Genomic DNA, 256,622 nt, shown 5'->3' on the forward strand with positions numbered 1-256,622 from the left:
ATAATAGTGATGCTTTGCCTCCGGCAAGCACCACTAACTAGAAGTACATTTCCTGAAGAAAATGTGAGTGGTGCTTGCAGTGGCAAAACTCTGCGCCCTGTAGCCACCCATGATGCCTGTGTGATCTTGTGGAGCCTGATATAATATTTATTGCTATGTGGTTGCTAGGGTGCTCTATATCGTGCTATGGTGTGGCTATATAGTTTATGGGGTGATATTTAAAGATTATTTACCAGCCTGAATCCAAAAAGCCCAAGCCAGTCTTTCTACATAGTTATTTTGCTGGGATACAGCTTTAAAAGTAGTTAAACAGTTGCTAGGGTGCTAAAATTGGTTGCTAGGGCGTGGCTATGAAGTAGTTATGACACAACATATGAACTGTTTGATAGGCCGAGTCAAAAGAGCCCACTTTCAGCCTCTATGCCTTCCAGATCCAAAGATATGATGTCAGATAATTTTTCCAATGTTAAGTCTATGGGACATTTTCGCACATTTTTTTCGCCCGCTGTACGATTATCGTAGTCCGAATGCTTAGAAAAGTCATAGCACAACTCTCCTCAATATCTGCACGATTTGACACCTCATTCATGGGTCTGCGACCAAAAAGTGCTGGAGGAGTAGCGTGCCAAATTTTGTCAAGGGAATAGTAATAGTAACACTAGAATGTACATTTCCTGAAGAAAATGTGAGTGGTGCTTGCAGTGGCAAAACTCGCCCCTCTGTTGCTAGGTTGTAGCAATGAGGTCGCTAGGGTGGTTGCTAGGATACCCAGTGTGGTACTAGGGTCCCACGGGTGGTTGCTAGGTTCCCCATGATGGTTGCCAGGGCGGTTGCTAGGGAACCCAGGGTGGTTGCTAGGGTAATCGGGGTGGTTGCTAAGGTGTTGCTATGTGGTTGCTAGGGTACCCGGGGTGGTTGCTAGGGCGGTTGCTAGGGTCCCCCTGATTGTTGCTAGGGCCGTTGCTAGGGTACTCAGGGTGGTTGCTAGGTTAATCGGCGGTTGCTAGGGTGTTGCTATGTGGTTGCTAGGGTACCCGGGGTGGTTGCTAGGGCGGTTGCTAGGGTCCCATGATGGTTGCTAGGGCCGTTGCTAGGGTACCCAGGGTGGTTGCTAGGGTAATCGGGCGGTTGCTAGGGTGTTGCTATGTGGTTGCTAGGGTACCCGGGGTGGTTGCTAGGGCGGTTGCTAGGGTCACCATGATGGTTGCTAGGGCCGTTGCTAAGGTAACTGGGTGGTTGCTAGGGTAATCGGGGCGGTTGCTAGGGTGTTGCTATGTGGTTGCTAGGGTCCCCAGGTGGTTGCTAGGGTGGTTGCTATGGTAACCTGGGTGGTTGCTAGGCAGTTGCTACGGTACTTGGGGTGGTTGCTAAGGTGTTGCTAGGCGGTTGCTAGGGTGTTTTGGCTGGTTGCTAGGCAGTTACTATGGTATCCTGGTAGTTGCTATGATGTTACTAGGTGGTTGGTAGTTGTCACAGATGGTCACTATGTAGTTATTATAGAGTTCTTAGCCCATTTGAGCACTTAGCTAATCACTGATTAGCATGTAGCTAATCACTGCTAGCAATGACTAGCATGTTGGAAGTCCAGTGTGCTAGCATGAGTCAAAAAATCCAACCGCCATGTCTGTACGATGTTCTGATGCAGAGATATAGATCTTGCAAAACGGTTGCTAGGGTACTGTGTTTGGGTTGCTAGGGAGTGGCCTGGCAGCTGCCAATGATGATACTCCAAAGGTTGCTCGCCAATATAAACCAACCCCCATGCCTCCACGATGTACTGATGCTGAGATATAGATCTTGCAAAACGGTTGCTAGGGTACTGTGTTTGGTTGCTAGGGGAGTGGCCTGGCAGCTGCCAATGATGTGGTCCAAAGTCTGCTTGCTAATATAAACCAACCCCATGCCTCTATGGATATTCAGATTTGAAGATATCTCTCTATGCTTTTGGTCGCTAGGGAGCTCCAAATGGTTGCTAGGAGGCGTGGCTATGAAGTGTTGAAGGTGATTCGTGATTGGCCATTCTGCTCCCCCGAGTCAAACGAGCCAACCCTCATGTTTCTATGACACTTCTATCCAAAGCTATTCATTTTATCTTTTTCAATGGAAGTCTATGGAGCTTGTTGCTATGGCGCTTCTCTATGGTTGCTAGGGCGTGGCTTGATAGAGTCACAGTGATCCTGAGAGACTGATTGGTTGCCTGATTCAAATGAGCCCACCCCCTTGTCTCTATGACACTGTGATCCTGAGTATGCACAATACAAAATCCCTATGTAATTTCCATAGTAGGAAAAACACACAGTTTCATGGGCGATCCCTCACCATAGTATGTCAATGGGGGCAACTTTGGGGGTCTCTAGCGCCCCAGGGGTACAACTTGTACCCCTCTGCGAGGTGTCCTCTCGCACAGCCTGATAGCCTCTACAAATGTGGTGATTCACAGTGTTTTGCGAATTTCTCTCTCGGAGCTACGATCCGTCAAAGTTGCCCGTAATGCGTTGTCTATGCGATTTTTCGGCCGATATTTCGCCCGGTGTACGAACATCGTACGCCCGATCGCTTATAAAAGTCATAGCACACCATTCCCGATTAGGCCGCACGATTTGACGCCTGTTTCGTTGGTCTGTGACGAAAAATGCGGGACTAGTTACGCGCCGAAATTTGTACGGAAGATAATAATAAGAACTAGAAGGTACATTTCCTGAAGAAAATGTGAGTGGTGCTTGCAGTGGCAAAACTCGGCACCCTGTAGCCACCCATGATGCCTGTGTGATGTTTTGAAGCAGAGATAGAAGGATTTATATTGCTACATGGTTGCTAGGGTGCTCTATATGGTTGCTATGGGTGTGACTATATAGTTTATGGGGTGATATTTAAAGATTATTTACCAGGCTGAATGCAAAAAGCCCAAGCCAGTGTTTCTATATAGTTATTTTTGCTGAGATACAAGCTTTTAAATGTAGTTAAACAGTTGCTAGGGGGCCTAAAATTGGTGCTAGGGCATGGATATGAAGTTGTTATGTCACTACTTATGGACTGCTTGATAGGCCGAGTCAAAAAGAACCCTCTCCCAAGCCTCTATAACTTTCTAATCCAAAGATATAATGTCAGATAGTTTTTCCAATGTTAAGTCAATGGGATATTTTCACACATTTTCTTCGCACCGCTGTACGATTATCGTAAGTCCGATTGCTTAGAAAAAGTCATAGCACACCTCTCCACAATATCCCGCACGATTTGACACCTCATTCATGGGTCTGTGACAAAAAATGCGGGAGGAGTAGCGTGCCAAAGTTTTGTCAAGGCGAATAGTAATAGTAACACTAGAAGGTACATTTCCTGAAGAAAATGTGAGTGGTGCTTGCAGTGGCAAAACTCGCCCCTCTGTTGCTAGGGTGTTGCAATGAGGTTGCTAGGGTACATGGGGTGGTTGCTAGGGCGGTTGCTAGGGTACCTATGATGGTTGCTAGGAGCCGTTGCTAGGGTACTCAGGGTGGTTGCCTAGGGTAATCGGGGTGGTTGCTAGGGTGTTTGCTATGTGGTTGCTAGGGTACCCGGGGTGGTTGCTAGGGCGGTTGCTAGGGGTCCCCATGATGGTTGCTAGGGCCGTTGCTAGGGTACTCAGGGTGGTTGCTAGGGTAATCGGGGTGGTTGCTAGGGTGTTGCTATGTGGTTGCTAGGGTACCCGGGGTGGTTGCTAGGGGCGGTTGCTAGGGTCCCCATGATGGTTGCTAGGGCCGTTGCTAAGGTACCCAGGGTGGTTGCTAGGGTAATTGGGGCGGTTGCTAGGGTGTTGCTATGTGGTTGCTAGGGTACCCGGGGTGGTTGCTAGGGCGGTTGCTATGGTAACCTGGGTCGTTGCTAGGCAGTTGCTACGGTACTTGGGGTGGTTGCTAAGGTGTTGCTAGGCGGTTGCTAGGGTGTTTTGGCTGGTTGCTAGGCAGTTGCTATGGTCTCCTGGGTGGTTGCTATGATGTTACTAGGTGGTTGGTAGTTGTCACAGATGGTCACTATGTAGTTATTATAGAGTTCTTAGCCCATTTGAGCACTTAGCTAATCACTATTAGCATGTAGCTAATCACTGCTAGCATGACTAGCATGTTGGAAGTCCAGTTTGCTAGCACGAGTCAAAAAATCCAACCGCCATGTCTGTACGATGTTCTGATGCAGAGATATAGGTCGTGCAAAACGGTTGCTAGGGTAATCCGTTTGGTTGCTATGGAATGGCTTGGCAGCTGCCAATGATGATACTCCAAAGGCTACTTGCCAATTTAAACCAACCCCCATGTCTGTACAATGTTCTGATGCAGAGATATTGGCCTTGAAAAATGGTTGCTAGGGTACTCTGGTTGGTTGCTAGGGAGTGGCCTTGCAGCTGCCAATGATGATACTTCAAAGTCTGCTTGACAATATAAACCAACCCCCATGCTTCTATGTCTTTCAGATGTTAAGATATCTATCTTTGGATTTAGGTTGCTAGGTAGCTCTTAATGGTTGCTAGGGCGTGGGCTAGGAAGTCTTGAAGGTGATACGTGATTGGCCGTTTGCTGCTCGAGTCAAAGGAGCCCACCCTCATATTTCTATGACACTTCTATCCAAAGTTATTCATTTGATCTTTTTCAATGGAAGTCTATGGGGCTTGTTGCTATGGTGCTCTATATGGTTGCTAGGGCGTGGCTTGATAGCTTCATAATGATCCTGAGAGTCTGATTGGTTGCTTGATTCAAATGAGCCCACCCCCTTGTCTCTATGACACTGTGATGCCGAGTTATGTTCAATACAATATCCCTATGTAATTTCCCATAGTAGGACAAACACAGTGTTTCATGGGCGATCCCTCACCATAATATGTCTATGGGGCAAATTTGGGGGTCTCTAGCACCCCAGGGGTACAACTTTTACCCCTCTGTGAGGTATGTTCTCGCACAGCCTGATAGCCTCTCCGAATGTGGTGATTTACGTTTTTCTACGAAATTCCCTCTCTGTGCTATAATCCGTCAAAGTTTCAGTAATGCATTTCCTATGGGACGTTTTTCGGCCATTTTTTCGCCCGCTGTACGAACATCGTACGCCCGATCGCTTATAAAAGTCATAGCACACCTCTCCTCAATAGGCCGCACGATTTGACGCCTGTTTCGTTGGTCTGTGACAAAAACTGCGGACGAGTTACGCGCCGAAGTTTTGTACGGAAGAAGTAAGAAGAAGAATAATAAGTATGTGAGATAATAATAGTGATGCTTTGCCTATGGCAAGCACCACTAATAATAAGTATGTGAGATAATAATAGTGATGCTTTGCCTCCGGCAAGCACCACTAATAAGCACGGAGCATAGTAATAGTGATGCCTTGCCTCCGGCAAGCACCACTAATAATAATAAGAATAACTAGAATTAAAAGTTAGTGAACTAACTTTGATGTTGGCTTGGCCATCTTGGCCATGGAGCAAAAGAGCCAAAGTACTTGTGTGCCCAACATTGAGTTGCCCCGCTGCAAAATTAATACACATAATAATGCCATAAAAAAATACACCTGCAACAGTCTTTTTCCATGCTCCCTTGCTGTTTTCTTTTTTTAATAAAAAGCCTGGGCTATGATAACAGCTATGACAGGGTTGTCTAGCTGGATGTGAAATAAGGCATGCCTATTTTTCTCGTGTATGTATTTCACAGTCCTGCCACCGTCGCGTTGTGGGCAACGACACACAAGATTACTGAAACAATGCATTTTAAATCAAGGAGATCATAAGGGGTCCAAGCACAATGGTTTGTATAGATGATGCAGTTACACACTGTTTAAAATTGTTTAATTTGTACTGTATGTTCATTCTATTTATTTATTTGTGCTATTTACATAATGTTTACTTTTTTTAAGTTTGTTTTTGTTAATGTAAAATAGCACTGCATAGTCTTCACTGTAAGATAAAATACACAATCAAACCAAAAATGTATTCAGACACCTTCAACATTTCTCACATAATCACAGTTTATTTGCTGTATTTTAGACACTGGTAATAATATACGACAATAACTCAGAACAAATTCATCTTGATAATTTCGGATAACTTTGATAAAAAGATATGTAATGGAATCAACCAAAACTTCAGACTGTCAGTATGACAATATTTACACAACTATCAATACTTTGTTGAACAGTTACCAAGCAAGAAATGCTTAATTTGGTTCAGTCTGTGGTGTGAAAAGGTTGCATTAACAATTAAAGAAAGAAACACTTAAGCAAAACATGGGCAGGTCCTTAATTATTATTTTTTTAAATCAATTTCACTGGTAGCCTACAGTATGAAGAATTAGTGGGTATAATATTTCACAGATCACTATTTTGCCATACTCCACTTACATAAATGAACTAGTGGCCTGCACCCACTAGTAAAACAATTCTATCTGATTTTTGGATTGACTTTGGATAAATTCTTGTACTACAAGGTAAATCAGTCAAGAGCAGTGAGTGATTTACTTTCATTTTCATACATTAAAGACTCTGACAGCAGAGCTAGTAAATTAGGCGCGGTCCCTTTAAGAAACAAACGCATCCATTATGATGATACACATCCGATTTTTTTTGCAAATCTTTACTTTCACTTAAGACATAACCACATACTTATTCGAACACACTTTCCAACACGGGTATTTCGACATATTTTGTATGTATTTGTTGTCGGTACAAAAGCAAGAAGACTTTGAGACGCGTCTCTGCTTGCTCCCTGAACACCAGAACACCGCGCTGCTGAATTGAGCTCTTTTGCTTTTCGCTCTTTTTTCTGTTTATTTAAACTGCGATTTGAATTTGTTCGTTCAGGTCCAGGAGGAAGTGAACGTCCTGAACTACAGCTCGGTTCATTGTTGCTGTCCCTGTCCGCGATACGCGCGGCTCTCTCTCGTGCACACGCGCCATCAGCTTGCTCAGTTCAGTTTCCCGCAGCGCGGGGCTGAAGCCAACTTGATGTGTTGAATGCTCGGAGCACGTTATAAAACGTATTCTTAAAATACACATTTCTGTTTTAAGAAATGGTCATATTAAATCATAGCATAACACATAAGTAGGTACAAAAATAATCAGTGATGCATGCGACCCTTTTGGTCTCAGTGTAGCTCCCTGCTTTATGCAACGCTGAGAAATCGCTGCGACGTTCAGAGAAATCTCACAAGCACATATAAACACTAATTTTCATGTGTAGGCTATAATATATTCTTCTGATTGTTTTGTGCCGTTTCGCTGCAGTGTTTTAATGTGAAAGGCTGTAAATGTGGACTTCAAGTGTTCAGAGAAATACATCGCCAGCTCGCGAGCAGTTGGCTGCGGCGAATATATCATGTTATTACTTTAAACAGTTCAGAAACATCTCAATTTAGCTCTTGGTCTGTTCTAACGTGTGGATTGCGTGCAATCGCGTTTTTAAAAGGTCTTAGATAAGAATGAATTCGCTTGTTGTCGGCTCCGTGTAGACAGCCTGAGCTGAGCAGCAGCGATTCTTCTCTCGTCTGACTGCTCTCCTCCCCCTAAATCTCATTGCAACTGTAGGGGCGCAATTTTTCTTTTCTTTTTTTACATTTAAAAATTAATTAAAAAAAAACTCTAAGTCTGATCACTCTGAAAAGATATAGCACACACCACCCCTCTATCCCGCAGGTGTCTGCCGAGTTTGGGGCTTGTGGCTTTAAAGCCCTAGGAGGAGTAGCGTTCAGAATTTTTTTCTCAGAAGAATAATAATAAAAAAAATAAAAATAAAAATAAAAATAAGTTTAAATAGCATAACAGTATGTTGGCTTGTTGCCAAGCCAACATAATAAGTATGTGAGATAGTAATAGTGATGCCTTGCCTCCGGCAAGCACCACTAACTAGAAAGTACATTTCCTGAAGAAAATGTGAGTGGTGCTTGCAGTGGCAAAACTCGCCCCTCTGTTGTTGCAATGAGGTTGCTAGGGTACCCGGGGTGGTTGCTAGGACGGTTGCTAGGGAACCAAGGATGGTTGCTAGGGCCGTTGCTAGGGTACCCAGAGTGGTTGCTAGGCAAATCGGGGCGGTTGCTAGGGTGTTGCTATGTGGTTGCTAGGGTATCCAGGGTGGTTGCTAGGGTACATGGGATGGTTGCTAGGGCGGTTGCTAGGGTCCCCATGATGGTTGCTAGGGCCGTTGCTAAGGTACCCAGGGTGGTTGCTAGGGTAATCGGGTTGGTTGCTAGGGTACCCGGGGTGGTTGCTAGGGCGGTTGCTAGGGTCCCCATGATGGTTACTAGGGCCGTTGCTAAGGTACCCAGGGTGGTTGCTAGGGTAATTGGGGCAGTTGCTAGGGTGTTGCTATGCGGTTGCTAGGGTACCCGGGGCGGTTGCTAGGGCGGTTGCTATGGTAACCTGGGTGGTTGCTAGGCAGTTGCTACGGTACTTGGGGTGGTTGCTAAGGTGTTGCTAGGCGGTTGCTAGGGTGTTTTGGCTGGTTGCTAGGCAGTTGCTATGGTCTCCTGGGTGGTTGCTATGATGTTACTAGGTGGTTGGTAGTTGTCACAGATGGTCACTATGCAGTTATTATAGAGTTCTTAGCCCATTTGAGCACTTAGCTAATCACTATTAGCATGTAGCTAATCACTGCTAGCATGACTAGCATGTTGGAAGTCCAGTGTGCTAGCATGAGTCAAAAAATCCAACCGCCATGTCTGTACGATGTTCTGATGCAGAGATATAGGTCGTGCAAAACGGTTGCTAGGGTACTCCATTTGGTTGCTATGGAGTGGCTTGGCAGCTGCCAATGGTGATAGTCCAAAGGCTGCTCGCCAATATGAACCAACCCCCATGCCTCTACGATGTTCTGATGCAGAGATATAGATCTTGCAAAACGGTTGCTAGGGTACTGTGTTTGGTTGCTAGGGAGTGGCCTGGCAGCTGCCAATGATGATACTCCAATGGTTGCTTGTTAATATAAACCAACCCCCATGCTTCTATGTCTTTCAGATGTTAAGATATCTCTCTATACTTTGGGTTGCTAGGTTGCTCTAAATGGTTGCTAGGGCGTGGCTATGAAGTGTTGAAGGAGATACATGATTGGCCGTTTGCTGCCCTGAGTCAAACGAGCCCACCCTCATGTTTCTCTGACACTTCTATCTAAAGTTATTCATTTGATCTTTTTCAATGGAAGTCTATGGAGCTTGTTGCTATGGTGCTCTATATGGTTGCTAAGGCGTGGCTTGATAGATTCACAGTGATCCTGAGAGACTGATTGGTTGCCTGATTCAAATGAGCCCACCCCCTTGTCTCTATGACATTGTGATACGGAGTTATGTTCAATGCAAAATCCCTATGTAATTTCCCATAGTAGGAAAAACACAGTGTTTCATGGGCGATCCCTCACCATAATATGTCTATGGGGCAAATTTGGGGGTCTCTAGCACCCCAGGGGTACTACTTTTACCCCTCTGTGAGGTATGTTCTCGCACAGCCTGATAGCCTCTCCGAATGTGGTGATTTACGTTTTTCTACGAAATTCCCTCTCTGTGCTATAATCCGTCAAAGTTTTCAGTAATGCATTTCCTATGGGACGTTTTTCGGCCATTTTTTCGCCCGCTGTACGAACATCGTACGCCCGATCGCTTATAAAAGTCATAGCACACCATTCCCGAATAGGCCGCACGATTTGACGCCTGTTTCGTAGGTCTGTGACAAAAACTGCGGGACGAGTTACGCGCCGAAGTTTTGTACGGAAGAAGTAAGAAGAAGAATAATAATAAGTATGTGAGATAATAATAGTGATGCTTTGCCTCCGGCAAGCACCACTAATAATAAGTATGTGAGATAATAATAGTGATGCTTTGCCTCCGGCAAGCACCACTAATAAGTATGTGAGATAATAATAGTAGTGCCTTGCCTCCGGCAAGCACCACTAATAATAAAAATATTTTTTTTTAAATTCAAAACACCTGAAATCTGAATTTAAAGGCATCTTGAATTTAAAGGCATCTTGGTATGAGTGATTAGATCAGATTTCATGCTTAAGCCATCACTTAACTGTGGAACTTGCAAATAAATATAACATATTCCACCCGTTCTGAATTTTAATGCTACAGATATGTTCAGATGTGGCTACTGCACTCATGAAAAAGCCTTAGAGAAACATCCATTACTGAAATCTTGTGCATGGTTTTTGTGTTGTTACTTTCACAACCAGTGTGGAGGTACAACGATCATATAAATCTAAAGTTCTGTCAAGAAACTCTAGATGGCACAGTCCGATATGTCTTATTCATAATGACTTTATCAAAAGGTCAGCTGATTGGTTATTCTTACTTGCTGCCCAACATTGAAATACATTGCTAGTGCTTGCTGTAGCAATAGTAGCACGCTTCAGATACCCTCCAACTTCCCCAGCTCCACCTGCTTTTGGGTAATTCATGTATGCTGTATATGGGGGCTAATTTATATAAATTAATTAAATTTATGCATTTAGCAGACGCTTTTATCCAAAGAGACTTACAGTGCATTCAGGCCATCAATTTTTACATAGCATGTGATCTCGGGGAATCGAAACCCCAACCTTGCGCTTGACAGCACAGTGCTCTACCAATTGAGCTACAGGAACACTATATAATTATATATATGTTATATATGCAGCAGCAGTATTTGTTACATGTTTACAGCAACATGTTGTGGATTTATTGGCAGTAGCAAGTTACGGTAATTTTGGTAGTTGTCATGATAGAACTACAGTATATTAGCACTACACGTGTTTACCAAAAAAAGGTTCCTGTAAGTGTCCACCACAATCTCAAGACAATTCATAAGTATTTCAGAATACAATTAATATGAATTCTACAATCTCATTCTTAAGTTTTCATGCAATCTGCTTACATGTCATCGATAATTAGATTTAGAGTTTGGGTTGGGGCAAACCCTCATGCTTTTTTCAAAAGTGTACATTATTGTACAGATCACATTATACAGATTCAGATATAATTGCCACCTTGTTAAAATTTTTAACTGTTCTGTGAGATCGGATTGTCTGAGCACTTAGTGGTTAGAGAATTAATAAATGGCTAATTGTGAGCGAGAAAACACCATGTAAATGTTATATGCTTTGTGTTTTTTGAAGTGCTACTTTATTTAAAAAAGTATAAACTTGACCCGACATTTTATGAATAGTCATTTTGATATAAAAACATTACAATCTTTTGCACATTAGTACTTAATTACACAGCTTTAATACACACCACCCTGTTGTTTGAGAAGCAAACGCACGACATTAGCTGCCACACTAAACTCAACTGGTCTTTGAGATACACAGTATAGCTAAAATGATGTGGACAACAAAAAAATCCCAAAGCACATAATCAAAACTCACAGAGATACTGCTGAGATCATTTTTCACCAGAGAAAAATCATTCCAAAAGGACAACCAGAAAGAAACAAATACTGTCAGGAACACCAAGAGCACATTCCCTCCCCCCATTTTCTGTTGTGATTCTTCTTGTAACATATTTACAACATTGCACCAACATTTGATAGCAACGAGGGCTTAGACAAGCAGTTTGATTATATTTAGTTGACCTGAGCCCCTTTTTTTGTGTTCCAGCCATTTGGGATAATTTAATCCAGATCACATTAGCATCAGAATCAAAGACACCAAGAGACAGCGGCTTTAGTCCACATATCATAAATATTTTGACATTGTCCACTGGCGAAACTTGTCAATATCTGGCCATAAAATCCCAAACCCCCCTCCCATAGATTTACAGGGCGACATACACAATTTTAAATTGCTTAGTCATTGGACCCCCCCCTTTTTTTCTCCTTTTTTTTTTTAAATCTCCCGTTATTTTCACGTAACATACAGGAGATTTTGCAACACTCTAATGCATGTGATTCCATTCAATCTGATCTGGACATACATAGACATCCTGACTGCTTCTGAAATGATGGGGGAAAGGGGTTGTCTATAATACATTTATTCTGACCAATTGGGTTATATTCCTAACTGTCCAGTATTTTTTAAGAGAGTCCTCCTCGAGTCCTCATTGGTCTCCCTCAGTCCTGATGCGATTCACTTTGTGCTTTTTCTCATATGAAGAAAAAGGCATATAAATCAAACAATCCACCGACAACAGCAAGAAATAAACCATTCTCTGACACCACAGGACAGTGCTAGTTTTACTTTTCTTTCTTTTCTTTTTTTTATCCCTTTACAAGGGTATTTTTTCTTGAAAGCATGCATCTTTTTTTAATCAGGCAAAGTGCATAAACAGTATTGACAAAGAAAAACACTTACTCTACCGCATTGAAGTGCTGTGGTGACATATGTGACAGTTTGAAATTATGTATGACCAAAACAAGAAAATAACATTAAAAGACATTTGGGGTCTCTTGTGAGATATGTCATAATGTTTTGTGTGCAATTATTTAATATTGTTGTTCACTGTCCCTGAGCTTTTGCTAATTCTCTCCATGATCTTGATTTATTGACAATTGCAATTTACCATCTAATATTTTAACAGATTTTTAAAAATCTAGTACTCTTCAATTTCAGAAGGGCACTGTCTCAGATAGACAACATGCTACGCATGAGATATTTGTGCTTAATAAGAAAATACTTCCTTGGCGTACAGGATCTGTTTGACCAATCAAATTAGAATCTTTATTTTAGCTCTAAAATTATGATTCATTTTTTTTACTTAAATAGAGGCTTTGACTTTACAAAAATAGGACCATGTGTTTCCTAAAGCTTTTGGGCAATAGATAGCGTTTAGCCATTTTAAAATAGGATCAACTCTTCTATGAACAGATTAAATAAAGGCTTTTGTCAATATATTCTATTTTGATTGGCTTTCTATTAATGTTCACTTTCTGTATATTAATTTTTTTTAAACTTGTACTTTGCTGAGGGCATCTACCAAATTATAATTTTTCTTCTTTTCAGAGGGCCACGGGAACACAATTAAACTGTGCTTCTTAACAAGTAACATTTGTAATAGACTTGTGCTCTATTTTATTCTACTTTGGGATTTTCTAGGCACAAGTTTGACCTGCAATTCCAATGGTCACTTTGTCCTTAAAGGGTAACTCCTCCCCAAAATGACAATTTTGTAATTTATCACTTATCCCCATGTTGTTCCAAACCCATTAAAGCACTGTGATTCTTCAGTATTTAAGATATTTTGGATGAAAACCTATCCCTTAGACTGCCTAGTAAATAACAGTGTCAAGGTCTATAAAAGGTATAAAAAGTAGTCGTCAATATACTTCATCTGCCATCAGACGTGCAATCTTGGTTATATGAAATGGGAACACTTTTTGTAAGTGAGGAAAAAAGAAAAATAATTATTTTATTTATTCAGCTTTGATTTTAAACAAAACAGCACATCCTTTTGGCGCAGAGGACACAGAAGAGCACACACAGCACAGTGATATGGAGTGACACAGAAGAGACCATTGACAAAGGAATTATTGAATAAAGTCATTATTTTTGTTTTCTTCGCTTACAAAAAGGGTTCCCGTCACTTCATATTACCCAGATTGCTCGTCTGATGGCAGATGGAGTATTCTGACAACAACTTTTTATACCTTTTATGGACCTATTGGCACTGTTATTTACTTGGCAGTCTATGGAACAGTCTCAAGCCTTCAGGTTTTCATCCAAAATATCTTCAATTGTGTTCCGAAGACGAACTGAGATTTTACGGGTTTGGAACGGCATGTGGGGGAAGTGATTAATGACAAAATGTTCATTTTAGGGGGGATTATCCCTTTAACTACAGCATGTAATGACATAAAACAAGAATTTCCTCTATAGGAATGCTACTGTCGGGTGTGATATGTTGTGTCTGTTGTGATATGTCGTGGCTGGTGATTATTTTTCTTCTTCGCTATGGAGCCATATGACTAGGTTGGATTTTCACATAAGCATTCTATCGTTTTGTGCTGCGAGAATACTGACCTTTAACTAGACTTACAAAACTGAATAAATGCACAACTAAAATATATAGCAGTGGCACAATGTGCGTATCCCATTGGGTTAAGACACGCTTACGTGTCCCCATTCAAGATTCAAGACCCAAGAGAGGAAAGTTCCCTTCCCCAGAGCACCCTCTACAGGCCAGTGACATACATCTCCATACCGTCATTAAAAGTAAAGATGGTGGTTGTGCTGGAGTTGGCCGAGCTCTGCTTCAGGTCAGGGATGCTTTCGTACAGGCTCTCCCCGGGAATCAGCATTGTTTTGGCTGGGGGATGCTGCAGTTTAGGGGTCTGCTGGGGGGGTGGAGGAGGTGGCGGTGGTTGTTGCAAAGGTTGCTGGGGTCGCTTCCGTTTGGGCCGCAAGGTGGCACTGGCATTGGGTGGAGGCCTGTCACGCCTCCAGCCTCCCCCACCCTCCATGGTATCGTAAGCCAGTTCTGTTTCCTCAGTGCTGATGGCTTCGTAGCAGTGGTCTTCCATACAGCCAGGTGGCGCTCTCGTGCCTTTGCCCTCCTGCGGGGCCCAAGTTTGGGGTTTGACTACCACACTGAAACCCCCATCACGATCACCGCGGTCACCCCGAGCTAAGGTCCTAAAGCCGCTGATGTCCCTCGTGGCAGTGGGCGAGCCAGGCATGCCTCGCTTCTTTTTGCCCGGTTTGCAGACTTTCGAATACATCTCTGTGATCTACATGATAATAGAGAGATAAACCATAGTAAACATATTCATGAGTGGAAAATCTGTGTATATATCTGATACTCCAAAAGTTTGCTTTTCCAGTTCCCGCTGTCTGATATGCAACAAAAACAATCCGGCCTATTAAGAATACACATTTGTGGGTTTACAGCTGCTTCTGGTTAACTAGTGTTTATAGGTAAGGAAGAACTCTGGGATCATTCACAGATTATGTTTTAAGAATGTAGAAGACATTTTGACTGCATAGAATGAGAAATAGAGGATGTGTCTCAGGACTGTGGAAAACGAAATGCACACTCACCCCTGCTGCAGATGCTGCCATATTCTCTCCTGCATGAGAGCTCAGAATACCCATCTGCTTGTGCTGGAAGATGATCTCATCCTCTTCCGGAGGTTTCCATATGTACTGTTCTCCATTTCCCATAAACACTGCCTCCTGATATATTAAAAAACAATTGACTGGAATAAATATTAAATTACCTTTTAAGGGTCCATCTTAAACAATATACACTGGAGAATAGAGCTGTGTAGAACAGCATCAACAATGCACTCCCAGGGCACTCCAACGAATGGTTTACCCATAAAATTAATTCTGTCATCATTTACTCACCCTCATGTTGTTTAAAATCAGTAAGACTAAAGGAGCGTTCGAAATGGAAGCTTCAAAAGTGCAAAAGCAGCATGAAAATACCATAAAATTTTCAGTCAACAATATTCAGTCTTCTTGGTTGTCTTTGTGTGAGAAACAAATTGAAGTATTAGTCACTCATAAATGTCACATCAAAGAACTGGATGAGTTCGATTTGTAAAGAAAGAATTCAGACTGGTTTTGTAAATCAACCGATTCAATAATTTACTTTTATTATATTGAAAAAATTCACCTTTGATTATGGATTAATAGAAAGTTAGATGATAGTTTGATAAAATATTACACAGACTTACAGAATTCTTTTTAACAGTCAGTTAAAAATTCATCTCCCTGAAAATAAGACTATGTAGCACAATCAGGCTACTGTCCACCCTCTTAATGCCTGCCCTCATGTCTAACCATCTTCTGCATCTAGTGATATTGAGCTTAATGTGTTTCCTGTACTCGGGTGTAAGGGAACAGGCTGATGCTTGCTGTGCATTTTCTTCTCATTGTTATGCAGGAGAAACGGAAGGTGGGCAGTGGGGTGTGTCACAGTGCCATTTTTAAGGCAGGGATTAGCATATTGTTGTAGCTTCTTTCGTTCACCATAGCAATTCACTGTGTCTTCCATTAGGACTGGCCCATTTTCTGGGTCTCGCTGTTTGCCTGGGTTTTTGAGAGGTTTTACTCCGTGTTTCCGTTGGTTGCATCATCCTCATAGTAAAGCGCCCGTGAGTGTGCAACACCCTGAATGCTGTGGACGGACTACTAAACGCTCGCAAGTATCATTGATTTGGACAGTGTTCTCACTGAGAAAATAATGAAGTACACTTGCAATGTACTTAATTGCAGATCCGCTTTAGTTGCAAGTCCACACTAGTGCTGAAGCACACAAAAATAGGGGAAGCCATTTCCAGCATGCTTCTATTTATAATATGTTCCATTTTAAGACTCAATATAAAAGCACAATTGCAAATTACAGTGAGTCGGAGGCTTTTAGTAGTCATGAAAGGACAAATAGTTTCCATCAGCCACAATGTTCTCAAGCACCACAGTAGTGCTTTTTACATTTGTAGCCTCAGATAAATCCCTGCTGTTGCTATGAAATACTGAATTACACAAACGCTGAATGTATGGAAAGAAGTGCGCCATTCAGAATTGAATTGAAAATACACTTTAAATTACTGTTTAGGAATTACAGAATTTGAATTAAATTTTAATTGAGGCACCAAAGAGGATACAAATTTACATCCAAATTGTAAAGCTCCATGAGCCGGGACTTGAACTTGGGTAGCTCGAAGTGCAATGGCATTATATATCAGTGCACTGCCCAGGATGCTATAGGTGCTGACTATAAGATTGTAATTTTTAACAAAAATGTTTATAAATAATAATCTTTGAATGTCAATCTTGTTTGAAGGTTTTGAAAAAAGTTTTGAAAGCTTTATAGGTCTTACAGATGATAGATAGATCGATTCCACTGGGTACAGTACCTGGTACCTGGAACTTTTTTCAGTACCACCTCGGTTGAGGTTTCAATCGAACCGTACCATTACCAAAACGTGACATGTAAACTCTGCTGATCACGGATTGGCCTGGAGAGAATCGTCACTACCTGCGTCACTGAACTTGTGACACAAACACAACAGAACCGCTAGATTTAAATCAAGAACAGCCAGCAAAGGATCGAACGCAACTATTTTGAATAAGCGCAACTTTATTTAACAACCAAAAAACTGACATTTTCAAATTTCATTGTCTGTTGAGGAAGTACAGACTTTCCTCTCATTAATAGCAGAGGAGCGGGTCCAGTGAGAGCTTGCTGGTGCGACGCGAAATGAAAAAGTTTTTCAGGAGTCGCGGCAGTAGAGGTTGCGCAACTATAACGACGTGAATAATTCCACCCACTCTAAAGCGATACTAAGCTGCAGGGGAAAAGCAAGCTGAGTCAAACTGAGTCTTACAACGCAGTGGAAAAGCATAGATAGATAGATAGATAGATACCTTAGGGAAAGATGGAAGATTGAAGGCCTCCATGTTTTTCCGAGGTATCTTCTGACTGTGTGGATGTGTTGGAGGTTGGGCTGGGTGAGTGGGCGGGGCATGTCGAATGTCCCCACTGCTGTGTCGTTGTTGTCCGAGCCCCTCCTCAGTGTCTGTCCCATTGTCCCTCTTCTGTGCTGCTTTGTCCACTTTCCGGACCTTTCTAATGCAGGCATACTCCACTGTTTCCTGCGGTTGAGGGGGCGTGTTTACCACTTGGGGGAGGGTCTCTGGCTCTGGAATCCCACTATCCAAGCAGTCCCCATCAGGATCTGGTGGAGCAGGGGTATTAGCAGGGACCGCCGGTGGGGCGGGTGTGTCCGTCTCTCCAGCTCGACCTCCAACACCATAGCGGGTATCCTCAGAACCGCGTGTGGGAGAAGAGCGGCGGCCCACCTCGGCATACGTGTGTTCCCCATCTTCACCAGGGGGGATCTGAGGCAGCTGGCGGCCCTGAGAACGCAGGTCGGAGTTTGAGCGACGGCTAGGAAGTAGGAGTAGATCCATGCTGGCCGGCCGGTTCTTCTTAGAAGATTCTACAGAGAGCAACATGATATAAACTAAAATCTGAGAAGCAAAACCATTGTTTTTTTTTTTCAAAGAGACAATATTTGCTCGAAACTGCAGAGGCAAAGGGCAGCAGACACATGCCAATCACTGTAGATATAGATAGATATCTACTAATATCCCCTATGGAACATAGCTGGTACCATGCTCAGACCTTCCCTCCAAACTGCAGGTATATGTGAGGAACTAGAGACTATGCTTTAAGAGATGTGATTGTACAGTACATACTCTTGCCATTGCAGTTGAGTCTGTTCATCTCATGAAGCTTGGTGTCTGACTTACTGATGGAGGTCAGCTTGGACTGTCGCAGTATACTCTGAAAACAGATGCACAGATAAATGTGTTAAAATGTATTCAAATAAAACAGCATAAACAATACAACAACTAAAATTTAAATTTTCCTATCCAGCCTACATTGGGCATATTGTTGGGTCAAGCGAGTACATGGCAATATTAATGGATTAATGTCTGAAATAATTACTTCTTATTGTTGTATGTTATTTCTATTCTCACTCTCACTGCTTGATATCCAAGGTAAATCATGGTAAAACATCTACGATAAAGTGTCAAGGGATGCTAAAATCGGGATGCTGAAATCGGCCAAATCCTTTTGTTTTAGATTCAAAGCTTAAGAGATATATTCAAAGTTTAGGTCAGATCTATTTCCAATGAGCCGATTAAGAAGATTAATTAAATTCAGGAGGAGCCTTCAATTTGTTACTTGAAAACTAGTGTTAGGGAAGAATTTAAATCCTGAAACAAAACCATGAACTGCTTGAACTGACATGGAACTGAGCCCACACCTGGGTTCCTTAAAAAATACAGAGAAAAAGATTTAGAAGAATAAGAATGGGTTTCACTCACTAGCAATGAGTACACAAGTAATTGTGCATAAAAACCTATGTGTGAATGTTTTCATGCAGAAATTGTGATTTATCAATAAGGTTTCTCTCTGAAGATTACTTTAGGTTATCCTTTTTCTCTGCTTATATAAATACAAAAGTTTGGGTTCAGTAGGATTTTGTTTTTTTAAGAAATGAATACTTTTAGTCACCAAGGACATGCTAAATTGCTCAAAAGTGACACCGTAAAGAAATTTAGAATGTTACAGAAGAGTTCTATTTAAAACAAATGTTGTACTTTCCATCCTATTCAAAGGATCCTGAAAAATCTAACATATGTGAAACGTCTGTTTTGAACATTTAGAATAAGAAATTTTCCAGAGCACCAAATCAGCATGTTAAATGATCATGTGGCACTGAAGACTGCAGTAATGACTGCTGAAAATGTGGATTTAAATAAATCAAAACAAGTTGAGAGTCTTGTTGAGAATGAAAGGCATTTTTGAGAGGCAAACACCAACTGACAGAACTAAACCCAAACTAAACAGAAATAGGTTATATATAGTGTGTGTACATACTAACAGATAATTTGTAACTTATTGGCTGAAGATATGTCTGAGAAATGGCTGTGCCGTGTGCAATTATTAGTGAATGACACCCAATGAGAAAATGGCAAAAAAATACAGCAGAAGAGAAGAGACGTAAAAATGCTCACCATGTCCATGAGCCTGTGCTTCCTCTCCTCTCCAGGGCCATTGTGCGTCTTCCCCTTCCTGCAAGACACAATCAGCGAGATTTAAACCAGGCTGTTCCAAATCAAACATTTTAAAACATTAGGTTCAAACTTCAAATGCTCCGTTTATTCAGTGATTTATGAAGACTGAATGCGCTGACTCATTTGAGCCCCTGATTCAATTTACTCTAGTAGCTCCAACTGTTTATCTTGTGCAGAAAGAAAATGCACATTTCAATTCAATTAGGCTACTCGAAGGATTCAAGGCAGCTGATTTTTTATAAACTGTTTCAGTGAAGTCATTTGATCAGAAGTAACCGTGCAAGTGCTTTCAAGATGCACTGTCCTCGAAATGAGTCCAGATTGGCATTTGAAACAACAGACGGCTTTCACTGGATGATTAACAGGCCTTAGTAACTGCGGCGCAACAGTGTTGCCACAAAGAAAATCAATCAAATAATCAACATAATACAATTCAAACACCACTAAAATAGATAAATGGATGCTGAGGATTATTTTCTTCACGAGAAGACAAGTACACAGTCATGTCTCTTAGTGTTTTAAGAATTTAAACTTGCCTCTCTCACACATACACAGGGCACTGATCCAGACCCACTGCCTGGAATGTTCGGCCAAATTTGACCAGACATCTGTTTATTCTTGAAAAAAACATGTCAGTCGTTCCCTTCTGATTGCTTGCATTTCTTTGATAAGATTACAGGAACAGTGTACGTATCTGAAATCTGCCATCTAGCAGAGTGAAATGGATACAAAGTAGATTTTGTAAAGTACTAAAGCTGTTTCTGAGATTCTCATGAATCACTGATATTAGTTTTTTAAGACATAACCGAATAAAAAACATTAGTATAATATCACACAAGAACATCTAGCCTTCTGAATTTAAATAAATAAATAAATATATAGCATACACGAATGGCTTCTTAAACCAATTAGTAAATATACTATGCTGTATATTTCAGATCTAATTAATTTGATAAATGATGTGGAAGGTCAGTGAGGAAGATTGACCATATAAGCATGAATTTAGCCTTGAAAGGAACAGTTCAACCAAATAAAAATTCTGATTTACTATGTAGTTACAATAAATGGGAGATTTCAAGCTTCAGAAATGATGCAAAAGCATCATAAAAGTGGCCCTTAGTACTACTAACACACTATATTTCATTGCTTTGCATGACAAAGCACAATTTATAATCTTCCCCATCAGTGGTCTGTTTACAGTTGTGCTTCAGGTGTCCCAAGTTTGAATCGACCTTAACCAATCCCATCTCTCTCTCCCCCACCCGCTTCCTGTTAGATTGCCACTGTCAAGAAGAATTGCAAAAAAATAGTTTCTAGATGTGCTTTCGTTACCCTACAAATTCCACAAATTGAAAGTGTGTATTGAAAATATGGCCAATGGAAATGTCAATTTTGCAAAAACTCTCATATATCATAAAAAAAGTTTTCATGCTCGCATAAAGTGGGTTTTTAAGGAAGTTGATATTTCTTTATTAATTGTTTTTTCTCTGCATTTACAGGTCATCTGGCATACGTCAAAATCACATGGTCATTCTTTAATGCAGTGGTCTCAAACTCAATTCCTGGAGCGCTACAGCTCTGCAGAGTTTAGCTCCAACCAGCCCAAAATCACAGCTACTTGGAAGTTTCTAGTGATACTGAAGATCTTGATTAGTTGGATCAGGTGTGTTTGATTAGGGTTGGAGCTAAACTGTGCAGAGCTGTGGCGCTCCAGTAATTGAGTCTGAGACAAGAGCTTTAATGTATTATAACCTCCAAAAAACACCTCATACGTGGCCACTCTCAAATTTAGGGGCTATCCCTGCCATTAATGCTTGGATAAGCCCTTATTTACGCAACATAGGTCTGCAGTGCATTACGGCGGAGCTGACTGTGGCCATTCTAGTCAATTCTGGTTTTTATACCAGCCTGGCCGAGGCACATTTCAGAAGCAGCTTTCCACACTGCTTTGCTAAAGATAGACACCTATGACTCCTTTCTATTAAAGATCGTGGCTAGTGGCTGCAATAAATGTAAACCTCCCAATATACGTTACTATGACTTATCACAAGGAAAAAAAAACTTGTATTTGCATAACATCGGCTAATGGAAACGTCATCATTTCACAAGTTTTTTAACAAACCATTTACCGTATTTTTCGGACTATAATTCGCACCTGAGTGAAGTCGCATCAGTCCAATAATACGTCATGATGAGGAAAAAAACATATATAAGTCGCACTGGACTATAAGTCGCTTATTTAGAACCAAGAGAAAACATTACCGTCTACAGCCGCGAGAGAGCACTCTGTGTTTTCAGTGTAGACTACAGGAGCACTGAGCCGCATAGAGCGCCCTCTCGCGGCTGTATACGGTAATGTTTTCTATTGGTTCATTTCTCTTGGTTCATTTCTCTCGGTTCATGTCAAATTAACTGATAAATAAGTCGCACCTGACTATAAGTCGCAGAACCAGCCAAACTATGAAAAAAAGTGCGACGTATAGTCCGGAAAATACGTTACATAATCTCGCACAAGTTTGCAATCTGTAATGGAAACGCACCTTCTGAGAACTGATTCGTCAACTAATCATTCCAACTGGTTTTGTGAACTGTATCAGCTTTATTAATTTATTAGTGAACTATTGAGTTTACCTTTGACTGTAGTGTTTAGTATTCATTTGCAAGCTATAAATATTTTTTCCAGTAAGTTTGACCTTTAATACCTTTATTAGTATTAATATCTAGTAGGAAAACTGACAATACCTCCAGCATCTTCTCTAATTGTTCCATTAATTTTTTCCCTGAAATGTATTTCTTTTACTATATTTCCTTCAACCCTTGTTCTTGTCTTTCTTCACCTCCATCTCTCATTCCTCTAATACCTTTTCTGTCCTCCCACTACCAGATGCATCATGTGCTTTGACAAAATGAGACATTAGCATTCACACAGTGTGCTCTGTGCTATCATCAGTGGAACAAGAGAGACAGAGATGGAAAAGAAAAGAAAAACAGCCACTTCCTGTTTAAACATCACTGGCATGTCAAAATGACGTCCCCACCATTACGCAGTAAGCATGAAAGTGGCGTGGGTGAACTTCAATGACATTTTTGAATAAGCTCTATTAAAGGCCTTAGTGACAGTGACGGGTGAAGACAGGTGATCTCTGGCTTTCATCCTGGAACACACACACGGCAGCAGTGGGATATGAAGCTTCATATTAATGCAATGTTAACAATATGAAGATTTACAGTGCAAAGCACACTGTTACAAGTATGGGAATACTAGCTCAGTGTGAACATGCTAATCAAAATCTCTGCTAATAGATGAACATTTTTTTTTTCATTGAGAAATACTGTACTAAAGTAAAGCCTGTCTCAGAAGTTAAGATCTACAAATTGTATAATTTATTGAATGAAATGGGCTGGGAGAAAAAACGTCTTTAGCACAGAATGAAAATACATAAAATATTGTCAACTGTATACAGAATTCCAAGAAAACCTCAGTGGTGTTTGCCTGTGCAAAACTCATAGAGTGTTATGGGAGTTTTTCAGGGTGTTCCTATGCGTTTGCGATGGTGTTCTGAGAGTTTAGCACTTTTTTGTGCAGTTGTTAGTGTTCTGAGAGAATGCCTATTAAAAAAAGACTTCTGCATATTAACTTAAAATATTGATAAAATATATGTCATATTTTATCCTAGGTATTATCCTCAATTTGAGTGTTATTTGTGTATGTACACTACTGTTTAAAAGTTTATAGTCAGTAAGATTAGTTTTTTTTAAAGACAAACTACATTTGTTTTTCAAATCAATTATGTTCTTTTGAATTTCTATTCATCAAAGAATCCTGAAAAACACAGTGTCCACAAAAAAATATATATAAAAATTTTTTTTTTGTATTGAAAATAAGAACTGATCCTTAAGCTCCAGATCAGCATATTAGAATGGTTTCTGAAAGATCATTACTGAAGACTGGAGTAATGATTTGTCAAAATTCATCTTTGCCATATAGATGATGAATTACATTTTAAAATACATAAAAATTTAAAAATTTAATAATACTTAACAATATAATTTACTGTACTTTACAGTGAACATAAGAGACTTCTTTCAGAAACATTCAAAAAACAAAACAAAAAAACAGACCATAAACTTCTGAATGGTAGTGTATGAAACAGCAAAATTATCAATATTATATTTATGAGTTTACCGGAGTGTTGGTATATTGTTGATTTCTGTGGTGTTGTTGTTGGAGGGGGGGGGGGTGAATACTAAAGCATTTTTAGATGATTTCTATTAATATTGGGGTTAATCCTTCAGGGTAAGTCTATGGAAGTCTTTCGCCAATTTGACCTGTTTCGTATTTTTTGTACACCAGGAAAAATCGTAAGCCTCTCATCAATGAGCTGCATGATTAAGGTTTTTATGTCTCCAACACAAAAGCAGGATGAGTTATGCATTTTAGGTTTGGGGTTTAAACAAGAAGAATATGAATCTAAATAAATTAACCATCAAAGAAACTCCAACCAACCAAAGAGGGCAAGCAGTATAAATGAGCAAATGTGCTTGTGTTTGCAACTCACCTCTGGCAGCCCACACATAGCACGACGATGAGGATGGTGACAACGAAGGCTGAGGCGGCGGCGATGGCCCCCAGCAGCAGTACTTTGCCGTAGGGATGAGCAGAGAAGTTCACCCCGTCCTGCATGGAGGCCATGTGGAAGTGCCAACACACACACTTTCACGCTCGCCCTCACACACGCACACACATATGCACGCACACTCTCAAACACCGTCCACAAGATCTGAAAGAGAAAAGTGAAGGTGCTAGAATTAGTTCCTTTGCTTTGTTAAACGAGCCTTTTCACCCATCAGATGGATAACAAAAGCGAATCATACTTCCATTCCTCCCTGCAGCCATTCTCTAAAGTGTGAATGAATGACAGAGAAAGAGAGTCTCCCCTACACTTTCTCTTGTTCTCTCTCTGTCCCACTCTTGTACATTTAGTTTGTCTTTCTCCTTATGTGTGTCTCCTGCAGGTCTCTCTCTCTTCTCTCCCACAGTGTGTCATTTTCTGCCCACTGACTGTCACTCAGCGTTTGTGTGGAATCATTTGTCTCCGACTGGGGGGCATTTTTCACTTTTCATGCAAAGATTCATAAGCATCAGGTACCTCACCTGTCTGTCGCTGCGAACAAAATGACAGTAAATGCAGTTGCTGAAAGGCAGAGCTTTCACACTTCACTTTAAAGCCCCTTTCTAAACAGTTGCACTGCTAGGAAAAAACACTATATTTTGCTTTCTATTGTATATGACAGTACACTCATGGCCAACTGTTAAATAGCATTGTTTTTGAGAACACTTGATTTAGTAGACTAACATTAGATGACTAAAATATTAGCAGGGTGCCATTATAGTAAGCTCACACTGAAAATGTTGTGGGGCCCAGGGGTCAAAGTGTTCAGCTACTGCTAAATGCGCCATGGGTCCCAGGGGCCAATGTGGTCAGCTTGTGCCCGATTGTTAAACTTCATCTGACAGAGTCAGGACACACAGCTTGAGGCTTTGGAGGCCTCTGGCAATCCTTGATGAACATGTAGAAACTAATGGCAACAATGTCCAACCTCCTACTGTGCATCTTAATGTGCCAAGCTTGAATTAGCAGAGAAATTAACATGAACACACATTTGCTATATTGCAATAAAGTAAAAGTTCTATAAATGTTTTACACATTACATATACAAACATTTATATATATATATATATATATATATATATATATATATATATATATATGCATGCACACACACACACACACATTATGTACCTTTAATACTGAATAGATTAGAATAAATCATTTCGAATTTTTTTATACATACAAACACATACATATGCTCTTCTTGTTTCTATAAGGGACATCGCTGATGACTGTGCAGGAAAACAGCTGCATTGAATTGAACCCATGTGAAGCAAATGTAGTACAGTCTATACACTTGATTACATTATTGCGTACACTTCTCCGATTGTCCAATGTTCTCCATTACATCAGAAATCTTCTGAATGGGCCAATGCATTTGAATGGAGAACAAGTAAATGGTAAATGGACTGCATTTATATAGCGCTTTCAACAGACCACATGGTCATCCAAGTACTGAATTGTTCAGTCACCTTTTGTTTGCACACACAATCCAGCCTTTATTTTTCAACGTGAAGACTTGTACAGCTAGTGGCGGTACAAGGAATTCTATGGCTTTTTCTGTCTTACACCTTGCAGGCGTCATGCATGAGATGAAGTATGTGGATTTTGTCAGATAAGGAATTAGCCCTGTTTTAATTGTTTGGGCTCTTGGTTTAGAACTATCAAAGGGAAGTGAGTCATGATAAGAGCTAAAAATACTTCACAAGCAAACAACAGCAAGTGTTGAAATACCAGGACAATGCTAGGGGAAAAATCTCTTCTATTGTGTCTTGCTCTTTGTCTGAAACACGGTCTTTTTACTACAATGGTTGTCAGAAGAATAGTGCGCATGCATACTTGCCCTGAGTTGCACTTGAATTCCCGGTGACCCCTTTTAAACTGTATACGGGTCTCTTGAGTATGCATCAATGAAAGAACATGCCTGAAGATTAATGAATGGATCCATCATGCACTGACTCCCTGTTTATACACAGAAAACAGAGACTGTGTTTGTCAAATGCTGCCAGCTCAATAAGGAAAACTGCTGTGCTAGGCTAAGGCATGTATCCAGACATTCCAGATATTTTGGAATATTATAATAGGATCCCAACTGGAGCCAAATAAATCCTAATTTAATCACTCTGACCAGAACAAACTAGTCATAATTGTTTGTGCTTATTTATTTAATTGCTTTAAATAAATAAACACTGGGTTATAATAAAACCTCCATAAATGTGCACATATGCATGCTTATAGTAACCTAATGTAGTGTTGTTGGTATATGCAGGCACCATATCTCCCAACATTTTTGTGTATTTAGTGTTAATGAAGCTATCGCTGTCTCTCACCTTCACTTTCTCAGTCTTTCCATCCCAACTCTTGTGGTGCATCGTGGTTTTAATGATCTGTTTAAACAGGATCTCCTCAGTGGGTGAGCAGGGACACAGTTTTAGGTGTTTGCAGCTTGGTTTCTGAACAGCTTGAGTCCTTCATGTGGTTCCTTTTGAATTCTCACGCACATTTTAACCGACTAAAGGTGTGATCACATTTACCGGTCTGCAAATTAATTCAGTCTTTTCAACAGACTTTAGTCAGTGTAGTGCCATATTGAATTTTTGACAGGATGAAAACAAGGCAATGAGGGATAAAAGTACACTCACAGTGTGTTCAGTGGATTATACTGTTGCCAATTGTTTAGCTGATGAATCATCTGTCCAAAAAAGCTTTCAGAAAAAACCTCCATAAAACAGTATTGACAATTATTTTTACATGATCTAAGACACAGTGCAAGAAAGTCTGAAAGCCTATCCCTCACAGCCTTGTTTACATCCGTTTTCAGTTTAATATGGTGCCTTCCCTGATTTCATGTAAGAATCCACATAGTCTGCAATTTCTTGTGAGGACAAAGATTTCCCAATGCAGATTTGGCAGATTTGCTACACTGGGCTGTTGACCAGCAGAAATCTGCTTGGTTTGAATGTGACTTCTTTAAGAGCTGTGCTTCATACATCATTGCACTACTGACAATAATGAATCTTATTTTGTCAGCAATTTTGCTAAAACATGGCAAATGTGACTGTGCTTTAACTGATTAGTTGGTTGGTTCAAAGGGTCAAGGTTTGGCATTTAAAACAACTAATAATAGGTATTCTGAGGTAATAGAGTTTTTCAAGGAACATATCCATTGCTAATATTCAATCATAGAATAAGAGATGTTTTACTCAAAATTTGTCCCCAAGTGCCCAAGGCATATTTCAAATCTCATTATTGGCAATGACATTCTTCTCATATCTTTAATGCCTACAGACAAATTAAATGCAAAACAACTGAAAGCTTCTCTCTTTCTCTAGATTGCCTGTTTTTAACACAATTTGAATTACTCAAAATAAACAGACATGGATATTGAAACGCTAAATACCGTAATAAATCCAACTGTGATTTTAATAGGAGGTGAATCTAAATTTTGCTCATGAGCTGCTTATTCAGGTTGCAGTGGTATGACAGAATTTGCTGGTGGCAGCCTAACGGCTTATGAATTGAGCTTTCTTGGTTTCTAGTTTCCAAATCACCTTTGAAAGTACCTGATGAACTGCAGAGTTACAAAAATCATCATCTCCATAATGCCCTTCAGCCACAGAGCACTATCCTAACTAGGTCTGATGCAAACAGTTTTCACTGTCTGTCTGCATTGAACATGAAACTGCTGTGCATTGTGAGACAATCAAAATCAATCAGGACAACTGATGTGCAGTAAAGTGTGACAGTGAGCTTAATTTTCTCCATAGGATAATTATTTTATTAACGATAATGTATAAACCTCTAACAGACCTGTTGTGAGCTCTGAGGTTGTTAATTGTTGGCATATGCTTTTGTTGAAGCCATCTGTTTGCATTATTTGCACTTTTTTAGAAAAAAGGGAAAAATTACATTACCCAAGATTCTGTGCAAAACGATTCCACCAATCAATCAGAGAGTTGCAGCCAGCAAACTGACAAACTCCCTACGTCCTCAGAATACTTTAATATTTATATATTTTTTGCATATTTTGTAATAAACTTAATATGTAGCTACTGTTTCTATAGATAAAATTACATTTAAATGAATAGTTTTATATTTCACAAATTTTCATTTTTTTATCTAACTGTTATGCGCAATGCTTCATGGGATTGGTAGTTCTTTCCTTCACTAAACCTGTAGTGTCTTATACTTTTGTGTCCAGTTTTTTTTTGAAAATAAAAGTTTAAATAAAAGTTTGTATTGTTGTAATTGACCCTGGTTCATGGCTTATAATGCTATTACAAAGACTTTTTTAAAACCCTATGGTAAAAATGAATGAAAAAAAAATACTTCTACAGTACCAACCAACGCCGCAGTAAAAGTGGACTGGCGCTTAAAGATCTCTGTATGAGCAGGAAGAATTTGGACCAATGAGATGTCACAGTGGGCGGGGCTTGCCAGCTTGATGCAGCAAAAATACACACCAAACACTCATCAAAATATCCTGTCACACCATGTTTGTAGCTAGGACAAAAAAAAAAAATTATTGAAGAGTTTTGTCATGATTCAGATATAAAGAATTTGCTAAATGTCAGCTATTTACACAAAAGCAAAACAATCCTTCATATTGCAAACTTGTATGTTGTCCTGTGTGATTAGGGGAAAGAAGGGGCGACGACAATGCAGAAACCAGCACTCTATCAGGGATTGTTCTGTCATGAGCACATCATTAGTCTGAGGCCAGATGGAGCTTGATGTAACGGTTTCACCCCACTGAATGGCCGAATCACATGTTACTCCTACTGATTTGTGAAGTCATTCCCTATAATGATGTTTTTCATTCAGAGACCAAGGCAAGCGTGAGCTGGGTGAATAAAATAGTCCCAGTCACTGTCAGCAGGTGCTGTTTAGCACATGTGAATATGTGACTAAACTAGACTGTTACATAAACCCAATCAAAGGTATTATAGATGCTAAAATTTCTGACATATTGCCATATTCTTCACCTACAGAACATGTGCTGAATTTCAGTGTGATTTATGGCTAACTACATTGAGTCTTTCCATTAATAACAGCCATAAATTATTTAAAAAAAATGTTTTCTAGTCTGCAACTAAGACGGCACTATTACTGCGGTTTAATCAATACATGTTGGTTTGCTCCTGTCTTAAGTGGGCGGTTCTTGGCCAGAATAAGCTGCAATGTGGACCAGAGCTAATGTTGTTTATGAGACTCAGGCTCTTTTAGTCATCACAGAAACATATATATGCACACACATATGTGTTCTGTCAAAGTTCAAATTCAACTATCTCTCAAAAATAGTACAGTTAATCTCCCATCACACTTTCTGGACCAAGTCGAACTTGGCAAGTGTGAGGAGTTTGTGGCTAAATCTACATCTTGTCTTCGCTGGACTAATTAAACAGTAAAGAGATTGTTTCCTGTGTAATTACACAGATACTGTTTGGGAAGAAGCAGAGCCTGTCTCTGATACTGAGTCCCTGTCTTTATTCTCAGACTGATTAATTTGCCTTTCTGAAAACCAACTCATTAGAGCAAGACAAAATCCTATTTAATTGGTCAAATCAGCTAATGCTGCGCTATTTTTTAGGATACCCAAGACAATCCCCTTAAAATGATTACCATTTCAGATTTAAATAATGTGACCAAGCAAAACGAAAACATCCTGTTCACTCTTAATTGGAGACTTTCAGTCCACCACACATTTTTTAAATGAAACACTGAAACAACCCCTCTAGACTTGAATGCTACTAACAGAAGTCTTGGTCTATTAGTACAAGAAATTATTACATACAAACAACTTCATGACTAAAGTATAATTGAATTTAGCCAGTAAAAATGTGTAACATGTTTTTAAAAAGTTATAATGAATACAGATTATATATATAATTAGAGATGCAGCAATATTAAAATTCTGGCTGATACTGACCTGTGTAATTTTCAAATCATAAATATTTATTAATTATAGTAGGCCTACATAATCATTTTCATGATATAGCAGACAATTATTGCAGGTACAATGTTGGATTTGTCTCAACGCCTGGAAATTAGATCCAGACTTTGTACAAGATCCCATCAGAAGATATCAGTTTTGTCTGGTATCCAAAACCAGCTTGCAGAGTTTTGGCTGAGACCAAAACCAGCTCACTAAAAGTCTTCTATCTGACTGAGAGGTTGACAGAAGACGCCGTGAAGCCACAGAATGCAGGAGATGAAATGATGAACAGGGTTTATTGATTAAAGTCTGAACTTCTGAACGTAACAGACAGCAATTGTATTATTTTGTCTAAATAAAATAAAAAAACTATTTGATATCTAAAAAAAACTGGTTGTACAAATAATTTTCACTCAGAAATTAGGCCTGCTAGTAAATTTTAAATATACTCATCAATGAATAATAATTAAAAAAATAACTTTAATATTGGTGAATATAAAACATCTATAATGTAATGAATTATTAACAGTATTTATGTTGAGGAAATATCCTTATTGAGACTAGTTTATTTATGATATATATGATATATAGCAGGGGATATGCTAACCAGCCAAACACATCCAACATACTTAAAGGGATAGTTCACCTAAAAATGAAAATGTTGTCATAATTTACTCACCCTCATGTTGTTCTTTTTTAGGAATGGTGGTAATCAAACTTTCATAGTAATTATTTCCCTACACCTGTTTGATTCTTCTAATTATCTTATTTATTGAAATGAAACATATAAAGGTTCGGAACGACATGAGAGTTGAGTAAATGATGACAAAATTATTTTCGGTAAACTGTACCTTTAATACAGTTCTACAAATCCAATGATTAAACTACTGCTCCCTAGCGGTTGTTGAATGCAATTGCAGAAATGCAATATCAAACAACAAAAGCTTACAGGTCTCTCGAGTCCTCCACGAAGCCTCAGCATGTCCAGACTCCAGTCACTTCAGGTCAAAAGCACATGATTAATATTTTTTTATTTAAGGTTCTCTGTATTTCATTTATTTTATGGGTTGCATGTGTGTGAAATGAATCCTGTTTCTTAAGAAAAAGAAAACTATGGCAGGTCTCCATCTCCATGTCAGATACCTGCTTCTTTTTTCCAGTCAATTACTTCCCCAGAGAAATAAAGAGCATGTCAGTTTGTAAGGAACTCAGGAACAGGGTAGAAGAAAGAGTAACAGAGAGAGATTGGGGAATGGCATGTTTTAATTACTCTGAAGCCCTAGATTTCAGTCAGAGAGAAACTGGCACGTCCCCCCAAACCCCCGAGACATGACTCTCTCGCCTCCTCCCCCTCTTGTTTTTCCCCTTTTCACTCTTTTCCTTCTCTTTCTGTCCATTCTACATCAGCAGGAATGGGGAATGGGTATAAGATGAGACGTATAGGCTACACTGCAAAAATTATAACAACAAATTAATATAATTTAACAAAAAAAAAAATTCTAATAGCCGTTCATATGCTGTATTCATAACTGTAGTGGGCAAATTACTATCAGCTCTTTCAATGGTAGTTGTGACCGCATCGCACTCCACTCAACTTCTGTCACTGACGTTCGTGTCATCAGAAATCAACAACTCTCTTTGAAAATGAATGACTTCCTGCTGCTTTGTTGGTGTAAATCTCTGTATGTGTGAACAGCCCTGAAGTCTCCTCTGAGAAGCATGTAAGCGTGAGGGATGTACTGTAAATGATTTATTCGCAAACAAGCAGTAAAACAGGGTGTCCTCTGTCATCTTTTCTTGAGTTTAAAACAAACACATCCTAAAAGCCAAACTCCTCAGCGCTAACTTCACATTACTGCTTTGTTCTAAGATTATAACTTGTTAAAGAAGTAAGAATAATTGACTGTTGATACTATTAGCTAGAGCTGTACTGCTACTATTTCATCCTACAAGAACTCACTTCAGAGAACAGCTGCAGTGTGTTCATATTTACAGCTTCACTGTCCACTGGACTGCCTGTCTTGTATTTGTCTGTTACATGTTTTGATATCTGTTCTGCACTGTGGCTCTAGGGGTCACTGTATTTTGTTTTGTCTCCTACCAAGTTGAAGAGAAATAACACTTACTTTTGGTTAGTAAGAATAAAAATGAAGAAAAATATCCTATTGAGGGAGCCATATATATATAATGACCAAACTTAAGGGTCAGCTGTTTCGACCTGGAGCAGTAAGCAACCTCCTAGCAACCATCTAAAGGTTCCCTAAGAACCACCCAGTACACCCTTTTAACCATATAGCATTTGAAAAAAAAAACACACAAAAAAAACTCATAATATATTAGCAACACGTTAGCAACATACATCTTTCTTCCTTCAGTAGAAAAGAAATTAAGATTTTTCAGGAAAACATTCCAGGATTTTTCTCCATATAGTGGACTTCAATTTTGGCCAATGGGTTGAAGGTCCAAACTGCATTTGTAATGCGGGTTCAAAGGGCTCTACACGGTCCCAGCTGAGGAATAAGGGTCTTATCTAGCAAAACGATTTCATTTTCAAAAAAAAAGCACATTTATATACTTTTCTAGCATTAATTTAAAACCATGCGCATGTGTGTCTTCATGCATTATGTAATCACGTTGGAAAAGTCACACACGGTTAGTTCCGAAACCTTCATTTGTTTTTGACTTAAAAAAGAAAGACAAGAACATCTTGGATGACATAAGGGTGAGTAAATTATCAGGAAATTGTTTTGTTTTTTAACAGTGAACTAATCTTTTAAACCAACATCATATTTAACTCAGTTTAAAAAAATAAAAACAAAACCTCTTCATCCATTCGTTAAATGTAATGGTTCACCAAATTATATTATTTGTTTCTTAAGCATTGTTTTTATAATGTTATTATTTATATAGCCTACTAATAGTATTTGTGATTTAGATTTTTTTTTTTCTTATATGATTTTAAAAACCTGTTCAATTAATTAGAAAAAATGTGCAAAAGCCTCTGAACTGTAAGAGAAACTAAACACAATGACTCAAAATACCACATTTTAAGGTCACCAGAGATTTCCTGGCCTCACGACCTTTGTTTGGAGGAGACAAGGACCTCTTGACCTCTCGCTAAGAGACTGTTGAAATGTAGTTTTGTTAGTAGCTGAATCATACTGGTTTGATCAGAAAGGGTCTCTTCCATAGGACATAACTCTCAAGGCAAGTCAGCAAACATTCACCCTCACAATCTGTAACTATAGGTGATTTAATTGGGGAAAATTATTAGGATTTGGTTTCAAATGCTCTTCTGGAAGATATTGCGGGTCTAAAAGCCCTGCAGACACAGACATGCATATGCACACACACATATGTTCAAGGCCAGATATAGGCTGTATGTTTCCTCCTGTGAGAAGCTATGACCAATCATCTGCTCCACGATAAGGCTGAGAGAAGGAACTCCTCTACAGTTCACAGTATCATCAGGCAGAGCCTCACGTTTAATGGATGTCTGCCTGCAGGGCCTTATCACACCGTCACAGACCTACAGCAAATCTCTGACGCTTCTCTCAAAATTGAAGGCTCTGTTCACTTTGTAGGCCACCCCAGGATAAACAAGAGGTTCAGGAAATTTAGTACAGCAGAACCACATTTCAGATGTGACAAAACAAGGTGTGTGATTCATGTAAGAGGTTCCCAGAACAGAAGAACTGAACATAATGCTTTTCTAAAAGATTACATTTGACAGTTGTCAATTTTAAAGATGAACTTATGTATTACAACCTGTTATAACAGAGATTCAAACCAGTTCAGACTTCTTGCCTCTTTGGACAAAAAATAAATCAATCTAAATATAAAATAGTTCTTTACCCCTCCGGACTCCAAACTCCAAATGCTCATGGTTGGGACATCATATCTGTTCCAGTCTCCACCAATCAACAGGAAGCTCATATTACTGAGCAGTTTGGCCCTGATGGTCTGATTCTCTGCAGCCACTCTCACAAACTCACACACTTGACACACTCTGAACCTTCATCTCTCTTGTATGACAGGTACATTGACAAGCCTTCCCTCTACACAAGAAATGGTGATTTAATTCATTCCAGTGAATAAATTAAATCACCAACACTAAATCACTGGATTTTTCTAAATCCGTTCAAAAAAAAGATTCATTCAGATTTGTAGCCAGCAGGTGTCAACCAGGGGTTTGTGTTATGAGTCAGGCCTAGTTCTACAGGGATTTCAGCTATAGCACCCTCAAACGAAATCAATAGCACCCTCAGTTAAAGCTGTAATAATGGCATTTTATTGCAGATTTGACAAACTATACAGTGCATTATGGTCTGCACTCTGGATACCGATCTCCATTTCAAATTGTTTTTGCTGTGTTGAGCAATGTAGCCAATCACAGACATATCTGTTGATTTTCTTGAATCAGAGGCATTTAAGTTAGAATCCACTCAATGCTCAGATCCTTGGAGATTTTGTTGAGTTATTGTGTTCAGCACGAATCATCTCATTATCACGAATTGTAGACGCAACAGACTATCTTTGTGAGAATGCTATAAACTGAAGATGACTGACAGCGTTTTAGTAAATAATTAACAGACACCACTAATATATATATACAGGTGCTGGTCATATAATTAGAATATCATCAAAAAGTTGATTTATTTCACTAATTCCATTCAAAAAGTGAAACTTGTATATTATATCCATTCATTACACACAGACTGATATATTTCAAATGTTTATTTCTTTTAATTTTGATGATTATAACTGAAAACTAAGGAAAATCCCAAATTCAGTATCTCAGAAAATTAGAATATTGTGAAAATATTGAAGACACCTGGTGCCACACTCTAATCAGCTAATTAACTCAAAACACTTGCAAAGGCCTTTAAATGGTCTCTCAGTCTAGTTCTGTACAATCATGGGGAAGACTGCTGATTTGACAGTTGTCCAAAAGACGACCATTGACACCTTGCACAAGGAGGGCAAGACACAAAAGGTCATTGCAAAAGAGGCTGGCTGTTCACAGAGCTCTGTGTCTAAGCACATTAATAGAGTGGCGAAGGGACGGAAAAGATGTAGTAGAAAAAAAGTGTACAAGCAATAGGGATAACTGCACCCTGGAGAGGATTGTAAAACAAAACCCATTCAAAAATGTGGGGGAGATTCAAAGAGCACAAAGAGTGGACTGCAGCTGGAGTCAGTGCTTCAAGAACCACTACCCCACAGACTTATGCAAGAAATGGGTTTCAGGCTTCATGCTTCCTGCTGCTGACCAACTTTATGGAGATGCAGATTTCATTTTCCAATAGGACTTGGCACCTGCACACAGTGCCAAAGCTACCAGTCCCTGGTTTAAGGACCATGGTATCCCTGTTCTTAATTGGCCAGCAAACGCACCTGACCTTAACCCAATAGAAAATCTATGGGGTATTGCGAAGAAGAAGATGCGATATGCCAGACCCAAGAATGCAGAAGAGCTGAAGGCCACTATCAGAACATCCTTGGCTCTCATAACACCTGAGCAGTGCCACAGACTGATCGACTCCATGCCACGCTGCATTGCTGCAGTAATTCAGACAAAAGGAGCCCCAACGAAGTATTGAGTGCTGTACATGCTCATACTTTTTATGTTGCATACTTTTCAGTCGGCCAAGATTTATAAAAATACTTTCTTTGTATTGGTCTTAAGTAATATTCAAATTTTCTGAGAAACTGAATTTGGGTCAGCCATGACGGCAGCAAATAAATATCAAAGAACAGATCATTTATTTAAAATGACAAAAAAAAAGAGACGACAATGCAAGAGCACAAGATGGCATTTTTTCAATCTCCACAAGGACTTGTAACATACCATGACAGAACAACTATTTGTCACGAACAACAAAGTGATGTCATCATACATTTTATAATAAATGTTAAGACACTTGTTCTTTGCTTAGTTTTACTTTAAATAAGAAGGTTAAAATGTATTAAAGTGCAAAACACACACACAAAACTTAAATACATATAGAGGGAGGGGTACTAGCAGACCAACCACAGCCCTTACGGTAAGTGTAGATTTGACGTGCTGACATTTTTGAAGAGGTGCACGTGAGGCTACGTCATAGCCTGCAAGTACTACAGACAATCTACAATGTAGCTACGGCATAGTTTCGACACAGAAGTATAAATCAGCCTTAAGAAATCAAGTTAAAGGGGTGGTCTAATGCTGCTTCATGCATTCAGAGTTATTCAAACTATTAAACAGTTGGATTCTCATTTTAAGCATGGCCAAAGTTTCAAGATTTTAACATATAACAGAGTATTTTTGTGGCAAACACACAATTCTGGGCTTCTTACAAGTTTCGGAAAGTTTTTTTCAACCGTGTCTCTTCATTGCGTAATGAAGAGTGGAATTCCTTATATGGGCATTTCTCCCAGAAGAGCACGCACATGAACACATGTCGACTCGCCCGGGAAGAATGTCTCCAAAGAAGTTTGTTTTTGTTTGTAAGGGAAAGATAACCTTGTTCAGCTTCCCAAAGAAAATAGCATTACATGAACAGTGGATTCAGTTCGTTTTTTTTCGGGGCAGCAACAGAGTTTCGCAAGTGTGTTTGTTCGAGTTCGAGGCTGGATTTGCACATCGTTTGATAATGATAGTTGCAATGGTCCCAGCTATATAAGATCCCGGTCATGATTCGGAAGTGCAGACAGTAAGTGAAACTGCATCAAATGTCAAGTGCTCGCAACTCTCTAGCTCTGCCCACAGCGCGCCTCCAGAAGCGCCGTCTTTTTTCGACGAGAATCGGCAACCTGTATCTTTCCTTTATAAATAAGATCAAACTAAAGACTTTTGGGAGATATGAAGGATGCAATACTGCTTTATAGATACTCAAGATTAAAATGAGATTGGGTGAAACTGTGTGTGTAAGGTCACCTTTAACAAAATGAATCAGTGGATGGTATATAAGGGTAGCTAAACTAACAGTTCATTCATTTAGAACATTCAAGAAAGAAATACAGGCTATATGAAATGATTCAAAGTCATTAGTGCTCTGTTTAGACTTTTACATTTTATCTAGCAAGAACGACAATAAATCTCTACGTGTGCCGCCCTAACCTGTTCAGTGCGTTTATTGACTCGTCTCGTGCCTAAATTATACATCATCATTGAAGTACTGCGCCTTTTTTTTTTTCAGACAGGAGCTCAATCTGCTTTTACTGCGGCGGTTTAATCAGACATTATGAGACATACAAACAGGTTAGCAGAATAGATTTTGACCCGGCCTGGCCGGTATGAATTTTAAAACGTAAATGAAATGATAGGCTAATGTATTTGTCAAGTATGCCAGTTTAAACACAATTGTTTTCCCGTCTCACATATTTGATGTGTAGCGCGGATGCATGATATGTTATGGCCCGCAGCGGTCGACCTCTTATTTAACACGAGTAATTCGTTGCTCCCGTGGGTATTGTCCCGCCAATCCCCGCTGCACTCTGGAAATAATCTCGCAAGATTAAACTGGAAATGCACGCGCAGTGCAGGCGCGTCCTCGAGGCCAGCTCCCACAGCAGACGGCAAGGTTTCAATCGAAATCCCTTTTAATTGAGGGGAAACAAATAAACGAGAGGCAGTGTCACTGTTCTCTTAATTGATTCCATAATTCACGGTATCAAATGTGATATCGAGGAGTGCTGGTTTCCGCTGAGTGAGAGAGTGTGCCACAACCTGCTTATAAATCGTTTAAGCGTCGAATCACAAAGGGTAATGCGGCTACACTGAAGCGGATGCACACGTGTCGTCTGATTTATATGTTGCGAGTCATTAATCTTATATTACTGGACGCGTAATGCTCCAACATCCAGCAGCAAACGATCATGCTATACATTCTGCTATGCGTTTAATACAGGATTCCGTTGTGTGGTCAGCACGTAGACAGAAGTGCATGCCAATGGGACGCGTATACAGATGCTGCTGAAGATACTCACTCAGTTCAGGGATTCAGGGGGCGCGTCGCCGCCCAGCGTCCACCTCGCTGCACTCTCTCTGCTGCTGCTGAAACGTATGGCTTCTGTTCAGACCCCGTAAGCATAATCAATAACCTGCGTTGAGCCTAGTTTCATATGTTAGGGAGGACATGTGTGCGGTATGGTATCTGGCGTCCTCAGCGCAACCTCTGACCATCCCCATTGTTCCTGTGCATGCCGCGTCGCTCACAAGGCGAAAGGTGCAAACGCACAGCTGGGTTATTCCAAGTCTAGGCTCGTTGTGATATCAAGACCACGTCACGAGACACGACTGCCTCCGTTGAGCCTCTGAGCCTCCTCAAGCCTCAATCCTGTCTCGAACATCGGCGACAGTACCATATGACACCGGTACCCACTCCATTGGCATCTGGAGCTCGCGTTTTGCGCCACTGCGCGGACAGTTTTAGAACGACAGCCAGTGGGTGAACAGTACAGAAAGTACTGGTAGTACTTTGATAATATATATATATAGCATGTTGGCAAAAGGTTTGGAATGATTAAGATTTTTAATGTTTTTGAAGGTCTCACCAAGTCTCAATTAAACAATTAAATGAAGTCTCTCTTGGATACAGGGCATTTATCTAATCAAAATAAAATAAAAAAATATATTAAAAAAACCCAGCAATATTTAATATTACAGCTTCCACAAAAACGCAAAACTGTTTTCAGAATTGCTAATAAAAATAAATATTTTTGAGCACCAAATTCATGATTAATAATGATTTTAAAGGATCATGTGACCCTGAAGACCAGTGATGGCTGACTATCCAGCTGTGCCATCACAGGAATAAATTACATATTAAAATGTATTCAAATGGAAAACAGTTTTTTATATAATAATACTGTTTATACTGTATTCTTTATTAAATAATGAGCATTAGAAAACACTTTAAAAACCTGAATTACTCAAAACTTTTTGCCATCAGTGTATAATGATATCTAATGATCACCATATTACCATAATTTAAAAGTGCTTCATATAAGCTATTTAGTTTAGTTTTCTCTACGGTGTTAATATATACACTCACCTAAAGGATTATTAGGAACACCTGTTCAATTTCTCATCAATGCAATTATCTAATCAACCAATCACATGGCAATTTATTCAGTGCATTTAGGGGTGAATGGTCCTGGTCCAGACAATCTCCTGAACTCCAAACTGAATGTCAGAATGGGAAAGAAAGGTGATTTACGCAATTTTGGGTGATACACATATAATAAAAATATAATCAAAGTAGTCCATGTGACATCAGAGGGCAAGTTAGAATTTGTTGAAGCATCCAAAATACATTTTGGTCCAAAAATAACAAAAATTATGACTTTATTCAGCATTGTCTTCTGACCCTCTGATGTCACATGGACTACTTTGATGATGTTTTTCTTACCTTTCTGGACATGGACAGTATACCGTACATACATAAGTCAGAAAGCTCTCGGACTAAATCTAAAATATCTTAAACTGTGTTCTGAAGATGAACAGAGGTCTTAAGGATTTGTAACGACATGAGGGTTAGTCATTAATGACATAATTTTCATTTTTGGATGAACTATCCCTTTAATGCTACAAACTTCACATAACAAGAATTTGTAGGCCATACAAACACGGGCTCAAAAGAAGAGCAAAGATTCACAAACATGTTTTATATTACCAACACATCAATCACCAACAGCTTTCTCTAAAGATAGAAAATGTGTTTATCAGCACATTTACTGAGACTCACAGACCTAAACCTCTGCACCCTGCTGTTAATCACCCATCTGTGGGACTATGGACCGTGCCAGCAAGCGTATACTCACTGCAGTAGGCAGCTGTGTTCAGGTGGGTGATATGTGCTGAACATGGCTGGGCACTGCAGGGGCTACTCAAATAGGGGGACCAAATGATGAAAAATGCAACCTCAAGGCAGACACGATTGCTTAAAAAAAAGATCACACACAAAATGATATACAAACAAATCCTAAGGAAACCCTTAGGATTAGAACCCTTAGAAATATTGGCCAACTGAAAAGTATGAACATGAAAAGTATGCGCATGTACAGCACTCAATACATAGTTGGGGCTCCTTTTCGATCACTTTGCAGGTGTTTTGAATTTGAGTCGATCAGTCTGTGGCACTGCTCAGGTGTTATGAGAGCTCAGGTTGCTCTGATAGTGGCCTTCAGCTCTTCTGCATTCTTGGGTCTGGCATATCGTATCGTCCTCTTCACAATACCCCATAGATTTTCTATGGGGTTAAGGTCAGGCGAGTTTGCTGGCCAATTAAGAACAGGAATACCATGGTCCTTAAACCAGCCACTGGTAGCTTTGGCACTGTGTGCAGGTGCCACGTCGTGTTGGAAAATGAAATCTGCATCTCCATAAAGTTGGTCAGCAGCAGGAAGCATGAAGTGCTCTAAACCTTCCTTGGTATACGGCTGCGTTGACCTTGGACCTCAGAAAACACAGTGGACCAACACCAGCAGATGACATGGCACCCCAAACCATCACTGACTGTGGAAACTTTACACTGGACCTCAAGCAACGTGGATTGTGTGCCTCTCCTCTCTTCCTCCAGACTCTGGGACCCTGATTTCCAAAGGAAATGCTAAATTTATTTTCATCAGAGAACATACATTTTGACCACTCAGCAGCAGTCCAGTCCTTTTTGAAGCAAGACGCTTCTGACGCTGTCTGTTGTTCAAGAGTGGCTTGACACAACAAATGCGACAGCTGAAACCCATGTCTTGGATAAATCTGTGCATAGTGGTTCTTGAAGCACTGACTGCAGCTGCAGTCCAGTCTTTGTGAATCTCCCCCACATTTTTAAATGGGTTTTGTTTCACAATCCTCTCCCGTGTGCGGTTATCCCTATTGCTCATACACTTTTTTTCTACTTCACCTTTTCCTTCCCTTCACCACTCTATTAATGTGCTTAGACACAGAGCTCTGTGAACAGCCTCTTTTGCAATGACCTTTTGTGTCTTGCCCTCCTTGAGCAAGGTGTTTTTGGTCATCTTTTGGACAACTGTCAAGTCAGCAGTCTTCCCCATGATTGTACAGAACTTGACTGAGAGACCATTTAAAGGCATTTGCAGATGTTTTGAGTTAATTAGCTGATTAGAGTGTGGCACCAGGTGTCTTCAATATTGAACCTTTTCACAATATTCAAAGTTTCTGAGATACTGAATTTGGGTTTTTTCTTAGTTGTCACAGTTCAATATTTGAAATATATCAGTCTGTGTGTAATGAATTAATATAATATACAAGTTTCACTTTTTGAATGGAACTAGTGAAATAAATCAACTTTTTGATAATATTCTAATTATATGACCAGCACCTGTATATGATGTATGACGTTTGTGTTTATGTTGCGGTTTCAGTGTTTGCTCAGGTAAGTAAAGTCAAGGGAGTAGGATACAAAAGTTATTTCATCAGTGTTGTTTCTAACCAATGTGACTTTATTTTGTTATGTGGAATACATCCAGAAGTAGAATGTCCAAGCTCTCTTCCATTCAATGAAAGTGGATGGGGACTAGTGGTTAGGGGGGAAAAGGGCATCAAGAATGAGACTTGTTCATTATAAGTTTTTTTAACTTAACAATTATATAAGGAACAGGTTACAATTTAAGGCACTGCACACATCACGCACACACAAATCTTACTTTGCTTGACAGCCTTACAATTCCCAGTGAATGAAAATGAGCAACTCCGACGTTATGTTATAAATAACTACTAACTATAAACTTCCTGAGTTTTACCCCCAATGGTAATTAACTAGCATGCGATAAGCTTGGGTTTCTACAAAGTCATTCACCTTGAACTTCCCTCTGAAAATATTGTGTATAGGCTAAATAAAATAATGCGGAATTTTCAATATCAGTCAACCCCCTGCTTTAATCCAGCCTTAACCACCCTGTAGCGTTAATGGTAGTCAGATCTTGATTTCTGTGAACAGTAAATCTAATCATTTGGCAGCTCTTCCTGCCAAGTAGCCCAGAGTGCACTCTGGACGATGGGGTTACTCCTTCCAGCCGCTAGTGCTCCACCTGCCGCTCCCTCTCCACAGCGCACCGAGAGGCGGTGGCTGATTTAAGGACCCACCCCATTTTATTTACCCCCGCCTACCGCTTTATATTGTTTTTAACCCTATCTGCTATGTATTTACACCTGATCACACATTGTAAGAGAAGCATAGTTTACTGAAAAATACCGCTAAAAACAGACTACCTCAAAATGAATCTCTTTTATTTACCATTTTGAGTTTTACATTAATACCGGATAGTTAAGATGGGCTGCTGCTCGGGGAGGTGTATGTTGATGTTCTTCTGCGCTCTTCAGCTGGTAAGTGCGTTATAGAATTGTAGTATAAGCAAGCGTCTACTCGCTGCAGTTTTGTATCGCATTTATTAATCTGTCACTTTTTATGAAATGTTGCGTTGTGATATTAACTTCGAGACGAGTTTCTGAACATCTGAACAACAAGTCTTAAAGTCCGCAGTCTTTTATGTAGTCCATTGTTTGAAAGAAGGAAGGTTTTGAGCCAATAACCCCTAGTTTTTTCCATTTATAATTAGTGCAAACAGACTATAATTGTACGTAGACTTTTGGACAGTTATTGGACTATTATTAAAAGGAATTGTCGTGAAGGAGCACTCACAAAACTAGACCACATTTTTGTAATAGAGTACAATGAGAACTGCAGTGAGTGCAAATAATATATTAGTGTATAGTATATTATGTTTATAACTACTTTTTGTTTTTGCACATATTGTATTTATAGCTTTGCTTATGTAAACATTTGATGTTCTTTTCTCTCATTTTTATATTTATATATTTATATTCTGTATTTATGTTTCTCTGTCATATGTATCAGTTCTCACTTGTTTTTCTGCTATTGCACCAAAATTTATCTCAAAGGATTTTTATTAAATATCCATCATCCATTTATTTAGAACTTGCTCATAGAACATAATCTAGGCTACTTATTTATATTGCAGATTTCCTACATAAGAAATGTCAACTGTGCATTGTAATATGGAGAAATGTTTATATAGGTTGCACATGATTTTCCAGTGGTGTGAGATCCTTTTCTCCTCTCACAAAGTGATATTGGATTTTATCATCTCAGTTCAGTAGCTGCACTTCAGTAGTGTTCTCAACAGGAGGAAACCCTCTTGTTTCTGTGCTGAACACCAACAGAGACAGTGACCTATATCCCTGCTGTTATTCTGCTTAACCTTTGTATGGCTTTTAACTTTGGTCTAACCTTATCTTTTCTTTCTTTCCTTTCTATTGACTGTGTAAATGTGCATGAAAAAAATAGAAATTGGAGATGCTTATTCAGTCATATATTTTTAAATCAGCATTTTATATTAGCAATCTAATATGACATCACATTTGGACTATAATCTCAGTGGATTAACTCAGTCTTGCCATTTTTTTTAAATACAGTCCCCTACTAAATAAATGATGAATATTCAGTAAGACAGCGCAGAACAGAAGCATGCAGTTATTAGTCTTTACAGTTGTGTACATTTGATCTCAGGATGGCTCAAAAAGAATATATAGCTGCATGGTTTAACTGGTTTAACAAATTCAATTTACCATTTCACACTGCCAATGATTAGAAAAAGAGAGGTCTGCTGCATGTCTGCCATACCATGTCCAATATTGTGTAACATTTGGCACCAATAAATCTTGGCTTGACATTCCTCTGTCATGTCGACTATCAACAGGTTCAGCACTGTTGCTGTGTTAATGGTGGTTTCATATATCCTTAAAATAAATATTTCAGATGAGTTGAAGACTGTTCATGTTTATGAATTAGATATACCAGGATGGATATATATTGTATAATCTGAGTTTGTAATGCAGATGTCTGTTACCAAAAGCGGATAGCTCATCTGTATCTGCGATTCATCTCATTGTTTTATGTTTGGCTGGTTAAAGTCAATGCACCTCATGCTGGAACACAGCAGAGAGGGACTGTGGTGAAGACATGCTACGAATGGTTGATTTGAGGTGGAACCTCTGGGGACAGCTGGTACACAGCAGCATTGTGGCATACAGATATGGGGGATGGGTGCTTAGTGGGGAGAGAGGGTTTATGACTGCTGCAGTGAAGCTTTATGAGAGGAGCAGCATCCCCCACACCCAGCACCTTCTCTCTGAACCATACATCTCCTCTCCCTGAGCCTCTGACCTCCAAAGAGAGCCCTCGTCTCCTCTCGCTCACCCTTTCTCTCTCCGCCCTCCTTTTCTCTTTCTCCACCTCTCACTCTCTATTTCTCTGTCACATGCTTTGTACCCCATTGGCTCTGTTACCCTGGCAACCCTGAGTAAAAAGCCAGCATGTGGAAAAAACAGAAGTGGGGGTTTTGATTGTGTGTCTCTTGGAAAGAGAGATGGGGTCTCCATCATTATTGTGTTTGGGGCAGCGTGAGGTGTTTTTGTTTGTGTAGATGCAAAGTAGCTGGTGGTTTTACTATTCTATCAATGTAAAGAGATCTTGATCATATCATACTTTCTGTCTTTTTTTTCTAGATCACTGCTGTGGAGAGACAGGTGTTCGACTTTCTAGGTTACCAGTGGGCACCCATCCTTGTCAACTTCCTGCACGTCATTGTGGTGATATTGGGCTTGTTTGGGACAGTCCAGTATAAGCCTCGCTGTATAGTTTTGGTGTGTACTGTATTTAACTCATGACATTTTTTGTAACTTTAGAAATTCATAGGTATGCTAAATAATATTGCATTTAATAAAACTCGTTTTATTAAAACAACAATGTAACAATTTATTATTCATAAAAATAAATGATTTATACTTATTATTTATAAAATACTGATACTAAATATAAAAAGATTACAAAAATACCTAAATGATCAAATGTATTAAATTCAATAATACATTTCCATTGATTAATATTATTATGTGTTTTGATTTCTTTATCAAAACTAACAAATATCATTAATAAATATATATATATATTAGGGATTATCCATTAAACTGATCAAATGTGACAGTAAAGATGTTTATAATGTTAGAAGGGATTGTTACAAATGCTGTTCTTTGGAACTTTTTGTTGATCTCTGAGAGAAAAAAGAACTCTGAGAAAAATATATCACAGTTTTAAGAAAAATATAAATCAGCACAACTGTTTTAAAAAATGATAATAATAAATTTTTCCTGAGCATAAAATCAGCATGATTTCTGAAGGATCATGTGACACTGAAGAAAATTCTGCTTTGCCATCACAGAAATAAATTACATTTTAAAATACATAGAAAGCAAAATTCAGATATTTTAAATTGTCATAAAATTTCACAACTGTTTGTGTATATTTGTATACAGTATTTGTGTAATATTGTATTTTAGATCAAATAAATGCAGCACTGGTGAGCTTAGGAGATACATCATCCATCCAAAACTTTTTCATGGTAGCATATAATCTAATACAGTAATTTGGTTGTTAGCAGATATGGATTTTTGTTTAATGAAGTTAACTTGATGTGGTTCCGACTGAATTTTTACAAACTCTGATGTCTATTATGTTCTTTCATTTTCCTCTAGTATATAGTCTGGAGCGTGTTTTGGGTGACTTGGAATATCTTTATCTGTTGCCTTTATCTTGACCTTGGAGGGCTTTCAAAGGTAAAGAGCCCCATTACTCATTATGTCAGTCTAGTGCTAGACCAAGTTCACATACATTCCTGTTATTGGTATGAAATGATATCATAACTTTGTTATAATCTTGCAAACCACAGATGAACAGGATTAAACAACATTTTAAATTGACAGTACTACAGATCATGTTTACAAAGCCATGAATGTTTACAAATTCAGAATGTTGTGGTCTTGCAGGACAGCAATTACCTGTCATTGGGACTTTCATCTTACCGTTCATGGTGGAAAGACAATGGTCCAGGCTGTGAGAATGGAAACCTCCCAACCACTAGATGGCAGCATATGGAAAGTCCTGCTCTGGTCTCTGAGCTGGGCTGTGTGTTAGAATTTCAGTACATCGAAGTTATGCACAGCGCCCTGCAACTGTTCATTTCTGTAAGACCCTAAAACTGAAGTCATTATCTGTTAAAGCTGAAGTGTGCCGAAATGAATGACTGTTTTCAAACAGGTTTCATGAACATTTCTCACAACAGTGCTGCTGTGTCAGGCATACCAAATTTTTGTAATCTAAATGAATAGTTGCAAAGTTATGCCTACAAACTTCAGTTTTAATATGTGACCATGGACCACAAAACCATTCTTATTTGTCAATTTTTCCAAATTTTGATTTATACATCATCTGAAAGCTGAATAAATATGCCTTCCGTTGATGCATGGTTTATTAGGATCGGACAATATTTGAATATCTATATTTTGAATGTATCGAGATACAACTATTTGAATATCTGCAATCTGAGGGTGCAAAATAATCTAAATACTGGGAAAACCGCCTTTGAAAGTTTTTCAAATGAATTCTTAGCGATGCACATTACTAATCAAAAATTACGTTTTTATATATTTAAGGTAGGAAATTTACTAAATATCTTCATGGAATATGATCTTTACTTAATATCCTTAATATACAAAGTTTTTTTGGCCATTGCTAAAAATATACCCCAGTGAATTAAGAATGGTTTTGTGGTCCAGGGTCACATATGAACTCTTCAGCTTAAAATGTGTTGTCATTCATCCATATGCACCAAGATAGAAATTCATTTAAAAAAAAAAAACTTGTATGTGACTTTACTGAACCTGATGCTTTGTTTGTTTGCATGTAGGCCCTGGGATTTGTATTTGCCTGCTATGTTGTCAACATCTTCAATGAAGAGGAAGACACATGTTTGTAAAATAATTTTTATATTCCATCTTTTAAAAGTGCCTTTAGTAATTATGTGTATATTTTGCTGGTTCTTAATAATCTTCCTAAACAACTGATATTACTTCATGTGAATCTGATTTTGTATCTGCATTGTGTTACTTTTCAGATTTGTATAAGTGACAGTGTCCAGATCTCATCAACCTTTTAAGAGGGAGAACGAACATTGAGAAGGGAAAGAGATGAAAGAAAAGGACATTAACCATTCTCAGAATGGACCAGAGTGGATGGATTCCAAATGATGTATAAACATAACAAAACATGCAAATTAAGACAACAAGAGTGATGTGAATATGAACATGAAAATTCAAAAGTATGTGTGTTTTATTATTTTTATTTTGCCTAATGACACTTTGAACTCAACAAGTGAACAAAAAACAAGACACAAGACATGTTTGGCAACTATTAATCCAAAGCTAAAGGATACAGCAATGGACCTCACATGCTTTTATGAATACATATTTATTTTCCTTTCTGGATATGATTTTTCTGTGAAACAGTTTTGCATACTGTTTTAGTAAGTAGCTTATAATTTTACAGTTCAAATGGTAGACTATATTTTGTACATTTAGCCTACATTTTGTACATTTTAAACATATTGTAAAGATCTCTTTCAGTTCATCTGTTTAATTGTGGAAATTAAAAGAAGAAGAATTAATTGCTTTACATGCACTTGTGTCATTATACAGCAAAATGCTGTTAAATGTTTAATGATCAACATCTGTCTCTTTTACTATCTGTAACACGAGCCGTGTTTGTGAGAGGAGAGAGCAATTACAATACCTGCATGTGCTGGTCTGTGTCTTACAAGCAAAACAGAAACATTGTAAGTTAACACTTTCTGAACATTAAACCTCATTTTGTAAATGTAAATAATGCAGCATTTACTGAACACTGTTGAATGCTGACTGTAGTGAGTCATATCTTTTATTTTGTTAAATTATACATGTAGTGTATATCTTAATAAATATTTGTTAGTAAAACAGCACAGTTTACAGAAAAAAAGGCACTTTATTTCGTTATTATTTTCTGTCTACGAGTTTTGAATGTAGTCGAGGAGTTGCTAAATTGACTCGCAATACACTGACACCTAGTGGATAGAATGAGAAAACGCAAGTTGAAATAAGTGTTGAGGAAACGGTTTGCAGCCTATATACCACATAATAACCATTAAAGCATTAGGATACCAAAAATCTTGATAAATAAACCGGATTATTATGTATGCCATTACTTTGTGCAATGCAGTACAATATTTTATCATCCTAGGACAACATAAGACTCCAAATCCATAAGCATCCAAATCCAACATGGGAAAACATATATTTAAACTTTATGAAATTCAGCAAAAGCATCTCATCATTAAAGCTTTTTCATTATCTGTGAAGTGGGTGTAATGTTGAAACAGAGCTGCTGCTGCTCCCTGCAGGGTTCCAGTCTCCTATAGTTTCCTACTGTAAACTTATAACAGAAAGACCCCCATCCCACCCATCTCTAATGAAGATCAATAGCTAGATCTAAATATCAATTAACTACCCTGAATGCCTTTTATCACCATGAGGTTTAGCTGACACAAGAGTGCTCAGAGCTTGTTAATGACATTCTTTTAACAGTGAAAATGTAAATGATAAATTTGGTGGCACAGCTTGGGTCTGTAATAAAACTAAATTAAAAGCTTTCAAAAAAAGAAGAACATTTTTCATCATCCCAGTCAAATGATTTAATAAAGCTTGAAGAAAAAGACAAGTAATCAAGCTTCAAGTCAATAATATCTGATGTGAAATGAGTTGGCAGTAAGTTATTTAGAAAAGTTTGCACATATTTGTGAATGATGAAAGAATGAAGGAGGAATAATATTTCTAAGATGAAGTAGTGGAGTCATTACATAAAAGCATAATCTATATTATTATTATTTTCTTAACTTATTACAGACATATTCATACTATTAAGATAATGTAAACTATTAAGATGTGTAATTATAGGTAAAACAAAAACAAAATATGTACAGCCCTCATTTAGTAACTTAATATACTACACTTTAAATTTCTTAAGGCAATTGTTAGAATGAAGAACACGTATGAAATAGTTAATTTACTAAGAGAAAGAAGACATTTATGGAGTAAGAACTTTTTTTCCCAATCTTCTCAGGTTGATCACCTCCGCATGGCCACCCGGTCCATGTGGCGTCAGTCCCTCCGCGCAGATCCCGGATGGAGCGGCCATTGGGCGGAAGTGAACAGAGGTGCACAATAACTGCGGGCTGGGAGGAGGAAAAAAATATATATATTTACACTTTGAAATAAATTTACACTCGGCGTGTGACACCATTGGATTACACCCCCAACCCGCAGATCCTCTGATACTCTTGGAAACATCCTCAGGCTGGACTTTTAGTGCGCTCGCGTGGACCGGATCGCCGGAATCAAGTCGTGGAAGTTGCTGAAAAAAAGCGCAGTTTAGCCTGCACGGAGCCGAGAGGAACCCACAGGCTTCGGGTTACGCCGAGCAACCTCGCTGCTGCTGCTTCTTTTTTCTTTGCAAGACTCTTGCTGAATCTCAAGAAGCCCTCTTGATGAATAATGTCTACCACCAGTATTGACCCACAGGTACGTTGGGTTGGAGTGGCACGGCGTTGCTAAGGCCTTTAGGAGGAGCAGGGAATGCGCGTGCAGCCTCCGCCGCTTCTGCGGAGACATTTCGGGCTTCTACCTCGGTTTGCTTAATACATGCGCGATGGCTAACGAGTTAGCATTTTCCCCACTCGTTTCATCGAATACTACATCGCTATTGTTTGGTCAAAACAGACAGTTCAGTTCGACACATCACAAAATGCGTTTTACTCCAGTGGAGCATCAGGATAAAACTTAATTTAGTACACAATCTCTCTCGTCTGCTTCTGAGAGTTATAACCAGTTTTCTCTGGACCTGGGCTGATCTGTGTGGTCTACGAAATCTTTAGCTCTCCGGGTGGACGTGTAATTCCTTGATTGACTAAATAAATATCAACATAAGCCCCCGTTTCTCTTTAATAACGAATGGCGAGCGACTCATGATAGTGCATTGATTTATTGCTGATGCTCTAATGGAGTCGATGTGGATTAAGAGCAGGGAACGTTGTGTAGTATTTACATGTTAAACACGAAGACCTCGTGTTTAAAACTATAATTCAAAGGTGTTAATGTTTTGTCTTGTTGTTTTTATCCATCTCTAATCACCTACTGAATGGGAAGACATCCAAAGGGCAAGACGCTAAAGGTGAGTTTGCTGAACAATATGTATGTCTGTACAGATCTAGAAATGAAACGTCCAGGATAGGCTCATTCATGTAAATTAAGTTCAGCTTTTTCCATTATTAATGCTCTCGGCTGTGGCTAAGTCAAGTCAAATTCGGGCATTCATTTTCTGTCATGGCCTGGTTCTGTGTTGCTCACATCTCACTCAAATAATGTTGTTTGAGAGCTCAATCAATCACCTGATGGAGCCATAGGCTATACCTCCTCTTGGAGGCCAGAACTGCTCCTGTTGGATTAACACCACTCTGACACATCAATTGGCAATGGGAGCTTGGCTTTTGAGCGTATTAAATAGATTATGCTTGATAATTCTGTAGCGTTAACTACTGTAGTTGGAATTTTTGTCCTTTGGCTTGGGTAATTTTTAGATGGTTCTCTTCATTATGACTGTCTGTAGTATCGTGGTAGTCAGACAGAACATGTGGTGAATGACTCACTGAGATCAGTGTGGTGAAGTTCACATTACTGTAGTCGTTTATCAGTTGTTGAAGATCTAAAATGTGAATGGCATAGCTTTGGTCAAGTGATATCTTCTGAGGGGCACAGAAGACTGTTGGATTTAGCATGTGCTTTGATTTTGTTTTCAGATGTAGTGATTTGAGAAGTAACCCTGACGATTAACATCGTCTTTTATTTCAGTGCAAAATGGCTCTCTTCATCAGAAAGAAACAGTCCACGACAATGACTTTGAACCATACCTCACTGGCCAGTCCAATCCGGTGAGAAATGTTTTTTTTTTCTTGGTGTGAAATAGATTTAAAAAATTTTAAATCGACATGTATTCTAATGTTTTTACAGTTTTGCTTCTCAGCATAAGCATGTTTTTGATGTTTTGAAGAGAACAAAATACTGAATATGATTTTTTTTTAAGTGCATTATCCTTGTTGGCTTGTGCATGGAAAAACACAGTATTTTGAATTAAAGTAATTACTTGGCAAAATAAGAGTAATAATAATAATAACTAACTAGATTTTACTCTGGGAAATTTGTCTGTACATTTTTTAAAACTCAGAAGTAACATTTCTGCTTTTGTAATTGCTGGAGGGGGAAATATTATTAACCAACTATGTTTTACTCTGGGATTTTTTTTTTTTTTTTTTGGTAATTTATTTTATTACCAGTACATTACCACAATACATTACTAAAGGGAACTGGTTGTACAAATACTACATCAATGTCTATCAGTTGTTATGTTTAAAACAATTTCCAGTTGAATATGGAATGTCTGCTAAGAATCAGGTCTGATCTGTTTTTTTCTGATCTTTTTTTAAATTAGTATTTTTTGGTTTGCATTCTAACAACTCTATTTCTGATTATCCCTCAGAATAACAGTTACCAATCAATGACCGACCCATACCTGTCTAGCTACTATGCCCCCTCGATTGGGTTCCCATACCCCCTCAGCGAGGCCCCCTGGTCCACCGGTGGGGACCCGCCGATCCCGTACCTCACTCCGTACGCCCCCCTCAGCAATGGAGACCATCACTTCATGCATGACACTGTGTTCGGACAGCCAGGGGGACTGGGTAGTAGCATCTATCCACACCGCTTCAACTTTTTCCCTGAAAACCCAGCGTTTTCCGCCTGGGGTACGAGCGGCTCCCAGGGCCAGCAGACTCAGAGCTCTGCATACGGGGGCAGTTACAGTTACCCGCCCAGTTCTTTAGGTGGCACCCTGGTACCCGACGGGCAAACGGGCTTCCCAAGTGACACCCTGAATAAAGCACCTGGTATGAACAGCTTAGAGCAGGGCATGGTGGGTTTGAAGATCGGCGGTGACGTGACTGGAGGAGGTTCTGGCGTAAAGACGGTGGGCTCTGTGATCGGTGGAGGGCCGGTGGCGGCTGCTGTGGCCACGGGTAACGGCGGGACTCCACTAGGGCTACCGCCTCCCAAACCCACATCCTGGGCAGCCATCGCAAGCAAACCGGCCAAGCCTCAGCAGCTGAAGTTGAAGACCAAGCCGGGGATGCCCATGGCTGGAGGCACCCTTCCCCCACCACCCATCAAACACAACATGGACATTGGCACCTGGGATAATAAGGGGCCTGTGACTAAAGTGGCCTCGCCATTGCCCCACCACCAGCAGCAGCCTCCGCTCCACTCCCAGGGTCACCTACCGCCTCACCATCACGGGCTCCCGCCCCCACCTCAGCCCCCTATCCCGTCTGCCCAATCACTTGCCCATCAGATGGCTATGCAGGGTCCGCCCCCTCCACTGCCTTACCAGAACCACACCCCTGCTCCTCCCCCTCAAACCCGGTGGGTTGCCCCACGTAACCGCAACCCTGGTTACGGTGGGGGTGGCAGCATGGATAGCAGCAGCTCATCGAGTGGTGGAGGGGTCGGCAACGGTGGTGGCGGAGGACCTCCAGGGTCCTGTGCTGTGGAATCCCACCCGGTCCTTGAAAAGCTGTGTGCAGCACACAGCTACAATCCCAAGGAATTTGATTGGAACCTGAAAAATGGCCGGGTTTTCATCATTAAGAGCTATTCGGAGGACGACATTCACCGCTCCATCAAGTACTCCATCTGGTGCAGCACGGAACATGGCAACAAGCGGCTGGATACAGCCTTTCGTGGCATCAACGGCAAGGGTCCTGTCTATCTGCTGTTCAGTGTCAACGGCAGCGGACACTTCTGCGGCGTAGCGGAGATGCGCTCGCCTGTAGACTACGGCACCAGCGCCGGCGTTTGGGCGCAGGACAAGTGGAAGGGCAAATTCGATGTGGACTGGCTGTTTGTTAAAGACGTACCCAACAGCCAGCTCAGGCACATCCGCCTGGAGAACAATGACAACAAGCCCGTGACCAACTCCCGTGACACGCAGGAGGTGCCTCTGGAGAAGGCCAAGCAGGTGCTGAAGATCATCGCCACCTACAAACACACCACCTCCATCTTCGATGACTTCTCACACTACGAGAAACGGCAAGAGGAGGAGGAGGTGGTAAGAAAGGTAATTTGCTTTCTCCAAACCTTTTATTGTTTGTTTGTTTGTTTGTTTGTTTAACAATAACTGCATTGTTTAGCTAATGATTTGGATATAGTGAAAATATTAGATATGTTGAGGTTTAGAGATGCATATACTGAAGGTAAATATTTCTGTTTAGAGGTGAATGACCATAAGCAGCTACAGTGCATCAGTGTCTACCTGTTTTTTTGGAATGGTGATGCTCTTATTAAAGTTTTTTTTTTTATTATTATATTTAATATTTAACTTATTGTATTTTATCCATTAGTAGTTTTTAGTACTGTGGTGATCCAAGTATCAAGCTGATAATACACTTGTATTGTTTTAGATATCTGGTGACAATAAGCAAAAGTACATGTCTTAAACTGGTTCTACTTTGCTCATTTTATATATGGTTTTATGGTTATGAATACATTTGGCAGTCTTATGTTAAATTTAGTTATTGGCATTTTTATGCAACAAAAATTTAAGACCGTGCTGATGTTTTTGATTTGAGTCCAAGGATTATTGATTTTAATCTCTTTCTTTCATCTCCACTGACAGAACCTAGAGCCTGCTCCTCTCCAGAATCGATCCCGACTGGATCAAGTAAGCTCTTCTTTTTTTATGTTTTGTCAGAGCTAACATTGTTGTATTGGATATGTCAGAGAATTTAGAAAATTTAAAACCAGATTAGGTTTGGAATGTTTCGTTTATGCTCAAATCTAAAATATTTAACTTGTTACATTTTTTATCGAAGGTAGCTGCTCCTGGAACACTCATTTGACTTTAATTATATATTCTGTTAAACTGTACTGTTTAATCACATACAACAGTTTTACTTAGAAAATTCCCTGAGGACGGTGTTTAGTAAAATCTCTTAGATTTAGCAATGCACCCAAAATCTTATATAGATTTTCTCTTCCTGTATTCAAATAATTAATGGTTTATTAATGAATTAGTGATTTAATGATATAGTGAAAAAATTATAGTGGAACCGTTTTCACTCAGAAATTGCTAGTAAATGTAACAAATAATTAATTACAAAAAAAAAATAGATTACATTTTTAAGTAGATATAATGAAATAATATTTTCTTGTTAAACACTCCACTTTAAACTTTGAAGGATCATGTACTACCCTGTTCTTGGCATGAAAATTGCTTTAGAAGCTGACGTGACATGAAACAACAGACTAAATAAATCCAAATAAACTCCTAATGAGTGTAAATGTGTTTAAAGGAGTCATATGATGCTTTTTTTTAAAGTGTTTGGTGTAACAGAATATGTTGACATGGTTTAATGTTCAAAAAATACATAATTTTTCAAAGACAGTACATTATTGTAGGTCCCCTATGCTCCGCCTCTCTCAAACGTTTAGTTTTCTACAAAGTCCCTCCGTCTGACAAGCGCAGGCTGCTCTGATTGGCCAACTGTCCCAGTGCATTGTGATTGGCCGAACACCGTAAACACTCGTAGGAATTGTAAAGCCCCTTTCCATAATCTTTCAAAATAAATGTAAAGACAGTTAATTTTGTCCTTAGTTTTACCATCAGTTCAAGCCTGTAAGTGATACAGAGTCGCGTGATGGACACAGTGATGAAACTCATATGAGTTTGAAGTACACAAGCCATGGACCATTAAGACAGCTGATTCCACCATGTCACCGTCTCTCTCTCTCTCTCTCTTGCGATGCGCAAAACTCCGCATTTGAACAGTAAATAGGAAATACTTAAACTAATAACAAAACATACTTCCAGTAGCTGATTCAGAAGCACCAGATTGTCGTAGCAGAATGACCTCCTCTTCTAGGTTCACAAAACGGTCGTCCATAAAATGTGTCGCTTTTCTGTTGTAAGTAATCTACTTTCAGAAGTCCAAATAAAAAGTGCTTTTGCTTTTGCCTAAAAACACACAGCATCTACCTGACATGGCTGCATCAACACTAACTGTGGTTACTGAAACTACGGCTTCTTTCGTTGTGTGATCATTTGGCATTATGCAGATAATTCCACATAGTGACATAGACATGTTGGGGTGTGTTAGAACGAGCCGTTTTTGGGGTCGTGTCAGAGTCTTAACTTTGATAAACAATATCTCTTTGGTTTTGAGACTTTAGTCTTTGCAACTTCAAGGATCATATCTATGCACAGCATCAGCTTGTAAAACTCCAAAGAGAAAGGAAAATGAAATCGCATCATGTGACCCCTTTAAAAATCCAAATTATGAATAACTGTTTTAAGTCAAGGAAATTCAAGGGTGAAAAGTTGTGGTAACCCCAGCTTGTGTGTGAGAATTTAAAAGTAGTACAAAATATTGTTGGAATATTTTTTTTTTTTTTTTTTTTATGAAAAGTTTTTGATTTTTCTGTACATCAAAGTAACCTTCCCTCCACATCTCTCTCTGTCTGTTTCTCTCTCGCAGGAACGCCAGAACCGAAATAAACAATAGAAGGCTGCCCCCTACATATGATGAGCAGTTGTTTTAGGACTGACCATTTGAAAATAAAATTTAAAGAGGACACAAGATGAAATTTAAAAAAATAAACAATCATTATGTTTTTTCTATTTAATTCTGGTGACTTCAGCCAACGTCAGACTCGAACCTCTGCGCCTCCGGCTTCACCTGTGGGGGCTGAAGTCGATTAGCACCTCAACGTCCCGTCATCATTTTGATTTCTTTCTCTTTTTTTTTTATTCTTTGGTATTGTTTTCATACACCCCCCCCCCCCCCCTTTGATCAACCAATATGTGCACAAGTCTTTTATTTCCTCCTATATTTTTGTTTCTTCAGCCCCACTGCTCCCCACTATGCCCTTCAGAGTTGGTTAAATGAGTGGGTAGTGACTTCTGTGATGTATGTGTGTGTGTGTGTGTGTGTATCAGGGAAGGTGGTGGAGTGTTTGTCAGTCATGTGATATGGGACGGGGGTGGGGGTGTGTTCAGACGCCACTCTGGTTGTGGGGGGAGCGGCATCTCCAGCATCAGTAACTGTAACGGGCCAGTTTTACGTTCTGTAGATCAAGATTTGTGGAGAATCATGCAACTGCGTAGAAGGGACAATGACATGTCTTGACATGAGATGATGTTATAAAAAAAAACTATTTTTGAATTATGTAACACTTGACTTTTTTTTTGTTCAGTGACGAGCCACTTATGTCACAGGTTTTTCTTTTTCTTTTTTTTTCTGTTTTTCCTGCTTGGAGCCTTAACATTTTAAAGCTACGGAAACCGTTTAATAATGGCTGTTCTATACCTCAAATGAAACAGCGTTATCAGGGAGACGACATCCCATGCATCCTTAACCAAGGGAAGTCAACATTGTCACTGGCTGTACTAAAAAAAAAAAAAAAACAAGTAAAACTAATGTTTTCATTGCGGTTCAGAGCCCAGTGCTCAGACTCTGTTCCCATACACAATGTTTAAAGAGCGGAGATGTAACTACTTACTGTTCCAACCCCGCCCAGCAGAGGTCGCTGTTTCTTTAAGCCAATCTGAGAGATGTAGCAATTCACTGCTTTTAATTTGAAATCACTTTAGATGCATCACTTCTTTTTTTGTTGTGTTCTTTGTCCTTTCTTAACAGATTTTATTTTATCGCTTTTTCCCCTCCCCATGTCCTCAGTATATTGCTAAGCTTTAACGTAGGATCATATAATTATAACAGTAAAGAAGAACGCCTCAAATGTGTAACCTGAAAATTAATGTTACTGATTTACTGTTAAAGGAAAGAAAAACAAACAAACAAACAAAAAAAGAGTATATGGTTTCTGTGCGTGATTTTTTTTTTAGGACCTGCTTGCTGTTTCGTGTGTTTGTGTGTGGGAGAGCGGAATTGAACCGTGTGAGGGTTTCAGATTTCTATAGTCATATAACTAAAGATTCATGAAAATATATGAAATACTAAAAATATTAAAAAAGAGTTACAAGACAAACATTTAAGTCACCCCTGAAATGAATATGCATTGTATTGGAAGGTCACTATCTATCACGTTCTTAGATTTGATCATGCTCATTATTAAAATAATACTATATGGTGTAATTGGTGTTTGAAGGTGTTCTTTTTACTGCCTTGCTTTGTTGGGAAAATGGTCTGTGTTGTTGCTAATAGTTTTTTTGGCACCTAGATGAGTTCTGTATCACTTTTTAACCTATTCACACCCACCTGGACTGTTTTAATTTTGAGACATCATCTTTGATGAACACATGGGATAAAAAGCTTAATTTTAAGACGTGATGGACATATATTTGTTATTTGTGGGGGGTGGTGGGGTCTCAAAAAATACAGGATACATATTTGTCTCTGTCACTTCTAAAAGCTTTAAAATAAGCTTTGAAACAGAGCTAATTATAACAAATGTGGAAATACTGTAATTTCCTCATCTCAGTTTACGTATCAGTGCTTCATAAATGTTCCTTTTGCTAAAATTTTGAAAGGGTTAAATAGTTCATCTGTAATCCAATTTCTAAAGTTGTGATATTGGTCATTTTTAGAGAGGTTGCAAAGAATATTTTATTCACTCCACCTTAAACATTCATTGTTGAGTTGAAGAGTGTTTATCTACAAGCATTGTGCTATAAGCCTTATATAAGCCTTATCCAGTAATGGTTGAATAGTTTGAAGATGGTAGCTTGCTTTATTAACTACTGTATGTGCACACCTGCCACTGGCTTAGACTGCTAGGATGGACAGTCATTAAAATAAACAGCCAATGAGAGCTAGATCAGCACACTGTGGTCAAACGCAGAGGTCTTTGGCATGTGTCTCGCATATAAATAACAGTATGATTTCCTAGAGGTTATAGAAAAATATTAAAATAGGTGTTGAATCTATGACTGAAACTACTCAAAATATAATGCTATTACTTTTGTATGAGAGTTGAATAAACGAGTACAGGGCCATCTGTATTGATTGGCTGCCATCTTGTTCATCTCATCTAGATAACACAAGTAGAGATCTGGCCAGAAATAAAAACTTGAAGCAAAATTTATAGGCAGGCAACAGATTTGCAGGAAATAAGGGTTTATTGACAGGTAAACAAAGAAAGTGTGGAAGGAAGTGACAGGTCTTGGCAGAGGATGCTATATGCGGATTAAAGATTGAACAGTTTTGATATTTTAAAACCGTAAGTCCTATGTTTTGTATTGTATACATTAATGTCCTCCCGACTTGGCATTTTTGGCAATCTTTTTTTTTTTTTCTAAACAAATCCATACTTTTCAGTTTAATGCTGTATTTAAGTACACTCAATACACATTAGAAATCAAATACAGTTGCCATTGTTTTTACACAATTAGCAATACAGGACCAAACATAATGCAGGTAATGTTTGATTAGCCATTCTTTTCAGGATATACTATTGACCTTCTGTCTTCGGTTTTTCTGAGTCTTCAGTTTTGCAAAGGGGAACTCGATTTCTTTTTTATATCTGACATTTTACATATTTGCTCAGGATTCTTCAAACAGTGTAGTGTCTATATTACCAAATCTCTATCGTATTCTTTGTTGTTTACAGTGCATGGCATGATTAAATTATGGGATTTAAGCATCTAATAGTCTTACATCTTCTCTTAAATCGTATTATTATATGAAAATGACCTCATATACCAGTAGAAATAGACTTAGTTATATTAAGAATAATAATAAGTATATATATTAAATTAGAACAGGAATTTCACATTCCTGTCAGCTCCCGAAATTAATATTCCTGTCATGCGCCTGCAACCCAAGCGGCCTCAGTTCCTGTTCTGCTCTTTGGCTTTACTAGCCTTCACTCCGGATCTTCGCATCTCTGCTGCACATTTGCTAAACGACACAGGTTCGCCGTTGTAAGGCCCCTCTCTTGGCATTCACCGCGTGCCTTAATTGTATAGATATTAAATCAAGGTCCGCCGTGAACACGCAGAGTAGCGGGCCCATGTCACCTCCCTCCATGACGCGCGCACGCCAGAGAAGGCTGCTCTTCAAAGAGAACTGCAAAGAGGGATGTCGTAATGCGTTTTGACACTACGCCGACGACAAAACGTCAAAGTTACAATCACAATAGTGTTTCTACATTGTTTCCTATTTCAATTTCGAGTGAAAGACAGTCAAATACCAACGCATATATTTGCGCAGAGCAGGCCAACCAGTGGCCTATATTAACTCCCTTCAAGAGCTGCTCTGTATATGATTCTGCAGCCTCAATTCAAGCAGCCACAGCTATTGTCCTCCTTATTTTGAGGATCTGGGATTTGTGTGCCTCAGTGGCAGTACGGTTAGGAATTCAAAAAGAATGTCATTGCCCAAATATAGCATATAATTAATTAACCGGTGTCGTATAGATCAATGAATTGCATTACAGGCGACAGAATGAAAGCAATGAAGAAGGTATCCGTCTGAAGGGCGCGCATTGTTATGATTCTCACTCATTTTGCTGACCTCTGCAGTAGTGCATCCCTCAGACTACATCAAGTGTAAACAAAACACTTTTAAAATCTCAAAATGCACGATCAACTATTTTACAAAAAGCTGTCGACCAACCTTAATAATATAATATCACCGCAAAAACAAGCAAAATGACTGAAACACCACTAAAGTCCCCCGTAAACACGATGCTCCATTTTCTCCGTCGAGCATCTTTAGAGCTGCCGCCGTATCCCTCCTGCATCCCGCATCGAGCAATGGGGTCACGCCTGTCGTTTACCGCCTAAACACACCGACTGTATCCCGTTTTTAATCATTATCGTCTTCTGCTGTAGTGTTAAATGGCCTCGTTTGCGTCTTGGTTGCGCTGATCCCTTCTGGAGAGATTATTGCTTCCTCGCGTCCCCGCACGCTCGCCCTCCTCTGCTGATAGGACTCCAGCGCGAGAGGATTACGTCGGGACACGGTGACGTCATGAGCCGCACCGAATGCCCCCTCCCCTCCCGTTAACCAAATCCCCATCAGTGCGGTGCCCTTGAAAACCTTGTGAGACTGACATTCGGAGGACTGAGAGCCATTAGCGCCCTTTACGTTCAGTTGAGTTGATGTAGTAACTTCCCAAAACTCCAGCAAACTCCAGCTGCTGTTAGAAATGTCCCCGAGCACTCTAAACAATGTCTGCCATGGTCAGTTCATGGTTTATCATTTGCTTCACATGTAGCCTACTTTTGGCTTATTTATTTCTAGTCTTTAGAGAGGAAAGCAACAATTATATTCGGTCCCCACCGTCTCAAACCTGCATTTCCTGCAGATTCTGAGCTTTGGGTGGATGTAGAAGGGTACATTTAATCTATAGGACTAATAGCTAAAAATAAATCTGAAATACGTCAGCTAAATATTAAAATCCTTTTCAAAGAAATAAAAAATAAGTAGTAAAATACGCTTATAGGTGCTGTTGCTGAAAGAGATTTGTGAGCGTTTTACAACTTTGCACCTTGTAATCTTAACTACTTTCATAGTTAAACGTTTGAAATCACTTTTTAAAAGTAAAAGCTATACATGCATATTCATTAAGGGTTCAGACTTTAATTTGAAAATGTGTAGGCCCAAGTTGCCAACTACCCTATAGTTGCAGTCCAAATAGGCTACATTTGATGCCCACTACCCCAGATTCTTTGTTTGCACGAGTTTCCATGAATTATCCTAAAAAATGTGATTTGTAAACAAATAGGCCCATCTAATGAGAGCCAGTGGGAGGATAGGTAGTGAAGGGATTAGAATATTTAGGAAGCTTGTAGAAGCCCATAACCCATGTGCGATTTCATGGACCTGACAGCTTGCTGCAGTAGTCTATAATCCATCCACCATATTGAATTCTCCTAATTTCTAATCCCCCTCAGTTAGACTTTAAATGTGTAAAATCCCAGAATATATGCTTAACCGGGAAAACGGTTATTTAGCCTATTCTTCCTCTGAAGCGATATTTTGAGCCTACTTCCTTCTCCATTGTGCAAGGGAGGAGTTTTGTCTTTACATTACAATACCGTCCGGACCATTCATCGTGCGTGCCTGCCCTTCAGCGGCCTGTCCACTCCGCCGTGCGACAGGGCCCTCTCCATCACAAGATGACACCACTAATGAAAGTCTGTGCAAGAGGGAGATTTTTGGTGATGCAGGTGCACGATTTCGAGCTTTGTCATTGATGAGGGGTCAAGATAATGTAGATGAATAAGAGCTGAGGAAGCCCTTTGAGTTTAAGTAGGCTAACTGCCTGCACCTGCTACTACTGTCATGTATAGGCTATCTAACCCTGCTGTAGAGGTCAAAGAAGCCCCGTATTCTTTAAGGGATTATTAAAAGACATTTAAATTTGCTCATTTAAAAAAAATATTGTTAGGCTACTGTACTGCATTGCAACAAGCCAATTTTGCTGACAAAAAATATTTAGTCTATATAAAGCAATAATGAAACAAAATTCAAAGGCTAAAAGGCAACATACAAAAATATCAAACAACTTTGTTTGATGTTTTGGACACATATCATAATTAGAATGATTGCATATATAACATTATGAAAAATAGATGTTGTGAGAAAAGAGCAAACACAATATTTTAATAACGGGATAATTAGGCAAAAAGTGGAATTATTAGGAAATAATAGGCAAAAATGAATATTCTGGACTAAATATATTTATTTTTATTTTATCCAGCTTTTCCCCCTTCACTGTCAGTATCATCCTTATTACTTGAAATAATCCTTATTTCATCCTGTTTGATAATTCCTCTCTTACAGTTCTCTTTTTCTGCACCCATCATTTACTTCCACTGCCCCTCTCTCTTTCTCCCACCCTCCTTCTCTCTTCCTCTCTTCCTCCCACGTGTTTCTACATCACTCTCTTCAGTATGAGATCCACTCTGCCCTACATGTCTCAGCTGATGGGACCAGCTGCTCAACTCATGCTCACCATAGCAACTATTATTCGGTCGCCCAGCAACAGGTTTTACTTTCACCCCACTTCTGACTCAGGGACCCCCATCTCACCACAACCAGCTGTCCAGTGATAAAGTGTGAGTGTTTTAACTAGCCTCTGCAGTTTCACAGAGTAGGTCACATGGGTAGCTAAGATTCATAACAGGAGGGATGTGTTCCAAATCTGACTGATATTCTGATATAGTAATATTGTTGGTACATTTTGTACAAGTTTATATACTGTACACACACACACAGGTGCATAATCTCAATAAATTAGAATGTCATGGAAAAGTTCATTTATTTCAGTAATTCAACTAAAATCGTTAAACTTGTGTATTAAATACATTTAATGCACACAGAATGAAGTAGTTTAAGTGTTCAGCGTGTCATGGAAGTGTTCAGTTTGTGGCACTGCTGAGGTGGTATGGAAGCACAGTTTTCTTTGACTGGCCTTCAGCTCATCTTCATTGTTTGGTCTCTTGTTTCTCATTTTCCTCTCATTTTCCTCTTGACAATACCTCAATAGATTCTCTGGTGAGTTTGCTGGCCAGTCAAGCACACCAACACCATGGTCATTTAACCACCTTTTGGTGCTTTTGGCAGTGTGGGCAGGTGCCAAATCCTGCTGGAAAATGAAATCAGCATCTTCAAAAAGCTGGTCATCAGAAGGAAGCATGAAGTGCTCCAAAATGTCTTGGAAAACGGGTGCAGTGATTTTGGTTTTTCAAAAAACACAATGGACAAACACCAGCAGATGACATTGCACCCCAGATCATCACAAGTGATTTTGAGGTTCACAATTTGAGTTGAATTACTGAAATAAATTAATTTTCCACTACATTCTAATTTATTGAGATGCACCTGTATATACATACATCCATATATAAAACTGGGATAATTAAATACAATGAAATTTTAATATGGAAAAAAATTATATTATTATTACATTACAATATTATTTACCTATGATCTTTATTCAATCAATCCAATCTAATTCAACTTCGGCTATCTAATTTAACACAAAAACAGAATTCATAGAAATTGGCGGGCACCTTCAAGGGAAAATTCATCAGCAATATAGTGATGAGAGGGTGTGCTGTAATTTTAATTTTTGCACAATAAAGGAGATGCAGAGATCACCCAGTGACTGATGCCTGACTGAGTGAAGTCACTGGGATTTCCCTGCATCTCCTTTATTGTGTCATCAGTCCCTCCTCTTAAAATGGGACCCCATAATGATGAGGTCTTGTGATATATTTCTGGTCATGTGTCATTTACTAAAGTGAAGACCAAGCTATGGCTAAAGGCCATGTGCTAATCGATATTTTATTGCAATCTTTTGCAATCACTGAAGAAAAAAATGTGTAGAAACAATTTTCAGACAATTTTACATCAGAAATTAAATAGATAGTTCACCCAAGAATGAAAATCAAGTAATTTATTACTCACCCTCATGTCGTTCCAATCCCGTAAGACTTCCGTTTATCTTCGGAACATAAATGTAGATATTTTTGATGAATCTGAGACGTAAATTTGCATTGAAGACTGACATGGAAGAGAAGAAATTGTTGAATAAAGTCTGTATTTTTGTTTTCTTTGTACACAAAAAAGTTTTCTTGTCGCTTCATAAATTTAAGGTTGAACCACTGATGTCACATGGACTATTTTAACAATGTTCTTACTATGTTTGAATATGCACCCATTTCTGCTTTGAATATGTCAGTTGCATTGCTGTCTATGCAGGGTCAGAAAGCTCTTGAATTTAATAAAAATCTTAATTTGTGTTCCAAAGATGATCAAAGCACACAGAAAACATTATAACCAATGTTTTTTGGTATGAATCTGAAAATTGTCATTTGTTTTTCCAGCAAAACCAATTTAATGAACGTGTGTATATCAATAGCATGATTTTTTTCTATTTAAATTCAGAAATTGACTTTGGTATGCATATGATACACAATAGATGCATATCATATGTTCGCGAAAAGCTGTGTAACAAATGGCATATCATATATGCTGTATTATATGCATGTAAAACATGTGAGTATCATATGTACACCAAAGTCAATATCTGTGTATCAATACCATGATTTTCTGTTTGTATCTGGCCTAATATTTATACACATTTTCATGAGACCAGGCTTATTCAGCACTGCCAATGATGCACAATTTTGTTGTTGTTGTTGTTTTCTCAAAATATTTCATAGATTTTTTCTGAGTCTATCATTATTTTACATGTTTATGGCTAATAGAATCATGTTTGCATTTGAATGATTAGAATAAACAAATTAGGCCATCAGCTCTCATATTGAACAGATGTGTTTCTCCTTATCACAAAATATTGCATTTCTTGGGGTGGGAGGAATATTGTCATTTATATCATTTTTGACTGACATAAAATCTGTTTATACAATGCGGACCAACTGTTTTCCTAAAATAAATCATGTGTTACTGTACAAAAATGTTTTAATTTTTTTTTGCATTTACTATTACCAGAGGTCTACTGTCATTCAGAAATAGTGTTTGTGTGCCCAGTTTCCTTACAACTTTTTGAGCGAGAAAATGTCTCCACTCTCTTGCATGCATACACATGTTAGATTAACACCCATTAGTAACTTGGCAAAAGCAAAGCCAGTCTTTTACATTCCTCACAAAGTCAGTTTATATGACAGAATATCACCAATAAAAATTATAAATCAAATATCAAATTCTCTGGAGCAGATTTTTAACCATTTAGCATACAAATGATAGAAATTACAATAAAAATATTAAGTAAGTGAAATAATTAAATGGCCTATAGCTTTAATTATTTGCTTTCATGTAATCTACAATTCTTTACTGACATTTAAAATTTAACCCCAAAATATTCAGATTGAAAATTATGAACACGTGGGCTAAATGTTTATTAAAGCAAAATGCCATCTTACATCAAGTAAACATATTTTTAATATCATTGTTATTATGACTGTAAAACAATGCGCGTCCTAATAGATCAAAACAGCACCTGTTTGTTGTTTGTGTGACGGGACGCAGATTTGATTGGACAGACTGTTAATCCTTCAAAAGTTTCGACAGGTCAAATAGGCGTTTACTGCAGCAAACTCTAACGACAAGGGACGCGGAAAAATCCTACAGTCATATTTGCTGACAGAATGAACATCAGGAGAATGAATCCACTGCCGGTTGGTGACAAAGACTGTGAACTGCGCTTCCACATCTCCATGAGGAGCTCGCCATACGGTCAGAGCCTCGGTGAAGGAGTTCCCACGCACCCCTACGCTGAATTAACATCGGGTCATCGCATAATCGAAAAGACAGCATCGGAGATGGACAGAAAAAGTTTTCAGTGGTTGGAAAATGGATTTCACGGAGACTCGGTGCCCAGCAGCGGAACAGTCAAGAAGCCCAGAGCGCTGCGGCTGCTTAACAATGCGCGTGAACGGAGACGCATGCACGATCTTAACGACGCGCTGGATGACCTGCGAGCGGTCATACCGTACACACCGAATGAAAACGTGAAAAAACTCTCCAAGATAGCGACGCTGCTCCTGGCCAAAAACCACATCCTGATGCAAGCCCGGGCCTTGAAGGAGATGCGGAGGATAGTTGAGCAGAACATTACACGGAATATCATTATGACACCACATATCTTGTCAGATTGAGTATTTAGCCTATGTAAACAGTGTAACATGAACACTGTAAATAAACTGTGAAAAGGGATTCCTTTTTCGGAAGAATGTGAAATCTGAAGCCTCTTCAATTTTTTTGTAGCTTATGTTTTAGCTATTGTGAGATTGTAATCAAAATAAAAATGACATTTTCAAAAGAAAGGAAAAGTAGCTTGAGTTTTTTTTTTATGCCGGCCTGTTTATTCATTTTATGTTTGAATTTAAAACATGGCAAATCAGAAAAGGCAGCTAATCTATAGAAGAGCTTAAGCAGCTCAACATTAAAATGTATTTGTGGATGTATTTTGAAAAATGCAAAAATAGAGAATAGTTTTTAAAGCAAGAAAACCATATGTTCCACAAAATAATTTTCTATGGTTGTTTTAAAGCAAGGTGTTTCAAAAAACGGAAACCATAAAAAAGAACCATGGAAACTTGTACACTATGGAGATAACGAAAAATATAAAATCTGGGTCCAGTTGCATTTACTTAGGAACTATGGTAAGACTGTTTTGAACTAGTCTGACTAGCTGTTAGTCAAGGGGTAATGTTTATAAATTTTTTAGATCCAAATTAGACAAATATAATTTTTTGTTTTGTAAAAGACTTGAAAAGTTATGACCAGTCTTAAAGAGAAATGTTAATTTAACCATTTATGCAATCACCCAAATATTTTAATGGGGCACAAAGAAACACTACAGCCCCTTTAAGTTGATGGTTTAAAAAATAAATATTCATACACTCAAAATCACTATAGCCTGCTGAATGTCAGTCTATGATTCAAGTGATTTTATTAACAGAATAAATAAATAAAAAATAAAATCACACAATACAAATATGTCACAGACAAAAGTTTTATTGCATCACCTGTTTTGTCTGAGAAATAACATATGGTGTGGTTCAACCTCAGATGACAAAAAAAGAAAAAAAAAATTCATTGGCTCCTGTGGTCATCATCAGCAAAATTTACTGGCTGTTGTCGTTTTAATCTTATGATGAGTGAAAGAAAACAATAGATGTATTGTACTGTACTGTATTATCAAGACATGTAACAACAAAAATGTCCCCCTCCTTCTCCCCCTCCACCAGGGGGATTTCTCATCTGGTCCACATAATAAAGGTGATAGTCTCATTTAATCCCTAAATCTGAGACACAATCAATTATCTTCTTCACCCATATTTTGATGCCCGTTTTGGAATAACATCATTGTTAGATAAGAGGATTAGGCAAATTCGAGCTTGTTTTGGGAAGGTTTTAGAATAACAAGGTAAACCTTTAAAGGTTATTGTTATATCTCTTCATGAACAAAACACTGAAATTGCTGGAGAATTTACAGTCAATATACTTGAAAGATATTTAGTCATTATTGCTAAGGTCGAGTTATTACATTTTGATTAGTCATTAGGTCAATTTGAAGAAAGAAAGAAAGATGCACTGGTTAACTAGTCATAATAAGATCTATAATACATTTATAAAATAGATAAGGTGAATTTTCATTTCAAGCCGACTGTAAGGAAAACACTTACAGTAAAAAAGCTGACAGTTTTCGAATAGGCTTTAAACGCAATCTGCAATTTATATTAGTTCATCTTAAATAATTTCCAAGAAAATTAAATCGAATGAAATAACTAACTAAATAACTAACTAACTAAACACTTGTTCCAGATATTAATGTTCCGTAAATAAAATAAAATAAATCTGACCGATCTGGCAACCTTAGCAGCTTTGCCACAGCAACCGTGACGTCATTATTCTGACCAATCACTTACTTCCCCTCAAGTCTCGTTAAGAGTTCTCCATTGTTATCGCGTTATCTTCGGTGAGGCCCACCGTTATTTATAACCGTAAACAGTGAGTATTTTATCATTATTCTTCCTATTATGCGAGGGGAAAAACAACACGAATAAACAAGTTAAAATTAACATAACTGGCTGTTACTTTGTTTTTATGCGTGGTAATTTGCAAATGTTATTGTTAGAAAATAGCTGAACAAGCCCGTCTGCAAGTCTCGTGCGCTGCTGTGGTTCACTCGGGGCTTGTTTGTTTTCATGCCTCGATAAAAGCAAAACTAATTCACGCGAAATCGCATACCTTAACAGCGAGGGTTTCATCATTTTACATTTTAAACCCGTCAAGTGCATCACGGTCTCCATTCCAATTTTGTTCGTCGCGTGCTCCGTTTACTGGCCATCGAGTCGTTGGCTGAAAGTCTATGTGATGTCTATGAGCAGAAACACCGCGAAAATATGAACGTGCAATAGTGCAGTTCATTCATTTACCATCAAACGCCTACATCAGAACCTTAGACTACATAAAAGCGAAAATAGGCGTCTTTTTTGATAATATGGACCGCAAGAAACATTGTTCACTAAAAGTGAATCAATCTGCTTCTCTGATAATAGCATTTAAAAGTGAGTGCACATGTATTTTTATATTGGATGTGTGCAAAATGTTTTTTTGTTTTGTTTTTACATGTCTTTACGTGTCGTGTTTACCACAGTACATCCATGATGAGTTATTCAGAAAAGACTGAGGATATTACAAAGGAGGAATGGATGGATAAATTGAATAATGTGCACATTCAGAGGGCAGATATGAACAGGCTCATCATGAACTATCTAGTAACAGGTAACGTATGTCAGTATTATCTTACAGTATAGTGCTTAATTAATGTCATATGCACAGATCTGTGTAAATGAAAAGGAATGAAACTTCCCCTCTGATCATGATTGTATTCCACAGAGGGATTTAAAGAGGCTGCAGAGAAGTTTCGTATGGAATCTGGGATTGAGCCAAATGTGGATCTAGACTCTCTGGATGAGAGGATAAGGATCAGGGAAATGGTTTTGAAAGGTCAGATCCAGGAAGCCATTGCTCTCATTAACAGCCTCCACCCTGATCTCCTCGACACCAATCGATACCTTTACTTTCACCTTCAGGTAAACTTCTGACCTCATATAGACATGCTGGGAGGGAGATATCTAAAGTCCTGATCACACCTGGTATTAAGATGTGTTTTAAATGTGTTTCCCCGCTTGGATTTCGTTTACAGTCCATACATGTTTTGTCACGCATAACTTTTGCAAAAGGCCTGAATGTGGCACACAAATACAAATATGAATACAAATCCATTACACTGCTTACATGCATAGGAAAGAGTATGAATGGTAACATAGGATGACCATTTTTCTTCTTTTTACTGAACATTTCCTGGCCTGGATTTCTAAATTGCCTAAAATGTCTGGGTTTTGGCTTTGTTTTCCTGTTGTTTTCACACTTGCTGAAGGTAATTACTGAAAAGTAGTTTGACCAATAATTTGACCAATAATTGATCAACTGTGGCATGCAAGAAGGTGGAATTTACAGAGAACAGTCAAAACAATGCAAATGCAAAAAATGTCACTTGTTAATAAGCACCAGTTTGTCACAGATTTTAGGGATTAATCTGCTATTTTCACAAAACTGTCTGAGAGTGAAAACTGGGAGGTTAAATTCATGATGTGTGAAACCTCCATAAGGTTACTGCAATTTGAATCCCGATCTGTGTGTTTTGGCACAATGTAGCATAATATGAATAAAATACCATGTGTAAACCAGGCCTTACAGGGCATTTTGGAGAGCCATTGTAAACTTGGGGGTGCATCTATCCGATACTCGTGATCAGTATCGGCTCTGATACTGGTATTTTCTGCTGATCGGTATCAGTCAGACAAGCCCCACGAAAGGCACAAAACCATTATAAAGCACCAGAATGTTTTCATGGAGATTTGAAGTGTTCTGAAGCTGTTCCATGTAAGGTACAGATTAATATTGAAGTTATTAAATTCATGTTCACATAAACTCTTCTTTCTGCTGCGGCTGTTTTTCATCCTCCATACAGCAATCAAACAGCCATTAAACTCTCTTCAAGAGCACACAATAACTGAGGTTTAAAACTGTTCAAAGAAAAGGCTCATTTAACTAACGCACAGATCTAATACACTACTTACCCTTTGTACTAGTGATGTCCGATTCACGAATGAATCATTTGATTTAACCGGTTCTTCTTATTGAACTGGTTGAACCAGTTCACCAAATGTGACTGAATCGTTTAAACCGGTTCATGTCTCCAGTAAGCATTAATCCATTAGTTACTTAAGTTATTTACTTTTTTAACGTGGCAAACACTCCCTCTGAGTCAAAATAAAACAATATCCCAGAGTAATTCATTTACTCAAACAGTACAATGACTGAACTGCTGTGAAGAGAGAACTGAAGATGAACACGAGCCGAGCAGCTTGTGTGTTGTACTGACTTCTCTATGTGGACTCGGATGACTGCGCAGCCTGAACACTGTGACTGTGTTGTTTCAAGCTCATCATTCTGTGCCCCTGTGATTTTTCAAGAATCTAGAGTATCTTTTGCTGCTGAATTATCCACTAACCTAGTTCATAATAGTTTTTTTGTCATATATAATGATTATATATCTTTTCATTTGTTATTTTTCATTAAAATGAAGTTGTGTAAATGTAGTAGATTGTGCTTAACTCAAAATAGTGATGATCAGGTCAACACAGAGAAGTACAGAAATTCTATATTGATTTAAAAAAAAAAACCTGTGCTGGTATCGGATTCGATTGGTATCGGATCAGTTCTGAAAAAAAGGTATCATTGAATCCCTAGATGTAAACCATAACAGAATCCATTGGCATGTTGTGTTCTACAGTACACATGCAAATGTAGTAATGAAGGCCTCAACCCCATCCCAGATGACAAAAATTGAAAAGTGCTGAAAAGAAAACAAATCTAATAGTGAAACGTGACCTGACCCTTACTGTGAAACTTTCTTGTAGCAGCAGCATCTGATTGAGCTTATCCGTCTGCGGGAGACCGAGGCTGCACTGGAGTTTGCGCAGTCACAGCTCGCCGAACAGGGAGAGGAGAGCAGAGAATGCCTTACTGAGATGGAGCGAACACTGGCACTGCTTGCCTTCGACAACCCTGAAGAATCACCGTTTGGAGATCTGCTCAACATGGTGCAGAGGCAGAAGGTATGTGTGATTATTTGTGTAGAACATAACAATCATAATGGGTCAGTGATCTTTGTTTCCATGACAGTTGGTTCTCCTGTTTATATAAAGTAAGTATGGTGGATTACTGTACCTGGTGTCAATTCTGGTCTCATTAATCCCTCCTTATTGCTGGTTTCTGTCTCCCTCTGTAGGTGTGGAGCGAGGTGAACCAGGCTGTTCTAGACTTTGAGAACAGAGAATCTACTCCAAAATTAGCAAAGCTGCTGAAGCTTTTACTGTGGGCTCAGAACGAACTGGACCAGAAAAAAGTGAAATACTCCAGAATGACAGACCTCAGCAAGGGCACCATTGAGGACCCCAAGTAGAGACTGTAATCCACATGGACACATTTGAATTGATTGTCTTATTTATGAACAGTCAGTGACTGCATAGCAAATATAAATCTATATCTAATGTTGTTTTTTTCTTGATGCTTCTATAAAAAGAAACTTAAGCAACAATATATGATTTTATTTAAAACAAAACTAAAAACCTAAATTTTTATTGTAATCTACGATTTACTATGCTGGTAGCCTATTTTCTGAAGAACATGTAATATTCCTATGGTACTGTTTTTACTCATTTTCAGTTTGTCACATGGGTTTTGTAACTTTTATTTTATTTATATTTTATGTCAACCTCTTCATTGGTTTCACATACAGTAGTATGTCCTCATGCTTATATTAGGCTGCTTTTATGGGAAATATTAGCTCCTGGATGGAAAGAAAAAGACTGATGTAATATAACTATCTTTTTCATGGATCTGACAAATTCATTTTTTATTTATGAGAAGCTGCAGATGCTGATAATATGTGAGTTAAGTGTTGAGTTTTAGACCATCATTAAATAAGCTATTTTAATTGAAAAACAACAAATATCGTCATTACATACTTAAAGCCTTATGTTTATGATTTTTGTCTTTCGTTTTTGTTCACATTTTGTACTGCCTGTTTGGGATAAAGTTGATTTCACAGTAGATTTTGTTTACTGGAGTTTTTCTGAATCAGGTTCTGAATTTAATACGGTACAATGTTGCATAATTAAACGCACAAGAGTTACTACGTTCCTAGATAATAATCACCGTCAGTACTTAAAAATGAATGCAAACCAGGATGAGTTGCTCTTCAAACATTTAATGTAGGTGTGGCGGCGATCGTTTCCGCCTTCTTTTTGTTTTTGCGAGCGCTATAAATGCAGTAGTAAACTTTCCTGTTCGGAACAGAACCGGCCCTCAGTGTCCGGTTTTTACTCGGTTGGATTTAATGGCTGCTGAACAAGAATCGGACCGCTTCCAAACATCTGTGGACTCTGTGAAAACACCTGTCAGCAATGTGTGTGACACGTCCGGACTAAAGATAACGCAAATAAACCACAAGACAACAGTATGGCCAAGGTATGATACAAATAACCGGTTCATTTAAGGAGATTAGAAACAATGCTAAATGTCATAGTGTATCTGTGCGTCAACTGCACCAACAATAGTTTCTGTTGTGAACTCCACTCTCTGAAGCGCGTTAATCACTCTCGTATCATCAGCGGGAGTTATCACAGTGGACAGTGAAATTCGCATAGCTTTCCTCCAAATACCTCTCTTTAGTTTCGCTTCCTGGCAATAGTTCCATGGAAATCGACTTTGTCTATGCGGTCCCTGATGGTTTCCTAACTTTGTGTGTGTGTGTGTGTTTGTATATAGGTACATCTCAATAAATTAGAATGTCGTGGAAAAGTTTATTTATTTCAGTAATTCACTCAACATAATTTCAGTAATCTCAACAAATGGGAATACTCCATAAGACCAATAAAATACAAAAAAAAAAAAAAAAGTAAATTGTTGGCCTTCTGGAAGGTATGTTCATTTACTGTACATGTACTCAATTCTTGGTAGGGGCTCATTTTGCTTTATTTACTGCCTCAGTTCGGTGTTCAGTTTGTGGCACTGCTGCGGTGGTATGGAAGCACAGTTTTCTTTGACAGTGGCCTTCAGCTCATCTTCATTGTTTGGTCTCTTGTTTCTCATTTTCCTCTTGACAATACCTCATAGATTCTCTATGGGGTTCAGGTCTGGCAAGTTTGCTGGCCAGTCAAGCACACGTCACCATGGTAGTTTTAACCACCTTTTGGTGGTTGTGGCAGGGTGGGCAGGTTCCAAATCCTGCTGGAAAATTAAATCAGCATCTTCAAAAAGCTGGTCAGCAGAAGGAAGCATGAAATGCTCCAAAATGTCTTGGTAAATGGGTGCAGTGACTTTGGTTTTCAAAAAACACAATGGACCAACACTAGCAGATGACATTGCACCCCAAATCATCACAGACTGTGGAAACTTAACACTGGACTTCAAGCACCTTGGGCTATGAGCTTCTCCACCCTTCCTCCAGACTCTAGGACCTTGGTATCCAACCAAAATACAAAACTTGCTCTCATCTGAAAAGAAGACTTTGAACCACTTGGCAACAGTCCAGTTCTTCTTCTCCTTAGCCCAGGTAAAATGCCTATGACATTGTCTGTGGTTCAGGAGTGGCTTAACAAGAGGAATACGCCAACTGTAGTTAACTGAAATTCTTGAATTAATTTTGCTTTACAATCTCGGTTGGTTGTGCATATTTTTCTTCCACACTTTTTCCTTCCACTCAACTTTCTGTTAACATGCTTGGATACAGCACTCTGTGAACTGCCAGATTCTTTGGCAATGAATGTTTGTGGCTTACCCTCATTGTGAAGGGTGTCAATGATTGTCTTCTGGACAACTGTCAGATCAGCAGTCTTCCCCATGATTGTGTAGCCTAGTGAACCAAACTGAGAGACTATTTTGAAGGCTCAGGAAACCTTTGCAGGTGTTTTGAGTTGATTAGCTGATTGGTGTGTTACCATATTTTAATTTGTAGAGATAGTTAATTGGTGGGTTTTTGATAAGTGTGAGCCAAATCACCACAATTAAAAGAACCAAAGACTTAAACTACTTCAGTCTGTGTGCATTGAATTCATTTAATGCACGAGTTTTACAATTTAAGTTGAATTACTGAAATAGATAAAATTTTCCACGACATTCTAATTCATTATGATGCACCTGTGTGTGTGTGTGTATATATATATATATATATATATATATATATATATATATATATATGTGTAAGAGAGAGTTAGGACTATCAAGGACTGAACAGATAAAGTACACGATTTCTATGCACACTACACATCTATGTTTATGTATAAAAATTTGTATGTATACACATACACCATTGCACTGGTAATATGTTACTTTTACCTCTGTTACTGACAGTGTATTTACTGTTTGGTGACTGTAATCAAATTCTGAGGTTCCAGGATGGCTGTTTGAAAACACCGTGCTCAGATACCATGATACATGATGAATATGAGCATTCAACAAACAGTTTAACTTCCTGGAAATTGTTGCAATGTCTACTTTGTCTCTGCAGTCCCCTGGTAAAGTATTTGCTGGATGAGTCCAATCAATCAGTAAATAAAAATGTACCATGGCAGTACCGTAATACTAGTGGAACAAGATTCAATTCTTAGTTTACAGAACGGTTGTTTCTCAAAACTGTGTTGAGATACTATGATATAAATATGGGCTTTCAATAGATATTAAAAGCATGAAAAATTAACACTTTTTATTAAAGAATGTTTACAATTGCTGAGATATGGTTCTGAATGAGTATCATGAAGAAAAAAACAAAAAAAGAAGTAAGAATCAGTGTTCATTTTTGTTTATTAGATATGCAGGATGTTTTACAGTAGGTCTTTTGAAAGGTTACTGATAATTTTGTGTAAGTATCCTATGCAATCAATTTTATATCTGCCTAACTTGTAACTTATTGTTTGCAGAGTGAAGCACCTAAAATGTGCTGTGCCCTTGGCCACCAGATCAATACACTGTTGTAATTATATAATGTCCCACCTGCTGCAGGTCACTGGCCCGGACCTGGACCCTGATGCTTCTGTTAGTCACATGTCTTCTCTACTGGTCACGGATGGCCATGCCAATCTGTGCTGTCACCATGGCAAAAGAATTTGGATGGAGCAAGTCAGAGACTGGCATAGTGCTGGGTGCTTTTTTCTGGGGTTATTGTTTTACTCAGGTACTTGGTGGACATGCAAGTGATAGGTGAGTGTTTTAGTGAAGGGTAAAGGTTGTATATCAATTATGGAAAGTAGCTGATGATGAAGAGCATTGTTTTTACAGGATAGGAGGAGAGAGAGTACTGCTGCTGTCCACCTCCTCCTGGGCCGTGATGACGGCTATCACTCCACTTCTGGCCAATATTGGACTCCGACCTCTTGTTACCATGACAGCGACCAGGTTTCTATTGGGTGTGATGCAAGGTGAGACCACTGTGAGAGACAGCTGGGGAGAAAACTGTAAGAGGAATGAAGGGAATTTAGAGAGAAAATCTCATTAACTCAGAAATGTACAGAAATAGTCTCAGTTATCTATCAACATGTTTGAACTTGAAACCTCCACCAGCAAGTCTGTAAAATCGGTTGCTGGGGCATTGGCTGTACTTAATCAGAATCAGATCAGCCTGACTTATTTCAGTTGTTCATTTTAGACATCACACATTTTTACATTTACTTGTATTTCTTCTGCCACTATTGTAAGCCAACATGTTCACCTTTGGTACTTGATCATTTTGACATAATAAATTGAAATTTTGAAAAACAGTCGAAATGACATACAGTATATGACATAAAAGTTAACATTATTTAACTTCATTATTTCATTAAGTCAAAATTATGACAGAAATTCATAATTATGAGATTAAATAGTCAAAATGACGCCAAAATAAATATGTGTAATGTAATAATTTTGTAATTAATTTGATATAAAACCAACTTTTTATCTCACTTATGACTTAGTAGGTATTTATAATATTTGGTCAAAAGTATTACTTTGTCATAATTCTGGCATAATTTTGATTTCTGAGTCACCCATATAAAATATTATTTAATACTTCTCACCACATAATTATGGCTTAGTATGTCACAATTTAGAATTTTAATCTTATAATTATAGTATCTTATGTGCCTTAGTATTTACTTTATGTCATACTTTTTTTATATATATATATATTGCAGAAATGGGCTTCCAAAGCCCCATAAAGGTAAAAAGCAATTCTCAGTAGAACATGATTGTGAGTTTGTGTTTTTAGGGGTTCACTACCCTTCTCTTGTCAGTATCTGTGCTCAGCGTGTGACGGAGGGAGAGAGAGGTTTACTGATGAGCACTCTGGCCTGTGGGTGCTACCTAGGGTAAGTTATAATTCTAGTTTTCCCAGTCATTCTATTTGAAGTCATGGTTTTATTTATTTGAAGTGTAAAATAAAACTAATTCACTCTTGTATGCAAGCGCCTCTGGATTTACATACCATTACCATTACTCTAGGGGTGTGAATCTTTACTGATTTCACAATTCGATTCACTTAATGTCACGATTCATTGCATCCTCAGCTTTCAATATTACTGCACATGGCTACATTTTCATATATATTTTATATCAGATTTATTTTGCCTGTGTTTACATCAATTTCTAACATAAAAATATTCTATAAGATTCGATATTTCCTCCCACCCCTATTCCACACTATTCATGATTTTGTCATTGAGATGTTGGTCTCTTTTAGGATGATGCTGGTTGGAGGTGTAGGTTCCCTGATGCTGGACTGGTTTGGATGGGGGAGTGTGTTTTATGGAGCTGGTCTCCTTGGTGTTTGCTGGACGTTTTGTGTATGGAAATATCTTCTGCAAGGTACTTAAATTGTACTTAAATTGTAGTTCTTTACAAGCTTTAGTATTGTTCTCGAGATTTTGCACTTGTTCTTGATTGAGTGCTATTTTATTGCTCTGAAGGTCAGAATTTGTATTAATGAAGACTCTTAGAGAAGTCGCAGTGAATCAGGGTAAATCAGTGTTGGATTCAGTATTTGTGTTTGCCATAGAAACTGTGTGGATAGAATAATTGGATCTTTTTTGCCAGTGTTATTTTACAACACCCTGTTTTTAAAAATGGGACTTGCCACTATGCAGCACTACAGAAAAAGAGATTTCTATACCGAGGACCTGTAATATCTTCAGAAATCGTGTTTGTTATGTTTTAAATGTGTCCGTACAGAATTTGTTTGATTGTTTGTTACAGGTCCAAGTCTCTCTCTCGACTCACTGTGGATCAGCAGTAGTTCTACATCTGAATCCTCTAAAGTCAATTGGCTGAATCTCCTTAGAGAGCCTAGTGTCTGGTGAGGTTCAAAACATCAACATATCCCTCATTTTACTCTCTACTTTCACTTAGTTATTATTATTATTATTATTCCAAAGTATTTTGTCATGACTGTTTTGTTTTTAGGAAACTCATTCTCATATAATATGTAAATAAAAACTTCAATCTTTTAAAAGATGTGCAAGGATTAATGCAGAAGATTGCTCACTGCATGTGTTTGTGTTTTAGGGCTATGATCATTGCTCATCTCTGCTTTAGTAGCACGTATTACACACTCATGTCATGGCTACCAACATTCTTCAAAGACATGTTTCCTTATGCCAAGGTATGTCAGCCATCACACATTAGTAATTTTTTTTGGTTCTTTCTCTTTTTATTAGTGTTTACACTCCCAGTGTACTTACCAATAATGTTAATATGCAGTAGTGAAAATATCTAACTATATTACTAAAGGAAATGTTTAATCATAAGATGGTGTTTGAGTTTTTGTGCACCCAGGCTAGAGGAAGCGCATGAGGTTTTGATGTTGCTACCACTGGTCGTTTGATGTTGTCACTTATTAAAGCATATTCTCTATTTTCTTTGACGACAGGATTGGGTGTTTAATGTGATCCCTTGGTTTGTAGCGCTGCCCACTTCACTGTTTGGAGGCTCGATCTCTGATCATCTCGTTAGGCAAGGTGAACAAAACCAACACAATCTCATAGCAAAGTGAATTGGTGTCAAATCTGTATGAATTTCTGCATCTCATTTGTACGTTTTCATACAGTCTGCTTATTCCACACTGTATGTCTTTATCTCAGGCTGCGGGACTGCGACTGTAAGGAAACTGATGCAGGTAATATAACATCAGCTATGAGCTTTAAGGTGTCCTGATATAGAGTAAAATTACATTAACAATTCATGAATTGCATTATGTAATATGTTGTGTTTGTGTGTGTCTGTTCGAAACATGCTTGTGTAGTTCTTTGCAATGGGAGTAGCCAGTGTGTTCATCTTCCTTCTCTGTAAGACAGACAACTTTATCCATGCCGTGGCATGTGTGTCTGTGGCTGTTGGACTGTCCACATTTAATAACAGGTTAGAATGAACTGCCATATCCAAAACATGATCTAAAATACAGCATTGATTAGTCTATTAGATCTTTCATGCGCAAATATAAATGTGTAGAAGATTTTGGCAATCAGCAGCTGATTGTATAGTGAAGAGGTAGTAAAACAAGAGTAACCTGTGTGTGTATTTCCATGTGCAGCGGGGTGTCTGTGAATGTGCATGACCAGGCACCATCATGTGCAGGAGCCCTGTTTGGTGAGTCCACCTCTGCTTGCGAAAAAATAAATAAAAAAGTCCAGGATTATTTATTTTAATTTTATTATCACAATATGTATTAAGCATTGTTCTAAATATGCTGCTCTCTTTCTTACAGGGGTTATGAACACATGTTCTGCTTTTACTGGTGGGTTATAATCCTTTTTCTGTTATATAACCAATTACATGTATACAGTCAATGTAATGTCCTCATATACTTTTTAATAGGTCAGTATACACAATCTAAATTCTATTTGACAATTCGAAAAATGTAAATAATAAAGTAATCTAATACTGACGTAATCTTTAATCTGAAACTGTTGACAATGTAATTATATAAGTTAAAACTATGACAAACATAATTATATAAATTATGATAAAAGAAGTATATGACACTAATTGCCTTTTTATTTCATAATTTTTTGTTATAATTAAAAATTATGTCATAATTGTCAATTTGGACTTCGTATAACAATCATTTTTATCATTATTTAGATTTCGCATCTCATAATTATGACTTATGCCATAATTTCTAAGTTTTGTCTCAATTTAGACACATCTAATCACTTTGAGTGTGTCAAAATTGTAACTTTTTTTTTTCATAATTTAAACTAATCTGCAAAATTTTATAAATTCACATTCAAGCCCTGTGCAATTACTTTTATCTAATATCCTACCTCATTTGTACAGTTAATTCTTCTCTCCCCATCTCTTATTCTCTTTTTACTGTACTTCACAGGTTTGTTGTTGGTGTACATGTCTGGCTACATGATTGAGGTCACAGGTTCCTGGGTGAATGTGTTCTCAGTCCTGGCTGCGGTGAATGTTATTGGTGTCACCGTATTCATAGCGCTGGGTGAAGCAAAACGAGTTGATCAGCCTCAGATGATCTCAACATCATGCTGAAGACAAATACAAAAACAAAACAGAGACATATTGGGGTTTCCTTATTTGTCATTTGTAACAAATGGATTGAAACTCCTCAACACTTGTGTTTTATATGACATTTTAGAGAGTATATATTTATTAAATTAAATGTGTATTAAAATATTTGGCAGGGCTGGTTGAAATGTATGCAGTGAAACACGTTTTATGTTTTGTATAACAAATATTTATCTAAAATTTTAAATAATTTAATCTGAAATATTTGAAACGCTAGGACTGTTTTTTGTCATTCCACTAATATGATTGGAATAATTAAACTGTCTCCGTCTGAAGTGTTTCTTGTGTGGCCTACAAATGATTCGATGAAAGTCCTTTCACTCACCAGAAGGTGGAGACAGAGGACAAATCAGAGCTGCATGATCACAAATCACAAATCAGTGAAACATTAAGGGTCGTTACAAACAGTACCAAAATTGATTGTTTACCGTTCTTTAAAAACACATGGCATTAGGGAATATAAGGGTTACTGTTTTGTTTTCTGAGCCATGTCCTCTCGATGACAGTGTAAGACCCCTGTCATCCAGTGAACCGGGACTAGTTCTACAGGGGGTGATGCGCACGTCGTTGTGGTGATGTCATGGGTGGGCGGAGCCGAGCGAGATTTGCTGCATCTGGTGCGCTACGCTTCCCGGGGATGCAGCCATAAATTTAACATTGGTTTCTTTAACGCACCGAATTTAATCACGACGCCGGGGACGACAAAACGGTAAGCAGTGCATGCGTTAAACCCACGTTACACCTTAAGAAAAAAAAACAAGTTTTGCCTGCTTTCGTGATTTATTAGTGGGCTTGGGTGAATTGGTCTTATGTGGTGTAACGGGAAGAAGAACGGGAAGCTAACAGGCCAGAGAATATGGATGCTTGAGCGCAAATCACCGGGGCCTTTACTGGTGATGCGTGTCAGAGATTAACTGTAAACCGTTTACGTTTGGTCAAGTAATCTAATGCAGTAATCTTTCAACACAGAAGATCGCAATCATTTTTTTATATATATATATATAGAAAATACGGTCTGTCGTTTGTTGCTCAGATTCAGCAAATCGCCCCTCCTCAGCTTTATAATATGAGTTAATCAATCATATGTGTATTGTGTCTCTTGTAAACATTGTATTTGAATAGAGATACATTGATGCGGACACACAGTGCTACATTTGTTGTTATAAAAACGAGCGTTCTTGTTCATGCAGAACCGAATAGCGCAGTTGCGTGTCGATCTGGAAACGGTGGGGATGAGAATCGTGCGGAATTTAACGATTCGATTCAGGTTCCTCTGTTGCCAAGTAATAAAATAATTTAAGATTTCAGTACAACAGTTTAAATCAGAAAGAAGACGTTTACACATTTAATTACACTGAACCACACATATTTTAGAGGCAGACTAAATGCAGTGGAATGATTTTCCATATATATATATATATATATATATATATATATATATATATATATATATATATATATATATATATATATATATATATATAATACCTGCAATGGTATTATAAATATTTTTATTTTATAAAATATTACTTAAATACAAGTTTCTATTTGAGCAGCCAGTTATACCAGAATTACACTAGCTGGTCTCGCAATATGTTTTGAAGTTAATAAAAGAACCGACTCAAAAGAGCCATTCGTCTAGGTTGAGTCATACATCGACTGAGTCGGTTCTTTTAAAGAATCCCTGCTTATTGGCTTTGTCACTAAATCGTGTGAGCTGTCAACCTGGACACCATGTTCAGGATCATGGGTGGGTCTGTTTAAAAAAAAGGCTCATTTCTTCAGCTCCTGAGTCCTCATGATGCTTCTGGATAATGTGGCACCATAACACACAACATTTACAATACTGAGGATTTTTATAATCTTTTTATCCTATAGGGATGCTTATAATTAATATCTATATTAAACACTACTTGCAGTGAACAGCGTATAAGACACAGAACACAGAGTTCACAACAGAATTTGGTGTTTAGGGGTCTATTATAAATAAAGTAAAAAAAAAGCTGTTATTTGATTTTTCTAACTAATCTGACATGCACAATTGCCTAGATATATTCTTTTGAGGAGTCTCCCACTGTTCCTCAGGAACCCTGAATGCTTGTCTGAATTATTAGTGTCTAGCAGTGCTGAGTAAACTATCGGAGGTACTACAGTCAGCTGAGTAAAGCTTATTGTGATTTACAAGATTGATTTGACACAAACCCAAGCCTCTCCAGACAAGGTGAGACAAGCAAGCACACGGAGGGACTGATTACCACTTTGCTTTATTGTTCTACTAATATGAAACTGTGTCAGTCTTTGTGTTTTATGTCCTTCGGTAGCCAACACACCATAATAAGGCTCAGATCTACGGTCTACACATGACAATATGGAAACTGAAACCTGTGATATCCTGTGGTATCGATTTCTCTTTCTGGGGATCAACACAAAATAATTAGCTGGAAAAGTGTGAGTCAGCTGATGAATCATCAGTAATGCTTCTGATCACTAGAGAGTGCTAGTTATGTCATCATCACAGTAGTAATGATAGTTTGTTCAACGTCACTGTATTAGTGTGCAGTTAGGCAGGTTATCATTAGAAAAACAAAACAAAACAAAAAACATCTTTGTGATACTGTTCTTGTGTCAATAGCCTGAACATCATGCTATGACAGAAGCAGCATATTTATTATTGTTTGAGCCCTTTATGCCATCTTTAAAAGATCCAGCTGATCTGTTTAATCTCCAAGTTGAGTATTGATTTGAAATCCATTTAAGCTACTAATTATCTTGAGTGGTTTAAATGTTTAAACCTCAAACTGTGATCTGGGGAATATCAGACATGTTTTCTCTGCATGTCTGATGTTCATCTGATAATGCATTTTCAGTGTCCTCTTGGGTGTTTTAGAGGAAAATTTATAATTTGTACATATTTAGCCACTCCAAGGGTTCATAAACAGTTGATGGACTTTGATGAGAGCAGACATCTGCATGATATTTTGTTGGTTCAATTTAATCAGAACAGCAAAGTGCTTAGGGGTTGGAAAAGATTTCTGCTCCAATCATAAATCTGTGAAATTTGGTTGTTATGAAATAAAACCTCGCTTCAGTTTCACAATATTCCAACTTTATCCAAAATAATAAATACAATTAAAGAACTTAAGTAAAACTTATGACGAGTGCAAGAAAAGACCAATCGATGACCTTAAGCAAATAATGAGGATTCATCATTATTTGGGATTTAAAGTGATGGCGATAAGGTCAGCTGTCATTAGGCCAGTGTCCTCATTTGGAAATATTGCATAATGATGTTCCCTGTGGTTCAAATTAAATGCTTCAGTATTCATGCTTTGTATTTTATAAGAGCTCTGTAATATTAGCATTCAGCATGTTGTGTGTTCAGATTGTTGAGGACCTGATTTGCCATGGCTGAACAGCAGAGGCAGCGCAGTCTCTCCACTTCTGGAGAATCACTCTATCACGTGCTGGGTGTCGACAAACTGGCCACTGTCGATGACATCAAGAAGTCATACAGGTGAGTTTGAGAAGATCAGTTGTTTTCTCAGCATCCCTGTACTGTGTTCTGCTCTGCTTCATTTCACTTTTCCTGGCATCAGTTTTTCATCAGATGTTTATAGGTTAAATGCAGCACACAGCGATGTGGAAGCCTGCAGCTCAATAAAACTAAGTGCATTGAGGGACCGTTTGCCATGCACCGTTTTAGCCTACTGATATATATTCCAGTTTTGTAAACATTGCTTGACTAATTAGAAACAAAGTAATACAAAACAAAATCTTTTTTTGTGATATTGACAGGTATTTTAATATTTTTGTGTCAGTGTTACAGTGTTTTTATCTTTTAAAGGAAATTGGCATTGAAATATCACCCTGACAAGAATCCTGACAACCCTGAGGCAGTTGATAAGTTTAAAGAGATAAACAATGCCCATGCCATCCTTAATGACCCGACGAAGAGAAACATCTATGATAAGTATGGCTCTCTGGGACTTTATGTGGCTGAACAGTTTGGTGAAGAGAACGTCAACACTTACTTTGTCCTATCCAGCTGGTGGGCCAAGGTAAGACTCTAGCTTCCGGCTGATTGTGTAAGGTTTAAAATAATTTGCTCCTGTACTGGCAAATCTGAATTTTCAGCAGTCATTTCTCCAGTCTTCAGTGTCACACGATCCTTGAGAAATCATTATAATATACTGATTTGGTGTTCAAAAAAACCATTTGACATTCATTTCAAATGTTTTTTCACTCTAATTTGTTGTTGATCTCTGTCTCCCCCTACAGGCTCTGTTTATTTTCTGTGGCCTGGCGACAGGCTGCTACTTCTGCTGTTGCCTGTGCTGTTGTTGTAACTGCTGCTGTGGGAGATGTAAACCACGGCCACCTGAGGGACAGGAACAGGAATTATATGTTTCCCCTGAAGACTTAGAGGCCCAACTGCAGTCCGATGAGAGAGGTTAGACGTGTGCTATATACACATAACATGCCACCTTCAAACAGCTACTCCTATGATCCTCCAGATTCTTTGTTTAAACCAATATGTCCTGATGAAATCTTTCTGCAGAGGCAGGTGGAGGTGAGCCCATCGTGCTGCAGCCCTCCTCTGCCACAGAAACCACCCAGCTAACGTCTGACGGTTACCATACTACTTACCACACTGACACCGGCTTAAATTAAATGCCCCGCCTTCCTCATCTTCACACTGTGGATTGTCTCTCACCACTCTGCGCCATCTCTCAGAGGGAAAAAAATGAATGGAAAGAATCCTTCAACTACATCCCAAAAAAAAAGCCTGTTTTTGAGAGGAGGAAAGCCAGAGAGGAGCTGAATTCTGTAACGTATCCTGTCCCTGATTCACGCACCACTTCCATCACCCACACAAGAGTGGCTCTCATCCGCCTCACCGTACCGTACCGTAGCGTAAAAACCAAGCTTAATAAAGATCCTGTCATTTACCCTGATCTGTATGTTGCATTTGATCTCCGATCTTGCCTTCCACTCGTTCCCTTGCTCCTCCAGTCAAATTTACTCGTCGTCCTGTGGCATGCACTGTTCCTCGACTTCATTTAATGAATTTTTCGCAGTTTTCGCTATATTTATTGACATGAAATGTTTGTTCCCATTTATAAGTACTTGAGTGTAGTTTAAAGTTGACTCGAAGACTAGTGTGACTGCGCTTGAGAAACAGCAGGAATATATTTCCTTTTTAAAATCTCAAATATTGAGTTCGCATACCTCACCAATCTTCCTGGTTTACCGCAGAGTTTGAATCTTGAATCGCTTTGTGTCACTAGTTTCTGTTTTTTTTTTTTTTTTTTTTCACAACAGCATTCAACATTAATTGGATTTTCCATACATAATGTTACTTTTTGTTCCAATACAGCTTTTTTTCTTAGGGAGAGAGATACAAATGATGCAATTGACATTTGACAATTGCATTTACATCTGGGTGTTGGTGTTTTTTTTTTTTTTGTCTTATTCTGAGACCCATTTGCAACAAGCTGAGCCAAACTAAGGACTCTTCTCTATATACTGAATGGATTTAACAGTCATCTCTGTGTAGTGTGTAGGTTGTTCGTTGATGTGTGATAACATGTTTGGGCTCTCAGCTTTGGTCTTAGTGTTAAGCTCACTTTGGCCCACTTGTGTCTCTTTTCTCTCATTAAAAGGGAATTGTGAACACAATCTGGTATAAACTCCCATAGTTTCATATCACAGTGAGTGTGTACGTAAGGTGGAAACTATAACCGATGAGACATTCTTTTTATATAGATATACAATCTACACACATCAAGTGTATGTACAATATATGTATATTTTGGTCATTTTTATATTTTAGTTGTGCCACGTATAGTTAAGATAAATCTTTGTGTGTGTGTGTGTGTGTCTGTGGTAATGGCCTCTTGTGGTCACTTGAGACTCCCTAGATATACGGTCTATTGTGAGATATGCTTGTATTTTGAAGACCTTCATTCCTGAGTGGTAGCCATTTATGATGTTTGGTCATCAGATTTATTTATTGAAGTGGCAAAGTTATTTTAACACTACAAGCATCTGGATACACGTTTAAAGTCCAACCTCTCAAAACCTGAAAGGACTTAATGAAAATTATTTTGTCTGGATTTTACAAAGTTTACATTTAATTTGCTAATTGAATTAACTAGCATTTAAGTAACAAAACATTTTAATTACAGTAGTGGTCATGGGATTGTACTTTTGCAGTAATAAGTATAGAGAGATATATTCTTAATAGTCATGAAAATAATGCATAAAATATTAATAGTCCTTTTCACAGTGCAGTACTTTGTGTGAGGCTTTTTTTTCTTTGCATTTGCTCTTTCCTTTCATTTAAGTCTTTCCTTAAGATCATTTGAGCAGCTAAAGCTTAATGCTGTAAGTCTAGCATTTATTTGATAGATTCTCCTCTGAGCTGCCTCAGAGATGTGGCATTATCCCTAAAAATATTCATTAAAGAATTCAACTAATTTGTGTCATATAGCCTAGTTAAGTAATATGATCCTTAAACGTCATGGTGTTGCTCTTCATTATGTTTACGCTTTGTTTTCAGTGAAATTGTGAAAAAGATGGTGTGTGTGTGTGTGTGTGTGTGTGTGTGTGTGTGTGTGTGTGTGTGTGTGTGTGTGTGTGTGTGTGTGTGTGTGTGTGTGTGTGTGTGTGTGTGTGGTGATGTCACCAACAGCTTAAGTCGCCTCGATGCACACAGTCAGTTCCCTCTTCAAGTATAACTGAAAGTGCTTTAAAAAGCTTCTTATACCAAACCTGATTTTCTGAATCTGCAATTACAAACTCTAAAATGACCATCAATGCCATAAGAACCCATGCTTTTTACTCACTGCTTGTTTACGTGGGCAGGTCTGAATTTTATTTGTCATCTGTCTGTTCTTATTTTCCGTGTCAGCTCTAACTGGAGCCGAATACAAATGTCACCAGCCATGTTCATTCACTTTTTCTAGTTACTCTCCAAAGGCCAATGTTTCATTTAACTGTTTACATTTCATTATGGAGTACAATAGTATCTTCAGTCACTATCTGCTTTCTTTCTCCTCTCTCTTGCTGTCTTGCTCATTCTATCGTTCCAATGCTGTAGATGTTTTTTAATGGATGTTAGCCTCTGTGGTCTTTTTTCCTGTGCATTGTCTGTATCAGAACTACACTCATATAAAGAGTATGGCTTTGTCATTAAAATGTTGGATTTTATGTTGAATGAACCTTTCTTAAAGGAGAAAAAATTAAATATACTTCAGAAAAATGGTCAGGAAATTGTTGCATATTATGTCTTCAGAAAGAAGAGAAATTGTTTATTGTAATTATAGTGAAATGGTAATTTTATGCTTTTTTCATTTTATTTATCTTATTTTGTCATGTTTATAATGAACTGTCCTTGTTTCAAATGGTATGTTACATGAATTTGACTCTGAAACTATGCTACTCATAGTTCTATAGTGAAGGTCTCTTGTACATACACTGAATTATTAAAAAGAATAATACTAGACCTTTATGTTGTAGCATGGTCATTGTATGATTAAAAGAAAAACATTTATTTGCTGGTGTAAAATAAATGTTTATGAACATTTGATGTGGTTGAGTGTAGTCTTCTTGAAATAAAAACTACAAAATGAAAAAAAAAAAATAAGTGCGAGAACCCCAGCCAATCTATATAGCCAGTTTTTAAAATTGTATAAACCATATATTTTTAATTTTTACGTTTAGACCTTTGCTTAATTCCTTCGCAAAATGATTTGGTTACTGGTACTTCTAAAATAAAAATAAAAATGATGGTATATGTTTTAAACAATGAATATAATAACCATAATAACGCAGTTCGAATGTTATTCACAGCGCATAGACGTAAACGTAGGGCGTGGTGACGTCATATCCGGCGCTCCGTAAGCTCAAGCTCGTCACTGGTTAAATGTGGAGCCTTTTCGAGGAGGGTGAACTTTCTTTTTCCGTCATCCCAAAATACAGCAGTGACATTTGTTTACACGTAGGTAAACATAATCGAAGATCGTATTCGATACGAAATGGACTCCTCTGAGCACGGTAAGTGTCGTCTGTAGCCGAGGTTTCTTTCTGTGCTTTGAGCAGGTGCAGTAAAGATGCGTGTCAAGTGGGTGGCGCTAATATAAAAATCATATTTAAAGAGTTGTTAAGAGAGTGGGCTATAGGAAAACCGTAAATATTATTGAGAAACTTCTTTTAATAATGTGTTTTGTGGGTTTAATCGTAGTGGCTTTAGTTGGGTGTGCTAAAACTGTCGGCACATTACGTGCCAGGTTCCCTTCGGAATGGCTGATTCCCTTTACGCAACCATACTACAATTCTTGTGTAGTTGCCTAGTTACCATGCGTACGATCAGAACTAGCGCAAGAAGAACAACTGGATGTACGCAAAGTCACATGGTTCAAATATACCGTATTTAAAAAAATCCTTGTGTGTTGTGTGCAAAACATACATTATAATAAATATACAATGGACCATAAATGTTGTGTACAAATCAAAATCAAAATCAAAAAAATTGTTTCATCCATTTTTATGGATACTGATTTTTCTTTTTCTTTCTTCTTTCAGTAAACTACAAACCTTGTTAACAGACTCTGTGCCTTGGTCAGAAAGAATAATCTTTGGTGCCCCAAACTAAACCAACAACTGCTTCAGATTTATTCAGAATAGCATCGGCTATTTAGTGTAACAGTCAACCAAGACACAAATGAACTCATTTCCATTGTCGGTCCTGGTGACTTGCCTCACTAAATCCATGCCCAAGCAGTTCCCGAGGCTTGCACGTCTGTGAACAACAAGCTTACATACATACTTTGGGATGTACTTGGGTTCCTGCTTGATGGACAGTCTGCTAAACTGGCTTCGCAAAACCTGATGTTCAGAAATAAGCACACAAGAAATGCATTCCATAACAAATCAGTGTATATGTCTCACAGCAATGTTGAAAAGGAAAAAAAAAATTGTAGCCTATTCACCCATTTATCAATGTCCACCCTCATTCCAGGCCAGTAGAATCCAGCTGAAATGGCAAGCTTGGTTTTTTCGGTTCAACTATGTTCTAACTCTAAAATAAAAAAATTGTCTGGCCAGCAACCACTTTTCTTCTTAACTTTACATAGTTTTTTGAGGAGATGTGATGAAGTTTGCCATCTACTGAAATGGCTTTATTGTTCAAATCTAAACCATAGGAGATGGAAATGCATTTAAAGTAGAGGAATTATCACTTTCTTACCATCAACTTGGAAACTGGAGGAACATCTGCAAAGACTCAGATATAAGACAAAAACAAAGGAACAATTGTGAGATAAATAAATAACAATCACAGTGTGAGAATCATTTTACTATGCTGCAGTGTTGCAAGAGATTTGTCCCTTTTTGCTTTCCGTACATCCAGTTGTGTTTTGATGTATTTGCATGCTGCATTGTTGCCAAATCCACATTCTTTTTTCCGTGGAATTGGGCTACTTTGGGAAAATGTTTTTGTAACAGTTTGGTCAGGTTTATTACGCAGACCTGGCAACCCGCTAAGCAGACACACTTCATCGAGGGGGAACAGGAATTCCAGAGGGGAACAGAATCGACTGCTACACCAGCCTGACAGCTGAACATGTAGTGTTGACCTAGCTGGAGATACTTAAAACTAGAATTAGAGTAAATACTCTGTTTTAAACAAAGAAACACAGCCGTAGTTCTTCTTGGCATCACTGTCTGAATGTGCACCCCTGAACATGTGGCACTGATGTGAAGACCCACAGTATCAGTATATCAGCTCTTCTGGCCTGAATCCTTCATTTTTTTTATTTGTCTATAGGCTCTTCAAAGTCATCTACAGGTGAAGCCAGTGCAGGGACGCTACCGCCAGGCCTGACAGAGGAGGAGGCAGAAGAGATACAGGTGGAGCTCACCAAGGTACCGCAGGCTTTCTCTTCCTCCCTGAACTATACCTTTACATTTTTAGCACAGACAAGGGTATTTCTTATCAACGAGAGAAATTCTATGAAATAAAGGAGGAGAAGTAAAAGGCTATATAACTTTTTTCAAGTATTTTTATGCTGATAATCTGAGTGACTGTCCAAACCACATCCTAAAAACACACTTGTCAAAGCCACAAGTTTGAACTTGTTCAAGTGGAAGTTTACATGTTCAACTGGTTGAATTGTTTAACAATTTTGATCATAATGCTGTGGTAAACTACTTACTTTCATCTCACCTTTTAACCATTTTAACTGAAGTGTTTTGCTAGAATTCAGCTCAGATGTAAAAGCTGGTTTTCTTGGTGCTGTATAATGTACTGTATTTGAAGTGCAGTTTTTATTAGGTAGTTATTTCACAAATATAAAAAAATACAATATACATTCAGTGCTTTTGTGAATAGAAAATAACAGCTTTGGATATTCTGCAAAATATGAAAAATTACTATTTATATTAAATATATTTATGTTTTATTTATTATTTATTATTTCAGAAAATTATTAAAAATATTCTTTCTGACATATAAAAATACACATTTTGGTGCTTCAGTGCTAAAATATTTGTATTTTATGGTAAAGCCAGTTGTTGAGCCCTGGAAGCTCTAATTAACAATTGATTGTAAATTCTAATCATTTGTTTAGTTTTATCTTGTACTTTTCTGTGTTAGGTGGAGGATGAGATTCAGACACTGAGACAGGTTATCGTGGTGAAGGAGAGGCACGCCGCTGAGCTCAAGCGCAGACTTGGCATCGGTCCCCTCTCCGAAATCAAACAGAACCTCACCAAAGGCTGGCATGAAGTCCAGTGTTCCAATGCGTGAGTACTTCCTGTTTGTTAAACCTGTTCACTCTGACTGAACATCACCTAAACCTTCATCTGTCTTTTCTAATCTCATGCTGTGTTTATATACATGTGCTGTTTGAATCGCTTAAATTGCCCGATGATGGGATATCAATATAAATATATTATATATACCTAATTCATATCCCTATTCTTTTTTTTTTTTATCTAATCTTTGGTGTTCCTTTACTTACGTCTGAGCTAAACTGTTTCTGCTTCTAGTTATATGAGAACCTCACAAACTCTTGGAGACTTGAATCGTAGAGTTTCCTCATCTAATTTGTGAGTTTTCTATTCTTTGGGTGTTGTTGCTTGGTCTTGTGATTCTGTTTGCTAGGTGTGGACGTGCTACCTTCTTGTTTCTTTTTGATTTGTATTCTTTGTGACCCTTCCCATGATCCCACACCTGACTCTGAGTTACTGTGTTCCCTTTCTAAAAATGGGAGTTTGCCAGCTCTCAGTCAATCAGTCAGTCAGTGAAAATAAAATTGTAAGATTGTGTTCTAATTACCAATATATTATGAAAGCATATATCTCAGCCTTAATAGTGATCGACCGATGTATCTGTTTACCGATATTTTTCCCGATATTTAAGCATTTTTCCATAATCGGGTATCGGTTTTGTAATATCGGATTCGCCGATTTACGGCGCCATCTTGTGGCCGTTTTGAGATTTCCGCCATTGCAGCCCGGGTGTCTGAGGAGATCAGTCAACAACAACTCAGTGCACAGGTAAATATATGTTCTACTTGGTTTGCTTTAATTAATCAACTTTATTTAACATAACAGACATGCACAAATGAGATCTGAGACATAAATTCCTGATATAGTTAATTTATGCAGCTTGTTTCTAAACAATTGAGACGAACTCGAGTCACGTAGTGTAATTCATCATGTCCTGCCCCAATAAAGACGTATCTTTACATGAATTAAATAAAACAGACATGAATGAGTGCATGTTGAAAATAAAAGCGTTGAATTTAATTCTCTATCTGTTGTATTTGCTCACCATTAGTCTAGAAGAGAAAGTTTGTTCATATTGCTTAGCAACTGACGGATGATCTGGAGGCTTAAGCACGGCGACTGAATGAAACTTTTGACAAGATTATCTTGTTTAAACACCCTAGATTATATTATCATTTACTACATAACAATTATTTCGCTAATACACATATAAATATAGTCTACCGCTTTGTGGAAATTAATTATTATCTCCATGCGCGATCGCGGTTGATTAAGTTATAGTCAAACAGCACTTTGTCAGTTGGCATTTCATGATTTAACGTTAGATTAAATTTAGATCATAAAATGCCAACTGACAAGTGCTGTTTAACTTTATATAGTCTCGGGAAAAAAAGTTCGTTCATATTGCTCAGCACCTGACTGGGTTGATGATCAGGAAGCCTCAAGCAATGCCACTGAATGAAACTTTTGACAAGATTATCTTGTTTAAACACCCTAGATTATATTATCATTTACTACATAACAATTATTTCGCTAATACACATATAGGCTACATATACCGCTTTGTGGAAATTAATTATTTATTATCTCCATGCGCGATCGCGGTTGATTAAATTATAGTCAAACAGCACTTTGTCAGTTGGCATTTCATGATCTAACGTTAGATTGAATCTAGATCATAAAATGCCAACTGACAAGTGCTGTTTAACTTTATATAGTCTCGGGAAAAAAAGTTCGTTCATATTTCTCAGCACCTGACTGGGTTGATGATCAGGAAGCCTCAAGCACGGCCACTGCATGACATTTTTGAAGGAAGCAGGCTTACTGGGCAGAATGCTGAAAGACTCTGTTTTCTACACTAAAACCTAGTTCTGCTTAGCTGGGAGTAAATGGCTATGCACGCCTAAATAGCCCTCCCGCCCCCACCAATATGTTAGAATCATTTTTGTGCTTTATTTTTTTACCTGTTTTTATTTTTTTACCTCATCAAAGCTTTTATTTTAAAACAAAGACACTTAGTAACAGTGCGCTTAAATTTTTTGGACTCAGACCCCTCTATTTATTTGTGTATAAATATAATGTTTTTTTTTTTTTGTATGCAAGGGGGGAGTGATTGTTATAAATAAAATGTTTTTTTCAGCTCATTTGTGTTGTAATAATTGTCAGAAACAGAAGTATAACAGTAAATAAATATCGGTTCTGCATATCGGTTATCGGGTACATAAACATACAAATAATCGGTATCGGTATCGGTTATAAAAAACCAATATCGGTCGATCACTAATCCTTAATAACGAAGAGGTGTACAGTAATACAGCATCACAGTCCCGCCCACAGCTGGTGCTGGAAGTAAAATTTCAATGCAATTTCTGCATTGACATTTGGGGTATAAGCCATAAAAACGTAACCATACATAGTAGACTTAAAACCAGCTATGGCTGTACTAAGCGATAGTATATGCTCATATAAACGTAAAAGGATCATGGGGTACTAACCTTGTTTTGATATAAATGCCTTTTATTCGTGATGTCTTGGCTAAGTACTTCATTACCCACAATCCTGAACAATCCCACAATCCCACAGTGTTGCATCTGATTGGTGGAGCCATAGACAGTAGGTGGAGCACGTGTAACCGTCTGGTTAAACCCCGAGAAGGTCCGTGATGACTGAAGATCATTAATAAAAAAATAAAATAAAATAAAAACCTGTTGCGTTTTTGCACGGTAGACTTATCAGTGCAATCATGATCTCCTTGGCTGCCATGAGAGTTTTGCAGGGAGGTTGGTAACTTAGCTAGGCTACTGTAGCCTTCATATGGTATGAGTCATATCAAGCATTTTATAATGCCACTGTCAAAACAATTTAGCCTCGGCATACCTTTTTGTGCATTTACTGAACATTTGTGTAACGGCAACGACATGTGTTGACGACTGAGCGGTGATTGCAGTCAGGTACAAAGCACTGCACCATGTTGCTGACGTTATTGTTAACCACTTTCACACACGCACACAATATATAAAATACAAGATGATAAATATAAAAATCAATACACAATACCTATATAAAACACTATTTATTTACATGATTGTAAATTCACTACAGTCACTATATAAAATAAAATTCACTGGAGGAAAAAGTTCGCGCGAGTGGCCGTCATCAAGATTTAGTAGTCGCTCAAAAGGGTCGTTTCGTCGTTCGTGGTTGTGGCTTCAGTCGAATTCAGTGAGGCGCGGTGGTTTATGGGATGAGTAGTTCCTGCGCTCGAAATTAAAATATGTACACAGTCTTGTACCTTTGACTTTTTTTGGATTTTCTCTTAATTTTTTCACTCGAAATGATATGTTATATGCTTATGAGTTCAGCCGTAGCTGGTTATCCTCACACATGCTCTAAAACTCTTTAGATACGGATTTTTCCGAAAGTCAATGGGAGAAATGAATGGGAAATTTACTTCCGGCACCAGAGCCCTCTCGGGCTGTGGGCGGGACTGTGATGCTCTATAAACAGTTTACGTATCAAAGTATATGTTTTATTAGTGTTGATTATATTGGCTTTTGATGCTCTGTGAAGTTTAAGAAAAATAGAATAAACTAAGAACAAAATTTGAGGAAATAAGAATTTTAAGAAAATAAAAATAACAAACTTCAAGTTTATTTTGTCATCTTTGCTTGTAACTTTGAGGAAGGTTTTTGATTCTCTTTAACAGAATATTTTGAGATTAGTGCTCAGTACTCTTGATCTACCTCAAACGCTGCAGAAGTAGAGCTGCAAAAATCATCAAAGACTCCACCCACCCCAGTAATCATATTTTCACTTTGCTGCCATCTGGTAAGCACTACCGTAGCCTGATGGCAAAAACCGAGAGACTCAGGAGGAGTTTCTTACCCCAGGCCATCAGGCTCTTAAACTCTAAACCAGCTTCTTAACATCCTCATGCCTCCACTTAATGTTCACTTTATCTTTTTACTTTATTCACTACCTCACATAGACATACTGACAGTGTCACCCTGTTTTGCACATTTGCTTCTTGTACATTCCTGTGTATCTTAATATTTAAGACTACAGTAAAATGCATATATGCACATTGCACACCCCTGTACATCTTAATATTTAAGACTACAGTTTACATTCATGCACATTATTTTGCGTTCTATATTTAATTCTACAATACACATTTTTTATATTTTATTCTTATATTTGTATTGTTTAATTTTATTTCATTCTTACATAGCTATATTTATGTATAATTTCATCTGTGTTGTTTTCTTTAATAATTGCACTGTCCATGGAGCGGACCTGACTCACATTTCACTGCTGGTTATATATGCTATATATAATTTTGTATGTGACGAATAAAAATCTTGAATCTTGAATCTTGAGTCAGTAATGTGCAGTTGATGCATATACAGAAATAGCTCACATATTAGTGCTAGGCAGGGTTTTATAGAGCTAAGCCATAGTACTTAAAAGAAAAGTCATCCCCAAACCTGTTTTAGGAGTTTTTCAACATCCCTGGGTGGTTGTGTTTGAAGTGATGTGCATTCAGATCAGTATGTTTAAACGCGAGTGTTGTCATCTTTAATGTTTAGGCTTGTGTTCTGGTCCAGCACCATTCCTTTCTAAGCCATTCAAATTATTATTATTACCTTTTTTTTTTCTTTTTACAATTGAAGGTCTGATGTCAAAATGTTTTGACATCCATAAGTTTGTTGCAGCATGCACAGTTCACAAAATTGAAACAGAACTTTTGTATGTTCACTATATGTTAATAATGTGGAAATTTGTGTTTGTAGATACCTTACAGCTTCGGCCACACTTGAAGAAATTGGACGTTCTGATGCGTGAGTTTGATTTTTGTTGGTTTCATTTTAGATTTAATGTTCAAAATGTGCCTGTGTTAGGTGACTGTCATGTGGATTTTGGTTTTTATGTAGGTTTTGTTCAATATTTCAAACTGCCATATAAATATGTATATGTATTTCATTTTATTTTAAGGTGTCCTTGTAACAATGTAATTGTGCAATTAAATACCAAGTAATATTAATTAACAACATGTACTTACTATAGGATTAGTATTAAGGTTTGGTTTAGGGTTAGTTGCTTGTAATTATGCATAATTTACTGTTGTTGTTATTATACTAAGTGCATGTAACATATGTAACAAAGGACACTGTTAAATAAAATGTTACCCAATATATTAAGCTAAATTTATAATTAATATACACATGAAAAATGAATACATTAATGTGATGCTTCAGCGTTGTTATTTTTGTCCAGGCCTATAAAACAGAACTCAGCACTTCATCCCTGAAATAGGTTGCAAACCTTTCTGCTCAGATTGAGAGACTTTAATCTTGTAAGAGCACTGACGTCACTATGGTTGAAGAAACAAAACAACAAGCTTCTCAGTGACACTAACACAAACTTTCCTAAGCGTCATGATGTGACCCATTAGACCCCTCTGGTGTCAAACAGATCAGATCGTAGATCAGAAGACTGTAAGGACACATAGTCTTTACTCTGATACAAAGCCTCTTGATTATTTCCTTTAAATTTAATAAAGAATGATTTTATTGAGGATTATTTTAGGGGCATCAGCTTTATTGGCACAGTGATCTAAATAAATTATGTCAAACGTGTGTGTGTGTGTTACCAACCCAGATCCATAGCTGCTACACTAACCGCCTTGTCAGACATTTCTCTTTCATGCATTTCTGTGATATTGTCTCATCTCAGACCTCAGACTATATAGAAAGGGCAGGATGTGCAGTTTGGGAAGGGTGTAGTTTTTGTGCTTGGGGCGTGTGCTGAGAAAGCTGAATCTGAAAACACATGATGGGATTTTTCCAAAGCAAATTGGCTTAGCCGTACCTAAGGTCATTAGAGGACTGTGTGAGGGATTCTCTGTGGCTGTGTACTTGTTTGCTTCAGAGATTACATTACACCTGAGAGACTGAAAAAACTGTGTGAAAATAATTTTTAAATGAACAGGTGCTTATCTACATGCTTGTGCATCCGATTGTTTTTTTGTGAATAGTGTGCACTTGTATGTATATGGGTCTGCACACTTGTGTTTGACGTGTGTGTCAGGATGATAATGTGTGTTCAATCCAGGTGCAGATTCTGTACAAAGAGATTCAGACAGCAGCATCTGCTGCAAAAAGATGGACACACAGGTGTCTAGATAGTTAGTCCTGTTAGCTTTTAGTTAGCTTATATGATTAATTCACCTGAAAATCCAGATTCTTTCATTTATTTAGCCTTATGTCATCTCAAAACAAATTAATATTTTAAGTCACCAAGGATGCATTAAATTGATCAAAAGTGGATGTGAAGACATTTCTGTTACAGAAGGTTTATATTTTTAATAAATGTAATATTTTTATTTATTATGACTGTAAATTTCAAATGACTGTTTTTACTCTTTGATCAAATAAATGCATCCTTGGTGAGCATAAGATACTTTTTTTCACGTTTTTCAGACCCCAGAACAGTATTTCATACAGTGAACAAATTACAGACTATAATGTAACTCTATAACTTTTAGAAGTTAGTTGAAAATTTTAAATTTGAAGTTTAGTTTAAATCTTTAGCTGCATGGCCATTTTATTCATCTAAAATATTGATAAGTTCTTGATGCATTCACTTCTAGAATGTATTTTCTGTTGCTGTCTTGGTTCTTCGTTGCCTCTCTATCTGAGCTGTCAGCTACAGTAGTTCAATGTCAACTGGTATGTTCAAAATATAACTGACAACTGCTAAAAGAGAAATTCTTCTGTCTCTCTACTCTTTAGCTATAAGAGGACTCAGGAGACTCTGTCTCAGGCAGGTCACATGACATCAGCTGCGTTCTCCTCGGTGGGCTCTGCCATCAGAAACCGATTTGGAGAGATGAGGTGAACTATATATTCCTCCTCTGCATACCTTTACTCCCTTTTTTTTCTTCTTCTTATCTCATGAACGTATTTTCCATTACTCTGTGATTTCTCATATTCCTTGTATGATGCTTGTTTTCCTATGTTCTGATTGTTTGAAGATCTTATGACTTCCTGTTTCAAAGTTGTATTCTAAAAAATATATATGTATAAAAAATAGGGTGCAGATCCTCTTTTTAGTCTGGTCTTGGTAGGATAAAATGGCCCTTATATTTTCAATGATAAAACATAAAGAATACATGAATAAAAGCTTAAAAAATATACCATTCAGCCGTAACATGATAATAATTTATTTAAAATAATATGCACTGCTGAATCATGCTCAATAAGACCATTACAAAAGAAAATGTAGTGAGTTTTGATTTAATATTAAACTGAAATAGGCTGGTCGTACTAATTCAAACGTGAAAAAGCAAGGCATCTGTCTTCAGACTTGGACTAATAGCCAACAGTCTCTGACTGTCAGTAGCTGTATTAATGAGGTACTTGTATGGTGGGAAATCTCCAGACGGCTGTGCTGTTTAGCAGCGAATCAGTTTGTTTTGAACACCATGTCAAGGAACAGAACTTATCAAAATGAGACATTCTGCTCTGGTTTGACGCCAAACAAACAGGTTCTACATTTGCATAGCTTTTCAAATTGTGTGATAATGCTTGCTGTGCATACACTTTTTTGCTCCTCTGACTATCTAAGCTGATACATACACTACTGTTATAAAAAATGGGGTCAGTAAGAATATTTCAGTTTCCTGTTTTAAATGGAATGACAAAGCTGAATTTTCAGCAGCCATTGCTCGTCTTCAGAAATGATTCTAACATGCAGATTTTCGCTCAGGAAACGTTTTTATTATCAGTGTTGAAGACTTTAGTGCTCCATGCATCCTTGGTGAATAAGTGTTAGATTTCTTTGAAATGAACAGAAAAATCTTGCTGACCCCAAACATTTAAACAGTAGTGTAGCGCCAACTAACATCCTGTTTTATAACCTGTATTTGCACAGCTTGTTTCTCCTTTCTGGATATATCATCAAAACTATGTTCTGATAGCGGTTTGAAGTTCTTCTTCTGTTTATTGCTGTGTTTTCCTCCACACTGCTGCGTTCGGGCTGCTCAGGGCTCTGCCGTACTCTAACTCTGGGTAAGAGCTATACGAGAGCCTGCACTGATGGCAGCCTTCTTTTTGAGGTCTCCTGTGAAGATTTCTAGAGCATTCTATGGTACCTGTGAAGCCACTAATGTATCTGAATCTGAATCTACCTTTAATGCTGTCATTGATATCAGAGATTTTCATATTAACTTGAATTGCTAGATGTTAGATACAGTGACCTGTCTAAAGTTGGTTCTGATGCTTTAATGAGTTTTTCATTGTGCTCTGCCATTTTCTCTCTCTCTCTCTCTCTCTCTCTCTCTCTCTCTCTCTCTCTCTCTCTCTCTGCTTTGTGCTCGTCTAATGCTGTCTGCTCGACTAACTCTCCCTGCTCACTCTGTCTCCAACCTGCTCTCTACAGTAGCAACTTTTCCATGCGTCACTCTTTAAGTATGCCAGCTATGAGGTAAAGTACCAGCCCTTCCCATCTGCATATTAATATCTGAACGCTCTGTCTTTCACCTTATGTTCAGATCTCTTTTAGTCAACTTCCATGCTGAGGAAAATTCTAATACTTGTTAATAGTAACGTAATATTATTATAAAACTACCATTTGCAACAAGTCTGTATATACTTTTTGTAGAAAATAGCTCATAGCTTTATATTTGCACAAGAAGCAATAAAGAAGTACAACAGGTACAAAAAAAGTATCAGGTAAAACCGAAGGGATGGTCAGCATTGTGACCTTAAGACTTTAATAGTAGATAGACAGATATTTCAGATGCAGCTCTATTTTTGTTCAAGGAAAGCGAGTGCTTTTTCACTTCTTGTTGACTGGTAGAGCTCTGTCAGCACTGCTTCACCTAAACTGGTAGAAAATCTTTCTTTTTTTCCTTTTTAAGTCTTATAGATGTCTGTTTGCATCAGCTTTTTCCTTTTGCATCTTACTATAGGTTGCATGTAAAAATAAAAATAAAACTCAACCTAGTTTTTTAGTTATTAATAATTTTTTAATATCTCCTCAGGAACTCGCCAAGCTTTAAATCCTTTGAGGACAAGGTGGAGAATATGAAGGTTTGAGCTTTTCATTGTTTTCCCTAAATTGATTAGTTTCTATTTTCGTTCTTGCTAAAACATTTTTTTTTCTTGCACAACTGTTCATTTCTGTTGCTGATAATGACAATAGTGTATGTTCCTCTCAAAGTACAAAGTAATGGGGCGATCAAATGGAGAGAGCGACCATTCGCCAACCAGCAACAACGCTCCTTTCTGAGCAGGAAGCACAACCTCATGACCAAGAACTGATCTCTGCTATCCTTCTGTAACGCTGGCAGCCAAATACACTCCAGTCTCTCCACTGCTAAGTTACCTACAAATGAATGTACAGAAAGAAAACAATGCTTTAAGAAACCAAGATGCCAACATGCAAAGAGATAATGATTATTTAACAAGTCTCACCCTTTCATTATGCATTATAGCCAAAACAAAACCTCTTAAATTAGAATATTAAAACTGGATAACGCTTTTTGGGACTGTTTGATTTTTTTTTCTGTGCATCTAATTACCTTTACATTTATTGTCATATTTTATCTAGTCAAAGTAGGGGCTTCTTTGAAACTTGAGTAGTAAATGGTCTGTTACGATCAGCATGAAGAGGTAAAATTTTTGCACATCTCACAATTAGAATGTCAGAAAACACATCAGGCTTCTTCAGCCTGCTCCGTTGCCACTGTTTATTATTGTTACATGCTTCCTACAATGAATATTGCACTGGTTATTATCACCCTGCTTGTTACTCAGGGGAAAAGGTGCTAAAGCTTTTCTTGTGACAAGACTGAAGCAGCAGGTGTGTACTAAATTATTCACATTTATTTTATTGTCTTTATCTGTTTTGAGTTTTCCCCAGTTTAATAACAAAAAAATACTACAATATGTTCAAGCAGAAATGTTTTGAGATTCGAGCTATTAATACCACTTGTTTATTCTCATTACCTTTAAAAAGTTTAGTGTGAGTTAATTATTTATTCACTCTCCATGCAATGATCTGGAAGAGAATGTTACCATACTGACCTTACTACTGTTTACATGTTTGATGCTTTGTGGCTGTAACATACTACACCGTTCAGGGTTTATTAAAGACAAAGAAATAACGAGAATATTGTGGTTTGATCTGTCCATGCACACACTTACATTCAGAATAAACCTTACATTTCATGCAACTTTACTTCATGGTTTTGACTTACAATTAATGGTCAATAATTCTATCAGACAGCAGGTGGCGACAAACCTCCGTGTTCTTTTGAGCTGTCTGTATTAAAATCGTATCGATAAATAGTTTTCCAACAGGACAGTGAAGGCAGGCATTACCCTACACAGTATACATAGCAAGTTTTTTGTTGTTGTTTGTTTGTTTGTTTGCTTGTTTTGTTTTTAGTATAAAAATAAAACAAGTCAACAGAACAGAAAAATAATATATAATATTTTTAATAAATAAAAAGAAAATAAGTAAAAAGTATTAAAGGCTCTTTTTCTTTTTAAATTAAGCAAGTAGTTAGAATAGAAATAGAATAAAGGGGTGACTTCATTTGTGGTGAACAAACTTTACAACAGTTGAAATTAACTTTAAATACTAAGAAATCATACATTTTTTGTATTATGTAGGGTAAACACAATATCTGCACTGTTAATAGTTCTTTTCTTTTTTTTTAAAAAAAATACATATAAATATTTAATTGAGTTTTAGAGATTGCATTTGTAACAAAATATGAATGTTCCTGCCACCTTAGAGAGGTATCATGTAATTGCAACAATATAACATTTTTAGTAAAGTGGTTATATTGTGAATATAGATTGTATTTAACATTTACAATTTTATTCAATTGTTTTAAAAAATATATGTATTTTGTTATATTTAAGAAAAAAGTTGTGTCCCCCAAATTCATGTCTGTGGTGTTACAACATTTCACCCCTGTTAAGAAAAGGGGGGATTCTATTCTATCCTTCCCGTGTGTAAAGGTCACTGCAGGTGCTGGTTGATCTGAGGGGTGCATGGGGAGTACATTTTTTCTTATTAATTTTCTTAAAGTTAGCTAAATTTCTGACAATTTCATGTGTCACACTTTATTGGTGTCTGTGGTGTTATGTTGATAACTTGCAGATCTGACATATTTTAATCAAAATTTCGATAAATACATACTTCTTAGTATTTCCAAAATGTCCCCTGATCTTGATATCATCATGATGGCAGCCTCCATTTAAAAAAAGTCTGGATTAAGACTGATTTGTCAGTGGTGTTACTGTCTTTTCTGGTAACACCAGAGCATGGTAACTTACAATATAAAGTCTGTGGTGTTATTTCAAAATGACATAGACATAAATGCTGTCACCGCTGTTTGATTGAAATTATTTAAAAATCAAACCGTTCTTAAGCTTTCATTTTAATGGATATAGCACATTTTAAATGCATAACAATAGATTTTATTAGAAAAAAACAAAAAAACAAAAAAAACAAATAAGCATCTTATAAGTGCTTCCTCTGATTTGTCATCCCTATCGAAGAATGACCCAAAGAGTCAGAGATTTAAAAAAAAATTAGAATTAGCATTAGAAAAGAGTTCTAGATTTAAAGAGTAATAGATGTGTTTTCAGTTGTTTCTTGAAAATGATGAAGGACTCCGCTGCTTGGATTGAGTTGGACAGGTCATTTCACCAGGAGGGAACAGTTAATGTATTAAATTAAGTTTTGCAGTATTTCAAACCAATATTTCTTTAACCCACTTTGTAAAATCAACCCATGGCAACAGTTTAAAATTAGCCCAATTCTGTGGAAAAACCCTGCATCCAAGAAGAGCTGCCGGAGTCCGATGACAAGACCATGCTGGAGAAGGCCTTTTTGCTGCTCAACAGATCCTGAGCTCATTGACAAGTGTCTGATCTTGTAAGATGTGCTCCCTTTACACCGAGTTCGTGTGATTACGAAACTGAAAGTGAACAGCACGAACACTCATTGAAAAGACATTTACTGAAAGCAGATCTCTGATGTGCCAACATTATATAGCCAACAAAATTAGACTGTTTAAGGAATGGACATGAAAATCATGGGAGCAAAACACACTGTGGGAACAGGCGGCAGTTGTCAGAAATTCAGTGGGAGCAGGACTAAGAAAACTGCTGAATCCCAGACATTTTGGGATATTAGGAAATCCCAGTCAGATGCATTTTTATTAGGTCCAAAAATAGGACATGTCTGGGGAAAAGATTAGATATGGTCACCCTAATTAACAGTTGTGACAAATTAAACATATTGGGATATGAAGATATTATTATTTTTATTTTTTTTATTTTTGTTTGTTTGTTTTCAGAACTGGTGATTTGCCATCACGCATTTTCTCTTTAGAAAACAAACTTCCAAGGCATGTACTTTTGTTGGATTGATAAATATATCGATTTAAAGGGATACTCCACCCCAAAATGAACATTTTGTCATTAATCACTTACCCCCATGTCATTCCAAACCCATAAAAGCTTTGTTTGTCTTCGGAACGCAATTTAAGATATTCAGCTGTGCCACAAAGAGCTGTTTTCTTTCAAATCAAAGCATAAATACACAGAGAAACAGCATTTGTGTTCCGAATATAAACAAAACTTTTACGCTTTGGAATGACATGATAAGTGATAAATGACAAAATGTTCATTTTGGGGTGGAGTATCCCTTTAAGTTATTTAGTGGCACTTATCTGCTCTTTTTGACAGCTGGACACCCTGTCCTAACTTCAGCGAAACAGTTTTGACCTGTCAATCCCGTGCAAGGGAACAAACCACACCCTCACTGTGTGCCACAGACAAGGAACGCCCCTAACATTGAGTCGGGTGCCAAGCCGCGCCCTCGGGGAGGGACAGGCTTTATCGTCACTCAGGTAATATATAGTCCATGTGCCTGACATGCAGTAGAATTTGGATCAGAGGAGCGAAAGACCTTGGAGGGTCTCACCCAAGAACCAAACTACAAATGGGCCCCATCGCCTAGCGTTTACCCGACCAAGACTTGCTTTTGGTGCACTACCAACATCAGCACTCACCAAAACTAAAAGGTAAGGGAATTAAGAAATAGTTCTTTATCATTATGTTATTATTATTATTATTATGTTGTTGTTGTTTTTATTGGACAGGCAGTTTAGAAAGTAAAAACATTGTTTACTTTTTATTTACAACTAAACAATTAATATCAGTAATTTTGAGGTGATGCAAATGGATCAACTGTTAAAAAAAAAGTAGTTTGAAGTCACCTGGTTGCAACTGATAAAGCCTAAATCTTGACATGTCATTCTTTAAGGCAGTGATCTTAGTATTTTTGCACTTACACTTCTATAACAGATTATTTTTTCTTTCAGTGCATGTCAGCTATTCAAAGCACTAGTGTGACTTAAACGTCTTGTCTGTTATATGTAGCACAGAAGGGTATTATCCAGGTCACGTGGTAAATCCCTCTTCCCTAGCTTCTGGAACCTGACATTGACGTCTTCAGGTTGTTGATGTCAAACTAAAGCTACTCTAACACACTATATCACTGTGTAATTATTATTTATTATTGCTGTACATTGGTAGCTTACATTTATATAAGTTTTTCACTTGCATATATAAGGAGATGCACTTATTTTGTGTGCATGACTTTTTTAGTATAATCTATAGCCTGGAAATATAGTGAAGTCCGTATATTTTTGTTTTTTGAACAGCTGTTGAGTATCATCACATCACACTCTGCAGAATGAGGATAATAGGAAGGGATGGATGTGCAGTTTCAGTGGAACATTCTTGTATCAAATGTCAAAAGGGTTCATATCTGAATGCACTGATTAATATTCACATCTTACCAACGCCGTTAACCTATTGGGAAAAAGTTGCGTGTGATCCAGACATGGTTAAAACCTCACAGCACAGATTGTTCGTGCATCTGCCTACCTGAGATGTTTTCCGAGCTGCCCTAGTATTTTTAAAAGGACGTGTTGTTGTGATCTCATGCAGCTGTCATCCTCAGACAGACTACGTCCTCATTATTGCTGAATGTTCTTTGTAACAGGTCTACCATCTTTCCATCTTTCACACGGTTGACACGTCGAGGACGGGGAAAATGGCAGCAATTCCATCCGGCGGTTCCCTTGTCGCCACCCATGATTACTACCGAAGTCAGTAAATGTTTTATAATTACCAAGTGAATTCAGTATTCTTTTTGGATTTAGGATCCATAAAATGCAACATTAGGGATCATTTTAATATATGCACATATTTATATGTTGTAGGGCGCATAGGATCTACATCCAGCAACAGTTCCTGTGGCAGTTCGGAGTACAGTGGGGAGGTCATTCCACACCCACCAGGTATATCAACTGAAGAGTTCAACATCTTAGTACCATAAAATTCATGCAAAAAGATATAGTGATCAGATATAGTCAGCTTAAATTATGACAGAGTAGTAAAGTTCATTGTCCAATTCCATGGCAGGTCTGGCACGTCAGGACTCTGGCCACTGGTGGTCCAGTTTCTTTTTTGGGAAGCAGAATCAAATGGGGACACTCGCTGGATCTGAATCCCAGCAGAAGTGAGTTTAAGAACCGTTTTGTATTGGATTTGACTCGGCTCTTGAGTTCTGGTTTTCATGCAAGGTGTTCTTGATATTGATTGGCAGGGCTGGCACCTACACAGTGACAAACGGTCAGGTGACCTGCGTTGCTCGAGAGATTGTGATGAAGAGACAAATGAGTGAGAGCAGTGACTCTGGGAAGGAGCCTGGATCCCCTGTCCCATCGTAACCACCCTGACCCAATTCCACACCCTTCGCCCCTCATCCAGGAGTCACCGTGGGCAGAAGCAGGCGACGGAGGCTCCATTTTTATTTTTAGTAAAAACCGGCTGCTTTTTATGTCATGCTACCGGACGTAATGACCAAATAAACATTATTAAACAAAATGGCAAAAATATGCTTTCCATATAAATTATTTTAGTGTAAAGTCACTGTATTACTGGGTGCACTTTGCAATCACTGTATGTTATATTTGCGATACATAAATGAATAACTGCAGCCTAAGGTATGGTGTGATCGTTTCTATTCCTCCTACATGCTGTCATGTTATTTGAAATGATCATATTCAGTTCCATTAGCGTGGATTATATTATGGCAAATCACTATTAGGCTATCAATGTACTTTCTCATACAGGGATTAGCAGTAAACAGTCTCTGTTCAGTGACTCTGCTGTTTTACAGAGAATGAGCTGCTAAACAACAGCCTGTGTGCAAGACGTTTGGAATTAAGCAGGCTTTGGTGTGATTAAAACATGTGCTAAGACAGGACACGCTAATACGGTTTATATAACCTGCTGTCACTGGACGCATCTATTCTACATGTGGCAGCAAGAAACTGATGCTGTTGTTTTTCCATCTGGCTGAATTCATTTTTAGAAACCAACTAACTGCAGCATGTTCATCTACAGAACTTGAAGATGTTGGTGGCAAGTGAAAGAAAGTAAAGGGGATTTTTTACACACTTCTAATGCTTATTCCCCATCTTTGTTGTTAATCATAGAAATGTGGAATAGATTTAAAAGCAGATAACTGGCCAAAATAAAACAGTTTTAGAAACCGTGACCTATATTAAACACAATTGAAACAATTATCTTAAACAATTATGAAGGTCAGTTTGTGCTTCCTAAAGTAGATACATTTTTGTACCTCTGTATTATTCCTACTTCTGAAGACTGAATCTAATATAATGTTACATTGACCAGGCCTCTACGTCACAACATGCTGATGCTTATTGTGTAAACAAGGGAAGGTGTTTTTTTTTTTTTTTTGAGTATCCTTTAATAAAATCCACCACTTTTTCAACGTTTGTTGAAAGCACTTTGCACTCAGAAATGCAATAAAAATCTATCCATAGGTATATTAAGATTAATTTCCAAAGCACAGACATTAATTAATATTAAAATAGAGTATTTAAAAATATGTTGAACACTGAACTAGGAAATTTCCCGGTTTTAGAAATCTGGTCAACTGTATTTTTTTAAGTGACTTTATTAAATTTTACACAACTCGTCTTGCTATGTTGCGGAAGCACAGATATTAAAAAACTACATTAAAAGGTAAGATTTTCACTGAAAACATATCGCTTAAGCAATGTGCGTGGTTGCCACCCCACACATGCTGCCTTTCTCTTAATATTCTTATTTGCATGCATGTTTTACAGTCTATGGTTCCCATTATTGCCTTTCGTCTATAAGAATTACTTTGTTTCTAAAAAGAGACACGCACTAAAAACAGCACACGGTCTCATCAGTCAGCCGTTGCAGCGAGCTTCACGAGCGCTACTCACCCGCGCGTCGCGTCCTGGTCGCGTCAAGGTTACTCTGCACAAAGGTGAACACATGCACACACACGACAAGTTTGTGTGTACAGACTCGTTCCTGGAAGCGTTTCAAGCTGTTCTGTTTGTTTCGGTATTCAATGATTGGAAACGGTAAGACAGGCATTATTAGCATTTCCATACGTCATCCTGTTTATTATTTCAACTTTTTCTTTATTTTTTTTACAGTTCTGTTTATTTGTTAAATATCCTATGTATTTATACTGATAACATGCTATGACTTTTGTCCTTTCTATTATTTTATCTGCTGACATGACTGCTTACTGCCCTTGTTGTTACCTTCATGAATGAACGCACATCTCACATGTGGATAAATATCACCAGGCAAATATTTGGAGAGGCTGTGCTTTAAACAGCCTCTGAATGATTGGGCATAATACTAGTCAGACTGACCCAGTCCCGAGAACCTCTAAACATAAAACCATATGGCTACACTGTAAATCTTTGTTTTCTCTTTGCTATATGTGATTAAAGTCTAGCGAAACATCATGTATCTTGCTCAAGATAATTAAGGTCAATTTCAGTTCACTTTGCTGATCTTTTATATCAATTGGTATTTGTGTATGGGCATGTTTTTACAACTATTTTGTATTGAGAAACATGCTTAATAACAGTAATTTGTAATACAGATTTATGAATCAAAGTAAAATAAATGGCACAACACACACCACTTGTTTGAAGAAATATGGGTTTTGGGCTTAATGTAAGTTCAACAGGGAGTGACTGCTTTGAGAAACATGGCTGTAAGGATGTTTTAACACACACTTAAATCTGAGATAAAAACTGAAAAGCAGATGAATTATTTAAAAGAAACCAGACAGCATTAAACTATACAAGGCCTATAGGTTATAACCCTCTTGAACTCCTTTTTTTAATTTTGTAGCCCCGCTGCTGAAGTCTGAATGATTGGGTGTCTGATTGCAGAGCACAAGAGGTGTTCAAAATTCTCCAGAGATGTCAGTCATCAGGCAGATGTCACCTTCCTGAACATCCAATCAGTTTTCCGATTAGTCTGGCCAGGCAAGTCCAGAGTGTTCTCGATTCTATTTCTGCCCGCCATGCACCCACATCATGAACACTTTGTGGCCACACTTGTGTTACTGAGTTTGTTTACGCAGTAGCAACAATCAGCAGGGTGTGTTGCATATATACTTATGTATGTGTGTGTGTGTGGGTGTTTCTAAGTACAGTATAAATAGTCCAAAGTCATATCTAATCCAGAATGTCACACAATCACTTTTTTGTTATGAAATGCACATTTTCTGGTGTAATGACTAGTATATTTCTGTTGTTTTAAATCATTTGGAGGATCAGTTAGCATCTACTTGTGAACCGACTGCATTGTGCCAACTGAAAACTGCAGTGGAAAGTTTTTAGAGATTGTGCAATGACCTGCGTCCACAGGAACTGGCCAAACTCGTTCTGTTCCGGATCTTGTGTACACTCAAGTTTAAGAGCTCGTTTGCAGTAAAGAGATTTAAACGGGTCATATTATGAGAAATCCTTCATTTCACTGAACTATAAAAACACTGTGACTTTCAAAGCTCCGGGCCCTACTGAAAAAAAGATAATTTATTGAAATTTCTAATGCCAAAACAACAACAATAATAATAATAATTTATATTATATACATCAACATTCAGAATGCAGATCTGCTGAAGGGAAGTTATTTTGTAGTATGAAGGTAAAACCTGTTAATAATGAACATAAAACTGGTTGTATTTATAAGTCCATGTGATCAATTCGGAAACTTATCTTGTCTAAAAATGGTAGTAAAAAAATAATCTTCAGTAACATCCAGGTAGATTTGCGGAATGTTTGATTACATTAAACGTGAATAATTCACAAATGAAATTAGAAAATGAGCACACAAAAAAGTGAAAGTGCGTGAATACTGTAAAAAGGGGTGAAAATGAGGGGAAAGGTGTTTAGATGTACAAACAACTATTGTTGGGACATTTCCACTCATTTGTCTTCGCATGGCCCTGTTAACTGATGCCTTCTGCTGGATCGGATGTGTTATTGCAGCTCTCAGAGCTCCTCTCCATACTGGAGTTCTCCAGGAGCCTTCTCAGTTCATTGAAATCAGGCCTTTCGTGAGCCGAGTCTTTCCAACACATCAGCATTATGTCATAGATGTGCGATGGGCACTTAGTGGGCGAAGGCATTCTGTACCCCGAGGTGATCACCTTGTACACATCTTGGTTTGAGAAAGCTGCAAAAATATACACAAAAAAGATGTACTTTAACCTTTCTTAAACCTGCATGAGAAAAAAAGAGACATAAATGATGTATATACTGTACCTGGATACGGGACTCCACCATATGTGAACATTTCATACAGGAGGACCCCAAATGACCAAACATCAGATTTGTTGGAGAACCTTCCATGGCTGATGGCTTCAGGAGCACACCACTTATATGGAATTGTTTTATCTTCAGATGAGTAAAATGGGTCCTGTGAAACAAATGCCCCACATATTTTATTTTAAGCTCATTTTAAGAGTGAATATTTTACACATGATTTTGATAAGCCACAAGGTAATCCTCACCTTGACGATGCGGGCTAGGCCAAAGTCGGCCACTTTACAGATGTAGTTGAGTCCCACTAGAACATTCCGGGCTGCCAGGTCTCTGTGGATGCTGTTCTGCTCCTCAAGGTACGCCATCCCATCAGCCACCTGGCTTGCCATTTCTATCAGTTCCTGCGGTTCCAGGTTCTGCCCCTCCTCACCTGTGAAGGGAAAACTGAAGGAATCATGTCTGTCTGCTTTAAGATTTTAGAAAAACAAGACTCAATCTGAGGAGAGCTATTATATGTGTATATGTGAGTCCCAGTAATTTGTTTATGAAGAAATGCGATACTAAGCAAAAAATAACAAACAAAACCAAAAACAAAACTTGTTTTTTTTGGACTACTTAGTCTTTTATGTACATTTATTAAGGATATCATTATTATTGTTATCATTATTAAACATGAACGAACATCAGAGAGGAAAAAAAAATTTCTCATGCAGTTGCTCAGTTAATCTGTTTTTATAATTACCGAAATATATTTATAAAACAGCTTGTAAAGATGTCTAAAGCAACATTTACCTCAGGAAAATCATTTATATACTTAGCTCATTATAAATACATTGTAGATTTTGTAGAACTTTGTAGAAGAGCCAACATTTTAAATACACATTAAATATGTGCACTAATATATTATATAAAAGCATAACATTTTTTACCTTATACCGATTTCCCAATAAAAAAAAGTTAATGTATGTTTGAATAAATCTCATAATTCTGAAAAAATTGTTTGGCATCTTTAGAGGCCCTTATCTCAGAAACAAGTTTTTTGTGACATATGACATTTAAATTATTATATCTCAACAACTGTTTGGAGTAGAAACAATGGTATCATTGATTGGTATCAAAGACTTAAAACAAGAATGATTTCAATTATATGAGAATAGGGAGGTCCACCTTACAGCTATAACAATAACAACTACAAAACAACTTGGAAGCACTTTCAAAAAAAATTTTCAGCTGATGAATATTATAAAAAAGCATTAACAGCCAGTCAGAATCTATTCAAGTTAACAGAGCAGGTCACAGAACAGCAGTGCGCACTCACAATAAACAGAGCATTATCACGCGTTGGTGTGGACACTAATATAGTTATAATTATGGTTATCTTCATAGTTATTGTTTTTAGTGTGACTGGGCCTTTAGATTTTATACTTTCACACAGGGGCGGAGCCAGAAGATGTAAACATTCGGGGCTTAGCCCAAACCTAGGGGGCTGCAGGGGTGTATTCCGCAGGGGAGATTTTTTCCCCCCATTTATGTCAGCTAAATGCACTATTTTTCAGGCTGTTTGAGATAACAGAATGCCTAAAAATCTATACACTATCTGGGAAAATGATGGTTACTCAGAAAAAAAAATATTCACCCAGTAGAGCCTACAAACTATTTTGTATTTAATTGTTCTCCAGCTATATTTCTCAATTAATCTATCTTCTTATCCCACTAATGTGCCGAGAACAGTTGTAAAACATGCCCTGAAATAACTTAGCATTTGATACATTGGGATATATTGCTTTTGAATCTCTCTCTGGCCGGTGAGGTTTGCTGTTACGAGTTCCTTTTAAAAAAAATTGTTATGTCCATAATGTTAATTTCAGGCGGTTAGTCAGTGAGCTCGCTGCGACGGCGGTGAAATAAAAAGCCCACCAGCCCCTAATGACAACGACGAAGAAGATGATTTATATTCTTCTTCGTTAGTTTTTATCAGCAGTTGGCAAACAAGCGAAGTGATGCGTGATGCTTTACCGTCCGCCACAACGCACAGTAATAGAGCTTTTGTTTCTTTTTTTTTGCCGCTCCAGTCTGAGAGACTGAGAGGAAATGAAACAAAGTTGAAGTTATTTTAAAAAAGCTAAAAGACTCGGGGCTTTTGACAAAACATTCGGGGCTTAAGCCCCATTAGCCACCCCCCCGCTCCGCCCCTGCTTTCACATTCAGTGCATAAAACTCAAAAAGTGTTTGTGGTCGAAACAGGTCAAAATGATGTACAAGGTCACATATAATTACCCTTATTGACATATTACAGTAAACGTTTAAAGCCGATGTAAAAAAAAACATTCATATTTACTGGGCTGATGTTAGATAATAAAGAGGTTGTGACCTCGGAGGAAACTGAGCAGGTTGCCTTTTTCCATAAGCTCAGTGATGATGTAGAAGGGGGTGGAGCTTGTGCAGACGGCAAAGAGTGTGATGAGATGTCTGTGCCTCAGGTTTTTCAGTATTTGAGTCTCCCACAGGAACTCCTTGTGATCGAGAGACTCTAGAGGAAGAGTAGGAAACAGATAGAGCACCTCAGATAAGCATCAGTACAATAGTGTGCTGGAGCAATAGAGTGTGTATTAATACATCTGTCAAAATACAAAAAATGTATTCGTTCAGGGGAATTTTTCACTAATAGGCTTCAGATGTATTCTTCAAGAGTTTTCTTTGTGCTACGTGCTCTATTGGATATAGGTTATGGGGGGAGTAGACTATGTTCTCATTCCTCCAGCTCTCACATTCACAGAACAAGAAACACAACATTTCTCACATTCACACAGTGTCAGGAACAGTAAACAAGTTGGCAAAGAAAAAGTAACCCATTCTATTTGAAATATCCATTAGACTTCATTTAGCCTTCTTTCCTATTTACATGCATCAACCCTACCATTGTTTTTGAGGATCTTGATGGCCACATTGACCATGCCTTTCCATTTTCCACGATAAACATCAGCAAAGTATCCTTTACCAAGCTCCTCTTCCAGAGTGAATTCCTCTTTAGGTAACTCCCATTCATCTACTGTTTGGTGGGAAAGATCCTGAGGTTTTGGTTCTGGCTGTTAGTAGAAGAAGAAAGAGATAAACTCTGTAATGGAAGTGTGCAGTAATACAGACAAATGCATTCAGTTAAATATACATATTGTACATTCAGTTGTGGTAATAATTCAGTTTGCTGATATACAGGAATCTCTCTCTCTATATATATATAATATATAGGCAGAATATGTAGGGGTTGGATTAAATAATTTGACCATGCAGGCCTTAAAACAGCATCAAACCTTCTTAGAATAGCTTCATACAACTTTTGATTAGTCTTCAGGTGTATGTATCTATAATCAATGCCAGTTGATAAATAAGACAATCTCAGTTTTTTCTGTAGTCTACACAAATTAGATTAACCCCAATAATAATGGGTGTTCACATTGTTTTGTCCAACCCCTGTATGTGTGAAATATTGGGCCTGCGGGTAAATTCAACATGATTAGTTATTTAAAGGGGTCATATGAGGCTTTTTAAAATATCATTATTTTGTGTATTTGGTGTAACAGAATATGTTGACATGCTTTAATGTTCAAAAAACACATTATTTTTCAAACACTGTACATTATTGTAGGTCCTCTATGCTCCGCCTTTCTCAAAGGTGTAGTTTTCTGCAAAGTCCCTCCATCTGACAAGCGCAGTCTGCTCTGATTGACCAATTGACCCAGTGCATTGTGATTGGGCAAACACCGACCCTTTCCATAACCGCGAGCATCATCTTTCAAAATAAATCTAAAGACGATTAATAATGTCTTTAGTTTAACCATCAGTTCAAGCCTGTAATGCATACAGAGTCGTGTGACGGACACAGTGTTTGCAGTACACAAGCCATGGACAGTTAAGGCAGCTGATTCCACTGTGCGACCGTCTCTCTCTCACACACACACAGACACGCACGCCCACAAACACAGGACGTGCAAAACTCTGCATTTGAACAGTAAATAGGAAATACTTAAACTAATAACAAAACATACTTCCAGTAACTGATTCAGAAACACCAGATTGTCGTAGCAAAGTCAGAATTGCCTCTTCTCCTAGGTTCACGAAACAGCCATCCATAAATTGTGTCGTTGGTCTGTTGTAAGTAATCTTAAAGATTCCTAAATGCATCTACTTTCAGAAGGCCAAATATAGCGCTTTTGCTCTCGCCTAGAAACACACAGCATCTCCCTGACATGGCTGCTTCAACACTAACTGTGGTTACTGAAACTACGGCTTCTTTCGTTGTGTGATCATTTGGGCAGCATTATGCAAATATTTCCAAATAGTGACATAGACATGTGGGGGCGTGTTAGAACGAGCTGTTTTAATGGGGATGGCAGAGTCTTAACTTTGATAAAGAATATCTCTTTGGTTTTGAGACGTTAGTCTTTGCAAGCTTCAAAATGGATACAAAAGCATCATAGTGTGAAGGAATCATTGAATCAGATGATTCCTTGATTAGAATGAAAAGAGGGATTTGTTCATGAATTGTATAGAACTGCTCTTATGGACTTGCAAAAGACAGGATTGCCATGAATGTCAAGAATGTAGGGGATAAACTACGTATTTGATGACTTTGGAAGACCTGAAATATTCTACGGAGTTCATGTGGCTCACTTTTATTATACTTTTTAGCTATTTGGAATTTTGACAGTGAAGGAGTGATAATCAGAAAGGAGTATAATCAAAGTTATTCATCAAGTTATTAATATTGAAAGAAGTAATTAGTTACTATATATATTAATAAATAGTAAGACATCAAAATGTATCTACATATCTTTCCACCTTGCAGTTGAGGAGTTGAACTCTGTAACAGTAAGCTCTTTTGCCATGTCTGCCATGTCACAGAGGTCGAGTTTAACATCCATGTGTGGAGATTTTTAAGTTTATCTGTTTCAACCAATCAGAATCCTCCGGACCTGTGCCTTGATGTAATTAGTAACCCATGATAGAATTTAATTGCTGGTGATTTGAACATGTACGCTGAGCTGCCTATGAACTCCATTGAGAGTGTTGAGGCTGACTTCTGCTGAAGAAACTATAAACTATTTAATTCAGTAAACTATACTTCAATTGATTGCATCTCTGACTCCTTGTCGTCATTTCATCAACCGGTCCTTTGGGTTTAACTGTAAATTCCCCTACAACAGCATAAATCCTATTATAACTTTTGTACAAGAGTGGCCAGCGTATTCTTCAAAAATTTACCTTTTGTGTTTAACAGAAGAAAGCAAATTGTTTAAAAAAAAAAAAAAACATGATGTATGTAAACAATGTCAAATTTTACTTGAATGATTTGTCTTTCACTCACCCGTGCACATGGCTGTGTGAGACAGATACCACAGCTCATTATGTTCGTCTTATAGTGCTCCACCAGATTCTCCAGGCTCTGAAACATCAGACTCTGATCCAAATAGAAACTTGCATTCTGATTCCGATGGACCACAATGTGTTTCACTACCCTGTCACTAATTAACACTGATGGAATGATGCACAAAGGGATAGAGATAGTAGAGGAGCACTGTTAACAGATGTTCTGATGAACTGCATCTAACATGAATTAACCCAGTGTTTCCCAACCCTGTTCCTTGAGGCACACCAACAATTTAAATTTTTGAACTTTTCCAAATAAAAGACACTTTAATCAGTGTAATCTACAGGAATAGGGTTGGAAAGAAGAACATGTTTGGACTATAAGCACAGCAGGTCTAATTATAACCTGACTGACCACATTTCCAGTGTAACAAAAAGCGAATGCCTCAAAGATTAATTTACTACATCATAACAATGATGTTGGATATGCAGTGTTACTTTTATAGGCTAATAGCATGGACAGAACTGGATGTAAAACCAAATTCAATAGACACAACAATTACATACCTGATAATACACAACCTATGTGATCTTTTTCACTGTGTCGCAACAAAAAAGCACCAACTCCATTCCCTGGAGCCAGCAGCAAATTCTGGGTCTCAAAGCGGTTCAGCGTCCCAAAATACCAACTAAAGAAGAACACAGTTGTTCAGATGTTGCACAAAGGTCTCAAACCCAAACCACATTGGGACAGGACAGGAGTTGGGGCAGGAAAATATGATAATTAAAAAAAAAAATGGCATTCTGTAGGCTATTCTGAATTGATATTGCTTTTAGTCATAAAGGTGTTAATTTTGTTGTTAGGTAAGTACTGAAAAAAAAGTTTATTTTAATTTTTACATATAATTATTTATCAGATGTTATTTTTAAAGCCAACCTAGAGTGTCTGTGGATTGTTTTTACTGACAGAGTAGATGGTCTAAGAAAAAAAGAATAGAAAAAAAAGTAGCCTACTTACGGTTGCTCTTTCACCGTCTTCCTTCTCGCTAGGTAGTTTTGAGGAACGAAGCCCTTGTTTGTCACCCTTCCGTTGCTGTCCAGTTTAACGGCAGTCCACCAGTCACCCTGACGCTCGCAGATTCGGAACTGCTCTCCTTTCTGGAAGGACAGTTCCTCGTCCGCGCGAGCCTGGAAGGGCCACAGCGCCGTGTAGATTTCACCGGCGGGCTCAGAAGAGGACGGATTCGAAGCAAGTTTGGTGGTATTCGCTGGTTTTTCAACTTCGGTCTTAGATGACCCGAACAGTCTCTCACAAAGCGCCCCCAAACTGAGGCACGAGCGGCTCCCGTCATTGGACATTTCATTTGAATGTGAATCGATGCCTGTAACAGGTTCCGGACTGATGGTACGTGGAAGCTAAGTCTTCTACCGGCAAATGACTAAACACGAGTGAAAGAGCTGGGAGGAGCACACACAGGTGTGCCTCAACCGCCGTCAATCTGGACAGTATTTTTGACAGCGCCTGTAGCCCTGTACCCAAGAAAGCTATTTAATTATGCAGCACAATCAGATTTGAGACACGGCCAAATGTGAAACGCGTTCGAAACTCGGCTAGCTTTACACTTCTTAAAGTTTAGATCCGGAATAGTATGTACTGTTCATATATGACAGAAACAATTAATTTCCTAAATGTAAAATGTGAGCAAGATTAGACTGTTTTTTTATCGATTTTACTTTTTATAGGCCTAATATGTAGAATGAATTTATGTAAATTGGGATACTGTTCCTATTTGCCTTTGAGATGAAATTATCTTTGCCATTATGTAAAACATAGATTTTGTACTCTTGTATACTGTATTGCATAAAAAAGATACTTGAGCCACCATATGGAGTTTCACTGTTTTCAGACGCTGCCAGAACCATTCTAGGCTTTCAGAATTTCTAGGCTCTTTTCAAAAAGGGCAGTTTTCAAAACCGTTAAAAGTTTCTGCAAGAACTCTAATAGAGTGTCCGCAGTTCTTCCAGTAATGCTTTCATAAGGAAAACGTTTTAGGCTCCAATTAAAGCAGTCTAGAGTTTCTCCAAATGGTAGCACTGTGTGTTGTGGGCTGAGGAACTCTTAACAGTGCTTCAATTTTTACATTGCATACTGCTCTGGGAAAACAACAAAGCTACAAAAACACCTGCTCTTCATTCTGGTGACAAAGGACAAGAAAACAGAGATCATGGCTACTGAAAGAAAGGCAGACTGCAATGTGACTTCAGTTCACAGATTTTATTCAGACAGCTCTGGAGGAAAGAGCAACTCGGGTTGCAGGTGCTTTCTCTGACCACAGCGATGACACCACACTGAAAACTTTAAAATGTCTTAGAATGAGTCTCTCGGCAAAGTGATATGTAAAAGGCAGGAAATTCACCCACCTGTGCTTTTTCATTTTTCTTCTTTTCTTTGTTTTTACATTAAACAAACAGAATTGAATTTCACCTGCCATATTCTCCATCTTTTAGGCGGTTCACATATATTTATATATATAATTATGTTTATCAACACTTTTCTAAAGAATTCAAATATTCAGCCACATGTACTGGATTCACTTTGAAATCACAATAAATATATATATAAAAAAAACAAAACACATACATAGCAAATCCAATATAATCGGGTTGATATTGGAGAGAGGGAGGACTCGTCAGCCAAGACGTAGAGACCTGGTTAAAAAAAGTAACACAGATCCAAAGGGTTCCTGAGGTTTGCATGTGTCCCGTACATAAGAACAGTGCAAGGGGAATGGCTTTCTGACTCACTAGGAGGCTTCTGACTGAGGTCAAAGAGCACAGATCAGCTGGTTTATGAGTTGGGTGAATCTGCCCCAACCCAAACACAATGCCCCAGTCTATATTCCCAATAATATAAAAAAATGACATGACATCAAGAGTTTTGTCTTTAGATTTTTCTCTAGAACAAGCATAAATAACTAGGGGACTACTGTAAGGGGGCATTTTACTCCCACATTTGTGGAGAAGAAAATTAGTGGTGCCCTTTGAGCTGATGATAAGTCCCTCCTCTCTCTCGTCCTCGGCATCTACGATCAGTAGTGACAACCACACGTCTAAAGGCCCTTACACAGACAACGTTTTGCACTGGATGTGAAACTGAAGTTGCTTGACAAAGGAAAAAACAAAAGCAATTTACACAATGTTCTTAATCGTCTTTAAAAACCATTTGCATGGATTAAAGCAACTTGAGAAAATAAATATGCAGAGATTGATGCACAAAAGTGTGCAAAGGCCTTTACTGTGGTTTAAGTTAAGCACGTCCATGTTCTCCTCCATTCATATTTGATTTAAAGTAAAAAGCACATTGTGGGATCACGACAGGACGATAGGCAGGGCTTTACTAGGACAAACAAAACCAACAACAACAGAAATTAAAGCAACAACAAAAAAAATCTTAAATTCTGTACATGTAAACATCACACACTTCCACTGAGTCAAAAAACCAGAAAGAAATCATACAAAGCTTCACATTGGTATACAAAGAGAAACTGAGCTTCAGCCTACAGTTTCTAATAAGTACAGGATTAAAAACAAATCAAATACCATAATCATAATAATATTACAAAGCACCACAAAATTAAAATATATCACAGGCAATGGTTGTTACCACATTTGATTGCAGAGTTTAGCTGCACGGTTAAAAATAAAAGTTGTAGAATTTCTTTCCTTTTCCTTTTTCTTTTCATGTGTCATGTGTTCACCAACCTCAGATGTCCAGACAGCTTCCTAAAAATCTTACACTTCTAATGTCATTTAGAAACAAAATGTACAAAACAAAGAGCAAAAAATCAGAGCAAACAAAGATCAATGACCTGGTACAACTTTCAAACTCTCAGTACACCAACACATTTATGGTGTGAGTAAATTCAAATGCTCGCTTTCTTGCAATCACCAAATAATTAGAATAAGCCCAGACACATTTTTCTTTCCTCAACTCAAAGCCCAATGCTTGACGGGTTCACATTCTCCTGCATGGTGTAAGGGAACAAATAATTACAATATAAAGCAAATAAAGACAGAACATTATGGCTTGAGAATGATCAGCTGCATTTCATAATTTAGGATCATTTAGTTGGTTTTAAGGCTCCATCCCATAAACATTTTTCCTTCGCGGATTGTAAAGTGCTACTATGTTAACCAATTTAATCATTTATAAAGTGTAACATCTGAATATAACTTAACTAATGATCCTGCACATATAATTTCATTTGTTTATCAATGAATCTATTTCAATGAGTAACAAGTAAGAGGTAATAAGCAGGCTTTGAGCCATGTATCAACTGTAACTAAGCTGTTGAAGAACTTTTTTCTCTTTAGAAGTTGTGTCATTTGGATGTCGTATTCAGTCATTTGGAGACCAATCTGAGATGCATGTTTTACATTTGGAATATTGAGACTCGCAACATTGATTCCCTTCAGTGTTCTACAACCAGAGTTTTTAAAGAAAAAGTCAACAAGAAATATATTTAATTTACTAAATAAAAAAGTTACACAAAACAACAAATAAAGCACAACTGGAATAGCAAGACAGAAATAAATATATCCAGATAATAAAAAAAAAAGAATGTTTGCAGCTAAACAGGAAAATGCTCTGTTCCGCATAATCATGTTGCAGAGTGAGGACACGGTTCAAGCTATGGCTACAAGACTTGAAGGCCCTGTATTGTCACCACTCCACTAAAGGCTAGAGAGTCAGAGTGAGACCTAACACAACAACGCTATGCCGTTTTCCGAGGGATCAAGTCACAATTGTTCAGGATTGTCTTTTGCTTTTTTTTGAATACAGTTTTTAACAATGGCATTTGTGTACATGAGAAAATGCAGCCAGGAGGAAGAATGAGGCTGGTGTTTGAGGGGCAATGCATCGTCAATGTTCTACACTCGGTTCCTGCGGATGATGCTACCTTAGTCCACCAATCAATGCCTCTTTAAGCTCTTGGGTGTTGCTGACTGAAAGCAAAGGATGTCACTGTTGTTTACCTTCTGCTAATATTAGGTCCTTTCTCTCAAACTCACTATGTATATACAGCATTTGTGCCAATAAGACGTTAAGTCCCTCTGTTTTGATTGGTCCCTGTGAAGATGAAAGTGTCTCAGTCATGAGGTTAGAAAAAAAAGAGCAGCATTCACAACTTAACAGAATGTGTTTTCGACACAGTGCAGCATGGGGACTGCAGTCGTTGTTCTTTTTTTCCTTTTTTTTTTTTTTAACAAGTCAATCTACGGCCCTCTTGTCTGGGAGGTCAATGTCCCTCGTGTTCCTGTGAGAAAATTTTCCTACAGTGCATGGAGGTTTGCCAAGGCAATCGAGCATTTAAGTTCAAAGTGTTCAACTCAGCACAGCTTCATTTGCATAATGTCCAACATTCCCAACCAGTAGAATTTCAGCATCTTCTTATTTTTGCAACCACTAATCACCATTTATTTTCGCAGTCTTTTAAGTGTGCATGTGTAAGCTAGGATGAAATTTCTTAAATTTGAATGAGGAATATATATATATGTACAAAAGACATCTGTTAATGTGTTTCTGAATGAAAACACACTATAACGATTATCATCTACATTGCACCTTCTCCCCAAACCTCATTAGCATTGAACAGAAGAAGAGAGATCTTACAAAAACCCTTTTCTCTTAGATCTGTTCTATATCTAAAATGGCTAAATCTGGAGCAAAGCTGCTGCGTGGATATGTCTATGGTAAAAGAACAACTAATACATCTGAGGAACTTTTCAAATTCTATAAAACAAGATGCCATTGACATATAGGAACCTAATCTATGTATTTTGTGCCATAGCGTAAACTTTAGGCAGGAGATGACATCATTCTGTGTAGGTTTTGGGCATCACTCCTAAATTTACAGCTATTTTTTGTTTTTTTGTGTGCGTGTGTGTGTGTCTCAAAAGTCTGAACTCTCTGTGGTGGACTGATAGCTCTCACTGTGTGATTGTGCTCTGTGCAAGACACTTGCAATGCTGCTGTGAGTACAGACACCTCTTGCTTTGTGTTCTGACCATCTCATCATAAAACCACGTTTAACAAGACATCTCAGCCCTCCGAAAAGGATTAAACCTCGCTGGACTCAAAGGTAAGGAAATTTGATAAAGACACTATCATGGACATAAAGCTGTCATGAGCAATGTGTGATAGGTAGGTTTATAGAAAGAGCATAGGCAGTTTGGGGGATATCGGGGGGATTCGAGTGTCTGAAACTGTTTTATCTTTGATTTTGTAAAGCTTAGAAATAAAGTTATCTTCATAAATACATTAATAATTTATATCAAATCATAAATTATATTAATAAATATATGATATTTGTATTAATTATATTGTTGTGGGCAAAATTCGGCTTTTTCCTGTTCTGTGTCAATACATTTTGTTTGCTGTGCGCAAGAATCAACAAGATACCTCAAGTGCCTTAAACACTGATTCTAGTGACTGCAGTTTGTTCTTCTATGTGCATGGTCATTTTATTTAGAATGGTAACATAATACATGGTTTTTATTTTAACAATTTACTACAGTGCAATAAAAGGTTAAAATTAAATCCATGTATTATGTTGGCATTCCAGATAAAGTTACCAGTTACTCATGGTTACACCTCAAGGTTTTTATCTAACAACCCCGTAATTACTTTAAAGTTTTTATGAGAGGTAGCGTTTCATATAAATATTGGAAACAATGACCTGTGCTTTGCTTTTTACTGAAAATATGCAACAATAATAATAATAAGTAATTTACATTTAAATAAAATGTTGTGTTATGTTTTTAAAAAATTCGCAAATTACAAGTTCATGGCCAGTGAACCATGTTATTAATATTTTACCCTGTATGTGCGTTTCAGACACCGCTTCTTCTGATCCCCCCATTTTGCTCCCCCTAAGTGGTGTCAAACTCCGCCTATGGGCTTTAGGTGTATATGTGTGTAAGTGCACATAGCTACATGTAACTTTCCTGTCATAGTGTGCATTTTTGTGTGTGTTAAAGAGAGACGGGCAGCACCAGCCTGTGTGCAGTTCTCAGTTCTGCTGCAGTATGAGGTTCTCGAGCTCGTCAGCAGAGCGGAGCAGGAAGGCCGCAGACTCACGGTAGCCTGCAATCAGTTGCCGAACCGCCGTGACCTCGGGCGGGCTGAGCTGGGCAGATGCCCCTCCGCCCCCTCCGCCCTGACCATGACTGTTTGAACTGGAGGAGGACGTGCTGTTGGATGCCAAAGATTTTATACTGAGATCAGTGGGACCTAAAAAAAGGAGGGACATTTATGTAAAATAATTATCCAGTAGATTTAAAGAAAATACTGGAATAGGGTTATTACAATATGCGTTTCACCCACCATTGGTTTGTGTTGTGCCATTGTTTTGGAGGCTGTTGCCAATGGTCCCGTATCCACGGAAACTGTAATTAAGTCCACCATTGGTGTAGAGTTGGTCCTGGGAGTAGGCTGAGGCGGCCAGTGTGAAGCCTGAGTTAGCCAGAGCAGCCGGATCTCTGGAGTTAGGCTTGTCTGCTGCAAATGACTCATCCTGTATGGACAAAATGGAAGGACAAAGAGAAGCGATAAGGCAAAGAAAGACACAGATATCTCACCAAGTATTCTAAAAACCAATCAACATTTTCTTGGAATGCATTCAATTTGATTTAATATCTAGAGATCAGTGCCCACATGCACTCACATGGGCCTGATAGATGTCAAGGCGCATCCTCTTCGCAGCATTCCGTGTTTCGCTCTCACATGCAGCAGCAAGGATGTTCTCAGCCATGGCGGAGGTGAGGTGAGGGGGTGTGGGCCGTGTCTGACGCCATCGGAGAGGGCAGAAAGCAAAGGTCACCACCTTATGAATTTCTTACAATGTTCTAATCTTGTAGGATGTTGTTTTTAAGTCATATTATAATTTAAACCGTAGTAAAAATCTGTATTATTTTAGCCTTTCTCTGGAACTGAACTCATTCAAATTGATATTTTATTAAAAAGTTAACGAAAGATCATTTAAAAGGGAAAATAACAGTATAGACATATATCCTTCTTGTTGCAACTACTCATATACATTCAAGTAAAAAAAAACACACAAAAAAAACAGTAATTCTTTGGCTCTATTAGCACAATTGTTTTCCGAAATGCCTGTTTGACAACATTTAATTCAAATGAGATGCAGAAAATAAGTCCAAAATAAGGTCATGGAGCTAATAAGTTGAATCAGAGTTGGTAAATAATAATGTTCAGTGCTGTGGTCCTCAAGTACCAGGGTTAAAAATTCACTGGCTGTAACCGTATCAGCCACTAGAGGTCAGTAGTTTGCTATATGTAGCAGAAAAATAATCAAGCTTGAATTTGATTTTATACATTTTAGGTTTTGTGTGGTATTGTCATAGCACAGATGATTACGGCAGATGTGCGTGTTTGTTTGTCAGCAAATTCCCATGTCTCCCTACCTCAAAGCCACCCTTCTTCATGCGGCGACAGGATTTGAGGTAGGTTCGGATACGTTTGCGAGCACGTTCTTGGAACTCTGGGAACTGGCGGCTGCAGGACTCGATGATAGCCTGGATTTTCTCTTTGGGCTGCTTTGAGATTGGAACCATCCGGTCTAAGTTCTCATCCACAAACAGCCGCACAAACATCTGAAAACAAAGAAATATAAGAGTAGTCCAACAAATGAAATAGAAAAGAATAGAGCATATAACAGGAAAAGAAATGTATTTAATTTAATCTGATGTTTATCATTAAGGTTTAAGCATGAAGAGGGAAGAGAAATGTAACTGGAGAAACTTCTACTTCAGCATTGAGAGGAAAATAATCATTAGGGTTCAGCAGGGCACCGAGTTGTTTCTATTTTTATTCAAATTATTTTTTTCCTCAATGTAATTTATATTACCAGCATAACAATTTGAGAGAAAGGTGGAAATTAAAAAGTCATTGTAAGAATTTCTGTATGTCTTCATACTTGTTTTCTCAAGCTGCATGAACTCCACCAGTCTGTGTAAAACCTGACAATCATATTAATTAGACTAATATAATTTAAGTGCTATATTTCTTTTCCAAATAATACTAATTAGGTTTAAACTAGTTTTTCAGTCTTATTTTAGTTTTTACTTTTTTCCAGTAACTAGTTTTGGAACTTCAACCCAAACCTAGTTACCAAGGCAACATTTACAACTTTTTTAAAAGAGTTTTTGCCAAATATTTCTATTTTATTTCTGCTGTATTTCAATTAACATCAATGTTTTGAATAGTTTTAGCTTTGGTTAACTATTTAACCAAATTGTTCTTCTTCATTTTTCGTAAATTACATTTCTTTGCTTTACATTTTTTAAAAGATTACACTGTTTTTGAATCCCAGTCTGTTAAATGTGTTTTTCAGATTTTTGGACTCCACTGTACCTCCAAACATAAGCAATGTAGGTAACTGAAGCTTAACAGCTAGAAAATACAAAATCTAATGTCCACTATAAGAAATATGAGCAATAAAGTAGTTAAGGGAATCAGTCTCACATTAAAAGCTTTAAGTCGTTCAGGGTCCAGGCCCTCGGCGTCATTTATCTTGTCACTGTCATCATGGTCATCGTGATCGTCGTCATCATCATCTATGACCTGTGAGCGGCCGGGGGTCATGTCCTCCCCGCACGTGCTCAGTTCCGTCTTGACAGAGTCATAGCTTCCTGAGCTGTACTGAGGGGACTGTACAACAAACAGTATGTCAGAATCTGAACACCATTATACATACTATTACTTTACATTTGAACATTACAATTCTTAAGAATAATACGGAAAAATGTTGTCTCATACCTTGTTACTGTACTCAGTTTTGACGGGGAATTTTCTGTTGGGGTCAGATGCGTAGGATCCGATTGTGAGTCTGTCGCTCAGGTTGACAGGCTGCTGTCCCTCCTGCGATGAAGAGGACGATGAAGTGTTGCTGAAGTCCAGTGGCGCTGCGGCACCATTACCGTTCACCTCTCCGTATGGAACCACCCCCTCAGATGCAGGAACTCCTCCTGTCGCCATGGCAGCACCGCCAGGCGGAGTCAGTGCAGGCAGACCGTTCGCTGTGCTGCCATTCTCTGAAGAGGAATCATCTGAGAGACAGACACAGAAAGAAATGTTTGAATGCGTGTTCATAAAGTCACACATGTGGATGTGGGGTCTAGCTGTATGTGCGTCAGTGTGTGTCTCATGGAGGAAGGAGAGTGTGCTGTGTGAAGGTGTTTGTGTGGACATTGGGGTCAACTGTCAAAGCAGTGGAAGGCAGCAGAGGTGAAGAGAGAGACGGCTGGGATGAGATGGGTGTGTGGTTCTGCCAGAGTCTTCTGACTGGACAGGAGGAAGCATTCGGAAAAACAGAGCTTACAGGTCAAGAGGTGAAAGATGAAAAAGAAAGAACCCTTTTTGTCCACTCTTTTAGAATTAGAATCAGAATCAGAAGAGCTTTATTACCAAGGAATCTGACTTGACGAAAGGGGCTTCCAGTGCAGACATACTGCAGACATACACGTACATGATAGTGCTGACACACATAGAAATAACACAGTAGGGATGGAATATAACACTAATATATGATGTTTAAATAAATGTACAGATGTGTTATACGTGTGCAGATATTTGCAAAGTGTGCAGTTTACAAGTGTACATATTTTTGGATTCTGTGTATAAATATGTCCATTGTGATGTATAATTATGAAAGTTTGATTGTTCAGGCTGAATATAGCCAGCGGGAAAAAAACTGTTCTTGTGCCTGACTGTTCTGGTGGTCAGTGCTCTGTAGCTGTGTGTGAGAACAGATGTGACATGCTAAACCCCTGTGGATTATTTACTGTACACAAAAAACTGAGATGTTATGTATTTTTATTGTCTTGTTTCCAGTAAAAATATATACACTGCTGTTCAGTGGTTTGGGGTTGATACGATTTTTTATGTTTATGAAACAAGTCGTTTAAGTTAAGTTAAGTAAACTAGAAATACTATCACAATTTAAAATAACTCTTGTTCTGCATATCTTTGAGAAAACTGTTACCTTTCTTGTCAGGATTTTTTGATGAACAGAAGATTATAACATTATAAAGCCTTTACTGTCACTTTGCATCCTGAATATAAGTATTAATTTATAAAAATTCGTATTCACTCTAAAATTTTGAACAGTAGAATAAACATTCCTTAAAAAAAGGTTAATTTACTTTAGAAACAATAATAAGGTTTTAATAATAACAACATAATTGTTCTTTAACCATTACAAAAAGGTAAATAAATAAATTGCTTCAATATATATATTGAAGATGTTTAAATCAAGAAATATATGTCCTTTATATATGTCCTTTAAAATTACTTTCAATAATGTTATCGTTTTTAATTAGTGATATTTTAGGCTATTCATTAGCTATCCAATGAGACATTGAGGCCCACTACATGGACAAAGAGATTGGTCTAAATGAACAATACAGTACGTCAGGAACTAATGACATAAACAACAAAAAGGACGGCTCCTCTCTGATGATGGGGTGTGGGTTAAATCATCATTCTCTTGCCCTGTGTGGCTCTAAACAGCACACTAGTCTGCTGTGAGTCAAGGGAGGGATCCATTAGTGCATGGTCACATTTATATAAAGTACAGGATGGGGTAAAAGCCTTATTATTTTGCAAAACACAGGCAGCGGATCATAAACACATCCCATAACAGCCACACTAGACACTGCAGACATTGAAATTACAAGGCAGATTTGAGTAATCAAGGGGCAGTACTGGTAGCCCACAAAAGTGTGTCTGATAACAACAAGAGTAAAAGCTATATCTAAACCAGTCCCAGACAGTCTGGATGTGTTTGCTCCACATAAACAGTGTTGTCAAGGTTTTTTTTTTTCACCTCTTGATATTTCCTATTGAAAGTTTGGAAGGGACATATCACTGTATATATAATCACTGTGTATAATATATATATATATATATATATATATATATATATATATATATATATATATATTCACCCTTCTCTACTATATAGTACAAGAAGAACAGTATGTGAAAAGTTTATATCTGAGTTCAATGTATTCCAGTATCCCTCAACAATAGAAGAAAAAAAAGGACTTGGATAAACTAGTAATTATCTGATTCTACAAAAATCTGTGTAGTAACGGATAAACTGGCAGTATTTTTAGTCCCTATTTCAGGAAGAGAAACTTACAAATGTGTATACCTGTTAAAAGTGTGTTTTATTAATATTTATAAGTAAACACACACACACACACACACACAAAAAAAAAACCTTTGGGCTCTGTAAGACTTTTTAATGTTTCTCAAAGAAGTCTCTCATGCTCACCAAGAGTACATTTACTTCAACTAAATACACAACTAAAATGCTTGTGCTACTATTTTTGTGGAAACCATGATATATTTTTTTCAGGATAGTTTGATGCATAGAAAGTTCAAAACAGCATTTTTTATGTATCGACTGTGTCTTTTGATCAATTTGATCCATCCTTGCTGAATAAGTAGTCATTTCTTTCGGGAAAAAAAAGAAAAAAACCTTCCTGACTATTGCTAACTGATTTAATCTTAAAAGACTTTTACTGTTAACTTCATGTCAGGTTGATTCAGTCATTCTAAGTTATATTCGAAGAAAATGTCGTGGAAAAAAACCTGAAAAATCCTATACTTTGTGCTAACATTTTACACCGGACTCGACTGCCTCATAAACGTGGGTCAGTTTAGCGCTGGAGTTGTGCAAGGATTGCTTCTGAAAGAGGGATCGATACCAATGCTTTATGCTCAAATGTCCAGACATAGCATCACGCATCATATTTTGTTTTCCAAAAGAGCTTCTTGGCTCTCTGTAAGGCTAATGTTGCGAAAGCTATCATTGTCTCTACCTTTTTTCACTAATGCTGCCTTCACATGCTACCAGAATGATCGTGAATAGGAATGTGGTAGTTGAAAATTGCGTTTGGAAGCAATTTAACTTGTCACCGTAACATCTGTCTGCCTGCAAGCATAAGCTATTGAAGCTCTGTACTCTTCTGAGAAGGGGACAGGCTAGCCTGGTTTTGGCAACAAAACCCTCCAGTGGACATGAAAAGCAACCAGTGCCAACAGTGTTAAAGTAGCCCAATTCCATGGGAAAACCGTGAACCTGGCAAAACTGTAAGGGAGGCAGGAGCACAAGCTCATTTTCATTTAAAGGGGACATACACATAAACAAGAGCTTTTGGGCTCATACCCTAAATGTGGCAATTTCAAGAAGCTATGAAAAATTAACTGTGGGGTATTTTGAGATAAAACTTTGCATACACACTCTGGGGACATCAAATAAATATTGAAAATATATTTTATTAATGCATTCTATGGCACCTTTAACAATTTTATAAGTGCAATCATAAACAGTATACCTACCTTGGTTCTGAGACAGCGATAAGTCAAACAAGTTAACCCAGACAAGCTTACAAGATCACAGATCTGACCACCATTCCTAAAATACTATCGTCTCTATATAGGATAATTCCCAGAGGAGCCTCTAAAGCTGTCCGTCAAGGGTAAGGTGCGCTGAGCTTGTGCACAGCCCTATAGTCACTTTCTCTCTCTTTATGATGAAGTAAGTGGACACGCGTCAGTGTGTGTGGCCATACCATTCCCTGCAGCCCCCTTAGAGCAAGATTACATGGGATTAGCCCACAAAGAAGTAACCCAGGCTGCTTCCTCCCTTTCTACCACCCAATAAGACCCTTAACTGTCCCAGCAGCCATTTTAAAAAAACATTTCCACGTCCCCCTCCCCCTGCCCTCATATTCTCTCTCCTGCCCCATTCATACACCGTCACAGCCCCCTGCACTCAGCTGAATTATAGACAAGACAGAGGGAGCGAGTGCTGGTGAAAAGAAGGAAGTGTGTTCAATTCAAAATGGGGGCAGGGTCAACAACCCTGAAGCCTTGCAGTTGTTTACCCTCATCTGCCAAATATTACGCCATAAATTCTGCTTTAGAGATTATTATATTATTTATGACAATTTTTATATTATCTATAGATATCGATTAGAATTTGTAAAATTTTGCTTACATAAACAATAACACAGATGATACAGAAGATATGTAGATTTGATTCAGATTACATATAGAATACAGTATGTCCTTAACTTTGTCATGTAATATGTACTTTTGCCTATAATGTTTGCACTTTCTAATTGTTTGTATATATATATATATATATATATATACACACACACACACACACACACACACACACACATATATATATATATATATACACACACTGAGTATACTGTGTTGTCTGTCTATCTGTGTCTATCTGTCTTTCTGTCTATCTATCTATCTATCTATCTATCTATCTATCTATCACAGAAGCCCAGACAATTGTGGACAGCATACCTTATAGAACTTCACACTGAAGATTTTCACATACAGACCAAAATGAAAAAATAAGGCTGTGTTGGCATGGCTCCGCATACCCCAGACATCCATTTAACCGGCATCTGTCCAGAGCATAATGGAAGAGAGCGAGAGAGGCTGGAGTGCCGGGAAAAGGGCTATAATGGGCCTTCAGGCACCTCTTCAACATCAGCTTTACAAGACACTTATCAGACTCTCACAAGCACAAAGTCTTCACTGATAAATGCTGACAAACATCCGTAAAAGGTGGCTGTAATTTCAATGAAATGTACAGCTACGTAAACACAGTGTGAATGAGAAAAAGAGAGAGAGATATCATACCTTCTTCCTCTTTAATGCTGGGCTGTGGCGGTGTAGGCATCCTCTCTGTGTACGGGGCGGTGGGGCTGCTGGGCTCTGCGGCTGGAGCACGCTCAGTAGAGACCCACGCGGGCTCAGCCATGTCCAAATCCTCACTGCTTACCGAACTCTCATCCTGTATGTGTGTGTGAGAGAGAAGAGGGGGGGGGGGGGGGGGGGGGAGTCAGAGAGCTCAGGATATTCTGTGCACAAAACGAAGCTTACCCACCCCACTATCACCTAGACATCACTAGATTCTCCCACATCGCCTCCACAGCATCTAGACAGCCAGAGTCCTCAAACTTGAGTCAAAATAAACATTCTCTTTCCTGCACTTCCTGTTTGGTTCATCCATGCTGCTATATGTTCGATGTAAATTAGGCAACACCTCACTTTACAAACAGTTTTCTTTTTTACATCAGTCCATTATCATCCCAGTGTGTCCTTTCTTGAGGAAACTCCACATTCTGGGATGGGGGTGGAAATGGACAGAAGGAGGAGACTCTTAAATAATTAGTGACTATGAAGGGAGCTATTTTTAACCCTGTTGGAACCAAAACCCAAAAGATGCACACACACCATGAGGAGAGCATAAGATATGTATTGTTTCGTCAGGAATCACACAATGGTTGGGAATTACAGAACAACTTGTAGTACAAACAGTTCACTGCATGCACATTTTTGTCTTTAGAGGTCAGAACTGTGTAAAAATCCACATAGTGTATTTATGCTTTCACAGCAGTGTTCATTTGCCGGTGTTAACTAAAACTACCAACTATTAAAACATTTTTGGTGATTCAAAGAAAGCTTAAAAATAAAATGAAAAATGTAAAATAAAAAGTAACTGAACTGAAATTTGTAATTCAAGTACTAAATTACTAAAACTAAAGTATTTAAATCAATATATATAACTACTAAAAAGCAAATGAAATAAAATGTCAAAAGTATTTATTTTAACAATAATATACAGAAAACACAAATAATGTCAAACCATAACAGGTTGTAGTATTTATTATTATAAAATAGCATGCGAAAACTGCATAGTAAGAGTACATTGAAGTACTGACTGTTTTTTAGAAACTAATTTCATTATGACATGCTGTTACAGCACAACGTATTCTGACTATATCAAGCTACTTACTTCAAGTTCAAATTCTGAAAGCTAAGGAAAAACTGTCAGTTTTACTAGTATTCAGCTCTTACAGCTTAACTCCTTCCTGGATGTTGTTTTTTTCTTCTAATAATATTGGTTCTGCATTGCTTGTGCAAATATTTCTCATCAGTGTGTTCTAATCCAAACTAATTATCATCAAAGACCAAATATTTTTTCAGCATGAATTTATTTTAAATATACTTTCCATCATCTATTCATGCTGACACAGTGTGTATGTCAGAATAAGCGCTTTCCATGTTTAGCAGACTGAAGGCATAGCAAATTACGTCGTGACCCTTGCCTTCACCTACGCTATAGGCGTGAACACACCTCTCTACCTCCGCTGTTGTCATGACAATGAAGCTGAGAGAAAGTTCACCATGATTTGCAGCAGGTTTTAGTGCTTCTGGTAAAGTTAGCATCAACATTTTCTTCATCGCCTCCCCTCCCCAACCAGTCCAGAAAAACCCATAATACACCCTGTGCCACCCATCTGCTCAGATCAAAACCTTACAAAATACAAATGCTAATCTTCTAGCCGCTGTGTTAAAGACTAGCATCCACCCCCACCCATGTGTGCCACTTCCTCATTTTTAGCACAAACAAACCCCTCTTTTCATTATCCAACCATCCCCCTCTGCACTAATACACCCTAAACATGAACATTTCCTTGTTTATCCAAAAGACCCTCAAGCACCTGGGCATTAAATTACTCCATTCTCAGCTGTATTTATTAACATACTTCAGCTTGCCCTGACAATTAAAAGTAATTCCCAACAAGCTCAATTTATTTAGCATCCCATTACCGAGAATCTTTCTCTCCCCACACACACACACAAACAAACAAATCCGGACTCCACGCTACAGGATGTGTCCCTGATTCCGCGTTTATTGTTTCCATGGTATCCTGAAGAGTAGAGCAGGCTGGAAGAATGTAATCATCAGTGGTGCTCTAGAGAAGGTGAGAAATGCAGGTGTGCAGATAGAGACGTGTGTGAGAGAGAAGAAAAGTCGCTATGATTTCATCTCCAAACTGTCACTTCCCGTTTTCAGCAATGCACTGCTAACAGGAAAGAGGTCTGACACAAAACATCCTGGGACCCCACAGAGGAGCTAATGGTCACAAATGAACTGATTTAACACAACAGATTCATCGAGCATGTCAGGTGTTCATTCGTAAATGTGATTTAATGCTCTCCTGTGCAGCTGTGAATCAAAACACTAGCATGTGCAAACATACACACATGTGCATACTGTAAACATGGATACATGTGATTCATAGATTAGTCTTGTGAGAAATTTGGTTCCTCTGAGGTTTGTTTAGAGGGCTGATGTGTGCGCTGCTGACTCCATTAGGTACCAAGTGGAGCATCAGTAACACGAGCAATGAGAAAGAGAGGGGGAAAAAGACAGGGACAAGAAAAGATCAATGCAGACGCAGGTATAAAGGCTCAAAAGAGAAAGGCATAAACTAGCATTCAATCTTTTGGGATCAGTAACTTTTTTTTTTAAATGAGCAATTAATACTTGTATTTAGCAAGGACGCATTAAATTGATCAAAAGTAGGCCTAATAGAAAGATTTTTACATTGTTACATTTTTTTTTATCTCAAATAAATGCTGTTCTTTTGAAATTTCTATTCATCAAAGAATCTTGAAGAACAATTATCATGGCAGCACAACAGAATTATTTTCGAAGGTTCATAGTGAAGAATGTTAGGGCTGGTGAAAATTCAACTTTGCATCATAGGAATAAATAAAATTTTAAAAATAGAATCAAAATAGAAAACAGTTACTTTAAATTGTAATAACATTTTACAATATATATAAAAAATATATATCATATAAATGCAGCATTGGGGATCATATCTTCTTTCAAAAACATAAATAAATCTTACCAACCACAAATGGTACGGCATAGAATGGAATGGTAGTGTTGCTCAGAAAATAAATAATACAATAACATACACTTGTCCTCTATGGGGATATCTAGTTTCGAGTATCTTTTGCAAATGTGACCCTGGACCACAAAACCAGTCTTAAGGTAGAGTAAGAGATTTATACATAAATAAGCTTTCCATTGATGTATGGTTTATTAGGATTGGATATTTGGCATAGATACAACTATTTTAAAATCTGAAATCTGAGGGTGCAAAAAAAAATCGAAATACTGAGAAAAATTGCCTTTGAAGCTGTCCAAATGAATTCTTAGCAATGCATATTACTAAACAAAAATTACGTTTTGATATAAGGTTTTGATCTTCATGGAACATAAACTTTACGTAATATCCTAATGATTTTTGGCATAAAAGGAAAATCGATAATTTTGACCCATTCAGTGATTTTTTTTGGCTATTGCTAAAAATATACCACATCGACTTAAGATTGGTTTTGTGGTCCAGGGTCACAACTTTTATGTGATTAACCTGGCATACTTCGACAAATCCAGTGATTACTGCATCCTCAACAGCATTCATTGTATCAGCACAGCACCTTTGTCTCATGAAGGACTAACAAAAAACAAATAAAATCCTGTTCCCTCACTCCAGAAATTGTGTAAATCCAGCCAATTAAAACTGAGCATGCCAGATGGAGAAAGTGCAATATGCATCAGCCAGTCACTGAACAACAGACAGCCCCGTTGGTGTGCTGTCAGAAGGTAAGACTTTAACCTAATAATCAGAGAGAAATTATTTGTTCATAAGAATGTTGTTTGAGCCCATACTGCAGCCCTAATCCTAACTTTAGCCTTGAAATCTGATTGGTTGATAGGAATGTTGATCCCAGAACACATCCTATAGTTTGGAGAATTACATAAAAATAAAGAAGCAATAAAATAGAATAACACACTTTAAACTATCTTCAATCTGTGCTATCTGATTGATTGCCATACAACATGAAGAGAAAAAACAGTGCCGTCAGTTTTTACATCTTATTTTTACGTATACTCATTTTACTTATTTACATCAAATATTGTCTTTTTTTATATATGGAGGACTGATAGCTTTCAACAAATATAACAATTCTAGATAAAACATGTTGTTCAGTGAACCTCTCAGAAATGTATTTTGTCTTTTTCTGCAGTGGAAAATCATCCAACTCCAAGCAACAAATTGTACAGATTATTTTTATTTCATAGAGATTGGTACAATGGCGCCCCCTACCCACAGGCCTGTAGGATACCTACTAGTATATAACTGTATATTCCTACTTGTATAGGAATGTTTACTGCAGTTATCAGGCTTGGTTCATAAAGAAATATTTAAGAACTGCCTATTCGAACATGTTATATTAAATTAAAATATTCCTAAATGTTAAAATAATAATAATAAATAATAATAAAACTTTAGGTTGTCCTGTTTCTCCAGCACGGCTGATGTCTCTAACCTGAGGTCAGATTCGGTGAAGCTGGACAAGGTTAATGTACAGTAGCATGTCACAGGTACATACTTCTAAAATAAATGCCCTACAGATTAATCTCTGTACATTTCACGCTTTGCATGCAATCTTAGCAAGCTTTTGTAACTGCACTATAATTTATACTATGTTGTGTTATGAGATGCAGACATTAAAGTTAAAGTGATCCTGGAAAAGAAAAATCTTGACAGGGAGCTGTAAATTCATTTGACCCAGTGATGTGCACTGGTATATCTTTAGCTATTCTAAAGATACTCTACATACATGCTTTTTATTTTCAGCTTACAATTACATCCATGTACCTCAGTGTATTTGAGTGCTATAAGGGACTGTCTTTCACAAGGATGGGAGTTGTGTATTTACCATCACCCCATTTATATAGCACAGTGACCCACAGACACATCCAGCTCTTGCTATTCCAGGCATCACATATACTGTTGCTGAGGCAACCATTTCTATAAGAGTTTACCGTGACAACCACACATTGCACCATGAGGTCTTGTCGCAGTTCCTTTGAGCTGGGTGACTTTTACATTAAATTCTTTGCCCAGATACTGAGGCATATTTAGCATCATATATTGTCTCTAAAAGTCAGGTTTAGGAGCTGTCAGCAAACTCACAGAATGGAAACAGTACTTCAAAACAAAATTATTTTAACTTCAATGTTTGTGATTACAAAACCAAAATGACAATTCTTTAAGGATTGTAAAACAAAGCATCTCCATGCTTTTGTACCTGTCACTCACTTGCTTGGCTTGAACCTACCTGCTCATTGGTGTTCATGCACTGTAGTTTCATCTGTTTTAGATAGGTGGCAGTGAGAGGCATGTTGTAATCGATGAGGTCTGGGACCAGAGAGGTGGGCCGGTCATTTTCTGTGGGGGAAAAACAACAAATGAAAGTTCACATTGATTGATTGACTGATTACACTACTCTTCAAAAGAATGAGGACCGTAAGATTTTTTATGCTTTTGAAAGCCGTCTCTTATGCTCACCAAGGCTTCTTTTATTTGATAAAAAAATGCGTATAAAAACAGAAATATTTGTAAATATTATGACAATTTGTAATACCTGTTTTCTGTTTTAAAATTATTTTTTTTCCAGTGATACAACGCTGCATTTACAGCAGCCCTCTCTCAAGTCTGAAATGTCACATGATTCTACAGAAATCATTCTAACATGCTGATATATTGCTAAGGTAACATTTCTTCATATTTCTTCATATTCATGGTTCTTCATATTTTTGTGGAAACCGAGATACATTTTGTTTAAAAGAATATTCTACACATATTCATTGTCACTTCTGATCAATTTAAGTATTCAAGTATTCATTTATATATATATATATATATATATATATATATATATATATATATATATATATATAAAAACTTTGCTAACCCTTAAATTGAATGGTAAAAAAAAATCATATTACTTATGAAGATTTGTGTCTAATTCATAAGACTCCTTTCAAGTCCTTTGTCCCACAAGTAATTGTTTAATTCGAAAGTCAGTATAGTTTCACTCAATCCTATTTTCAGTAGTGTGCATGACTCAGTTTGTTCCTCTAGAAGGCGCTCTTGAGACAAAGCTCCAAAAGACCCCGCTGAAACCCCCTCGGGTCTTTGTTAAAATCAAACACAATAAATGCAGACAGGCTTTTGTTTGGACACACATCTTCTGACTCTACTGGGTTTCCAGCCGCTATATAGCGTGAACAGCTCAATAGCAAATTTTTATTCTATAAACTGCTTTGGAAAGCAGGGATGACGCAACCCTTCAAAACCCCTGAAGGCAGGAGATGATCATCTAATTCCCTATTCAAAGTTTGTTTAACATTCATTCTCTCCAAATGCTCAGTTTTACATTTGCAAATCATATTTTGTAAACATGAATTACATTATAAGTATGTGAATTGCTGTTTGCAAATACGAAAACTTTTTAGTGAATGTGAATTAGCGGACAAATTTGTGAATGATTTTTCCCCCGCTCATTTCAGTTATATTTGTTCATAGAAATCAAGCTCATCTGTGGCAGTGTGAATTAGTCACATCAGCCTGTGACTAATGGCAGACCGATGTCATGTCTGTGCAGATAGCTGATTTACACCATAAAGAGCACAATATCTCAGCTGTAAGAAAATCACCCAATCTCTAAAAATCCCTTCTGATTCATGTTCAAGTAAAGGTGCTTATTGCTGCGCTGTTGATTTAATAAGTCATAAAACACTGACAATAATAAAGCAGTTTCACTTGTAACAGCACTACTGTCTCTGAATTAAATAATGACGCAAATATCCAGACAGATGGCATATTTGAAGGTCATCACATGAGCGTCTGCTATGTCATGTCTTGAAGGATTGCCTATGTTTTTCCTTTAGCATTATTTTTCATTCTTTTTTTGTTAATCTGATGTTTACTGTAGGAAGCGTGTGGGTCGGATTATCCATGCATTAATTATAAGGGGACAGTAGAAGTGCAGAATTATAGTCTTGCCTCTGTGGCTCATCAAAAAGAGTCTGACTTTAATGAAGATTTTGGAAATCTTGTCTTCCTAATTACCGCTAAAGGGCAATGCACTCCCAAAACTTTAATTAATGATAAAATGAACAAAAACAAGCAATTTACTAAGCGGTACATTCGTGTGCACAGTTCAAAACCATTAAAAATAGCAAATTTAAACATGAAATTGCAAGGGTGGTGCGTGACCTTTGAACTCTGCTGTGCTGGGGTTGATGTGCATCCTTTTCTGGCATTCTCCGCAACTCATCAAGAAACGGGTCACCGCCTCACGTGGAAGAAATGCGTAGGTCTCTGCAATCTGACAACAAAAAGAGAGAGTGGAAAGGAGTCAGCAAATATTTTGGGGGAGATTAAACAAACTGAAAAGCTGAAACGAGGGAGCATAATGCCAAAATAATTTATTGTGTCCTGAGCTGCCTACTGAGGATACATTTATATACATAATAAGTGTGCCTGCAACATGAAGGCTGTACACTTAGAAGGCAGCAGCTTTTACGGAGTATAGGGAGCAAGGCAGCACACTCGTTTCAGGAACATTCATTTCCCTACTAGGGACAACATAAATGCTATACAGAAATACACAAACTCATGTCTCTTTTTGCAACGCCTCCATTTTCTTTTCCCTTCCCTTTCTTTTCTGGTCTGTTTCTTTCCCTGTCTTATCTCTCTTTTGCTCTTGCTTTCTTCTCCTGAAGGCTTTCTGTGTGCGACCTTCACACAGAGAGGGTGATGGAGCAGTAGGAATGGCAGGACCACCACCCTCCCCCCCTTAGAGGGAAAAGGCCACATAGGGAAAACCGCACCTCCCAGAATGCCATGCTCCCAGACTGCCCCCTCCTCCCAGGCTGGCAGGGCTGGTCTCTGTGGGCTGCTTGTGCTATGAGACCTGACAGCAGGGCTCTCCGGGGCACTGGCTGAGGAGAGGAGGTGAACATTGCCCCAAGGACATTGTGCAGCCCCTGCCACCCCCGCACACACCCAAAACACACATACATTACACAAACATCTTTTGCATCTTTAGTAATGGAAGTACTTTTTTGTGTGTGTCCAAACCAGTGAATACCCCCCCTCCCCCCAAGCAGAGGTCCAGTATGAAAACACTGTTAATACACAAAAAGGAACACTTCAAAGCCACAGAAATGCATTTAATTTTATCATAAAAAGACAAAAAAGTAATAATGCATATTGTATTATTGAATTTGTTATGCATAACATTTGAGGTAGTTGTCTCAATCTCAACACAACATCATGGCAGTCCTGTGACGGCACCACTAGAGGACAGCATGCAGACAGATGCAGTATGAAACAGTGGCGGGTCAGAACAGGAAGGGTGATCTTGATTTTTTTATTATTATTATTATTTATTTTTGGTCTTTTCTGTAGTCACAATAATTATCTGAAGCTGATTTATATGGATATCTGAAAGTGCATAAAGGTTTACCTACATAAAATTAAATAGTATTATTATTATTACTGTTGTTGTTGATTTTCATAACAACAACAATAATCTGTACTATGGTTTTAGATTATATTACAATATAGAATCAAACTATTTAATTTTTCAGTAATTCCAGTAATTTTCCTTTTAAAATAGTACAATACATTTATTAAATATTATTAATTAATAGTTAATAACATTTTATATTAATTTCGATTATATGGGAATATATAATCAAAATAATTAATATAAATTAATTAATTTATATTTAATTTAATTTAATTTAAAGAATTGCTAATTATTATTATCAATAGTAGTAGTAGAATACCCCTAAAATAATTATTGCAATACATATAAAACATAATTTGTATAATTAATTTAGGTTGTATCATGTTTTATTTAATCAAAATAATTAATAAAAAATATTAATCTGTAATAATTTTGGACAATCTTGCGTATAAGGCATTTGGGACAGGGCCACGGATGTAAAACTGTAAAAAGATTCTGTACAGCACCAATCAGAGTCAGTCGCAGCTGGATACAGCCAATGAAAGCCAGTTCAACCAGAGCAAATCAAGCCAATCACAGCTGATTTCTGAAGGTCACAGCCTATCGGATTAGAACTTAGAGTGCACTGATCTTTACTTGTCTGACAGTCCAGCAGTTTTGGAGAGGTTCGATGTACGCCAAATGTCAAAAACATGGCTATCAGACAGTTAATTGCTTTAATTAGGTGATTAGCACAGAGCTTAGTGGAGGCTGGAACCTGACACCTGCTTTCAGACACCAAGGAATCACAGCACAGGGGAGCATAATCACACTTACACCCATACCTACTTTTGAAGAATATATGTTAAGTCTAGTCTGTGTGTTCTGATTTAATTGTATCAGATTCAAAATTCTAGGTTGTACTTCATGTCAACTTCCTCCTTCCCCCATTATCAAATAATAAACAACACAATAACTCAATAAAACATGCTGAATGTATGTGCTAAGAAATATAATAGCCTGTTTATAATTACACGCTACACAAAAAACTCCAGTGAAACCTCACAGAGAAATTACACTGCACAAGAATGAAGGCATGTGATATGAAATCCCTCTCACAGCGCTGCATGACAGTTCAGTGAGAGTGTATTTGGTGGTCCCCCAGATTCAGTCGTTAACTCATTTATGTTTGTTCATCCTACTTCATTCACCAGTGTCTCAGATAAAGAGGAGGTGAGTCTCACACACACACACACACACACACAATTCCCTTTACAGCTAAGAATAGTGGTTGAGAAAGCACTCATTATTATGGGCACCAGTAGAAATGAAATTGGACAGAGTTGTTTTGAAGTAAACCAAAAATGGTCAGTGCTTTTTCTCCACTAAATATCGTACAAAAGCTCTGTCTGACACTTAAGCATTCGAGACCTCTCAGACTTCTCAGACAGTCAGAGAAAGAAAGTATATGACGGAAAATAAAGAGGTACACTGGAGACAAAAGGTCTGCCAAGGTGATGCACAGGTTGACTCATTCCTGCAGTTTGGGCAGCTTAAAACACAACTGGATATCAGTCCAAAATTAAATCCATTGTGAAATCATCTGGCTATGATCATTTTTAGTCCTACCATAGCCAAGAAAAACCACTAGATCTCTGCAATATTAAATAAATAGCTTTTCCTGTACAGTAAATTAAGGATCTTCTGCCTCTCCTGAAAAAAAAAGATAAAAGTTTCAGAAAATATCTCAAAGTCAGAGATTGTGCACAGATTTCCCAAGTCTGCTATCAAAGATTTCAGTATGAAGAGGATTCAGTACCTCAATATTCATTTTTCCTGATAAAAACTGTGATTTTGGCAAAAAAAAAAAAGTCCTGATTCACGAAAGGGCAAAATCTCAGCAATACAGTTTTCCTCTGGGCTTGGCGGGCCAGGCATCTTTATCTAAGTCCCATGATTCAATACTTGTCACTTGGGTCTTGTCAAGTTTGACAGTTTGAGAGGTAGTGCTGTTGACTTACATTGCTTGGTCAGACAAGTTCAGGATTAAAAAGATTTTAGATTGCATTAGTTTGTTTTTCACATAGGTGGGTGGGTGCGAGTCGGAAAAAACTGGCCAGCATAGCTAGCATACATTAGTGCATTACTGCATTAAAAAACCCAAAGAGTAAATCCACGAAATCGGTTATTTTCTCTAAAGTTTAGACATTGCTGTATAGTCTATAATGGCTCAACAGGTGTTTCAAAAAGGATGCTGTTTCCCCAGCAACAGCCTTCACTCATTATAGTTATTCAGATGTTCTATATTTGAGTTGCTTGTGTGGTCGTAAGAATAAATAGAGGGCAGTTTTGCACATTGCTGCACACGAAGCCTATGCTGCATATACTTTTATACCAAGCGTAAAGCGTTTCGCTTAAGTTTGTCTCGACTCTTTTTTTATGCACTGAATAATTGCTCACCGCCTTATAGGTCTTTTTCTGGCCGGCATGTTTGGGTGCTCGTCCGGGATCTGCCCCCATCTCGACATGCATGGCATAGATGATATCAAAAAAATCCTCCACCACAGCAACCCGCTTCAAAGAGCTGTCCTGGGCCGCCCCTCCATCTGAACACTGCAGAGAGACAGAGAGAAAATGTGATTACAAAAAACAGAAGAAAGGTCACCATTTAAAAAATATGGTTCCATTTAGGCCCTGTTTACACTAGTGCATTTTTGTTTCCATTTTCAAGGGTTTAAAACACCAGAGTAGTGTAAACGATAGGCATAAATCTAGCATAAGTTATGCATTTTAAAATGCATTAGTGTAAACGGGGCCTTAGAATGCAGGCAAAAGTGGCCTTTTGAAGAGTGAAGCAGCAGGCAGTGGTATGGGGAAATATATTCAAGATGCATTTTTTAAAAGTTTAAAACTTAAGCACCATGATGTTAAGTGCAATAGTGAAACATCAGTCTAATGTGTTTACATAGACACACAATGGAAAAGAAGTGCAGAGGAATGGAAAAACGCATTCTGTGTGAATGGCCCCTAAGGCTTGCAGTATGAACATGGCCTATCACTCATACTTTATTAGGCTTTTCACAACCACCGCAAATGGGTATTACTGGGTTTCAATTCTGGTTTCTAGATTTCCCACTGTACATTTATAGACCCTGGGTTAATGTTCCTATTTGCATATTCATGAGTTCAGAAACACTGATTGTTCAAATAACATATTCTCATCTTCCCTCCCGTTGCATTTGTTCGACATTTTCATTTTTCTCTCAAACAAAGCCACTAAACAGCATGTGAAGTTTCTGCGACTATACAAAGCTCATGAATATTTAATGAGGTAAGTGCTTTTTAGTTTATGATTGTTTGTCTCTTGTGAAGCAGCTCGCAATATTAGCCCTGATGTAAAATGACAATAAGTGTAAAAACCTACAATCCTAAACTATAAATTTGCTCCACAAAAATCCGTATTACACCATTCCAGCTGCAAAGCAATTCTGCCGGTGTTTTAGACCAGTAAGCTGTAGTCTGCTTTGGCAGAATGAGACTTAAGGAGTAAGAATGAATCTGACAGGCTCAAAGGCCTCTGACAGCAGTAATGACACAGCAACCAGCTAACCTCTGCCTGCACCAGTCCACAGACTGGCATCTTTATGGGCATAAATGTTTTCAGCTCATACATTATTTGGATTTGTGAGTTGCATTCTCCACGTTTATGCTGATCTCAGTCACTTAAACAGCGCCTGTGCTACAGGGCTTTATGAGTACCGCCCCGAGGTTGTGGTGGCTATGTATAAGGCTAAGAGAGTCTTTTTGTGCAGTGTATTATTCAGACGTTCATTGATTTGAATCTAATATTAAGTCCTCCACAGCTCAAGGGGTTTCTTTCAGAATATCTCCACTGTTTAGATTTGTGTATAAGAGAAATATGGTGTGTTTTTTGAACACTTTCCTGCAGCATTTTTTTTTTTTTTAAACTGCTTTCTTCACCACAGACATACACACAACCAACCCTACCTCCCACCATCACCACCTTCAACCCTGCTTTCTATAAAGCTGACCCTGTCGCTATGGCAACAGGCAGTGCACTCAGGCAGGTGTTAAGGGCAGCAGGTCATGTGACACCTGCTGGAACTCTGCTCGCTGAGACATCCTTCTTATTCCCCCAGTCCCACACAGGCCCAAAGTTACCTGTTCCTTCTTGCTTTCTAACCTTTTTCTCTTATTATTAATTCTTATTTTAAATGTGAAATGTGTAATTGTTGTGCCACTAGCATCAACACAATATAATTGCAAAAGTACTGTTTTCAAACAGGTTTCCAGAACACTCCTCTTCTCTTTCACTGGTCAGGTAGTCCTGCCCAAAAATCACACCATTGGTTCAGCTGCCCTTGCTTTGCCAGGCTAATCTTTATGAAGTCCCACAGAGCTACAGTAGACTTTTCTGGGGGAATGTGTTTCTTTTTATATATACATACTAATAGCCCACCTCTAAATAATAAACTTGGTTATTTTAATATGAAATTTGATTTTATTTTGGCTATTTATTTTAATATTTAAAAATGACACTTTCACAAACATCTTTTCTTTACTTCAGTATTGCTTTGTTTCGTTGTGCTACAGATTCTATACCTGGCACAAATTAAGTATGCTTCTATTGCATGTTTTATTTTTTTTAACACACACAACAGCAGGTGTGGTGTAAAAGAAGGAAGTAGCAGTCACTCTCCTTCCTCTTCACTTAATTTCTTTCCTTCATTCTTTAACTACATGTTGATTCTAAGAGGGCCTTATGTTTTTTTTTTTTCCTGTTTTCACCACTTGTTTCGCTTTCTCTGTCACCTTTTCCGTAAGATATTTCTTCTCTCTTCCTGCTGCTCTCCTTTCCTTTTTTCTCCTGTCCCGCTCCATCATCCCTCTTTCTCTCTTTCTCTCACTCCCCCTTTCCCAAGTGCCAGGTAATGAAAGTTGCCATGGCAACTGAAACCAGCACATAGAGCGGGCTCGCTTTAATCCGGCCCTCTCCAGCCATCCGGCTCATGCATGCGTCCCCTACTCTCATCATAATTATCACTCTTATTATGCCACGATCAGTCAAACATACACCAACCTGGTTTTCATGATCTCAGTCACCAAACCTATGCAGAAACCCTCCTGCTCTTTGTCTACCAGAGAATATTCTAGAAATGGTCACTCTAGGACACCAGACACAGGCTCCAGCAATACCTTTGAGAAGAAAGCCTCGGCTATAGTGGTGGGGGGAGGACTGTGTGTGTTTGACTCTCTCTGTCCTACAAACATCTCCATCTCAGCTCGATTGCTCCATTCCGGTGGCTTTCACACATGCGCTCACAGACACAAATATTCCCCCCCGCTCCTTTCCCCAATCAGAGGGCACATCACAGTCTGGGACACAAGTGTGTGGGTGACTAAAGTAGGCCAGCAGGATCAGGGTGATCAGTACAGCTCTGCTCAAGGCCTAACTTGGGCCAAACCCGACACACGGTGACGCCATACTGCACCCACATAGATCCAAATATGGGCCAGTTCAGTGTAAAGTTCACTGAACTGCAGTGTGTGCAATAGAAACAACATATAACATTTAAATTGGATAGAAAAATAATTCCCAATACAATCTGATATTACCTTAAAGTGGTTTATCTTGCAATAATGACTGACTAACTGTACTGCATATCATCTTTGTTTTGATGTTTTATTACATGGTTACTTTGCAAAAAAATTAATAAATGGATATGAAATATTGTATTTCATTGACTCTGCATTCAGCACAATAACAATAAAGTTTAATCTAATTTTATTATATGAGAAAAAAGACAAACAAATGGCTGACTATTAATTTACTGTGAACAGGAACAGTTCCTCCCCAAAAAGTTTATTTACTCACCCTCATGCCATTTCCAACCCAAATAACTCCAACACAATACTAGGGCTGAATTCCAGTTCACTTTTTTAATGCCCTTCACTTGCTTACTTCCCTCTGTCTCGTTTACTCGGCTGTACGTCATTGGTTACATTGCATGAGTGCCCACTACTGGCAGAACCCTTGGAACGGGCTGAAGTGGAATGTCCTTGATCACTTAGAATCCGCTATAGAGTTGGTTTATAGTTTAAATTTTTCCGCTTACAAATTTGTTTGGTGCAGCATTCTATATCTATATAGGTATGCTTGGGCTGTTATAAATGTAAATCAAAATCATTTATATATTATAGAGTTGTTTGGGGTGGGGATGAATTAAATGTTATCCGCAATGACATCATAGGCGTGTTGTATTGTGGTCTATAGAGCGGCCTGAAGTGTGCATATGAAGCAGACTCACTGCCTCGGTCAAAAGCGAGGGGTCGAGGGTATATCCATGTAAACCTTGTCAATTGTCCACTTGAAAAAGTAGAACACACTTCAAAATGGTGGCGTGGATTCCCCAGAGGTTAAGTGCTTAGGGGAGTTTGTGAGTGAGTGTCTAAAAGTGAACTGGAACGCAGCCGAGAAGATAGAAATGGTCAGTTTGTCTACTGTTTTAATGCAACAGCGTAAAAAGGATGATTTCTTCCACCTAGTGGCCTGGAGTGTGAAGTGCAGAAGAGCAGCATGTCCGCTGTGGTTTTACTGTAAAATCACTGAAATATCTGAATGTTTTGCACTAAAATGGTTCCTCTGAGGAAACAAATTCATACAGTACAATGTGAGTGTCTGAAAATGATGACACAATTGTAATTTTTTTTCTCCTATTTAGGAAATCAATTGACTGTGACGAAGGTGAATAACAGTTTATAGTTTTTAAATATATTTAAAGAATGCAACAATCGACCAATCAGAATCAAGTATTAAAAATATAAAAATAAAAAAAAATTAATTTGAAAGAGGTGGAACATTACTAATACAATAAACAGTAACCGATTGTGACAGCAGAAAGTATGACTCACACAGTGAGTGTTTTAGCTTCAGTTATTAACCCTAATCAGGTGAACACACTTTTCTCACTCTTCCTCAAAACACAAAAGCGCAGTGTTTAGATTCGCAGGTAGAGCTGACTGTTTGTTCCCGACATGGAGCAACAGCGTGTGTGTTTAATCATTAAACCACTGTAGAGCTGAACTGGCATGTGTGAGATGCTGATTTCTGGGCCTGAAAGTGCACGGTTTCATCATCCTCTCATCATTTTAAAGAAGAGCTGTGAATTGTCAGCAGCAGCAATCAGCATTTCCCCTTCTAAAACTCTATCTGTCTCTCTCTCTTCTCGAGACCCCGCAAGCCTTGGCTTTTTCCAGATGTGGCATTTTTTTCAATCCCCTTCTCCTCTTCTCTATCCCTCCTATTCTCTTTCTCTCCGTTTTTCTCTCACCCGTCCCGCTCCAAACAGCTCTGTTGCTAGGAGACTGGAGGGGCTGATTCGGCAAGCGGCCACCCGACCCCCCACCCCCTCTGGCAGTCACACACACACACACACACAGACAGAGAGTCTCTGAACAGTCATACACACACAGGGGCAGTGAAGGGAGGGGGCAAGAGAATGGAGGCAGCTGGGTCACACTCACACACACACTCACGTATGCATGGGCCGATGGAGAATAGAAGCCCCAGCAAATATTTACAGTGAAAAAGGTACAGAAGACCTAATAAACTAGAGCAACGTCACTGAACATAAGCATTATGGAACCAAACAGGGCACGTTAGATAACCATATGTCTAAGATGCTTCCTAAAAAAATAAAACACTCGATAACTTGAATGATCAGTGGAACATTACTGTAATGTAACCACATTGATCCAGACCTTTCCTCACTCCTGCCAAACACATAAGCTTTATCAGAATTTAGATAAACTAAAACAATGATGAACTTAAACAATCTGAATGAACAAACACAAGACGTGTCTCCACTAAACTTTTGCCATATTTTATAAATGTAGATAAAAAACTATTGTAAAATAATAGCATTTCCATTTTGCCATGTTATGTGACTAAAACTTGTTTCTTTCCTCTCGTAATAAGTCACGGGAATGGATGGTGGTAAGTTTACATATATTGCAGTCACCGCACTAGCCATTATTTTTAATCAAAGGAGACGTATTCGTGTATCTTTAGCAAAGCAGCGCAGAGAGCTGCTTCTGGGATTCTTACGCAGCTGGTATGACTAGAGTGGCCGTGTCAGAGCCATAATGTGTTGTAGACCTGTGCAGTGTAAATAAAGGATTATTCATCAAAACATCAATGCCAAGGAAAGCTCCTTATATTTGAGAGTGGCCACATATGAGGTGTTTTTTTTGAGGTTACATTTAAGCCTACTGTGTTTCCAGTAGGCTTATTTTCAATTTGCGATTTTAATTTGTGCAATTTGAAGGTTAATTGAAACGCAGCTACTGTCTTTGCATCACAGTGTCTCGTGGGGTAAAGAATAATTTTTATTATGTTTACTGTAGTAAATTGAGTGGTACTTGCTTTTTCCTGTTCTGAGTGGTTTTTAGTGTGTTGCTAGGAGGTTGCTAGGGTGCTCTTAGAGTTTTTAGTCTTTTAGAGTGGCTCTTAGTGCTATTGCTAGGAAATTGCCTTCAGTGTTAAGTTTACTGGATTTGTTTCTCACCCTTTTTATCCTCTGCCATGGAAAAATTGAAGATTCCTTAAAAAAGTAATATTGCACCTCTTCTGCAAAAACCACAAATTTTGAGTTACCATTCATGACCACAGCACAAACGGTGCAGGGTGACTTACATGCTGAATGTTATTTCTAAACCACCCATATGACGAGAGACAGTGCTGCTAGCCTTAGCAAACATTGCTAATTTTATTAAATTGAGAACAAACTGAGTGTTGTCTGCTATCAGACACCTAGACACTTAATATCCAGCAGTATATTTATGAATTGCTTTGTTTGTTAAAGCTGCCATAACACATTACAGGGATATAGTGCTTGAGGGAAATATTTGTATTACAGTGGAAGAGCCAGAAATGTGTGTGTGTGTGTGTGTGTGTGCATGAGTGTTAGAGAGGAACTGTTTCAACAATGCAGGCGATTCAGATCAGCCTGCTGCAAATCTGATAACAGGTCACCTTTTAAAGTACCATCCCCACCCTCTGAAGCCAGCCGAAGGTACGAACCTACAAATCATTGAGACCCATTCTCTCAGCGGGAGGTGAAGGGTTTTGACGAGAGTTACGGGGCAGGGGAGCTGCATGTGAATCTTTGTGCATGAAGGTCAAGGAAAGATGAAGTGTAATCCCTCCTTTCCTTTACTCTTCTCTTTTCAATCCACGGACCCACTCTCTCCACCTCCACTCTTCCACTAAGTTCACGATGCTCTTCCATTAAATCCTTATTTCGCTTTTCTCTCTCTCCCTTCACTCTTTCCTCATTCCTTACCCTCCCTCTCATTCAGCCACTCATTTTTTCTCCCCTCTCTCTCTCTGACAGGGTGTGACGGACGCTTTCAGCTCCTAGTACGGGCGCAGCTCCATCAGACTCCCTGCACCCACATTACCCAGACACAACTGATCATTAACTGTCATCTGCATTTGTCTGTCACTATAAAGCTCTGGCCTCGATCGTGCTCCCCTAAAAATATTTTTTGAATGTCTGATATGCAGTTTTTTATGTTCGGTTGTCAAGCAATATTGTTGTGTAACTGCAGGCCATGCATGCTACTAGATAATGTCAAGCTACAATATATGCACTATTTTAGAACTTGCATTCATTCTTGCTCTTCACAATCCAATCGATTTCCATCCCTTTTTCTAATGTAAAGGGTTAGTTCACCAAAAACTTTAAATTAGATGTACATGACTTCTTTCAGACAAATCCAATCAGAGTTATATTAAAAAAAATGTTCTTACTCTTCCAAGCTTTATAACGGCAGTGGGAAGGTGTTTTTTTTTTCAACAGTCCAAAAGAAGTCAAATAAAGTGCATCCATCCATAATAAAACGTTCATCACATGGCGAGTTCGAGTCCTGTCTTATTGTCCCGTCCTCCCTCTCTCCCACTATACTTCCTGTCTGCTCTCTGTACTAGCCATGAATGCCAAAGTAAATCTTATAATATAAATAAAAGATAAACAATCAGTCATTCCAAAACCCACATCAATCGACCGTTAATCTGAAGACCTCAAGCTACGGTGGTTACGGCCCTGCATAAGCCCAAATCACAAGAAATAAAACACTTGTTTGCATGTGGGTATAAACGTGCTCTGTTCATGCTCTGAGGTGTCTGCTGGGTCATGTGACCCTGGTGTCATGGTGTAATTGCGTGGTGGGGAGGGGGGTGCAGACAGTGAGACAACCGGACAGGATCACAACGCTAATGAGAGACTGCAGCAGTTAATTACAAAGGAGAGAGAGAGTGAGTGAGAGAGAGAGTGGCATAGAGGGTAGGGAGGGTGAATATGAGGAGGGGGAGATGGAGTGAGACACTCTTTTGTCCCAAAGCTGCATCCTCCCAGAATAGAGATGGAGAAAGCTTTTATTCACTTGCACACATGCTCCCTGATCTGTTCATGGAAGCAGCGTGTACCAGGACCATGTCTGTGTGTGGTTATCTGTGTAGGTGTGCGAGTGTGTGTTTCTAGGAGCTCTCTCTCTTTTTCTCTTTGGTAGGGGGAGGCCCTGGAGCCAGTTAAAAATGGTGTTAATTTCTTCTCCTATGGGAGAGGAGAACGGTCTCTCCATGGCAACAGAGAGAAGGAGCCGAGTGGAGGAACACCAGAGCAGCACCATCCACGACCCTTTCTCATCACACACACACAAGCACATGCTGTACACACAAAAACAAGCACACACACACACACACGTACTGACAATATATACATACACATAGATGTTCATAACTTTGCATATTGTGTTTTTACATTCCTCCAACATTCCTATAGATTCAGACGCAGGGGTTCATTCATGTGGACTGATCCTGCTTGTGAAACACAAAAAGCTCAAAAAGACAATAGGGCAAAAGATGGGAAAGAGAATACTGGATCAGATCACCTACTTCTGAATCAAACATCCATTTCAAGTAGGAGGCTTCTCACTTCTAAGAGACAGACTGAAGTGGGTCAATCAAATGGTGTGTGTGGATGTGTGTGTGGTAGCACAATCAGAACAGTTCTAAATAAATGTAGACAGTAACGTGGTAACATTTTTATCCTGTGATATGATAGCTTGTAGCTTACAATGCAAACTTTTAAACAAAATGAAAAAGAGGTGATACTGGTTTGTTTAAATGCAACAGATGGACTTCATTAAGCAACTTTTAACTTAATACCACTTCATTTACTGGAGTCAATAAGTTTTTTATTAATAGTTTTATTCAGCAAGTATGCATCAGATTAATCAAAAGTAACAGTAAATAAATTTGTCACAAATTATGTGTTATTATGTATAATTATGTATAATTAATAGTTCTTTTGAGGTTTAATAAATCATTTTTAATTCAAATAATCCTTAAAAGTCATGTTTTCCACAAAAACATTAAGCAGCACAACTGTTTTCAACATTGATAATAATAATAAATGTTTATTAAACACTGAATCAGCGAATCACTGGAGTAATGCCAGCTAAAAAATTCACCTTTGCCATCACAGGAATAAGTTACAACTACATTAAAAATAGAATTTTTTTTTACTGTATTTTTGATCTAATAAATGTTGCCTTAGTTAGCATGAGACTTTTAAGTTACTCAGTTTTTGCAAGATAAACTTGAAAAAGAACTGATTTAGGGACATTTTGGTCAGTGTTAATGAAGTATATGCAATAAAGAGAGTCATTGTGTCAGCGGACATTGTGGTTGTCATGTATGTTGCGTGTGGACAACACAGTGCGCTCTGTGGGCTTTTCATGTCGCAACCTGCTATTGCAAATGCATCATGCAAAACTGTTAGCATTCATGCAAATGACTGGTAGATAAAAGGCCACTGTTGTGGCAGAGTGTCTTTGGGTTTGATGGGGTGGGGAGGGGAGGGGAGCCGAGGGAAGGTCTGTTTAGATCCCTTTTTCTCCAAGGCTCTCTGCAGATACGCTCGCTAATTAATCACTTATCATAATGAGATTTTTGCCTGATTTTTTTCTTCACTGATATGCTAATAATGGACTCGAAAAGCGGTTTGCTACAGTTTAAGTCCGTCTCTTCTTCACTCGTTTGAGTGTGGATACGTGTTCTGTTGTCAACAGCAATTTGGGTGGATGTGTGTGTATTTTTGAGATCAGTCGCCAGGAGAAGCAACTCCTTCAGGACAGAGGACAGTGTCTCCTGATCCCTGCAGGCCAGACAACAGCGTCTCTTGAGAGTGTTTCTCTGCACAGATCAGCCTTCTGCTGACCTGGAGTTCTGAGCAAAAGTGGGTAGACAGTAAAAAACACACACAAACATGCTCACACTATGATGAAAATAGCTGACCGCAATGTTGCATTGGACAAAGGGTCAGTTCTTAAGCTGTTTTCCCCCTCACTGTCTCCAATGCAAAGAATTATTAGAGAAAAGCGTATTTATAGGTTGTGACGGCTTGTTTTTACAACAAATCTGTAATGTTAATTCCCCGTTTGCTTTTCTTATAACACATATTTTGCATAAATTATTACCTAGTTATCGTATTACCGTGGGTGCAAGATCATCAACTTCAAACATTTCATATTGGCAGGGCTAAATTTATAATTTTCTCTTTTTCTTTCCATTTTCACTTCTCCTAAAATTCACTCTTCTTCTCAACAGATAAGTCACATTAGTTACAAATATGATGTAAGATGCCAGGGGTTTCTGAAACACCAGCTTTTGTAGAACTTCTCTCTTTCCTCAGTAGATATGATTGAATGAGTGAGTCTCAAACGCTTGACCAGGAGATTTCCCCCAGCTCAGACTCAGAATATGCTCACGGTTGTCTTGCTATAGGCCCATACTGCAGAACACTGACTAAACCTTCCCTCTGCCACACACACATACACAGCAATGAGGATATTTCTGTTTCCGTTGGCATAGCAACAGAAAGCAATCATTTCCCTCACTTAAAATCTTGCAGCATCCTTTCTTCTCCTTTCCCCCCCTTAATAAGAAAAATCTTTCAAAAGTCTCCATCTCGCTGGACTCTTCATCAGTTTTTGAAAATCAATAGATATAGATGAAGGGAAAACACGAGTGTGTGTGTTAGGAGAGCAGTGTGAACTCTTGTGAAGTCTTACAGTGAGCTGTAGTGTGTATGTTATTGTCAACATTTGGTGCAAATGCAGTAGACTGTCGGATGTGTTTTAAAGAATGTTTTAATAAACACTTAATAATAAACCAGGGCTAAAGTGAGACAGTTTCTGAATGGTTGATGGGCTATTATGAGTTATTGGTGACCATATGAGGCTTTATCAAAATTACAATGAACATAAAGCAGTAATGTTTTGTACATGTTTTGTACATGTTTTCAAAAGCATTTATAGCTTGAACAAAGTGACATTAAATAAATAATATATTAGGTTTTAAGCTCACTATTGTGATCAGTCATTGCCTAAACATATATGCATATTTGATAACATTAATTACTTGGTGAGAATAAGCATACCACTCAAATGTTTGGGTTCAGTCAGTTTGAATCTTTTTAAGTCTCTAATTAGCCACTTTTCACTGGCGGGCCAGTGCGAGCCAGGGCTTAAAACAGGCCGCGCGGCGCTAATAGCCTCGGACCTGTAGCACCAAGGCTAAAATAGCACTGCGTTTCCACCGTAGGGCCAGAAGCCCCGCTGCGATTCACTAAAACCCGCCCTTTACACGCCTCTCAGCGTCATACAACGTCATACGTCATACAACCCCATCATTTCACCAACAAAGAAAATAGCGAAAATATGATTATTTTATAAACGGAAAGTTCAAAAGAACAACAAATGAATGTGTTCTTGCTGAAATATTAATTTCTTAAAAAAAGAAAATCTTACTGACACTAAACATTCAAATGATAGTGTATAAAATATGCTTTTAAAAATAAAATTTATACATTTTTGTGATATAGAGCCAGTACAAAGGCCTGTTCCCACCAAGAACAATAATTATAAAGATAATGATGAAGATATAGTTCTAAAAATCGTTCTCAATATTAAAGAATAGCAGGGTCCACACCACAGCTATAATAACAAATGCAGAGAGAAAATTGCTAGAATCCCTTTCAGAATGATATTTTCCAGCTGATGAACGATAAAAACATTAACAGCCAATCATAATCAATCCTGCTATAACGAGCTCAAAAATTTTAAGCGCCAGACAAAAAATGCGCTTAGAATAAACAGATAATATCGTGTGATTAAAACAATGAACAACTGGTGAGTAAAACCATGAACGACTGACCCGATTTTTCTATCATTTTAAACACCTGTGAACTTGTGGTCACAACTAAACATGACATTTCATGTTTGACTGCATGTGAGTATGTTTTTGCTCCAAGTGTTAGCCACAGGACATAACAGGTGATAAATGAAGTTACTCCACCTCACTAGAAAGACAGCAACAAAGAGAAAGAGCAGAAATAGATCAAGAGACAGGGAGAGAGAGAATATTAAAGCTATATAAAGAAAGAATTTGACAGACAGAGAGCAGAGCGAGCTTGTGATGCCCTGCAGCTGAATCGAGCACCACTCTCATGAAACAAAGTCTACAGTGGGCCTGTGACACAACAAATACATATTTAATAGCTTTATGAATGATATGTGCGCTGTGAGCCCAGTCAGCGCTGACAGAATAGCATGGGCTGATCGACTTATATGCTATTAGTGGCTTTTTTGCTTTTCTTTCTCTCTCTTTCTTCCACAATGACATTGTAACACTTTTAAAACCACACAGGATAAAGTGTCCCTGCTCTACCCCCTCCCTCTCACCCACACACACTGAAACTTGGCACACCCATGGTGTTGCTGCACCAGAGAGGCCCACAGCCACTCTTCTGCATCCCACACTGCACTGGGGCTCCGACCCACACCATGGCAGCCTGCAGCCCTGCCACCCAGGGGAAGGTGAAAAGGAAGACACTGTTCTCATCGGGTTACAGACTAGGAAGATGGAGAGGAGAATGTTCAGATAGGAGCTGGCAGGGAGCACCCTGGATGAAGTCAATTTTGTGTTTATTGCTGATGATGAAGAGAAAAGATGGAGAGAGTGTCTAAAAAAATGACAGTGTACACTATCTGTCTTCTGGCACAAAAAAGCAGGAGGAAATAAAAGTAGATGTAGGAATTAAACATGTTAAAAAAGTGTAAAAAAAAACAAAAAAAAAACCACTGACTCCGTAAACATGACAGTTTTATGTTTAAATATCCTCTTCCCAACCTGCTTTTTATTATGAACTTTTACATGATTCAAATGATTAGAATTGTGCTAAGTGGAAGTACATATATATTATGCCACACTTTCTCTGTATCTTATTACTACTACAAGAAAAAAAAAAAAACTGGGTCCCCAGTTGCCTCTGTTCCTCTTTTTATTCTCTGTTTTGTTTGTTCTTTCTTTGTTTGTTGTCTAATTTGCGTAGAGCAGGTTGGGAAGGATCCCCTACTGTTCCAGTCTTTGATGAGATAATAACGCTGATGTGAACATCTCATTCGAGTTTGTGAATGGTTGCACTTCCTTGATCTCGGACACTTTGTGGCATGCTGGTTGGTTAAGAACATGGCAGGGTGGGTATGAAAGAAAGTGACCTCAGCTGCTTGGATTCATTTTAGTCACAACCAGAGGGGAGAGTGTACTAATTATACTTTAACAACAGATACTAAATAGCTTTAACCATGATTAAGCAATGTATTATATATATATATATATATATATATATATATATATATATATATATATATATATATATATATATATATATATATATATATATATATATATATATCATATTTGTTACACTTGAGATCATCAAATTAATTTTATATTACATAAAGATAACCTGAGTAAATACAAAATGCAGTTTTTAAATATTGATTTCATTTAAATCCCACCGGTCACAATAGTGACTGTAAAAAAGGTTTTCAATTCTAAAGCTCTAAAACTCTAAGACTGATATGTTATAATACTTCCTGTAAATATGAAAAAAAATAAAAGGTCTCAATTAAATATGTGCAGTTTCACATGATTAGTGCAAATTGTCACATGAACAGAGCAGTTTTCCTGTTTGCACCTTGAGAAAATGATGGCTGTATCAAAGCTCCAAAACTAAATGCTTGTAAAGATGTTTGGTACACGTGATCTTTAGGGTGTCTAGTGTAAATATATGCATTCACATATATTTAGTTTTGTTGAGTGTGGTCGTAGAATGAGTAAACATATTGACTGTGATAATAGTGATCAGTGGGATAACAGTGAACTTAGATATACAATATAAATGTAATTGCAGTTGCTAGTAAAAATGACAATAAAATGTTTCAGTGACAAAATGTTGCACTAAATTAAAAATGTAAATGTTACAAAAAAATTACAATAATGATGTTGTAATACAAAAAAATTATGTTATATATAAAAAAAAGTGAACTTTTTTTTTTAATCTCAATGTTCCTATCAATGTTGCATAAGTTTTTTTATGCATACTAGTAACCCTAGAATGTGATCAAACAAAAGATAGCTCTAGATATCTAACCATTTTTATGACTACAGAAATATGTTATTTCAGTACACACATTATCCCACCGAACATAAAACACATTTTTTCACACACTTTTCCAAAATAATTAAAAATAATAATTAATGATTATTTCAAAGGGTTACTAATGACACATTATTTGGATATTTTCATGTCTGGGAAAAATTTGGGATTTAATGGGTTAAGGGAAAAAAGCTGTCCAAATCTGCCTGGCCCTATGTGAAAAAGTAATTTCCCCCTAAATCTAATAACTTGTTGTTCCACCCTTTACAGCAACAAGCGTTTGCGATAACTGGCAATGAGTCTTTCACATCGCTATGGAGGAATTTTGGCCACTCTTCTTTGCACAATTGTTTTAATTCAGCGACACTTTGGAGGGTTTTCGAGCATGACTGGGGACTGTTTAAGGTCATGCCACAGCATCTCCATCGGATTTAAGTCTGTACTTTGACTTGGCCACTCCAATACCTTATTTTTTTCTTGAGCCATTCAGAGGTGAACTTGCTGTTGTATTTGGGACATTGTCCTACTACATAACCCAATTGCGTTTGTGCTTGAGATCACAAACTAATGGCCAGAAATTCTTCAGGATTTTCTGACAGAGTGCAGAATTCATGGTTCCATCAATTATGGCAAGTCGTTCAGCCCTAGGCCATCACTACACCATCACCATGTTTAACGGTTGGTATGATGTTTTTTATGAAATGCTGTGTTGGTTTTTACACCAGATGTAACAAGGCACACACCCTCCAAAAAGTCAGAAAAACTTTTGTCTCAGCAGTCCACAGAATATTTGCCAAAAGTCTTGGGGATATTCGTATTGTTGAATCATGAACACTGACCTAAACTGAGGCAAGTGAGCCCATGATTTAACAGAATGCATTTTTCACTAAGGGCCAGGTAGTTTTGGACAGCTTTTCTTCATTAATAAATGAAATCATCATTTCAAAACTGCATTTGTATTTATTTGCATTATCTTTGTGTAATATTATATATATTTTTTTGCTGATCTGAATCCTTTAAGTGACAAATACAAAAAATTTAAATAAAACCAGAAGCGGGCAAAAACCTTTTCAGAGCACTGTACACTATGGCTACAGATCATTTAACCTCTTCCATATGACAGAACTGGTCATCCGTGTGACTGACAGATCGTTTGTGAGATGTAGTGTATCACGTGTATGTGTCATGCAGTGACAGGAGGGTGTATTAGGTCCCACAGAGTCTCTAGAGAGGGACAGAATGACAAATACGGCATTAAGGAGCTGTTAAATAATGATAGTGAATGCCCAGTGTATGAAGACATCGTCAGAGAAAGAGAGAGGAAGCGGCGGGTGGAGAAATGTGCATGTATGCTGAAGGGAAGGCCGTATTCCTAAACGAGTAATACATATGTGTAATCATGAACTTCAGTTTCACATCTTTGACTTGCACATTCAATCCATTACAGGAGCAATTTATGGATAGAGAATCTGTAATTGCCACAGGCTCACTGGATGTCCTTTGGGTAGTTTAACCCATACATCTGTGTGAAGGGTTAACTGGCTGGAGACGTTACTATGTTCAGAGTTCTGCCTCATTTCTTCTTAACAGTCTTTTAAATGAAAAGCACGCTGGGAGATGCCTGTTAGGAGCTGTCAAATGGTTGCATAGCAATTATCTGCTAACGAGGATTAATTGATGTTAATTTAGCTTTGGTTATTTAAAAAAAAAATGTTAAATGATACTTTTTTTGTTCAAAGTGCTTACTTGGTGGCCCCCTTTGGCATGATTACTGATCCTTGTTGTGTTTTTAAATCCATAGTCAAACACCTGGGATTTTATGTCAATAGTGAAATAGATATGAACAGATATTAAAATACTCATTAAAAAACAGTCTTGTCACCATTGTTTCTAATTTGAGGGCTTATTTTTCTCAGGCTGAGGTGTAACAGTCTCAGGGGAGTTGGTCCCTCCTGAATGGCAGACAAAGGTCTGTTGGTGGGACCCCTTGAGGGCAATACTCAAAATGGTGTCTGTTCATGACACCCTGAACGGCATAATGCACCGGTGGTAGTCGAGGACCTCCTAGTGTTCAAGAAAACAGTCACTTGCATGTATATCTCAGCCTTTATAGTAGGCTACATAAAATCTGGTCATTTTACATGCTAAATAAAAAATAAAAATAAACACTCACTGTAATGACAGGTCGTGACAACTATTTCTGTCTAAGGAACTATTATTCAAAACTATTACTGTCCAGACCGGATCTTTAAATAAGCTTCGTGACCAAACGCCTTTATGCGTCGAACAAATTAAACATCGCTCATCCTCGGAGTAGAGAATTTTTGTCCATTCCTTGTTCATCAAACTGATTCTAAATGAGCCCTTGCTTTGGCTGTCTTTCTAATGATGGATTCTGTCATAGTCCTGGGATGTGTGGAAAAAAACGCGAGCATTGTAGAGCAGAACAGGTAGGTTACCAGAGCAACGGGTGCCAACCGTCCGCTCCTCCCTCATCCGGTACAGAACAATGCAAGAGCTTGCTTTCCCTCTCCAGAATAAAAACGTACGAGGCACGATGTTGACATAAGTGAGCATTAACACTTGCTCTGAGCACGCTGTTTTTATTCAGCTTGAATGTTGGTTAAATGACACACTGATCGGCGAGCGCGCGAGTGTCAGTGCCTGAGATGCCCACAGGAGGAGCAGACCCTCAAGTGGTCCACGAGAGCAGCTGAAGTCCCCCAAACACTCACTCCTTTAGAACATACCTATTCGTTTAGAGCTATATAGCTGTATTTTGACGTCCAACATATCGTTAGCCCCTTAGGAAAACTCTCCGTGCGCGCGCCGGTATCCCCAAAAATTGGGTACACAAGCTCACCACACACACGCGCCCCCGCCTTCAAACGTCCAGTGACACAAGGCAAAGTGAATAAAATAACGTTCTCTCAATCAATATTATCATGATTTGCTGGGATTAAAAAACGGGCCACGTTGTAATTTTCTGTGACATCCCGATCCCGTCAGCAGGACAACGTCATACCAATTCGTCAGATACCATTACTACACCGCCGTTATTGCTAAGAGGGACCGGCGTTGCTATGGCAGCCAGCTCTCAGAGTAAGACTGTTCTGCCCGGTTGGGGTGAGGGATGAATAAGCTCGGTCAACCCGAGGTGTAAGATTGAAAAGTTGCGCACAGCAATGTGGGTTGCACGTAGGTGGAATCAAACGAGCTGTCCCGAAACATATTGAGAAAGGGCTCCAGCATCAGCTGAACCATATTGAGAGTTAAAGTCCCACAATCACACACACACACACACACACAATTCACTCACAGATAGTCAACTGTAAAGAAGCACTTTACCGTAGACTTGACAGGGACGTACAGGACGGGCTTCCCCGATGACTCTTTCTTGTTGTGCTCGCCCAAGATGTTGCTGCCGACCTGAAAGCCTTTGGACTTCACCCAGAATTTGAATTTGGCGTTGATGTGGCTGTTGTCGACATAGACACCGTCCGACTCCTCGTTCTGTAGCAGGGTCTGCATGATTTTGTTGTATTTTCGGCGAGTCACGGTCTTTGTTTTACCCGAGTCTCCATAAGTCCGGAGACACCAGTCCTGAAATTCGCTGAACATCTCAGCCTCCAGCACGACGGGACTTCGGCTTCTTTTTGTTAAATCCGCGCATGGTTTCTTAGTTGCCATCCCTTCCTCTTTGTGAGCCGCAAGCCCCTTTTCGAAACGATCAAATGCAACTACAAAGCCTGATAACGACAGTAGACTCCCCCTCCTCTCCCTGTCCCGCTACGAGGATGATCGCTTTGACACCGGTGCTGGAGGTCCACCTCCACTAAACAAGGCGAAAAAAGTCGTACTAAGCGTGTCTGTTTTGGGCAGTCGCACACCTGTTTGCAGAGACGCCTCGCCTACTGTCCCAAACCGCAACGGCAAATGTCACTTGCACACATCATCCGCTGAGGAACTGAGAGAGGGGGCTGTCCTACCAAGCGGGTATCTCCCACCTGTGCGTAAACGGCTCGGGGACCAGAGCAAGTGGGAAAAACCCCGAGGGTCGATGCCGTAAATGTAAAAGACAAAAAACACACACAACCTTTCTGGCTCAAGGAAGGGGTGACAGAGCTCGGCGTGTAACAGATTTTAACGGCCCACTTTTTAAACGACCGGCGCGAGACAGCATTCTAAAACGGGATGTGGCACAATCCTGTTGATGTCATTCGCGCGCGAGACTTTTCAGCAAAAACGACTCGAATTATTTTAATAGCATTGGTTCAAACAAAAAACGCTGTGCGGTTTAAAACAGACCTCCTTCACGAGCCGCCGTCACGCGATAGGACCGTCCCACTATTTCCACCTGTTTGAATCGGACCTGCGCGTGCAATGCTGCCGCCACCACGCTACAGACCGTCCTAAATTGACATTTCTCGTTTAGAATCCTCAAAATTTCGTAGCTACTGTCAGTTTTGTGACAGAAACGTCTTCTGTGGCTTACAATGAAATAAAAAGCAGCTGTAACGAAGTAGTGTTTTCCTTTGTATCTCAAGTCTCTTTATTTTTCAGGAAGTAACGTTAGACAGTGCAGCGCGTGGATGCAGTGGTTACAAAGCGGGTAGGCAGTATCTGGTGTCGCAATAAAGAGAAAATTTCCGATACAAACAAAAGGGGAAAATGACTTTATATTTCTATAAATCAACAAAGTGAAAATATTCCTATTGCGTAGGCTACATACTGAAACAGGTTAGACTGAATGAAATAATCCGCATATACGTCATCAGCATGTTTCAGATGTTTTTTGCGCTCATGTAAAATGACAATGATTACAAAACAACAATAGCAATTGGATTTAAGTCATTATTTTTTAGCAGTATATTGATTTGGGGGAATGCTAAAGTAGGTTACCCCGTTTTAAACAGTTTCACAATAATATACAAAAGGTTAAAATAAAACCAATGTAGGCCATAACAATATTTATACAAGTAAACAAAAGCCACTAATTTATACCATTTATAATCATGCACTTTAATACATTGAATGTAGTGAAACATTACCAGAACAGAAAACATTTCACTATTCTTTACAAAAGATTTTTATTTTTTCTTTATATTTAAAAATGTGTTAACTAAACTATTTTAAAATGATTTGTTTTTCGGTTTATTAACTTACATGAAGGATTCTGGTGTTCCAGCTCTTAAGTGTTCAAGTAAATTGAACTGAGCGCTGTTGTTAAAGTAATATTGTAATTAGCTCAGCAGCACTCTGCCCACTTGTGAATAGATTTTATATTGAGAAAAAGATTATATATTGTTTATAATAACAATAAAATAAGTAGTGAAAATAGTCACTATTAATTTCCAAGCTGATAATTTTCAGAATTACTATAATATATATATATATATATATATATATATATATATATATATATATATATATATATAAATATATGTGTGTGGGTATACTTGTAAAGTTAGCTAACAGATCATTTATGGCATATCTTTATTATGCCTATGTTATTGCTATGTTGTGATATATATAGTGTGTGTTTAAAATGTCCTCTGATGTCAGGTTCTGTGTGTGTATTTGGTGTGTTAATTTTGAAAATGCTCTGTGACAGTGTGCTCGTGTTTGGTGATGTATTAGCTGTGTTGTGTTAGTCCGTTTCCGCATATGTGAGTGCTGGTATGTGAGCATCCTCTCTTTCTCTGTGTAGTGCGAGTGCTCCGGGGCTGTGTCGAGGACCATGCTGGGACTGCTGGTGATGTCGGCTGCTGTTGCTATGACAGCAGCTCAGCTCCAGCAGCTGAAGAAGCAGAACAGGCCGCCTGTATCTGCCCCATCCAGACTGCATTGCCTCACTCCAGAATCTTCTTTCAGTCCTAGAACCTGTTTTGAGTTCTAAAAGGGTTCCCTGGGCCTGGAATCACTTCAGCATTTCGGAAACCTCCCTGAGCTCTGGAATTATGTCGAAAGGTCTGGGATTCGATAGATGGAGCTGACAGGAATGTGTCCCTTTGATGTTCTCAGATTCTTAAAGTTGTATTGCACCTTGTTTAAATACTATGTTCATTTTGCCCAGCAGCTATTGGCTAGTCAGTTCCAATAAAATGTTTGACTGACAGCTCTAAATCCTCTTTGTTTGGCACAGCCCTGCAAATATGTCCCAGATGTGACTCCTTTAGTTAGAAAATATATGAACAAACCAATTACAATCACACAGGAATGCTATATTTAGATGAAATTGATTTTGGACAATGTATTTAAATCAATCACTTTTTTAATCTTAGTAAGAGTTATCTCATTATTTTGAATAATTCATTTCTCAGAAGAAATATTATTTTTAGTGTTTTAAATGGCTATGATACAGAAAATACAGTATTGTGGCGATAATAGAGAAAAATGTGCAGAGGTGTTTGAGAAAATCTTTTTTCATTGGTCTTGCAACTGTATTGCATTAACCTGTGTAAAAGGATAAACAATGTTAGAATATAGCAACGTGTGGGCACATAATACACTAATTACTTGATCTTTCCAACACCTTGAAGTGCCATAAAATATACATAATTTAAAGTTGACTAATTAGTAACTACATCAAGTCAATTATGAACAAGATAGCTAAGTTTGAGTGATTTAGTAAGACAATGGCCCTTGAAAGTAGGTATTTAATTGCTAAAAATACTTCAAGGTATATTTTTATAGTATGGGATTGTATGAATTATAATCATTAGTATAGATTAGTGGAGACATTTGACATAAATCTATAAAATTGTAAAAAGAAAAAAAAAATCGAGTCGAAGTGGCCGACAGGGTGGATAGAATGAACTTTAGTTAGCATATTAGTTTACCACAAACTGTGACTAGCTAAATATTTAGTCTGGTCCTTGAAGAGAATTTGGTATATTTATACGTACTGTACATATTTTGAAAATACAGTATTCGAATCACTTCTGGCATATGCTATGACTACAGGGTGGATATGTAAAAAGCAAGTAATCAAACTCATATGAAGAAAATTTGTCAATTGAAAAGTTACCTACTTACTAACCTCATCCCACAGTTGAAATTCCCAAACAAACAAAAGATAATTAAATAATTAAATAAATAAATAAGCCAGATTTGAGGATCACTGCCCTAATAGGTCAGGGTGGACAACCATTCAAGATACATGGACAAACTCTTCTTTTTTATTAAATAAAAATGTTGTTTTTATTACAAAATGATTTATACACTCAAATTGAGTATTCACTTATTTAACAAAATATTACTAGATTTTTTTATTTTATTATTTGACAATATTCTACTATGATTAATGAGCAGTGCATGGGACACACATAGCAAAATAACATGCATCCTCTTACACACACACACACACACACAAAAAATCTATTTAATGAATATTAAAATTTAGTCTAATATAACACACCCTTTCATAGTCATTTTTATGTTAAGTTATCATGCCAAATGAGTTATGTATACAGGACACCAAAAGGCACACATACTGACCCACATATGGTTGTTCCACAGGTAGACTTATTAAGGCCCATTTAATTTCTTGACAGGCATTATAGCATAGTTTGAGTTTAAGTTTGAAGTCAGTGTAAAACATATAATTTTTCTTTTTATTGTATTTTTATGAGACAAACAGACTAATTAGATTAAATCATTCAGATGTATTGAATATGGGCAGTTATTTTTCCACTTGAAATTAAATTTTGTTATTTCTTTTAAAATAAGCCATAATTAAGCTTACAGAACTGTAACCACACTGGTGTACACCTCTGTACAAACTCTCGCTGTAATATGCTATTCAGGTGTGCATTTCTCTTAGTTTCATCATTTTGACTGAACTCTGGACGGAGATGTGCATATTCCAGGTCCGGCCTGTGATTGGTCTGTTTGAGGCCTGAGCATTCTTTTGGAGTTAGCAGATAAGCTCACATGACTAATAGCTGACAGGCACGGAGGTTAAAAGCAGAGCTTACCCTAACATTTCTACATTCATCATGCCTTCTGGCTATGATTACACGTACTGGCACTGGAGTGAACACTCTTATTTTTGTCCTTTTGCATGTGTTTCTATGAGTTTATGTTCCCGTGTCATTCCCTTTCTATGTTTCTCTCTTCGTTTTGGCCACACGCACAGTGTGCATCATCAGCCTATGGCTTCAGCATGCCAGGTCTCTTTTACAGCAACAAAGGGTGTATCTCACTCCCATTGAGAGTGTGTGTGTGCAGAAGTGAATGGAGAGAAGGGATTACGGTGCCAGTGCAGAGGAGGCAGCCGTTTTGTATGGATGTGTGTGTGTGTGCACTGCTGCTTATATTTGCCGGCTCAGGGTGGGTGTAACTAAAGCTGCGCATTAGCTTAGAACTTAGCTTAGGAGAAAAAAAACAGCCACCCTTTTTCTTTTAATCTCTCCCTCTCTTCTCTTCATTCCTCTCTCTCTTCCATATTTTTTGTCCTCCTTTACCTCAGTTTCTTCTCATCTTTATCTTCCTTTCAGTTGATTACTTTAATTTTCTCTCTGTACATCCACAACATTCTGCACATATATCCAGTCACATCTGCGTGAATATAGATTTACGTGTTAAATAAACTAGCTATGGAAACAGCAATAAAATAAGATATGAGATATGTGATTCCTGGGGTGTCAATTGGCTGTTATATTGACAGCATGTGTAAATCTATTTCCTGTCCCTTATAAGATCATTTGACTTTCTTAACCTTTGCCCCCTTAGATTGGTGCCGGAACACCCCATGGCCCAAATTACATCAGGATCAGCTGGTGGGATGAAAAGAAGGAGGGGGTGTGTGTATTTGCGTAGGAAGGGGATTTATAATTTCACATTGGTAATAAGCCCCTGGTCCATAATTAAACACCCCTTAATACTCTCCCCTTCCCCCTTCACAGGAGGACAATGATGAACCTTCAGCGATCGTCTCCATAACCCTGTCATTTAGAACTGGAGGAGGGAAGGAGGCTTGGGAGAAGCAATCTCTCCTCTTTCAAGTCCCTCAAAGGGTCACATGACTCATCTCAGCCTTACAACAGCAAGCCTTGCTCTCTAACTGTGGTGATTAGTGTCAAGCAGATGTAGTCTCAAACTGGTTCTGAGATGTTTAGTGGGATGCACTCTGACTTTGTGTTTAAATTAAAGAGAAGCCTTGAAGACTTCTGTCATCATTAATTCAGCCTGCCGCTCAATTCTGAACATACCTGTATGAAGATGATGCTGTATTGGACCCCACTGACTTGAATAACAGCAGATACATTCTTCAAAATATCTTTCTTTGTCCTCTGCAGAAGATAGAAGGTTTGCAACAGCATGATAGAATTGTAGTTTTGGGTGAACTGTGCCTTTCAAATAACTTGAAGTCCTTGCTCCATTCATCATATCCCGTGCCTGGGCTGGTTTGGCTCTTTCGCATAAAAATGAACATTTTAACAATCTAAGGGGACCTAAAAGAATTAAAGATTGAGAAAGGAAAGCAGAGTGATTAAGAGAAAATATGCGGGCAGTGCTGAATCAGATGAAGTTTAAATGCTGATGATGAACAATAATATTTCTTACTTGATGCCTGATGAGAAGTTGACTGATGATCTATTCGCTGCTGCCATCTTAAGTTTGGCCAAGGAACTTCACTCACAATGCAGTGTGTTTTTGTCTAAAAGCTGCTGAACTAGATAGATACAAAGAGTTTATTCTGTACGTTTACTTTTAATGGAAACACTTTCAGAAAAATGACCAAGCTGACCATTTTTTATTTATTAAAATGTGTACTAAAGCAGTCCATCAGAACTCTCCTGTGCTCTATTCTGAACAGTTTAGAACATCATCAACAACAAAATCAAACTCAGTAGCATAATTTGACTTTAAATGAGGGATTTATTCATTTCAGGTCATGGAAGACTCCCAGAATTGTACATTTTATTCAGTGCCGGATCAAAATTTGGATAGACTGTTGTAAAGAACTACGAATTGTTGTCCCCATTATGCATCTCACTCAGTCTTTGTCTCCCTCCCATGTCTTTATGCAGATAAGCCATGAATTCTTCAGCAGGTGTTAAATTGCCTGAACAGGGAGGTGGTCGGTCTGTTTGTCGTCCAAACTGAGGAAGAAGTGAGGGGGAGGGAGTTAGCACATGAACACACGCAGACAAACACACACAGACAGCCTCGTGGGACATCAGCGCAGGGTGGGCCAGGGCCTGAGTGCGCAGGCTGGGGGGCAGTGGGGAACGTCAGGACGGGAGAGCCAAGAGGCTGTTGGGAAACGACAGAATGGGCATGGTCACCATGGCAACGGAATTGGCCCAAGCAGTTCGAGGCAACCGGTAACCAAGTAACAGGAAATGAGCAGTGAAAGGGTGAGAAGCAGAGACAGAAGATCGAGAAGGAGGGAGGTCTTCACTAATGGGACAGGTCTGAACTCTTGATGGACAGTGATGTTAACTGACAAAGCAACATGTTTGCAGTTGGGTAAATACTGTATGTATGTTTACATATCTGTGTGCATTTTAAAGCCACAGCAGCTTCGACCCGCCTGTGTGTGGGTGTGTAGAGGGCACCATATGTGAAGACTGGCTGACTGACAGAGTCTCTGGACTTCAGTATCTACAGTTCCTGACACCATTATAACCAACTGTGACAACTGTGACACATGGGGTTAGAAGCACAGAAACAGAGAAAGGTGCAAATCCCACAGGCAATGAGAATAGAATAGATAGATAGATAGATAGATAGATAGATAGATAGATAGATAGATAGATAGATAGATAGATAGATAAATTTAAACAATATACCATTTTGTGGTTCTTTAATCATGTGTCATGATTAGGGCCTCAGTTCGAGCAGCTTGTGAACCGATCATCTCTTCCTCTTTAATATTTATACCATGAAATAAAAATGAACAACAGAAGGTATCTTGTTTTAACTGTGGAAAGACGTCAACACACAAAATTTTTCAACATCAGGTTCACCGACATTAATTTTATTTTAGTTTTTTTTTTGCAGGACATAAATGTCGAATTTGGCCTTATGATTGGTCATACTGCCTGTCACACAACTCTCTGCTAAGACTCAGTTTTTTACTAGAGCATTTTTGTTTTTTACATTTGGAATTACACCGTCATGGTAAGCAGTATTTGTGAAGTATTAAAAACCACTGGCTATAGTCAAAACAGTATTTTATATTAAAAATATTTATTTTGTAGTATAAAAAGTAAGATTTAAAAAAAAATGTAATAAAAACAATGTTTTTAATATAATGTTTTTTTTAATTCTGGGCTTTTTGAAACTTTCATTATTATGCACTTAACTTAAACAGTTATTTAAGGATCAACCTTGTCGTCTTGACAACATGCTTATAAGGGTTTTAGAGGCAAAAATAGTTGCAAACAACAACTCGCTTATGAATCATATCATACAAAGACTTTTGTTAATTAAGACTGACTTCTGTTAATTAGAATGACGCATATAAAAAGGACTCTTTTCTTCTGCAAGAGTAACAAGCTAACACATTTTCCTCACACCAGATATCACATAAACAGCATGGCAGTAGTCTATTGAAATGTGAACAACTAGAACCAACTATAAAAGAATGAAATGCAACAGACTGTAACGTTTCATTTTGTCTCAAATAGCAGAATCACTTTACTCATTTTAAGACTACAGCAGCTTAAAAAGCTTTGCAGCAGAATTATTGATACATACATCAGAAATGTTATCCTGCGGTTCTTATGAAATGATCAGCTAGACTCATTTCAAATCTGCTATCTCAAGATATTTACCTCGCTATTGCAAATCACTGTTTTCTACCTTGCATAAATGTATATTTTTCTCTTTGTGCCACAACTTACTATATTTGGAGTTCATATTGTAGCCTGTTAAATATACTTATACAAAGGTGTAAGTATGTGTATGCATGCCTATTTACTTTAGTACTTGATGCTTCATGTGGAGCAAAGAGGTTGCCATGGCTACTCAAGGTCAGTGCCTTGGTGGTGGTGGTGGTGTGTGTGTATGTGTGTGTGTGTGTGTTTGACTACTGGGGGTGCAGCAGAGTATCGTGGCCGGAGCACAATAGGGATCCTGCAGAGGAAGTGATCAAAGTTACTGCTGAAATGTTTTATTTGTAATGATTTATTGTGATAACAACAACAATAATTATTATTATTATTAATGACAAATACATTAATAATATAGCTAATTATAATTAGTAATATTAATAATAATTATAATTTATTATTATTAATAATAATATTATAATTATTATTACTATTGATATTATTAGACTATAAGGGTTAGGCTGTTTTTTAGTCGTTATATATTGTTATTTAATATTTTATCTATTATTATTTATTTTAAATAAATGGTTATTTCGACTCTACACACTCATACACTCTTGGTATGAAGAACATAAAAAAAGCTTTTTCCACTGAGTAACCTTTTGTGCAGTGGAAAGGTTGCATGAATATTAAAGGTTATTAAAAAAAAAAAAAAAAAAAAAACCTTAAACCCAAAAAAGAACCTTTATTTTTCAGAGTCAACTGAACATTTCGTGAGAAAACAGACGAAAGGCTGCCTGCATGTGAAGTAGGCTTTAAAAACAGATGTTGTAATGAAAATACATATCCAATAGAGGTCGCTCTATGTATATTTTAACCGGGCATTCTATACATTGTGCTTTCGAAGCACATTTTTCACGCAGGTGGAGTTGTTCTGTGAGAGGAAGTAACTGGCTACATAGTGGCCATGTGTTTGCCACATGGTTTTAGAGAAAAATAAATGTCTCTGTTTGGATTTCAAATAATGAAACAGCATAAGGTTAAATAATAATAATAATAATAATAATAAATAGAACACTTGTGAAATGTAGCCGTGTATGTTAAATATTTTTGTCAAACTTAGTTCCTAGAGGGCCACAGCCATGCAGGGTTCAAATTCAACCCTATACGCACCTGATCCGGCTAATCAAGTCCATCAAGCTTTTTCGAAAACTACATCGGCGTGTTGGAAATAAACACTACAGGGCTGCAGACACCAGGAACTAAGTTTGACACCCCTGCTCTAAACGGTATGGTGACCCTACTGAAGAATAACACAATGACCTCAAAGCCAAAGTGTGTTTATGACCCTCTTGGCCCCAGTTTACAACCTTCCGGATGAACAAACTCAGTCACACATTAACAATATTCATGTCTGCTTTAACTAAAAGCTGCACTAGTGTAGTACTGAAAAATACACGTTACAAACACTCATGGGTGTCAGAAATCAACTTTATTTATGCTACCTGGAAACAGTTTTGAGGTGATAGTTGGATCATTTCGGACACATCATCCTCGTATTCATGAATGTTAGGATAAAAAAAAAGTTAAATCCCACATATAAATTATTAAATTAAAAATACAGACAAAGTGATTTTGTCACCTCTCCAGAGCAGTTTACAACACTTGCTCCATTACATGCTTTGCAATTCCTTCCCTCACCTGTCAGTCAAACCCAAAATCAATCAAGATGATTGGCTAGAAAAGTCTAACAGCGAGGAGACACAAACACAGGCAGCGCTCATGCTGTGGTTGTGTCTGATTGGCTGTGACAAGTGCACTGTGACCCCCTGTTGTGGCTGTGAGTTCCCTTATCCTGGGAGCTTGTGATGAGTTTGATCGCATCTGTCAGGACCTGACCTCTAGTATTGTTTTCTGTCTTTTCCCCCTCTCTGTTGCTTACCGCTCTCATTCATATTCCTTGGTCTTTCTTGCAGGGATTTTACCCCATCCTCTCCCTTTAAAAACACAAAATTGCCTAAAGAACATATACTTTTTTCTCAGCTGATATTTTGAAAGCTTCAAAACCTAAAACCGCTCAAAACTCCCATGACTCATTAAGAAGAGTTTAACTGCTTATGCAGTTGGTTGTGCATATTTGCAGAATTGACCAATAGAAAGCTCGGTTAGAAAGTGACTTCTGTGTACCTGTGCTTTATTCATCACTACACTAATGACAATAAACGGGAATCAAGATTCAAGATTCAAGATTTTTATTCGTCACATACAAAATTATATATAGCATATATAACCAGCAGTGAAATGTGAGTAATAAAAATGTGCAAAAACAGGGCGACACTGTCAGTGTGTCTATGTGAGGTAGTGAATATAGTAAAAAGATAAAGTGAACATTAAGTGGAGGCATGAGGATCCCCAAATATTATTTTAGTATTTTGCTTGTGAAATTTAACTAATGTGACTGAAATCAAGAAACGCCAGTCAGCAGCTATTTTTCAAGCAAAATTTCTCTTTCCTGAGGTTAGAACCAGACTCACTCTTTCCTGTCACTCACAGTGTGTTGCTTCTTGATAACACAAAGCCTACCTTGACCCCTCTGACCCTGCTGTGGTCTAGATCAGGCTTGACTAGCACCGAGTAAGATAGGATTTGTCATCTCAATAGCGAGGTCATTGTTGTGATGAGCTGTCTGAGATCTGAGGTTCATTTATAGCTGAGGGTGAGATTGGAGCATTCCTGGTAGATAGCCCTTTTCATTTTGCTGCTATTTTTAAAGCAACTCAGTCTGTAATTTTACAATAATAATTACAAGAGAAAAAGTATGCTTCAAACATACGTTAAATCGTCGTTTTCTCAGGCATGCCAAGAGACATTGTGAAATATGCATTAGAGAGATTTATGTGTGGGTTTAAGGTATGTCGTAGTGAAACCGTTATTTTCAGTTTCAAACAGCACACATCTGGAGGGGACAGGAAGGCGAGAAGATAAAGACCACTGTTGTTTTGTCGAGCAGCGAGCATGATAGGGATCGCTGACTACCTCTTTCACTTCTGATAAGGAACTCAATTCAGTTTATGTTTCCGTATTCCACAGTCAACATTAATAATTTAACATAAACATTAAAACACATGTTGCCTATGTTGCTTTTAAATCCTGTTCCATCTTGTAATAAGCTTTTTCAATTTACTAATATCCAATCTGTTGTTTTACCACAAAGGTTAAAGCTGCAGATTCTCTTCATCGCTAAAGCTGTTTAGAAAGAATATAGAAGTGGTAAGTAAAACCATCTGCAAAACAGTTGTTTTCAAACAGGTTTCCCAAATTCCATTTGTTAGAAAAGGCAGATAGCCTCGCCCCAAACTCTGTGTTTATTGTGTTAATATTGGTTGTAATGCTTAGAGTTTTGACACTGGCACAAAGCGTAGTTGGAAAAATGGACAACAGCACGTCTTCCTAGATCTGTTAGAATAAGAGACTTTGCAAAAAACGGCATCAAAATGTATTTGTGAAAGAGCAAGTAAAAAAATGGTAAAGAGTGAGTGAAAGAAAGAGAGTAAGTGAAAAACAATTAATGTTCTGTTTTTCATGGGTGGAGGCTTACCTGTCCTGTCTGTCCTGCTGCTTTGCCTTTAAACAAATTACCAACCTTGAAACAAAAATACTATTGCGTTTTAAAGGGATCTTCTCCAAACCAAACTAAACTCTGTCAAACTGGATAAATCTTAACTACTTTTCTTACTTCTTGCTTTTTACATTGACATATTGTAAACATTAACATGCTAAAGACTTTGTGTTAAAAGGGGGTTTTGATTTTATTACTTCTGATACATTTAGGCTGTTTCTCTTCAGGCGCCAATATCTATTTTTATTATTAAAAAGCAGTAAATGTCTCTCAGAAAAGAACGGAAAACACTAATTATGTGTGGCTGAATGTGAACAGCTTGGTCGCAGTGGACTAAATTGAGATTTACAAACGTACAGGGTCGCCCGTTGCTTTTGTTTAGCAAATATGGAACCAAATCGCGCTATACAAATATACAAAATCACACATTCGCTACTGTAGACTGCAGAACCAATTGCCCCGCCATTTTAGGCGGTGAAAAACAAGCCCCTTTCCCGAGCCTTTTCTGGCGCCATATCAACACGCGTTCAACTCACGACTCACAGCCCGCCATTTCAGAGGCTTAACCTCTCGTTGTTTGATATTGGAGCCAGTAGTGACGTTATTGGAAAACACTTTAACCGTACGCTTTATGTGTGTTTGACAAAAAAAAATTAAAAAAAAAAATTCTAATGTAGTATGTTAGATCATTGATGCCAAGATACATTCAATTATTAAATACCTTTCAACAACGTTTGTTACTGTCACGTGGCTTTCGTTTGTGATCAATCTATAAATCACTTCCCGTGTTAATTGTATCAACAGTTCATTAAATAAGATTAAGTATAAAGTGAAGCATTAGTTCTGCGTTAAAAAAGTACTTGTAAAACTTCGTTGCATTTATTTATTTATTTTAATTATTTCACATATAAATTGTATAATCGTAGTATAATCGTAATGTTCAAAATAGGATTTATGTGTTTTTAACAGAATACGATGTATTTAATTGATATGGATATTTGTAAACTGTGCGATAAAAAAAAAATCGGGATTTCCGTTCTTGGCATCGGAGTCATCGCTAACGGTTACGAATTAATCAACTGACACACGGTAAGTCAGTTTAACCTTATATTTCACATCTGTATCTGTCTTGACGTGAAAATACCGTTGTCACCAAGAAACGACCCGCTATTTCGTACGTGAGAAATCTTAGCTAGCTAGCTAATGCAGTATAGGACCTCCTACTTTGGATTGTACAGGCCAATCCGTGTAGGACAATGCATATGTTGGGGGAAGGCACTGGCTAGATTGGGGATTACATTGTAGACTGGGGAGTAGCGAGGTCTCTGGACCAAGGTACAAATAAGGTAGGACATATTTGATGTTTTTAAAAGCAAGTTTCGATTTGTCATGTTTTGTGACGAGTTACGATTATACTGAAATAGAAACCATTCTTATGTTTCACGTTCCCATAGTTTATCTGTATGTGATCGACCATTACAGCTACACAAAGACATACTAACAAAGGCAACCGGTCTTAAAAAAAGGAGAACACGCTTAAGGTTTATAAATGAAAAGGGTTTACTCAATTGTCGTTTTTAGCAAACATGATTTGTACTGCATGTTAGCTGATTACATCTGAGTTAGGGACTTACTTAAAACCACACGTCAGTTTCGTTATCGCGAATCCAATTGTTTTGAAAGGGTCCAAAAAAGACAGTAAGGGTCACAGCCAAGGTAAAAAAAAAAATAACCACATGCTAATACAACTATGTCACCCCACCAATAAATCAACCGCTAAATATCCAACGTTAAATGCATCCACCGGTATGTTTCTTATACGTGTTTATTTCGTTGCTTTCATTAGATTAATTTAGCTCATTGTTGTTTGAGATTCTGGGTGTATCTAGTTGTTGTCACCGGCTAAACCTGTTGAAGTGAAAGGTAGATTTAAGCGTGCAGTATTCGCGGCAAAAATTGCCCCGCGAGATTTTCGTGAACTGGGGAGGAGTTGTTGAACTCTGCACACTGACGCAAGAGAGAGGCTGTAGTCTTTTCAGTTTTGAGGAAGTCCAAAATGAACCAGATTAGACTACAAAATATGTATTAAACATTATGCCTTTTAGATTAACCTCAAAACTTATCTCACATGTAACTTTACATGATATAATTCATTATTTTTACATTAAGATTAACTTCACATTATACACCTATCTAAGAGTAACTTAAACTTAAGAATTTTAAAGAGTAACTAAGTAACATCAATATATGTATGTGTACAAAGTTCCCTAGTAACTGGTTTACTATTGCTATTTACCTTTGTTTATGATTTATTGCTTCTAACTGCAGTTTCACATTGTTATTTTGCTTATGAAAGCATAAGATGGCTATGAATGTTAGTCTGGACCCCAATAACCCTGATGACAAGTGCAGTCGCTATGAGGTTTTGTCCTGGATCAATGAAACATTACAGACTCATTTTACTCAAGTGGAGCAATGTCGTTCAGGTACTGCTTAAATTATATTTTGTTACTATCTACACATTGCCAACAGCTTGAAACTGAATTTACACAATCTTTTTATCTTTTCTTTTTATAAAGGTGCTTGTTTTTGCCAGCTTATGGACTTGCTCTTCCCAGGGTCCATAGACATGAGCAAAGTAAAGTTTGAGTCCCAAAAGAGGACTGATTTTAAACAGAACTACAGTCTTCTGCAGGCGGCTTTCCAAAAAAACGGAATAAAACAGGTGAGGTTAACCTGAATCTATTCTTTTAACCTCATGAATCCTCTTGTGTATAAAAATATAAACGTTTAAGTTGATATTTGTAAGTTTGGTTATATTTCTTAGGATGTTGTTGTTCTGTTATTCTACAGACTTGTAGTACTACACTCTAGATATTTAAATGTGAATCTTGTATAATTTGAGAAGGTTGTCAACTCTTCACACTCAATTTTTTTCTAAATTTTTGATGCCTCTTTCAGCAAGTCCCTGTGAAGCAGCTTCTCACAGGAAAGTTTAGACCCAATTTCACCTTTCTGAAATGGTTCAGGAAATTTTTCTTTGCCAATGAGAGACGAGGGAGAGAGTACAACCCAGTTGAAGCTCGTAACGGTCAGGATATTGTACAGGTAGATGAACCTGTTAAATCTCCAAGATCCTGGAAAAATCCACGTGAATCTGGTGAGCCATTGTTGTTTATTCAGTTTTTTTTTTGTTTTTTTTTATGGTGATTTTTACTGTTTTATTTGAATAATTTTCCCCACAATCAGGGAAAATGTTAAAATACGCCCCAATACACCAATAGTACTGGGAAATCAGTTCATCATTGAAATAAATGTAATATTCCATCACATCACCAATGTAACTTGTTTTCCATTTTACACAGGCATAGTAAGAGACGAGTCTGACAAAGACATGGAACTGAATGGAAGGAGAGAACCTTTGAATTACGATTCTAAATGGGAAAGAACCTTCAAGTGGATCAGAGCCAGTAATATGGGAGACAACTGTGCTTATTGCACTTTGTGTGACTCCAATATCATTCTACATGCAGGTTTTTTTGATCTGAAGCGTCACCAGCAGACTCAGAAGCATATGAAGCGTGAGATGGGAGGTTTAAATTCATCTGGCAGAAAAAAGATAGAAAACTCTATTCCCTTTAGTGAAACCATGCTTCTTTTCATTCAAAACCATTGCCTCTCCAGTTTACCCTCAAGGATCAACAAGGTCTCCCAGCGTACTGCAAGCTACGTCCTCGGCCTAAATTATCCAAATGATATTGTTTCTGCTTGTAAGATGAATCCCTACTGTATCTATATATATGGTCAGGTGCCGCTTGATGCAGAAAGCAGAGAAAGAACCTCCTGCCATGTGGTGCTAGTGGGCTTTTTTGAGGAAAAGCGAGCAAGATATTGTATCCGACTCCTTGATGTCTTTCAGGCGGAAGATGGTAGCTCTGTATCTGGATGCTTACACAATGTCCTTCAAAAATTTGAGCTTCCTGCTGGCAACATGGTTGCTTTCTACGTTAATGACCAAGAACAGACCTCAGGAAGTGTTGTGACACACATCCAGGAGCTCAACCCACGGGTGATTGATCTCGGAGGACTTTACAGCATACCTGACTCTGCCTGCAGTGCTGGCCTACGAGCTCACTCCAGTCAGGTTCAGGAACTTATTGCCAACATCTATGAACACTTCTCAACTTGTTCCACCAGCAACGACAACATCAAGGTGCTGTTTGCGGGCATTGAAGGACTAAGAGACACCAGCGCTCCCCTCTCACACAGTTGTGAGGAGTTTTGTGTGCTCGTTCAAAGAATGCTTGAAATGTGGAGTGATTTGGTATCATATTTCACTTCCTGCGATGAAAATAATGATAAAGCTAAGCAAATTTGTTCGCAGTTGGAGAATCCTAAAATTAGGATCACCTTGATGTTCCTGGATCATGCTCTTGGACCACTCCGTGCCTTCGAGCAGCACCTGCAACAAAGCAAAGGCTCTGTTCGTGCCGATCTTGTCCAGATCCTTCGAGAAGCAAGTGGACTCCTACGTTCGTATGCCTCCAGCTTTCTGCGCCCCCAAGCGGTCATACGCTACCTGAAGGAACGAGACCCAGCCATCCTGGAGAACTCCACATTCTGCCTTCCTGCTACTGAGCTCAGTCTGGGAGGTGTGGTAGAAGACTTCATCTCTGCCAGAGAAGAAGAGCTAGCAGATTCCTTTAATGTGTTCCATGATGAGTGTTTAGCTTTCTACAAAACTCTTACAACCTCCATCGCTGACAGTATACCTCTGAGCGATAGTGTCCTGAGAGGCATTTCACAGCTCCTCAGCCCAGCTGGAAGATTGAAGGTCACAGGAAAGAGTATAGTTGACCTTGCTGTACAATTTGGCATATGCTCCAAACCTGAGGATTCTGCTAAACTCACAGATGAGTTCTTGGAATACCAGCTTGTAGAAGATGAAGAAGACACAACCCTTCCTCTGGAGCAATACTGGTGTAATGTGCTAAAGACTTTTCCACCAGAATCCATCTTCAAGAGACTTGTCCTCTGTTTTTTGATTTTGCCCTGTCCATCTCTTGAAGCAGAAAAGATCTTTGCACAGGTATAAAGTACATTCTATCTATCTGTCTGTCTGTCTATCTATCGTATTTAATATTTTCATGTGGTTTAATGAGTTTACTTGCTCGCAGGCTGTTGAAAATGGAGATGTTGCTCATTGGGATGATAGTTCAGAGGATAGTGACACAGATTTTACAAAAGAGCTGGATTCCAATGATGACTCCTCTCTAGACCACACTGAAGTCAAGACATCACCTATGAGAAATGGCCAAATGAAAAAAAACAGAGGTAGCACAGCAGGTAAGTTATCCTAAAGGCCTGCTCGCTTTTATTTTATTTGTATTATTTTTTTTTACATAAAAAATGGCAGCAGCAATCACTGGTAAAATATTTTCACCAAAACGATTCGCATTGACAGCGACAAATATCCTCAGCCTCCAAAAATGGCAAGCCTGAAAAAACATCAACCTACACATCAGAAAAATGCTCGCAGATCCCATAATCATTTATTTATTTATTCATTCTTTTTTTTTTTCTTTTTTTTTTGTGGAATTTAGGATGTACAGGCTTTTTTTTGATAGATTAGTCTATCTGAACACCAAATTGTGCTTTCAAGGAAAGGGCTTCTACAATGAGCACTTGTGAGGAAGAACTAAAAACTTTGACTAATTATTGGACTTCGCAAGGTTAATTACGTTCAGTTTCAAGTTCCATTGCTGAGGAAAATGTTTGGATCAGATCATGTCAGAGCAGGCTGACGATGGCTTTCCCTTTTTCATTGTGAGAAGCAGCTCATTGGTCACTGCCGAGACCATAAGAGGCTTCAATATTTTCATAATTTCTGGGTGTATTGATGATTTGATATATTGCTTATGTAAAATGCCTATGTGGGCGGTTCTTTGCCAGAAATGCTGTAAAGTGATGCCAACTGGCAGATGTCTAGCTCTGCAAGACTAATATCTGGATTAAAGCGCATGAAGATGTAGAAACGTCTTCTGGCTTGCATGTTATTAACATGGGTGCTAAAGGGTTAATTGTCACGGATTAATTTAGTGCTGTCATATACATTACATAGTAAGTTGTAATCTATATAAATTTTTTGCATGGCTGTATAGTGCAGATCAAGTTCTAACCAGTCAGATCCAGCAGAGGCTGGTTAGATTGATGTAAACAATTTGCTGTTTTCCAGAGATGGTTCAACACTCAGTCACAGTGAAGCCGTGTGTGGTGCGACTGGAGAAGATCACCAGTCAGAGAGGTGTGAATGAAATGCTTAAGAAGAGTTTAAGAGGTTCTAGAGCAGCTGCAGAGTAATGCTTCATGATCTCAATCACTTCTGGTGGCAAATGTCTGTTGGTCTGAACTTTCTTCCTTTGCTTCCACCCTATGCTAAAGAAAGTTGATCAATTGGATTGACAATGCAAATGTATATGCACTGTTTGTCTGGGCTCAGAGTAATGTTAATTGTTTGCTATCTGTGCTTTCCTTTTATACACCTCAAAATCGATACATTCATATTTGATTATTACATTGAACTATTTTAAAACATGTTATTTTTCGACAGAAATGGATTTAAGGAAAAATGGAGCCGATGATGATATCTGGACTAGTGGCACGATGCATGAGGTAATAAAAGCTGGAAAACAACTGTGGCATTGTATTGAGATGATGATGCAAACTATGACTGATTAGATCAACTAGTTATCACAGGGGGAAAAAAATCACTGGCACACACAGAGACAAACCAAGCATATCATCACACTAACCTGTCTTGATTTAACATCTTTCTTTCCTTTTCTACATATCTGCGATTTGGCATCCAGATACTGATTACTTCAATGTAGGAGTCATGTGACCCGAGTGACTGCGTATGTGTGTAATTTGTGTGCATATGTATGGGTCTATAGGGCTCCGTTAGGGGGATTTATGGTTGGGAGAGCAGCTTACGGCAGAAACCACAAGAACGTAAAGTCTTTCAGGCTGGTACAGGCACCTGGAGCAAACCGGTGAACCCAGACAAGGACGGCAAACCCGAGGTGGTATGTACCTGCCCAGGTCAAGATTCAGTGGTCTGTCTGGCTTATCGCAGGTGTAGAGGGTCTACCTCAGTATTGTCCCTTTCACGCTCTCTGTATTACATTGAGCAGTTTTCATAAGCCATGGATGCCACTTTATGAATGTGTGCATGAGTCCTGTGGTTTCCTTTCCGGATGATAGATTGCTCTTTAGAGTCTTCATTCTCATCTGATGTTCCACCTGTAGCTATGTGTCCATGTCTGTTTTTCCTCTGTAATTGCATTGCTAACGTTCTATATCTGCTTGTCCATGGTGGTTTTTTTTATTTTTTTTATTATGCTGCTTTAGAGCAATATGTATTGTAAAAAGTGCTTTACAAATAAATAAAGATTTCTTATTTGTTGTCGTGCATGCTGTACTGATACACTAACATACATGATAAAAATGTTTGTGTGACCAAAAAAAAAAAAAAACCCATCTTTTGGTGGTAATATTTACACAAGATTGAAGTGATTCACTTTAAGCTTCAACAAGACTTTCTCAGTAGTTCGCACTGTGAAAGCTAGCAAAAACAGTTCGGCAGGAGACTTCATTTAAATTGGGTGTTATGGGTGTGTGTGCTTTCCACATGAAATGTTTACTGTCTAATTCAAAAGCATTCACTTTAGACTGTTTGTTTGTTTCTCACTAATGTAGGTTAAGAACAATGCTCGTTCATCTGCATCAAATTCGACACCAAGCCCCAGATCTGGAAAGAGAGAACAAGCATACCACGTAAGTTTCTAAACCTCTCTTTCCTCATTTCAAACCTGACCACTTGTGTATGTTTGTCTGTTTCTCACTAATCTAGGACATCCAAAACATCCATGTTATGAATGTAGCATTTAGTATTGACTGCCTCTCTCTGCAGGATGGAAAAGGTTATGCCATTGGAGAGCTTGTTTGGGGAAAAGTAAAAGGCTTCTCTTGGTGGCCTGGACTGGTGGTGGTGTGGAAGGGCCGGGTGCTTCCTGTGTCTATGAGGCGTGTGGAGTGGTTTGGAGATGGCATGTTTTCAGAGGTTAGGAGTTTTTACGTGCTTTCTGTTCCCTGATTCTCATCTGAGAGATACTTTCCCCCTTATTCTTCAAAGGATCTGTTTCATGTTGAAGCATGTTTCTCTTGTTGATCTTAGATTCATACAGAGGGACTGCAGCCCTTCGCTGCGTTTGCAAAGTGCTTTTGTAGTAAGTCCTATGAAGGTCTGCCTACCTACAAGAATGCCATCTATCAAATCCTAGAGGTACAGTGAAAGATACTTGGAAACTAGGGTTGAGAATCAACGACCAGTTCTTATTCTATTCATATTTAAATATTGCATTATATTGTTGTGTAGTTGGCAGCAGAGCGCTGTGGGAAGAATTTCCCCCCCTCGGAGAAGAAAGGGGAAGAGGTGAAGGCCATGCTGGATTGGGCATTTGGAGGCTTCCAGCCCATGGGTCCTGATGGATTTTTGCCTCCTGTGGGTATGTAAAAAAAAAAAAACTGAAGATATCTGTAATTTTAAAAAACAGTTGGATATTGACAACAATTTTGAAGTTCATAATAACAGAGAGTACTAGAGTGACTCCACATTGATCTAAAAATTAGGTCTATACACAGACATGTCAAAAATAGCAAAAGCTCTTCACCATAGTGCCTTCTGCTTTTCTATTTCACAGACAGCTCTGCCAGTAAAACGGAGTCTGATTCTTCAGTGTCTGATTACCAGCCTCCAGCCAAGAGGAAGTATGTCTTCAAGAACAGGCAGTCAGCTCAAGATTACACCAGAGGTGAGATACATTAATCTGCGTAAAGGCCCGAGCTTTGCCGTAAAGATCATAAAACACTGATTATTGATGTTTTAGGTTTTTAATTAAAAAAAAAAATTTTTTGTAAGAAAACAAACCCCTATGTTTTGTCTTCCTCTTTTCAGATCAAATGGTCCATGAAGTCACCGTTAAAGGCAGAAACATTGAAGGTAAGTCACTTAAGATTCATAATTTGAGTTTAATAATGAAATTATTCTAGGGTTTATCAACAATTGAAATTCCTGGTTGTTTTTTCTGCTGGGCCAATCAGAAAACCTGAAGATATTAGGAACTGTTAAAATTGTGCCCTGAATATCCCAGCCTGGAAAAATTAAGGACATTTTTAAAAGGTCATGGTAGAATTGTGGAAATATGGTTATGCTTGGCTCTGAAATATTTAAATAATTAAAAAAATAAAATGATATTGTAGAAAAGAAAAATAGGAAAGGGCATGTCGATTCATTGGTCACACTTCAGATTAAATTATTAAATATTAAAATTAAATATTAAATATTTTCACAGTTGTCACCACATGAAATCACACCTTTTATTTGATTATTTTTAGCTATTTATTTTTGCCTTAAGGGCATTCTCATTGCTCAGTCATGTATTTTAATTCATTACAAGGTAATTATTCTCTTTCCTCAGATTTCTGCCTGTCCTGTGGAACTGCCAACACTGAAATTTTCCATCCACTTTTTGAGGGAAGCCTTTGTTTTAAGTGCAAGGTGTGAATCGATTCTTGTCTGAATCTGTTTAGAGCAAAATCATAAAATTAATATGTTATTTAATATTTGGTGCCCAGAGTGTCATTTTTTTTTTTTTATTTGCATGTTTTGTATTTGTGTAGGAGAACTTTACAGAAACACTGTACAGGTATGATGATGATGGCTATCAGTCATACTGCACCGTGTGCTGCGCCGGACAAGAGGTCATTCTCTGTGGAAATGCCAGCTGCTGCAGGTTTGAACTCAAACTTATGCAAACGTAAACCTTAATGTGATGTTAATCATCATAACAGGTTGTTTTACAGACTTTCTTTCTCCCCCTGTTTAGGTGTTTCTGTAAAGACTGTTTGAATATGCTGGTGGGAGCTGGGACGTTTGATAAGCTGAAGGAGGTTGACCCATGGAGCTGTTACATTTGCCTGCCCTCTAAGTGCTACGGCGTGCTCAAGCTCAGGCCTGACTGGAGTGTTCGTGTCCAGGAGTATTTTGCCAATAACAGTGCCTTTGAATTTGTGAGTGTCATATTCACATTTTTTTCTTATACACTACCATTTAAAAGTTTGGGTTTAGTAGGACCTTTTTATATTATTTAAGTCTGCATTTATTAACTTTTATTATTTTGATTTAATAATGTTGTTGCATTTTTATATAACTATTTTATGTTCGAATATATTTATGTTTTAATATTGAATGTATTCGGTTTGAACTCCTTTGTCAAACCTGTATTTTCATCAGCCATTACTCCAGTTATCTGTGTCACATAATGCTTCAAAAATCAGAAGCTGATTACACAAGTATGGAAAACCAGAATGATGTTTTAATATGAAGAACACTGTTTTTGTCCTTATTTTAGGAGCCACACCGAGTGTATCCTTCTATTCCAGCTCATAAGCGTCGGCCAATCAGAGTCCTCTCTCTGTTTGATGGGATTGCAACAGGTATGTGTTTGTACCTTGAAGTTTGTGCAATAGCAGTGAATTATACCACAGTGATTTTTTTTTTTTTTTTACCTTCATACACACTTCTTTTTTTGTAGGCTATCTGGTCTTAAAAGACTTGGGCTTTAAGGTGGAGCGCTACATTGCCTCTGAGATCTGTGAAGACTCCATTGCTGTTGGGATGATCAAACATGAGGGCCAGATTGAATATGTGAAAGATGTGCGCACCATCACAAGGAAACATGTACGTATTGAGCATTTTCACACAAGATATAGTAATTTATTTCACAGACATTCTTCAAGTAGTTAAAGATTTTAAGTTAACTAGATTTAATTGCTAAACATTGCTATTTTTTATACAGTCTTTCTCATATCTGTAAGAACCATGTTTAAAAAAACCTCATATCCTTGGTTGGGTATGGTTTGAAGCATGACTGCTGGTCTAAGATGGTCCTGAGCAGGAGCGGTTATGCTTCAAAACATACCTAACCAGCATATGCTGGTTTTTTCAACGGGGAACCAAGGCAAGTCACTGTGTAAAAACATTTTTAAGTTTCTTTTTTGTCATACCATTTTGTAGTTGGCCGAGTGGGGTCCATTTGACCTCCTGATTGGTGGAAGTCCATGTAATGACCTGGCCATGGTGAATCCAGCCAGAAAAGGTCTTTTTGGTAAGATGTTTATCATTTTCTTGTACTTTGTTACCTTTTCAATAGAGTTGAATCTGAGCATGGATTTGTGTAACTCTGTTTCAAAAAGTGATATTTCAGAGTTCTCATGTTCTTTCAGAAGGCACAGGTCGGCTGTTCTTTGAGTATTACCGCATGTTAACTATGATGAGGCCAAGAGAGGATGATGATCGCCCCTTTTTCTGGCTCTTTGAGAACGTAGTAGCCATGAGTGCTCATGACAAGGCTGATATCTGTCGTTTCCTGGAGGTAAAAATACTTTTTATTTTTCCCACCAGGTTAGAGGTGTGGTCACATTAGAAACACATCTTACACAGAACAGAAGTCGATTATTATTACACATTATGTTGGACCTGATGCCAACTTTGTATGGGAAAATCTTTTGCCAAAAGTGGACAAAGTACCTTTATACATGCTATTTACCAATGGTGTTCCCATCCCTTCCCATCCCATCATTGTTGTTGTGGTTGTAGATTGTTATGAATTATCATGCATTTATCTGTTTCCAGTGTAATCCTGTGATGATTGATGCTGTGAAAGTAAGCCCAGCCCACAGGGCTCGCTACTTCTGGGGAAATTTACCTGGAATGAACCGGTATAAATGCAGCGGCACACAAACAATCACAATATCTGTAAACATGAAGTGTAACTTCATGGACAGGTATGCATGTTCAGTAATAGATGTATGCACAGATTAATGTGAATTTGTGTTTTTAGACCACTTGCGACTTCACTCACTGATAAAGTAGAACTGCAGGACTGCCTGGAGGTCGGACGAACCGCAATGGTAAATTTATTGTACCTTCTGACAGAAAAGTTGATATTTTGTGAATGAAATAAAAGAATTGCACAAATACACATTTTCATTTGTAGTTTTAGTTTACAGCAGTCCTAGAAAATATACATGAGTGTCAGGACTCTAGGTTTATCTAAGTTATATGATAGAATGTCAAAAACAATTACATCTTATTTCGGTTTCATCAGTTCAGCAAAGTTCGCACTATCACCACCAAGTCCAACTCCATCAAACAAGGGAAGATGGGGCCTCTGCCGGTCACCATGAATGGAAAAGAGGACTATCTTTGGTGCACTGAAATGGAGAGGTCAGATATATTTATATGAACTAAATTTTACTCCGATTTTAGCAATATCAGGTTTGCAATTTGCATATAGTAATTCAATGGGTTTGGTTAAAAAGGCATTTATGTGGCTCTAAACAGTTGTATTTTTTTTTTTTTTTTTTCAGAATATTTGGGTTTCCAAAGCATTACACCGATGTGAACAATATGGGGCGAGGACATAGGCAGAAGCTGCTTGGGCGGTCCTGGAGCGTTCCCGTGATCCGACACCTCTTTGCCCCTTTGAAGGATTACTTTGCTTGCGAGTAAACCACCATCTGGTCCAGGCAGCACTGGCACTGGAGGTCCAAATTAAGTCTCTCAGATAAATGAATTTGATTTTCTTTTTATTTTAGTTTTTCTCCCTGCAGATTCTGACCTCAGAATATTGCCAAATTTTAATGTTGCATTTGTTCTCAAGTTCAGAAAGCATGTTATCCTGATGATTTATTCTTGGAACGCACAGCCACTTTTGGATTGGATTTTCTTAAGTACTGTCATTTTTAACTTGTACATTTTAAAGTGATTTTTATGCTGGAGAGAGCCACACGATACTCCACCCACTACCTCAGTGCCATTCTGTGATTTGTTCATTGTCTGGAGGAATGCCGCTTTATGCCTATTTATAATAAGTTAATATTAGTTTGGTTTGGTTTAGCAGTTTTAAACTTATGTCATCTTTTTAGAGCACATTTTTACATTAAATCCTTTCCGTGTTTTTAATAAACATCCTGTTGTTAAATATTGCATTTTAGAATTTTTAAAATTATAGTAATGTTATCATTCCACTGTGCAGTTTTATAATACAGGATGTTTGGCCATCATGACAACTGTACTAAGTCAACATTTAAATGTTTTCCTATTAAGGAGCATCTATTTAAATGAAATGAATGTTAATATACAGCGTAGATGACTTGGGTTTCAATTAAACTGCGTTTAATTTATAGGAAAACATGCAATCTTATAGTGCTCCATGTATTCAGAAGCACAAATGTTGCCTGTGCTATTCAATTTGACTCAAACCTTGGGCTGTAAGATTTGAGTTGACAGTAGCCTTCCAAAGGTTTTTTTTTTTTTTTTTTTTTTTAATTATCTTTATCATTTCTAATAAATCTGCAGAGCAACACTGCTGTTTTAAGACTATTTTTGAGCATTTTTAAAACCTTGTAGTCCACACTATCTTCATTTTACAAGAACCAGATCATCAAACCTTAACATTCAAGTATTTTGTTTTTCATTTTGCCCCATTTGTTACCTGTATGCACTTCCGATTTTAAACTGTTGGCTGAAACTGTGGTCACTGCAGCATTCGTTTGTTATTTTTGGTGAGGATTTTGCATACTACAAAATCCAAGTGAGAGTTCCTGAAGCCTTTTTGTTGAAATTGAAACAATGTGATCAAGGGCTTAAACTCTGAATAAGTGCCTACAAACTGATAGGCTATTTTTTTATGAGGAAAAAAGAAAAAGTGAACTGATTGTAACTGGCTTGACTTCAGACTACTTTAAATGGGATAATTTTGGCTACTTTGTCTAGTGCAAGTGTCTAAATTATATCTTACCTTTTGAAATGTCTTGATACATTTCGTTATTAATTGTGGTCCACTGTCAGTGTGAAATTAGGTGCTTCAGAATGTGTGTATAAATACATTGTTTTCTTTGTAGTTGTTTAGCATGTGTATTTTTTTTTAGCATTGTGTGGATCATGGTGATTTGTGGTTTGGACTGTCACAGGTCAAAGCTAGTGTGACCATACATCATCTGTTTCCCTGACATTTTCTGGCATGGATTTCTATCAATTGATTATATACTATACCTGCATGCTATCGGTCAGCTTTATTTTCAGTCATTACCTTAAAGTATAAAAACAATAGGGAAGCAAATCCATTTTAGGTCACTCAGAAATCCAACGAATCCAAGCTTATCTTTAAATTTTTGTAGTTTTTTTTTAACAATGTATGCCAACTTACTCAAACTAAGCTTGATTAAACCAGATTTAGTGAGGCATGGGCCAGCCTGAGGGGGTTATGTGTGCTTTTGGTGAAATATCATTTAACTGGATTACATGTCTTGATGCCTTCTGGATATCTATGTCTTGTAGCAAAGCTTTAGAAATTCCCAGTAGGAACTGTGTTGGTGCTGTGTTACATGTGATTTTTGTAAAATGATGGTCCATGTTTAATTTTGGAGGTGCGGTATGGTTATAAAGAATATCTTCCTCAGGTCTTTTCAACACCAGCAGGCCTCAAAGGACTGTGATCTTTAACATCACACTTGATTATTTTTTTCTCAATTCTTTGTGAACAGAATATACAATATATTTGTACTCTTGAAATTGCCCTTAATACCTCTTTTTTTTTTTTTTTTACTTTTGAATGGGTCATTCAAAACCCTGATGTGTTTTGGTGCTAAATGATATGCTAATGATGTATGTAGATCTAGAATGATTTCCCTGGACTGATGATTGACAAGACTGGTTTTATTTTAATCTTTTGATATAGTCTGCTTACCTAGCTTTAATATTCCATGCTTGTACTAACATCAGTGAAGAAAAATAAACTGCCCCAAACTTGTTTGATCGGTCTGTTTTTGTTTTTGTTTGTTTGTTTGTTTGCCAATTAATTGTTTTAGCAATTTACCAAACTAAACATTTGGTCCTTCAGACCAATGTGTCAAATTTCTGCTTGCCTTGGCACAATTTTTTTTTTTTTTTTTAATTAATGCTGTTTTAGTAATGTGCTAAGAAGCATTAGATGAATTACTCAGACATTCAAATTTAGTTCAATAAAAATATTTAATAGATGAGCTAAGTTAATAGAATAGGTAACTTGAAACAACAAATAGGAAATGGAAAATAACATGTACAGGTGTGAGAGTGATTTAGGTTAGTAAAATAAACTTAAATTAAAATAAAATTTATTTTTCATTGTATTTTTATATGATTAAATCTACCAAAGTCGTGGATTTCTTTCAACTTTAGTTTTTGTGTTATGCATTAAATAGTGATTCTTATTTTGTTGATTATTACTTTTACTTTGACAAATGAATATTTTCGAATGGAACTTTTATTTTGACATCTGTGTATAGTTAGTAAGCGTCTGCTGTGGTTTCGGGCTTTAGGCCGTTGGCAGCCTGCTGCAGAAGCGGCACTTTACGAACGACGCGCCGGTGAAACTGCAGCCCGCTTCACTCCCATCCAGAGCCAAATGTAAGATAAAGGCGTTGATTTGATCGTTGACACGCACAACAGAAACACTATACTTTACAGAAAATCAATACTTTATTGATAGTTTTTTTTTTTTCATTTGGACGATATTTGTCATCTAATGTTACGAATTAAATGTTCAGCAGTTAAAAATACAACGGTTGAAACGTAAACATAACGTGGAGTACAAACTGTTTGTATGAATAATGTTAACGTTACCCTATAAAATATTCTGACAGATTAACACCAGTTGAATACTTTGACTGACGTTAAAGCGGAGAGTTAAATGTGAATCCTAAAAAGTTAATATGAGACAAACTTTTTAAAATAAAGATCAGATTTTTATCCCGTAAGAAATGTACTCGATTTAGACCTTTATATGTAAATATGCAGCCGCAGTGAAGTGACATTAAGTAGGAAGTAAAGATGATGATGTAGCTGGGCTGAAGGGTGTGAATGTGTGTTTAAGGAAATGAGGCTTTAACTCTTTTTCCCACAACCTCTCTGTCCTGCAGCTTCAGCGGAAAAGTGTCTCCATCAGCTTCAGATCGTCGGTTTCGTCCCAGCCATGGCTGTGAACGTGTACTCGACTTCAGTGACAAGTGAAAACCTCAGCCGCCATGACATGCTCACATGGATAAACGAGTCTTTACAGATGAGCCATGCCAAGATCGAGCAACTGTGCTCAGGTCAGTGATCAGCTGTCTGGTCCTTTCATTTCACACACACAACCTGAGCATCATGCACATCATTACTGACAGAGTTTGAGATTGACATAAAGCCTAGATTGCATTTTGATCAGAACGATTACATATAATAATGTGTCATAGATTGACAGCCATTTGCATGCTGAATTTGTTGCTGTCTTGAGTCAGCAGTTAGTGAGGAAATGGACAAAGATAGTACAGTGCAGGGGAGGGATGAAAGGGGTTTTTGTTTGGGTTGGGACCTGTATGGCATTTTTTGAAATATTTTATATTATTTACTGGCTATGTCTTTAATAATGTGTTTTAAGGTGCTGCTTACTGTCAATTCATGGACATGCTGTTCCCGTCATGTATTCCACTGAAGAAAGTCAAATTCCAGGCCAAACTTGAGCACGAATACATCCATAACTTCAAACTCCTTCAAGGCAGCTTCAAAAAGATGGGAGTTAGCAAAGTATGTCAACCAGTTAAAATCATTCGCATGCAAATGATGCTACGTTCCATTTTGCTACACAAAATATATTCGTAATGTGCAATATGTGAAGTGCAACTGCTTTGTAACATTTTACGCCTCTGTGCAGATTATTCCTGTTGACAAGCTTGTGAAGGGCAAATTCCAGGATAACTTTGAGTTTGTGCAATGGTTTAAGAAGTTCTTCGATGCAAATTATGATGGGAAGGAATATGATCCGGCGGCAGCTCGACAGGGACAAGAAATGCCCACCAATCAGAGTCCAGCAGCAGCAGCAGCTACAGCCAACAAACCAAAGAAACCCAGCTCAGGTAAGGAGAAAGACCAAACAGGAAGTTCCATTTATTTAGGCTTATCCTAATGGTTAAAATAGCATACATAAATGTCCAACTAATATTCAAGGAATGATTTATCATTTTAATAAATATCAACTTATAATTTTTTTTTTTTTTGGTTCATGTATTCCTTGATCGTATAGAGACTAGCATTATTGTCGGAAGCTAGCTGTCCTAATGCTAACAGGTGCATGACAGCTGCAGCTGTTATGGATTATGAGGCCAAAAAATGTGGGTGTGACCCAGTCACGCACCAGTGAGCCAATCCTACATGCTTTAGCTGCTTTAACATGTGTGAGAATAACTGGAGCCTTACAATGCCTGTGCATGGATTTCTGTTCGCTTCAGACACAGGCATCACACCTGCAGTCAAGCCAATGGCCCCTGTTGGTAAGATATTAAGAACTGTGAGTTTTAGTACAAGCACATTGACAACAAGGTTGCTTCACCTCTGGGCGTTTTTCCTCACATTATGGTGACTCCTACATTTCCAAGTACTGCACATTTTAAAAGAACATTCATGCAGTTCTCTTTTGGGTCAATGGCATTTGTTGGTGGAATTATTCTAGAAGTATATTTTTCCTTTAAGTTTCTTTTTTTTTTCTTTTTTAGCTTCTATATATGAAATGAAATCATTTAATAATTTATTTAATTGGTCAATTTGAGGCTAGAGTTGACCCTTATCCTGGAGTCAGGTTGATGAGTATGTTTAACAAGGTGATGGATGTTCTTGATGTTCAGCTCCACAGCGTTCAGCCACAGCACCTAAATCTGCACCAAAAACAGCTCCAGCTGCAACGCGAGGCACAGGAACAGGCAGCGGGGATGAAGAGAAGGGAGCACTCACTCAGATGGTATGTATGCTTTACAAAAAAACAGTAAATGAGAAGCATACATGCATTTACTTAAGCATAATTTTCACTGTTTTCAGATGCTTTAATTTTAAACTTTATTAAATCAGCTTATATAAAATAGGTTACAGTTGGTAGTTGTTTTTAATAATAATAATAGTTGTTAGTACTGGTAATGATAGTTGGGTCAGTATCACTGTAGGGTGCCTTTTGGTGTCCTGTACATAACTCATTTGCCATGAAAATTGTGTATGTGTGTATATATATATATATATATATATATATATATATATATATATATATATATACATATATATATATATATATATAATTTCATTATTAATTATTTTAATTTTTTTAATAATCCTGTTTAAAAAATGACAACATACCTTTCAGAAAATATCATTTGCATCTTAATTTTGCAATAAAAACATATTTAACAGATGTGGACATATCTTATGGTTTATGCTTCGAATAATGGCCCATAATTATCTAAAAAAATGTGTGGGAGCTCAGCTAATGTTTCTATAGTAATTGAGTGTCTACTATTTATGATATGACATAAACCGATTGGGAAATTGGAACAACATTTTTTGAGTATTGTGAGGGTTGAAATGCACTCTAATGGTGATACTGACCAAGTTAGTAGTAGTAGTTGTTGTTGCTATCATTATTACATTACATTATTCATTTAGCTGACGCTTTTATCCAAAGCGACTTACAGTTGCTATATATGTCAGAGGTCGCACGCCTCTAGAGCAACTAGGGGTTAAGTGTCTTGCTCAGGGACACATTGGTGTCTCACAGTGGATTCGAACCCGGGTCTGTCACATCAAAGGCATGTGTCTTATCCACTGCACCCCTTATTAACAACACCCCTTATTATTATTATTATTATTATTATTATTATATTTTTTATGCTCATCTGTTCAGATAAATGACCTGAAGGCCACTATTGCTGACATGGAAAAGGAAAGGGATTTCTACTTTGGCAAACTGAGAAACATCGAGCTCATCTGCCAAGAGAAAGAGGGGGAGGGTGATCCTACGCTGCAAAGGATTGTGGATATCCTGTACGCCACAGATGTAAGTGTGCGTCGCAGTGTCGAAAGTCTCATACTAAACCGTCTTCAGCCCACTGAGTTCTGTGGTTTTCTGTCTTTCAACAGGAAGGTTTTGTAATTCCAGAAGATGAGGCAGGAGAACCAGAGGAGTTTTGACCAATCCAGGGGTGACTGTTTTTTAAAAAAATGACCCTGCTGGACCCACAAATGTACATTCTGGCTGATTCCTGCTGTTTTGCTGCACTTGCCTTTGGTCCATCATTTTGGACTTTGACTTTTGAATGTCTTTTTATTCAGGGATATTCTAAACCTTGAAATTTCAGCTTTTTATTGACCATCAAAACAAAATTATTTTTGTGAAAGACAAATAAAGTACTTATCAAAGGCTGTTTATATAAAGCGGACCACTGAGTTCTGACTTGCCAGTGACTAAACTTTTATTAAAACATAAGCAAACTATTCTGATCCATTCATTCTGTAGTTAAAAAAAAATAAAAAATACAGCAGTCGGGTATGCTTTATCTAGATTCTGATCAGTACATTTGACTGCTAGTTGACCAGTTGTGAGTGAAGTTCACTTCCTCTAATAAGCTCTGAAGCAGGATGTGTGTCAATCTTTTGCATTTCCCTTTCACAAGCACATGAGATCATGATGAACCACTTGACAGTCATGAGAGGCTTTGGGTTTGTCTTAACTGGCCAAAGCTGTTGAGCTGCAAATACCACCATCTTCAGGCAGCTTTTGATGCAAAATCAGAAAAAGTTAGGCATGCTTTATTTTCCATTCAGCATCCCGCTTTTGCTATGTATTAAAATCATTTATTTAAAAAAAAAAAGTACTTAATTTGTGACTTGAATAAAAGCAAAATGTGTTGTAAATCAGTCCACAATTTAGAATTAGGAAGCAATCATTTTTCCCATGGTTTAGACTTTCTGGGCATTTGAGAAACCGTGGGCTGTACATTACAAGGTTTGATGTCCAGCTTTTGGAGTCCAGGAACCTCCTCTCCTGCTTGAATCATGCGGAACACCTCTGGAAAAGAGAGGGACGGCTGCTCCGCGATCACATCTGCCGCATCTGACTCCCTCTCTCCAGCCGCCTCCACTACATTCTGCTGCTCCATCGCCACAGCTCTGTGGAAGACAATTCAAAGCCATTCATTAAAAGTTAAAGCAATTAAATCACGTCCCTCCTCGGAGATTTAAGTTAGTGATCAAAGGTGATGTACCTGTTACTGAAGAAACTTTTCAGTAGCCTAAATAGTGTTCAGGGTATTGTGCATAAAGAGTTTCACTTCCAAAATTGCAAGATTTAAGCTCTTTGACGCAGCGTCATATTTTATTTAAATAACTAGCACGTGCTTGTTTATTAGATCTAAATAAGTTAATATTATTAGGAAATGCTCAGGTATAAAGCATCCTGCCTTTTGTCGCTCGACTTCCGGATACGTCTCCAACCCGTCCTCCACTGATTTTAATACAAAAGTCCCTCAGTCAAACGCACTACCGGCAAATACTCTTTGATTTTAGATGATATTCTTAGATTTTTATACAGATATAGATTTTAATAGACAAAAAATACTGATAGATTTTTAATCATGGTATTAGGAGGAGACCGGGTATGGTTGCAACATGGGGAGAGTTGTAACAGCACATTTTCTACCTATCAGGGATAATATAATTATTAACCCATCCTCCTCAATCTTATATACATGGTTGTCAAAGCTGTAAATAGATATATGAACTATTAAACTGTTGCAGATTAAATCGTGTAACTTACTTTAAAATACATTGTAGATTCTCAGGGCAAATTGTGATGCATTTTTAAACTGCTAATTTCAAATGGTTATGCTAATAGCCTACAGCAAACAGAACATTAGATGACAGGGTGGGGTAAGTTGTGACACATTTTAGCATTCCTTGCATAGAACTGAGAACTTTCATGTTGCCTGACTATATGGAGCTTTTTTGGCAGCTCAAAGCCAAAGGAAATGTGGGTAAAATGTGCCCTATCCGGTTTCTTTATCCACCAAGCCTGCACTCTAGGTTAAAAACATTGGGTTGACACCATTGTGAATCTGACTGAGAAAAATCATACATAAACACAAATCTCACACACTATTTTATTTTATTATTATTTATTTATTTTTATTATATCTGCATATACTTTATCTCGTTACACTGGACTTGAGTGTTTAGTAAGCATAAATCAATTAATAAGGGTTGTGATATTCTTACATTCTTGAGGTATGAGTTGGTGCCTTTTGAAGTGAACAAATGTGTTTTGTATAAACGTTTGAGAACTCTAGCTCAACAATTCAGCGAGTTACCCTCTCCCTGTAGGGTGATTCGGGAAATCTGGGACACCAAAGCTCCAGTGTGTTTATTTCGTGTTCTAACAAAATCTATCCACAGGACTTTTATTAGTTTTAGCATGGATGGGGGTCATGGGGGCAGGGGCGTACATTTTGTCTAACAATTGGGTGGGACAATAAACATAACATTTCTAAAGAGTGATTTTTGAAGGGGACAAATAATACAGCTAAAATTGTACTTCTATGTATACACAGAGGAAAGCCTTACTGCTATTAGTGCGGCAGGGAGACCGTGCCAAATGTAACCAGATCTCATAAAAGTGCACATAAATAGTATGCCAAATGCACATTTTCATGAGACCTGGCTCACCAAATTAGACAATGAATCGATTGAATAAATGACTCAACGAATCAGTCATTAAAACAGGAGCTTGCTGCCACCTGCTGGCAATTGTAGTCTCATTTTAAAAGCATTTTATGTTTTCTGACATTTCTTTTTTCTGCGTTTAAAGTTTTCTATCAAGACCACTGATCTCATAATATTATTTATTTAGTTTGTAAGTAGGCCTACAAATGATAATTAATTATACTATACTATACATGTCTCTTTAAAAACCTTATGCCACGTAGCCAATGTAATATTTATTTAGTTAAGTGTATCCTGTGTATTCTGACACATACATAAATGTCTCTGGACTAAGCCCCGGATATCCACTCACCCTAGAACTGCCCTGCCAAGTAACATCTAACAATAAAATACTGGGAAATTTTACAATTGCTAAATCTTTTTTTATAGGCAGATAATGGTTTCCTACATATTTTATCATTCCTTCAAAGTTTTTTTTTTTTTAAGTATTAGAAATGTTTACACATTTCCCATGTATTGTTTTCTAAGCATAAAAGAAGAGGTTGTCTGAGATAGTACAGACTGTGGGAGGATGGACTTGGCCCTCTACCTGTCACCCTACCTGTGTTTAAGTCAATCATTAATAAGCGAGCTCAGAAAGACGGTCCTTAGGAAGCCACCTTGGTATAGATTCGTCATAACCCTTTGTACACAATTACCTATTTATCTATGCTACTGGGGTTTGTGTCTAAACTGAGAACAGATACGTGGGTATTCAATTATTTTGATCCTGACATCTAAGGGGCTCCTAATTGAAATTCTTGTGTTTTGTGTGATTTTACTGAAAAATGGGGAAAGCAAACAACTGCACATTCATGGGAGGTGGGATTCCTCTGTCATCTGAGTTCTTTAAAGGTAAGAGATTTAACACACCATGATGAAAGGTGCAGATGTATCGAGCCGAATGATGTCTGCTGTCTGCTGCTTATGGAGCCTGTTACAATACTGAAAGTAATTGTCCCTGGATAATGACAGGAATGACAGTATGTTGCAATGTAAGACATGGATGATTACATGTTGTACAATTTGTATATGCAGTGAAATCTGACAACACAGATTAAACTGCTTATATCAGTCAACAATATCCACAAGCTATTGAGTCAGCTAGCATTATTTCCAAACTTTTACCTTGATTTTCACTTGTTTTCTGGATTATTACCCCAAAAATAGTTTAAAATGTGGCTAGATTGACCAGCTGTCTCATTGTAGATATATGAATTGGAACCAGTTTTGAAAATGGTGTCTGTTTGAGCCCTTTTTGGTACATCAACAAAGGTTCTATATTGGCATTGATGGCTCCATGAAGAACTTTTAACATCCATGGAACCTTTCCATTGTACTAAAAGTTTTATTGTGGTGGAAATAAGTTCTTTAGATTATTAAAGTATTCTTCTAAAAATGATTCTTGTAAGAACTGTTAATTGAAAAATTATTCTGGGAACCAAAATGGTTCTTCTATTGCATTGCTGTTAAAATGCCCCAAAGCTTTATTTTAAAGAGTTCGGTTTTGTTTGTTCTGCTTATAGTGATCAAGAATGATCTCTGGCTGTTCCTCCTTCCTGCTGTGTTTGCTGTGCTTATTCTTGCTCTCTTCATGGAGGAGATTGGCTTTTTTCTGCGGCATGTCCCCTCTCAGCGGCGTAGATGTCTCAGCCTGTGGATCCTGGGAATATATCCAGTAAAGCATTACCTTCTCATTCAATTCATTCATTTCATTCCTTTAGTTGTCCTTTGGTGACATTTTCCATCTTTGACAGGTCTTCGGGATGACGTCTATCATTGCACTATATGTTCCACGCTCCTCATTTCTGTGCAATTTCATTGCATCTCTGTGAGTGACTTTTGACTTCCACTGTTGTAATCACATTGTACATGGCCGGTCCTGTCTTTATGGATTGTTTTGTATTTCTTGGCAGTTATCACTCCATTACACTCTTGAAGTTCATGGGTCTTATCAAAGACTTCTTCGGTGGAAAGACTCGGATGCTGGAAATGTTAGCAGGGGAGCAGGTGTCTCCAAACCCCTTCCCTTGCTGTTGCTGCTGCTGTCTTCCTCTCTTCAACATCAACGAGTACTTCACATACACCTGCATACATTTTTAACTTGAAGTAATGTTATAATAATTGGTGTGTTTCATTATAACAGTGAAATCTATATTTTTGTATTCCATAAGAACGAGCGTGGGCTGGATGATGGCTGCTGTTCTTCAGCTCTCTGTGGTCAGAACAGTCCTGTTCTTCCTCACTCTTGTCCTCTGGACTGATGAGCAATATGATTATGGGGTTGTGAGTACAATACTATTGTTCTATGCTTACTATAGTGCAATATTTTTATGATAGACCTAGAAAGTTAGAAGATTTGATTTAATCGAAAAATTATAACTCTCTTCTTCAAATTCAAATTCATAAAATGTTTCTTGAATAGTTCTATTCATAAGGTTCTCAAGCATTATCTTTTATTTGAAGCATACTACAGGTCAAACGTTTGGAATAAAGTTTTCTTTTAAAGTTTTTTTAAATACAGTAAAACATCTGTTTTTTTGCTCAACATTTTGTGGAAACTGTGATATATTTTATGTACAATGTACAAAATAATTTAACAAAAATGTTTTGTTTTTTTAGATTTGAAAATTACATTGATAATAATAAGAAATATTTCTTGTGTGCCAACTCAGTGTATTAAATTATTTCTGAAAGATTACGTGACACTGAAATCTGAAAAGCTGCAGGAAAATGTTAAATAAATTACATTTTAAAATCTATTATATTACATAAAAAATTAGTGACTGACATGACCAGTGATATTTTAAGAATTGGCCGTGTGGCAGGGTTTTCACCGGTTTAGGTAAAAAAAAAAATCACACACTTTGCAAAGTAGATGTGGTTTATTTTCTGAACTATATTATGTGACTCTTTATAATCTGTTTCTCTTAGGTGAATTCAGGTAATCTCAACATGTATGTCAATGCCATCATTGCCATATCCACGTTTCTGTCTTTCTATGGCTACTTGCTGTTTTATAAAGCCACAAAAAAAGCATTGCCTGGATATGGACTTCGAGCCAAGTTTATTTGCATCATTGTCATCCTGGTCCTTTGTGGACTACAGAGTGGAATTTTGGAGACCATGGGTGCCCTGAATGTCATCCCCTGCACTCCTCCCTTCTCTGATCTGTTTCGGTCTCAATGTAAGATTCATAAAACATAACTATTGATTTCCCAAAAGTTTTTGGATCTGGAATCTGGTAAACATCCAATTTAATTCTTTCATTTGGTCTCTCTTTCCTGTGATCTCTTTAAGTAATTTACCACTATTGTGTACTTGTGGAGATGTTCTGCATCAGCCTCTTTGCACATCACACATTCCGGAAAGTTGAACCCTGTCATGACGAGGCTGAAGAAATAGAAGTTGATGTCCTAAGAGTTCTCAATGAAAAGGCAATTCAGACAGAAGATGAGCTGCCAATCGCTGTGCAGCTCTCCTCTCAAGAAGACGATCCATGCCATTCTAACCTCGGATACAATAGTGACAGTGAAGACAGCCTCTGTAAAATTGAACACGCACCACTGGACCGCTTCCCCTTCCCCTTACAGCACAAAATGCAAACTGTGGCGAACACTGAGAAAGTGTGTACTACACCACCTGAAGACTCCATGAGTGTGGATCGGCCGACAATTACTGTCAGTGCTGAAATTAACCATGTTAACAATGGTGATGTTACTGTTGTGTAAAAGAAAATGAGAGAAAAAAATGTATATGTTTGTATAGATGTGACATTATGCGATTTTATATGATTTTATACTCCACTGTGGCCAGGAAACTAAATTGAGGTATTTAAAAGTGAAGTGTAATGAAATGTAAATCTCACCAGCATAACAAGCATAACAATTTTTTTTCTTTGTAATCTCTAATTCAGTACCTTAAGTTTAATGTTAAATTCACTATTTAAATTTACTGTTTAGCACATTTTTATAAAAAGTACACAGTGATTTATGATATATAGGCTACGTAAAAAAATAAAAAAAAGCTACATACCGCTATTTACAAGTGGTTAAATTGTGGATGCTGTCGAGTTAACATTTGAAACTATAAAACCTAAAGACGAACCAGGGTAGACTCAATACTGAATTTACTCCAGTCAAAAATTAAATATGACACAATCCTGGCGATTTCTTGGCCGATTAATTTTTTTGCAGACACTTCACGATTTGTTGTTTAAAACTGTAATGTTTTTGTTCATCCAAAATACAATAAAAATAAAATTAATACTAAATAATACAAAAACAAATAGTGATTTTTAGTGATACCTAAAGTGACACTCAACAGTGCTGCGGTAAATTGGATTGACCAATAGCGTTAGGTATTCTTCTCCTAGCTACAGCTCGACCAATCATCAACGCGAATGCCGTAAAGCGTTTTTCCGGCATTGGGAATCCACCCTGAATCCACCCAGCCTGCTCGAGGCGACCATGGCGCAAGATTTGAAAGGTAGGCTTTATTTTGTTTTCTTCAAATAGCGAACAGTGCTATTAAGATGCACTCTCCAAACACACTGCAACGAACAAACGTGCGGTTTTAAATACTGTTATACTAGGGAGCTTTTAAATAGTTAATAACATTACTCGTGTAACGTTAGATCCAGCGAGTGACACTAACGTGTTTAAGGTTACAGTAGTTTCTTAAGGAATAAACATTATGGAGCCCCATACGTATGGTTTAAGATTGCAGGGTGTCTTGCAAACTTTCATGGGAGGACCTCCAGTCTTTGTGCCGCAGAAAAAGACTTGTTTGCAAACAGCTGAGTGTGACAAAGAACAACTTTAATGACTATGAAGTGGAGTATCTGTGTAACTACAAAAAACACAAGGTAAGATATTAATTATGCATTCTATGTAAAACTGTGATCTATTTATTTGTGGCTCCCGCTGTTTCTCCTCATGTAATCTTCCAAATTTACATGATTCGTATCACTGTAACCTTTAAAATATGTCTGTTCAGGGTCGAGAGTTCTTCCTGGTCAAGTGGAAAGGCTACACGGAGTCAGAAAACACATGGGAGCCTCTCAAAAATCTTAAATGCTCCAAACTCTTACACCAATTCCGACAAGACATGAAGACGGCTCTGCTTCAGGCCAACGAACCGCTTGATTCAGAGTCTTTAAATGCCCCTATTGTCTCCTTCCTTCTCCAAAGGGCCAAGCAACGTAAGAAGCTTCAGAACTGGGAATACCTCATGAACCAGACCTGCAAGCAGAAAGGCCACATATTCGTCTGCAATGAGGTTGACCTGGACGGGCCTCCAAAGAACTTCACCTACATTAATGAGAATAAGTTAGGGAAAGGAGTGAATGTGAATCCAGTGGTAGTGGGCTGTGAGTGTGATGATTGCTTCTCTCAGCCGGTTGATGGCTGCTGTCCAGGGCTGCTGAAGCATCGGAAGGCATATAATGGCAGCAGACAGGTGAAAGTGATGCCCGGCGTGCCGATCTACGAGTGTAACTCCAAGTGCAGATGTGGGCCAGACTGTGTGAACAGGGTTGTGCAAAAAGGTATTCAGTATGATCTATGCATCTTTAAAACGGCCAATGGCAGAGGTTGGGGAGTGCGGGCGCTGCAGAGGATTTACAAAAACAGCTTTGTTATGGAGTATCTTGGAGAGGTAAGCAAGTTAAAGGGATTGTTCACTAAATAAACGCCATTCCAAACCTGTGTAAACACCAAAAAATATTATATTTAATAAGGGGTCCATGGGTTCAGTGGGGTCCAAAACAGACAAAAAATGGTACAGATATTTTTACACAGAATACTCTCTTTTGTGTTACTCAGAAGTAAGTAAGTCATACAGGTTTGGAATGACATGAGGGTTAGTAAATCATTGCAGATTTAGAATTTGTATTTATTTTATCCCTATAAAATGTTTAATTTTGATGAATCCTGTTCTGTGAATGTTGTTTCCTGACCTGCTGTCAGCTGTGTGTTGCATCAGATCATCTCGACAGAGGAAGCAGAGAGGAGAGGAGTGGTGTACGATAAGCTGGGCGTCACCTACCTGTTTGATCTGGACTATGTGGATGACGTCTACACCATCGACGCGGCTCATTATGGAAACATTTCTCACTTCGTCAACCACAGCGTGAGCACTAACTAGCTGTACACATCATCTGAGCTCTCTGTCAATAATTTGGAACAGATTTTTGTAAAGGAATTTTTATTTATAGAAGGTATGTTGCATGGGTATATGTTTTATTGAAGTTAATTGTTAACGCATTCTGGCATTATAGTAATCTGTACTTGCAATGTTTAGGAAAATAACAGTAATAAAGAAGAAATAATGTATCATTTGAGTATATGAAACAGTAATATGAATAATATGAATATTTCATATGAGTATAACATAACAATAAAAGAATCATAAAAGATAACTCATAAGGAATATAAAAGAAACATAACCACATTGGAATTTCGCATACATCAGGTATTAAACATTAACATTGATGATGATAATAAGAAATGTTTCTTGAGCACCAAATAATGATTTCTGCAGTCTCATGTGACACTGAAGACTGGACCAATGTTTGCTGAAAATTTATTTTTGCCGTGACAAGAATAAATTAAAATCTATTAAATAGAAAATAATTGCTTATCCTGTATATTTTTTTGTATAAATAAAATTAATATATTAACATTTATAACTTAAAACTTCAGAAAGCATGAAATTAATTAGTCTTTCCATTGTTTTTCCAGTGCGATCCAAACCTGCAGGTGTATAATGTTTTTATTGACAACTTGGATGAGCGCCTTCCCAGAATTGCATTCTTTGCCAAACGAGGGATCAAAGCAGGAGAAGAGCTCACCTTTGACTACAAGATGACTGGTAGGACATTTTTTTTATTCTTTTGTTTGTTTGTTTTTCTTACATTTTTAGGTGTGGGACTATTTATAATAAAAAAATAAATAAAATATATATATATATATATATATATATATATATATATATATATATATATATATACACATTATATTATATTATATTTATAGTACATTTAGAGTAAATGCCTAATGAGTACTCCTAATTTTTGCTGCAGTTGAGCCAATAAATGAAGAGAGTTCCAAAATGGACACAGAATTCAGTTGGGCTGGAATTAAAGGATCACCCATCAAACGAATCCATGTGGAGTGCAAGTGTGGAGTAAAGAACTGCCGCAAATATCTGTTTTAATTCAGCTCACACACAATCATGTGTACCATCACAGGCATCAAAACACATGTGAAGATCATATTTCATCAAATTATTATTTTTTTTCGTATAAGTTTATTTATTACTTTACATGTGTGTGTGTGTAAATACACACACACTTTATATAGTTTTAAATTTTTTATGTGTGATGCTTGGTGGCATTTATTAATTCCGTTAATTAATTCAATCCATTTTCAGCACTTTTTTTAATAAAATAACTTTTTACCACAGTTATTATGCCCGTTTTATGTCCTTTTATCAAGTTTATAAAATAAAACTTTTGAAACTACAGTATATGAGGTGATATAGATTCTCACATCGAGGAATGTTGCTTAAAGGGTAAGTTCAGCCAAAAATTATGTCATTAATAACTCACCCTCATGTCGTTCCAAACCTTTAAGACCTCTGTTCATCTCCAGAACACAAATTAAGATATTTTATTCAGCATTGTCTTCTCTTCCGGGTCTGTTGTGAGTGAGTTCATGACGCTGCTGACGTGTTTTCTGGTTCACCCAATAACAAAGATAGCATGTCAGAAGCGTCATACGTCAGCAGCGCCACTTCAGTGTTGTGAACGCACTTACAACTAGGGCGGTCACTTTTGTGAAAAAATCATTTTTCGATTTTTAAGACATAAGTGTTCATTGAATCGATTGTAAAATCGATTTTCCATGTCTAAAAAAAAGACGTTTCCTTTTTCAACATCAAACAACGGACGAACGTAAAGAGAGCGCTGGAAACGCACAAGTCAGCAATATTTTTTATTTATTGGCATGAAGTTTCGTGCAGAATAACATTTTCAGATCAACATTTTCGGGGTCCAGAGCAGAGCGTTTTTTATTCACTATATGTCCAGTTGTTGAGAAGACGCTCCGTTTTCACTCATTCTCCGTCTCCACTGATGTCCCAGGGACACTCAGGTACAGCTTCGCAAGGTGGGGGTATTACTGCCAATTATCCACCACAAAAGCAGGTTGGTGTCAGCTTGCAATGGTATTTTTCATGACTCAGAATCTTCTGTAACTAGATGCGCGAATGAGACGAATTCGCGTCTACTGCGCCGCGAGACCTCCAGACGCGCCTAAATGCGTCTTTGCATTGACTTAACATTGAAATAATTTGCGCCAGACGCTCTATTCGCGTTTGGTATGAACGCAGCATAAGAGGTCGCTTTCGACGTCACTGGCGCATAAAATTGCTGGTATTTTCTGTGTAGCTTTCGTAAGGCTTACTGCACTTTCGGAATTCTTTATTTTCTTTTTCTGCTTGTTTGTGAGATTTGTTATATCTATATTGTTTAATTGTTTAATTATTTTAAAATTAATAGTGTACATATTTGGTTAAAATCGATTCTCTGTTTTCATTTTCGAAACTCTTTTTGGTTGGTCCGATCGATTGTGCAATCGATTTTCGAACTAAAAGTGACAGCCCTACTCACAACTGACCCGGAAGAGAAGACAATGCTGAATAAAGTTGTTATTTTTGGACCAAAATGTATTTTCAATTCTTCAACAAATTCTAACTGACTCTCTGATGTCACATGGACTACTTTGATGATGTTTTTCTTACCTTTCTGGTATACCATGCACACAGTTTCGATGGAGGGACTGAGAGCTCTCGGACTAAATCTAAAATATCTTAAACTGTGTTCCGAAGATGAACAGAGGTCTCATGGGTTTGGAACGACATGAGGGTGAGTTATTAATGACATAATTTTAATATTTGGCTGAACTAACCCTTTGCTTACCTCTATAGATGGTGATATGCCACCAGATGGTGCTATTGTATTCATAACATCTTATGTTTAATGTAAAGCAAATTTATACAGATAAAATGGCAACAAGGGAGTTATACACACCAAAAAAAAAAAAAAACACCTCAGAAGATCTAGTTTGTGAAAATGACAAAGATAACCATGTCAGAGTTGCAGATTATTATAGGTGGAAATCATATGTATATCAATTTATTTTAAAGTTACAGAGGGAATTTGTGAGTGGGATTTTGTATGATTGTTCCAAAAATGTGAACCGTAGACACACAAGGCTTATGTAACACATCTATCCATGTAATATACAATATATATAGATATTGTATGTGTACAATGCTACAAGACAGCAATAATGTGTGCTGTGAATATGGGAGAGGGTGCAGCAGAACCTTACAGATAGAGTCATCTGTCCTCGCTTGATCTGTGGCCTGAATCCCCAGCTTGGGCCAGACAGACAGTCAGCTCAGCTCAGCTTTAACCTCCCATGAGGAGGTGAGATTCCTCTGGGCCAGCGTTTTTTTCTGTTCATTTATCTATCCATACCTCTTTTTACAGTTATCTTCTCCCCTGTAGAACCTGCTTATATGTTATACAGTATAACATCCGGATATTCTCCTCTTTCCTTCTATCATGAGTCAGAGGGCGAGTGGTTGCCTTTATTGGATTGCTGTGGATCAAACCTTACTAAGCGTAGATTGGCAAACATTAATCAGTTGACCTCACACATATGGTCTGACCATCTAACCATGGCCAATCTCACGCCGAGTGGACTAATGTTCACCCACTGCATGCTGCTCTTCACTGGAACTTTTAGATTACAATATCGCCAGCGGCCATAGAAACATCAAGCCTGCTACAATATGACGTTATTAGGTGCTCATGCAAATATTCTGTAATTGGAAAGATCAGAGCAACATTGTGAAGACCTGAATGAACAGATTTGTTTTCTCATGAAAATCTAAATTGTTGATTATCAAGGGGAAATGCCCATCCTGTTTAGTTCACTGTCACTTTTGACACATTTTAGCTGACTCACTCTGGTACTTCTGCTGTGCAGAACATCAGCCATAAGTATCAGGCAGATTAAGGTCAAAGGTCAACTCATAATCCAAGTTCTGTGCCTGTGAAATGGCAAAATTCAGGATACACAAAGTGTTATCAAAACAAGACTCTAAAACTCAATCAAGAATTATTTCTTACTGTGCTGTTAAAAGGTCACATAGCATAAGGAGTCAAAAATGCAACAAAAGTAAACTTTTATTGTCATGTTGGAAAAAAAATCCTGTTGATTTACAGATCAAGATATCTGAAAGCTGACTCACGTCCCCCCCCCACCCCCCGGTTTTTCCTTTGCCCCTTTCATCATGCATTCACAAATAAACAACTCCTGAGTTGCTCAACTAAAAGTTCAGTCTGATGAATTTCCTCCTATGATAGATGGGTGCTGTCTATTGCTCTTTTAATAGTTAGCTGTATGAGTGGAGTGGCTTGTCATATTGAAGCTGTTTTTCATACAGATTTTTTCATTCTTTCAGCAGTTCAGTGAGCCAGCATGATAAAATCACGTACTCATTCATGTTCACATATTATCATTTGGCAATTACAAGAGATTAATCAGACTCATGATTTCATGATCAAGTCAGGCACTATCAATAATTAATATGAAAGGCAAAAAATTAAGACACAGGTATAAGTAAAACTTACCACAAATCATTTATGCAACAGGCTTTGCCTGTAAATTAGCTGCATTGTTTAGAATAATTAAACTCAAACCCATTATTGTCTAATACAGCTTTTCAAAATAGATGTCATGGTTTCACCTCATCATATCCATGCAGTGTTCTTTTATTTTATTTAATTTGTTTACCTAAAAGTATGCAGTTCTTTGTGCACAACCGTTAAGTTTTATCAATTTTGGGGTGAAAACGCAGAATTGACCCCAGAATTGCAGATAAACTAAAAAATTATTAACTTAACACTAAAATGGTCAATTGCTGATTAAAATCCAAGGAACAACTTGAATATCAACATTCATTAGTTGCATATATTTCTAATTTTTATTTTATTTTATTTATATTCAGCAATCATTGTAAGTCTGGAATTGCCAAACAATGACTGATGTCTGTTTTCATGTGGGTGTCAAGATGTGGTAAACAAGATGCATTAATTTTTGATTGCTGGTTATGATCCAAATTCCCTGTTGATTTGAATCAACATTATGTCTTGTTTAAGGCTCAGCTCTTTGTAATCTTTACAGTTGTGTTGTATCAATGAAAACAGAAGTTTTAGTGGATCAACTACAGGAGTGGTTCCTATCAGATGTTTTGTCTCTGACCTTTCACCTTTGCTTTGTTTCTCATGAGTACCCAGTTCCATCCACACACTCATACTCAGCATAAACACGCACACACACATGCGTGGTAAAAAGATGACGATCAAGGGTCGTAACCCCACCCTTCACTCTGCCCCCCATTTGAAGTTAGTGCGTTGTCCATATAATACACATGAAATTACACAGAGGTTCACAGTTATTTTACAAAAGATAAGATGCCTGAAGCAACTAAAAATGTTCTACCAGGCATTTTTGCTCGTTACAAAATCACATCCATTTCACCCAACCCTAACACGGACCCAAGCTATTTCCTATTCACAAGTGAATACAACAATAGCCCAAACCGTCATTCACATACTGTCCCCCATCCCAGTCCCACCCAAAGACAAGAAAAAAAGTCTTAAAGAAATCCTTAAGAATCCAAGAAGTTCCTTTTAATTCCACTGAAAATCAATGTGTCTCTGAGTCACGTTTTTTTTTCTTCGTAAATTCAAGTCTCTCCAGAGAACTGAGCAAAATTGTACACTCCCACGTGTCGCAGTTCACAAATTCAATAATGCAGCCGTTTTTTAACCCGCAACCTGTAGGCTTGTGAAGGGCAGCGAGATGTGTCCTCTGATAATCCACAAATACACAGTGTTGTGTTTTCCCCAGCATATGTTTTAGTATGATTTATTGGTGTCTATAGAAGCATACAGCTTTCAGATCATTCTTGCATTGGTAACATGAAATCTTGGTAATGGAGTAAGGCATAAAATGCAGATAACAGAAAGAATTATTCCTCTTTTTCTGTTCATCATAGATGTTTTTCTGTATTCTCGCAATGACAGGTTTCAGAAAAAGAAAGTCTGATCACTCCTACCAATCCATGCCTACCGACAGAAAGATCTCATTGAACATTCACAGAAATATTACAATCTGTCCTGTCTGCATTGGTCAGCATTCTGATTCAAGTCAAAATATGCCAGAGAAATCATGTGGCTGATCAGTGATTTCTTGAGTTGTGTGCAAAATATTAAAGGAAATTCATTTGACACTGAATGCATTTCGGAATTTAGTTCACTCACTTGTTAGCTCCTAATGAAATGGAATACTTTAAAAAATAAATCTAAACATTCCACTAACAGCTCATGTATTTTCCTTATCTCAAACACATTCATATTTTAATTGATTTTTGCTTAACAGGAGGCCGAATTATGCTGTCAGACTTCAATCCAGCACAAACATTCAACTTTGGGTTCCTTGTTACTACCTGACCAACAACTTCTTTTCAGGAATCCACATATCATGTGTTAGTATGTAACACACAGTAAATGCAAACTAAAATACCTCTAATGCAACCTACTTTTCACTTACATACGATTGAAAGTGTAAAGGCTGAATTCATTAACGTCCAAGATACATGTATGAAAATCACATATAATAAAAACGCTTCGATTTCGTATAGCTCCGTTAGGCTAGCAAACTTTCATTCAAGTAATTCAAGACGCAAAAGACTAAGTAACTTCTCCTCTACAACACCTTCTGTGCAATCGTTCGGAAGGATAAACGATCGGTTGTTTAAATGATATACATCATTAACAGATCAGTATTTTCACTCAATCCCGATCTGTCTCTTCACAAAATGAAACCACTTACAGTAAAATACTTCACCTTTTCTTGGTCTGGATATCGTAAGACTGGTCACATGTTCAGATTCATTATGGAAATTATAAGGGTATGAGTTCCTTTGTGCAATGCTAGAAAATATTTTAAGAATTAATAAGTAAATAGAGTTAAGAGAGAGAAAAAGACAAACAAAAAAATAATAAATTACATGTTGCTCAGAGAAAAAGCACCTACAAACCTGAATACGCCATATTTCACATAGAGTCATATTTTCAGTCAGCTCCTTTCATTTACAATCCCTTTGAATCAGCATTATTTTTTTCTGGAAGTTGCTTTTGTATACACACTGTTTTCATGAGCATCTTAATTCCTCCCTGATGGAGCCACAGGAAGGATTCAGCCAAACCAATTAGCGTAAATTTTAGGAACTTTCTCTTTTTTTTTGTCAGCCTCATTCATTCCTTGAGGCTTATGTTTGGCACTCATTCTTAAAAATAGCTTAATCTCAAGTTTGTTTCCCCTTAAAGATAAGGTAATACACATGCAGATAAGAGTATTTTTGTATTGGTAGTTCAAATAATATAAATTACTCTACCAGGAGTGCAGCTGTTCACAAGGCATGAACAATATTTTTGTAAATCTTTGAATTCAAGGCCCTAAGGATCCTGGTAAAGGGATACAGATACTGAGCCAAACCAAATGGTAATGTTTGCTGAGATCGACCATGAGAAGCCATTTGAAATAGCCTTCATATATTCACCATAAAATAGACCACCAGTTTGGTTGAATTTTACCACCCTAGCGCAAAACATACGGTTCTCCAAACCTGTTTAGAGTTGATTTACCAAACCACACATTAGCGTAGAGCCCATTTCCCCCTTAAAATCATTAAGGTGACAGGAGATGCTTATTCCGTGACATCCACCCTTTTAAAGCATCTTAAACTGAATCAAAGGCCACAACAGCTCATTAAGTTCGTTCGTGTCTCCATCTTTAAAGACTTTTTATTCCCTCCCCCCGGGCTGTCCACTCTCAGACCATCCAGAAGAGAGAGAGAGAAAAAAAACATTATGAATGAACACTCATCTTCACATGACACAGTAAGGCTCACGGGGCAGTTGAGGTGGAGTTCTACAGCAGGGAGGCAGGTGGGCCACCAGGCCCTTCTTCAGGTCCTTGTTGAGGAAAAAGCAGATGATGGGGTTCACGCCAGCTTGGGCAAAACTCATCCACACGGTGGTGGAAAGATACCGGTGCGGGATGGTGCACGCCTTCACAAAGACCCGCCAGTAACAGGCCACAATGTACGGGGACCAGAGCACCAGAAAAAACAAGGTGATGACATAGAACATCCTACCAAGCTGCTTCTCGGCCTTAAACTCCTCCATGCCTAGCAGGCGTCTGTTCTGGTTGTGCAAGTTCTGCCTGATGCCCAATAAAGTGGGGGGCATTGGGCCACGGCCGAACCCTGCTATCCAGTTTGCGGCTGCCTGGCCTGTGGCTCCAGGTCCGTGAAAGGTCCAGTTTTGGCTGATGGCTGGAACCATCTGGACTGGCTTCATCTTTCGGTGCTTATATTCGAACAGCAGGAGCTTCATGTAGACCACATGAGTAGCCAGGATTAGCACAGCAAGCATCAGCATGAAGCCTAGCGTGTCATTGGCCTTGAAGTAGCGATGCTCAAAGATGCACTGGTCCTCCTCGCGGATGAACTTGTAGGTGCCGACGTCAAAGACAGGTGGGAAGGCCATGGCGACTGACAGCGTCCAGACCATGCACACCACCGCAATGCAGGTCCAGAAGGTCATTCGCTTGGAGTAGAAGCGGTGGTGGGCAATGGCCATGTAGCGTGTGACGCTAATGCAGAACAGCATGAAGGCAGCATGGAAGCAAAAAAGGACGGCCATGAAGGCCACCACCTTGCAGCTGAGCACGCTGTAAGTCCAGGCCGAGCCGTTCTTGATAGACACCAGGACAAAGGGAAAGCAGACTGCCGAGCGGATGGTGTCGGCGAGGCAGAGGTCCAGAAGAAAGTAGTAGGGTGCCTTGTGTAGGGCTCTGTCCCGTAACACTAGCAGGGATACCACTAAGTTTCCCACCAGGCTGATGCAGATAATCAAGCCCAGAAGGACAAGTTTCACATAGGTAGATATGGCCGAGGAAGGTGCTCCACCCATTACGCCACCTGTCGTGGACACCACGGCCGCCAAGGGGTTCCCAGGCCCATCGCTGCTTGCGTTTCCGTTTGCCATCCCTTTTGTTGCTCAAATTGCACACCTCCTCCTTCAGCTCCTCCTTTACCCCCGCTTCCTCTACACCCTCCTCCACCTCCACCTCCTCCGGCTGAGCTGTTGTCCGTCCTCGTGGTTGCCTTTCGTTGTTGTCTCAAATGAAAGGAGAGAAGCTTGATCTGCATTGCCCCATTTTTGTACAGTTCTCTTTGGAGCGTCCCTTCAAACTTGCCACCTCTTCTGGCCTCCACACCTATGAATAGAGAACAAAACATTTGTTACCCTTGTTTTCTACCACAAACAAATGCTAGTCTTTAAATGCCATGAACACTACTGATTTTGGGAGAAAGTATAGCATTTTTGTAATTCCTGAGAGAAAGATCTTTAGGTCAAGAAGACAGAACTACTGGTGCTGAATAAAAACAGTAACTCTAGTACTGCTATGACAATTCATAACTAAGCAAAAACTGCAAAGTAGATTTTAAAAAGCATAACAATCAAAGATAACCTAGAGTTATTTACCATATGTGGAAACATACTGGTGCTTTAATCTATATGGGAAATAATGGAAAATTCTGCATTTTTTTTTTTCCTGGAAAAACTGTTATTCACATTAACATTCTGAGAGAATGTTGAGTAGAGCAGAGTCTGGAGAAGTTTTTAAATGTTTAAACATATTTTAACTTGGCACAGTGACATAAAAATGTGTATTATGCATGAGACACTGGAAAAGAAGTGAAACGGTCACAAGACTTCTGTGTAGTGCATGTTTAGATTGAAAAAAAAAAAACGGAGAGAAAAAACAGATCTGATTCAGCGGAAATGGTGGCAAGTCCAAATTCGACCTAGATAATGTGGTTGGCGCTTGGCCTCGACATTGTGCACAATCTCTGTTCGCTACTAAAGAGCGTTAGCGCAATGATTTGGTTTCGCATTGTGTCAGAACGATAAAGAATGTGTCTCAGATACGGAAAAATCTGCTGTAGCTTGATTCTAACTTTGCATGTAAACGACAGATGAGACCGATATGATTTCTCAAGACACCTCTTGGAGTATCTGCTAGGAAATAGCTACAGTTTATGTTGTATAAATAATGATTCTATTAATTATTCACATCTCTAATTGGATTGCATATGACTTTTAAAAAAAATTCAATATGAATTACTTTTTCTAATATCATTGATAAATAAAAACCAAGGAAAGCACATTTTCATGTTTCCATTCTTAATTATTATTATTTCAAATAGATCATGTTACATCATCTAAAATATTATGCTCTTACTTATATAACATAAGTCAGTTCTTTAAACAATAAATATCATCTTCTTTCTAATCATGAGTGTTTACACCAAATGTAAAATACTACGAAAGCGCTAAATAAAAATAGATATAAAGCATACCTTGCACCACAGCAGATATTTTAATTGTGTCCACCATCATTAAACAGGTTAATCAATAGTATGCTGAATGGGATAAGCAGTGCTCCTGTAAGCATCTGCTGTAACATGCTGAGGAACATCTTCTGCTTCCCCCTTAGTGCCGAGCAGATCAGCTGTTTCCAACACATGCTACATGGCATGCCAGCAACTAGTCTTTCATTGTAATTACCTCATTGTTGCTAGGCTACAACACATCACTTTTTATATGTTGAGTCTAGGCGTGGGGGCAAGGGTGGTGGGGGGCCAATGAAAGAGTTAGGGGATGGGAAATCATTGTCAATCTGCACTGAAGGCGACAGCCGAGCTTCAAGAAAAAGCTTTGGTGTACATAGTGATAGTAACGGCTTGAACTATGTAGATACATAGCGTGATTAATTTCAGCCCACTTTTTACCAAATGGAAGACTTTCTCACTTGCACCCACGTACAGAAAAGCCAGTCTCAGCCCCTGGTTGATAGTATTTAGACGAGGGCATGTATATTTGCCAAGCAGACACGTCCCCCGCTGTGGTGTAGAACAGCCCAGCTAGCATTGTCCCACTCTCTCATTTGGAATGAGCATTGATCCATGAATTCAGGTGTATACCTTCACCTGCTGTGGTGCTTTTGGCAGCATTTAAAGAGCCATTTGTGCTAACCCTTTCCGGCTGACAGCCTCTGATAGAGAGAAAGCTAAAAGTAGACGCCAACTGATGACAAAGTCACTGAGTACCTTAGTCCAACAGGAGATAGAACTGCACCGACCCATTGTTTTAGAGCAGAAACACTAATTCACTTGTGTCACAGAAATTACAGCTGCTTGTTGCTAGGCTACAGGGTCCTTCTGCCTTGTGCGGTGTATGTGTCTTTGTAAGCCTGAATGTAACTCAGAACTGTATGCGTTGAGGTGAGCTGAGAAGGAAAGTGTCACTCATGAAGAATAATCAGCCAGAACAGAGTCTGAAGTGAATGTTTCTGTCAGAGAGAAGATAAAATGTTACAGCCTTACCGTGACATCCTGTTGTAACTGGTGTACAAATTGTACCGCTTTACATCAGTAACGGGTGTTAATACCTGAACTGTGATTCAATTTCAGAAAGGTAGCTGAAGTATTGTTATTGTTCAGAAGATGTTTTCAAGTGTAGCAACGCTTAGGAAACAGACCGATGATGACAATGTAATTATAAATATGATAAATATCAAGTCACGTAACGTGCTACATGCGTGTCACCTAAACTTACCTTTATGCAAATAAAAGATGAAAGGCTCAAGGAATATGAAACTTGAACAACTGTTTCCCAAGTGCTTAATGTCACATTTCTCACTTCAAAATCAGCGGTTAAGTGACCTGGTATAGGGGGAATATTAACATTTTTATGGTCCAAAGATGACAATTTGCATACGGACTGTTCCCACAGTAAATGCTAATGTAATCGTGCTTTGTTCTGTGAAATAAAAGGCTGAACAAGAATGTGGCTTATTTGGATGTGTCAGAACTGCTCCTGTCGTTCTTGTCACCTACATGAGTGAAAGTTCACCTCTCTATTTTCTCAGCTCTAGATAGACTCGTGGGAGACATGTACGCATTCCAAAGAGGGCGGATGAAAGTTTCATTTTAGTCAATAAAAGAGAATTTACCCTCCTATCCTCCACAATTCTTTGATAGGTCCTTAACAGTCAGATATTCAGTATGGAATGTAAGCTAGCTATATATTTGAACACTAAGCCTTCATGTGATCTAATTAATTCAAAGGTCCTTTTAATGTTGTTTTCTCACTATATGGCACATCCTTATCACCCATTCATCGCTATTATTCTAGCCCATTTTTTTTCTAACATTTTTTTGTAAATGTTACATATTTGTTGCTATTGTATAGATTTTCAGGCTAATTACTTTATAATATTTTTTTTATAATACCATACAGTTAAGATAAATTGCCAAATGGGCCCAAATCACAAATATTTACTGATTAAATTTAGGCTTACCTGTATTAATATTGTAAGATACCTGTCACTCTATAGAAACAAAATCATATAAGAGTAAATAAAAGAGGCAATGACATGAAGAAAATGAATAAAAAGGAAGTATGTGATGCATGTTGACCCTATGTAAAGCCCTCCTAATGGCATTTTGCATAACGGTTTAATAATATTTTATACTTACAAGATTTTAAATCAAAATAGACTTTTTTTTGTCAGACTAATATTCAGTAAAATAAATATTTTTTCACACACTTAGGAATGAACACACACAGATAGACACACGAACATTAGCTACATTGTACCCCATTACAGTTGTCATCCCCTGGGTTATCATTATGTTCAATTAATTATTCTGAGCCTTTAATATTTCCCTCCAGAGGTTTAGGGTGCTCTTATCTCGCATTAATAGCGAGGAGGCCTTCGATGTCGTTGGGAGGAGTCCGATGTAAAGGGAGTTGGTTGGAGGTAAAAGGCTGGATAGCAACAGCAGAATATCGCTACCGTGGTCTCGGTGGGAGGAGGCGACGCGGAATTCGCCAACCAGACAAGCCTGAATCATTTCGACTCTCCCACACCTATCGTTTTGATATGATACAGAAAGAACAACGTGATCCCGTCGCTCGTGGTTAGCTTTTATAAAACGTTTTTTTCTTTTCGTACCTCCATCATCCTCATTTACGTTGGGCTATAGATGCGCTTTGGTGATGCATCAGACTTACATACCTACATGAAACGTTTATTGAACCGAAGCCTGTTTTACAGCGTGTGCATGTCGATGGTTTTACTTCAAACACACGAAAGAACATAAAAATAATGAATTACCTGGAACTAATGACGTGACCCGCACAGCCAATACGCAAAAGTGGAAATGACCCGTATGGACACTGTCAGAGCGCATATAGCCTACAGTCACAGACAGTGTTATACTGATATTTAGTTATCTAACTCTCCTGGGGGCGATTCCCATATTCGTGGATGTGCTGTGCATTGTTACCTGCATGGTTATCATTAGATATCATGAACAACTACAGCGTCTCTACCTCTCTGTTGTGTGTCTTATTCCGCGCGCGCGCTTTGCGCGTGTTTGCATGAGGGACAAATAACAAATGCATAAAACAGGCCTGCATTAAACTTCAGTAGGCTACATAGTATGCGTCATGAGGAGAGTCACTGATGTATTTTTATTACTATTATTTATTTGTTAGTATTTAAATGCTATAGCATTTGTAGGCTATTCCCCATTTTATAGTCAATTATATGTTAAACATCAAATAGGAGGTTCATAATGTGATAGAGCTCTTACCTATAATTATCGATGTTCCCCCAGACAATGGATCTTGTCTCGATTGTAGGCCTTAACAGGAGCTTGTTGCAAATATATGAAAAAACAAAACACACACAAAAAGGTGCAAAGGTGCGTTTTTTCGACCCGGTACAACGCGTTCAATGAATTGCACATTAATCCAAATTGTAATCCAAGATGAACCACGACATCCTTTATGAACAACAGAGAATAAAAAAAAATGAATTAATTAATTAATACAGGGAATGGTCACGTCTGAAAAACAGAAGAAAAAAAATATCTGTTTCACTGGAAAGTCTTTTGCTGAACAGTTTAAACAATATTATGCCAGAAGCTGGAATATCACACACATACGGGTTTTAAAAAACAAAAAATATCGTTTCCTCTTTTTTCGTGTGCATGTCATGTCTTCGGGTTCTCCATAAAGCTAGGCCAAGCCTTAGCAGTATATTCCCATCACACGGCGACTAAATCAAGCAGAGATTAATAGCACATTTACTCTATTTCTGTTGTGTATTGTGGTACCGTTTAATCCTGAGACACGGCGTCAGTATCGTTATCTTGTGCGCAGATGTAGATATGTAAATAACGACTTGCTCTCTCTATAGGCTACAGGACAGGGTGCTTCTTCCCATCTTCATTTTCTGGCTGGAGCCAAAGACATTTTCTCCCACGCCAAACCGATACACATCTTATATTCGACGTGAATAAATCCGCTTTATATCCATTGGCATCAGCGTTGTCCTCTCACATACTGTAGTCATTCTATGTGGAGACATGTACACAGTACATGCAAACGTCCTATATATTTAAAATGCATAAGCCTGATACGGTCTGTGATGCAAGGCGCAAAAAAGATGGATCACACATGGCACTCAGACCCGATTCTTTACTCGGGAATTCGTCATGACTGTCAGTATCCCGGTTCCATCGCTGAGTTAAGAATGGTAACGAAAAATGAACGAAATGATATGGGTTCTTCTGCGATGGTGAATTGGAAACAGCGGCTCCTGTCTCTGCGCTCTACCTCAGTTTTCTCTGGATCGGATCCTTTCGGAAACGTCTCGGGATTATTCGGCAACCTCATGACGCTGTTCTCTCCAACATAGTCACAGTGGTGCACTGAAGTCACATAGACAACCATAACTTTTAAATGGCCAGTGTAAATATTTAATTTAAAATGATTTTTACAAATAGGCTAGATGGCATTTATATAGCCTAGCTATATCATTAGGTCTCTCTTTTTGTAATTTTGAATTCATTTTTCATATTTGTTTACCCTTTTGAATTAGGTGGGTGATGGAAATTGCCATCAGAATAAGTACATTTATATTAAAAGAACAGCCTTTAACCGTTTTCATAGTTGTCTTGTAATTTAGGGTTAACAATTGAAAATATGTCTGAAAATAAGGTTAATAGGCTTTACTTTTAGCTAAATATGTAATTTTTGTACTTCTATGCTACAATTTAGAGGTAAATAAGGTTTTATGTACCTTAAACTGAGCTGCCACAGACACAGTGACAGCTGTGTCGTAATAAATTCATGCAACATTGTGGAAAATAAATGTATTTATTAATTATTATAGTTGAATAATATAGGAATATATCAGAGTTTAAACAGAATGTGTCTACACCATTCCCGTCTCTCCTCAATGGCTTTTGGGTCTTTGGCACATTTTTGATTGAAGAGAGGAATGTTGCAAGCCAGCTCGCTCAGTAGGCCCTTGGTGTGTGAGCATTTAATCTATCTGTAACTTCCTGGTAAAAGGTGTTTTGTCTCTGCGTGACACAGCGATCCGCTGCGTGCCCTCATGTCTGGCCAAACAGCTGCCTGAACCGCTGGAAGCTGCAAGAACAGATGGCCTTTACCTGACAAAGGAAAAGCTGAGCTGAGGACACACAATCAGTCTGAAAGGAATGAATTTACAAAACAAGCATTGTTGCTAATATTTTTAAAAGTTTATTTAAATGTATTCAGCACAAAAATGTAGATAGACCTATACAATTTCAATATGTTATCAGTGAGACTAATGCTTTCCCTTTCGGCTATTTTTTTGTGATGCAGTCATGGTCTGAGATGTTAAGATGATTTATTGGGCTATAAAGTTAAACATTGTTACCTCATAGCACAAGTCTAAATATTCCCTTAACGTTGTTGAATATTCTTGTATGTGATTATAGCCATCTTTTATTATGATTATTAAAATAATCTGATATATTTTTCGTAATAATCATAACATCTTAAATCACTAAGCATTAGTCTCAAGTGGAAAAAGCTCATTTGCTTTAAATGAATAAGGACACTGAAAGTATAGTGTCCACTATTCGCCCTCTAGTGGACAGAACGATAGATGCTACTGTATAGTTCGATTCAATTCAGTTCTGTTTATATCGGTCCTTACAGACAATTTTTCACAATAAATAAATAAATAAATGAACATAATTTCCGAGAAAGGTTTAGGCAGAATTGGAGAAAGAAGTCAGTTTGTCATCTATTGTGTTCTTAATCATCCCTCACCCATAATGCAGTTCACCTGTTCAATGCAAGGCCTAGCGCAAATAACAGAATAGTCTTTAATGACTGATAAAAGTAAATCAAATATAGTAGTGCAACATGGAATTTCTTCACTGATTCTGAAGAGATTTATTTGCGATAAGTTTTTTTCCGTAATTAGAAAGAGTGTTTGTCACTCGTTCCAGTGAAAGTGTTTATCTGTGCATATTTGATGGCGTGTAAAATCGTGTGAGTGTCGAGTGACGGGCTTTCAGCGGAAATCAGAATGCAGCTTATCAGAAATCAGAACATGTCATGTGTGACATTTGCTAACCACAAAAATAAGAATTCTCATCAAAACAAACTTGTCGTTTGCTCTTGTGAGGACAGTCCCATTTATGTAAATTTTATTTCTTGTGTGTGTGAGTGTCTGTGTGATTGCAACAGCCGTTTTCATAATTGTTTGCTTTAAATGAAGCCAGTTAAGTTTAGTCATATGATTTTAATGCGCTGATCCAGTTTTACTGCAGTGTGCCTTATTAGAATTAAATAGGTCCAAAAAGTTAATACTGAAAGGATCACATCCTGCTATGAAACAGCAAGAGATTCAAATATCTGCACACAACATGTCATAAGCAAAACCCACCTCATAACAGTAGAAAACTTACCTATGAAGATGTCCTCTACTAGAAAGGTCAGTCGCTAACGGTCGCTTTCTGGAGTTTATTACAGTGAAAGCTGAGTTTTTGGCAGCCTTGAAAACAGCAGTTTTGTTGGTGAATGTGTGCCCGCTGTTAGAAATTAAGATCAAAGTTTCACATGGAAAACAAAACACTGTGAGACCCAGTTTTCAAAATTCCAGACAGTTTCAGATTTCAGCTTCAGCGTTTGTTCTTGGTCAGGCTCTGGTTGATACTTTGTGTGATAATTCTCACATATGAATATTGGGTCATGTTGTTTCAGTGGCAGCACTACAATGTAGAATCAGTCTTCTACTCCTACAAACGGATCCGAATCAGCTGAATCAGAGAACACCTACAATAAGAAATACTGAGTCATACTACTTAAAACACAATTGACTCATATTAGTTAAAAAAAAGATGAATATCTACATGAGGCAGATATCCTGATAACCAGAAACATACAGATGCTAGCCAAGAAAATGTCATGCTTTAAAAATAGCAGCCTTACTGCTGAAGAACAAAAGGGTCAAACATGCTGCAGTACTGCCTATTGCGGCTTACAGATTTTAATGGTTGCCAAGTCTGTCAATGCACTTTGTTTAGTTGATCTTCCCCAGGGATTTTCTTCAGCTTGTTTCATTCACTGAGAAAGTGCAACAATATTCTCACTGAGGATATTTTATACTGTGATATATTACACTGTAAAATCTCAAATCGGTTGACAAAAACACATCAATGATATTGAAGTGGTTGTGCAACTCAAACTAAAAAATGTTCTCCTTGCTAACTCACCCTAATGTCGTTCCAAACCTTTGTGATTTTCTGTGTGAAGAGAGTTGGGTTTCAGACAACATTGCTAAATTGATTTTCATTGAATGGGCTGAAGAGTTGTTAGTTTATATCTTTATGTGTGTGTTCCACAGAAGAAAGAAAGTCATACAGGCTTGGAACAACATGAGGGTGAGTAAATGATGACAGAATTTTCATTTCTGGGCTGAATCATTACATGACCATGTCATTATGCAGTTGACTGGCTACATTACTATTCTGATGTTACTGTATACTTTTGCCTGTTGTAACCCTTGTTCTGTGTTGTGACTCTGCGTCTTTTTATACCACATATTGCAGGAGAGAAATTACAATAAAAAGTAACTTTCATTTGAATGGCACAGCGGTACAGGAAACTGTTAATGCATACTTTTCTTCATATGACAGGTTTTTGCCTTCACGGTTCTCACTTATTTTCCTTTTACAGTGGATTTTGCATGTAATGTACATAGAATTACCTGCATAATTTTTTAAGAATGATTCATTGGTTTTTATGTAATAATTTATGTAATTTCCAGGGAGCAATTGCTATTTATATTCTGGTTACATTTTTGAATGCAGAAGAGAAAATTGGAGGGAAAGAGATTTATGGTCAAAACGATGAAGATCATTAAACTCTATGATGATGATGTTGGTAACACTTTAGTATAGGGTCCAGTTCACAATAATAACTAGTTGCTTATTAGCATGTCTATTATTAACATATTTGCTGTTTATTAGTGCTTATAAAGTACATATAATGCATGACATCCATAATCCTACCCAATACCCTAAACTTAACAACTACCTTATAAACTATTAATAAGCAGAAAATAAGGAGTTAATTGAGGCAAAGGTCATAGTTAATGGTTAGTTAATAGTGAGAATTGGACCCTAAAATAAAGTGTGACCATGATGGGTATTATTACTGATAAAATTGTTTTTGTAATGACACAGAAACTTTTTATGCAAATGCCTCCGAACAAGTAAATCATGTAAATCATTTTACTGTATATTTCAAACGATGCACAAAAGATGCTGGAAAATTAAATGGAAACATAAACGTCTCTTAAACGTCACTGATGAAGTTATGTGTGGGATTCTTTTTTTTTTCCTTTAAAAATGATTCTTTTGACATATTCACGGTTTGATGCCGTATATAAGCACCTGGTCGTTGGAGCGTGTTGTTTATGAATACCCTCACTGTGTTGTTTTATGGAACATTTCTTTCTATTTCCTTTGTGATGTCACAGAGTATTTTCTGAGTATAAATAAGTGCTGGATACTGACTACTGGCAATGACACATTCTATGTGGGAAGGTGGCAACTTCAGGTGAGTCTAAAATGCACTACAGCACTGCGGAAACTATTAACTGTCCTTCAACTTAACTGATGTTCTGTGTGATAAAATTATTGCTCATATTTTTTGAAAACCTTTTTTTTCTTTTGTCTCAGTAGGAAAAAATGACCATAGATCATGTAGACATATATATATATATATATATATATACACTACCGGACAAAAGTTTGGGATCAGTAAGACTTGTAATGTTTTTTTTTAAAGAAGTCTCTTCTGCTCATCAAGGCTGCATTTATTTAATCAAAAATAAAGAAAAAAGTCAGTATTCTTGAAAAATGTTATTACAATATAAAATAATGGTTTCTATTTTAAAATCCTTTAAAATATAATTTATTTCTGTGACGCAAAGCTGAATTTCCATCGGCCATTACTCAAAGTCACATGATCTTTAAGAAATTGTACTAATATTCTGATTTATTGCTAGGATTTTCAATGTTGGCAAAAGTTGGGCTGCCAATCTATTTTTTAATCATCATTTTTTTGATGAATAAAAAGTTAAAAAGAACAGTATTTATTCAAAATATAAATCTTTTCTAACAATATAAATCCTTGCTATCACTTGATAACAATTTAACACGTCCTTGCTGAATAAAAGTTTGCATTTCTTTGAAAAAAAGATTGAATAAAAGTTGTAAAAAAAAACAAAAAAAAAAAACCTGTAGTGTTTATTGTTATAAAAGATTTATATTTTAAATAAATGCTCTTCTTCTTATATTTTTATTCATCAAATAATTCGGAAAAAATTATCAAAGATTCCAAAAAAATATCAAGCAGCACAACAGTTTCCAGCACTGATAATAAATCAACATATTAGAATGATTTCTGAAGAATCATGTGACACTGAAGACTGGAGTAATGATGCTGAAACTTCAACTTTGCATCACAGGAATAAATTACATTTGAATGTATATTAAAATAGAAAAGTGTTATTTTACATCATAATGATATTTCACAATATTGCATTTTTTCCCAGTATTTTTCATCAAATAAATGCAGCCTTGATGAGCATGAAACTCCTGTAAAAAAAAAAAAAAAAAAAAAAAACATTAAAAATCGTTCTGGTCCCAAACTTTTGATCGGTACTGTATATTACATAACTTTATATATTATATTATATTATATTATATTATATAGAAAATCTTTACAAATGCTTTTGCTATCAGATCCTATATTATAATTGTGCATTGAACTTTGAATTGTGCTTTTATTTCTATTCTAATAAGACATACCAATTATGTCACAGGCTATAAAGTGGCACAACATTCTATTAAGTTATTTTTATTATTTGTTTTCATATGTCAAAAAAAGCTATGAATAATCTGTAAATAATAGTTTCTATAAATCTCATAATTCTCATAAAACTCATAATTCAAATCTCACAATAACTTTAAAATGTAAAAAGAACATATATTTTTTATCCAGTTAATATTGTGCTACTTATCCCAGAGAAACATTTAAGGGGACCAAAAAACATAACCTTACATGACATAAAGAATTTTTTTAATGGTTGTGCCTTTCATCTTCCACAAGAAAACTTGCGCTCAACCTCTGTAGACTGACGCGTTTGATGGTCTTTTGTTTTAAGTATGTCCTTTGTCATTCACGGAAGAATAATATTGCTGCATGTCATCTGCATGTGATCTTTGACCTTTGATATAAATTGAATAATCTAACACTGCATTCATTCCTTTGATGTGAGATTTTATCTCTCTTTTTTTTCAGATTGTCATTTTTATCCTATAAAGATCCTTTCACTCTCATTTTTAACCAGAACAGCACAGGAAGACAACGACTGACTACAAAGGCGCAAGGTACAGAACGCTGCATCTCGGTATATATTTACTTACAAGTACTTGTTTCTGAAATGTGCTCGATGTCTGTCATTTAATGACAACTTTGATGGCAAAGAATTTCATGCAGGCCTTAGATGAGACAGCTGTGAATTATGATATTTCCAAATGATCAAAAATGTGTACGGATACTCAACTCTGAATTCACTTCAACGGCATGCACAAAAGATGTATGCTGGGACTTTTTCGCTTTTGAAAATGTTAATTTGGTGCAAATGAAAATGCATTTTCCAGGGAACATAAAATATAGGACTATAATAAATTTTTATTTTTATTTGAACACATTTTACATTGCTAAATAATATTTTAACTTTGTTTGAAAGCAAATGATTATTAATTACAATACAATGTATGTTGCATATTAAAACTTGAGAGTGTTATTACTGAAATTACTTACTGTTTATCTTTATTGCATGTACGCCTATACGCAAACTTCGGAAATATAAGAGTGGGAGGATAAAAGAGTTAAATTTATGGTCACTGTGAGTCATTTTGTTTGTTTTTTCTCAAATCTTTGTGGATAACATCCTGATTTTACAAAGACTAACAAAGTTCAGTTTTTCAACTTTCATGTGGTAGAGATGGAATGGAAAGTAGCTGACAAATATTGATGCCTATATGTAGTTTCACTTAGATTCTAATGTCTTGTGAGACATGTAAAAACTGCATGTATGTGAAAAGAGGGAAAATAATCTAGTGTGAGTAATATTCCATCACTGAGTGGTGTGAACCTGAAAGCAAAACTACATACGGAGTGACAGACACTCCATACATTGTCTAAGAAAAAGCGAATGGAATATTAATGAGGACACTGGAATTGTTCTTGTTTTTATTCTTAATAGACAAAAGCCCAATTAAAAACGCTTTTAGAGAAGCTTTTCACTGAACTTTTCACGCTTGCTTGCATTTGATGTTTGTTTAAACTGCAGAGTGCATGAAAACATCCTTTTATTGTTATACTGTAAATGCTCTGATCTCAACTGAGGCTCAATAACATCACAGACCGCATTCTATCGCTGTCTTATATCCCTTATCCTGTTCCTGGGTTGCTTCTTTTGTGCATGTTTTTGCAAAATGCAAAGTGTGTGTCTGTGGTTTCCTGAGAGGTGGGAAAGGTTTGTGTCTCGTATGACAGATAGATGTCACGCATGTTTTGGGTTTGCATTCAAGCAACACTCATGTTGCCCTTTTCTTTGAACTTGATGTGCATTTCTTACATGCATGCCGAATTTCATGTAATTATACCAGCTCCATCCCTTCGGTTCCCTCTTGGTCTTCTGTGAGATTGCCAATAGCCTTCTCTATAGTATACATAAGTGTTTGCCATGTTGGCACACATTTCCATCAAATGTAACTATGTATGTACATTTATGAAGGTAGTGAAAGAGTCTGTGTATATGTGATATATATAACAGAACTATTTTTTAAATTAAAAAATACATGTCAAAATATAGGGTAAGAGGTAGGAAGAGCAATCTGTATTTACTTGTAACATATATAGATATAAGTTTAGCATGTGCAGGATGATGCCAGTGTTGCATTATAGGAAATAAATATAAATATTTGCTAATTTAGTTGTTTTAACACAAAGTGTACAATTATTCAAAAGGGGCATCTTACCCTACTACTGGGGTAAGAAGGGATCAGTTTTACAGAATGTATAAATTACATTTGATATAATTTCTTTAACAGGGCATTAATTTAAAATACTTACTTAAATATTCTACTTAAAATATATATTTTTTACCTTATATTGTGTGTGTATATACATAAACTGAACTCTTCATATATATGTTCAGATGTAAAAAACTCTAAATGCCCTTTTTGAAATTTGCTTCTAAAATTAGCATTTTATCAGGCTCCTGTGTGCAGGAAATAGGTTTCTTTCTTTGGCATTAAAGTGAAATGACTGAACATAAACAAAGGAGCCTGCATTTATTTGATCAAAAATACAGAAAAACGTAATCGTGCGAAATTGTATTTTTCCATCAGCCATTACTTAAAGTGTCAGATGATCCTTAAAGAAATCATGCTAATATGCTGATTTATTATTCGGATTATCAATGTTGGCAGCAGTTGTGCTGTCAAATATTTTTTGGAAACCGCGATACATTTTTTCAGGATTATTTGATGAACAGTATTTATTTAAAATATAAATCTTTTCTAACAATATAAATGTTTGCTATCACTTCTTAACAATTTAACACATCCTTGCTGAATAAAAGTTTTCATTTCTTTCAAAAAAAAGAAGAAAAAAAAGAATAAACATTTACTGACCCCCAACTTTTAAACGGTATTGTATATTGTTAGAAAAGATTTTTATTTTAAATAAATGTTCTTTTTAACTTTTTATTCATCAAAGAATCCTGAAAAAAATATCACAGGTTCCAGAAAAATATTAAGCAGCATGACAGTTTCCAGCACTGATAATAAATCAACATATTAGAATGATTTCTGATGACATTTTATTACAGATGCGCACACTTTATTTTACATATTTTGGACTGTTGACAACCAACACCCGCTTACACCCATTGAAAAGCTTGGAAGGGCCAGGGCAAATTTTAATATAACTCCAATTGGATTTGTCTGAAAGGAGAAAGTCACATACACCTAGGACGCTCTGAGGGTGAGTAAAACACAGGCCACCTCTCATTACAAACAAAAAACAAAAATATATGTTTTACAATATAATCCAATGTTTTTTGATCTAAAAAAAGAGATCAGTTGACCTCAAAACGAAACCTCAAATGCTGACGAAATTGAAAATAGCATGGACATTCATCAAAAGCGTTGAGATTAGATTTTTTAAGCGATCATATTTCCTAAAACAGGAAAATACAATGTTAAGTTAATCTTAAAGATAAAGCTAACGTTCAGGTAAATGTGTCATTGTCTCTCCTACAGTATGCATTATGTAAAATGACAATGTAATGTGTAAATATGTAACTCTGTACATCAATTTGTAGTCTTTTTCAAACTCTTGACTTCAGGAATGCCTCAGTCTGAGAGAGAGAGTGACAAAAGAGTGAGTGGGAGAGAAAATGAACGACAACCACCACTAAAAGAAGAGCGTGACGCATCTCCCCCTCTGTTAAACATATCCTCTTCACCCCAGCACGTGGAACATCTTTCTTCTGGAGTACGTTCTGTAAGTGAGCTTCGTTCTGTGCTACTTTCTAACGATGCCTTTAAAAATGACATCCCTTTGGAAGTTGTTTGCATAAAATATACTGTGACTGTATTTTCGAAGATTCCTTCATCTCTTCCTCTGTGCCAGGTACATTAATAAACTCCTGATGTTTAAAAGCTATAGTACAAATGTGGTGATGGCCTTGTTTCTGTGTGCAGAGAGCTACTGATGAGGAACGGATGCAGTTTCTTCAGCTGGTGTTTCAGAATTCTCCGGCTGGTCCGATCAGGCCGTCTGTACTTCGCTCTACAGCTCTCCTGCTTCAGGGTTTGTGTTCCAATGAATTATTCAAACTCCACATTTTTCCTAGACATGGTCAAAGTGCTGAATTCCTCAGAGATCTCATTATATTCCATACATTTACACGTTGTGATGAGCAAAGTCATTTTAAAACACAAAAATGCTATTATTCAATCTAAGTGTTTCAGTCCAAAAGGCTTCAGAAGAAATAAAACAAAACATAAACTCTGTCTGAAGAATGTGCTGTTTAACAATGCAGATATATTGTGTATAATACTGTTGTGGTTATATGTTTATTTATACAATCTGCAAAATGTTAACAATTTGTATTTTCTTCTAAAAAGAGTGATCATTAAAATTGCAGGGTATTTTTTATTTATTACTGAATAATGCTGACTACACAAATAAATCTGCAAACAAACACAATGGTCATTAATTATTATTCATTCTGAATATTTTGCAGATTCTGCAGGGGGTATGGAAATGTTTAACCACTACTAGCAATATTAATTTTAATGGGCTGACTGCAGTCTTATATTCATAATATAGTTAATTATATACTATATACTATACTTAAAGCCTTTATGTATGATGCATTTTAAAGGGTATAATGCATTATAATTATTCATTATGTGCATTGTAATAGATTATTACTTGTCGTAAAATAATTATAACTGAATTTTAAAGCCATAACTGTGGTTACAATTATTCATGTATAAGATGTATTTCAAAAAGGCATAAATAATGCACTAAAATAAATATATTTTATAATGCATTATACATAAAGGTTTTAAATTTGTGTTACCATACTTTTGTATAGTATATTATATATTTAGATATATACTATATTTACTATCAAATTAATATAATGATTATATATTCAAAAAGATAAAAATAAACACACATACAATTTAATTTGAGATACTTATCTATAGTATACATGTATTTATATAGTGTATTGTAAGTGTAGTACTCACAAGTGGGCACTGTTTTGTTTAGCAAATGAGAGCCACCAAGCAACCATGAACAGAAGAAAAGACACAGGTCACAGTGAAGCTGTTGCTGGATCAAGCCAGCACAGGAAACAATCTCCCAGCTTTCATTCTCACAGGTAATTTTCAATCGATCAATCAAAAAAAAAAAAAAAAAAAAAGTTCATCAATGAGAATCTTGATGTCCCTCATGTGTCCTCGTCAGCCCCGTCGAGTCAGATATCCAGAGATCCAGCTCTCTTTTTGTAAATGGACAATGTCGCTGGCCAGGCTGTGACAGAGTCTTTGAAGGCTATACTCATTTTCTTAGGTAAGTTTTTCGCTATCTAAAGTAACATCAGCGGGCCTTCCTTGTCGAAATCAATCATTTTCAAACTATAGAAAACGCCTTTTGATTCTCAACCTGTCTAGACATCTAAACCGAGACCACAGCACAGATGAGAAAACGATTGCACAGTGGCGAGTTCAGCAAGACCTGGTGTGCCACATGGAGAATCAGGTACAACAGCGATACAATCTCTTACAGAAAGCACACACAAGTCACGCTTTGCATCATTGATCACCATCAGTTATCATGAATGAGGCACAAGAAAGTGAATCATGGTTTCATTGGTTTTGAGTCATTCAGTGTGAACCCAAAAGAATCAAACGTCTTGGTAAAAGTGGTTTGAGAACCCACTGACTCTAACATGCTCTATGTGATGATTTCAGCTTGTTCAGGAGAAGCAGAAACTTCACGCCATGCAGCTTCACCTTCAGCTGTTTGAATGCGTCTCGACACGTACCGTAAGACTTTTCAGGATACTCTTTGACACTGCCAGAAGTTTCGTGAGAGCGTTTAGAAATAACGATTTTCACAGTGAACTTGACATTTCCTTTTTGTGATTTCATAAAATGTCAGTAAATTTATAGAAAGTGCAGATGAAGCCTTCACATCTCGTCAAGATGTCTACGGGAAATCATATCTGTGCTCTCATATGTAGGACTGACTTGTGTGTTTCCATTCAGGGAGCTGCTACAGGCTGGTGTAGGCCGCTGGCACTAAATGGCAGGACAGAGAGAGCTAGTGTAGCGCCGGTACGACAGGAACCCTGGCACACACCCCCACCACACCTGCTGCCAGGTAAAACCTGCTAAAATACAAAATACACATCTTCCTGTGCCTCTAAATACACACAGTCTAGCTGAGAAGTGTCATTAAACTACAAAAATCCGGTCAAGTGGAACTGAAATGCAGATAAAAAAATTATACAGATGAATAAAGGTTACCATCTATACCGCTGTTTACAGTGTGAAGGTCACACTTATCTTATGCTTACTTCCTTTCCCTTCATGTGTTTATGTTGTTGGTCAGACAGTTCAAAGTTGGTGGTCTACCACTATGACTACAGCTGAAGTTGTGAGATTGCTTGCTTCCTGTTGCCACTCTTGGCATGGAGACCACAAAGGAAGCCTGAGATCTGGACCAAATGTAGTTCAGATGCTCTCAGCTGGAGTTTTGCTCATAAGCCGTCTATTATAAAACCTAGATTTTGCATTTGCTAGATGCACTGTGCAAGAATATTTTCGAAAATGACTGACTCATAGGCGTTACCCGGCCGTATGTTTTGCACTTGCAGCAAAACACATAATGCACTATGCACATATGAGTGTTTGCGGTCAATTTACAAGAATCATTGTGCAATGTTTTGTTTAGTAATTTGGCTTTCTGGCAATTACAGATTTTGTTAGCAGTGTTGAATACTACAAATATGCAAACTTGCGGCCTCCATATACATACGCTTTCTTAATCAGATGGGTAAGTAAATAAATTATTTTTGTCATTATTGTATATTTATTCAAATTACACACACACACACACATATATATAAACGTTATTTATTTGTTAATTCAAATATTTTTATATAAATATTCACTCACTCTGAATTTTAAATCAATTTTAATATTATTTTAAATAAAAAAATATATATAAATTATAAATATATATAAAATGTATCATTGATTTCTGCAGTCAATTCTGGAAGCTCCAGACAAACAGCGGACGCTAAACGAAATTTACAACTGGTTCACAAGAATGTTCTTCTATTTCCGTCATAATTCTCCTACATGGAAGGTACTGTATACATGCTGACACTGCCAACTAACCCATCATTTCGAGATCTCAGATAGTCTCATTTCTGTTCAGTTCATACTCAGTTATCAATAATACTTTTAATCATATTGTCTGAGACTGAGAGCTTTGCTTGTGTGTCTGATTTAATGCCATATAAATTGGCTTAATTAAAACAAGGTTTATTTCTGAGGTCCTGAGATTGACTTGACATAAGCGCAAACACTTTGGGACATTATATTAATGTCCACATGGTGCCGCTGTTGGCATAAAATCATGCGGCTCACTGAACGCCATAGGCCTGTTTCATATGAATAGAAATGATATTCTCTGTGTACAACTGTTTCAAACTTTTTCTCAGAACGCTGTGCGACACAATCTTAGTCTCCACAAATGCTTTGTTCGGGTGGACGGGAGGACAGGGGCGGTGTGGACGGTGGACGAGGAAGAGTTTCAGAAGAGAAAAGGGCAGAAAATCCACAGGTCCTCATGTTCTTCCCTCATCTTTAGATCAATTACACACACAATGAGATGTTCAAGATTATACAAATATGAATTAAATTCACAAAATATGCTAATTGTTTTTAAAAACAATCACGTGAGAAAAACGAGTCACGTGACGTCTCATATTTTGGTTTACAGGGACTACACTTTCAAATGGATGACACCCTTCTCCCATTGTCCATCCCATGAAGCCTCAGATTTATCAATCAAAGCCACAAATTTTCAGTAACCCATTTTCCAAGTGTTTAGTGAAGTATGCAGAAAATTGATCTTCGACTATGTAAAGAATGTGAGTTGTATGTGTGTAGAATGTAGAGTTTTAGGTATAATCCTTTAGGATAGGATAGTTTTCATTTTTGCATCTCTATCTGAAAAAAAACAAAGTCTTCCTTAAAATGTGAAGTTACTCTCTTGTTTTGTGTAATGTATGTCTAAAAAAAGTACATAATATTTAGTCTATATAGCCAATGTGAATAAATGTAAACATTTTCAGTTTAATGTGTCGAACTATATACTATACTTTGAAACTGCAACATTAGTTGGTTTAACTGCAGATGAGTGACAGTTAAACTATAGCCTATCCAACGAACAATGAGGCTAGAATTTGCTGCCTGTCTTGACTGGTGGACTTGCACAGGGGATGCTGTATGGTTATGGAGGTCCCTCCTCAAAGCACGAGCCCATAGGCAATCCACAACGTTTCGAAACAAGAGGTTTGAAACATTGTGACGAAACGAAGCCTCGTTTGCTAAAATCACATGACTGTATAAACGTCTTAATGAAGAATCAAGTAACAAACTTAAAATAACTTCTTAATTTTATGAATGGCCTGTCAAATATATGAATAATTTAACATTCTAAAATTCACTACTGGGGTGTTTTATGAAACTAGCGACAAGAATATTCCACTCGTTTTATTATTGCTCATAATTTCCATCTGTCTCACCTGGACTCATCCTTCCGGTTGATATTGGTTCAACACTGATCTGACAAAATATTTCAAAAACCATTTTTTTCTTTTCTTGTTTCCATGGCCTTGATGCCTTCAGATGTATTATGATGAAAAACAGGCAGTTGACAGCCGTAGGCTAGAGTTATCTGGACCGTAATTACACTTTGAGTGTTTTTTTTTTGTATTATCATTATTATTTTTTATTCAGAACACACCTCATTATAATGGCCTCTGGACAGCTTCACTGTTTCTGACAGCTGCATCTCTCTGGGTCAGGTGCTTATTACCTGCTCTTCCTCTTGTGTTGACTTCCAGCGCCAAACAGGTGTCTCAGCCCCTGCGTCTGGTGTGTTATACGACCGCTGTGTTTCATTACCTGAACCTACCATAGATATGGCATGTAAAAGGAAGATGATACTGTATGTCCTCTATGGACTTTCTTCAGAGTTTTACAGCCAGAAAAAAACATTCAGCTTTAATGGACAGTGTCCTTTTAGCATTTTTCCAGACAAGATATTTGAGCATAATCATAGCTCTTTTCTATACACTCAAACGTGTCTTTTGTAGGAAAATAGTCATCTCTAAGATTTTTTACAGGTTCAGATGTTATGAATGCAGAATGCTCTGTAATTTTGATTTAATATAAATCACAGACACACATGAATGAAGATACATAGCAGATGAAAATGGTGTTCTGTGGTTAAACACATTTTGAGGGCTTTTTACACTTGAAATGAACCCCTGGGTTATACTAAACCCCTGGTAAACTGAACCCAGGGATATTTATTTTCATATTAGTCAGTGCCATTGACTGGATGAGTGCAGCATGTGACCTGTTTAAAGGCACAATATAAAGGTCTCTTATTGACTCCAGTTCACGTCTTCAGTCACTGGTGCAGTGAGATCCAGGCAGACAAATAATGATTATGTCAGAGATCAATTTTAGAAGAAGAAAACAAGTTTAAAATTAATTTAAATCAATCATTTATAACAAATTTATAAGTTCAAAGTGTTCCAAAGTATTGTATCTAATAGATGAAGTAGAGAAAGTCAAAAGAAAAGCTCAAAACAAGTAAGATTATCTGTGGAGGAAAGAGTAAAGAGTAAGTGACATCCTCCCAAACTGGTGCTTATATGTCTAATAAGAAAGGGTCAATTTAGACTTATCCATTCTGTCACTCATCCATTATGTCATATGTTGTTTTAACGGTTATAGGTCATGCCAGGCTAGGTCAACATGACCATTCAGATGTTGCAGTGAAAAACAGATCAGTGGTTTTCACACCTTTTGAACAAATACAGCGAAACAAGCACTTTCAAATATCATATCTTTCATTTGTCGAAAAAACAGTTCCTGGAAATGAACACCTGGTACAATTAATGACTAATTCTGAGAAACATTATTACTCAGGCAGTAGATGAAAAATGTCCAATATATATTCTTGAAGAATACTACAGATATCACATCTTGAATTTAAACCAAACAAAAATAAAAGATAAACATAAATAAAAAACATAGACTCGTAGATATTGGCATATGAATCAATCATAAATGTGGATATGCAAATCAAGGAAAATATAACAACATTGATTATTTGGATATGTCAGTCACCACAACTAGACCATTTCCCTGCAAAGGCTGAAATGACATGCAACACACGATTAGGTTTCTCTTGCTAAGCACTTTACACGATTGGCACCGATTAACACATCAGAAACCCATACACCAATCAAATGATATGTACCTTTACCTTTAAATGTACCTGGTTTAGAACCACGGTTAAAAGCTCTATAGTGCACTGCACAAATTCTGATTCTTCAATTTGTCCCCCAGGACAGGAGAGAAACTTGTTCATCTAGGCATACAGCACAAAGGTGAATATCTCACACTTCATTAGCCATCACTCTTTGACAAGAACCACAGACTCAACAGAAAATTGGGCTTGTAGATTTTGTTTCACCTCTGTCTCGTTACTCCCTGACAACTTCCCATCTCTGAGAGACGTGCAAACGCTCGACACGGTGCCAACGGGCTGGTATGTTTGACAGGCCGGGACAGAGATAAGGAATAGCATAAATGACACTCCTTCAACTAAACCACATCACAGAGAAGAGCCATAAATCACTCAGCACCTGTACAACCTGATGCAAGCAGCAGCACTATAAAACTTCATTTTTGGGGTTTGCTGGTTGCATTGAAAAGCATCTCAAAAATGTTCATTCTTTACATTTCCTTCAGTAACGAAACTCCTTTGTGATTTAAAAGAGATGGTAAAATGTTAAGGGTTTTGGGAAACATATGTATATAAAGATATTTGTTAATATCCCATTTACTGTGCCTTTGTTCTCAAGTGTGACTGAGATTGTACTGATGTGGGCCCCACGTGCCGTCGTACCAGCCATCAAGGATTCATATTCTCCGTAGTCTCAGTCTCAGTCTATTTTGCATGATATGACGGAAATGTTATTTTAAGCATTTTGGTAATAAAATAACTGAAACCTTTGTCTTGCTAAGGCAAACAGTTAGCATATTTTCTACTAAATACAATCACATAATATTATTGCATGTTTATTATTTGACAAAGTTACAGCTTGTTGCAAATTACACATTTCTAAGTTTTTTATTTTATTTTACTCTTTATTTTACCCAGTTAGGTTATCATAGTTTTTGTGAGGATAATTTTGCTGTGGCTGCATACCCCTAACAAGAGCACAAGAGTGTTTTTTCCAGTGGTATTTTAATGCCTAAGGAGTCAATCCTAACATTTATTTATTCAAAATGCACCCCCCCCCCCCACTAATTATCAAAGTGAAAATGTTTGTCCATTTCCATTTTATTCAATTCAATTTACTGTAACCAAAATCCCTACTGTTTTCACTCTGCTAAATTTCTTTGTGCATATTTAATACAGTTATAGGCTCTTTTGTTCTTGTTTAAAGATGTCACTGCTCTGTTGTCTGTGAGGTTTGAGCTGTGTCTACACAGTGCGAAGCTTAATTACATGAGTTCACGCTTATCTAAATTGCTGCTACTTGTACGACCTTGAAAGAGGAAAATCATATTTAGCAGAGAGACACATTTTAATAGACTCTGCTAGACCTCATTAATTTCTCATCAGGAAAGGCCCTGGTCATCCATTCAGGTTTGTGAAACTACAAGCTGGGCTTTTCTCCACAAACACAGATGTCAGTATCTAAGTAGACTATCTAAATTCTATACACCAGTCCCCCATGTGTTTGATATGTTCACGCTTTGTTCCTTCCAGCATCCCAGTTGCACAGCAGAATTTCCTGCACAGCATCTGCAATCTCCTTCACCTTGATGTTGTTAGACATGTTACCTTTGAGAGAATGAAAGAGCGCCTTTCTGCAGGAGAGGATAAAAGGGCCCTGGCCTCCATCTTAGCAGCACGGAAAAACAATCTCACCGCAGCTCTCTGATGCCTTCAGACAGCTCAGGACTTTCCTCAACTTTCAAGTCATGATAGATACTGTAGTCAAATAGCTCTGGGGGAGAGAGAAACCATAATGGGAGAGGCGAGAGAAAGGGAACCTTATCTCTTTTTTTCTTTTAAGCTTAACAAGTGCTGGGATCTAATTACCTGGGCAGAGACACCTGGTGATGTGAGAAGATTCTAGAAAGAGGACAAATATGCACTTGAAAATCAGAATGGAAAAATCTCACCTCTTTGTTTTGACTTAGGATGTGTTCACACATGTAGTTCGGTTCTCTTGGTTCTTCTTGTTTTCTTGGTCTGGACCAAAGAAGGAAATTATATTAAGTACTGGTATGCTTAGCATTCACACTGTAATTTTTAACAGCAAACCTCAAGATTACAAAACAAATGGAGCATAATGAAAATCGCAATCTAATTCGACAGCTTTTATGACATATTTTGCAACTGAACTCATGAATGTGTATGTGCACATATAATGGTATTTTAGCAGATAACTCACAAACAATTTGTTACAAAAGGACTCAAAACAGCGCAAAGAAGACATCCATTTTAACAAAACGAAAACCTTCTGCAAGGAGACACTCCGATGAGTAGAGTGTTTTTGGTTTTACTTATTTTTGGTCCATTTTGCATTCATATTTGAGTCATTAAAAAAAACAATAGAGTTTGTTTGGAAGTAGGCTGACACCCACCTTTTCAGGGGGTCCTGGTATACTTGTTTGATGTACTAACAAAGCAATTGCACCAGAGTTAGATTTACCAAACCAAACATGCCAAGTGTAAACCCACTCTTAAAAACAAAGGTTTCAGAAGGGAGAATTGCAGCAATGTTGTAGTAGGAGAACCATCATTGGGTTCCCCAAAAAAACTTTCAATGAACAGTTCTTAAAAGAACCTTTTATTTCTTGTTGTGAAGAACATTTAAATAAAATCCAAACAACTAACTTTTCCACTATTTAGAACCTGAAAAGCTTCTGTGAGTGTTCATGGGAGTGAAGAAGTCAATAATTAAAATTTTTTAGAGAGTTTAATAGCAGATTACCTGGACTATAAGGAACAAACCGATCCGCTGCTGTTAATCGAATGCGTTTGCACGTACAAAGACAGAGAAAGCAGAAGGAAGAGGGTATTTTAAGCCTGTTAGATTGGCGATGTGAACACAGACACAGACATGTCATGCTTATTTCTGGTCCAGGGATTTCCAATGGGGTTGACTCCGGCAGACTGGTGTTTCTCTTGATGGGACTTTAAATGAGACAGTCTTGTAAAGCAGAGATTGTGATACGAACAGCTTCCGTATAAACAATCTTACATGCATGAAGACACACATTCATGTCCAGGCACACACAGTGAAATGTGGGAACACACACATGCATATATGCACATACGGCAAAGTATAAGGAGGGAGGGAGGGAAGGATGGAGACATTAGGATGAAGAGCGAGAAGATAAATAGCAGGATAATTAGCCTCATCTCCCAGGACATGACAGAAATATGCGGTTGAGATGGATGGAGTCCATGGAAAAATAGAGCCTGTAGTCCACCCCCTGCCCCCATTCAACCCCCCCCCTCAATCCTCTTCCCATCCCAGTATTCAAACGGGACTATGGAGAGAGGCAGAGCAAGAGAGAAAGAGTAAGAGCATCCATATTGGGTTGCTAATCAAAAGCCCCTCCATCCTCAGAAATCCTCTCTGAGAAGTCAGCGAGGAGAGTCTGAAAGACAGAAACACAATTTTAAGCCTAGCTGACAAAGAAAGCCACAAAACTGCAGTAAAGAAAACTCACCAGAGAGCCTTAGTACCACTTTCAATCCTACAGTTTGTTTTCAAGTATTTGTTTATTAAATATATATGTATTAGAAAATTAAAGAAATATAATTACATCTAAAAGTTCAACAACATACGAATAAAATAAATTATGTAGCTATATTGAGATCTGGGCCCTGTTAAGAACAGAAGTTGATCCTGGTTCTTTGAGCTTTTCATATAAGTTTGTCTTTCATATAGATATAAGCATCATGGAAAGATAACATTGTTAGGCAGAGAAAATCCTTTAGCTGATTTTCTAAAAAAAAACACAATGCCTTTCTTTCGCAGACAGAAAGCCCTTTGCTAGTTGTGTGTAGTATCTACCTTGCTCATCGTCAGTCTGACTTTCTGTGAAGCAGACTAAAAACATACACTTACACATAACTTCCTTCGTCAGTACTTAAAAAACACTGACTGAGAGCAACACAATCAATGGTTCATGTAGTTGACATGTTGCATGCAAGTAGTGTTGCATCTGATAAATGCAAATAGAATCCATTATAATTAAATATCCATTACAGTTGCTGTCTGCACCTGATGCACTGCATTGCGCAGCACTGACAGATGCCCCATTCTATATCTGACATACTTGCACTACTTCTGACAGCTTGACAAATGACTGAAAGATTCCCCATTGAGGTGATCTTTTTGGAGGTTTTGCTTCGACGTGTTCAGAGTAAACATTATACCAATTCACATGCTCGGTGTAGACAAAAAAAAATTTCACTTAATAACTGGAACAATTACTTGTGTTGTATGTTGCCTCTTTGAGTGGTGTATTTCTCTCCTTCAATATGTGATTGTCATTAATGTATGTTTATTGGATGTTACAGAATGCCTGGCTGAAAATCTTGTTTTAACAAGCATTTTGCATGTTGCAAGATGTCATCTTTTTCCAAGACTACTAGCTCAGACCTTGCTATCAATAACATATTTCTGACCTACAACATGTCAAAAACTATGTCAAATCAACATTAAGCGATGACTGTAACCCAATTTTATCAAGCAGATATGACAAAATGAATTTAGGTTTGTGAAGTCTAGATGTAATGCATTTAGGATTTTGTTTCTTTTTTTTCTTTCTTCTTTCTTTCATGCTTTTCTCATTAAAATACAAAAAAAAAAAAAAAACCGGTATGATTTCCTTAGATTTCTTTACACTGTACACTGGCGACGAAGACTTATGAAATCAGTATGACACATGCTGCTAATGTTCAACAGTATAGAGAGTGTCTGCCAAATCACTTATCCAGAATTATGTTAGATTAGATATGAGGTATTAGTTTAGACTAAGGCATCCGTTATGGATTTGGGGTTTTATTAGAAACAGAAACTCATATCTCTTTGACCTTAGGTCAAATTCTTGTTGCAGTAGTTCAGCCATTTTTTGTACTAGCCCTTTAATCAAATAAAAATGGGTTTTAATTTTTTTTTTTTTTTGCTTTTTCTCACCAAGGACCTTAAATGACTACAGGTGTTTTAGTTGTTTTCAGTTATATAGTTGATACTTTGGCTAACTGTCATAATCTAGAGACTGATGATTGGATTTCACACGTTACCCTCTTTAATGTCTGTACTCTTGATGATCTCAGCAGGACTAGAATTTCTTAGTATGGTTCTCACTGATACAATCATTGGCCAGAGAGAGAATGTAAAGAGGCTTCGGGAAAAGATGACAGTTACAGGTGGGTTCTGTTGACTCTCTCTCTGAGCTTCTTCCTGTTCTCCTGTTGTCTGATGGGAAATTGTTCATTGGAAAAAAACTAACCCTTGCAAAACTCTGTGGGTCATGCATGATGAATAGCCAAAAATGCAGAATATGAAGTTCTTTTAAAACATTTTTGCTTGTGTTTGTCATCACACCATTTTAGAGGAAACCTAACTGCTAAACAAAATAACATTGAGCTTGAGAGTAATAGTGAAGCTCACACATTCTCAGTGGTATTATATGCCTGACTGTGCTTTCCATAATACATTTGCAAGCCAAATGAAGTCAAAATAACACATTCTGACCGTAAAATATTTGTAAGTTCCAGTATGCATCTGTGATTCTAGAGTGAATGTAGTACACAGGTTTTGGATAGGGATATATTTCCATGGTAGCTGCCAAAGCTAAGCAGTTATGTTGGAAAAACCACTGGAAAAGTTTAGAACAAACACTTAGAGTCTCATGAGCAAAACAGGAACTAAATAAGAGTAAGTCTCCAACAATATAATCATTGCAATCTCTCTCTGGAAGGCAAAAGATGAATACCGCAGGTATAAAACCAATCACTCATATTTTACTGGTCTTTTATGGAGTTTTGAATCTAGAAACAACCAAACTATGGACTGAATACATAAAAAATTTAAACACTAAAATTGACAAGAAGATCCTGTGTGCATGCTGCACCTAGCTGTAGTAATTTCCTCTTGTAGAGGAAGCATGTAGGTGTTCCACATGCGTCTGTTGCATGTGATTGTCAGCTACATCAGATTGGGTGTTCAGAGGAAATCCTATTGACAGTGCCCTGGATGGGAAATTACACTTCACTCTTTACTGATACTCTTGTATCCTGTTCAACACCAAAGCAAACAGAAGCACCAAATACTACTGTAGAGCAGAGCTCCATTTCTCCAACTGTCTATACATAAGTATTAATTATTCATTAGTAACAAAAATTTCAATAAAATAGCATTTCTAAAGTCTGTGTGTATATGCATATGGACAGTTGGAAAATGAGAGGACTAAATATGGTCTAGACCTACCTGAAAACTTTTTGGTTTTGACAATTACATTCTTAGATTTACTTGAAATGTTTCGCATATTTTTTCTAAACTTAAAACACATTTTTGCCCCATTTGCATTGTTTTACTACGTATACAATTATGTAAAGTATAAAACATTTTTATTTGCAATACACAGTGTGGTTTTTTTTATCATATTGTTAGGGGGGACAACTCAGATTTCTGCCTATGCTTATATGGACATGATGTGGGCGTGTTTTATGCAAATTACTATCTGCGGACACATGCTCCTTCATTTAAAACAGGGGCGTCCAACTCAATTCCTGGAGGGCCAGAGCCCTATAGAGTTTAGATTCCACCCTAATGAAACACACCTGATCCAACTAATTCCTTCAGGCTTATTTAAACTACATGTGTGTTGGAGCAGGGTCGGAACGAAACTCTGCAGGGCTACGGCCCTCCAGGAAATGAGTTTGACACCACTATTTACACCTGTTCGAAAATTATGCATGAAAACATTTTCTGCCTAAACAAATACTATGAATGAGGCCCAATATTTCTTTCACTTGCTCATGTAAAGCCAATCGACTTGACCTATACATGTGACTTACTGTATGGCATAAATGTCAACCTAAATGTACATCTATTCAATTCGTAATACAATCCATTTCAAAGCAGCTTTACAGAAAATGCATGTTTCAAATCCAAGAAGCTAAGGTGACTGAGTCAAGAAAAAAAAATCAGTGATGAAGGATTGGAGAAAAACCTTGACAGTCTCTGAACTCATCAGTGGAAGCCCATCCTCTGCCAAAAGGTAATATCCAGTGGCAATAATATATGGCTCTAAGGTCATACATGTCATGGTTAGTTAATATAAGCATGCCTAGTGGACAAAAGTTACACACCTCACTGTCTCAGTTTATTTCAAAATGTGGTAACTGACATAATTCAGTCATTTTAAATGTGTAACAAACAATTTGGTCTGAAGACTTGAAACAAATGCCTTTTGGGAAAACTGATTTTTCATTTGCTGGATTGTCAAAGACTGCAAAACTAGATCTGTGTCATTGCTGGAATGACCTCTAATTTCCACAGAGCTGCATTCCCTAAACCCCTTCACCCAGATAGCTGCATACCTCGGTTGGCCGTCCCAAAAAAATTTCTCCTTGTGAAAGCAAATAAGACCGATCGATTCATCCTCCCAGCAGGTAGAGGAGCCCTGCAGCATGCCTGTGAGTAAAATCGTGAGCATCTACAAGAGTGAGGTATTGAATAGTCAGTGTGAGACGTGTAGGCTTACGACATGGGGAGGTGAAGGGTCTTGGGCTCTATTGGAGAACAGGGTGACCCCCACACAAAGGGCCAAACAGAGACATGGGGTTTGTTTTGCAGGCAGACACACACACATACACACGTAAGAGAGGAATTTGAGAATGCCCTGATGAGAATGCTGTCTTTTATCCTTTTTCCTGGTCACCCTACTTTTTTCGTTGTGGGCCACCAAGGCTGGACTCTCAAGAATTCCCAGAGCGCTTTTTACCCTATTCCTGCATGGAGACGTCGGGCACAATGACAGCACTGCCCTGTCTGTGTACAGGGTCAGATCCCCCTCAGGGTCTTTCTCTCTATCTGCCACCTCTTTCCGCTCTTTTACCCCTCATTTGTGATGTGCCAAAAACCTGTTAGCTATAGTGTTGGATATTGTAACAACATACAGAGAATAGCAAAATCACTGATATGGAGGGATAGTGATTACAGTATTGAGGGCAATTCAAATACACATGCAAGAATGTAACCAAATATTTCATAATGAGGGGGACAAAAGATAAAATTTTAGAGACATATCAGTCAACCATTTGAATACTAATGAAGATAAGTCACTTCATATTCATCTCTCAGAAGTGCTAGACTTACAAAAATAAAATGCAAGCAATTTTATTATTGTTCATTGAAACTAAAACTGTAAAATAAATAAAGTTGAAATACAATAAAATATAGATACTAAATGATTAACTTAGAACTAGTGCCTTGGCAATTACCTTTACTTAAGTTGAAGTACTAAAATTACTAAAACTGAAATAAAAATAAATGAAAGCTTTTAAAATGAAACCATATTAAAATGAAAGCTAATTCAAAATATTAATGAATGCAATAATAGTATATCAATAAATGAACATATAATTCAAGGGTTAGAATGACTACAATTTTCAAATACAAATTGTAGAGAACATTTTTCTACCTTTAATTATATATATATATATATATATATATATATACAATTCAGAAGCTATACTATAATAATCTCTTCCATTTTTGTCCTAAAGAGCCACATTTCTGCTCGTTGCAGTGAATAGCGCCCACCCGTTGTTCAATATGATTGGTCTAAAATCCGATAAACGTACATTAAACATGAACTATTTTCTTACTGGCCGAGATTGTATCACTCCGCAATTTCACGTTCACTCTGAACATTCAATTGCTTGAATCACACCAGCACAGCTCAAAATATAATCACAGTCGGAGGTAAAAACCCCAGTAATGCAGCTTTGTCAGGCTATTTTCAGAACAGTCCAAAGCAGTGCACTAATAGAAACAACACAGAATTAATATCGACATAATTACAGAACAATATTACTGGCTAAATGTTAAAATGGTAATCTTTTCCGAGTTATATTTATATAACATATCTGCCCTTAGAAGATAACACTATTATCACCAGTGTCAGAGCCGCTGACAGAAACCCGCGCTGTTTCACATCAGAGAGAATTAAATATGAGGCCTCACCCAGACTAGGAGGTTTATTATAACCCATGCAACCTGACACCAAGAGTAATAACTCTTGAGTTAATAGGACTCGGTATTGGGAACTTCATGTACTATCTTATAATTAATGGTCCCCTCTGTGTAAGATTAACTAAGAGGCCTGGTTTATTAGCTGGATGACAATCCCTCATTCAGTGCCTCAATCAGGCAGCGGGGGCTCTGTGCTGAGGGCTGGCAGGGAGCTGGTTAACACTGACACGGCTGGCTGGTTTTAATAGGGAGGTAGTGGAGAGAGGGCGAGGTACAGCACACAGCACAGCCGACACCTGCAAACACTTGACTGGACTCGGACTCTGGAATACTAACGGGTTTGCTTCTCATGATATTGTGAAAGATGACAGTGCGACTGGAATTGGGAAAGTTTTTCTGAGCTCCGCGTTTATTCTCAAAGGGTAAGCGTTTGATGAACGCAAGATAGTAGTTTAACTGCGCCGACTGAAACTTTGGCAACTGATAAAGAACGAAGAAACAACCTACAGTACAAGCCTACAAACAAATGGACATTGACGCTTTGAGGTGTGTTTTGTGACTGTTTTGTTCGCGTCGGACAGCTGTGCCACGGAATGTAACATCTTCCATCTTAAGTTACCTGGACAAGAAGTAAGTGGCTCTTTAGAGAAAGAAACAAGTTTGATACATTAAGCAGTGTGTTTGTTTCATACGGTTTGCTAATTTGCTCATCTTAGAGTTCTTTGTTTACAATTTCCATGTTATATACAATATGTGTCTCAAACAGTGAGGTGCCTGAATAATGTATGGGAAGCATTTTTAGGCTTCATCATGCGTACATGACCCCCCCAAAAATGCAGCTAAAACGGAAAATGCATATAATGTTCATATTAAAAGCAGTGAATCGTTCTAGAGAACCTATAGAAACCCATTTAAAAGGGTCAGATTACTGGGGAATTAACCAAATGAGTGGGACATATAAGTTTTTAAGTGCCTCAAGTATCTTTTTTTTTTTACACACTCACACACACACACACACATATATATATATATATATATATATATATATATATATATATATATATATATATATAAGACCAAGTCTTGGTGGGTTTCTCACAGCCATTGTCTAAGGCTCAGTGGTCTTCTCAGATACCATGAGGTTCCCACACCAGCCTTCATTGTCCTCTTTACACCCACATGACAAAGTTGCTCAGGAATGATCAGTTTTCTGTTAAAAAAAACAACAACTGAGCAGGCAACTTTAGAGAACCACAAGGTGACATTTCGAAATGCACATTATATGTTCGCTGGACTAATTTATTATTCATTCACAGCTCTACCTGAAAAAGTAATGCATTATGGATCTTAAGTTAAAAGCATAACAGATCAAAAACAATGTCAGATATGGCCCCTAAAATTTGTAGGTTTCTAATCTTAAATTTTGCAAATATGAAGAATAAAAGAGTGCATGAATTAAGTATATAATTTCCAGTAGTGCCTATTTTAATCTGAGCATTTTATTGCAGTTGTGACACAGTTCAAGACCGACCAGTCATCATACAAGAGACTAAAACTGTTGAATTTGTGGTTTATTTGGTCCTTTAATCAGTCCATTGATTGATTTGTAAAGTAAACTTTGTCTGAAACACTGCCCTGGCTCTATAACATTTGGTGGTTTCTGGTATCAAATAGCGATGCTTGGTGTGTGGGACACTCAAAATCTTTGCACAAAACATGAAAAAGCTCTTAGTGGTTATGATTTTAAAGCTGTTTTGAAATTCACGTCCTGTGCTTGTATCAGTTGAAATATAAAAAATGTATTTCATTTACATCCTTGCTCAGTGAACTTGAGGACAAGACAGAGGAGATGAATAAGGAATTGATTAGTAATTCAGTTTAAGTGGCATCTTGGGTGTAAATCCAGGTTAGAATCCTTTAATGCACAACATGAAGGTATTTATGCAATTCTTTGTCTGTTATCTTGATCCTTACTAAATGCCTCTGAAGTGTTGTTACTCTGGGATATTTGTGTGCTGAAATTTCTTTTTTATTTTTTATACTGTATGTCGCTCTAAAAGCTTCTAGCCTTGATATAAAGATGGACTGTTTTAGTGGTGTACAATTTTCACCAACCTATTGAAGTGTTTCAAAACCAACCTGCTGCTTGAAAGACTTGACAGTGGAATTCAGGGATCCATGTGGATCGTATCTCATCAATTATTGAACAGTTATTGAGGCAGACGAGGAAAGAAGGTCTGAAATCGATTGAGAGGCATCTCGCCCTGAGGGGTTCACTGGATCTGCCTTTATTTTGGTATTGTTGACAGGCCTTAGTGAAATATTAATCTTGCCAATCATAGAATACACTATATAGCCTACTGATTAGAAGATGTGCCATCCATACTAAAATCTCTTGCTTGATCCATTTTATTTATTTATTTTAAAAACTGATTTTTTTTTTATATTGTTGACAATTACACAAGTCAGTTAACTGCTTTGTTATTGATGGAATTGTCATTTTTGAAGTTCTGCATAAGTACATTAGTTAACTGTAGAAATACAGTGGTTTAACTGTAACTTCTTATTGCATTAGAAAACAATATTTCAAACCACAGATGCTATTTTCTTTTTCGTGATTTACATTTTCATGGATGTATGAAGTTCTCCTGAAGTTCTCTCAGGTGTCCTAGCAGTTTAACCACATATGCAGTTCATCACATTGTCTTCATTTCAGAACTACAGAGTTTCCAAATTTGAGGCTGCTAGTCTTCAAATGTTTTGCTTCCAAGTTTATCCTTTCTTAATATTTTTTTTTGTTTCCCTTGTCATGAGGATAAAGAAGATGATGATAAAAGACTGAAGTAAATCTTCATAATTGGTCGCTTTGTTTTATTCGGAGCATTATTTGAAGACATTATGAGGTCAGGTTTGGGAAGAGAGTATGTGAGAACTCAGAGCTGATGTCTTTGTGATTAACACACTTTGCACATTATGAAGGGAATCTTTTTATATAAACAGCCCTTGAAAGACACATAAATATTCACACTGATACTCTTCCAGCCATATTTCAAAGAATCCAGAGATGGATAATTAATACCTGTAAAAACCTGTTGACATAATGTTTCGAGCATAATAGGGAGCATTTGTCACGAGAACAAAAAGACTTTTCATCAGCTATAATTTGCAAAAAAATATTGGATGGCAATTATCAATGTTTGGACGTCTGTCTTTCTTACAATATTTTTTTTTTATAGACCAGAAGTTCACACGTCCACACTAGTTTAAATCCCAAACCCCCCACAGTCTTTCTAGAGAAAGAATTTTAATGGATATTTTAATTTCTTTGTTTAACTTTATGAATATTAAAGCTTTTATCCCTCTCCCCGTTTTGTTAATTCAGAGAAACAGTTTTAGCTCAGGTTATTGTTTTTTTTTTGCGCATTTCGACATTCATGTAGCTTTTTTTGTTCAATGCGTAAATGACACACATAAATTCCCATTTGTCACAAGTGCCTCTCTCTCTCTCACACACATGCGCACACACACACACACACACACAGACACACACACACAAACATTGAGAGAGATGCACTCATGTATACAATTCTCACTCTCTACACATACAACAAGACCCTCGAGATGGTTGTCATGACAGCGTCAGTGATGCTGGGGGGGGTCAGAGTGGGGTCAGACCAGACTCTAGGGGTTGGTGGAAGGGGGAATCTGAGGCATAAGTGATAATTTAGTGATGTCATTGTGGATATGGGGAGGCGTCCACCTTACGAACGGTGGGTTTTTGCACATCACATATCACATATTCTTTAACGCATCCATTCAGGCTTCAAGGCAGAAGCACCTGACATGACTTCAGTATGCTGACCACCCCCACAAACAGCCCCCCCATCACCCCCATCCCAGTCCTGGTGCCATATTTACAGAGAAAGGCACAATGCAGGGGCGTCAATAACAGTAAGGAAGAGTGCCTAATCCCTGCAGCTGTCAGCCCTGGGAGTATTAAGCCTCCATTCTGAAGATTCTTGGGTCTTTGCCAATCAAAGACCAACAGTAGTTGCAGCGAGAGTCTGCTGATGACCAAACAATCTATTCTCTGGCTGGGGAGGACAGTGGATACAAAGATAAATGAAGCCATCACATCAGAAGGGCAAGAAAAGAAAAAAAAAGATGCAGGGTGTTCATCAGTCCAGTGATGCTACACTAATGTCACACTGTAGTGTCTGGTTGTTCTCAGACTATCTGGAAAATGTGACGGTATGACAAAACAATAAAATTAAATGTTGAGTCAAGTGTTGTGTGAGGGATGCCAAAGAATGGCAAACTGAAACTTGTTAACCTAGTGATTTTAACCCTTTCTTTTCTTTGACTACTTGCCATTTGTAAGATGTTCTTCACTGTTGATCAGTTGGTCGTATTTTAGGTCTGAATGGGGTTGTGGAACTGTTACCAAGTATATTGTTACGATATGATTATTATTTTTTTATTTTTTTACTTTATCGGTTGATATCAGATATTTAATTGTGCGTGCTTATCTTCATTTTTTTTCATTTAGATGTGTATGTAATGGAATTACGTAATTTAATTACAAAATAATCTCTATCTGAATAATTTTACACATAGATCTGATTGTTATTTATTCATAAATTTAATTGTTATGCTCTAAAATATGAGACACCAATGTTTCAGGAGTTTAGGACACAGAATAGTAATAGTAAGTAGCCTAGTATGCAGAGTTTCGGTTCATTTTTGTGCTGCAAGAAAGGAAACCAGACGGCAGAAAGCAGCATTCCATTTTTCCTTTTTACGCTTGTATTTTAAAAGCACAAAGATTTGTTTTTATTGTAAATGTACACAAATAAAGGCAAACCTTTTACAATTCTGATTATCTTTATGACTAAAAGGAGTAGTTGCTTCCACTGTTAGGAGGAAAAATTTCAAATGATTGCACTGGCGCCTTAAAATTGCATAAACACATTGCATAACACCGAATACACAAAATAATGTTCTTTTTTTAGCAACATCATATGACCCCTTTAAATAGAGTAACTTGTAATCTGTAATCTACTTTTCCAAAGTAACCTTCCCAGTACATCATCATCTAACATTCAATTGAATTACTAATTAATTTAATAATTTAATAATATGACTTAAATGTAATCTTAAACAAAAATTTTAAAATATAAATTGTATACTGTACAGTGTAAAGTTGTAGCATTTAAATAATTAATTTTTTATTTATAAACAAATAGAATTTATTCAATAGAATATTTTATTGGCTTTGTCTGTTTGTGTGCATGTATTTATAAGCCCATAAAATATGCTGAAAAAAGGCAAATATGATATGATATCAAAACTATACTTATACTATAATACTATAAAAACGTTATAATTAAAATGAATAAAAATTGCCTAAATAAAACATTTCAAATGCATTTCCTGTACTGAACACAATTTGTGTTGTGCACAATTTGTTTTTTGGCTGATAAATCTGCATTTTTTTTTTTTTTTTGCTTTTGTGCAATATTAACATTTATAATTTTTGTTTACTTTTGTGTGATGTTTTGGATTATCATTTGATCTCCAGTGTAAAATCTCGGCCCTTAAGCAAAGTCAAATCTAAACAAACCAAAATGCCATTTGAAACCAAGAACTAATGGATTAAATCTCCTTTATTCTTTTGATGTAGTGCATAACAACATTTCATCCTATCATGAGGTCCCCTGATGCTGGAAAACAGCTGTCAGCTATGAATAGCAGAGGCCATGCTGATGGGGTAATTGTAGAGGAATTCAGTGTTTATCATGTAAATAAAAGAAGAAAGGCCATCGAAACAGGTGTTGGTATGCACCGGGAGGGCCATGTGCTGTTCACCCCGCTCTGCGTAAAGTCTCTCTAATGCTCCTGCTCTCAATTTCTAACATTACTACACACAAGAGGGGAGGGGAGCATTGTGGTAGGGATTAGAAAAAGAGATGGGCATGAGTTCATGTGTGCGTATTTATGTGTGCACGTGTGGCTTGAGAATGATGGAGTGCATTAATATTGCATGATGCAAAAGTGCCTTTTTTGTTATTTTTAAATTAGTGCCTCATTATTTCCCCATTCACGATAACCTATCATATGTATCGGGCTGCTCTTTCCTTTTTTATGAGGAAATGGTTGTTGCGTGTTGCTTGATGACTGCACAACACCACTGACGTGTGAAGGTGAAAATGTCCTTGTGGTTTGTGGGTAGCGGTCACTTAAAAGACCCGCTGATAAGATGTTTGGAGCTTAGCGGCCTTTGAAGACAGGAGCTGAATCCTGTCCTTAAGGGTGGTGAAGCTTAGCCAATGACTCCAACGCTGTCTGCTCCGCCCAGCTTAAATGCACAGTCCTGGACCTTCGTGTAGGGGGCAGCCAACATTAGAGCTGGAGAAGGGCCACAATTCCCTCAACAGTGGCACGCACTTAGCTCCCTGACACTAGAGAGCATATGTGCGTTTGTGAAAACCTTCCCTCACTTGATAAGTGCACGACATTAACTTTAAACTTGGCCCTGAAAAAGCCATTCTGTTATGCCGCTTGCCAGTATACTCTGGGACTGGCTGTCAGCCATTTTTGCAAAAACAGGCATCAAAGGCTACAATGGGCAGGTTGGTGTGTGTGTGTGTGTGTGTGTGTGTGTATGTATATTTTTTTTTCCACGGTTTGTCTGAAGATCTGCTTTTGAAAAGTGTGATTGGTAATATAAAAACACAAGATATTTTAAATATAACCTGTGTTTGTCAGTTTTTGCTTCAATTTCAAAAACTTCTTGCACAAATTTGTATATATATTTACATATGTATTCTTATAATTACAAACAAACAGCAAGAAAAGTATCGAATTAAGCATGACATTAAGTAGAAAAACTAATTGTATTCTCTTGTAAAGCGTGTTCCAATAACCTACACTATATAAATGTTTTTTTTAATTATTGTAAATAAATATTGTTTTACAAGGAAATACTGTTTCGGTTTTTCTACTTAAAATGTAATGCTTAACTCAATGTGTTACTTGCCATGTCTTTTTAATTTTGATATTTACTATTAATTTCTGAGTGTACATAACTTCTCTACTAGATTTTTTTCAGTGCGTTGGCCTGATTTGTTAGTTTGAGTGTGTTTTAGACTCTTGACTGACTGGAAGTCAAGCTAGCTGACCAGCTAAACTAGTGAAAACTAGCAGGAAAGGTATAAAGTAAAACTTAACAGCAAAGTCTGAGTTTCTGGTAACTTATTATTGTATTTGCTCTGTGGTGGGTGTTGAAACATGACCCTCTTGACCCCTTTGTACACTTGTTAGTCCCTAGGTGCTGTTTTCCGAGTCAGTGGCAGCTCTATTGCTGAGCTAATGCGTCACGCTAATGAGTGCTAGCATTGACAGCAGACCGCATTAGCCCCACCCAGCCTGCACTCTGAGAGGTGATAGGGTTGACTGCTTCACCTTTTCTTCTCCACCTCAGTGGTTTAATTGCTTGGGCTAAAGCTCTTGTTACTTTTCTATCTTTTTTTCCCCATTTTTCTGTTGTTTACTCAGATTTGCTAACTGAAAAGTGGTCACAAAATCTTCAGGGGCCTTGAGGCAATAAAAGGTTTGGGGGTGCAGAATATGCTTTTGATTCTCACTTTCTTCACAGGAGAGTAAAAATGTAGCCTGAGGATTTAGAGGGGATTTGAAAGATTTTGAGTTTCTTTTTCAACTTGTCATGTAGCCATATATCTTGGGTGGTGTCATGCAGAGTGGTTTATCTACATACATGCTTTACTTTAGATCTATTATGTTGCTTTACCCTGGGACAGTCATTGATTCTTTATTTATTTTTGGCCTAAAAATGAACTTGACTTGGGGAAAGGAGCAAACTGATACTGATTGTCTCATGAAACTGCTCATGCCAGTAATATGGAATATCGACTAAAGTGAACAAAACCTCAGAGAAGATATGCACAACCTCACAAAATTATTATTCTTTGCAGATGCAACTCATTGTCAGACAGTAACCGCTCCAGGCTAAATGCAGGACATCAACAAGTCTCTGATCGTACTCCTCTGATTTCTCCCCATTCCCAATATGCCTCTGGAGATCAGGTGGCCCAAATAACACATGCAATCTGTCACTGCCCACAACTGATAGACAAAACAGTCACCCTCATGCAGTTTTACATCTATTTTGCTGCATCATTTACCAGAAATAAACCATCTAATATCATGTAGAAAACAAGTTTTATGGATGAACAAAATGACTAATGGAAAATTAACCACATCCTTGAAAAAAACAGAGCAAATCAAGTGAACAGCATCTCAGCCCTTGATTTTTGAGAAGCTCATGTTTCTGGTTTTCTTGGCATGCAGGGTTTAGCCTGATCATCCATCTTTAGTGATGCTGGCATTGTGTTTTTTGTGTGTTTTTGGTTAAAGGTTGCTGGCCCCTCTGGTTTAAAAGCACAGTGTGAGTCTCAGTTGAAGCTTTCGGTTAATTGTGACTGTTCTTGTAGTGAGTTATAGGTTTTTTGGCCTCTTCATCACATGAGAAGCCAACAGTAATCCAACCCGCAGAAGCAGGAATGGTTTTCCTGGTTTTGTGCACAAGTCATCCATTGGAGCCCTTAAATCATTTTCGGGTCTCAAACCAAGTAAACAAACATAAATAAAACAAATCAAAGGAAGAATACCAGGTTTTCAAAGCCTTTTAAAATGCTCCAATCGTATGTTTGGTGTACATAAGCGCTAAAAAGATTACATCAAAGGACAACGATGTCAAAGAGGAGACTGGACAGACATGTAAGGACGAGCCTTCTGTCACTGCGGACTGATGAGGACCAACAGGTCTTTGAATTGAGAAATGGCCTGTCTTTTTTGGAGGAATTTATGGCACAGGGTTATCAGCACTAGACGATCCCTCAGAGCTCAGAAATAGCTCCGAAAAAGTTTCTCAGATCCGTTTTACTGGATAGATGAGCTGTTGGAAATGCACCCTTTAAAGTTTGATTTAAAAACAACCGATTCACAGAGATTTAACGTTTTTTTAAATAATGGGGGACACGCAGGGTGTTGGTCATGTGATCAATCATGTCTGGCTTTATTCCTTGGGGCTCCCTTGTTAAAAGTCTTTCTTTGTTGGAGGCCCATTGAAGAGCTCTGTGTATTTTTCTTAAATGAATTTAATGACTTGCAAACTATCTTTTAAAAGTTTTAAATCTAGATTCAAAATGACCTCTAAATATCGTCATGTCCTCGAAAATATGAAGTTCTGTAAATCGCAGTTTGTTATTTGTCAATTAGAGCTGCTCTAAAGGGTTCTGTGAGTGAAAATGCAGACATTGGTTCAGCAGGAGGGAGCCACTGCAGTTGAATCATTGAGGGGAAAGTCTCCCAGAATCCTTTGTGTCAGGTCGCCCCATGACCTACTGTTTCCACATACCCAGGCTCCGTAATGGTAAATGTGCTGCGCTATTGGTTTTCTGTATTCATTCCTGCTGCATGGAAACTAATTTCCACTTGAAGAGGAGCTCAGCTGGAGAGAGAAAAATAGAGTGTTCAAGACCGGGACAGAAACTGGGACAGAGCGCAGAGAGAGAGTCTTTCTCTGATTATATTTGTATTCATTTTATACTTTTTCATTAAAGGAATATTTCACCAGAAATGTCATTATTTAAACTTAAGATTTGTGTATTTTAATTGCATTTAAAATTTCCATCCATTTGGATTACACATTTTTAGCAAACAAACTAATAATCTTTATATGCAGCATATTTGTCAGTCATACATAAATGAAACATGAATGAGATTTTGTAACCGTATTAATGCACTTGCTTAATATGTTTTAAATACACAGTAACGGCTTTATATATTTATCATTAATAAATCCTTTTTTTTTTCATACATTTAACCAACTGAATCTTACATGTTCAACAGGAAGCTATCAAACCATGTCCATACTTTTTAACAGATTAAATGTTTTTGTTTTCACAAGTCATGATTCATTTTTGGGGTGTACTCATTATTACTCGCAATTTACTGTTGATTCATATCTGTATGTTTTAAGTGGCTCACAAAAACTGTTTTGAAAAATCTATTCACACTTTCCCCCATACCACACACATGACACACTATAGAAAAACCACTGACAAATAAAAATGTAATGCATTCTAAATCTTCTGAAACCATGCTTTGTGTTCATTCATTCAAATGTAATTTAAGTTTAATTGAACTTGTTTAAGGTGCGCTTTTATTTCTAGTGTTTTTGTTTCATTTTCCATTTGAAAGAAGTTAATTCAGTAATTTTATGAATAATAATGCTTAATCTTTAACATAAAATTTCCAAAATTTTCATGTATGTGTATATATATATATATATATATGTATATATATATGTATATATGCATGTTTTCAGACCTCGTGCCTTGTTTTTTATTTATCTGCTATTGATCCTCTCTGCTGTCTGTCTTTTATCCTCTGCTGCTCATTTTATTGCCTTAAACTTGTCCTTGACCTCTGTTTATTCACTCCGTTTTCTCTCGATTTTATAAGAACCTCATCATTCTGTTGCTCCGTGTGCAGGTGTGGCTCTCTTACACACACACACACACACGCACACACACACACACACACACACACACACAGTGATAATGACACCCCTGTAGCCACTTGAGGCATATAATTAGAGAGCAGACATGCGCTGACTTTTAACGATAGGTATTCTCCAGGCTTTGGGACTCACCCATGACTGCGCCCTCACATTTACAGTGCATCTCAAAATAAAAGATGCACTCCCTCAGGTTCAGAAATAAAAGGATGATGCAGATTGTTTGGAACTGTACTGCCAGCGGTGTATTATTACAGTTAATCAGTGCTGGTTTACTAAAAGAAGTGGCACTTCTAATTTAACTACAATTTTCAGTCACATGACTAGTTGTTTTCAAAATGTAGCTGTTCATGTAACTGAACATTTTGTTCTAAAGCGAGCTGCACAAGCATTTTTAAAATGTATTTTGTCAAACACTTTTTTTTATGTATATATATTTTATTTTTTTTTGTTGTTGTTGGTCTTTATTGGTGATATAGTGTAATTTCAATTGTTCAAATGATATTTGGTCATTCAAATTGAGATTCATGTATATCTGATTCTTTTTATTAGTACATGTAGTTTGACAAGATTCAGTTTCAAAGTAGCTTTTTCAACACTGGAGTTAGGCCTAATGATTCTGTTATATTTCAGTATTCATTAATGGTCTTCTTTTGTGATGTTTAGGTTATATTTACATGTAAACAAGACAAGTGAGCCAAAAGGAAGCAAATCAGACATAATGTGGGAGCGCTCGGCCTCTCCTGTCTGTTTGGATCTGTAAGATAAATTTGACACGATGACAATAATGTGTTTGTGCCAGGTTTTAATCTTCTGAAATCTTCACAGACTGGTCATTCCCTCTGGTGCCTTTCAAGAGTAGCAGACAGTGGAGAATTCAGCAGCGCTATTGTTTTCTGAATCTCGCATATTAGTTGCCCTAAATGCAGTCTGGAATATCTTTTAAAATTTTGGGCATATTGGTCTGCTTTGACTCCCAAAGCATTTATGGTCTCCAGTTCAAATGAATGATGCTGTAGCAAATTTATCATAGATAAAGAGCGCTGTCTTTTGGCTATTGTTCCTCTGTCATTTTTCATCACTTGGAAGAGTGTCATTTATTCTGGATGAGGGCCAAAGTGCAGCACTTCATAGCGTGTTACAAAATGTCCTCAGCGAAGAGACTGTTAGTGGTAGAACCATAGTAAACCTGTTAAATACCAGCAAAGGGTACTTTTGTGGTGACTAATTATTTTAAACGATTATTTAGGGTTAATTTTTTTTTAACTCACTACTTTTTTTGCCACAAGACATAAACAATATGACAATATGATAGGAAAGTCTCCAGTCTTAAGTGTCACATGATATTTCAGAAATAATTCTAAAAGTGAGTGCTTATGAAATAGTAAGCTTTTTTTTTAGTAAACATTACAATTTTTTGCATTTAAATTCTCCAAAAATTAGTCCCATTGTCTTCCATTGTCTTTCACAGTTAAAGGGATAGTTCACCCTGAAATTAAAATTCTGTCATTAGTTACTCACCCTCATGTAATCCAAACCTGTAAGACCTTCGTTCACAAAAGTTACCGTATTTTTCGGACTATAAGTCGCACCTGAGTATAAGTTGCATCAGTCCAAAAATACATCATGATGAGGAAAAAAACATATATAAGTCGCACTTGACTATAAGTCGCATTTATTTAAAACCAAGAGAAAACATTACCGTCTACAGCCACGAGAGGGCGCTCTATGCTACTCAGTGTAGGCTACAGGAGCACTGAGCAGCATCTCTGGCAGCATAGAGCGCCCTCTGGCGGCTGTAGACGGTAATGTTTTCTCTTGGTTCATTTCTCTCGGTTCATGTCAAATTAATTTTGATAAATAAGTCGCACCTGACTATAAGTCGCAAGACCAGCCAAACTATGAAAAAAAGTGTGACTTATAGTCCGGAAAATACGGTAGTTTCTTTTGCACATACAAATAATTATTGTAGCTTCATAAAATTACAATTGAACCACTAATGTCACATAGTCTATTTTAACGATGTCCTTACCATCTTTCTTGGCCTTGAACTTGGTAGTTCCATTGCTGTCAATGCAGGGTCAGAAAGCTCTTGGATTTCATCAAAAATATCTTAATTTGTGTTCCAAAGATGACCGGAGGTCTTACAGGTTTGGAACGGCATGAGGGTGAGTAATTCATGACAGAATGTTCATTTTTGGGTGAACTAGCCCTTTATCTTTTTTTTATTCATGGTAATCTACATTGCTGTTGATTTGACTTGTATTGAACATGAAATATTCATTTAAAAACTAATCTACTGTGCCTCGCTGTCATATCCACTTTAAATTGAGTTAAAATAACTGACGTATTGTGTATAAATCAGCATTATTCTGAGCTCAACATCTTTGAGCAGTCTCATTATAAAACATGCAACCAAGTGTTTGCGTTCCTGTTACGGTTATCCCTTATTAAGCATGTAAATCTGTGTACACAGCTTGCGTAGATACGTGCCTGCCATGTTTAGCACCTCAGAACAGGGTGATTTGCTGCAGATAGGAGGCTCACAGTAGGTTTGCCGGCAAGGACTAAGAGTTTAAGATTTAAAGCAAGACTGTGTGACATGGATTTGCCGTAGCTGGAAGGATTTGGCAGACGTACTTAAGAAACCATTGCTGTCTGACTGCATAGTTTTCTAATCTCTTTTGGGCGCACATCCCCACTGCAGAAAGACTTGCTGCCCTCTCCCACACAGTCTAACACTGGTTTCAAGGAAAAGGCCAGTTGGCTTCAGATATTTGTCTTTTTTTTTTTGTCTCTAAATAAAAAGCTAAAAGCAAAACTAGTCTGTGTACCTATGGATAAAAAGCTGTTGTGTTTAAATAGCTCAATGTTGTGATTTAACTAGCCGGCCCTTGGGAAGGTGTTTATAGTCCTCACGGTGGATGGCTGCAAATGCCTTGAGACAGAGAAACTTATAGCCCTTTGTTACTGTGTGGAACGATTTAAGTAGTCAAATATTAAAAAGAAAAAGCCACCTTTAGTACTTTGTTTTCTTTTCTCTTCAGGGCCTCTTCTCAGATTTTCAGTGATCTGTTAACAGACATAAATTCGAGGCCGGGCTTTTTAGGGTGGGTGCTTCTATGCTAACAAGACATGAGCATTGCTGTAATCTTGTTTTATGAGCCTCATTATGGAAACAAATTGGAACTGCTCATAAAATGTATACAGCTGCTGTCAGTTACCAGTGAATGAACTTGCTAGTGTTGTAATGCATGAACTGAATGTGTCTGTCCCTCTCACACTTGCAGATCTCGGTGGGTAAACTCCTGCTGTCATTATCACGATCATGATGCAAACCCTGCTCCTCATCCTGAACTTATGTGTCTGGGGTTGTCATTGCAATACCCGCACAACACCTCGAGTGCACCTGTCATATAAAGGTGAGAAATGTGCAATTTTTCTTACATGCACACACACATTTTTATTTGTATGTGTATTCTTTTTTTGAGGTACCAATACATTATTGGTCTGATATGTAACAAAACCGTATTTACTATACATTTTTCCATTGTTGGTAATAAAGTGAGTCACTGAGGTGATCATTATTATTAGACCTCATCTCATTATCACATTAAAATCCATAATAACACCTGAAAATAACTGGGTCTGACAAAGTACAACCATTAAGGCAGAAATGTGAAAATGCAACCGCTTTAGAGTTTTTTTTTCCTTGTATACTCTATATGAAGGAATTTTAAGTGTCATTTCTAGACTTGCAAATGTCAAGGTAATGAAATCATGGAAATAAGAAGTCATGGAAATTTCTATAATGAATATATATATATATTTTTGTCAAGTACTAAAATATTTAATCAAGTAGAAATTGCTGAGGAGTTGGTATTTGTGATGTTTATAAAAATCCAGTAATCACAAACTACTCTATAATTCAGTTCTTGAAATCTCTTTAATTACAGAAATTATTTTTTTTTATTATTTTTAGTTAATGCTACCATTCCTAGTTTCTGTAATTAAAAAATTTTGAAAACAGGCTGCTTTGTTATTATAGCAAAATGGGCTAAAATATGGTTAAAAAGTTGGAAAACTACTGACTAGATTTATTATTTTTTAAATGTTATAATAAAATGGGATGGGAGTTTCTAAAAAGAAAATTCTCATTTTCATGTTTTTCCAAATCTGTATGACTTTCATTTTTCTGTGGAACAGTAAATAAGCAGTTTTGAAGAACTGTTTTGTTAATATAATGAAAGTGAAACAGCATAAAGACAACATTGGACCCCACTGACTTTCATTGTCTGGACACAAAAAAATATATTTTGTGAAGAAAGCAATGCAGGTTTGAAATAGTTCATTTGAAGGGCTCATTTAAGTTTTTTAGAAAGTCTGTGGAACGTAATTATCATGTTTTTTGGAACTTCTAAACACTTTCTGTCATCAGTGGCGTTTTAACGCCTCTCTTTTCTTACTGTTCCTCATGTCAACTCTCTCTCTCTTTCTCACTTTCTCGCTTCCTCTCTTCCTGTGTATGTTTTGAATCTGGCACCAGTATGCCTCATCTCCCAATTAATGCCCCAGAGAGGGGACTACCCATCATCCCCTCTGCAGGGGGATGTGTCACGGCGGGGCACAAAGAGAAGCAAGCAGAGCGAGGCCAATGTTTGAAGTTTAAAAGTCAAATCTCTCCAACACAAAAGCATTAGCATTTTTTTCCCATTCAGCTCGCAAGCGGCGGTCAAATACCAGGCTTGAAAAGATACAGTGGGTTTGTTGAAGAGATATTGTTTTATATAATGAAAAACACTAGGCACAGCTGCATGCAGACACATTTATAATACGATTTTGCCCATGCGTCTGACAGAAGCACAGCAGCAGAACAGGTCAGAGTCTGACATGAATTTGCTCTCAGTTCTCAGAAACTGTCATACACAAAACCCAGCAGGTGCCTCTGCAGTGGAGCCCCATTACTTTGTATAATCCATCAGAAAGTATTCACACACACACACATTTACAGTCTCCTCCTCAATGTATATTTAGTACACAACCTGGTTGTGCCAATTCAGCAAGCTGAGACATGGTTCTTCATGACTCCCTACTGTCAGGATGCTGGGCTTTCCTAACACCGTGTCCTGATCAGACGCAACGCAACAATATTCCAACCACACATTTTCAGGCCACATAAATGAAAATGCTTAGCAATTATTTTGTGTTCACAAAATGTTCAAAAGTGTAAAATAAAGAACACATACATTCATGACCTGGTACTGCTCCACTCAAACATTCTTTTTATGGATATCATTGTAAAAATTTAGTAATTGTTTGTGAATTTACAGAATCAGTCACTGCTTCCCTGGCCTCCTCTGAGAAAATAATAAATGAGTAAATAAATAAATAAATAAAGTTAATTATAAATGTTAATTATAGGCTTGATTATAAGTTTAGAATTGATTGTGCATATAAGACGTCATCTTTTCCCCCTACTTTTTTAATTCCGTGTTTTACTTAAATATCCAGCTATGAGGTTTATGTTAGTCTTTGAAATGTAGTATGTGTGAGTGTCTGAGTGTGTAAGTGTGAATGTCTGTGAGCCCAAATGTCTGTGAGGGTGATTATGACCCTGGGTTGACTGGGGTTATTGTGTGCGTAGGTGACAGTGGGATAGATCCCTGTTCTCAGAAACCGGATTGGCTTGTGGCGTTTGAGGTTTATTATTAGCTTGTGTGGTTGCTGTGTTTACTTCGGCCAAAGCACAGGGAAGCCCCCCCAAAGCATGACAGGGCTCACTGCCAGCAACCTGCTCCAAAATGCCACAGAGACAACAGGAATGTTTGGAGCTTCAGCCTGAAACCATCTCCACCCCTCAGCAGAGCCACTGGCTTAGGCAGGATCAGGTATGAAGTTTGAGTTATGGTCCGGGTTGGGCTTAAAGATTTTGAGAGGCCCATTCAGTGGATCTAAAATGGAAATAATTCAATTTTACACTCTTGAAATCATTGTTTGCTCATTCATAGACTATGGCACGCCCATTCCTTTCTCAAGACCAAGATGAGTGACTTGAGTGCATTAAGAAGGTAACACTCAAGTTCTGTTAGTTCTCCCTGGAACTAGGCCACTTTCCCAGAGTGCCACTTTAAAACGTACAGCAGTGTCTGCTTATAAGTGTGGGAAACTTTTGGAAAGGGTATGTGGATGAACGAAGAGCTAGATGATTTTTCTTCTCTAGCCTGTCTTATGGCTTGACCCCTGATGTCTATGGGAATGAGATCCATCTTCAGAATCACACAGAAATCTTTGCACAGCCCTGAATCTTCAATCATTCATAAAGTTCTCCACCATGAGTGTTTGTTTATTCAGTAATTTTTGATCATTGATTATGCATATGTAGGACTCTGTACATGTAACACCAAATAAATCCATTCTAAAGATTTATTTAGCAAATTTGGCACCTAAACTGAGAGCAAAAATGTCACTTGTTGATAAACCAACAAATTAGCTCCTATGTTGAATCATGTAGCTCTTTTAGTCCAGCTTTGTGGTGTTGATAGCAATAGATATGAAGACATGATATTGTTTAAATCAAAAATAAATGACCTATTTCACTGGAGGATCTACAGAATGGGCGTCTTGTGCAATAATGAGGGTATTTTTGAGACGTCTGTCTGATACAACTGTGTTGTTCAAACTTATCTTGGTTGTTGGATCAAAGCCTGCAAATGAACACAAATGGGTTTCTCTCTCATATCATGACTATCCAGTTTTTTGTGGCAAAGTGTTTTTTTGGCAGATGCATTTATAATAGAGGTCATGTAGAGTTTTGCATTTCATCTACAATCAACATTTCCTTCCCTGGAGAAACTCGGAGGAATTCCTCACCAATGGAGACGCTTTAACTTATGCTCCCCCATTTTTTTCTTTTCTTCTAATTGCCTGGCCTTGAGCTTGTCTGCCCAATTCCAAGTAATGATCTTGGCCCTTTTTTAAAAAAAAGGGGGACGTGGCAAAGGAGAAACTGAATTTTTATAATATTATTAAAAAGCCGGATCTGTGAGGAATTTCATCGATACTCTTTACAACTTTTTTCCAAGTAGTCTGGGCATTCAGGCCTGCAGAGTTTTTGGCTTGTAGCCACAAATTCAAATAGAAATAGATGGTTTGAAAACTTGGAGGTGGTCCACTTGTATAGAAATGAGTTGGATAAATTGTAAGCACAGTGTGGCAGTTTGGTTGAGTACAGTGATAACATTTGATAAATCAAACTGTGAAAGTGGCATACCTGTAGTGGGCAAACGTATAGTTATTTGCAGTCTAGGGAGTAGTTTGTAAAAATAGCATGTCAGTCCTCAGCCAGGCCTACGTGCTTATGATACATGGACGCATGTGAACAATAATGTGATCTGATCCCTCTCCCTTGTTATATGTCAGATTAAAATAGAGCTATGCAGTGAAAAATGTTTGGTGCAGCATAACAGATTTCAATAAAGGTCAGCGGTTCAGCTTGATCCAGAAACTACAGTCAGTTAAAGGGATAGTTCAACCAGAAATGAAACTTCTTGTCATCATTTACTCAGTTGTTCCAAACCTATATGAGTGTTTCTTCTGTTGAACCAATGTTATTCAGAATATCTTCTTTTTGTGTTTAACGGAAGTAAGAAATTCATACTGGTTGGAACAACATGAGGGTGGTGATGACAAAATGTTCAGTTTTTTGGTGTACTTTTCCTGTTAAATAATTCTGAATCCATTACCTGCGCCATTTAGGCATGAGAACTTAAAGGGAATAAGTTCAGTTACAAGTTAAATAGGACAGTTCACTCAAGAATGCAATTCTGTCGTCATTTCCTCACACTCATCCTCGTTCTAAACCTGAAGGCCTCTTACTATTTTTTTTTTTTTCCAGCAAATAAATTTTTAGATGGCATGATGGCAACTGATTGACTTTCACTGTACTGGACAAAAAAAGCACAGAGATATTTTTCAAAATAGTCCATCCAGGTATGGGAATGCACAGGAGGTTGGCAGTACTGATGCAATAATTAGCATTTTGAGTTCACTTTCGTACGTTAATCGTATTGAAAACTGGCAACATTCTTTTAACCAGTTTTCTATGAGTGGTCCACAAGGTCAATTTGAGCTTCCCTAAAGTAACCAGACCATGCCAATAACAAACATATTTCCTTATGGGAAACATTGTGGCATTTAGGTCATGACCTAAAGATTTAGATTTTCTAAAAAAGTCTTTGGCAGAAGGTTATAAAGTCAGTGAGTTAGAGCACCAGCAGCTTTTTGGAGAAGCTGTCAAGGCTGACTCGCAGCAGGAGTCTAGACGAGGCTCAAACTAGAGGAGTCTACAAGAAATATACAGACATGGTAGTTCGCAGTACTTTTTATACAGTCTGAACTGCTGGGACAGCTCCTAATATGCCAGTCTCTTCTAGACTTTTTTTTTTTTTTTTAATGAGATGTCCTTTTTCACAGAGGCAGCAACTCAATTACTCTATTAGATGTGTCTCAGTCAAATCAGTGATGTGTTCATTGTCTTTAGAGTTTTGTTATAATTTAGAGAGGTTTCAGATCATTAAAATATATATAATTTAAGTGAAGTTTTCAGATGAGTGACTTTTTAAGGGATAACATCCAGTTTTCCACTGCACATTAATTGAGGGGTCTGGCGCCTTATACCTACCCACTTTTTCTCTCATTTTTTTTTTTACAGGCAACAGAGGGGTTAATAAATGGGAAGTTATTCCCAACTCCAAATGTTGAGCATGTTTCACGGTAATTAGCTTGTCTTTGTGTATTAAGTAAGAGATTGGTACAAACACAGAGTCTCTCTGCAAAACTGTCTTGAGATCTCTGGACTCAAGTGTTCTTCTTCTCTATTCCTCCGGAACCCTGAGTTATAATGACCCACTAAATTAAATCCAACCTCTCAAACATGTATTGAGATAATCAGATTTGTGGACTGTGTGTCA

At 37.6% G+C, this 256,622-nt stretch overlaps 16 protein-coding genes and 2 long non-coding RNA genes across 34 annotated transcripts; 14 read left to right on the plus strand and 4 right to left on the minus strand.

Annotated features, from left to right (window-relative positions):
- Positions 1–13,654: 13,654 nt before the first annotated feature.
- On the minus strand, positions 13,655–24,276 carry LOC113080150 (uncharacterized). Of its 2 annotated transcripts, none has more exons than XM_026252375.1 (6): positions 24,061–24,276; positions 19,442–19,499; positions 18,167–18,200; positions 17,279–17,853; positions 14,945–15,079; positions 13,655–14,634 (listed from the first exon to the last, which is right to left on the minus strand). In XM_026252375.1, the coding sequence occupies exons 1-6, from the start codon at positions 24,192–24,194 to the stop codon at positions 14,080–14,082; spliced, it is 1,491 nt and encodes a 496-aa protein (XP_026108160.1). In that variant the 5' UTR covers positions 24,195–24,276; the 3' UTR covers positions 13,655–14,079. The 2 variants fall into 2 exon arrangements, with proteins under 2 accessions (XP_026108160.1, XP_026108159.1); XM_026252374.1 differs by having other exon boundaries at positions 18,113–18,200.
- An 18,005-nt stretch (positions 24,277–42,281) lies between these two features.
- LOC113080157 (sodium/potassium-transporting ATPase subunit beta-1-interacting protein 3-like) lies at positions 42,282–47,960 on the plus strand. 2 transcript variants are annotated; one of them, XM_026252396.1, is made up of 6 exons: positions 42,282–42,440; positions 44,643–44,780; positions 45,669–45,749; positions 45,960–46,157; positions 46,880–46,944; positions 47,087–47,960. In XM_026252396.1, exons 1-6 carry the CDS (start codon positions 42,387–42,389, stop codon positions 47,094–47,096), a joined length of 546 nt encoding a protein of 181 aa, XP_026108181.1. In that variant the 5' UTR covers positions 42,282–42,386; the 3' UTR covers positions 47,097–47,960. The 2 variants fall into 2 exon arrangements, with proteins under 2 accessions (XP_026108181.1, XP_026108180.1); XM_026252395.1 differs by having other exon boundaries at positions 46,880–46,940.
- A 1,198-nt stretch (positions 47,961–49,158) lies between these two features.
- On the plus strand, positions 49,159–57,256 carry LOC113080147 (YTH domain-containing family protein 1-like). The gene is made up of 6 exons (XM_026252367.1): positions 49,159–49,580; positions 50,205–50,229; positions 50,907–50,986; positions 51,592–53,223; positions 53,782–53,826; positions 55,640–57,256. The coding sequence occupies exons 1-6, from the start codon at positions 49,554–49,556 to the stop codon at positions 55,664–55,666; spliced, it is 1,836 nt and encodes a 611-aa protein (XP_026108152.1). The 5' UTR covers positions 49,159–49,553; the 3' UTR covers positions 55,667–57,256.
- Positions 57,257–67,523: 10,267 nt separating this feature from the next.
- Positions 67,524–71,788, plus strand: LOC113080148 (glucose-induced degradation protein 8-A homolog). 2 transcript variants are annotated; one of them, XM_026252368.1, is made up of 5 exons: positions 67,524–67,612; positions 68,262–68,389; positions 68,504–68,700; positions 70,594–70,791; positions 70,965–71,788. In XM_026252368.1, the coding sequence occupies exons 2-5, from the start codon at positions 68,269–68,271 to the stop codon at positions 71,136–71,138; spliced, it is 690 nt and encodes a 229-aa protein (XP_026108153.1). In that variant the 5' UTR covers positions 67,524–67,612; positions 68,262–68,268; the 3' UTR covers positions 71,139–71,788. The 2 variants fall into 2 exon arrangements, with proteins under 2 accessions (XP_026108153.1, XP_026108156.1); XM_026252371.1 differs by lacking the exon at positions 67,524–67,612 and adding an exon at positions 67,690–68,172.
- A 286-nt stretch (positions 71,789–72,074) lies between these two features.
- Positions 72,075–79,508, plus strand: LOC113080144 (solute carrier family 17 member 9-like). Its single transcript, XM_026252365.1, has 13 exons — positions 72,075–72,205; positions 74,738–74,935; positions 75,014–75,153; positions 75,981–76,080; positions 76,452–76,576; positions 76,964–77,063; positions 77,273–77,369; positions 77,637–77,724; positions 77,848–77,882; positions 78,009–78,124; positions 78,297–78,352; positions 78,471–78,500; positions 79,092–79,508. Exons 1-13 carry the CDS (start codon positions 72,075–72,077, stop codon positions 79,256–79,258), a joined length of 1,383 nt encoding a protein of 460 aa, XP_026108150.1. The 3' UTR covers positions 79,259–79,508.
- A 381-nt stretch (positions 79,509–79,889) lies between these two features.
- LOC113080149 (dnaJ homolog subfamily C member 5-like) lies at positions 79,890–84,249 on the plus strand. 2 transcript variants are annotated; one of them, XM_026252372.1, is made up of 5 exons: positions 79,890–80,003; positions 82,677–82,808; positions 83,139–83,352; positions 83,573–83,744; positions 83,853–84,249. In XM_026252372.1, the coding sequence occupies exons 2-5, from the start codon at positions 82,699–82,701 to the stop codon at positions 83,963–83,965; spliced, it is 609 nt and encodes a 202-aa protein (XP_026108157.1). In that variant the 5' UTR covers positions 79,890–80,003; positions 82,677–82,698; the 3' UTR covers positions 83,966–84,249. The 2 variants fall into 2 exon arrangements, with proteins under 2 accessions (XP_026108157.1, XP_026108158.1); XM_026252373.1 differs by having other exon boundaries at positions 83,859–84,249.
- A 2,942-nt stretch (positions 84,250–87,191) lies between these two features.
- LOC113080153 (tumor protein D54-like) lies at positions 87,192–99,439 on the plus strand. 8 transcript variants are annotated; one of them, XM_026252381.1, is made up of 10 exons: positions 87,192–87,352; positions 89,124–89,221; positions 89,952–90,100; positions 90,347–90,406; positions 94,882–94,929; positions 96,883–96,984; positions 98,137–98,160; positions 98,531–98,575; positions 99,135–99,183; positions 99,314–99,439. In XM_026252381.1, exons 1-10 carry the CDS (start codon positions 87,334–87,336, stop codon positions 99,380–99,382), a joined length of 663 nt encoding a protein of 220 aa, XP_026108166.1. In that variant the 5' UTR covers positions 87,192–87,333; the 3' UTR covers positions 99,383–99,439. The 8 variants fall into 8 exon arrangements, with proteins under 8 accessions (XP_026108166.1, XP_026108168.1, XP_026108174.1 ...); XM_026252383.1 differs by lacking the exon at positions 98,531–98,575; XM_026252382.1 differs by lacking the exon at positions 98,137–98,160 and having other exon boundaries at positions 87,193–87,352.
- A 3,602-nt stretch (positions 99,440–103,041) lies between these two features.
- LOC113080158 (pancreatic progenitor cell differentiation and proliferation factor A-like) lies at positions 103,042–105,081 on the plus strand. The gene is made up of 5 exons (XM_026252397.1): positions 103,042–103,199; positions 104,186–104,291; positions 104,406–104,483; positions 104,608–104,704; positions 104,792–105,081. The coding sequence occupies exons 2-5, from the start codon at positions 104,237–104,239 to the stop codon at positions 104,913–104,915; spliced, it is 354 nt and encodes a 117-aa protein (XP_026108182.1). The 5' UTR covers positions 103,042–103,199; positions 104,186–104,236; the 3' UTR covers positions 104,916–105,081.
- A 3,313-nt stretch (positions 105,082–108,394) lies between these two features.
- On the minus strand, positions 108,395–115,760 carry LOC113080164 (protein-tyrosine kinase 6-like). The gene is made up of 8 exons (XM_026252400.1): positions 115,210–115,760; positions 114,759–114,880; positions 114,190–114,356; positions 111,745–111,913; positions 111,199–111,357; positions 109,076–109,257; positions 108,828–108,981; positions 108,395–108,738 (listed from the first exon to the last, which is right to left on the minus strand). The coding sequence occupies exons 1-8, from the start codon at positions 115,548–115,550 to the stop codon at positions 108,512–108,514; spliced, it is 1,521 nt and encodes a 506-aa protein (XP_026108185.1). The 5' UTR covers positions 115,551–115,760; the 3' UTR covers positions 108,395–108,511.
- Positions 115,761–120,969: 5,209 nt separating this feature from the next.
- On the minus strand, positions 120,970–158,466 carry LOC113080159 (nucleolar protein 4-like). Its single transcript, XM_026252398.1, has 11 exons — positions 157,425–158,466; positions 139,948–140,100; positions 136,248–136,359; positions 134,305–134,414; positions 128,953–129,106; positions 124,030–124,319; positions 123,736–123,921; positions 122,676–122,864; positions 121,919–122,038; positions 121,579–121,768; positions 120,970–121,485 (listed from the first exon to the last, which is right to left on the minus strand). Exons 1-11 carry the CDS (start codon positions 157,764–157,766, stop codon positions 121,265–121,267), a joined length of 2,067 nt encoding a protein of 688 aa, XP_026108183.1. The 5' UTR covers positions 157,767–158,466; the 3' UTR covers positions 120,970–121,264.
- On the plus strand, positions 134,462–137,121 carry LOC113080160 (uncharacterized). Its single transcript, XR_003281809.1, has 3 exons — positions 134,462–134,492; positions 134,644–134,737; positions 136,757–137,121. It is a non-coding gene; the product is annotated as an uncharacterized LOC113080160 (long non-coding RNA).
- An 11,919-nt stretch (positions 158,467–170,385) lies between the features above and the next one.
- Positions 170,386–182,542, plus strand: LOC113080151 (DNA (cytosine-5)-methyltransferase 3A-like). 5 transcript variants are annotated; one of them, XM_026252377.1, is made up of 26 exons: positions 170,386–170,570; positions 171,838–171,967; positions 172,061–172,206; positions 172,443–172,641; positions 172,847–174,570; positions 174,659–174,827; positions 175,717–175,785; positions 176,092–176,153; positions 176,435–176,566; positions 177,240–177,317; positions 177,454–177,603; positions 177,718–177,825; positions 177,919–178,048; positions 178,244–178,354; positions 178,498–178,542; positions 179,021–179,100; positions 179,223–179,335; positions 179,429–179,612; positions 179,954–180,038; positions 180,137–180,282; positions 180,619–180,709; positions 180,828–180,976; positions 181,237–181,322; positions 181,445–181,514; positions 181,712–181,830; positions 181,974–182,542. In XM_026252377.1, exons 2-26 carry the CDS (start codon positions 171,844–171,846, stop codon positions 182,113–182,115), a joined length of 4,512 nt encoding a protein of 1,503 aa, XP_026108162.1. In that variant the 5' UTR covers positions 170,386–170,570; positions 171,838–171,843; the 3' UTR covers positions 182,116–182,542. The 5 variants fall into 5 exon arrangements, with proteins under 5 accessions (XP_026108162.1, XP_026108161.1, XP_026108163.1 ...); XM_026252376.1 differs by lacking the exon at positions 170,386–170,570 and adding an exon at positions 170,759–170,827; XM_026252378.1 differs by lacking the exons at positions 170,386–170,570; positions 175,717–175,785 and adding an exon at positions 170,759–170,827.
- Positions 182,543–184,943: 2,401 nt separating this feature from the next.
- Positions 184,944–188,937, plus strand: LOC113080154 (microtubule-associated protein RP/EB family member 1-like). Of its 2 annotated transcripts, XM_026252390.1 has the most exons (8): positions 184,944–185,052; positions 185,565–185,738; positions 186,065–186,210; positions 186,338–186,539; positions 186,912–186,953; positions 187,305–187,417; positions 188,348–188,500; positions 188,584–188,937. In XM_026252390.1, exons 2-8 carry the CDS (start codon positions 185,618–185,620, stop codon positions 188,632–188,634), a joined length of 828 nt encoding a protein of 275 aa, XP_026108175.1. In that variant the 5' UTR covers positions 184,944–185,052; positions 185,565–185,617; the 3' UTR covers positions 188,635–188,937. The 2 variants fall into 2 exon arrangements, with proteins under 2 accessions (XP_026108175.1, XP_026108176.1); XM_026252391.1 differs by lacking the exon at positions 186,912–186,953.
- Positions 188,938–191,987: 3,050 nt separating this feature from the next.
- Positions 191,988–194,930, plus strand: LOC113080161 (organic solute transporter subunit alpha-like). Its single transcript, XM_026252399.1, has 7 exons — positions 191,988–192,054; positions 192,726–192,877; positions 192,957–193,030; positions 193,116–193,271; positions 193,374–193,485; positions 194,134–194,386; positions 194,500–194,930. Exons 1-7 carry the CDS (start codon positions 191,988–191,990, stop codon positions 194,928–194,930), a joined length of 1,245 nt encoding a protein of 414 aa, XP_026108184.1.
- A 648-nt stretch (positions 194,931–195,578) lies between these two features.
- On the plus strand, positions 195,579–198,658 carry LOC113080156 (histone-lysine N-methyltransferase SUV39H1-A). Its single transcript, XM_026252394.1, has 6 exons — positions 195,579–195,687; positions 195,921–196,066; positions 196,198–196,857; positions 197,185–197,331; positions 197,943–198,072; positions 198,284–198,658. Exons 1-6 carry the CDS (start codon positions 195,669–195,671, stop codon positions 198,415–198,417), a joined length of 1,236 nt encoding a protein of 411 aa, XP_026108179.1. The 5' UTR covers positions 195,579–195,668; the 3' UTR covers positions 198,418–198,658.
- Positions 198,659–205,204: 6,546 nt separating this feature from the next.
- On the minus strand, positions 205,205–206,395 carry LOC113080155 (probable G-protein coupled receptor 173). The gene has a single exon (XM_026252392.1). The coding sequence runs from the start codon at positions 206,393–206,395 to the stop codon at positions 205,232–205,234; it is 1,164 nt and encodes a 387-aa protein (XP_026108177.1). The 3' UTR covers positions 205,205–205,231.
- Positions 206,396–216,271: 9,876 nt separating this feature from the next.
- LOC113080162 (uncharacterized) lies at positions 216,272–221,370 on the plus strand. Its single transcript, XR_003281810.1, has 3 exons — positions 216,272–216,394; positions 218,144–218,232; positions 221,265–221,370. It is a non-coding gene; the product is annotated as an uncharacterized LOC113080162 (long non-coding RNA).
- Positions 221,371–223,183: 1,813 nt separating this feature from the next.
- On the plus strand, positions 223,184–225,584 carry LOC113080146 (forkhead box protein P3-like). Its single transcript, XM_026252366.1, has 7 exons — positions 223,184–223,195; positions 223,408–223,482; positions 223,705–223,819; positions 224,418–224,494; positions 224,708–224,809; positions 225,168–225,289; positions 225,449–225,584. The coding sequence occupies exons 1-7, from the start codon at positions 223,184–223,186 to the stop codon at positions 225,537–225,539; spliced, it is 594 nt and encodes a 197-aa protein (XP_026108151.1). The 3' UTR covers positions 225,540–225,584.
- The last annotated feature ends 31,038 nt before the right edge of the window (positions 225,585–256,622 follow it).

Source organism: Carassius auratus, unplaced genomic scaffold, assembly GCF_003368295.1.
Source record: "Carassius auratus strain Wakin unplaced genomic scaffold, ASM336829v1 scaf_tig00030296, whole genome shotgun sequence".
Classification (NCBI taxonomy): domain Eukaryota; kingdom Metazoa; phylum Chordata; class Actinopteri; order Cypriniformes; family Cyprinidae; genus Carassius; species Carassius auratus.

What these genes read in the sequence shown, in the direction of transcription:
- LOC113080150 (XM_026252374.1), bottom strand. Translation starts at nt 24,194, where the DNA reads ATGGCCTCCATGCAGGACGGGGTGAACTTCTCTGCTCATCCCTACGGC. An exon ending in CTATGTGTGGGCTGCCAGAG is followed by an intron (nt 19,500 to 24,060) that starts GTGAGTTGCAAA and finishes TGTGTCTTGCAG; the next exon opens with GAAGGGGAAGACGCACAATG. An exon ending in AGCACAGGCTCATGGACATG is followed by an intron (nt 18,201 to 19,441) that starts GTGAGCATTTTT and finishes ATCTGTTTTCAG; the next exon opens with AGTATACTGCGACAGTCCAA.
- LOC113080157 (XM_026252396.1), top strand. Translation starts at nt 42,387, where the DNA reads ATGGGCTGCTGCTCGGGGAGGTGTATGTTGATGTTCTTCTGCGCTCTT. An exon ending in TCTTCTGCGCTCTTCAGCTG is followed by an intron (nt 42,441 to 44,642) that starts GTAAGTGCGTTA and finishes TTTTTTTTCTAG; the next exon opens with ATCACTGCTGTGGAGAGACA. An exon ending in AGCCTCGCTGTATAGTTTTG is followed by an intron (nt 44,781 to 45,668) that starts GTGTGTACTGTA and finishes ATTTTCCTCTAG; the next exon opens with TATATAGTCTGGAGCGTGTT.
- LOC113080147 (XM_026252367.1), top strand. Translation starts at nt 49,554, where the DNA reads ATGTCTACCACCAGTATTGACCCACAG. An exon ending in CCACCAGTATTGACCCACAG is followed by an intron (nt 49,581 to 50,204) that starts GTACGTTGGGTT and finishes CTGAATGGGAAG; the next exon opens with ACATCCAAAGGGCAAGACGC. An exon ending in CAAAGGGCAAGACGCTAAAG is followed by an intron (nt 50,230 to 50,906) that starts GTGAGTTTGCTG and finishes CTTTTATTTCAG; the next exon opens with TGCAAAATGGCTCTCTTCAT.
- LOC113080148 (XM_026252368.1), top strand. Translation starts at nt 68,269, where the DNA reads ATGATGAGTTATTCAGAAAAGACTGAGGATATTACAAAGGAGGAATGG. An exon ending in CATGAACTATCTAGTAACAG is followed by an intron (nt 68,390 to 68,503) that starts GTAACGTATGTC and finishes TGTATTCCACAG; the next exon opens with AGGGATTTAAAGAGGCTGCA. An exon ending in ACATGGTGCAGAGGCAGAAG is followed by an intron (nt 70,792 to 70,964) that starts GTATGTGTGATT and finishes CTCCCTCTGTAG; the next exon opens with GTGTGGAGCGAGGTGAACCA.
- LOC113080144 (XM_026252365.1), top strand. Translation starts at nt 72,075, where the DNA reads ATGGCTGCTGAACAAGAATCGGACCGCTTCCAAACATCTGTGGACTCT. An exon ending in ATGGAAATATCTTCTGCAAG is followed by an intron (nt 76,577 to 76,963) that starts GTACTTAAATTG and finishes TGTTTGTTACAG; the next exon opens with GTCCAAGTCTCTCTCTCGAC. An exon ending in CACATGTTCTGCTTTTACTG is followed by an intron (nt 78,501 to 79,091) that starts GTGGGTTATAAT and finishes TGTACTTCACAG; the next exon opens with GTTTGTTGTTGGTGTACATG.
- LOC113080149 (XM_026252372.1), top strand. Translation starts at nt 82,699, where the DNA reads ATGGCTGAACAGCAGAGGCAGCGCAGTCTCTCCACTTCTGGAGAATCA. An exon ending in TATCCAGCTGGTGGGCCAAG is followed by an intron (nt 83,353 to 83,572) that starts GTAAGACTCTAG and finishes CTCCCCCTACAG; the next exon opens with GCTCTGTTTATTTTCTGTGG. An exon ending in ACTGCAGTCCGATGAGAGAG is followed by an intron (nt 83,745 to 83,852) that starts GTTAGACGTGTG and finishes ATCTTTCTGCAG; the next exon opens with AGGCAGGTGGAGGTGAGCCC.
- LOC113080153 (XM_026252381.1), top strand. An exon ending in CTGCCGTACTCTAACTCTGG is followed by an intron (nt 98,161 to 98,530) that starts GTAAGAGCTATA and finishes TGCTCTCTACAG; the next exon opens with TAGCAACTTTTCCATGCGTC. An exon ending in ACAAGGTGGAGAATATGAAG is followed by an intron (nt 99,184 to 99,313) that starts GTTTGAGCTTTT and finishes TTCCTCTCAAAG; the next exon opens with TACAAAGTAATGGGGCGATC.
- LOC113080158 (XM_026252397.1), top strand. Translation starts at nt 104,237, where the DNA reads ATGGCAGCAATTCCATCCGGCGGTTCCCTTGTCGCCACCCATGATTAC. An exon ending in GGTCATTCCACACCCACCAG is followed by an intron (nt 104,484 to 104,607) that starts GTATATCAACTG and finishes ATTCCATGGCAG; the next exon opens with GTCTGGCACGTCAGGACTCT. An exon ending in GGATCTGAATCCCAGCAGAA is followed by an intron (nt 104,705 to 104,791) that starts GTGAGTTTAAGA and finishes ATTGATTGGCAG; the next exon opens with GGCTGGCACCTACACAGTGA.
- LOC113080164 (XM_026252400.1), bottom strand. Translation starts at nt 115,550, where the DNA reads ATGTCCAATGACGGGAGCCGCTCGTGCCTCAGTTTGGGGGCGCTTTGT. An exon ending in CAAGATCCTCAAAAACAATG is followed by an intron (nt 111,358 to 111,744) that starts GTAGGGTTGATG and finishes CTCTTCCTCTAG; the next exon opens with AGTCTCTCGATCACAAGGAG. An exon ending in TGGTGGAGTCCCGTATCCAG is followed by an intron (nt 108,739 to 108,827) that starts GTACAGTATATA and finishes ATATTTTTGCAG; the next exon opens with CTTTCTCAAACCAAGATGTG.
- LOC113080159 (XM_026252398.1), bottom strand. Translation starts at nt 157,766, where the DNA reads ATGGCAACTAAGAAACCATGCGCGGATTTAACAAAAAGAAGCCGAAGT. An exon ending in CAGCATTAAAGAGGAAGAAG is followed by an intron (nt 124,320 to 128,952) that starts GTATGATATCTC and finishes TCTGTCTCTCAG; the next exon opens with ATGATTCCTCTTCAGAGAAT. An exon ending in TGGCACAACACAAACCAATG is followed by an intron (nt 121,486 to 121,578) that starts GTGGGTGAAACG and finishes TCCTTTTTTTAG; the next exon opens with GTCCCACTGATCTCAGTATA.
- LOC113080151 (XM_026252377.1), top strand. Translation starts at nt 171,844, where the DNA reads ATGGCTATGAATGTTAGTCTGGACCCCAATAACCCTGATGACAAGTGC. An exon ending in GAAGATCACCAGTCAGAGAG is followed by an intron (nt 175,786 to 176,091) that starts GTGTGAATGAAA and finishes ATTTTTCGACAG; the next exon opens with AAATGGATTTAAGGAAAAAT. An exon ending in AGCTCAAGATTACACCAGAG is followed by an intron (nt 178,355 to 178,497) that starts GTGAGATACATT and finishes TCCTCTTTTCAG; the next exon opens with ATCAAATGGTCCATGAAGTC.
- LOC113080154 (XM_026252390.1), top strand. Translation starts at nt 185,618, where the DNA reads ATGGCTGTGAACGTGTACTCGACTTCAGTGACAAGTGAAAACCTCAGC. An exon ending in GATCGAGCAACTGTGCTCAG is followed by an intron (nt 185,739 to 186,064) that starts GTCAGTGATCAG and finishes ATGTGTTTTAAG; the next exon opens with GTGCTGCTTACTGTCAATTC. An exon ending in CAAGCCAATGGCCCCTGTTG is followed by an intron (nt 186,954 to 187,304) that starts GTAAGATATTAA and finishes CTTGATGTTCAG; the next exon opens with CTCCACAGCGTTCAGCCACA.
- LOC113080161 (XM_026252399.1), top strand. Translation starts at nt 191,988, where the DNA reads ATGGGGAAAGCAAACAACTGCACATTCATGGGAGGTGGGATTCCTCTG. An exon ending in GTCATCTGAGTTCTTTAAAG is followed by an intron (nt 192,055 to 192,725) that starts GTAAGAGATTTA and finishes TTCTGCTTATAG; the next exon opens with TGATCAAGAATGATCTCTGG. An exon ending in TGATCTGTTTCGGTCTCAAT is followed by an intron (nt 194,387 to 194,499) that starts GTAAGATTCATA and finishes GATCTCTTTAAG; the next exon opens with TAATTTACCACTATTGTGTA.
- LOC113080156 (XM_026252394.1), top strand. An exon ending in CTCACTTCGTCAACCACAGC is followed by an intron (nt 197,332 to 197,942) that starts GTGAGCACTAAC and finishes TTGTTTTTCCAG; the next exon opens with TGCGATCCAAACCTGCAGGT. An exon ending in CTTTGACTACAAGATGACTG is followed by an intron (nt 198,073 to 198,283) that starts GTAGGACATTTT and finishes TTTTTGCTGCAG; the next exon opens with TTGAGCCAATAAATGAAGAG.
- LOC113080155 (XM_026252392.1), bottom strand. Translation starts at nt 206,395, where the DNA reads ATGGCAAACGGAAACGCAAGCAGCGATGGGCCTGGGAACCCCTTGGCG.
- LOC113080146 (XM_026252366.1), top strand. An exon ending in CCCACCACACCTGCTGCCAG is followed by an intron (nt 223,820 to 224,417) that starts GTAAAACCTGCT and finishes TGGCAATTACAG; the next exon opens with ATTTTGTTAGCAGTGTTGAA. An exon ending in ATAATTCTCCTACATGGAAG is followed by an intron (nt 224,810 to 225,167) that starts GTACTGTATACA and finishes ACTTTTTCTCAG; the next exon opens with AACGCTGTGCGACACAATCT.